Raw genomic sequence first — 248,129 nt, forward strand, 5'->3', positions numbered from 1 at the left:
GAAGGAAGGAAGGAAGGAAGGAAGGAAGGAAGGAAGGAAGGAAGGAAAGAAGGAAGGAAGAAAGAAAGGAAGAAGAGCCAGTGTGAGGCCAAATTTGAATTCATCCACTGTGCTGCTCCCTCCAGATCTAAAGCTCACACTGGTGGGATTTCTCCCTCGCAGGCCACACTCCCGGGTCATCTAGCTTATTCTAGCAGATATCAGTACCATATCCCAGATCTGAAGGGTATGTTCCTCCTTTTCAGAACCAAGATTTCATTGTGACAGATTCTGCTGACTATGACAATTGCTCTGGGCCAGGTCCAGTGATTTTCCACAATAAGGTCTCGTAACCAGAGTACCACTTACGTGGCTATTAAAGGATGCAAAATGCGAAATAACTATCAAGGATATATGATAGGTGGATGCAGTTTCCTCTCTTTTGCTTATTCCCCTAGTGAAGATGTCCTCATGATTTCTAGGTAACAGCAACTGGATAGGGCAGGATTCCATTAGGTAAGAAAAGCCCACCACATTAGGGTCATACCATGTTTTTATATTCTAGGGTGTTCTTTCCCACGTTTCACTCCAGCAGAGCTTAGACATTAGCTTGAGGTGATCCCATATCAGTGGGGAACAGAGATCCCCATGTGTGGAGAATAATTCTGCCGTGCCTCCTATAATCTTAGCTTAATTATATAGGCCCAGAGTTCTGATGAGATGCCAGGAGGCACATAGTGGTGCCCATCACAGACCTAAATATAAAAGGTCACATCATAAAAAAATTAGAAGTGAATGAGATCAGATAATTTCCGTAACTATGGCTAGGAATAGCCTATCAAGGAAAAACACAGCTAATAGGGAAATATGTTTTGCATGCTTTCTTATGGATAATGGGTATCAGATTTCTTGCTTTCTCAGTGGGAGGAAGAGTGGTGGAGGGAGGGAAAAAACTTGAAACTAAAAAAAAATAAAATAAAATTCAAACAATAGATATTAATAATAATAATAGCTAGCATTCATATAGTGCTTACTGTGTGCCAGGCACTGTGCTAAATGTTTTACAATTATTAACTCATTTGATTTTCACAACTACCCTGGGAGGTAAATGCTTTTATTATCCCCATTTTACAAATGAAGAAACTAAGGCTGAGGAAGGTTAAGTGACTTGCCTGGTGTCACACAGCTAATAAGTGTCTGAGGCCAGATTTGAACTTAGGTCTTCCTGACTCCAGACCTAGTGCTGTACTCACTGCACCACCTAGCAGCCTATTTTGTCCACAAAGGAAAAAATATATAATTTCAATTACATAAAATTAAAAAGCTTTTTTATGAATAAAACCAAAGAAGACAAAATAAAAAAAGAAAATGTAACAGAAAAATGTATACATCAAATATTACTGATACACAAGAGAAACAGAGAATTGACAAATAAATAACACCAAGAGCCATTACTATCAATAATGATCAAAAAACATTAAAAGTTTCCCCAAGAATTACAAACTATCAATGACCATATTAAAGCATGCTCCAAAACGCTAATATTAAGAGAAATAAAAAATTAAAACAATGAAAATTAAAACAAAAACAGGTTAATCCCACACCCTGCAAATTGGCAAAGATGTCAAAAAATGAAAACAAACAATGTATTCATCTAATAGTTCAACTTCAGTAAAAAGGCCTAAAGCACCCATATTCCTTAGTCCAGTGATCACCCTATTGGATGTCAAGGATGCCAAGGAAATCAAAGATAGAAACAAAGCTCTGGTACACACCAATACATTCATAGTAGCACTTTGTGCTAGGAAACAACTGGAAATGAAGTAACTGAACAACTGAAAAAAACTGTGGTATATAATGCAAGAACATAATGAAATATTATTATCCCATAGGAAATGATAAATATGGGGAATTTGGAGAAACATAGAAAGATCTATATGAATTGATTTAGAGTGAAATAAGCTGAAGCAGAAAAATAATTTATATGATAACTCCAGCAGTGTAAATGAAAAGATGATTAAAAGGAAATCAAACTCTGTGTAATTGAAAAACCAGTGAAGGTGTTGGAGAACAGATAATAAAACATAGCTCCCTCCTCATGGCAGAGGCAGAGGACTGAGGGCATAATGTTGTATATGTTGTTGTGTGGCCATTCTATCTGGTGTTTTGGCTTATTTTTATTGTTCTTTATCATGAGGAATGTGCCCCCCCCCCCAGAATTGACTGTAATGTAATGATAAAAGACATAAACAAAATGTGTGAAAGGAGAGTAGGAAGGCAAACCAGCAGGGAAGGGGGCAGGCAAGAAAGCAGATAGGAAAATAATTCAAGGAATCTTAAATTTGGTCAGGTCAAACATTTTTTAGTTTCTTATATAATATCTCTTTCCGCAAAGCTAGACTGCCTCCCTGGGGATGAACAAGTCACTGAAGACTCTGAGAGCTGTATTTCTTCCAAGTTGAGAAAAGAGGACTTCTCAGAAAAACTGCTGGAATATTGACGAATCTCCATTTCTCTTTTTCATGTTATTGCCCCAAATGGCAGATGAAAAGATTACAAGGTTAATCCCTAAGAGTTGCTTTGATATTTAAACTTTGTGCCTGGTAGTTTTTTGAGATTTGGTTTTGTTTGGTTTTTTTTCACATAGGTACCATAAGGAAAGGATGGTTTTTGTGGCATCCTAAGTTTGTATTTTGCCATAGAAAATGTGAAAGAGGGAAGGAAAACCTGTGCTTATTTGATTGAAGTAAATTCAACTGGCTGGGAGATCACCATCCCAGTCTGACAATCAACAGATTTCCTGGGGTCTTGAAGCATTTATGAGTCCTATTTTCAATTTGCATTTGCAGAGAAAGAAAGTCACATGAAACTAGGCCCTTCACCTTCATGAACTAATTTCATTATCTCCAAGCCCATTGGTAGCTTTGTGCCAGGGACATTTATAGGCTTTTTTTCTTCCTTCACTCACTATATAGATAGGAAGGGAAATAGAGGACTCATGAGAAAGTCATGCCCTGAGCCATCCATAATAAGGATCTGCCTACCAGCACATATATTCTTTTTTAGATAATAATTCCCAGGATCATAGATACTAGTTCCCAGAATCCATGGCCATAACAATCTTCTAAGTCTAGATTGCCCTAGGCAGGGTTTGTCTGGATAAGAGATGTTTCTTTGTCCAAGACTAAGTGATTAGTGACATTCCCTGGCCCCTCATTAGAATAAACCAGCTTCTCATTATAATAGTCATTCTTCTCTTTAATTGTTAACCAATCAGAGTTGATTGTCACCCTTAGGAACACCCACTCTTCCAAGGGTATATAAGCCTTGAGTGGGTTCCATGAGAAATCTTAGGCATTCAAGAGTGCCACTGACCCCTTTTATTAATTATCTGCTAGCATGATTAATAAAATGATTAATTACCCAGAAACTATGTCCCTTGAATCTTTAATACAACACAGCACCTACCTACTATACACCAGGTAAACACTGGAGACACAGAGAAAGGCAAAAGACAAGCTCCTCTCTCAAATAGCTCGCTATCTAATGGGAGAGAGGAGAGAAAGCATTCCAGCATTGGGGATAGCCAGAGAAAATGCCCAGAGTCAGGAGATAGAATAAGGAGACCAGTGCCACTGGATCGGAAGAGTACTTTGGTGGAAGGAGCAGAACAGAAGGGGGACGGATTGTGTAAGGTACAAGACTGGAAAGGTGTGTGTTGGGGGTGGGGAGGGTATGAAGGGCTTTGAATGCCAGACAGAAGATTTTGTATTTGATCATGGAGGTGATGGGGAGCTACTAGAGTTTGTTTAATGGGGAGGAGGGTGACACGGTAACACCTACACTTTAGGAAAATCATTTTGGTGATTGAATAATGGAGGACAGACTAAAGTGGGGAAAGACTTGTGGCAAGGAGACTCAGCAGCAGGCTATTGCAATAGTCTAGGCGTGAGGAGATGAGGACTTACACCAGGGTGGGGGCAGTGTCAGAGGAGAGAAGTATGTTCTGGAAATTTTACAAAGATCAAATCAACAGGCAGCTAGGTGGCACACTGGATAGACCACCAGTCCTAGAGTCAGGAGGACCTGAGTTCAAATCCAGCCTCAGACACTTGGCACTTACTAGCTGTGTGACCATGGGCAATTCACTTAACCCCAATTGCCTTGCCAAAAAAAAAAAAAAAGATCAAATCAACAAGCCTTGGAAACAGATTAGATGTGAGGGTTAAGAGATAATGAGGAGTGAAGGATGTAAGTCTGGGGGCCTGGGTGAATGGTAGTGCCCTCTATAGTAATGAAGTTTGGATGATGGGAAGTGTTGGGGGGAAGATAAGTTCAACTTTGAACACATTGAGTTTGAGATGTCTACAGGGGACATCCAGTCCAAAATGTCTGAAAGGCAGTTAGTAATGCAAGACTGGAGGTCAGCAGAGAAATTGGGACTAGATAAATTGATCTGAGAATCATCAGCATAGAGATGATAATTAAATCCATGGGAGCTGATGAGACCATTGTGTGAAGTAGCATAGAGGGAGAAGAGTACCTGTGACACCCTGTGAGACCCCCACAGTTAGTGGATATGACCTGGATGAATATCCAGCAAAGGAGAAGGAGAAGGAGGTGTCAGGTAGAAGGAAAACCAGGAGAAAATCGTGTCCCAAAAACCTGGAGAGAAGAGAGTGTCAAGAAGAGAGTGATCAATTGTGTCAAAGACTGAAGAGAGGTGAAGAAGGATGATGATTGGGGAAACACCATTGGATTTGGCAATTAAGAAATCATTGGTAACCTTGGAGATAGCAATTTTAGTTGAATGATAAGGTCAGAAGCCAGATAGTAGAGGGTTAAGAGAGTGAAAGGAGAGGAAGTGGAGATGTCTGTTATAGATTGCCTCAGGAACTTAGCCAGAAAAAGCAGAAGAGATATGGGATGATAGCAGGGATGGAAGGATCAAGAGAGGGATTGGAGAGATACGGGCATGTCTGTAAGTGCTAGGAAAGCAACCAGTAGACAGGAGAGATTGGAGGTAAGTGAGAGAGCAGGTTTGACAGAGGGGGCAATCTGCTGGAGGAGATGGGTTGGGATGGATCACTTATACAGGTAAGGCTAGAGGAGATGGTGACAGAAGGCATCAGATATGAGATGAGGTAGAGGAGGGGAGAAGGAACTCTCAGTGAATGGACTTGGTTTTTTAGTAAAATATGAGGCAAGGTTCTCAGCTGAGAGGGTTGGAACAGGAGGAGCTAGAAATCCCCTTTCTCGGACCAAGCTAATTTTGGGATCATGCCGCCTAAGAGTTTGAAATCTCCCCTCTTCCACTCAGAAGGCTGGAGTCAAGAACACTGTCTGTGAGATAGAGAAATTGAGACTTTAGGAATGTCCCTTTCTTATCAGACCTCACAGTCTGTCCTCTGCACAAAGCACCTGCCTTGTGTTTCTATAGGGAGTCTCTCAGGGTGCTGCTGTCTGCTGCCATCTCTTGTACTGGAACACTTGTACATCAGACACCGGCTTCTCGTGCATAAACACAGGTGTCACGTGCTTCTGCCACAAGTCACCATCAACTGCCATTCAGGGGCTTCCAGGAAGGGGAAAGAGGTGGAGCTCTTCCCCCTGATTAACTTGCACTCCTGAAGAAAGGTATAATAAAGACCAAAAAAAGGGGGGGGGGACATAAAAGGCAGAATAGCCAAGATAAGGCTTATTCCTCTCCAGCCCACACTCTGGACTTCCTCTGCCACACCCCAGCTCTTCATCCTCAAACTTCACCCCTGTCACCCCAGCCCTGGAATTCATACTTTGGAAGTACTTCAAAAAAGCTTGAAATAGCACTAAGACTTTTGGGATACCCTGTATATGTTGCATATGAGAAACTTACTTTAAATAAAAAGATTTTCAGAGATAAAATCAACTTCTCAACTCATAAAAAAATTCTGATGTAGCAATACCTAGCAAAGGTGAGACTGATTTTTTTTTTAATTAAGTCAATACAAACAATAAAGTAAAAATAAAAGTCAATAGACACAGTAGGAACATACAATGATAGTAAACCTAGTATTTAATAATATCAATATTCTAATAAAAGGCATCATGACATAATGAATAGAGAGCCATCCTTGTAGCTGTGAAAACCTGGGTTCAAATCCTGCCTTTAATACGTACTGGCTGTGAGGCCATTTGCAAGTCATTTAATCTTTTAGTACCCCCAGACTGCTCTCTAAGGTTGTAAGTTACAGATAAGTTGCTAACCTTCATTAGTGGAGAGAATTTCCACACCAGGAGTTCCCTCTGACATTTCCAGTCTGAACCTAAATGTGCATGAGTGCATATGTGCACACATGCACACACAAATACAAATACAAATTATCTAATGAATCACATGTGTATACGTAAATGTACTGTATGCACATATGCATGTGTGAATAATACATGTACATATGCATGTGATATATCATATTATGCATATAAATATTATATTTGTGTATAACTTATATACATATATGTATCTGTACAAATATACAATTTTTTCTATACTCCCAAAGGCAAATCTCTGAAATTCTTTAGAGAATTTATATGAAAATATCCAAAAACTTCAACTTCATCCTTTATTTCAGTAATGCCAGATAGAAAGATATTTTCTTACCCATGCAATTCTTGTCAGTATTTCCCTAAATCCTCCATTGAGGATCTAACCAGAACACTAGAGACCTTTCTCTTGTTCTTTTAATATTCTGTGGAAATGAAGGTAATGCTCAGGTTGGCCATTACTCTCACAACCTGACCAGATTACCCCCTTTTCTAGTTATACATGCTTTTGATAATGTCTTTTTATACCACATTTCATAAGCAAGTCATTGCTGATAATCTGCTGTGGTCTACCTACATCCACCATATGTCTTTCCATTGCCCTTTGGGTCACCCGAATTTTTTGTTTTCTATGTAAGATTGCTGGGGAAAACACCTTGCCTGTCCCTTCCCCCCCCCCAAAAAAAAAACCTTGAAAGAATTTTCGTAAATATTTAATAAAATGAGAAATAAATAATAAAGGAAATATGAATAGAATCATAGAGTGCTAAAGTTGGAAGGATCTTAGAGCTCCTTCAGTCTAACCCTTTCATACTGAAGGTGAGAAAACTGAAGTCTCTACTAGTTAACTCTTATCTTTTATTAACCTGATGGTCATCCAGCCTTTACTTGGATACCTCCATTGAGGGAAACCTAACATCTTCTGAGATAAATACCTCAATCTTCTTTGGAAATGCCCTAACCGATAGGAAGTTTTTCTTTACACAAAGCCTGAATTTGCGTCTCTATAACTTCTATACATTGTTCCTAGCTAGTTCTGTGTCCTTGGAGCCAAGTAGAATAAATATAATTATAGCCGTTTAATTACCTAAAACCAGCTATCACATTCTTCCAAAATCTTCTCTTTAGGCAAATGATATTTCCACTACATCATGCCATCTCTTTACTATTAGAGAAATCTAACGTAGACCAACACTTCTGTTTGTCTTTTTATCCCTTTGTATTGTTTTCTTCTAGGCCCGAAACAGAAAGAGGGACAAACCGTCAGAGTCATCCATGATCCCCATGAAGGGGATTACTCCTCCTATTCATCGAGGGCCATGGCAATCCTCTTGATGATTTTTGATGGGGGTAGAAGGCATGAAACAAGATATTTTGCCATATCTCTTTTTCATCCCTGCCTTTCTCTGAACTAGGACTTCCCTTTTGGATGGTGGGGCCTTCTGAACCAAGGAAGCAGAAGGATGGGCATTGTGATTGATACACTGGGGCAGAAAAGAGCCACAGTCAGGCTCACCCAGAAGTAACCAAAGCCTGAGAACCAGCATTATGTTTGTGTGTGCCTGTATGACGTGGGCGAGCTTTTCCTTTTTAGTCCCTGATTCCTTTTCCATAATCTATGGGTGTATTTGATCAGGATTCTCTCCATCTGCACCAAAAAATCTGGGAGAGGGCCAAGCAGTGAGCTAGGAGAGGAAGATGGCTGGTGTCAAATGCTTCTCCTTTTTCACTTTATCCTGTGTGGAAGAGTAATGACAGTCTGTGAATCTATGAATGCATTGGGAAATGGCCTTAGAGGGTAAAACACTGCACGAGGTAAGGGCTTGCTGGAAAAAGATATTCAATTTCACATTTTAGTATTTTGTATAATATCTTATTTCGTCCCCAATGCTTTGGATCTAAGTGCTAAGCACCTGGAGGAACAAACTAGGTATGTGCAGGCTAAAGGAGGGAGGAAGAGGAGGGGGAAGAGGGAGAGGGGAGAAAAGGAGGAGGAGGAGGGGGAAGGGGAGGAAGAGGAGGAGTGGAAATGGCAGAGAAGAGTGGAAAGGAGGAGGGGGGAGGAGGAAAATATTTATTAAGTGTTTCCTGTGTACCCAACACTGTGTGAAGCATATTATTATATAGTAGCTTTTCTTTGCCCTTTGGCCAAACCTAACTGAAGAGTACTTGGCTGGTGACTCAAGCCTGGCGCCACCTAGTGGGTGTATAAGATATTGCGCTCAGCTAAACTTAAAAATAATTAAAGAGTAACATGTTCTCTCTGGAAGTTTTAGGAAGGCAGCACCTGGGCAGCAACTGAGTGTCACACTAACAAACCACAAATACAATGATCTCCTCCCCAAAATCTGGCATCTTCCAAGTTGCTCACAGCATTCAGTCCCCTCCCAAACTAATCTGCTGTATATCTAATTTTAAGTCTCTTGGCGGACTACCCCTGCGCTTAGATCATTGACATAACATGACCAGCAGAGCTTAGGGAAAACAACCACTAGACACTATTCCTGGCCCAGCTGTCCGCTTCAGATCTTCAGATATCTCTCTCTCTCTCTCTCTCTCTCTCTCTGTCTCGTCTCTGTCTGTCTCTGTCTCTTTGTCTCCAGTCTCTGTCTGTCTCTGTCTCTCTGTCTCCAGTCTCTGTCTCTGTCTCTGTTTCTGCTTTTGGCTTATCCCCTTTTCCCTCCCTTCTCCTCTCCCAGAATTACCTATCAGCATCCATTTGTACAATAAGGAAAAATCCTGAGGCAATACACACTGATATTTCCTCCCATATAAAACTTAAGGCCAGCATCTGGAAGGTCAGAGATGGTAAGTAAATGAATAAGGACATGCATAGCTCCTGTGTTTTCCATAGACATTTTCCACATGGTATTCTTAACTCAAGCAAATGTCAAATCTCAGCATAGACAGTCCATATAGACACTGAGAAAACAGATTCTAAATTATTCTATAGTCAGAAATTAAATCCATGATAAATTAAAAGAATATCCTCCAAAAAAAAATTAATGTGGATGGGAAGTCACCAATCATATGGGAAACAGCAAACTCTGTGCTAAGTTAAAAATATGTTGATTTCTATTCCTGTCTAGCAGGGGTGAAGATTCTGAGCTCTGACCTCCCAGTCCCCAAGCTCATTTGGCAGAAGTATAGATAGACCCTCAAGACACGTAGATTTTCCGAAAACCCAGATGAGCTCTAATTCAAATAGATTTCTGTGACTGGAATTATCCCAGGTAATTTGAATGATCTTATTAAAGTACCTAAAGAGAACAAATTGTGGAATAATTAGGGTGTTCTTGAATCAGCAGGAGTAGTCCCTTGGACAATGCAACAAATATTTGTTAAACTGGAAGAAGGACAAACAAGGTTGGCTGATGTTTCAATCACTCCATTTGCAAATAATCTCAATGTTACTAATTCTCCTGTTGTTGTTCAGTCATTTTCAGTCATGTCCAACTCTTCATGACCCCATTTGGGGTTTTCTTGGCAAAGATACTGGAGTGGTTTGCCATTTCCTTCTCCAGCTCATTTTACTGATGAAGAAACTGAGGCAAACGGCGTTAAGTGACTTGCCCAGGACCACATAGCTATTAAGTGTCTGAGGCCAAATTTGAACTCAGGAAGATGAGTCTCCCTCACTCCAGGTCTAGCACTCTATCCACTGGGCCATCCAGCTGCCTCCATGCTCTCCTGTAGTCTTGGACAAAAGTTGAATTGCAAAGGGAGTCAGGTAAGAGGGTGCCACTAGAAGGAGGGTCATTCTTTGGGAATGACATAAAGACGCTTCAGGTTGAGCCTTTGTGTACACAAGCAGAGACAACTGAGCTGCAAATCGAGGGGATAAGGCTAAATAAAGAAGTAACCTTTATTATGGGGGGCATCCCATGCAGTGGAAATTTGTCAGTATGACAAAGTGCTAATTTTGGAGTCTAAGAACTTGGGTTCAAATCCCAATCTTTCCACTTACTACCTATGTGACTTTGGGCAAGTCATTTCATTTCCCTCTGGGCTCTTGTTTAATTTTCTGTAAAATGAGAGAGTGTGGTGGCCCACACCTCTAATCCCTGCTACCAGGGAGGCTTAGGCTGGTGGATCACTTGAGCTCAGAAGTTCAGAGCTGCAGCAGGGCTAATGCCTATCAAGGATCTGCACAAAGCTCAGGGTTAGGAATTCAGGCTGAGCAAGACCTTTGGAAGAGAGATAGCATCTGGACCATGACTTCTTCAGGACGCACATCCTCTGCCTCTCCATTCCCTTTCTTTGCTTTCACAGTTTTTCACCCAAAGTGCCCTATTGAGTCAAGGGTAGGGAACAAGACCCGGCTGGAGATCCAAAAACCAAATTGTGTGTGTGTGTGTGTGTGTGTGTGTGTGTGTGTGTGTGTGCACATGTTGGGAAAGGGTCAGGTTAGAACCTCCAACATTCTATGCTCCTCCTGTGAAAACAGAACACTTCGAAGATGGTTCAACACCACCATTACCCTCCTCTCCCAACAACAGGTCTAGGGAAGTCAAAGCTGGCATATCTCCTTCCTTTAGGCTGCGGGCCTAAAGTGGGGCCTCCCTCCCAAACCAAGGATAGGAAAGACTTGAGAAGATGTCATCTGCCAATCTTTAGACATCCTCTGGTCCAGTTTGGATTGGGGTATGAGAGGAGCAGAGATGCAATGTCTTCTGAGGGGAGCCAGGTTTCTGTAAGCACAAGATGAGAATGTGAAAGGAAGAATTCTAAAATGAAGGGAAATTCTTCAGCAGTAGAATGGAGGCTCTAGAGGGCCCAATGGACGGGGAAGGCAGAGCCAAATGACTCATGTGGGGTAGGGCTGAAGTGGATAGGGATGTACTTGAGGAGACGCAGGGGAAAGGAGTTTTCATCTGGTTCACCTGTCGTTGTTGTTGTTCAGTCATTTTTCAGTTGTATTTGACTTTTCATGACCCCGTTTGAGGTTTTCTTGGCAAACATATTGGAGTGATGAGGAAACTGAGGCAAACAGGGTTAAGTGATTTGCCCAAGGTCACCCAGCTAGTAAGTGTCTGAGGCCAGATTTGAACTCAGGAAGAGGAGTCTTCCTAACTCCAGGACTAATGTTCTATTCACTCTATGCACCACCTAGCTGCCTGTCACTTTGCATCAAAAGGGACCCAGAGAAGAGAATTTGCTAGCCCCAAGATGATGGATTTTCTCCTTTTCTCCCTATTCCTACCCTTATATCCCTGTTCAACAGACTTGTCCCAGATCCTGGAATTCCTAGTTATACTTCTCCTCCTATCTTACAACTTCCACTTCCCATTTCCTTTTCTCCCCACCCCACCCCGATTTCTCTGAAGGAACAGATCTGGCAAAGAAGACCTGGAATCCACTTATGCTCCCTTCTCTGCAGCTGCAGATTTATGGTCACTGGAAATCAGCTCCAGCCCCAAAGGAAGGGCCTTCTCAGTCCAGAAAACACACCACAGAGAGACTGCCTACTCTTGAGATGGGGAAGGCTACAATACACTTAGACCAAGGATTCTTAACCTGGCATCCATGAATTTATTTTTAAATATTTTGATAACTGTATTTCAGTATAATTGGCTTCCTTTTTAATTCTATGTATTTGATTTTATGCATTTAAAAACATTGTTCTGAGAAGGGGTATATATATAGGCTTTACCAGACTGTCAAGGACATCCAAAAAGGGTAAGAATCCCTGACCTAGACATTCCACCCTTTCTGACATTAACGTGCCAGAAAACAAGAGAAACTCTTTCCCAACCAAAGATGTATCTCCCAGAGCCCCAGCTGCTGAAATTAGGGACCTTGACACTTCAAAGATCCTAATTACTTCAATTTTTAAAAATTGAAATATGAAGCTAAATTAGGAGTGAATGTTTTTCTACAGCATGACTACACACACACACACACACACACACACACACACACACACGTCCTCCTTTGATCTGCTATCTCCATTGGAGCTCTGAAACCTTCTCGTTTCAACTTGCTTCTATGCCATAGCTTGAAATAACTCCTCTGCAGTCCCTTGAGGCTCCTTGCCTTTCACTGGGCTGTAAATTTAGACAAGACAAGACAGTGTCTCATTATTATATACAGGCTACCACCTTATTCTGGATTTATAAATCCCACATATATGCCAGTGATTTGAAATGTTTTTGAAATGGGCCTTGGAGATGTGAGTGAAAGATTGAGAGGGAAATAGAAAGGCTGTGAGTTGACCCTATTTAATCATGAAGGTGATATGGGGGTGTTAAGGGGGCAAATGGGAGAGGGTAGAATCCGAGGGTTTTGATTGATACTCATATCATTGTTCTGTATTTTAAGCAAGAAAAACACCTCATGTAGTGAAGCCCTTGGAAAGCTCTCTAACATATGGGAGGAATAAGCCAGAGCTGGCAGAATTAACAGAAAACAAAATATGGCTCAGTAGAGTCAGGTGACGACAAACTGCGAAACAAGGACCCCTGGACACCATAGATCCGTTTATATGGCTGGAGGCACTGCCGAGTTCAATGACTATCCTTTCTTTTACAGAACAGATGTAGTTCAGGAAATGACAACTTTCAAGCAAATTGCTATAGTTAACTCTTCACCTTATGCATAAAATTAAAGATAGGTTTTCAAAAGAAAATGGGTCCCACAATAGTCTGAATTGAAAGATTTTAGTGAGAAAGGAATTAAAATAGTGACCAATCTCTTGTAATAGGAGATCCCACCTCCTCTCTTTTCCCCTTCTTGGGTCAGTCTTCTGAATCAATTTAATTCAACAAGCATTAAGTACCTACTATACATATTATGTAGTGGATAGAGTTTCAGACCTGGAATCAGGAAGACCTGACTTCAAATCCTGCCACAGACACACTAGCCATGCAACCTTAGACAAAGCACTTACTTCTCTCAGCCTCAGTTTTACCTCAACTGTGAAATGGGGACAAATGTAAAATGGGCAGCTACCTCACAAATCAAATGAGATAGCATATGTAAATTGTTTTACAACCCTTAAAGTGCCATATAAATGGTATTACTGTTATGTTAAGACACTGTTAGGAGCTAGGAGTAGAAAGATAAAAGCAAAAAATAGTCCCGGACCATAAAGAATTTATTGAACTCCCTTACATTCTAGAAGCCCAAGGTATATTGAAAAAGTGATTCTCCCATACCTGAAGAGACCTGGCAATTGCCACACTTTGCTGGCATCCTACTGTTTTCTGGAATATTATTGAGTATGTGCTAATGATGTGCTGTAATACCACTTTGTGACAGTAGGTGTAGCCACACTCTTAAATTTGAAACATCGAGTTCGGTTAAAAAGTTCCCGACTGGGGTAATTCTGGACATTCAAAATTCAATATATGGAACTCACTTAGAATGAAGAAGATTTGTATAATGTGGAAACTACAGTAGCACCTCATTTATCTAAAATCATCAGCAAATAAGCTATTTCACATCAATGAATTTTACACGTAGCATGAAGCTTACCACTGCTTGATTTTTAAGCACATGGATCTGGCCATGTCACTCCCTTCTCCAAAACCTTCTGTGGCTCCCTGGTGCCAACTGAATCAAACTTCTTAACCTGGTATTCAAGGTCCTTTATAACCTAGAACTACCCCACCTTTCACTCATATATCGTATTGCTTCATTCCATGTACTTTATACTCCAGCCAAATTGACAAATTGTTCTCTCTGCTTACACATCCCATACTTTCCAGCCTCTGTCCCTTTGCTGTTCCCTCTGCATCTCCTTCCTTCACCTTCCACATTGGAATCCTACCCCTCTTTTAGAATCTGGCTCAAAAACACCACTCCACCCTGAAGCCTGAGACTACTATAAGGATTTCATATGTGAGCCCCAGATGACATTACTGTATTATAACACAGTACAATAAATACCTTGAATTATTCAATGTGTGAACTTTGGTGCGCCTTTTTTTTTTTTAGGCAATTGAGGTTAAGTGACTTGCCCAGGGTCACACAGCCAGTAAGTGTCACGTGTTTGGTCTGAGGTCGGATTTGAACTCAGGTCCTCCTGACTTCAGGGCTGGTGCTGTATCCACTGCGCCACCTAGCTGACCGGGCATAAACACTTTTGAACATCTGTTGTGGCTACTCAAACCTTTATTTGTTTAATTTTAGAATTTTGACTATGTCTCAGTCAAAGCCACCAGAGAAACGATCTTTGGATTAATGAGATGTTACAATATTTTTCAGAGAATAGGCCCCTCCTGACAGCAATGATCTTTCCCTACTCAGACCTCCCATAGTACTTTGCTTCACATTCTCTTATGCACTTATGCTAGTGACTTTGCCATCATGGCAAGGGTGGGACTTTGAAATCTCAAAGGCTACACTTGTGAAGCACAAGATCTGACTGGTCTTTAGAGACCTTCAAGCACCTAGGCTGTGTATTTATGGTCTGTGGACCAGTCTACCTAGGCTGGAGAGGGGTCGACTAATGGGTGATGAAATTTTTTAGTCATTGAAAATCTTGGAGATCGCTGAGTCATTAGGAGATGAGGATCTACCCACACTGACAAGACCACAAATTCATTAAGTTAGGAAAGAAAATAAATTTTGTTGAAATGATCCAACCATTTTGGAGGGCAATTTGGAACTATGCTTAAAGGGTTATAAAAATGTGCATACCCTTTGACCCAGCAATAGCACTTCTAGGTGTGTATCCCAAAGAGATCATCCAAATGGGAAAAGGACCCACATGTACAAAAATATTCATAGCAGCTCTTTTTGTGGTGGCAAAGCGTTGGAAACTGTAGGAATGCCCATCAATTGGGGAATGGCTGAACAAGTTGTGGTATATGAATGTGATGGAATACTATTGTGCTATAAGAAATGATGAGCAGGCAGACTTCAGAAAAACCTGGAAAGTCTTGTATGGACTGATGCTGAGTGAAGTGAGCAGAACCAGGAGAACATTGTACACAATAACAGCCACATTGTGTGATGACTAATATTGATAAACTTAACCCTTCCCAGCAATACAAGGATCTAAGACATCACCAGAGGCCTCATGATGGAAAATGCTATCCACAACCAAAGAAAGAACTATGGAATTTGAATGCAGATTGAAGCAAACTATTTGCTATTTTTTTCCCTTCTGTTGAGTTTTGTTTCATCCTTCTGATGGTTCCTCCTATTGGCTCTAATTCTTCCTTACGACATCACTAATGTGAAAATGTTTAATAGGAAAGTATATGTATAGCCTATATCGGATTGTGCACCATCTTGGGGAGGGTGGTGAGGAAGAAGGGGGAGAAAAATTTTAAACTCAAAAGCATATAAAAAAATTAAATTAAATTTTAAAAAAGAGAGAATAAAATTTGTTGCTGTTGTTCAGTCATGTCTAGCTCTTCGTGACCCCATTTGGGGTTTCCTTGACAAAGATACTAGAGTGGTTTCATATTTCCTTCTCCAGCTCATTTTACAGATGAGGAAACTGAGGCAAACATTGGCTAAATGACTTTCCCGGTGTCAAATAGCTAATAAGTGTCTGAGATGGGATTTGACCTCAGGTCTTCCTGACTCTAGATCTGTATCTGAGCTACTAGGCTCGGTGAGGGCTGAACCATATAATTACTCAAACTTTATGTATTTTCCACAGTACTTTTCATGCAGTAGGTACTTAATAAATATTTTTAAATGAATTGTAAATGCCAAGGCTGTTCACATTTTAATGGTAATCTATCTAAAAAGTACAATAATTGTTCTTGCCATATTAAAGAAAAAAATGCCCTCCCTCTTCCGACTTCCTTCAAATCTCAAGCAAAATCCCATCTGCTATTGAAAGCCTTTGGACCCCTTGTGATTCTAGAATCTGTTAATTCTTTCCTATTTGTCCTGTATTTCAATGGTTTCTACATATTCATTGTCTCCCCCATTAGATTGTGAGCTAATTGAGGGCAGGCTTTGTGTTTTGTTTCTTTTTGTATCCTTAGCACTTGGCACAATGCCTAATACATAGCAGGCACTTAATAATTTTGACTCACTAAAAATGTGCTGAACATAGTTTAGTTTATTTTCCTAACCTGAGATCTACGAACACGTTTTTATTTTATATTTTGATAACTATATTTCAGTATCATTGGTTTCCTTTATAATTCTATGTATTTTATTTTATGTACTTCCAAACATTGTGAGAAGGGGTCCACAGGCTTCCTCAGACTGCCAAGGAGTCCATGGCACATAAGAAGCTAAAGAACAGACTTAGGAGAGTAGAGGGCAACTAGGTGGTGCAGTGGATAGAGCACCAGCCCTGGAATCAGGAGGACCTGAGTTCAAATTTGACCTCAGCACATAGCTCTACCAAACAGAGTGAAGACCTGACCATTTGACTATCCTACTCAGTAAAACTCCTATGGCATCCCTTTGCCTCTAGGATAAAATATAAACTATTTAGCTTGTAAAAAGCTCTTTGAAACCAGTCCTCAACCTATCTATCTAGCTGTGTGACCCTGGGCTAGTCTCTTAACCCCAATTCCCCCCCGCAAAAAAAACTGAGAATTGGCCAAGAGAGGTTAGGGTGCTGGTCTAAGGTCACACAGCTAGGAAATAGCAAAGCCAAGACTAGCATTCCTATCTCCTGACTGCCAGACAAGAGCTCATTTCTAGTGTCCTTTTCATCATCCCATGTTGCCTCTCATTGTGAATTTGAGGTATTTATTGTACGGTGTAATAATACAGTAATGTCATCTTGGGCTCACATACGAAATCCCTACAGTACACAATCTCAGATTTATACATTCTTAGACACTGCTTCTATCTGCTTTTTATAGTTTTCCTGTCTGCCTCCTCATTATAAGGCTGTCACTTGTTTCTGCCTGGGCTGCTTCTAATCTGTAGCGTTATGAAACCAGATTACCTCAATATTTCAAGCATCTGTGATTTGGTTATTTGAATTATTCAGTGTGTGAGCTTTGGCGTATATACTTTTGGACATCTATTTTGACTACTCAGACCTTTTTTTCTTTTTTTTTTTTTTTTTGCTTTGCTTCCTTCTGGGTTCTTGGCTATGGTTCAGATAGTCAAAGTTGCCAGAGAAATGATCTTTGGATAAATGAGGTGTTACAGTATTTTTCAGAGAATAGGCAGAAACCAATGAGTCTTAGGCTCCTCCAGCTACTCAAAAAGAAAAAAGTCTTTGATTGGGGGTAGAAGGGTGGAGATGATAAGAAAATCACGTGTTCACCTACTCTGCTCTTTTGCATTTTGATGGACCTGAATGGACAGATATCTCTTTGTTACTACTGCCAAAGAATTATCCATCACTGAAGAATATTTTTCTACATGCCTCATTTCCCTCTTAAAAAAAAAAACACTTAAAAAGAACCTATTATGCACCAAGCATTGGGTATACAAATACAATCGTATTCACAAGGAGCTTTGGCTCTAATGGTAAAGACAACAAGGACATATGTAAATATACACAAAATAAATAGAAAGCGAATACATGCAAAGTAAATACAAGGTAGTTTTTGAAGAAAGGGTCTGGTAGTTGAAGGGTTGAGGAAAAGGATCCATGTAGAAAGAGGTGGGGTTCAAACTACATCTTGGAAGGAGAAAAGGGACTTTTGTGAGGCCAAGAATGAGGAAGAAGTGCATTCCAGGCCTTACGATAGTCAGTACAAAGATCAGGAGATTGAGATACTGTGTATCATATAAAAGGACCAGAGAGTAGCAGAGAGTAGGCCAGTTTCAATTACAGAATGTGGGTGGGGCAGTAATACACAACAAGGTTAGATAGATAGATTGAGGACCCCTTGCAAAGAGCTTTACAAGCTAAACAGTTTATATTTTATCCTAAAGGCAAAAGGATGCTATAGGAGTTTTACTGAGTAGAGCAGCCAAATGGTCACTTGATGAAAATCAATCAGTTCAGCAGCACTATGTGGGATGGACTGGAATGGGGAGAAAGTTGAGGCAAGGAAACCAATTTAGGAGGCTGTTTTAATTATCTTGCAAGAGGGTATAAGGGCTGGAACTAAGTAGAGAAGTGTGAGTAGAGATGCCAGAGCTAGGGAGATAGAAATGGTGAGATTTAATACCTGATTGGATGTGTGGGGTGAGGAAGAGTGAAGAGTCCAGGATAATGCCAAAATTACAAAGCTGAGAAACTGGGAGGATGGTGGTGCCTCTGACAGAAATAGAAAAGTTTGGCAGGGGCTGGGGAAAAATTTTGGGGGAAAGATATTGAGTTCTGTTTTGGACATGTTGAGTATGAGATCAGAGCTATAACTAGAGAGGGTGAAGGGAAGGTGTTGTGGGCCAGGCCTGACTTGGGCCAGGCCTGACTCAGACCAGTCCAGGAATTCAGAATCAGGAGCAGCATGAAATGAGAAAGTTGTAGACCAGGAGTGTTAACAAACAGCTTATTTAGCCATGGTATAGAAAGGCTATGAAGTAATGAACTCAAGGTGTAAAATATGGACTCCAGGTGCAGGTAGAGATACATATCTTTTGGATATAGCCAATATGGAATTTTGTTTTGCCTGACTGTGCAAATTTATTATATGGGTTTGGTTTCCCCCCATGGGTCAGGGAAGGAAAAAAAAAGATGTTTAACTAAAAAAAATGCAATTTAATATTTTGTTCATGGGGCGGGGGGGCAGGTTTGCAAGGCAATCAGAATTAAGTGACTTGCCCAGGATCACACAGCTAGTAAGTGTCAAAGGCTGGATTTGAAACTCAGGTCCTTCTGATTCTAAGGCTGGTGCTCTATCCGCTGCAGCACCTAGCTGTTCCTCAATTTATTATTTTTTTTAAAGCAGTGGTTTAGGCAGGTGTTTACTCCCCACCCCCACCTCCATATGGAAATGCTTGTAGTCAAAAGAATTTGTTGGGTAAGATGGGTGTGGTAACTCTTACGGCAGTGGGATGTCTTCCAAGTCTAAGAGGCAGACTCCACAGGGCCCGGCCTCTTTGTACCCTAGGCAACTGGTAGCCATATCAAGAGCTCATACCTTAGTCCCTTGGAACAACCAGGCCTTGGGAACAGCTTCCCTCTCTTTTAGGGAGAAGCTAGCCCAACCTAGAGAACAGAATCTTAAGAGGAACTAGCCCTGCCTAGGTGGCAGGGCCTTGGTAGGTATTGCTCCTACTATAAGGGGCAATTGGGACTTGTTCCCAGGACAGTAAAATGTAGAAAGTGTTGACAGTACTTCGGACTCTTTCAAAAGTATAGAAACAATTGTCCTGAGCACGTAGTGAACAAGAATAATTAATTAAAATAGGATTAAAAAATTTTTAAATTTAATTTAATTTCATTTTAAAAATTAAATAAAATAATTAGAACTTAACTAAAATAATTAAAATGCTAGACAGCATTCTTCTTTTTCCCCCACCACCACTGTACCCAAGGTAAGGTTTTATTCTGTTCCCTCATCCCTGCTCCCCAGCTCTTACTTGCAGTGCCCTGGAGTCCTACCCTCCAAATGAATTGCTTTGGACATCAAAGTCGCTAGTTATGGCTCTGCCCTAAATTATAAATTCTGAAAGCCAAGGTGATTTCTTCTTTCATCTTTAACTCTCCTCACATCTTAGATCGGTACTGCCCACTGCTGGTGTTCAACATAATTCTAGGGTTGGCCATGCCTTCTACATTGAATTTCCATTGTGAACTTGCTCTGATGGGTTTTCTTCAAGGCTTGATGATGATTCTTTTCCATTGGAGGAACCATAGCAAATAAAAACAAAATTCATTTGGAAGAATGAAAGATCAAGAATATCAAAGGAATTAATAAAAAAAAATATAAAAGAAGGAGGTCTGTCGGTACCAGATGTTAAACTGTATTATAAGGCAGTAACTATCAAAACTAGCTGGTACTGGTTAAAAAATAGAGAGGTAGATAAGTGGAACAGAGTAGACATAATACACAGTAGTAAATGTAAAGATTTAAACTTTTGAATAAGAACTCACTATTTAATAAAAAAAAAATTATTGGGAAAACTGGAAAGCAGTCTGGCAGAAACTAGGTATAGACCAATTTCTTAGACCATTTACCAAAATAAGGTCAAAATGACCTAGATATAAAGGCAGATATCATTAGTAAATTAGAAAAACATGGAACATATTACCTATCAGAGTTGTGGATAGAAGAATTTATGAATAAACAAGTGATAGAGAGCATTGTGAATGTAAAATAGATAATTTTTATTACATTCAATTAAAAAGATTTTTCAATTACATTCATTTTGATTAAATTCAATTAAAAATGGGCAGTTAGGTGGCGCAGTGGATAGAGCACTGGCCCTGAATTGAGGAGGACCTGAGTTCAAATCCGACCTCAGACACATAACACTTACCAGCTGTGTGACCCTGGGCAAGTCACTTAACCTCATTGCCTAACTAAAAAAACAAAAGAGAGAGAGAGAGAAACTGAAGGATCATTTGAGATTTTCCAAAGGTCTGCAAGAATTTCATCAAGTCTAACTACCTCTGGTTGAGCTGTGATGTGAACCCAGGGCTCCAGTCTGTTGTTAGAAGGAGGCAGTATAAAAAATATATTAATAATGAAAACTGTCCAAAAGTGGAACGGGTTGCCTCATGAAATAGTGAGTTTTTCATCATTAGAGGCATTCGAGTACAAACTGGGTCACCATTTCTCAAGGCTACTGTAGACTCATGCACCAGGCAGATGTTTAAACTAGATGACCTCTGAGGTCCATTCCAACTCTGAGATTCTATGATTTTTTATTTTATTCTGGGGTTTTCTCCTTGGATCTGCCCTACTTAATGCTGATGTCTTGGAACCTGTTTCCCTTTCTCATTGGATCTACCAAATCCCCAGACCTGCTAGTCTCTCCATTTTGTTTTTCCAGTCTCATTCTAGTCTCCTCGTGCACAGGAGGAGATGGAGGGGTACCTTAGGAGGAAATAGACTGGTCATACAGTAATGTAAGCTTCTTGAGTACAGGGATCAAGTCTTATATTTGTATTTCCCCCAGGACTGGGCATAGTGAAGTTCTCAGACAGCTGAAGCAGGCTCTGTGGAGTGCTTAAAGTTTGGTCATCCACTGCATGCTGGGCCCTCACCAGTCACCTTGACTTGATGTGCCACTGGACTTCAATGACTCTGGAAGAGAATGAGGCTGGTGACTTTGTGCAATTCTGCCTCGCTTAAATCTAATTCATGATCAAGTCAAGATATCATCCCATGATGTTAGTGATACTCTTAGAAAACAGACAGTGTTTCTTAATTAAAAAAAAGAAAGAGAAAGAAAAAGAAAGGAATGAATGGAATGAGTACAGACTATAGCTCTCTGCTGCCCTCTGCTGACACTAACAAAAACCATCTGCTCCTAAGTAGCCTTCTAGTCTACACCCCTCTAGTCCTGGGTTCCCCCAGGTAACAGCAGATGACACCATTAATTACTGCTGTTCCTCTAGAACGGGACAGAACAGGAAGTTCTGTGGTACCTCAAGCATCACGTCACAACATTGTCATTGAGTCAAATCCCAGAAAACCCCAAACCAGAATTCCATTCACCTGCTTTATTTAACCTCCCACATTAAATTATCAAGTTAATCATTTGCATTCTTTGCCTTCCCAGACAGAAGTGCAAGGTCCCAAGGCAAGACGCAATAACAAAGAGAGGGAGGTAAAAAGCAACCATTTAATTCACAAGCAGACTGCAGAAGGCTTTACACATGACATGCCTGGTAGCAATCAGGCTTAGCCGAGAACAAGAACATAATGAATGTGAGTTTATTGCTCCACTATTATTCTTCATTAATGTCTGTCTCATCAGATGGCATTTCCTCAGTACATTTTAGATTAATGCATGTTCCAAGTGACTAGAGGACCTCCATTTGATCTGTTCCAAGATGGCCTCCTATACATAGCTTTCACCCAGGGATGTATTGTGATCAGACTCAAACAAAAAGGGGGGAGGGCAATGGAGAGAAGAGTAGTGTTTATAAAGATCATTCTTTCTTATGAGAACAAAAAAAAGTGGCCTGGTGGTAGAATGAGCATAGACCAAATAGTTAAACTCAGATTTCAAATCACAATTCTGGATATGGGGTTAAAATGTAAAGTGATCAACAGCCTGGACCTCCCTGTTCAATTCTGTAACTTGGGAAGAATTTTAATTAGTTTCTCAGGACAAGTGCATGAATTTAATTATTACTGCAAATACACAGTTCTTCACGGATGACTTTAAGGTTAGCTAATGATTGACCTGCATTTGAAAATATACTCCAGCAACAAATCAACAATGAGTGTGGAGAAAATGAATCCAGAAACAGAGGTCCAGTCCTGGGATACCAAGCCCTCCTTTCAAGCATCGATGTTGAAGTGACAGCTTTGCCACACGAACCAGGTCACTGAATGTTGTACTTCTGCCCACCGACTACAACAGAAAGAAAAACCTGGGAAAATTAAAAATCTAGCTACGATCAGGATGGGGACCCTGGTGGGAGGTGGAAGGGAGGAATCCCTCTCTTTGCAGCATATCATTGGATTCTAAGCTGGAAGGGACCTTCTCACAAACCTCCGGGTTGTCAGTTCTTACTCCCAAAAGGGCTGGAGCATCACAGAATGGCCCCACCAAGACCGCCAGCTCTGAGCAGACCCAGAACAGGAAGCTGGCAAGATACCAATTCCCACCTTAACTAAAACACAGGTTGAGGATGAGGAAGTTTAAGAAGGGACATGTTTAATGGAATGCAAGTTCCTTGAGGGCAGAGAGTTTCACTTTGCTTGTTGTATCCCCAGTGCCTTCAATATTTTTTTTAATATTTTAATTTTCATTAAATATTTCCCAATTACATTTTTAGGATGTTTTCTTTTTTAGTCTAGACCCATAATTTTATCAATGTGTACAAGACAGAGTGTGGAAAAGTCCCTCCATAGATACAGATCAGTAAGTCATCCCTATTTTCCTGTCTTTAGAGAACTGCCTGGGAAATTGAGGGATTAAGTGACTTGCCCATAGTCTCATTGCTAGTACATGTCAGAGGCAGGATTTGAACCCTGGTCTTCCTGAAACCCAAGGTTAGCCTTTAATCCGCTATCCAGCATTACCTCATCATGGATATAACAGGCACTTAAATGTGTTTTGAATTAAGTTAACTTTTTTAGTAAATGTAATCTGCTATCTCCAGAGCTAGCCCACTCTACCTTTGGATAACTTCCTGTCCTAGGTTGGAAGAGGACAGTCATTATCACTTCCTTGTCAGGTAACATGTTTTCACCCCAGTCTTGAGGTCCTTGAGACATTCAAATGAGGTTGTGGGTCTTTTCTTAGACTCATACAATGAAGAGATGGAAGGAACCTCAGGGGTTAGTAAAACTCAAACCTGAAAAATAATTCTTTGTTTACTGAGTTGCAACGAAGGAGAATCCCATTTTCTTAGGTAGCCCATTCCATCTTATGGTCCATCAACGATGGAAGGGGTTATCCATGTTTAAAAGAGCAACAATTACCATGCAAGCAAGTTAAGCAACTTGCTGAAGGTCACGACTGGCCAATAGACCTTCAACTCCAAAACACCTGCTCAAGTTTACCTATGTGAAACTTGTTCTGGATCACACTGTGCCGTAATTAAGAAGTCTGGTGTGCAAAAATGTGGGTGCAATAGGAAGGGCTGGGGTGAAGAAAGCGGCAGACAGCATTAGACAAATTCAGATTATTATCTGATGGATCCAATCATACCTGTACAGAGTCATCAGAAAGTCACAAAATCTTACATTGGGAACACGAGAGGCCAACTAGGTCAATTTTCCTGCCTTATGCATGAATTCCTTCTGTAACATCTCCAAGAGAGAGCTGTCTAGCTTTTCCAAGGGCACTACCAGTGACAGGGAACTCAGCACTTCATATGACAGGGGAAGTTTAATCATTAGGAATTAAATTATACTTTAAAAAAAAACTTTCTAAATCTTTAATTTGCCATTAATAAAACTTTTAAAATTAAAAATTTTTATTTACCATTAAATCTGAATTACAGATTTTTCCACCATGCCCACAACCTAAATTATTTAAGGTGAATACAATGGGAAATAGGTAGGTTGAAAAATCTGTAATCCATACCTAAAAGCAAATTTAATTTTCTTCTCACTGACTTCAATTCTGCTAATCAAAGGGGACCATTTACTTTTTGTTTCACATGGGACCTGAAATAATTGTCACACATTATCCAATGTGTGAAACAGCTTTCCTAAACAATCAGTTTGGGGGCAGCTAGGTGGCACAGTGGATAGAGTACTGGCCTTGGATTCAGGAGGACCTGAGTTCAAATCTGCCCTCAGACACATAACACTTACTAGCTGTGTGACCCTGGGCAAGTCACTTAACCCCATTGCCTAGAAAAAAAAAAACCCTATCAGTTTGATTTTCAAAAAGTAATTAATTAGATCTATCTACAACCTGTTAAAGCTTAAATGAGCACATGGCCTTCATGACTATATATGTTTCTATGAATTAACATCTGTTGTCAAAGAAAATCCACTAGAAATAGTGTTAGTGTTATCACAATAGAAACTGTGATAGCAACAAATCATAAAATGATATATTTAGAGTTGAAAGACGATTTGGAGGTCATCTAAAGCAGGTGGTACAGTGGGTAGAACCAGAGCTGGAATCAGGAAGATCTGAATTCAAATCCATCAGAAACTTGCTCGGTAACCCTTGGCAAGTCATTTAACCTCTGCCTGCCTCAGTTTTATCTATAAAATGGGGACAATTATAGAACCTACGTCCCAGAGCTATTGTGAGGATCAAATAAGATAATTGTAAAGTATTTGGCAAAGTGTCTGGCACATAAATGATATAGAAATGTTAGCTATTTTATTAGCGATTATTATAAAAGATGATATTATTTGGGATTTGAACCCAGGTTCTGACACCAGTGTTTTTTCAACTATACCACTCTCTCTCGGTACCTCCTTATTTAAGCAAACAAACAAAAACAAACAAACAAAAAAACCCACAGCTTTTCTCCCTATTTCCCGCTCTACAACTGGCTATCTTTTGGGATTGACTGGTCAGAGCCATGAGATAAGCCCAGGCTAAGGATGGAACTGACTGAGGTGGGAAGACTCACTCCAGAAGCTGCTTTCTGTGCCTAAAGCTCTGGGGCCCAGTCTACAGACTCACTCACCAGTTGAGGTCATCTGAGGCCAATAGGCTGGCACTCTCAGTACAACCAACCACCTATTCTGGGCTAAAAGTATATTTAGGCCTCTGATGACTGCATGGGCTTCTGGAGCAGTACTCTAACCCCAAAGTCAAATTCTTAAGAGGACTCAGGGGTTCATATTGCACCCCAGGGATTGAGAGAAAGCTCAGGGAAGCAACTTGTATGAAAAGCTGTTCTCAAGTCTTCCTGGGCCACCCTGGACTAAAGTACTCTCTCCTGACATGGAATTCCTATAGCAATTATGGCTAATGTTAATTCATTTGGCAACTAATTCAGTGCTATTTTGGGACAGCACTATTGTTGTCCTGGACCAATACTGATAGCTTTTACTATTAACTTTTATATTTTTCATCTCGCCAACTAGACTAGAAGCGCCTTGAAGGCAGCTCCTGTGTCTCTGCACAATAAATACACAGCCAATAAATACATCAAGGATCTGTGATTGCCTCAGTGTGGGGACTCTCAGATTGCAAACCATCTATATTTCAGAAAATAGGCTGCAGACCTGAGCCACGAAGAGTTGTGACTTGAGCATAACCACAATGTCAGTGACGGGATCTGAATGCAGATCTTCCTGACTCCGGGTCGGACAATCCGTTGACCATGGAATGCTGCTTCTCTTACACATGGTAAGGATTCAAGAAATTCTTGATATGAAATGATAAACACATGTGCCAGCTTTCCTGTCATAGCCACTGGCTTATCATTCCTCTAAAAATGATTCTGGTCCACTGCTCTTCAACTTGCTGGCTGTCCACATCAGCCATGCCCTCATTGCCCATCCTGCTGCCACATGCATTTCCTGCCCCCCAACTTTCAACCTTTTCACTTTTTGCTTTGGGAACATTAATCAAATCAACACTACCACTGTTTCTGGAAAGGAGATGTCAAGTCCCTGTATGGCTCCACTCACCATCTTTATGACGTACCAAAGCAGAACACTCTTCCTTGGACACCATTCCCTTAAATGTGTTGTCTCCCCTAGCCAGAATGTAAGCTCCTTGAGGGCAGGTACTGGCTTGCTTTTATACTTGAATCCCCAGTTCCTAGCACAGTGATTGGCATGTGGATATATGCTTAATAAATGATTTTCATTTATGCCTTCAAATTCCAAACCTACCTTACACAGTCATACCTCTTTCTAGACCTTTGCTGTTTCCTACGTTCCTTTCCCCACTCTTTTCCTCCTAACTCCTACCCATCTTTTAAATTCCAGTTCCATAATGGTTCCCCAATTCAGTGACTAATCCCTCTACTGAACTTCTAAATCACTAATCAATCAATCAACCAACAAGTCTTTATTAAGTGCCTACCACATTCCAGGTGCTGGGGACACGAGTAAAGAGTAAGATAATTGCTACAAAAGTATACAACACCCAATAGTGTACAAGGACCATGTCATACTATTCATTGGCACTTGTCACTTACTGCCTTTCACTGCTAGTTATCTTTTCATGTGTTTATGTCTCACCTTACCAACCAGAATAAGATTCTTTTCTATTATTATTATTATTATTATTTGTTTTTAGGCAATTGGGATTAAGTGACTTGCCCAAGGTCACACAGCTAGTAAGTGTCAAGTGTTTGGTCTCGAGGCCGAATTTGAACTCAGGTCCTCCTGACTTCAGTGCTGGTGCTCTATCCACGTTACCACCTAGCTGCCCTTTAGAATAAGATTCTTGAAGGCAGAAACATGTTTCTTTCCAAAACTGAGATAAAGCCATCTTTGAACCCCAGGCAGGATTTGAAAATAGTATTTTCTACGTACCCACTGGAAGCTTTTAGTCTTAACAGACACATATGCCACTTGTCACAATAAGAACATACTTTAAAGAGCAGAATTTTTTGGCATTAAAAATATGTATATATTTAGAAACAATAATATTAGAATGCAATTATTTGCACTCCACTAATTGCATTGAGCCCTCAAACACTACAAAGGCTTCATAGCAAGATGAAGGAGATTGGCCTAATCACCCACACTGAGAAAAAAGAGTGGAAGAAAAAGGCATATTGCCCAGACTGTCACAAGCTGCTGGATGGAAATCAATAGGTATATCTTGGACAAGCCCTAAAGACAGAAAATGAGCTGAACCCCATATTGAGAAGATGAGGTTATATAAGATCATGTCCAGAAAACTGGGCTGGGCTTTCTATAAAACCAAGGGCTCAATGCCAATAAAACCCATCTCCTTAACACTCACATTCTCCCAGTGATCCTAGAGGGTGCACACTTTCAGAAGAATTAACGAACAATGCAAAGAGTGACAAAAAGATGCAGGGTAGGCATAAGATGGTCATGGGGTTACTAATGTAACCCACGTGGGAGATGCAACCTAGAACAATTACTGAAGGCACATATTAACAGAAAGGGAAGGAGGAGAATCGGCCACATGGTGACAGTAAAATACATACAAATGGAAAGACTAAGGGAGAACTGGCACCCTCAAGATGGTACAACAGCAGCAGACAGACCTTCACTGAGCTGGATGAAAAAAACAGGGGAAAACCACATAAGATGAGAAGGTGAAAATGAATTCACTTGGAGGAAATACAAACACTGATCACACCCTGGATCCATAGCACCCACACAGGAAATGTTGGTTCCATCACATCCCCTTTGGTTTGGACCCTACCTTGGCTCCCCTCCTCACCCTGTGTTCTTTGGACTGCCCTTCAGGCAAGCTTCCCTCTGTGGGACAGTGATGGAGGTGGCCTGAAGGACAGCTATAGTCAGGCTGAGGTTCTGTCATAACCATGGGTCTTAATAAATACTTGTGCATTAGAGGGAATCAATTTCCTGCGGACTTCTAAATTCTTTCTGTGACTCCCTATAATCTGGTTGATGGGCATTAGATAACTTTCTCTCATAGGAGATCATAGCATGAAAAGGTCAGTTTTTAGTAGCCCAGCATCCAATGAGGTTAACCCTTAGAATTCAAAGACCTTTCTGTAGCTGGATGTACTAGCTATAGCAACGACGTGAGACCCTGGAATTGAACATGGATGGAGCAGAGAATGGTAAACTGAACCAAGTGCTGTGTTTTTACCCAGTACATGCAAGTATCAACCAAGATAAGAGGAGGAAGGAGAGAAGGGACCTGGGGAGAAGCCTCTTTCATCCCTTACAAATGTGAGGAATTTTTACACAGAATCATCCTGGATATTTCTGATCTAATAAAACTTGATCTCAATTTTCAGCTCAGCATTCACAAGGCCATCATCTGGGCTCAGGGCAGTCTCTAAACAGGCTCTGGACATTTTGGGGGCCTGGACTCAAAATACGTGGGGACCTTAAGAGTTTAGGGCAGAGGGTACTCAGTCACAGTTAGGGATATGGGAATAGTGAGAGAAAAAACTATGGGAAAATAGGGAAAGGAAGAAGGGTGCATGTGGAGTTAGGGATGTTCTGTGGAGGAGGGAGACAGCTAATGTTTTACAAATCATAAAATTTTAAATGTAAGATCTTGGACTTTATTTTTGCAAAGATTTTTTAAGTGCCTATTTAAATTGGGGGGTAGGGAACCTCTCCCACATGGCTATCATGGGAAAAATATTTTCCCTGAGAAATCTCTTGTTAGTTCCTTCAGCTTCATCCCTCCCTAGGCCCAGGCCCCTTCCATAGTGCTCTCTCACTGTGCAGGACTATATTTACATCTTCAATTAAGTGCAAGCCCTAGCATCAGAAACCTAGAAACCACAAAGTAGCTTTGTCTCTTTAATTTTCCATAAGGCATGTACTACCACATTTTTCAATGGTAAAAATGGCCCCCTCATTCTCCTTTGTTCAATGTAGGCACCTAGGTTTGCAGTGAGGAAGAAAGTGAGGACCACAAAGAGTTCCCAAGTAAAACCAATAAAGAGAGAAAAGCCCTTTCTCTTTCTCTCAGTTCACACAACTGGCCTTGAAACAGGCCAGGCAAGAGATAAGGTATCATCCAGAGTGACTAGGTGGGCAGGGGACAAAGCCAGAGGCTGAAATGCTGGTTACCCTGGTGAAATATACATCTCTCCCATCCCCAGCACCTCTCTCCTTTAGCTTGCCAACCAATTTCCCACTTCCCTCCACCCCTTATCAAACAATGACAACTTTTCAGTAGTCGGACAAGCCCTTCCCAACATCAGTCCAGAACAGAACAGTCCATTCGTTCTCTTTAAATCATGTGGTGGCTCTGTACATAAGTGGATAGGTAGGTAGACAGAGACAGGGAGAAAGTAAGATCTTCATCGGGGTGCACTGGAGGGAAACAAACTTTGATCACAGCCGCTGCCGATATCTCATGATGGCCCAGGCTGCTGCCATGGCAACAACAAACAATGGCACCAGCACCATGGCAACCGGGATGCCACTTGGTTCCCCTTCCCCTCGATGACCCAAGGGCCCATTCTGCACCTGCACCTGGAAGAGAAAAAAGAATACTGATTTTTCATTAGCCAGTGTTTCAGAGACACTACCACCCAACAAAGACATGGCCGTGAAGCCTAGGCACCATCAGGCAAAGGCAGGAGGGAAGGTTAGTAACTGTTCAGTGTTATTTATGCTATCAACCTCAGAGAGAGAGACAGGGCAGGGTTTAGTTGGGAAGGCTCTCCATTGTCTTTGCTGAATGCTGAAGGTGCTTGAGTCCCTCACAGGGTAACTTGTAAGGTGCTCAGAGAGCTTGAGGCTCTGGGACAGTGATCATTCTGAAAGGCTCCTTGGAGCAGAGGGGAGAAGTAGCGGACTTATTCTCTTGCACACAGTGCTGATGTGAGAAACTGGTCGAATTCCAAGTGGCTCTCTCCTTAGGAATCAAGATCATGGCCTAAACTTCTCTTCCCCTAATTCTCAATTCTAGATGCATGAAAGGGAAAAAAAATCCATAAAACAGACAAATCCTAAGCATTCCTCTCCTAAATGGTGGTTATAGGTACTTTCTCCTGTAGCTGAGTGACCCTTTATATACATATAAAGACCCATATACTAGATATATGTCTAGCAAAAGAGATGAAGCATTAGATATCCTAGTAGCAGTTATCATTGTCCTCCAAGTCTTTGTCAAGGAGTCTAGTGCCTGGCTTATAGACTTCCTCTCCTCTCTCTTATACTAGAGGATTTTGATATACCTGTTATTGTCCCTCAAACACTAGAACATCCCAATTCCTCAACTCCCATGACCTCACCTTTCCATCTCAACAACACAGAGGGCTGGTCACACCCTTGATCTCCCCTGCCCCCCCCCCAGTCTTCCATTTCAATTGATCAATACCTCCAAAGTCCCTGTATGAAATCATAATCTCCTATTTATTATTTCCCATCTCCCTATTCTGTATTCCTCCTAAACCTATTCTTCATCTTCATTGGGAATTCCAAACCCTCCACCCCTCAAAAATCTTCCAAGCCATAAAACACTGCTCCAACCTCACTTTCCTCCTTTCCTATTGTTGATTCTATAGTTAATAAATTCAACTCTATATATCCTCTACTCTTAAATCCCTTGCCCCCAGTCTTCTATGAATTTTCAAATGCCCATCTTGGATTGGTCTCCCACCTACCTCGTCCATTCTTTCTTACAAAACTGGAAGAAATTATGTTAACTAAGCCAACCTGGTCCAAAACAAATTTATGTCATCTCAAATGGGCTTTCACAAGACAATCCTTTTACTCCTTCCCTAGCTGAGTCTTTATCCTACTCTCCACAAAGGTTAATTCAAACCTCTTCTCAAATTTTCTTTTCTTTCTCAAACCTTTCTCAAATACGGCCATCGCTTTTTGCTATCCTCTCTGCCAAGGACGTTGCCTCATATCTTACTGAGAAAATAGAGACTCCTCTGTATCCCCAGTCCCCTTGAAAACATCTCTCATCCCCTTCTCCTCTAGTCTCACCTTCTCCTTGCCAAGGTCAATCCCTCTATGTATCCCATTCTCTCCTGTCTCCTCCAGCACACTGCCCCCACAATCATCTCCTCTCTCTTTCTAACCTCTATCTCTTGCTATCTACTGGTTCCCTCCCAGAGGCCTAAAAACTAGGCCATGTTTCTCCCATCCTGAGAAAACCATCACTGGACCCAATCATCCCCTCGAGCGATCATCCTATCTCTCTCTTCCCTTTCTCAGAAAAATTCCTAGAAAAAGATGACTCCATCCAGAGCCCCTACTTCTCTTCTCACTCACTTCATATTTAATAATCAAGCATTTACTAAGCTCTTAGTATAAGCCAGGCACCGTGCTAGGATAGAGTGCTGAAGTGAAGAAGATCTGAGTTCAGACACTCTTTCAGACACTTCCTGGCTCTGTGACCCTAGGCAAATCACTTAATCTCTCTCATCCTCAGTGTTCTCATCTATAAAATGAGGAGGTAGGACTTAACTTAGGCACAGTTAGGTGGTGGATAAAATACCAGGCCTGGAGTCAGGAAAACTCCTCTTCCTAAGTTCAAATCTGACCTCAGACACTCGCTAGCTGTGTGACCCTGGGTAAGTCACTTAACCCTGTTGGCCTCAGTTTCCTCATCTGTAAAATGAGCTAGAGAATGAAACGCAAACCACTCCAGTGTCTTTTCCAAGAAGACCCCAAATGGGGTCACAAAGAGTCAGACATGAATGAAAACAACTGAACAACACTAAAAAAGACCTCAAAGGTCCCTCCTAGTTCTAAATTGATGATTCTAAATTATCAGCTCTTGGCAAAATGGCTTCTAACTTCATTACTCAACTGAAATTACTCTCACCAAAGTCACCAATTATCTTTGAACCACCAAATATGATGGCTTTCAGGAGTTGTTCTCCATGGCTCCATGTTGGGAGAGGCTTTATATGTGGCTGAATCCAAACAGCCAGAGCTTCCGTACCAAATGGCACATCAAACATAATCACAGATTACAGACTGCACATCGGGGAATTTAAATTCCTGGTGGGCACATCAAAAACCCTCCTCCTTGCACTGCCAGCAATGACGCATAGAAGGTAACAGGAAAAGGAAAGGTTGAGACTAAGTCCATGGAATTCGAGTGCTTCTTCAAAAAGCCTGCTGAATGAAGACTGGCTCCAAACACACAAATGGAGGGGATGCCCACCCTATGTTGCACTTTGAGCGACACGGCATAACCAGCATTTCGGAAGAGGTCCACAGCATCCTGATGCAGCAAATTCTTCAGGTCTTGACCGTTCACCTGCCAAGAAGAGTAAGGAAGAAGAATAAAAGAATTAGAAGCAAAGCTCCAATATATCTACATGCTGGGGATATGACGGGTCTTGAAAATGCAAAATCCTAAACTACTAATTATATGGCTAACTCACAAATTGGACTGGAAGGAGGACGAGAAATGAGCACAGAGTGAAGGGTGCTTAGACTTGTCAAGTCACTCCTCCACTCAAATATTTTCAGTGGCTCCCTACTACATCCTGAGTAGAGATTGAACTCATTTTTTCATGCATTCATGGCCTCTATGATCTGGCACTGCCTCATCTTTTCAGCCTTACTTAACTTTGCAGTCTGTTATTCCCCTTCTTACACTCTATGCTCCTGTCACACTGGACTATACTCTAATGTTTCATGGGTCCTCCTGCCTCCATGCTTGCGCCTACACTGTTCCCAATGCCTATTGTGCCTTCCTCTCTCCCTCTTCTCCTGCAGAATTCCTACCCAAATCAAATGCCAGCTCCTTCATAATGCTTTTCCTGATCCACTTTGTCGATCAAGTTCTTTCTCCTTGGAGCTCACGTAGCACTCAGTTTTACACCTCTCCAGTGATGCTGTGTACTGTAGTTATGTGCTGGTGTTTTATCCCATGACTATCAAGATGTGGTGTGCTACAGTAGAAAGGCCACTACCAGTGCTACCAGTGATACCAATACAAAGCATAGATACCAAGATAGTGGGAAAGGTCTCACAGACACAAAATATTTAGAGTAGTACCTTTTGTAGTGGCTAATAATCAGAAGCAAAGTGTGTGCCCAACAAGTACAAAATGGCTGAACAAATTGTGATATGTGACTGTAATGTAACATTACTGTGCTGTAAAAAATGACAAATATGAAGAATTTGGAGAAACTTGGGAAGACTTATAGGAAATGATGCAAACCAAAGTAAGCAGAATAATTTACATGACAGTCACAATAATCTAAGGGAAAACAACAATAAAACACTTTAGAACTCTGATCAATGCAGTATTCCATAGTAATGTCAGAGGACTTAATGGTAAAGCATGACTCCTGCTTCTCAGTTGAGAGGCGATGGACTATATGTGCCAAATGAGACAAACATTTTCGGCCATGGCCGATGTGTGGATTTGCTTTGTCCAACTATATTTACTTGTTACGAGGGAGGGCAGGGAGGAAGGTAATGTTTGGGAAGTAATAGTGATGGAAAAGAACATTGAAAAGATGTTAAAAAAAAATGTTAAAAAGAACACTTTTTAAAAGGTGCAAGGAAAAAGCACACTGGACCAGGAGGAGTGAGGATGCCCAGTTTATAAACGCAGTTATGCCACTAACTAGCTATCTGACCTTGGGCAATACATTTTACCTCTCTGGTGTTAGGTTTCTTCATCTCTTCTTAGGTTGTCCTAAGCTAGGAATCTGGGGACCCGGAGTCTCCAGCTACCAGGAAGTCTTTGAACATGGATGGGAAAAATACTAAATCTTTGTTTTCACTCATCTCTGATACTTAGCATTTCCTACAATTATTGAAAAACATTATTCTGAGAAGTGTTCATAGTCTTCACCAGACTGCCAAAGGGGCTTATGATACAAAGAAAGATCAACAACTCCTGGAACAAATGGTCTCTAAGATCTTTCCAATTCTATGACTTTACCTCTCATCCCATTTATGTCCCTCTTTCTACCCACAATGCTATCTCTGGTCCTAAGCTACATCTATTTCTCCTTTGAAACTCTCCTCTTCTATAAAGCCTTTCCAGGCAACCAATACAGTCACTGCATTCACGGGTTCTTGCCACTTCTTTCAACTTTCCACACACTTTTAGCATTTTGAACAAAATCCAAAGTGCTTATTAGCCCGGCACCTAAGGGCTGATCCTTAACTCCTCCCACTCACCTTCTACCCTGTCCCACCCCCTACCCCAAGCACATCTGGCTCTAATCCAGTATTATCTTATACAACTTTCCTTCACATACTCTAACCTCTCAGCAAATGGAGTACTGACCGTCCCCTGAACACATCTAACACTTTTTCATCTGTCTTTATGTATATCATTCCCTGTATTTGGAATGTTCTTCCCTCTCAATCTATACCTATTGACAATCCACCTGTTTTTCAAGGCTCAGCTCAAATGTCACCTTCTCCATAGTCTTCCTTAATCCTCCTGGATAGAAATAACTTCTCTCTCCATGCTCATTATATGATCACAGATTAAGAGCTGGATTAAGGCCATCTAGTTCAACTCCATTATTTTATATACAAGAAAAGATTAAGTAACCTACCTAGAGTCACACAATTACCTAGTAAGTGGTGGAACCAGGATTGGAAACCAGGTCCTCTTAACTCCAGATCCAGCACAATGTCTACTGGACAGGCCACTTCTCATGCTCTTATAATTTGTGTCATCTTTATTGGTGTCCCTGTTTATTACCACCTCTAATATTTATAGGTTCTTTAAATGCAGGGACCATGTCTTCATTATTCCCATATCTCCCACTAGGAAGTACTATAAACTGCACAAAACAGACACTTGGTAAACTTGGGAAGAATGACTTTTACATATTCACAATGTTTACACTTTGAATGCAAACACTGTAATGTTTACATTAAAGAAATGTTAAATTAAAGAAATGTTTATAATGTAAACATTCTTCTACGCCCAAAGGGCTACAACACGGTACATATTCTTTGATCCAGCAATACCCCTACTAGGTCTGTATCCCAAAGAGATCATAAAGAATGGAAAAGGATCTACATGTACAAAAATATTTATAGCAGCTCTTTCTGTGGTGGCCAAGAACTGGAAATTGAGAGGATGCCCATCAATTAGGGAATGGCAGAACAAGTTGTGGTATATGAACGTAATGGAATACCACTGTTCTATAAGAAATGATGAGCAGGCAGATTTCAGAAAAACTTGGAAAGACTTACATAAAGCTTTTAAGCAGCCCTCGGGCCACTCGCAGCACACCAAAGGATTTTGAGCAGCCTGTGAAAAATGATCTACATTTTTCGGGGCCATCCAAAATCCTTGGCATGCCACAAGCAGCCCATGGTCTGCAGATTGTGCAGACCTGACTGCACGTGAACTGATGCTGAGTGAAGTGAGCAGAGGCCAGAGAACACGGTACACAGTAACAGCACCATTGTGCAATGATCAATTATGATAGACTTAGCTCTTCTCAGCAATACAATGATCCAAGATAATTCTAAAAGATTTGTCATGGAAAATGCTATCCATATCCAGAGAAAGAACTACGGAGTCTGAATGCAGATCAAAGCCTTGCAATAATAACCCTTCACAAATCCAAAGCCTACTTTTTGGCAGTCTCGGTTCTGAAACAATTTATTAGTGCTATTCTTTAAAAACATTGCTGTAAGGAATGTTTACATTGTGGGTTTTTTTGCACTTAGTTTTTTTTCCAATTACATGTAAAGATAATTTTCAACATTCATTTTTGTAAGATTTTGAGTTCCAAATTTTTCACCGTCCCTTTCTTCTCTTTCCCCTCCCCAAGACAGTAAGCAATCTGATATAGGTTATACAAGTACAATCATATTAAACATATTTCCACATTAGTCATGTTGTGAAAGAAGAATCAGAATAAAAGGGAAAACCACAAGAGAAAGAAAACAAAGAAACAAAAAAAAAGTGAAAATAGTAGGCTTTGATCTGCATTCAGACTGCATTCAGTAGAGAGATTTCACAAGCTTCCTTAGTGACCTATTCCAATGTTACATAACTAAAAGACAGCAAGAGGGCATAATGAACAGATTCCTAGACTTGAAGTCAAGAAGACCTGAATGCTGCCTCTGACATTTACTAGCTGGTTGACCAGGGGCAAATCACCTAACTTTCCCGGGTCTCAATTTTCTAATATGTAAAATGGAAATTATAATACTGTAGGATCTTCCTTACCAGGTTGTTGTGAGTCTCAAATGAGATAACGTACATACAGTTCTTTAAACACTTTAACCTGCCACAGAAATGTCAGTTACTGTTATCATCATTTTTGTTGTTGTTAAGAGTCCCAAATTCTTTCTTATGGCTTGTTTTTTAAACAAAGCACTCTTTTCTCTACCGGTAAAAACTCATTTATGCTTAGAGTTGTTAAAACACAACAAGGCTTTAATCTTCTTAAAAGAATTAAACATGATCTGGAAAGCTCACAAGAGCTTTCCCCATTAAAAAGGGTCTTTTCTTCAGGATGGGGGTGGAGGGTGGGGTGAGGAGGCAGTCACTGAATAATAACAATTTTTACAATAGTCATTGTTTTGGCCTCAGACACTTGACACTTACTAGCTGTGTGACCCTGGGCAAGTCACTTAACCCCAACTGCCTCACCAAAAAGCAAAAAATAAAATAAAATAGTCATTGTTATTTGTGAACTGATTCAACCAATCTGGAGGGCAATTTGAAACTATGCCCCAAGGACTACAAAACTGTGCATACCCTTTGACCGAGCAATACCACTTCTAGGTCTGTATCCCAAAGAGATCATAAAAAAGGGAAAAGGACATATTTGTATGAAAATATTTATAGCAGCTCTTTTTGTGGTAGCAAAGAACTGGAAATTGAAGGAATGCCCATCACTTGGGGGATGGCTGAACAAGCTGTGGTATATGAATGTAATGGAAACTATTGTGCTAAAAGAAATGATGAGCAGGCAGATTTCAGAAAAACCTGGAAAGACTTATATGAACTGATGCAGAGTGAAGTGAGCAGAAGTTGGAGAACACAGTACATAGTAACAGCAACACTGTGTGATGATCAACTATGACAGACTTAGCTCTTCTCAGTAATACAATGATCCAAGATAATTCCAAAAGACTCATGATGGAAAATGCTATCCACATCCAGAGAAAGAACTATGGAGTCTGAATGCAGATCAAAGTCTATTTTCACTCTTTTTGTTTTTTGTTCTCTCTCTCTCTCCCTTTTGTTCTGATTCTTCTTTCACAACATGACTCATATGGAAATGTTTAACATGATTGCACATGTATAACCTACATCAGATTGCTTGCTGTCTTAGGGGGGAAGGGGAGGGAGGGAGAAAAATTTGGAACTCAAAATCTTATTAAAAAATAAATGTTGAAAACTATCTTTACATTTAATTGGAAAAAATAAAATGCTATTTACAAAAAAAAAGTAAATCAATAAAAAAATGATTAAAAAAATAAGAAAATATTCATTATTCTAGGAGATAAGGGAGAACCATCATGTTGCCACTTAACTTTAGTATATGGAACTATGATAAGAGGTAGATATTGCTTAGGAAAAATGAAAGAGGTAAAAGTCTAGCCCACAGGATGTCAGGAGATCACTTCAAGATATCTTATTGGAGAGGCAGCTAGGTGGTGAAATGGATAGAGCACCGGCACTGGAGTCAGGAGGACCTGAATTCAAATATGGCCTCAAATACTTGACCCTTACTAGCTGTGTGACCCTGGGCAAGTCACTTAACTCTACTGCCTAGCAAAAAAAAAAAGATATCTTATTGGAAGTCCATAACTGTATGCCAAGGATTAAAAGTATTAGAAGCTCCAAAACACATAGCAAACAAACCCCCACAAAACAGCAAAATCTATTGGAGTGAAAAAGGCAGAGCTCATCAAAATAAGGAAGTAACTGAACAGAAAAGAGGGAAGCCCAAAAGGATTGAAAACAAACCACTAAATTTGGCAACCAGATGACTGGGAACTTTCCAGAAGGCAGTTTCAGTTGAATGATGAGGTTAGATTGCCAAGAGTTTAGAATCAAAGGCAAGGAAAGGAAATGGAGGCACTGATGTGTAAATGGCTTTGTCAAAGAGTTTTGCCAGGAAGGGAAGGAGATAGAGGATGACAGGTAGTAAGGATAGTGCTAGAATAGCAAGGATCAAGTGAGAGTTTTTTAAGGATAGGGGAGACATGGGGGTGTTTGTAGGTAGCAAGAAAGGAGCCAACTGATTCAGAGAGGTTATAAGTTGGTGAAAGAATAGGGATGACAAAAAGGGCCACGTGCTAGAGAAGATGGAATGGGATCACTAAGGGAACAGAACCATAAATGGGTTTACCTTGGCAAAAGGGCCACCCCTTCTTGTGAGATGGGGTAAAAGAAGAGTAAGTGGGAGGAAGACACCTGAGTGATGTGAGATGAGAAGGGGAGGAGGAGCTCTCAGCAAATGGCCTCCATTTTTCCAGTGAAGCATGAACCAAGGTCCTCAGCTGACAGGGGATGCCATGGGAGGAGGGGATGCCATGAGAAGCTGAAGGGGGGATGAAAGGTTTGAAAAAGGTACTCTGGTGAGTAGAACAGGCAACTGAGTAGGAAGGTGTACAAGACCTGAACTGCTGCAGAGGGGCCCAGATGGATTATATAGCAAATGTGTAATGGACCCAGGAAGCAAGGACGGTTTCGTGATTTTATCCAGCTTTGCTCAGCAGTTTGTGAACAGTAGCAAAGAAAGCAGAAAATGGGAGTGATCCAAGTTTGGGTTTGACAAGGCATGACTGACAAAAAGACAAGGGAATAAGGGACTCGAGTATAGAGGATAGGATAACATTGAAGTGATTCACTAAGGGGTCCATCACCATCAGAAAGGGAGGAGAGCAAAGTCAGTGCAATAGTGATGGCTTGGGAAAGAACTGAGGACTACAGGGATTGGAAAATGAAGAACAGGGTTAGGAGTTATAATGCATAAGGAAAGATGGAATGATAAAGGAAATTTCAGAATTCACTAACAAGGAAGTAGAACACTTGTGAGTGATGGTAAGACCATGCGTATGACCATTTCTAGGTAGAGCTGAGGTGGAATGAAGGAATAGATCATGAGAACTGAGCAGACCGAGGAACTAAAAAATTGGAGTGCTTGAAGGCATATCAATATGTATGTTGATATACTCTAGCTATGACAGTAGGATTTTGGGTGAAATGACTGTGAGTCAGGCTCCAAAGTCAGGCACTTTGGAGTGCTTGAAGGCATATCAATATGTATGTTGATATCCTCTAGCTATGAGAGTAGGATTGTGGATGAAATGACTGCGAGTCAGGCTCTAAATAGCCTAACTTGATGCCTGGCACCTAGCAAGCACTTAACAAATATTGTTAGCTGATTGACTGTACAAAACTTCTACTCAGGCAACCTACTAACATACTTCCTTGAAAGAACATTGCAATGTCATCTCTTATTTATAGACTTTCTCCAAGAAGCTCCTAGAAACACCCAACATTTGTATCTCTAAATTTCCTCTCATGAAATAAAGTGTAGCCCTTCAAGGTTTCAAGGGATTATCCAGAGGTTAAACACTGGGTCACTGGGATGGGGGTGGGGGTGGTAGAGAGAAATAAGGACACTGGTGTACTGAAGTCCAGCATACAAAGAGCTGCCTTGGTCAAAGTCCCAAAGCTAAATAAGCTTCCGTCCCTAGAGACACAGTCAATCAAAAGACAAGCTGAAGCATCAGCCTCTTCAAAAAGACATTTAATACCTGCCAAGACAAAGCCAGAAATTATATGAACGCAATTACAAAACACTTTTCACACAAATAAAGTCAGATCTAAATAACTGGAAAAATATCAGTTGCTCATGGGTAGGCCGAAATAATATAATAAAAATGACAATTCTACCTAAGCTAATTTATATATTCAGTACCATACCAATCAAATTACCAAAAAATTATTTTATAGAGCTAGAAAAAAATAATAAAATTCATCTGGAAGAACAAAAGGTCCATAATACCAAGGGAATTAATGAAAAGAAATGCAAGGCAAGGTGGCCTAGCCATACCAGATCTTAAATTGTATTACAAAGCAGCAATCATCAAAACTACTTGATACTGGCTAAGAAATAGAGTAGTGGATCAGTGGAATAGGTTAGGTACACAAGACACAGCAGTCAAGACCATAGTAATCTATTGTTTGATAAACCCAAAGACCCCAGCTTCTGGGATAAGAACTCACTATTTGACAAAAACTACTGAGAAAACTGGAAAAGAGTGTGGCAGAAACTAGGCATAGACCAACATCTGACACCATATATCAAGATAAAGTCAAAATGGATACATGACTTAGATATAAAGGCTGATACTATAAGCAAACTGGAAGAACAAGGAATAGTTTACCTGTCAGATTTTTGGAGAACAGAAGAATTTATGACCAAACATGAGATAGAGAACATTACGAAATGTAAAATGGGTAATTTTGATTACATTAAATTAAAAAGTTTTTGCACAAAGAAAGCCAATGCAACCAAGACTAGAAGGGAAGCAGAAAGCTTCCCTTTTTACAGCCAGTGTCTCTGATAAAGGCTTCATTTCTAAAATACATAGAAAACTGAGTCAAATTTATAAGACTACAAGTCATTCCCCAATTGATAAATGGTCAAAGGATATGAACAGGCAGTTTTCAGATGAAGAAATTAAAGCTATCTATAGTCAAATAAAAAATGCTCTAATCACTATTGATCAGAGAAATGAAAATCAAAACAACTCTAAGGTACCACATCACACCTATCAGATTGGCTAACGTGACAAAACAGGAAAATGATAAATGTTGAAGATGTGGGAAAATTGGAACACTAAAGCATTGATGGTAAAGTTGTGAAATGATCCAACCACTCTGGAGATCAGTTTGGAACTATGCCCAAAGGACTACAAAACTGTGAATACCCTTTGACCCAGCAATACCATTTCTAAGGCTGTATCCCAAAAAGATCATAAAAATGGGAAAAGGAACCATACATACAAAAATATTGATAGCAGCTCTTTTTGTGGTGGCAAAGAATTGGAAATTGAGGGGATGCCCATCAGTTGGAGAATGGCTGAACAAACTGTGGTATATGAATGTAATGGAATACTATTGTGCTATAAGAAATGATGAGCAGGTGGACTTCAGAAAAACCTGGAAAGACTTATATGAACTGATACACAGTGAAATGAGCAGAACCAGAACACTGTACACAGTAACAGCCATACTATGTAATGACTAACTTTGATAGACTTACCTCTTCTTAGCAATGCAAAGATCTAAAACAACTCCAAAAGACTCATGATGGAAAAGGCTATCCACATCCAGAAAAAAACTATGGAGCCTGAACGCAGATCAAAGCATATTATTTGCTTTCTCTTTTTTTTCTTGTTTCTTCTTTCTTGTGATTCCTCCTATTGGTTCTAATTCCTCTTTACAACATGACTAATGTGAAAGTAGGTTTAATATGAATATATATGCAGAGCCTATATCAAATTGCATGCTGTCTTGGGGTGTGGGGCGGAGAGGGATGGGGAGAAAATATGGAACTTAAAATCTTATGGAAATGAATGGTGAAAACTAAAAATAAATAAATTAAAAAACAAAACAAAACAAAAAGATATTCAATGTCAGGTCAGTCAACTTTGATTATCAAACTCAGCCTCAGTTCCGGAAAGAGGCAAAGATGGAGTCCCTCTCTTTGCCCTTCTTTAGTATCAATTGGAAGGTACTAGAGTCTTTGTGGGATGGCTGGGAAAAAAGGAAGGGAGATGGTGCCAGACCTGTAATTTCATGGGTGTAGGAAATACTTGGTGCCACACCTCTCTCCACTAATGCAAACAGGCAACATTTCTGTAACTTACAGTGAAAGATTTGCCTGGGACACCGAGAGGAAAAGTGTCTTGCCCACAGTCACTCAATTAGCACTTGTCAGAGCCAGAATATGAACTCAGACCTTCCTGTCTCCAAGGGTGAACCTCTATCTACTACATCAGACTGCCTCTTGGAATCTTGATACATATTAATCACTAATGAAATGAGATATCAAGAATGATTGAAAAGAAAAAGAGAGAACTACAACAAAAACCAAGAAACCATTGGATTGCAGCCAAGGCAAAATTCTCAACATCTTGGACATCTTTGTGGAGTTCTCTGTATTTATTAGGTCTTTCATACTACTTCCAATCTGTGGCTTCCCCATTCCAGCCTCTTGTAGGGATTGTTTTTAGTTCTCCAAGACTTTGCCCTATTGCTTCTCCTACAGAGAAGAGAGGTAGCACTGGGTCAGTCATTTAGCCTCCGCAAGTTCTTTGTCTGTAAAATGAAGGAGTTGGTCTAGATGAACTCTGAGTTCCCTTCCACTTCCAGACCTCTGATCTTGTGAACTGAAGGCTCGTGTCATTAAAGGCCTTTCCTATTATCCATTCCAAATTCCTCTTCAGTCCATTTCAGGTCTTTAGATCTACCTTTGTTGTTTAGTCAATTAGTCATGTCCAACTCCATTTGGGGTCTTCTTGGCAAAGAAACGCAAGTGGTTTGCCATTTCCTCCTTCAGCTCATTTTACAGATGAAGAAACTGAGGCAATTGGGGTTGAGTGACTTGCCCAGGGTCACATAGCTAGTAAGTGTCTGAGGCCAGATTTGAACTCAGATCCTCCTGACTCCAGAGACAGCATTCCATTCACTGCATCACTTAGCTGCCCTTAGGACTACTTTACTAACATCCTTACTATGTCCACTTTTCTTTTCAGATAGGTGTATACTGATAGTTATCTATCCTGAGCATAGCCTGAAAACAAAGCAAAAGAAAATGTGAAAACTATTTTCTCCAGTCCTCTCTATACATATGTTTGTATATGTAAGTGTGTATACACACAGATACACATGCACACATATATACATACACATACACATACACATATATTTGTATACACGTATATCAGAGGAATGACCATGACTAGCCTAAAGGGCCAATGTTTTCTGTTTTGTTTTCAGTAGTTATGGAAATTCACACTTACTGACAGTCTGATTCCTTTAAGCCCCATTATTAACTTTTTCAGGACCCATGCTAACTACACAATTCTTACCAACGATTCTACATATCCTATTTTTGCATTTCATGGTATCATAGTTGGGGTCCTACCTAAGCACCTGAGAACAGGTTCTGCAACTGAAAAAGTAACATTAACTCCAAAAGCTACAGAGAAAGGGCCTCAGGTAAGACACAAATCCAATGATAAGGGGGCAACCACCAAAATAGGATCAAAGTATTGGGATCTCAACTACTAAAAGGGAAGCAGTTTCAGAGTGAAAAAACCCTGTAGTATGAGGCTAGAGTCCTGGATTCTTTGCCATTTTGACTGAAACTCTTTTATCTACTCTCCCTTCCTACATCTTGCTTATTAGCTGTGTGACCACTAGCAAATCACTTAACTTCTTTGCCCCAGATAATGGGGTCAATAATACTTTACTAAAAAAAAAAAAAAAAGACCCCCACCTTACTTGTTTAAAGACAAGGATTAGGGGCAGCTAGGTGGTGCAGTGGATACAGCACCAGCCCTGAAGTCAGGAGGACCTGAGTTCAAATCCGGCCTCAGACCAAACACTTGACACTTACTAGCTGTGTGACCCTGGGCAAGTCACTTAACCCCAACTGCCTAACCAAAATAATAATAATAATAATAATAATAATAATAAAGACAAGGGTTTAACTAGATAATATCAAGGACTCTTAAGGTCAGTTCTATGTGTTTCCAGCAGAAAGAATCCTTCCAAAGAAAGGGATAGGGTGTAAGGCTTAGGAGACAGAGGACTATGAAGAAGGTGAAAACCAGTTCTCACCGAGAGGATCTTATCACCCTCCTGGAGCCGCCCATCCTGGGCTGCAGCCCCATCCTCTTTGATTCGGCTGACGTAGATGCCAGTGTCATTGGATACATATTGTTGATCTGTCCCTCCAACGATGTTGAAGCCCAGCCCTGAGAAAATCACAAGGGAATGGAGGGGAGAAGGGGGGTGGAGAGAGAGGGGATTGAAAGAGATAGGAAGAGAGAGACAGCAGGACACAGAGAGAGAGAAATGAGAATGTCAAACAACATAGACGTAGACTAGGCAAACAGATGAAGTGGGGTTGGGATGGTATTCCCATAAAATCAAGCCGATGGCTCCCAGAGTTATCTACCTGGACCAGGCCAGGAATAAAATGTGTTCAGATGGATTGGCCAGAGGTTTCAGGAAAAGATCCCTGGTTCCTTTACGCAAATTGAACCAAGAATTAGCGCTAATTTCTGCAGGACTGAAGACCTGCTCTCCATTTCTGATGACTCTGGCAACATCAAGGAAATAGCCCAAAGTCTTCACCCATTATGTTTTTTACAGTGGTAAATGAAGTGAGCAGAAGCAGGAGAGCAACTTATACTACAAAATAAAAATGATAAAAATGAACAATTTTGAGAATTTTCGTAAATGGATGAAGAAAGAAATGAACAGAACAATTCATACAATAACAACACTGTAAACAAACAATTTTGAAAGCTGTAAGAACTATGAGCAATACAATGACCATTCATGATTCTAGAGGACCAATGATAAACATGGCACCTATGACAGAGGAGTGATAGATCTGGGGAAGAATGAGACACGTATTTATTTTTACAGACATTGGGGGTAATTTGTTTTGCCTGACTATTCGTATTTATTATAAAAATGTTTTTTTTTCCTTCTTTTTTTCCACAGAGGTTTGGGAAATAAAACAGATTTCTGCTCATTTGAAAAAAAAATAGAAAGGTGGAGATGCTACAAAGGTGAAATGTTGCGAATATTTTCAGATGATTTCACTATATTAGTTCTACTTAATTATTTTACATTTTTATGAGACTTCTCACAAAGTGGGAATAATCTATAAAGGTATATAATACAAAAACAAAAAACATAATTAAAACTAAAAGTGAAAAAAATTGTTCAATGGGGTAGAAAAAAAGTCCTTCTAGCCCATTACTAAGCAAATGTTTGACTGGTTAGGGTTCAACATAGCTAGGTGATCCTGGACTTTCCCTCCCTCCCCTATACACACACATGCCTTTTTTACCCTATAACTATATAATCAAAGCATCTCTAGAAGAACAACATGTCAATCAATTGTCCTTAGACGTTTCTGAGTTCCTTACCAAACACCCTGCCGGGCCACTACTTCTTCATCAGGATGTAAGTTTATCCTGTTTTCTGCATTTGTATCCTCAGAGTTCAGCACAGTGGCTAACATGTAATAAGCACTTCATAAATGCTTTTTCATTCATCCATTCATTATTGACTACCAAGAGAAGCTCAGTGTCCTCACTTTGGCTAACAGGGAAGGCTCTTTATAATGTGGCACCACCTTTTCAGCCTTATCTCACGCAGGTTTGAATAGTCAAAACTCATGATGCTTCATACACTTCCCACATCACCATCCCATCTCCATGCCATCCAGGAGTGATGTTTAGGCCATCTTTTATCCTGGAAATGCCCTCTTTACCATATTCACCTATTGGAATTCTACCCAACTTTAAGGCCCAGTCCAAATGCCTCAAGCTTTTCCCAATACCCTGGCCCAGTCCCAGGCAGTAGTAATCCTTTCTTCTTCAGACCCTACCTAGCCCTTGGTTTATACCTCTTTTATGTAATTACCAAATACTGTTCTGTATCCTAGTTGTATGTGTGTGTGTGTGTGTGTGTGTGTGTAGGGCAGAGACTCTGTCTTTATGTAATCCTTGGATCTATCCCCTGCATTTAATATGGTGCGCTACGCACAGAAGGTACTTAATGTTTACTAAAATGCCCCTTCGGAAACCCTCCCCTTGTCAGATTTCTTTTGGTGGGGGGAGACAACCCTACTCAAACTCTTCTGTCCTTGCCTATACCGATGATTCTCAAAGGATCAGCTGCAGCCCACTGGTAACCTATAAATGTCACAGAAAAACATAAAGTTATAATTGGAAGGGACCTTAGAAATCATTCCCTCTACTTCTGTAGATGAAAAAAGCAAGGCCTGGGAGAAGAAAGTAGTAAAGGTAGAGAGAACCCCACCAGGAAAGGCAGAGTGAGCAAACAGACCAGAAGTTAACCAGAAGGCTTGAGTAGGGGGATTGCAAGCCAGCACCACCTCTATTAATTGGGTTCTTGAAGCCAAGCCCCACCCCTGACCTGTGTCCCTCAATATTATGCTGCAGGGCATCAGGGCCCAGCTACGCACACCTCAAGCACTGACAGCCACAGAAGGAGATAAGGTTAATTCAGCATCCTCCCCATCACCACCTACAATGTCTACTGACCAGCTACCACAAGGCAGAGGAACCCAGGAGCCCTAGGAGTGGCAGCATCCCACAGACCACCTGTCCTGCTTCTAGTCTAGCCATCATCCAGGGAAACAACTCCTGTGGAGAAGGGGCCAGCCATCTCCACCAACTACCAATTGCCACTCACAGGGTGGGGAATACGGGAGCACAGGTACAGTAGTGCTCTGGTCTAGCTCATGGTAGAGCTGTGAACTGGACCAGTCCTTCTAGAAAGCAATTTAGAACCATACCCCAGAAGTTAGTAAACTATCCATACCCTTTAACCCAGTGATACTACTTGTAGGTATATACTCCAAAATGATCAAAGAAAAAGGAATATATACCCATATATACAAAACTATTTACTTTTTGTTGCAGTAAGAATTTAGAAATAAAGTGGCTAGTCATCATTTGGGGAATGGCTGAATAAATTATAGTATATGACTGCAATGGAATATTACTGTACAGGAAAAAATGCCAGAAGAGACAGATTCAAAGAAACCTAAAGACCTGCATAAATGAACAGGTACACAGCGAAGTGAGCAGGAACCATGAGAACAACTCATACAATGACTACAACACTATAAAGAAAAAGAATTTCGAAAGATTTAAGAACTCTTACTACTATGATTACCAACCACAATTCCTAAAGACTGATGGTAAAAGTGTGCTTCCCACTTCATGACAAAGAGGTGACACATCTAAGGTGTAGAATGAAATATATGTTTACAGACATGGGCAATGGGTGGCTTTGTTTTGTAAGACTATGCTTATTTGTTGTAACGGAAAGGCTTGTTTTTTAGGGGGAAGGGAGAAGAATTGGGGGAATAAGAGGGACTAGTGCTGCTGATATAAAAAAATTTCAATGAAACATTTTTAAATGAACGAAAGAGAACAGAAGGAACTCAGGCAGACATGGTTTAAGCAGGACAGTTTTGGAATTAATTTGCATTTATTGTATACTTTTTTCCATGCAAAAGTTTATTTATTCTAAAATAAGAAACATGTAAATAACAGTAGAATTAGGGAGTAGAAATCCAGGAACCAATTCTGCCACAGCCCCACCCAGTCAGTGCCAGTCCCAGGGTTTGCTTCTCAGTTGGACATGCGGACCTAGGGGATCAGATACGTGTAGAAAACCAGTGGGAAGGGTGAAGCCCCACAATGAGGGAGGGAAGGAGGGTAAGGAGGAGTGAGGACGTCAGCTGCTAACTCTTGGTCAGGCCTAACAAACAAAGAGTGTGTGGGTGGGTAGGTGGGGATGGAGGAGAGGTGAGGCGACAGAGATCTCGTGCTGTCTTTCACAGGTGCTCAACGGATCGTGTACTTGTCCCACTTTTTCTCTGGGTCATAGGGCTCCCAGCGGCTGGCTGGGAAAATATGCTTGTTCTTCTCATACCAGCTCCTCAGCACCACCTTTCCTGCATGTGACTCATCCTTCTCTACTGTGGCATCACTGAGCAGCCGAACATCATCATGGACATCAAAGTTAAAGAGTGGGCCGCTCTTCCCTCTGGCTTTGGTGACGATGAAGTCATAGAAGCTGTGATGATGAGGTATAATCAGATCCTCCTTGATGTACATGAGCTGCTCCACCCCTGCTGACCTCAGCTCACTGAAGTCTTTCCGCAGGATCTCCAGGGCCTTCTGCAGGAACTGCTGCATCGTGTTCCCCTTCTTCATCTTTACGGTCCTCCGGTGCCCAGAGCCATCCCAGTAACTAAAGGTGATTTCAATTTCTTCACTCTTGATCTTCTCCTGCTTGGCCTCCCATTCCTGCCGAAGCTCCTCTCGGAGCCTATTTTCCTCCTCCTCTCGGTCACGGTCAGGAAGAAAGCTTGTGTCCACATCTGGGTTCTTTCCCAATTTTCTCTTCTTTGAAGGGATTTCTCCTCCATTCAGACTGCTAACTCTCTGAAGGTAGGAACCACGCCTGTTCCTGTCTACACTGCTTTCCCCCTCTAGGTCTTCCTCATCCCTATCTTCCTCTTCCTCCTCGGGCTCCTCTTCCTCATCCAAGGTGAAAGACAAGCTAGAGATCTTGCGCTTCTCTTCCTTCTTGCGTTCTTTTTCTCGAAGTTTCTCGAGCTTTAGTTGAAGTTCTTTGGATTGCTCCTTTTTAGCCAGCTGCTTTTCCCGCTCCTTCACCAGCGCTTCCTGCTTGGCCTTCATGTCATTCAGGGTTACAAGACCCACCGTGCTGGACTTGAGCTCAGCCTCTACTGCGTCATAATGAGCTGAGAATTTCTTGTCAATGTTTGACTTCATGATGTTCTCCTCGGTGATCCGCTGCTTCATCTGCTCCATTTGCTCCCGCTGCTTCTCCCGCTTCTTCATGAGATGCATGGCGCGGCCCGCCTCACTGGCAGCACCCTTGTACTGAGCCATGGCAGTTGCAGAAGGTGGCACCCTGGGCCAGGCGACTGAGGAAGAACTTATTATATACTTTCAAAAAACAAGAGATACAGATCAGAGATTCACAGTTTCATATACGATCCTCCTTTTTCGATTCTTCTATATGTAAATGTTCATGTCTGTTGATAGTTGTCAAGTTCTAGATAACAAAAAGTTAAAATTAAAACCCTGAAAAAAAAATCTCTACCCAGATTAGTCCACAAGGGCACCTTGTTAACTATATGGCTAATGAAGGGGGAAAAAAAAGACAAAACTGTCCCAGAAGAATGACCTTTAAAAGAATTCCTAAAAATATGAATGCTAACTGGACGTCAGAACTGGGTTCTAGTTCCAGCTCTGCCACTAACTTAATGTATGACTTTAAGGATGTCACTTCAATTCTGAGGGTCTGTTTCTTCATTTGTAAAGTGAGGTTGGACTGGATGATCTTTAAAATTCTCTGATTTAAAATGTTCCTCAAATTCCTTTTTCTGCCTCATTTCCTTTCTTTCCCAACCCCTTGAGCTTCCAACACCAACCTTTCATTAAGTTTATGTGTTTGGAACAATATGGTTTGCAACATTACTTGCAGAAGGGAAAACCTCTTGTAGGGTTTCCTAAATTACCAGGATATCTACAGTTGTGGTGACCAGTGAAGTCCATGTGCCAAGGGGCTCTTTATGGTACATAACCCGAGGGACTTGAAGACCTTTCTTGTAACAAAGGCTATACTTCATCCAAGTTCAGATCTCAGGTTTTCCATTCAATAGCTGCTTTGCCTTAGGCAAGACACAATCTCTCTGAACTTCAGTTCCCTATCTATAAAATGAGGGGGTTGGATGTTATGATTTCTATGAATATGCCCAGCAGAGATCCTCATGCCAAACAACATCCTGTACGGTCTTTGACCTGCCTCCAACTGGCAAACAGGCTCTCCTCCCCCATCACAGAGCTAAAGGTTTGCCCCTGTTAAACCACAGCTTTCTCATCACACCCCTAACAACTGGAATTGGGTATCACACCTCTCAGAAGCTATGTCTACGATGAATCAGCACCACCCTAGGAAGGCAGAAGACACTGGTCCAGTGGTTTTTGGGAACTAGACTCCAGCAAGACTTATTGGACAAAGACTGCTTTTGGACCGTTCTCATTGACCCTCTCCAAACCTTACTTAATCCATTTCTGCCACAGAGTTACCCAAGTCTTGAGGTCCCAATCCCCTCAGAGAGTGCCATACACTCTGGGGAAATGACCCAGAAATGAACCTTTCTTTGGGTTGGTCTCCTTTCTCTGAGGATGATTTAGACAACTCCTTTCCACAAACAGACTGGGGACCAGGGATGGTATTGTTGGAAAGTACCTGGCTCTAATCATCTGAGGGAGGTCTCTGTATAACTATTATGAACCAATAAGCATTTATTGTGTGTCTACTGTGTGCCAGAAGCTTATAACAAAAAAGACAAAATAAGTCCTAGACTTCAAGAAGCTTACAATCTAACGTAGGAGATAGCATGCAAACAATTATGTACAAACAAGATGTGTTCAGGATAAATTGTAGAAAATTAACAGAGGGAAGACACTAGTTTTAGGAGGAATAAGGAAAAACCTTTCACTTAAAGTGGGATTTTGGCTGGGACTTGAACAAAGCCAGGAGGTAAAGACAAAGAAAGAGAGAATTCCAGAAATGGAAGACAGCCAATGAAAATGAACAAAACAAAACAAAACAAAAAAAAAAGGATCCTGGCTGACTCAGTAGCAACCCTGAATCCTTAGATGACAGTAAGAGTTCCTATCCAGACCTTATGGGAAAAGGGGGCAGCCTCTCAGCAAAGGGCTCTAAATGGACAAAGATTTGGTATTACCGCTCCCCCCCCCAAAATATATGAAGCTCCCAGGAATGAGGAGGTCCTGGCTGGTGGACATGGGAACACGGAGAGGATGCAGGTATATGATGAGTCTTGACATAGACCGTGGCCCAAGGACAGGCTGCATTCCAGAAATTAATAGGTTAACTATACCTGCCTGCAGTATTCCCTGGCTCTCCTAGGCTAGACCTTTCAAAAAAGGAAATGAAGTTAATCTGGCATGACCTTGATGAAGCCACTGCTATTGATTCTGTTTTTGTGATCAGCTCCCCTATAGATCTACTTACTATCCTGGTGACTACAAATGAAAACAACTCTCCATAGCCATGACTCCCTTATGTGTTTTCTCTCCTTACTGGAATGTGAGCTTGTTGAGGAAGGAATCATCTCATTTTTGTATTTGGATACTCAGCATTTAATCACAGTGCTTGGCACATAGTAAGTGCTTAATGGATTAGTTTTCATTTATCAACAATTCCTTTACTGTTCATGCAGTGAGTGGATAGAGTGTTGGGCCTGAATCAGAAAGACCAGAGTTCAAATCTGGCTTCCAACACTAACTAGCTGTGTGACCCTGGGCAAGTCACTGAACTTCTGTCTGCCTCAGTTTCCTCAACTGTAAAATGGGGACAATAGCATCTACCTCCCAGAGTTATTGTGAGGATCAAATGAGGTAATATTTGTAAAGTTCTTAGCACAGTACCTGGCACGAAACAGGTGCTATATAAATGCTTATTCTCTCATCCTCTCCTCTCCAAAGTGAATCTGGATCCCCTGAGCCCTACTTTAGTGTTCTTGCCTACTCTAGTGTTCTTGCAAGTTGACTCACTTAATTCTGTCTCCCATAGCTCCACTATTCATCTACCCACATATCCTGAATACCATGCTTTCCCTACATAGGATTCAATGATAAGAGGGAAGAAAAATTCTAAAAGGAAAAACAAAAACAAAGGAATTCTTTGAACAATAGATATACCAAATGTAAAGTTGGAAAAACTTTAGGAGCCCATATATTGTGCTATACTAGAGGACTAAATGGATTAAATCCCCACAAGTAATCAGCTAGGAATTATTCACTAATGGACAGGAGACTTGGTGTAATACAGAAGGAAAAGTTTCTCACACACTGTCTACTCTCATCTTTGACTTAATCTGCCTCATTCCATACACATACACACCCCTCAGATTACTCACTTCCCCCCCTGCATCCATTGGGAACCGATTCAGGAAAAGAGCACAAACAAACGGGAGTCAGGAGCCCTGATTTTTTTGTCTCATCTATGCCAATAACTTGCTGTGTGACCTTGAGCTAGTCACATTTCTCTGGACCTCAACTTCCTTACCTCTAAAACAAACAAATTGGATGAGATGATATTTAGGTCCCTTTTCCAGCTCAAAAATTAATATTAGTTTGTGACATCTGGCTCAAGATCAGGCTGGAATAGACTCCAGGTCACTGCTGATAATCGTAGTTACCTGTAAAATTAACTTCGAACTTTCAGCAAAGCCTCTGAGGCAAATGGTGCTAACCCTCTATCATTACCCAACCCAGGTCCCTTTTAGTTTCTCTCTTACAAATCCAATTCCACCCCTTCCTTCTACCTTTTCCTCTCTTATTATTCTTTTTCCTTGCCTATGCTTATTCCCTTTGCCTAGGCTTTCTGGTGTCATTTGCTTAGCCACTCCATGGGCACTGATGGCTAAAAAGTCTGTAAATTCACTCTAAACATCCATTCCCATCCTCCTAGAACAACAGTATCCAAAGCAGAGGCTGGGTCCTGACTTCAAAAACTATGGGATCAATTAATCAGAGGGGTTGATCACATTCCACACTCCTCCCAGAGTAAATTATGAGGCTTATTTCCAACACAATCGCATCTACCGCTACCCCAACACACTCCTATCTGCCCCCTCACTCTCCTCCAACTTCCCCAATTCTGAGTCCAGCACAGGTCCCTCTGGAAGTTATCATCTAACCACCCAGTACCCATAGCAGCAAGTATTTAGGTGCTACTGGAAAGTTCTCACCATCACCCCACCCCACCAGTCTACCTATCCCCTGTCCCGAAGATCATTTCATGGCCTGGGCAGGCATTGCTGGAGAAGGACAACGCCATCCTTTCAAGTTACCTCGGTGTCATGTTCCAATCTTCACTCTCCCTCACTCTACATAACTTATCAGTTGATAAGTCTTGTCATTTCTTCCTCTACATTTCTCTTAATGAAACTACCAGCTTAGTTCAAGCACTCTTCACCTCCAGACTGGATTATTGAAATAATTTCCTAGTTGATCTCTCCCCACTGAGTCTATCTTCCACACAGTTGCCCAATAATTTTCCTCAACTCACTAAGTTCCAGCGGCTCCCTAATGACTCTGGGACTATATGTTATTTCGTCTTTATCTTGCCCTTTAAAAATTTATATTTTTATGCAAGTTTGATAATGTACATAATTTTTAGTACAGCAGTACATGCATATAATTTATAAATAAACATACACATATTGGCAGTGTATGCATAATTTTTTTTTCTATGGATAGCAGTCTGTAATCCAAAAAGTCTAGAGACCACTGTCCTAGAGAATCAATATCTTAATTTTTTTTTTCCTGAAAGGGATGTCCAAGCCAAAAAGACTAGACTCCTGTCTTGAAGAACCAATATCTTAATTTTTTTTTTCTGGAAGGGGTATGCAATTAAAAAAAAAAAATCTAGAGATCACTGTCCTAAAGAACCAATCCCTTCAGGATAAGGGGAACATACAACTCTCAACCTCAACTGTAAGTTCAAGAGACAGGTGTGAGACCTTGCTTGCTTTCTAATTAAAATTTCTAATTAAAAATATCAAACTCTACTATTTGGAGATGCAAACAAGTAGGAAACAGCATCTTAAATAAAGGCATAAGAGTCCAGATGTACTGTATGCAAAGCAATGTAGGGACAGGCACTAGCCACCCCCAAATTTCCTCTTTGTCCCTGTCACTGGGATACTACTCAGAAGAGATGCTGGCTAAGCTGCTGACTGAGAATGGGGCTGGCTATTCCATGAGGTCTATTTTCAGCGGTTTCAATCCACACCCTGGACTACACAGGTTCAAGTGACTGCTCCAGCCCCATACTAGTGCCCCTCAAAAGAAGCGGGAGTGTAGGGTGAGGCTGTGTGTGAAGGACTGTAATACCAGGCAGGTGGTGTTGCTGAAAAAGCCCCAGTCCAGGGCTCGGAGGCAGCCAGGTCGGAGTCCAGCCCCTCCGCTTAATGAGCTAGTGACCTTGGGCAGATCACCTCCCGGGCAAGCGGCTTCCTCATCTGGCCTGGGTGATCTGTGAAAGAGCCCTTATCCACTGCCAACCTTATCAAGAGCTGGGCCGATCCACTGATTGATCCAGTAGCTCTACTGACTGTCAATTAGGAGTAGGACTCTTTAAAAAAAAAAAAAACAAAAGAATTTCTACAAGGGGACAAATGAATTTTCATGTTAGATTCCAAAGAATCTCGGTAACGGAGATTTTTAAAAATAAAAAAACGCTCTGGAAGAAAAGGGCCCAAGCGATAGGGGGCGGGGGTGGGGAGGGAGGGCGAGGCGGCCCAGGGGCGTTACACAGGGAGCAGCCCCCCACCTTTAATCCTCTCTCTCCAGGGAGTAGCTGTGACGGGCGGGCGGGTCGGCCTCGCCAGGCTGCGGCCAGCAGAGGCCAGGGGCTCCTCCACCAAGGGCGGACACAAGGCTACCAGCAGATCCACCTCCACGAGGGGAAAGGGAAGGAGTTCCCCTGACGGAGGCCCCCGGCCCGGCGAGGAACAGGCAGGGGGTGCGGGGTCGGGCGGGGGGGGACCCCCCGCGGCGTGGCGGGGAGCATGAGGCTGCACCGCCCCTCCCCCCCACCCCCCATCCCAGCTTCCGCCAAGTACCTGAGGGTCCCCTGAAAAGGTTGATCTCTTCTTCCGTGACCAGATAATCCACTCTTCCGTTCATGCTTTACCCAGGGCCCAGGGTTTTCCACCCCCCGACCGGATTCACCCCCCCGTCGTGTCCACAGTACTGAAGGTGAAAAAAAAAAAGGCCCGCTGCAGCAGCAGCACTTTCAGTTTCATCAGCCGCCCCACACAGGAAGGGGAGGAAGGGAAGCGCGGGGAATTCTGGGGAATGTAGTTCCCGGGCTCGTCCTCCTCCTCCTCCTCCTAGACATTGCACTGTGGTCGGTTTGTTTGGGCGGATTTTGTTTAAGTGAGGGAGAGGATGCACCAGGTGCTAACAGCACCCTTTCTATTTCTGGGACCCTATATACTTATGGCTCATTTGGTCCTCACAATAACACTGGGGGATTTTGTAGGAGGGGAAACTGAGGCACAGCCCGTTAGTAACAACAATAATGATAACTAACATTTATGTAGCAACAGCACCCCTTATATTTCTGTGACCCTGTATACCTGTGGCTCACTTGATCCTCAATAACACATCGGGGAATTGATTCCCCAATAACACTGGGGAATTTTGTAGGGGGAAACTGAGGCAGAGCCAGTTAATTGTTTAATAATAACAATAATGATAGGTAACATTTACGTATTTCCCACCATGTGCCAAGAACTGTGCTAAAGGCTTTACAATTATCATCTTATTTGATCCTCACAATAACCCTAGGAGGTAGGTGCTATTATTATCTCCATTTTACATATGAGGAAATTGAGGCAAAAAAAAAGTTAAGTGACTAGCCCAGGGTCACACCCTTAGTGTCTGAGACCAAATTTGAACTCAGGTCTTCTTGATTTTGACCAAGTGGACAAGATAACCTATACTGCCACATAACTCAGTACTGCAGTGGAGGTGACTCTGGATTAATCACTAAGGGCCTCAGTTTCCTTATATGTAAAAAAAAGGATGCCTGCTACTTAACAGAGTTGTATGAGGCCCAAATGAGACAAGCTATGTAATCCATTAGACTGTAAACTCCTTGGTGGCTGAGACTGTCTTTTGCTTTTTTTTTTTTTGTATCCCCAGTGCTTGGCACTTAATAAATGTTTATTGATTGAAATGTTTATTAAGGGTAAGGGGAAAGGGAATAAGTATTTATACAGTGTCAGATACTTTACAAATAAATCATTTCATCTTCACAACCACACTAGAAAATAAGCTAACCCATTTTACAGGTGAGGAAACTGAAGCAAAAAGATTAAGTGACTTGCTCAGGGACACATGCCTAGTTAGTGTCTGAGATGACCATATTTAAACTCTGATCTTCCTGACTCCAGGCCCCAGTGTGGGTTAAAAACCTTAAAGCTCAATACAAATGTTAGCTATTCACATAGTAGGCACCTAGTCCTTGTTTTCTGAATTTGTTTAAATTAAATGTTTAATTATTTAAACAATTAAATGTTTATTGATATCTTTTATTTTTACATCACCTTTATTACCCAATAGATCCTCCCTCCACCTCCCAGACAGCCATCCTTTATAACAAAAAAAAAAAAAAAAGAAAGAAAAAATAGTTCAGGAAAACTAACCAACATATCAAACAAGTTCAATATTACATGTAATGTTTGACACCCGTCGTCCCCCACCTCGGGGGGGAAAAATACTGGGAGGGAGGGAAGTACATCCTCATATCTTTTCTTTGGAGTCGTTTGGTTATTATAATTTCACAGCATTCAGTGTCATTTTTTTTTTAAATAGATGCTTGTTGACTGATATGTCATCCTAGAAAGCTATGCCAGCAGGACACCCACCTGGAAAGCCAAGCTGGAAAGGCTTTAAATATGGGTCTGTGACAACCTGTGTCTGTTGACTTAGGACCAGCTTAGATAAATTTAGAGAGGCTTATGCCTAGAAAATTGACCACCAGCTGATTAATTGTTTGGCCAAAGCAGCTCATGTAACCATCTGCTAAGGAGCCTATGGTTGAGCTCAAAGTGAAGGGATTACCCAGAGGAGTGGAATCAAAGATCCTTAAGAATTAGTAACAAAGCCAGGTCAATGACCCAGACAGTCAGAACACTGCCCCTTTAGCCAAGTAAAGGAAGCTTAACATAATGGATAGGGTCTTCTGATTTCTAATCTAGTGGCGGCTTTGATTTCTGCTTCAAATACTGCTTCTGCTACTTAACACCTTAGTGACCCCCAATGATGGGGTATGGCCCAAGCTGAGACCTTTGCCCCTTACCCAAAAAAGAATTTGGGTCCCATTTGTCTAAGGGATTCTCCTTGAATTCTCTCCCTTGATCAAGAAGGTCTCTGGCGGTCCCCTGATGCCATAATTCCATCAACTGGCCTTTCATTGTGGCTATGCCCAATCTCCCAATTCTCTGTTACCCATAACCTAGCCTAGCACTCCATTTCCTGTCTTTGTGCATTTGTACTAACTGAAATGCAATAAGAAATATTAAAACAAAGTTGAAATATTAAAAAATCAAAGAAAATGTAAGGTATCTCCAAACTAAAGTAACTGACTTGGAAAGCAGACCACGGAGGGACAATTTAAGAAACACTGGACAACCTGAAAGCCATGAACAAAAAAAAAGAGAGAGGGAGGGAGGGATGGGAGGAGAGGTTAGGGAGGGAGAAAGAAAAAGAAGAGAGAAAGAGAGATTGTATATCACATTTCAAGAAATCATAAATGAAAACTGCCCAACTATCTTAGAATCAGAGGGCAAAGTAAAAATAGAATGTACTGATCACCTCCTGAAAGAAACCACAAAATGAAAATTCTCCAGAATATCATAGCCAAAATCCAGAGCTTCCAGGTTAAAGAAAAAAAAAAAAATCAGGCAAGTTGCCAGAAAGAGTTTAAGTAATGAGGAACTTCAATTAGGATCATACAAGGTTTAGCAACTATTCTATAAAGAATTGTAGAATATGGAATCTGATATTCTAAAAGGCAAAAGACATAGGCTTACAACCAAGAATATTTTACTTAGCAAAACTGAGTATAACCCTACGGGGGGGGGGGGGGGGGGGAAATGGACCGTTATTTAAAAGCCTATGCTATTATGCTGCTGCTATTTATTTATGCTATGCTACTGGCTATTTTGTAGGATACTTCCAAGCATTCCTAATGAAAAGACTAGAGCTTAGTAGAAATTTTGAGATGCAAACACAAGAGGAAAGAGAAATATAAAAAGGTGAATACAAGCAAGCAATTGGAAAAGACTTTATAAAGAGGAAGTGTTTACATTCTAATGGGGAGGGGGGAGAGGATGATATAAGCATCCCCTAAGAACCATAATGTCAACAACGGTCATAAAGGGGATCAAATAAGATGGAGTGCCTAGGAGAGATTTTTGTTTTGTCTTGACAATCTTAAAAAGAGAAATTAAAGGGAAAAGAGGAAAGGAACATGGCAGATGGGGGTTTATCTCACATAACTGAAGTGCCAAAGTTGAAGCTTATAGAAACAAGGCAAGAGAGAAGACATCACTTGAACACTGCTATGAAGAGCTAAGTGAGCAGAACCAGGAAAACAATTAACATTCTAATTAACATTATAAAAACAATTTTGAAAGACTTAGGAACTCTTATCAATGATTTCACTGACCTACCAATTCCAGAGGAATTAGAATGTTGCCCACCTCCTAACAGGGAAATGTTGTAGAGAATTTACGGGGTTAAAACCACACTTATTCCATCAGTTCTAGAGCTAGCTCAGTTCCCTTTCTATTCAATTATGGGCCTAGTCCAATTTATGTCTTGTGAGAAAACTTTACTCACTGTGGTATTTGTGAGAGGACTTTGTTGCATTGCTTGAACCTAGCCCACAATTTCTGGGAAGCTGGACAACCTCTACGTGCTACTAAGAGACCCTCAACTAAGGACATAGGTTACACTGACCAGAAACCTGGTCAGATCCAAAGATTGATGCGAGGAGTTTTTTCACAATTATACATCTCAAGCAACTAATAAGTCTTATTTGAAAATTGGATCTGTATTGATCAATTAGTTGTTTCCATGTTCCTTTGATTGTTTATAGACAGCTTGGGAAGACTGCGATGCTTTTTCTGATTTCTTCTCCCAATTAAGAAAGTCCCTAATCTTTCCTCCAATTAAAAATCAGATTACCTAATTTTGTGTCTTGGTTAATTTTTTTAATTAATTGGCTTCATTTGATTGTTATTAATATATAAAAGCCTATCTCCCCTTGTGCCAAAGCTGAGGAAGGCAACTGGTCCCAAATTGTTGGGCAGTTAGCATGCATTGCTTATTAAATTGATATGCTCGGAAGTTCCAACCTCAGCCATTTCATCCTTCTCCGGCCACTAGACACAAAGAATGAGACCTGAATTTTTGGATGTAGTAATGTCAGAATTTATTTTGTTGTCCAGGGATTTCATTTTTTTTTCCTCCACTAGGGGGATATAGAAGGTAGAGAAAGCAGATGCTTGTTAATTAAACAAAAAATAATTTTTTTTAAAAAGACATATACCTTGACAGTGCAGAGCCTAAATTATGGTGAAACATCAATTCAGCAGAATCATGAACTATCTCATGTTTCGGTGTTTTAAGTACCAACCTCCTTTTCATCATTGTTCACTCACATCCAACTCTTCATGACCTTATTTGGGGTTTTCTTGGCAAAGATAACTGGAGTGGTTTGCTATTTTTTTCCTCCAGCTCATTTTATAAAGGAGGAAACTGAGGCAAATAGGGTTAAGTGACTTGTTGAGGGTCATACAGTTAGTCAGAATCTGAATCTAGATTTTAACTCAGGTCCTTCTGACTCCAGGTCCTCCTTTCTATCCACTGGGCCACCTACTGGCCCAGTTGTGTTGTTATACAGGTTATTATGAGGATTATTCCTTCATTTCTGAAAGGAAGCTAGGGGGTGTGGTAAATAACGTGCTGGAACTGGAGTTAAGGAAGACCTGATTTCAAATTCAATCTCAGGCAATTACTAGCTGGACTTACCTTCGGTTTGCCTCAATTTCCTCCACTCTAAAATGGGGATAATCAGAGCACCTATGTCCCAGGGTTGTTTGGAGTTCAAGACGATCAAATGATAAAATATTTGTAAAGTGCTTAGCACAGTGCCTGGTTCAAAGTAGAAGTTCAATAAATACTTGTTCACTTCCCCTCCCCACCCACCTTTTAAAGATAAAGAAACTGAGTTGCTCAGAGATTAAGTGAATTTCTCCAAGGTCACACAGGTAGTAAGCATCAGAGACAGAATTTTAGCCTTTCTGTTCTGGGCAGCTAGGTAGTATAGTGGATAGAGTGCCAGGCCTGGAGTCAGGATAACTCCTCCTCTTGAGTTCAAATCCAGCCTCACACACTTACTAGCTGTGTGACTCTGGGGAAATCACTTAACCCTGCTTGCCTCAGTTTCCTGATCGGAAAAATGACAAAGGAAATGGCAAACCCTTCCAGTATCTTTGCCAAGAAAACCCCAAATGGAGTCACAAAGAGTTGGACATGACTGAACAACAACTTTCCATTTTAGAGTTAATACTTGAGGAATAGTACCTCTAGAATGCATTTATCTAGTTATCCTGCCTATAGGTAGACCCAGTCTCAAACATTGTAAGTATATATGTCTTTTTTCCCCAAATTCTCCAACAAGATCTGCAGTTGTTCTTTTGTTTTTTGTTTTTTTTTTTTTACTTAATAACATCACACTAGATACTGCATAAGGAATAAAGAGAAGCCGTACAATCTTTGGTCAGTCTGCTCATAGTCTATATACCTGGGAGAGACCTGATACCAAGGAAAAGCAGTTAATCTACAAACACCACAACTTCAACTCCTGGAAGCTAATCAGCATGTAATGGCTATCAAATTTTTGGTCCACTATCAATTATTCAGGGAAAGGACTGATTACTCAGGGCTCTCACATCTCCCTTTCCTTACTATTTCTACTTATCAGCGGGTCAAGTCAACAAGCATTTTTTCAATGTCTTTATGTGCCAGGCACTGTGCTAAGCCCTGGAAGATGAAACTAGGAGGAAAAGACAGCTAGATGGTGACACAGTGAAGAGAGAACCCTGGAACTGAAGTCAGGACAACCTGAGTTCAAATTTGACCTCAGACACTTATTAGCAAGTCACTTAACCTCTGTCTGCCTCCGCTTTCTCATCTGCAAAATAGGTTTAAAATAATAGCACCTACCTCTCAGGATTGTTGTGAGGATAAAATGGGTTAATATTTGTAAAGCACTTTGTAAATCTTAAAACACTATATAAATGTTAATTATTCTATATGATATATCCATACATGTAAATATATGCATGTGTGTATACATAAATTTGTATAGCTAGCATTTACATGTGTGATATATGCTAACTACATCTGTGTCAACAAGCAAAGTCCAAAAGCTGTACTTTCCTACCCGAAACTGACCAAACGTTAACTATGGAGAAAACAACTCTTTCCCCACTCCTCCACTCTAAAACTAGGTTAAAATGATCAGACTTCCAATCTGTCAATCTGTAACATGCAAAATCCCAGGATTTGCAGAGGCTTCCTTGAATGCTGCTGAGAGGGTTAACTTCCGGCTCAGAGGAAAACATTTCCTTTTTCCATTCTGAGACTGACCTGTTCCATCTCCACCCATTTCCTGCCTCCTGCGGTACTGAGTCCCTCAATCATCCTCTTCCTCTGTCTGAATAGTTTTTAAAAGTCTCCTTCTGTGTGGCTCATGCCACAAACACTTCTGACTGACCCCACTGGGTCATCGAGCTCTTCTTGACACTTCCTATGTCCCTCCTCCCCTCCCTGCCAAACTTCACTTGGGAACCACCTTGCAACTTGGTTTCTCTCCGACTAATGAAATTTTATTCTTATAGATCGATCGCTAGACACGGGGAGCATTAGCAAAGTCAACAAGGCAGGGAAGGCATAGGATGTATAACAGGTTACAGGGAATTTAAGTTTTGTTGAAGCTTTCAGTACATGGTAGGGAGTAGGGCACCTTTGTCCCTTGAGGACAGGGACTGAATTTTGATTGGTTTGTATTTATATTCCCAGTGCCTTACCCAGTGCCTGACACATAATAAGTACTTAATAAATGCTTATGACTTAAGGTCACACAAACAGCATCAGAGACAGGTTTGAACTCTAAAGCAGTCTCCCATCTGAAATGGAACTGTGGAGATATGGGAGTATAACTTTTATTTATTTAACAAGTCTTGATTAAGCCCTACTACGTGCCCAGCACTATGTGGGGTACCATGAAGAATTAAAAAAAAAAAGTTAGATACAGCCCCTATCCTGGAGTTAAATTCTAAAGAGGGAAGCCAATACAGGAAAGGAAACTGGAAAGGGGATGTGGGGGTGGAGAAAGAGGTCAAGGGAAGTCTAGAGAGGAATAAAGACATGAAGATACTTGCCTGGGCAGTTTCCACAAAGTGGCAGTGCCAGGAGGAACTAACCAATTATAGGAAGGGGTCATAAGAACAGAGAGATCTTCTGAGATATCATGAAGAAAGAAGTGAGGCTCAAAGCCCAGAGGGGAATGAAAGAGTAAAAGGCATGTCACCTAAACCCACTGGGCCTCAATTTTCTCACCTGTAAAATAAGCAACTTGCACTAGATGGTCTCTGAGGTCCCTTCCAATTATGGGTCTATGACCCCATGAGAGAAGAAAAAGACATGTAGACAAAGACAGAAAATAAAGAATAACAAGAGTGCAAGTAACGATAATAGCTCATATTTATACAGTGTTTCAAAGGTTTATAAAGGAGTAGGTAGGTAGCACAGCGGATAGAGCACCGGCCCTGGATACAGGAGGACCCGAGTTCAAATCTGGCCTCAGACACTTGATACTAGACTGTGTGACCCTAGGCAAGTCATTTAACCCCAATTGCCTCACACACAAAAAAAGTTTACAAAACATTTTCCCCATAATAATAGCTAGCATTTAAATAGCAATGTAAAGTCTACAAAATGCTTTACATATGTTGCCTTATTTGATATAACCATCATGTAAGGTAGGTGCTATCACTATCCTCTTTTTACAGATAAGTAAACTGAGGCTAAAGGAGATTGAACAGTCACACGGATAGTGTCTGAGGGAGACAGATTTTCCTGAGTAAGGGAGTAGATAAAAGTAAATTCCTCTATCCATCCACTATGCCACTTACCTCCTATGAGAGAGCTCATGCAGATATTATTATTCCCATCATACAGCTATAGCTCTAAGAGGCCATGGTTCCATGGTTCCACAACTAACTGTTAAATGTCAGTGGTAGCTTCCCTGATCTCAGGTGGAACACTCTTTCCTCTAAGCCACATAACCTCTCAGGCAAATGGTACCAAGCTGAAATGGTACTGATAGTGATGTTTCAATTCTTCAGATGTCTATTGAAAACACTCTCTTAGTTTCTCTTTCTCATGCACAAGGTACTAGGTACATGGAGCCAGGCTCTTAATATAAGGGAGAAACTGCATTTAAGAGAATTTTTTATTTTAAAGAAACTAAGGCCATCTGAAAGAACAAAACAGTTGCATTAGAAATCCACAAGCAATTCAACTCTCCATCCACACCCCATTCTGACCCGTGGTTGGTTATCCTTCATAGTCAGAGGATGGAAATGATATCACTATGTCGGAGTCAAGGTACAGTGTGTCCGACTGTGGCTGATCAGACCAATACAAGCTCAGAACACTCTACCACAGGTCAGGCACAAATAGTTTACATGAACATTTGTAGTGGAGATGTCTCTAAATTTGCACATCTCATATTTCTTTTGAGCTACTGCAATTCTGCTTTGCTCAAAGAGTACAGTGCCTTCTCTGATGAGGGCACACCATGCTGGATGGTCCTGTGCCAGTGTCTCCCATGTCACGCAATTGATTCCAAAGCTCTTCAAAGCCTATGTGTCCTTGAATCACTTCTTCTGACAACCATGTGAGTGCCTGCCTTGCATGAGTTATTCCTAAAATAGTCTTTTAGGCAAAAGTATGTTTGGCATTTGAACAACGTGGGCAGCCTATCAGAGTTGTGCTCTCTGCAGTAGAGTCTGAATGCTTGGCAGTTTAGCTTGACAAAGGACCTCAGTGTCCAGTACCTTATCCTGCCAGGTGATTTTCAGAATTTTCCTAAGACAATTCATACGGAAGCGATTCAGTTTCCTGGCCTGGTGCTGGTATACTGTCCAGGTTTCACAGGCATACAACCATGAGGTCAGCACAAGGGCTCTGTGGACCTTCAGTCTGGTATCCTGGCATCCAATCCTCATCTCCTACACTTTCCATCGGAGCCTCCCAAACACAGAGCTAGCTGGCAATGCATGCATCAACCTCATCATCTATGTGTACATCCCTGGAAAGTACACTGCCAAGGTAAGTGAACTAATCCACAGTATTCAAAATTTCTCCATTTGCTGTAATTGATGGTTCCATATATGGATGGTGTGACACTGGCTGGTGGAGAACCTATTCTCTTGGTGTTGTTAGGCCAAAATTAGCACAAGCAGCAAAGAATTGATCTGATCCTTACCTTTTAAGCTAAAAGGGTTCTTGCCTTAAGAAGACAGCAAAATGCTGTGGGAAGATCATAGGTTCTAGATGGGGAAAGATCCTCAGAGCAATATAGAAGAGTCACTTTAATCTGTTTTTATGTAAGAGCTATGTTGGTTGATTAACTTGTCTGAATTGAATCAAATCAATGAAAGGTCTTCCAACTAAGAGTGAAAAGGCCTTGAACAATTAGATTTCTCTTACTAGCCACTGAATGAACAAAAGCAGTGTTGGATGGGAAGAGTGATTAGTTTAGGAAACTCGTCTTCTAGAACATATCATCCCAAGGTACAACAGAGATTCTGATTCTTGTGAGCAGCAAACAGAGAGAGAACACTCCACCTACTCCATGGAGGAGTCTCTTGGGGGAGGGAGTCGAGGAGGCAGAGCATTTAAACCTTGGGCTTGGTTCCTTCCTCCTGTGGATGGGTGGAAGGAGGATGATCTGGGGACCTAACTCATCAGTGTGAGAGTGAGCCAAATAGAGATGAGGAAACTGAGGGCAAGAAAAGTTAACTCATTTGCCCAAGGTCAAATGGGCAACAAATAATCAAATTAGGTTTTGAACTAGGTCCTTTAACTACAAAACTACTACCCTTTAGACTGAATCAGAAGACTAAAGCACTAATCTCAGATCTGTCACTATATCAAGCTATTTGTCAACAGAAAATCACTTCAGTTCTCTGGGCCTGTTTCCTGTATAAAATGAGGGAAGATTGAATTAGCTGTGGTCCTCTCCAGATCTAAAATGCTATGACTTATTAAATTTACTCACTTTAACTTCCTGGCTCTACACTGGTCAGACCATGAACTTTGCATTTTACAATTGAGGAAACTGAGGCAGAGGTAAAGTGACGGGTCCAAGGTCACATATCTAGTAATTGCCTGAGGCCAGATTTGAACTCAGGTCTTCATGATTTCAGGTTCAGCACTCTAACCACTGCCATCACTTAGCCTCCAGGTATTTAGCTTTTAGAAATTGCAAGGATGGTTGTTTCAGAAACATCCCCCAAAAAAACTGGAGTTGCATTCTCCTCTTAAGTACATAAGGTCTCTGGGGAGAATGAGTTTAAATATGAAGAACACATCTGGTCAAAGGGTAAATTCACAGGTCCTGGTTACTGAAAATCCTTTTCTTTCATGGAGTCCTCACGAAGTTCCCTTTAGGAGTGAGCTGTCTGCCTAGCTCTGAGGGTCAGTGCCTTGTACAGAGTTCTGAAGCTACCTTTGCTCACTGGGTCTAACTTGTGCTCATTGTATATCTTAGCACCCATTGTAGACACTGCTGTAAGTCACTGCTGTTCTGGGGACTGTGCTCCCAGTGCCACTGGGAATTCTTTTATCTTCCAACCTTTCAAAGTTGACAGGTTCGTCATCTGGTCACAGGAGAAGGCAGGGCAGGTTTGGGAAATGGGAATAGGATGTAATCGGCCTGGATAAATAAATCGGAGCCAGGCTGGAAAGGACTTTAAATGCCACATAGAGGAGTTAGTATTTGATGCTAGAAGCAATAGGAAGCTACTAGTGTTTACTGAGGATGAGTAACAAGGTCAAGTCTTTGGCAGGCAACTTAAAATTGCTACTATTCTGTATACCTGTGTAGTTTTAATTGTTTTAAGAGGGAGATGGGAGAAAATCATTGAAAAGTCCTAATGATTTTTTTTTTAAAGCATCAATAAAACAACAAAAAAGAGAGGAAATTTGGTATTAATTAGATAGACTGAGCCAAGAACTTCTGCAGCAAGTTTATTTTACATTATTTACAAAAATCTCCAGTTAATTATCAAATTATTGAGTTTTGCAATGAAAATTATCCCTGACAACAGTATAGGGATTGGGGGAACAATTACCCATTCATGATAATAGTGATAATCTTTCCATTTTTGGAGAAATTTTATGACAATTCTCTTGTTACCTACACTGACACACACACACTGGAGCAACCTGTACTTCATCATCAAGATTCTACCTCACAAAAAGATCCTGGTTTTTAATATATTCAGCCAAATAAAGTGCTTATGAGTACTTAAAAAAAAAAAGAACAATCCAGGGATAACATATATACTTATATTTAGCTTAAAAGAGAAACATTTTTTTATTTACACAATTTCTTCCATAAAATGGAAATAAATTATTATGTAAGCATATTTGTTTTATGTGAATTCTTTTTCTTTTCACATACTTTATGAGTCTCTCCTAAGTTGTTTGCTCCAATATATCTTATTTCAGTCTACCGTTTTTAATGATGTCTGGTAACATCTGCACATCAAAGGCATAGTGGATATAATGATAGATCTCCTCAGCTTTCTGATGACTTACTTGTGCATTCAGAGAGATTTCTTCAAGAGAGCTGAAAAATAAATTATACAAAAAAGCAATGTTTACAAAAGAACTTTTTTGGGGACAGCATTTAATATGCTTACTTCTCCTACAAAAAATAATAAAACCACAAAAGCCTCTAAAGAAATTACATGTTCTAAAATATTTATTTGTAAATTATATACATGTAGTACTGTACTAATTTTTTTACTTATAAAACATGCACATAAAGAAATTTTAAATGATGAGATACAAATGAAACAAGCAATGTTTTAAAAATAAGTACTAATTATTTTTAGTGAGGACAATATGATTGAATATATATCATTTTAAAAAGAATCTTGATTTAACATTTTGTGATAAAGAGATTCAAAGGTATGGCTTTAGTTCAGTTCAGCTTATTTTAAGACTTGCTTTTAATGGCTATCACAGCTAAAAAAGCTCACAAAACTAAGTACCAAATGGAGTGTTTCCTTGACTGCATTTACAAAATTATGATATTTATTTTGAAATATGATCCAAATAATTCAAAGGTTTTTTTGCTGAAATTTAGCTAGTCTATTTCCATCTTCTCTGACAATGCATTAGATGTTGCATTTTTACATTTTTAGCAAATAGATTCAAAACACACTTAATCCTTTTGCTGAAGTTTTTTAAAACAGGTTAGAAAATTCTGTTTTCATGTTTTAAATTGAAGATATGAAAATACTTATAAATATTAGGTAGACAGACCAAAAAAAAGTTTAGTTTTTAATTGTCTTGTTAGTCATGAAGCCTTCATACTATCATTAGCTGGTACCTCAAAACATAATATATATTTGGAACAAAGTTCATCATTAACAAAAATAAATGTAAATATACATTTTGAGTAACATTCTTGATCATTTTGAACACTTTTGGCCAACTTCTTGTCAGATTTCATGATAACATTATTGTTTTTAACCTCACAATGTGCCTGAAAAAGAGTAAAAGTGTCAGCTCTGCCATTTTCTTACTGTTCTCTTATATGGGGGGGGGGGGAACCTGAGGCCTCAAGGTCACATGTGGCCCTCTAGGTCCTCAAGTGCGGCCCTTTGACTAAATCCAAACTCCACAGAACACATCTCCTTAATAAAAGGATTTGTTCTGTAAAACTGGGAACTCAGTCAAAAGGCCACACCCAAGGAGCAAGAGGGCCACATGTGGCCTTGAGGCTGCAGGTTCCCCACCCCTGTCTTAAACTAATTTTAACAGTATTATCTTTAAAATTCATGGATTCTATGAAGGAAACTTTTTAAGCCAGTTGTCCATTTAATGAAGGGTTAATTTAATTAAAACCAGGTAATTTATATACTCACTTAATCAGGAACACATAAACTACAATATGTCACAACAAGCTGAAAGTTAATAGCTAGTGAAAGAGTGATTCTCAAATCCCCAAGTTTGTAAAACTCCTCACTCAGGATACCTTGTATACTATATGTGACACATATCATCTGACATATGGATGCCAATGCGAACTCACAGAGTAAATATTCTGGATTTTTTAGCTGGACCAGTGATTTCAATGACATAAAACTATCAATAGATTGGCACCTGCTATGCAACTTATAGTCTTAGAAAGTGCTGAGGATTAAGAGGTTAAGTGACTTGCTCTGGCTCACAAAGTCAGGAAAGTATCGCCAGAGGCAACACTTGAACCCAAGTCTTTCTGACTGCAAGGTCAATTCTCTATTCACTTCACCATGCTGCTGCTTATGTACTAAATGATATTAAAAATTAATATACTTTTTATTGTTTTACATAAAAATATTAGTTGCAATATTTTCCTGCCCCCCCATAAATCATCCTGTGCACCCCAATTTGGAGGACACCATAAACATTTTACATCATCTGATGAGTTAAGAAAAAATAGGGAGTGTGTCTCTCCATTTCCCCTTTAAATGAAATCATATCTAAGCAAATTCATTTCAGCATTTTAAATGGTCTGTTTTAAATTAATCAGGCTCTGCCCCTTTCTCATTCTGTGAAGGTGACAACAGCAATATCCACATGTGATTAGTGAGTTTAGGAGGTAAAGCTATCTAGCCCCCAAAAAACAGTATCAATTTAAATGTCCTTCTGACACCTATGTAATCGGCATGCTCATAGAAGCAGAGTAATTTCTTCACCTCAGACTGATACCTCTAGTAAGGCATCAGTCTCTCTTTGTTACCATGAAAAATTACTGGGCCAAACCATCTTGCATGTCTAGCCATTGAATCAGTCTACCATTCTAGGTCTGGCTGATTTCCTGGATTAAGGTTATGTGTGGCTTTATTTCCAAGAACAAAAACAAGTCTGAAAGCCAAGGGGGTGGCAGTGAGATAGACTCTTAGGTCTCTCTTTTTATCAGTGAGGAAACTCACTCAACAATACAAATACTTGTTCTGCATCTTATAGTCTTGAAGTTACCTTAAGTCCTAAGACATTGTCTTGCCCAGGATCAACAGTCAGGACGTGAATCTAGTTCCCCCTGATTCCAAGGCCACCTATCTAACCAATAATATGGCAAGTTGCTCCATGTCTCCTTAGGTCTTGTGTATGTGGCCCCGGCAGACTAGGTGCTATTAATAATCCAATATTCAGAATACAGATGAGTGGCTGTATATATCCCTGTTCCCTGTAATCCCAGAATGAATTGCCAGATTGATTAATCAAAGTTATGATTTGAGAGCTTTACTGTTTTTCTAGTAAAAAGATAAAAAAATTAATATTACCTCTAGTTTCTATTGTATGGATTTCTACTGTATCGATTCTACAATATAACTGATTTTATGCTGTATTGATATTTGTGAATGAGTCTGTATCTGCCTAAAGCCACCTTTCTACGTCCTTGAGTTGAGCTAAGGAATTTATCTTTCCCTCTGAGTTAGTTTATAGTTATAATTAATGGAGAAAACTATTAACTACTATTTGGTAGAAAACAGTTAACCACCTTCAACTTTTGGGAAAATACCAAGACATTTGGTGTTATCTTTAAGTCCTAAAGCTAGCTCTAAGAGATAACTGTCCCTGCACTGTCCTTGCACCATTAAAGAAAATCTTACCTCCCTAACAAACCCTTTTTTTTGGTGCCAGGGAGTCTGTTAACTCAAGTCCACTAACAAGGTCTACAATATGTGGATGGATCCCATAAATCAGTTAAACATTCCTCTGTGACAGAGAGGAGTAGTTACTAGCTCCAGAGGGTCCTAGCCTGGTCTTCTTGAAGTAATCAATCATGTTATCCTTACCCCCTTGACACTGCCACCCCTGTAACCGACTGCATTGTTTTTCCCACCTAACTCTGTTCTTTGTTCTCCTGTACTTCCCCAAACTATATGAAGGCTACTAAGCCCCACCTCAAACATATAATAACTGTGTGACCCTGGGCAAGTCACTTAATCCTGTTTGCCTCAGTTCCTTATCTGTAAAATGAGCTAGAAAAGGAAAAGCCCTACTTTGTGGTTTTTGGCAATTGAGAAAGAGGCCACTGACCCAAAATATTGGTAACTGCTAGCCTAATAAACTGATCATGCTCAGACCACTGTCTCTCAGTTTACCTTAATTTTCAAACTTAATATTGGCAAGTACTAACAATTTAGAATCATGGAAATTTTGAGCTGAAAGGAAGCTTGATCATCACCTAATCCAACCCCTTTACTTTTACAAAATGATACAACAGAGAAGTAAACTAGTTGAGTGATCTCAAACACAGTAGTAGTATTGCTAGAATTAAAATTGAAAGAAATCTTCCCATTCCTGGTCTAGTGTTCTTTCTACAAAATCATAGTGACTGACAAACAATTTCATATGCCATAATTTCTGTGTTGGGAAGTAATAGGAATATTACAGTGCAAAGTAAGAGGTATTTGAAATTTTACTCGACTAATAATTTCTTAGAGAACGCTTTAAATAATCACTGAAGAATAAAAAGTCAAAGTAAGATAGCACACATACCTGTTAGTCATCTTTTTCACAGATGAAAAATGGTGACACATATTTAGAGCCGTTACATAGCTTATATTGGGAATACTTAGATAGAACTGGAACATGTCACGTTTATTATCTTTCACAGCTATTGGAACATGAATACCAGCATTCTTTCTCTGTTCTACTAAAGTCAATTCCTTAATCAATTCTGCAGTTTCTTTCTGGCAGGAGCTAAAAAGAATTCGAATTCCAGCACCAATTAAGGCAGACAAAAGGCTATCATAGCTTTTCGTCCTTTGAAATACTTTCAAAGCAGCTCCTAATTAAAAAAAAATTAAATATTAAAACATTAGTAACAAAAGAAAAGAACAATACAGTATTAATATGACTAAAATTATTAATAGAACACTAATTTATGTCTCAGTATTGAAAGTAGACTACTGTGAGAACCACTGGAAGTTTTAGAGAAATTCCACTTCTGATTTAAAGAGAACAAAAAAAGGAAGAGGTAGTGAGATAGTCATGATTCTGAATTCAACAAAACCTGAAAAAAGGCAAGAAATTGATAAGAATTTGAACTGAGGGACGATGCCAATATGGTAGAGCAAAGGCAGGGACTCGCCTGAGCTCTCCAGAATTCCTCTCCAAACAACTTTAAAATAATGCCTCAAAACAAACTCTGGAGTGGCAAAACCAACAAAATGTCGGGGTAAGACTATTTTCCAGCCCAAGAAAACTTAGAAGGTCAGCAGCAGGAAAGTCTGTCTCACTGGAGTTAGAGTGGAGTGCAGTGCAGGTCACACCTGACAAGTGAGCAGCTGGCATGGGGGTATGTATGTCAGCTGCTGCTTTGCTCTCAGCCCAAAGATGGTAAGGGGGTCAGACAACTGATCAGAAGGAGATTACAGGGGACCTTTTTCTGGCACTGAGTGCAGGACTCTTTTGTATTGGCCATACATGGTTCTGGAGTGCAGTTCTAGGGAAAAAAAGGAGCAGTAGCAGGGAGCAGGGACCTTGCTCACATTTCCAGGGTCGAAAAGAGTGATTGTGGTCACTCACAAACCAGAGCATAGGTCAGGAGAACAGTAACCACCACACTCTCCTTAGATCATATCACCTTAGAAGAACTGAAAACTTACAAATCTCCAGGACTAGTTCTGAAAACAGGAGCACAAAAAACCCTGAAAATTAAGACAATACTTCCACCCCAGGAGCAGAATCCAACTTTAATATAAAGTTAAAAGTCAAGAAATAGGCTGGGAAAATAAGAACCTGACCATAGAAAATTACTATAGTAACAGAGAAGATCAAGACACAAACCTACAAGAAGAAAACTAAATCAAAACATTTATATGCAAATTCTCAAAGAAAAATGTGAACTGGTCAAAGGTCCAAAAAGAATTCCTGGAAGAGCTCAAAAGGGCTTTTAAAAATCAAATAAGAGAAGAAGGATAAAAATTAGAAAAAGAAGCAGAACTAGTCAAATGGAAAAAGAGGTACAAAAAGTACACCTAAGAACTCTTTAAAAAGTAAAATTGGCCAATTAGAAAAGGGTAAAAAAGCTCAATGAAGAAAATAATTCCTTGAAATTGGAATTGGGAAAATGGAAACTAATGACTCCATGAGACATCAAAAAACAATAAAACAAAATCAAAAGAATGAAAAAACCATGAAATTATCAAGGAAAACTGTTCTGATATCTTAGAACTGGAAGGTAAAATAGAAACTGAAAAAACCTACTGATCACCTCCTGAAAGAATCCCAAAATGAAAACTCCCAGGAATATTATAGCTGTATTCTAGAGCTCTCAGGTCAAAGAGAAAATATTGCAAGCAGCCAGAAACAATTCAAGTATCATGACCTCACAATCAGGATAACACAGTGGCATACAGGTGATAGACTAGAGAGAGGTATAAAATGAGGCATAGCTATTTAGACACCATAAATGTGTGCCATTTATTTTGTTTGTCTGTACTTGTTATGAGAGGTTTTATTTGTAACACCAAAAAAAAGGTATTAATAAAACATTTAAATGTTTTTTGTTTTTGGCATGGAAATGATATTTGTCACGCTCATAACAAAAATTTTTAAAAATAAAAATAAGTAAATCCTATGACTCTTCCCTCCCTCTAAATGAGTTTAAGAGTATCAGGAAGACTGATTGAGGTTGGCAGAGACCCAGCGAACGCACCAAGTCAGAGAAAAAAAGCAAGGAACTTTTAAATTCTTGTTTCTTCATTAATTCCTCTAGACAATTTTTTCACCAGGCATTTTCTATCCCAATGAAATAAAAGGTCCAGAACAAAACAAATGAAAAGCCTCAAACCCATGCCTCTATTTTACTAGATGAGGGGTTAATATTGGTCCCTCAGCCCCAGGACAAAAAAAGTGATCAAGGGATAAAGTTAAGTGAAAAAAAAAATTTCTTGGAGGACAAGTAATTGTATTATTTAATTCTTCTTGTCAGGGAAGGAAGACAAAGGGAAGTAGAGCTAAAACTTGTTTTGGTCGAGTTAGATGATCTAAAGAAGAGATTCGCAGAAGGGAAGGTACTGGGCAAATGCAGATGTAGGTCTTACCTATACCAAAATATTCAAAACACCTCTTTTTGTGGCAGTAAGGATTTGTAAGTAAAGTAGATGCCTAGGGGAATAACTAAACAAACTTTGACACATAAAAATAACAGATTACTCTGCTATAAGAAACAACATGAAAAGTATAGAACTATACTACAAGAATTCCATGAACTGATACAGAATAAAGTATGCAGAACCAGGAAAAGAATATAAATACAATGATTACAATGTAAACGAAACTAACAATAAAACAAAACTAAATGCTTCCTATAGTGACCAAGAGAAGAAAAGAAAAGAAATGCATTTCCCTCCCCATGTTGCAGTGGTAGGGAATTATGGAAGTGGAATACGACATACACTGTCTGATATGAATGATTTGTTCATTCATTTTTTTCTTTTTTAATCTTTGTTACATAGGACAACCTGATGGAGTAGGGAGGAATATATTCAGAAATGTTCATGTGATAACAATAAAAGGCTTCAATAAAAATAAAATTATTCCCCTTCCAAAAACAAAAAAAGGGGAAAAGACTTTCCCACCTGTCAAGCTTGCAGATATCCTGGGCACATGTCTGTATGGTAGCTAGAAAGGAGAATTGTAAGGAAGATCTAAAAGTTCTGAACATCTTCAGACTTGAGGTCAAATCATTGAAACTTTTGTTAGCAATTTAGCAATTTTGGTTCATTTGTTCCTACCCAGAAAACTGAAAACTTGGGAAATTAATTAGGATTCACCATGCTAAGAGATTCTGGCAATTAGGTGGTACAATGGTGGAATTAAATCAGGAAGATCTGAGTTCAAAATCTCAGATACTTACTAGCTGCATGACCCTGGGCAATCTATTCTGTTTGCCTCAATTTCTTCATCTCAATCTTCTCGATCTCAATCATCTCAATCAATCTTCATCCAGGGTTATTGAAGATACAATGAGGTAATATTTGTAAATCATGTATACTTTTAAAAAATTATATTCTATGTTTTCCTCAATTACATGTAAAAACAATTTTTAACATTTTTTAAAAGTTCTGATTTCCCAATTCTATCCCTCCCTCCCCGAGACAGTAAGCAATCTGATATAGGTTATACATGTGCAATCATGTAAAACGTATTTCCATATTAGTCATCTTGTGGAAGAAAACAAAGGAAGAAAGGAAGGAAGGAAGGGTATGCTTCAGTCTATATTCAAATGCCCAGATCTTTCTCTGGAAGTGGTTAGCATTTTTCATCATGAGTCCTTTGGGATTGTCTTGGATAACTGTATTGCTGAAAATAGCTTAAGTCATTCACAGCTGATCATCGTACAATATTACTGTTACTGTGTACAATGTTCTCCTGCTTCTGTTCACTTCACTTTGCATCAGTTTATATAAGTCTTTCCAGGTTTTGATGAAATCATCCTGCTCATCATTTCTTTTTCTTTTTTTTTTAAAGGCAATTGGGGTTAAGTGACTTGCCCAGGATCACACAGCTAGTAAGTATCAAGTGTTTGGTCTGAAGCTGGATTTGAACACTGGACTTCCTGACTTCAGGGCCGGTGATCTATCCACTGCGCCACCTAGCTGCCCCGTTCATCATTTCTTATACCACAATAATATTCCATCACAACTTGTTCAGTCATTCCCCAATTGATGGTCACACCTCAATTTCCAATTCTTTGCAACCACAAAAAGAGCTGCTACAAATATTTTTGTACAAATAGGTCCTTTCTCCTCTTTTTAATCTCTTTGGGATACAGACCTAGTAGTAAGTAGTGATACTGTTGGGTCAAAGGGTATGCACAGTTGTATTGCCCTTTAGACATATTTCCAAATTGCTCTCCAGAATGGCTGGATCAGTTCACAACTCCACAAACAGCGCATTAATGTCCCAGATTTCCCACATTCTCTCCAATATTTATTATTTTCCTTTTCTGTCATATCAGTCAATCAGATAAGCATGAGGCAGTACCTCAGAGATGTTTTAATTTGCATTTTTCTAATCAATTAAATCATATAAACCTTAAAGGACTAAATAAATGATAGCTGTCATTAAATAGCATTGAAATAATGAAATTTAGTAGAAACATAAATTAATATTAATGCAATGAAAATAACAACCACGGTCCTGAAAAAGTACAGCGTCCTTCCATTCTCAGCCTAACTATACCATCACATGCGCAAACACCCTCTCCACATCTCTAACACATAGGAGAAGGAATAAAGTGGGAGTTGTGAGGAGCCACTAGCTGCAATGTATAGAGTTAATTTACAAGTCTGAGAACTTGATATACATATATTCACACATACAAACACACACAAAATGTGTGTGTGTGTGTGTGTGTGTGTGTGTGTGTGTGTGTGTGTGTATGTATATACGAGGGCAGGGAGGCAATTGGGTTAAGTGACTTGTCCAGGGTCATACAGCTATTAAGCGTCTGAGGCCAGATTTAAACTCAGATCCTCCTGACTCCAAGACCTGTACTGTACCCAGTGCACCATCTAGGGGCCTCTGGCTATATTCTGAAGGCAAAGGAATGGTTTTGCCTTTTTTTTTTTTTAACATAAACATGGAAAAACATCATTTAAATACAAACCTGTTTTCTCTCTGTCTTTTTCCACAATCACACATATTCTTTCAAACATATTCTGTAAATACTGAATCTTTTCAACAAGCTTACATCTATTCATATTGTTCATCATCTCTGATTGAGATTTTCTTTCCACTGCCATTCGGTTGCTAACGATGTAATCACAGCCATCGAGTGGGCAGACTTCTACTTCTAATCCATGAATGGTTCTCAAAGAGGAAATGACTTCTGAACCAGAGGAGATTTCCCGGCTATCCACAAGAATACAGGTTCTTTGCCTTTTCTCTGTTAGTCTAAGTGAAGTAGGTGTCAGAGCCAAATTTTCAGTTGAACTGGAACCACATAACACTACAGGTTTTGAATTAACATCCTCCAGATCACTATTAAGCTGAGGGGAAAAAAAAGAAAACATGCATAAAGAACATTCAGGTAGAAAAATCCACAATTATCTTCCTATATATACATATATAAACTTTTTAAAGCTATCAATTAAAATGAAAAATGACATGAAGGTAGTATAGAGAATAGCTACAAAGATAGGAACTCATAAAATAAAAGCAATTTAGGATTATGCCTAGAAAGATACAAATTGTGTCACACAAATGTAATGGAATATTATTGTTCCATAAGAAATTATAAGATGGCCAATTTCAGAAGAAACTGGAAGACTTTTATGAATTACAGAGAAAAGCGAGCAAAACTAAGAGAACAATTTCTAAAATGATAACATTACAGAGAAAACAGAAGACTTTAGAAATCTGACCATGAGACCTTCAAAATGAAGATTAAACACGACTCATCTCCCTGTAGGGAGGTGGTAAACTTAAAAATAAAGGAGAGTTTTTTTTTATTTTTTATCTTAAAAATTTTTTAGTATACTTCATGTTCTCTTTTAGCTGCAATCACTTGTTTTTACATGATTTGGTATTAAGTTAGAAAGATTTTAATATACAATTTTTAATTCATCATGAAACTACACTTTCATTATATTGGCTATTAAGCATATATTCAGTAAATAGTCTTTTTTTTTTTAAAGTTTAGCCTTGAACATATTTCATAGTATTTCAGGCACGGGTGACATATCTTGTCAAATGCTTTGTCTGAAATCTGTTGATATAGTCATACAGTTTTTGTTGTTTTTGTCATTAATAGGTAAATGAAAAATTAATGGTTAATAATACATTGATAGTTTTCCTAATTGGATTCCTAATGTAAATCTAATCTGGTTATCATGTATAATCTTTGTTATACATGGCTGTGGTCTCCTTACTAATATTTTATCTAACTTTTTTGCATCAATGTTCATTAGGTATATAGTTTATAGTTTTCTCTGTTTTGCTTCTCTTTGGTTTAGGTGTCAAGTAGAAATATACCAGGGGAAATTATCTCACGTAATCTGAGTGTACACACAGAAGACAAGTGAGGGATATGGGAAGAGGTGATACTTGGAACCTCACTCTCATCTGAACTGGTCAAAACAGGAAAGAATACTAAAACATACGCTCATAGTTGGGTACAAAAATACATTTTACTAAACAAAAAATAAAACAGGAGGGAAAGGGGAGGAGGGAGAGGAAGGAGCAAGAAGAAAGATCAAGAGAGGATCAATAGTAAGCAAAACAAACTAACTGGGAAGGTGAATCTCAAAACATTCCTCTTACCACCCACCCACTTCTCCACAGAGAAGTAAGTGGGAAAACAAAGGGAAGGAAAAGTATGAGAGAACAGGATAGGGGAAATTACGTAATTATCTATTATAACTGTGAATGTGAATGGGCTGAATTCACTCAAAACAGAAGAGAATAACAGAATGGGTTAGAAAGCAGAATACAATAATGTGCTGTTTACAAGAAATACCCTTGAAATAATTAGAAAGAATTAAAATAAGAAGCTGTGACCATACCAGGAATGCAGTGTTGTTTGATATTAGGAAAACCATAATCATAATTGACTACACTAATAACAACAAAAATAATATAATTATACCAAAAGACGCAAAAGAGAGTCTGGACAAGATTCAACACCCATTCCTCTAAAAAAAAAAAAACCCAAACCCAGAAATCAAAGGAATAAATAGATTGTTTCTTAATATGACAATTAATATCCATCTAAAACTAAGAGCCAGCATTATTTATAATGAGGATTAACTAGAAGCCTTTCCAATAAGATCAAGAATAAAGCAAAGATATTCATCATCACCACTATTATCTGAAATAGTATTGGACTGTTAGCTATAGAAATAAGACAAAAAGAAATTGAGATAATAATTATAGGCAAAGAAGAAACAGAATTATCACTTTTTGGAGATGATATGATAATTTAGAAAGATTCAACTTAAAAACTAATGAAACAATTAATAACTTCATCAAAGTTGCAAGACATAAGATAAATCCACACAATTCATCAGTACTTCTGTACATTAACAACAAAACAAAGCAGAAAAAAATAAGATAAATTCCATTTAAAATTTAAGTCTTTTGCCACATAATAGCCTGTAAACTTTTTTGCAGTTCAAAAAATTTTCATGGCAACTCCCCATCTTATTATAAAGTATGGTAAAGATTCTACTACTTGCACATCTAGTTTTTATAAAATTAACCACATCGAGGACATCCTGTAAGAACAATCATTTTAATAAGTTTCTGTTACATGACTGGCATTGTGATAAACATGAAAGATACAAAGAAAGGCAAAAAACAGTACTTGCTTTCAAGGAGCTCATAGAGAATTAAATATAGAGAATAGAGTCTAATAGAGAATTAAATCCAATTAATATTTATTAAGTGCCTACTATGTGCCAGGTTCTGTGTTAAACACTGCGGATACAAAAGAGAGAAAAACAGTTCCTGCCCTCAAGAAGCTTACAATCTAATGTCTAAAGACAACATGCTAATAAATATATACAAAGAAAACTATAAATACAAGATAAATAGGAAATAATTAGAAGAGGGGAAGAACTGGAATTAAAAATTTTAGTTGGGATATGAAGGAAGCCAGGGAGATCAGTAGTCCCGATGAAGGAGGGACAGCGCTCCAGGCATGGGAGACAGACATAGCCAAGAGATGGAGTGTACTGTTTCTGGAGAAGAAAACTTGCAAATGGCTATATACAAACAAGTAATATACAGGACAAATTGGAGATGATCTCAGAAAGAAGGCACTAACATTAAGGCAGACCAGGCAAGACTTCTTGCAGAAGGTGGGATTTTATCTGAGAATTAAAGAAAGTCAGGAAAGCAGGAGCTGGAGACAAGGAGGGAGAACACTTCAAGCATAGGGAAGGGCCAGTGAAAATGCACAGTAAGAAGATGGAGTGGCTTATCTGAGGGAGAGCAAAGAGACTAGTGTTACTAGAGTGTAAAATAAGGAGTACAAAGTGTAAGACTGGAAAGAGACAGGTGAGGAAGGGGACAAGTTATGAAGGACTATAAAAGCCAGAGGGAGGAAGGAAGCCCAGGATAGAGTCTGGGGGACCAGGTATCTCAAGACCTTATTCTTCTCAGAAGCACTAAAATTGGCATAGAAATACATTAAATTCAACAGGGAATCAGGAACTAGGAAACAGACTGGGGGGAGGCTAGAAAAAATATAAAAGAGGGAGAGGAGAGTTACGGAGGGAACTTTCATAACAAAACATGATTCAACTTTGGAGGAGTGGCAATTAGAAGGACAGAAAATGTTGGGGATTGGCATTGATAAAGAGAGAAGGGGCAGAGGAATAGAAACAGACCTCTTTAATTATAAATTTGATTCCTTCACTTCCTCTTTTTTTTATACAAAGAAGGGTGGACCCCCTTTCTTGTATAAAATATAATGGTGAATTATACACATTATATGAGTCATACACAAATATCATAAGTGCAAGAGGGGGATGGAATGCTTCACAAAATGGAGGAGGGTAACGGAAAGAAGCAAAATCCAACAATGTTATTCACAAGATGCACACTTGGAACATAAAGCTAAACATCCCGTATTTACTGCTATAGTTCAACACAACACTTGCAAGTTCCACACGCATGTTTGAAGAGTTGTGTTAATTTTTACTTGGACTTAATGAATTCCTGTGACATATAACAAAAACATGTTAAAATTTATGAGAACATGATGGATTTTTATTGGTTCATACCTTGGGCTGGACTGTAAAATTTTTGCAGTCTTTCAGTGAATCAGCATTCAATAAAGATCTAGTTTTATAATTACATTGGGATTTTGTGTCTAGAGCTTTAGAAACTGTGCATGTGATATTAAGTGGCTCCTTTTGTCCCTCCTTGATTGAATTATTAACCACATCTGGTTTAACAAGTTCTTCATCTCTCGTGAAAGATCTAGAAAGTAACGATTTTTGGAGACAATCATCTTGTTTTTCTGTTTTGCTACAAATGCTTATGTTACCAATTACATTATCAGATTCTGTTTTATCATTAACAATGTTTTCTTCTTCACTTGAATCATCAGGTATAATAATTCTGGATACTTTCTTTTTTTTAAATGCAAAATTATTCTGTGTCCTAATTCGCTTTAATTTTGCAGAACGTCGTGTATGGTATTTTTTCCTTCCATCAGCAAAGCTGTCTTCGTTTAATAAGTTGAAATCAACACATACTTCTTCACTTGAATCATTGATAGGATGTTCTTCCTCATCACTAACACAGAAGCTGTCTCCAAAATAAGTTTCATCTTGTTCAGGAATCTAACAGAATAAAATTTCAAAATAAATATAACAGAATTTGAAGTTTTTACTGTAGTCCAAGTATTTGTTTATCATCTAGTATATTTATTCCATGACTATTATTAGACAACTAATGAAACTACACAGCTAGGTGGTGCAGTGGATAGAGCACCAGCCCTGAAGTCAGGAGGACCTGAGTTCAAATCTGGCCTCAGACACATAACATTCACTAGCTGTGTGACTCTGGGCAAATCACTTAAACTCAATTGCCTCACTAAAAAAAATAAAAAGAAAATAAAAAGAAAGATTGGGACTGCTAGGTGGCGCAGTGGATAGAGCACTGGCCCTGGATTCAGGAGGACCTAAGTTCAAATGTGACCTCAGACACTTGACACTTACTAGCTGTGTGACCCTGGGCAAGTCACTTAACCCTGATTGCCTCAGTCTAAAAAAAAAAGTGTGCGTGTGTGTGTGTGTGTGTGTGTGTGTGTGTATATATATGTATAATACATATACGTGAAATTTGATCTAATGAAGGTATAAGGTAATTGATAAAAATTTTGAAGAGTATCACTTCATATACTGACTCTTAGTTAATACAAAACAGTTAGGACCTAGATTAATTTCACCTCATTTGCATATTTAAATGATACTGTTTGGGTTTGGGTTTTTTTTTTTAAAGAAGATAAATTTTTTATAAAATAACCTATAAATATCAACTATAATACAGGTACTTTTTGTCATTTTAAAGGTAAGAAAAAGTTAATACTTTCACAAAATGGGTAATAAATCACAGTATTTCACAATACACCATGGAATAACATGGTCCCAAAATTATTGATGACGAATACCAAAGTATTAGTCATTTTTAACTATGAAGTGGGCTTTGGGTAAGTACTAGTATACGAGAAGTTACCTATCACCAGCTTAACACCAAGTGTCAAGACAGTAAGCCTTATTCTCTTCATTATGAAAGAAAATTAAACTATAACTAATATCAATCCTACCCTGTATATTGGATTTGGAGTTAAGGAATGTGGTTTCTAATTCTGGCTTAGCTATTTACTACCTATACAATTCTATTTCACTATGACACCCTGGGCCTAAGCATTCTTAAATCTTTAAAATAAGGTGGTTGAAGTAAATGATCTCTAGCATCCCTTCCAGCTGTAATCCTATAATCCTAATGACATCAGTATAGATGTAATATGGCACTTTAAGAATGCTTATTTAAGTATCTGGAGAGAAAAAGTATTGGATGATTCTTACCAATAATTACTAATTATTCCCAAGAAATAGTTTGGTCCTTCAGTAAGCAAACATGTATTACAGTATGCTTAGTCCTATGAGAAATGCTACTTTTGACTTGGTGTATGGTCCTATGGAGAGGTTATATGTAAGCAAGAGATACTTTCATTACAAAAATTCAGACAAGATAGGAAAGTTTTAAAAACCATAAGTAAAAATTATAGGTAAAAACATGTCACATGCCAATAGTCAATAACAATTTGGGGTTAAAAGGGCCCATGAAAATTCATCTAGTTAATTCTCCATCCTTTAGATATCACAGCTAAAATTTACCAGATTTCATTTTAAATAGTTACCAAAGAGATTACAAAACCTTTTTCAGTAACCCATTCAACCACATTAACAGGAAATTCTTACATACTGAAAATTCATACCTGTGAGAAAATATTCATGGAATCATATTTCTTGTGCACCATTTTATACATATTGCCTACCAATGGACTGCGAACAGACTGCAGATAAACACTTTTCATCTCAGAATCTACATGAAGAGAATTTAATTTTAAAAATATACATTAAAATATTAACCACAAAGATTAGTTAACTATAAACTAATCTAAGTTTAAATAAATCGTGTTCCTCAGGAAATGTTAACCACCTATTTTGAAGGACCAGGAAGTACCTTTGAAAAGCAATCTTTTAAAAGCTTAAAGGCTAAAATATGAATAAACTGACATCGGGGATGATTAAATAAATATTTCTAAATGCTTACTATATGCAAGGCATTTTACAAAATCCATAAAGATATAATTAGGAGAATGATAAAAAGTAGAATGTGAGAAGGTAAGGGGAACAGATATAAAAGATGAGAAAAGTAATTTAATTTCAGCTTAGGGGTGAGAGAATGATCCGAAAAAATTTCAGGGAGGAGACAGCACATCAGGAAGACCTTCTAAGCAAAAGAAGCTTTTTAAAATGTACATGAAGAGGGGAATGCTTTCCAGGTATAAGAGAAAGTCTCTGAAAATTTATTAATTTATAAATAGAAAAGGATAGGAAGGATTTAAAAACCAGACAATAATTGAGCCTGTCTTTTACATGCCTGAAAAGAGTAAAGGCAAGATGGAACCAGACTACAGAGGGTCTAAGCTTTGTCAAGTGAAGAGGAGAGCAGATGAATTACTAGGCTGCGAATTCTGTTTCTGAGGAATCAGACTGTCCTCAGTTCCTGACTCCTTCCTAAATTGTACTTCGGGGAAGACCATCATGGGAGGATGTTACCTCGAGGTAGTGATTAAGCTCCAAGGAAGTGTCAGAGATTTCCTTGGGAGAGCAGGCCTAAGAGAACTAACCTTTAATTCTTTACTGAGCCCCAAGAGGTTATATAAAACCCTCTCTGCCACAGAGGGCTTTGGGTCCATGTAGCACCAGGACACTGTCCTGCATGTCAACTTGTACTTCTGGTAATGGGTAAGTTGTATAACCTACAGCAGGTCAAAGGAAGCCAGGGCTATTTGTGCCACATAATGTTTAGAAGGAACAGACCACACAAGGGCTGTAGATTTCCCTCTTATCTGAGTTATTCTTCGCCTCATAACTGTGTCTCTTCCATTGGGGCATTTTCAGCACCCAGTAATTTAAACCCAAGGACTAATCCACTTATCCATTACATTGACACACCAAGAGGAGCTTGTACTTTATCCTAATAGCAAAGGGGAGAAAATGAGGTATTTTGACCAGGGAAGTGATATGGTCATATCTATGCTTTGGGAAGATTATTTTTGTGACTGGATGAAGTAAGAGATGGAGAAGGCAAAAAAAAAAAAAAAAATGGAGGCAGGGAAGCCAGTAAAGGTCCTACTACAACTGATAATGCAGAGGTAATTAAGACTTTAATTAGAGTGGTGGCAATTGAGAAGAAGGCATGAATACAAGAGACAGATTAGACAAAACTGTTCATGAATTCAATGTACAATGCAGAATTTAACTCCTTTGAGTGATGTTAGTTTAATAAGAATTGAAAGAATTATTTAACACTACACTAAATTATAATCATCTTTCCATAATCATTGCCTATATAGCATAGCTTCTAATGCAAACCAAATAAAACTTAGAGCATGAGCAAAGGCAAAAGGATTTTAAAACAATGAGAATAACAATGACAGTGGCATTTACCATTTAGAACCTGTGAAAGTTGAGTCCCATCATTTAGGAAGCCAACTAGTAAGGAATCTTGTTCATTTTCTGATTTTTCACTTTCATCAGATGAAATACTTTCTGCATCTTGTGAAATCTCTGCTTCTTCATCTAAAAATTGCCTGCCTTCATGCTAAGAAAAATAAAGGAACAGCTTAAAATAAACATTCATTTTTTTTAACACCTGGAAGAAACCAGTACCAAAGCAATGACAACAGCCTACGTGAAAAAACAACAACAAAAACCCAGGAAATGACACTGAGAAATACATCTAGAATACCTAATTTAATCTGGCCTTCTTCAAGAATCACATTCAAATCATCTGAGTTGGTTCATGCCAGTAAACTGCATATTTCTAATTAATCCCTGAACATCTTGACATTTCAAATCATTTTATGGTGGAAGATAAAACAGTTCTATAAAGTGGGACAGCAAAGAATATTGGATAGAGGAAACTCCCAGCACCTAAAGAGAGTTCTTTCCTGATGTTTTGAACCATATCAGTAATTATGAAAAACAATATTAATGTGTATTGTTTTAATGCCATGCACACAAATTATAACTTAGGAAATTTTTTATTTCCATGAAAAATGTGTCTTACTTTGACAATTTCTCATGCAGTATTACAAAACCAAAGAGTATTTCAATCCCAAGAAACAGCCATTACCATTGAAACACAAATTTAGTATCTTTAGTTTTTTATAAAATCTGAAACTTTGGCTCAAATAACTTTTTAAATGTTTTGAAGTTTTTTTTTTCTTTCTAGATACAATTTGATGAGGTTGTTTCATCTTGTTTTACTAAGATAAATTTGAAAGCGGGAAAATCTTTCATGAAAATGGCAGTGTCAAAGTGAATTAATATGGATATAAATCCTTTTATAGGAAAATACTGGTCTTAACTAGAAATTTACTTCATTAAAAATAGGGAAAAGCCATTCCCAATTATACTTCTGTGTTTCAAGGATACATGCTCTTGTCTGAGTCATGCTGCCTCTGCTGATAAAGATTGTCATGAAGAGGCAGGAGAACAAGTGCCACAGACTACAGCTTATGGAGCTGAGAATGTTTTCTACGATGTAAAATAAAGTTTTATCACATTTTGAAATGTAAAAGCCCTTCTTAGCTCCCTGGTCATTTTATGGTGGGAGGCTAGATTTTGCCTCTGGGCTGCAGTCTGCAAACCCCTGCTCTATATGTTCCACATCTGTAAAATTGAGACAATAATATTTCCATTACCTATCTCACAATGTGCCTTGTAATCTTTAGAACACCTAACCTCTCTACAACTTTGTCTTCAAGTATTGCTGTAGTTAAAAAAAATATGCAAACACACTGGAGCCACCCTAGCACTGAACTCCTCTAAAATCAGTTAAGTTGATTCATGAATGACAGCATGGCAGGAAAAGAGCCTTGGAGAACCCAGGGTCACCTGAAACCATAATGAGGCATCAGAAGAAGCCTTTAGTAGAGAAGTTGCTAATTATTTTTTTAAAGTCAATAAACAAACAAACAAAATAGAATTACCAGGAAGGAATTAGAAAGCGCACCTTTAGGTTTCTATAACTTTTGGGGGCTCTCATACTTGTGGGACGATTCCTGTTATTGCTCTGGAAATCATCTTGAGTTAGAACTGGTTTATGAAAATCTGTGCTTTCATCACTAGATGATTCTGACTATAATAAACAGAAAAAAATGTATAAGATAAACTAAAAGATGATGACGGTTATTATTATAGCATAAAATACCACCCCTCAAAGAAAAAATGTAAACTGGACAGAAGTCCAGCAAGAATTCCTAGACGAGTTAAAGAAGGGGCTAAAAAGGATTTAAAAAACCAAGTGAGAGCTATAGAAGAAAGACATGAGAAGAGAATTAACAGCGTGGTTAAAAAAAGGTACAAAATCTTATAGAAAATAACTCCTTGAAAATTAGAATTGTCCAAATGAAAGCTAATGAATCCATAAGACCTCAATAAACAATAAAACAAAGTCAAAAACTGGAAAAAAGGGGGCAGCTAGGTGGCGCAGTGGATAGAGCACCGGCCCTGGATTTAGGAGGACCTGAGTTCAAATCTGGCCTCAGACATATAATACAACTAGCTGTGGGACCCTGGGCAAGTCACTTAGCCACATTGCCAGCCCCCCCAAAAAAAACTGGAAAAAAAATAGAAGAAAATGTAAAATATCTCATAGGAAAAAAAAATGACCTGAAAAATAGATTGAGATGAGGTAATTTGAGAATCACTGGATTTCTTGAAACTTGTGAGCAAAAAAAGAGCCTAAACATTGTATTTCAAGAAATTACAAAGGAAAATTGACCAGATATTTCAGAACAAGACGGCAAGGTAGAAATGGAAAAAAAAAAACAAAAAACACAGGTCACCTCCTGAAAAAAACATTTATGCACCAAATGGTATCGCATCCAAATTCTTAGAGGAGAAGTTCAGGGAGTTACAGGAAGAAATAGACAGCAAAACTATACTAGTGGGGGACCTCAACCTCCCCCTCTCTGAACTAGATAAATCTAACCACAAAATAAACAAGAAGTTAAGGAGGTGAACAGAATATTAGAAAAGTTAGGTATGGTAGACCTCTGCAGAAAACTGAATGTGGTTAGAAAGGAATATACTTTTTTCTTGGCAGTACATGGCACCTACACAAAAACTGACCATGTACTAGGGCATAAAAACCTTACAATCCAATGCAGAAAGGCAGAAATATTAAATGCATCCTTTTCAGATCATGATGCTATAAAAATTATATGTAATAAAGGGCCATGGAAAGATAGACTAGAAAATAATTGGAAACTAAATAATCTAATCCTAAAAAATGAATGGGTCAAACAACAAATCATAGAAACAATCAATAAACTCATTCAAGAGAATGACAATAATGAGACAACATACCAAAACTTATGGGATGCAGAGAAAGCAGTTCTTAGGGGAAATTTTATATCTCTAAATGCTTACTTGAATAAAATAGACAAAGAAGAGATAAACAAATTGGGCACACAACTAAAAACACTAGAAAAAGAACAAATTAAAAATCCTCAATTAAACACCAAATTAGAAATACTGAAAACCAAAGCAGAAATTAATAAAATTGATATTAAGAAAACTATTGAACTAATAAATAAAACTAAAAGCTGGTTTTATGAAAAAAAAAAAACAATAAAATAGATAAACCTTTGGTCAATTTACTTAAAAAAAGGAAGAAGAAAACCAAATTACCAGTATTACGTGCTACCTAAGTGCCAAGCATCATGATAATGTGATAAAGAAAGCAAAACTATCTATCTCATATCTGCTTTAATCACAGGAACAAAAACAAATGTCAACAGTCCATTTTGCTGACCGCTTAGAATTTGTTTTCAGTCATTCAACTGTGTTCGACTCTTCATGTCCCCATATGGGGTTTTCTTGGCAAAGCTACTGGAGTGGTTTGCCATTTCATTTTCCAATGGACTAAGGCAGAGGTTAAGTGATTTGCCAAAGGTCACAAAGCCAGTGAATGTCTGAGGCTGGATTTGAACTCAGGTCTTCCTAACTATAGGCCCAGTGCTCTATCCTCTGAGCTACCTAGTAGTCTAGAATACAACCATCAAAAAAAAAACCAAAACAGTAGAACTTCAGGATTTGTAACATTTGTAATTGGTGATAAAAACCAGACTAAGGAATTAGTCTAAGAGTTAGATGGAGTTCTGTGAACAAGCATTTCAATGAGGTTCTTTCAGTCTGACAATTTTGCATGACTTAGGTGTATGTTCAGCATGAAAAAGAAAAGGACCAAGCATTTATTAAGTGCCTACTATGGACGTACCAGGCTCTGAGGTAGTCACTTTAGTGCTTACAATCTAATTAGTCAGTGGGAAGTCACATTTTATTGTGTATTTTTAACATAGGTCTAGTCTAAACCGAGGTATACAATGTCACATGAATTTAACTACATGACCAGCCTTTTCAAGGACAATAAAAGTCAAATAAATGCAAATAAAACTACTAACAAGGTCCAAAAGTCCTTGAAGAAAATAAAAATTTCAAGAATTATATACATATTTTGCTGAGCAAAATGGTTTTCAAGGGGGTAAATATTTGAAAGAATAAGAGGAGACAAAAGGAAAAAGGCATTTGTTCTACTCTCAACTTTTCAGTTATGCATGTAATTTTAAATAAGACAAATGAGACAAACCCAGAAAGAAATTAAAAGTAATTGGTAGTTACTATAACTAGATTTGGTCAATTTCATTGAATAGCAACTTACTGTACTTAATAGGTGTTTACATTTCTTAACAGCACAAAGAGGAGATTCAACATCACTGCTCTTCCCAACCTATCCAAACAAATTAAAAGATAACATTCTTTAGAAAGAAATGGACCTTTCCAATTGATTACACTGTTGCTTTTGTTGAATAACTCACTTTTGGGGATTTCAGATGATCCTTTTTCACCTTTTTACTCTCTCTTTGGAAAACCACATCGTCTTCACTTCCAATGCTATTTCCTGCAGAAAAAAAAATATTAAAATGGTTAACAATCACTGGGAAAATATATACTTCTTTATTTATGAAATAAGCACATAGCAGCACACAATTTAGGGCTGGAAAAAGCCCTTAAAGACTACCTAATTAAAACCCTCTCACTGTAGAGATAAAGGTGTGCTAAGATATTAGACCAAGGTCACAGAGAAAAGGAGGCAGAGCTGGAATTTAAACCCAGATCTAGTGTTCTTCCCATACATTGTACCAGGGGGCAAGGGGAGATAGTGGGGGAGACTGGGTCTTCTGATTGCCCAGGCTAGAAGTGCTAGAATCCAGACTATAAAAGGCCATTTTTATAGGCACAATATCACTGCTTATCTTTACAGAAGCTTTGACTTACTCCTGGATCCATTAGCTCTTCCTCAATCAATATGAAGGTCTCTCAATACCAGGAGCTCAATATATTGGCACCTCACTTTGTATTCACTCACTAGGCACAGGCCCTACTACAGCTTATAACTCCCTCTCAAGTGATTCCCTACCCCTCTCGGCCTCCTCAGTAGCAGGGTCTATAGGTGTGCAGTAGTATGCCCAGGTACCACACACTGCATTTATTTTTTTTTTAAGGCAATTGGGGTTAAGTGACTTGCCCAGGGTCACACAGCTAGTAAGTGTCAAGTGTTTGGTCTGAGGCCGAATTTGAACTCAGGTCCTCCTGACTTCAGGGCTGGTGCTCTACCCACTGTGCCACCTAGGTGCCCCAACGCACTGCATTCTTAAAAGGAAGAAATAGAAAAGTAGAGTTTAGAGGCACAGAATGAGAAGTGACTTCTACAGCTGTGAGAAAGAATTCCTAACTAAAAAAGAAATAGGGATAGGGAATGAATGAAAATCATTTTTGACTACCTAAAAAGATCCTTTCAACTACATAAAATTTAAAAATCTCTGCATGAAAAACATCAATATAGCTAGGATAAAGCAAACTGTCAATTGGGAAAAATATCTTTGCATCAAATATTTGACAAAACATAAAAGATATGTAATGACATATAAGACATATATGTATATACACATACAAGATATATAAGGAAATATATAATATATAAGGAAACAATAGACAAGAAGTCAAAGCATATGAATGATTTTCAAAAAAACATTTGTAAACTATGAACAACCATATGAAAAACTGCTTCAAAGCATTAGAGAAATGAAAATTTTAAAAACTCTGAGGTTTTGCCTCACATGCAACAAAATGACAAAAAATGGCAAAATGGCATAAAAAACTGAAGGGACTGCAGGAACACAAGCAAATTAACATTCTAGTAGTAGAGGCATGAAGTGATTTTGGAAAGTTTGGAAAATTTTGGGGAAAAAAATTGTAATTATATATGAACAATCACTAAGCTGTTCATACTATTTGACTCTTCACTGCTGAGAATATACCCAAAGGAGGTTAAAAAAGGGGGGTGGGGGTGGGAAGAAATGCTCGAAAAATGACAGAAGTCATAGCAGCACTATTTATGGTAGAGCAAGACTAGAAAAAAGGTGGGTACCTATTGATTGATAAATGGCTAACCACTACATTAAGCGAGTTAGCTGTGTTTCTGGTAAAGGAGGAAACAAGATAGGTTGTCGCTTAGCCAAGGTTCTCCAAGAAACTCCATGGGAAAAAGAAAAAGTGAAAGATGAAGCAGTGATCAATAACACAAAAGGGAAAAACAAGAGGCTCCTCCATTCAGTCCAGAACAACATAAAAAGATGCCACAAGCACTTTGGCCAGGGGCAAAATAAAGAAACTTGCAGCAATGTGATCTCTAGTAAATGAGGCTTGAAGCCAATGGGATTTCAACCATGGCCAGCTAGGGCCCTAAGAGGAAAACAAATAAAGACCCTAGTAGGTCAGTGAACAAGGAGAGATGGAAAAGAGATGGACAGTGTGTGCATGCCTCGTGGCCCTCCAGGAAGCCCCAAACCAGAAAGAAATAAAGACAGCTCCTATTAAGTGTCTGCCCAGGGAAAGTAGAACAGTGAAACAACTAGGCAGTCCACATCAGGGGTGCTCCAAGAAGCATGAAACACACATGATCTCCAATACTCAATGGGCACACAAAAGAATCAAGGAAACAGAAGTACCCTGGGGTACTGCAGTGACCCCAAAGCTTCTAATACCTAGCTAGGGCCTGTGACAATCACAGGAGACAAAAATCAATTCTCTCTCAGTGACTACACAAGAAGAAGGAGAAAAGACTAAGGAAAGTCAACACCTGTACTGGGACACCATAAGATGGAAACAGAAGCCAGGAACTGAGGCAGAGGATGGGACCAGCTGCCTGTCCCAGGCAAGAATCATGGAATAGAGAAGAAGGGGACTAGGTCTCAACCACCCCATCTGACAGTGAAGGAAGGAATGTAATCTTGATGTGGGACAATGTTCCAAACTAGAAACTGAGGCTGGTGACATGAGTAAATGGAAGGAAATTCCTAATACAATGAAAAAATACTATGGGTTAAGAGAAGCCCACTTCCAAACTCCAAAAGTAAAAACAAAATCTTAGAAAACGTAGAAATAAGGAACTTGAAGAGTGGATAGAAAAAAAAATGAAACAAAATTTATAGAAGTACATTAGAGATTTTGAGGGGAAAATGGAAAAAAAAATTACTTATGTAGTAAACTCCCTAAAATAAAGAATGAAGCCAACAAATCTCAATAATTCGCTGAGACAACAATATTAGAACAAAGTGAAGATTGTTACAGCCACCATCCAAGGCTGGGATTCAATTGAGGCCAGCCACCCTAGGCCACACACTGCTCCCCTGACTTCAACTCCAACCATGGCTTGATGCAAGATAAGCATATTGAGGGGCAGCTAGGTGGCGCAGTGGATAGTGCTCTGGCTTTGGAGTCAAGAGGACCTGAGTTCAAATCTGGCCTCAGACACTTGACACTTACTAGCTGTCTGACCTTGGGCAAGTCATTTAACCCCAACTGCCTCACCAATCAAAGCAAAAAACAAAAAAAAAGTGGAGAAAAAAAAGATAAGCATATTGGGCACTGGTTAGGGTCATCTTAGGCAGTAGACCAGCAGAGTGGCAACAGCATTTTCACCTATTTCATGGGGTTCAAGGACTCGAAGGACCACAGATGGTGCCTGGACTATATGCAGTCTAAGTCAGTTATCCATAAGTCCCTAAAGTACTCTGCTAAGTTAGGGAGAAGAAAAAAGGTTACAACTAAACATAACTTACTCTTCAAAACTGAATATTATCCTGAAGGGGAGAAAAAAGAGATCTTAAATAATGACGATTACCTTCAAGCATTCCTCATGAAAAGACCAGAGCTAGTTAAAATTTATGAAACACAAACACAGAAGACAAGAGAAACCTAGAAAGATAAATAAAGAAGTAAACTAGGCCTGTGTGTGGTTTTGTTTTATTTTGTTGGTTTTTTTTTTAATGGATTTTTTTTTTGGGGGGTGAGGCAATCAGGGTTAAGTGACTTGCCCAGGATCACACAGGTAGTTAAGTGTTAAGTGTCTGAGGCTGGATTTGAACTCAGGTCCTCCTGACTCCAAAGCCAGAGCTCTATCCACCGTGCCACCTAGCTGCTCCCTATTTTGTTGGTTTTAAGAAGCGAAAGGGAGAGAAAGAGGAATACACTAGGGGAAAAATGAGGATGAGAAGGAATTTAAAATGTCTCCTAAGTGGTGACAAATATAGAAGAGAGGATAAGCAGTGCAAGAATCTCATGAAATTCACTTTCATCCAAACCAGAAAAAGGGAGGTTAAAACTCTCTCTTTCTCTCTCTGTCTCTCTCACTCTCTCTCTCTCTCTGTCTCTTTCACACACACATACACACACACACACACACACACATACGTATGCAGACAGACACAGAGAATTTTGTGGAAACCTGTATTAAATTCAAGAAGGAAAAGAGGCCAGAACAGGAAGACAGAAGAGGAAGGTTTAAGAGGAAAAGAAGACTTGAGGAGGGAATATTCACAAGGAGAGCAAGTTTCAACTATGGAGGGCAGATCATAAAGAGGAGAACAGAAGGACAGAAATAAAGTACCAGAACCAGTGACTGAAGTCTAGACTGGCTGAAGACAGAAAGGAAGAGGAGTGAGATCAGACCACTTCAATTATAAATTACTAGTGTCAATCCCAATTCTTTTCTTTCCTGTTCTTTTAGATGAAGGAAGAGATAAAGAAAGAGTGAGTTGCCCTTATTATACTTGTTCTGTGTCTTCTATATACATATGCATAAACTATGTTCCTTCATCTTATGTGTTTCCCTACATCTGTTCCCTTGTTCCATGGGTGGTGTGTTAACCTCCAGAAAAGTATACCTATAAAGATGGAAGAAATCTTCCTTGTTACTGATTCTACTATGCCATTTAATTATCTTACTTAAAAAAAAAAAAAAGCTTATTAGGGCTATACTGAAACCTATGAAAGAAAAATATTGCTAGAACTTACATACAGCTTACTTCTAATTGAAATAACATATTAACAACTTACGCCTTAGATACTAACTGGAAATATAGGGGGTTTTTTATTACTGTTACAGAAAAAGCTTTCATATGATTTTACCTACACAAGTTCCCTTTTTTTCTTCTCCACAGAGAATAGCATACACACACACACACACACACACACACACACACTCACTCTATGAATACTATAAGAAAATAGTCTACAAATGAGGTTACAAATTCTACCGTTAAATTTTTATTACCAAACATTAGTCAATTTATTTTTTTGTTTTTCTATTTCAAACTATAGATTAATACAATACTCCTACGATCTATCCCCTTATATATTTAAATGTACACATTTACAAACCTTCCACAGCAGCTCAGTTAAACTAGTCTGTTCACTGTTCCTCAACTCACTTCTAATTTTCATAATCTTTCCCCTCTGTTACTGTGTTAACCCTCTGCTTAACTGACTGTCTATAGAACCCTGTGTCCTTTTAAGGGCACACTTGACATTTCTAAACTCATTGTTTTGACCATTCATTCTACCTTTATAATTTACTGCCTTGCGCCAATAATTCATATTTTCATGTGGATAACCTAATTTAGTTATTTAGATGAACTTCTCAAGAACAGGGATCCATATTTCTTTGCACTTCCATCAATATACAGAATAATGTTTTCCTTGCACATATTAGGCACAAAATAAATTATCTATTGATTGATATGGTTCTAGAAAATATTTTTGTTTCAAAGAACCAAGTATGATGAAGTACCAAATTTATAATTAAATTCAATTTCAATAAATTCTTATTAAGACTCTACAATGTGAAAGGCACTATACTAAGTACTAGGAACAGAAATGTAAAAGTAAAATGGCTCCTTACCACAAGGAACTGACAGTCTACTGGTAGGCTATAAAATCTGCAAAGATAAGTAAATATAAGGTACTTAAGGACAAAACATTAGCAACCAATAGCAATAGAGGATGTAGAATGGAAGTAGAGTTTTGAAGTATAATAAAGATTCTGAAAGGTGGCAATAAGAGGAGTACATTTCAGAAATTAGAAATGGCTTGCATAAATGAGTAAAGGTGGAAGATGGAATACTCAGTTCAGGAAATAGTTCCGTTTGGCTAAAACACAAAGAAGAAAAATGTGAAGTATGGCTGGAAAAGTAAGCTGAAACCTGAGTGTAGTAGGCCACATGTGCCAGACTGAAGAGCATGTTTTCAATCACACAAGCAGCAGAGAGACAATCAAGTTAAGTGAGCAAGGGAATGATGTACTAAGACTATTTTGACAGTTATGGAAGATGGAATGGAGAAGACAAAGACTAGAGTTGGAGACACCAATTTGGAGACGACAATAGTCCAAAGCAGGAAGTAACAAGGGACAGCATATGTAACTTAGGCATACAAATTTCTAAAAGTTATAACGTTTTCCTGAATTTATTATTTCTAATGAAGTATTCATTCCTTAAAGGTATAATTTTATAATCTTACCTTCATCAGAATAATGGCAAGATTCAAACAAGTTAATCTGTTCATTGCTTTCAGTCTTTTCTGTTGTAATTCCTACTTTTTCAAAAGTGGAATTCAAGATTTTTTTAATGCTTCTTAGATTTACTTTTTTCTTGGTAGCTGATAACTCAAGTATGTCTTGTGTCATTGTAGAGAATGAATTCATTGGATTTGGTTTATAGAGTGGAGTGCTCATAACATTTTCTCCTACTGGTGAAGAAACTGAGGAAGCAGAAAAATTACCAGGAGACTCAAATTCTTTTTCTTTTGTCATGCTCATCGGAGAAAGCATGCAATCGGGGTACTGATTTTGTAGCATCGATGTTGTAGAAATGCTTCTTCTAATAATATTTTTATCGTATGTCCTTGGGGTACATTCTTTCCTTGGGCCATAATTTGTAGCTTCCTGCATGGTATTGGTATGGCTGCCAGAGAAACCCACTTTTAAATGGCCATTTTTGTTTACATCTTTTGCCAGCTCTGATTGTTCCTCATCAGAATCTGGACTACAAAATCCCAAATCAAAATTAACAGAGAATAACTCTTTTGAACAGTCAAAAATACTATCATCACTCTGGGTTTTTTCCTTCCCTACTCCTTCCAAATTTTCAAGAGAAGTTCCAATCTTGGTACTGTGATTTAATGGAATTTTGGTTTCTGAATCAGAATCTAGCAAACACTCATCAGAAATGTGAAATGGAGATACTTGTACCACTTCGCTTGTAAGAGCATCATCTGATAAAGATAAACATCTAGAGTTATTTTTCAAATAAAGAGGATTCATCTGATTAAATTCAGAATCAGTATCTTCAGAAAACTGTCTTTCCTGATCTTGCTCAATACTTACTTTTTTCATGAGTGTCTTACAAACCCCATTGTGTTTTTTTTTAACTAAACATTTTTCAGGAGATGCATTTACTTGAGCATGATCAACAGTTGTTACTTTGTCATTTTTTACATGTATGTGTATTTCATTCTCATGTTCATCACAATTTGGTCCATCAAGCATCATATCAGAATAACTGGATATATCATCTTGTAAATTTTTAAATGATGATGTCCTTAGGATTTCATCTTTCAAACTATAAAGTGCATCAAGAGGAGGAGGAGACTGAGATAAAAATCTTTCTACATTGTTAAGTGTTTCTTTGGTCAGTAAAAGACAGTTGTCACACAACTGAGTAGCTGTTTTAAGTAAATAAGGATCTTCTTCAGAAAGATAAAACATGCTAGTTGAAATAATTTTTTTTTCATCAGTAAAATCATCATAACCAAATTCTATATGGTTTCCACCAAATAAACTTTCAGATTTATCTACTGATGAGCACTCTACTAACAGTTCACATAGCTGATCATGGGCAGTGCTTGTGTTTGCAACACTGTCTACATCTAATGCCACTTTATCAACTGGTGATGCTTCCTGATAATTACAACTAACAGTAGAACGTACTTCAGTTATTAAGGAATTGGCAATGTTGTCACTATTGCTTGCCTTACACTGATCTTTTGTCATTTCCTTAAGGACTTTGGTTTTTAAATAAAAGTTTTTATCAGATTTAAATTCTTGGGCACATTCTTCATCAAAATCTATTAATAAAGATGAACAATTTTGTTTCACATTCCTTTTAATAGCAGGTTTTTGTAGAGTAGTAGTGTTGACAGAGGCAGAAGAAGAATGTTTATTCCTGAGAATGCCTGATGTTGAACTAGTATCTCCTATTTGTAAGTGGGGTTTAAGTTCCAATTCATAGTTGCATTCATCCTGTTAAGAAAAGACAGAAAGTCATAAGAAGTCATTTTGTAACAACTTTTAAAGAATGGGGAACAATTTTCATTGTTTTTAAACGTATACAAGTGATTGTTTTTTTTCTAAATTGCCAAAACCAAAGATGGCAGAGTGAGGCAGGACCTCACCTGAGCTCTCCAAAATTCCCCTTCAAACAACTCTGGAATAACACCTTGAAACAAATTTTGGAGTGGTGAAGCAATTTCTCAGCCAAGGATAGCTTAGAAGGTCAGCAGGAAAGGTCTATCTCAGCAGGGTGGGAGGAAGCATAGTCTGGTACAGGCAGTGCCCAACCAAGCCAGCAGCAGGCCACACCCTAGTGGGCCTGCAGCAAGACGTAGAGCCCCAAAGAAAGACAGCAGTGAGGTCTCATGCCCAGCACAAACCAGCAGTAAGCCCCCAACCCTGGTGTGAGGTAGCAGCAAGGCTCTACACCCAGTGCAGGCCAGCAGCAAGACCCATCAAGTCCCAGCATAAGAAACTTGGGGCGCTACCCTCTGCACTACAAGAGCAGAGCCCAACTTTAACATAAAGTTAGAAGGCACAAAAGAGGCTGGAAAAAGTAAGCAAAAAACAAACAAAAAAAAAGACATGACATAGAAAGATACTATGGGGACAGGGAGAATGAAGGCACAAACTTAGAAGAGGAAAACAATGTCAAAACAGCTACATGCTAAGCCTCAAAGAAAAATGTGAATTGGTGTCAGGCCCAAAAAAGAATTGAAAGGGCTCAAAAAGGATTTTTAAAAATCAAGTAAGATGGGGCAGCTAGGTGGTGCAGTGGATAGAGCACCGACCTTGGATTCAGGAGGACCTGAGCTCAAATCTGGCCTCAGACACATAACACTTACTAGCTGTGTGACCCTGGGCAAGTCACTTAACCCCATTGCCTAGCCCCCCCCCAAAAAAATCAAGTAAAAGAAGAAAAGCTATGAAAGAAATGAGAGTACGGCAATAGAATCATGAAAAAAAAAAGCCAATGAATTGATAAAGAAAGCACAAAAAATAGGAAAAGATGTACAAAAATTCACTGAAGAAAACAACTCCTTAAAAAGTAGAATCGGTCAAATGGAAAAGGAGGTACAAAAGTTCAATGAAGAAAATAATTCTTTAAAAATTAGAACTAGGCAAGGGGGAAGCTAATGATTCTATAAGACATCATGAATCTGTCAAACAAAATCAGAAGAATGAAAAAATAGAAGAAAATATAAAATACCCTCATTGGAAAAACAACTGACCTGGAAAACAAATCCAGGAGAGATAATTTAAGAATTACTGGATTACCTGAAAACCATGATCAAAAAGAGCCTAGACATCATATGTCACAAAATTATTAAAGAAAATTACCTGATATCCTAGCATCTGTGGGTAAAATAGAAGTCAAAACAATCCACTGATTAACTCCTGAAAGAGATCCCAAAACGAAAACTCCCAGGAATATTATGGCCAAATTCATGAGCTCCCTGGCCAAGGAGAAAATAATGCAAACAGCCAGAAAAAAAAAAACAATTCAAATATCATGGAGCCACAGTCAGGCTTGCACAGGATTTAGCAGCTCCTACATTAAAAGATCAGAGGGCTCAGAATGATATTCCAGAAGGCAAAGGACCTAGGATTACAATAAAGAATCACCTACCCAGCAAAACTGAGTAAAATCCTTCAGGGAGAAAAATGGGCATTTAACAAAATAAAGGCATTTCAAGCATTATGAACGAAAAGACCAGAGCTGAACAGAAAATCTGATCTTCAAATACAAGATTGAAGTGAAGCATAAAAAGGTAGACATGAAAGAAAAAACATAAGGAATTCAATAAAGTAAAACTTTATATTCCAACATATATGGAATGAATGATATAAAACAGCATTTTGACTGGATGATATAAAAAAAAAATTAAGGGGTGAGAAAGAGAATTGCACTGAGAGAAGAGGGTAGGGATAAACAGAATGGGGTAAACAAACTCACAGAAAAGAGGAATGCTATTTACATATAACTATTACAGTAGAGGGGAACATGGGGGTGGTGGGAAAGGCTTGAACCTTACTTTCATCAGAATTGTCTCAAAGAGGGAATAAGATACACACAAAGTTAAGTATAGAAATCTGTGTTACCATATAAGGAAGTAGGAAGTGATGGGGATAAAAGAAGGAAGGGAGGGAGGGACACTGCTACAAGGGAGAGAGGACTGGAGGAGGCAATGGACAAAAGTAAAAACACCTGTAACAAAGGACAGGGTGAAAGGTGAGACAGAGAGAGAAGGAAAAATAGGATGGAGGGAAATACACAGTTAGCTACTATAATTGTAAATGTGAATGGGATGAACTTCCATAAAACGGAAGCTGATTACAGAGTGGATTAAAAACCAGAATCTTCCAATATGCTGTTTACAAGAAACACATCTGAAGCAGAGACACACACAAAGTAAAGGTGAGGGACTCAAGCACAATCTACTTATGCTTCAGCTGGAGTAAAGAAAGCAGGGGCAGCAATCATGATCTCAGACAAAGCAAAGTAGATCTAATTAAAAGAGAGAAGGAAGGAAATTATATCTTGACAAAAGGCACCACAGACAATGAAGTAATTATCAATACAAAACATATGCGCCAAATGGTATAATTTCCAAATTTTTAAGGCAGAAGTTAAATGACTTACAGGAGGAAATAGCCAGTAAAACTATACTTGTCAGAAACCTCAACTTTCTCCTCTCAGAACTAGATAAATCTAACCAAAAAATAAATAAGAAAGAAGCTAAGGAGGTGAACAGAATTTTAGAAAAGTTGGAAAAAAAAAAGAAAAAAAAAAGAAAAGTTGGATATGATAGATCTCTAGAGAAAACTGAATGGGAACAGAAAGCAATATGCCTTTTTTTCAGTGGTACATGGCACCTGTACAAAAACTGACCATGTATTAGGGCATAAAAGCCTTACAACCAAATGCAGAAGAGATATTAAATGCATCCTTTATAGATCATAATGCAATAAAAATTACATTCAATGTGGAATGACAGATTAAAAATTAATTAGAAACTAAATAATCTAATCTTAAAGAGTAAGTGGGTCAAATAACGAATCATAGAAAATAATCAATAATTTCATTAAAGAGTATGACAATAATAAGACAACACACCAAGAATACCAGTACTTAGGGCAAAATTTGTATCTCTAAACACATATCAATAAAATACAGAAAGAGTAGATCAATGAATTGGGTATGCAACTGAAAAATACTTAAAAAAAAAATTTAAATTCCCAATTGATAACCAAACTAGAAATCTTGAAAATCAAAGGAGAAATTAATAAAATTTAAAGTAAGAAAACCATTGAACTAGTAAATAAAACATTGTTTTATGAAAAAAAAACAGATAAACCTTTGGTTAATTTGATTTTAAAAAGCAAAGAGGAAAACCAAATTACAGTTATCCCTTCCACACTGCAAAGGTTAGGGGCTCAGTGCCCCCACAATCTGAGAAATCTGCATAAAATTTTTTGACCCTCCTTTCATACCAGAGAGCAAGCCTGAATTTTTTTCTTTTTCTTTCATGGGATGTTTATAGTACTTTACTTTAAAATTTGGGTTGACATTATACATACTTTATGCATTTCTGAGTTTCTAAACTTTTTCTATTTTTTCTGCTGATCTCTGCATGTCAGCTTCAGCTTCCACAAAATTCCAATTTAATTTCTTATACTGACCCACAATATACCAAAATCGTGATGGGAAAAGTCATGATGTGGAAGAGATAACCACATTAGCATCAAAAATGAAAAGGGTGAATTCACCACCAATGAAAAGGAAATTAAAGCAATTATCAGGAGATATTTTGCCCAGTTATATGCCAACAAATCTGACAATCTAAGCAAAATGGATGAATATTTACAAAAATATAAATTGCCCGGATTAACAAAAGATGAAATAGAATACTTAAATAACCTCATCTTAGAAAAACAAATTGAACAAGCCATCAATGAACTCCCTAACAAAAAATCTCCAGGGCCAGATGGATTCACGAGTGAATTCCACCAAACATTTAAAGAACAATTAATCCCAATACTGTTTAAACTATTTGGAAAAATAGGCAAAGAAAGAGTCCTACCAAATTCCTTTTACAATACAAATATGGTGCTGATACCTAAACAAGGAAAAGTAAAAACAGAGAAGGAAACTATACATCAATTTCCCTAATGAATACTCATGCAAAAATTCTAAATAAAACACTAGCAAAATACAATACAAAATTGTATATGCAGCAGTACATCACAAAGATCAAACACTATGACCTGATGGATTTATACCAAGAATGCAGGGCTGGCTCAATATTATGAAAACTATCAGCATAATTGACCAAATCAATAACTCAACTAACAGAAATCATATGATTATCTCAACAGATACAGAAAAGGCTTTTGTCAAAATACAACACCCATTCCTACTAAAAACACTAGAAAGCACAGGAATAAATGGAGCTTTCCTTAAAATAATATATAATATCTATCTAAAACCATCAGCAAACATTATCTGCAATAAGGATAAGCTAGGAGCCTTTCCAATAAGATCATGGGTGAAGCAAAGATGCCCATTATGACCATTATTATTTAGTATTGTACTGGAAATGTTAGCTATAGCAATAGAAGAAAAAGAAATGGAATTACAATAGGCAATGAGGAAATAAAACTATCACTCTTTGCAGATGATATAATGGTATGGTATAATTAGAATCCTAGAGAATCAATTAAAAAAACTACTTGAAATAATTAAAAACTTCAGCAAAGTTACAGGATATTAAAAAAAATCAGCATTTCCATATATTGCCAACAAAGCCCTGAAACAAGAGAAATTCTGTTTAAAATAAGTAGGCAAAGGGTAGCTAGGTGGCGCAATGGATAGAGCACTAGCCCTGGAGTCAGGAGGACCTGAGTTCAAATCTGACCCCAAGACACACGAAACTCACTAACTGTATGATCCTGGACAAGTCACTTAACCCTGACTGCCTCGCAAATAAATAAATAAATAAATAAAATGAGTAGGCAATATAAAATACCTGGGACTCTAGCTGCCAAGACAAGCCCAGGAATTATATGAATATAATTACAAAACACTTTTCAAACAAATAAAGTCAGATCTCAATTAGAAACGCTAATTGCTCATGGCTATGCCAAACCAATATAATAAAAAAGACAATTCTACATAAGTTAATTAACTTATTCATTGCCATACCAATTATACTACCAAAAATCTATTTTATAGAGCTAGAAAAAATAATAGCAAAATCATCTGGGAAAACAAAAGGTCAAGAATAGCAAGGGAATCAATGAAAAAAAAAAACATGAAGGAAAGTGGCCTAGCCATACTAGATCTCAAATTGTATTATAAAGTGGTAATCATCAAAACAGTCTGGTACTGGCTAAGAAATAGTGGTGGATCACTGGAACAGATAAGGTATACAATACATTGTAGTAAATGATCATAGTAATTTTATGTTTGATAAACCCAAAAATCTAAGCTTTTGGGATAATAACTCACTATTTGACAAAAATTGCTGGGAAATCTGGAAAACAATTTGGCGGAAACTAGATATAGAGCAACATCTCACACTATGTACCAAGATAAGGTCAAAATAAGTTCATGATTTAGGTATAAAGGTTAATACCGTAAGTACATTATGAGAGCAAGAAATACTTTACTTGTCAGATCTATGGATAATGGAAGAATTTAGGACCAAATAAAAGATAAAGAACATTAAGAGAGATAAAATGGATTATTTTGATTACATCAAATTAAAAAGATTTTGCACAAATAAAACCAATGCAACCAAGAATAGAAAGAAAGCAGAAAGCTAGGGAAAAAATTTTATAGCAAATTATCTTCTGACAAAAGGACCCATTCATCAAATACATATAGAATCAAATTTATAATACTGCAAATCATTTCCCAATTGATAAATGGTCAAAGGGTATGAAGTTTTCAGACGAAGAAATCAAAGCTATCTATACTTATATGAAAAAATGCTCTAAATCACTATCGATTACACAAATGCAAATTAAAACAAGTCTGAAGTACCATCTCACACCTATTAAATTGGCTAACATGACAGAAAAGGAAAACGATAAATGTTGGAGGGGATGTGGGAAAATTGGAACACTAATGCATTGTTGGTGGAGTTGTGAACTGATCCAACCATTCTGGAGAGCAATTTGGAATTATGCCCAAGGACTATAAAATTGTATATACCTTTTGATCCAGCAATACCACTACTAGGTCTTTATCCCACAGAGATTAAAAAGGGGGGTGGAGGGAGAAGCACCTATTTGTACAAAAGTATTTATAGCAACTTTCCATGGTGGCAAAGAATTAGAAATTAAGGGGATGCCTATCAGTTGGGGAATGGCTGAATAAGTTGTGGTATATGATTGGAATGGAACACTTTTGTTCCAGAAGAAATTACAAGCAGGCAGATTTCAGAAAAACCTGGAAAGGCTTACGTGAACTGATACAAAGTGAAGGGAGCAGAATCAGGAGAATGTTGTACACAACATTGCACAATGAACAGCTGTGAAAGTCTCAGCTTTTCTCAGCAATACAATGATCCAAGAGAATCCCAAAGGACTTATGATAAAAAATGCTATCCCTCTCCAGAGAAAGAATTGATGGAGTCTGAAAGCAGACTAAAGCATACTATTTATCATTTTCTTAATTTTTCTGTTTTCTTCCACTAATATGGAAATATGTTCTACATGATTGCACATGTATAACCTGTATCAGACTGCTTGCCATCTCACAGGTAGCAGGGAAGAGAAGGAGGGAGAGAGAGAATTTGGAATTCAAAAAATTTTTTTAAAAACAAATGTTAAAAAACTTTTTTTACATGTAATTAAGGAAAAAATAAAATATTATTAAAAATCAAATAAATTGCCAAATGTAATAGCCTTTTCTCTATTCTTATCCTTCTTGACCTCTCTGCAACAGTTAACACTGCTGACTAATCTCTTCTCGGGCATGCTCTCTCCTCTCTGAGTTTCCAAGACACTGATCTCTCTTGGTTCTTCTCCTATCTCAGGGTCATTCTCTGACTATGCCTCAGTATCCTGTGCTGGACCATATTCCATATCACGCCCTCTCACTGTGATTGTATCCCAAAGTTCCATCCTGGTAACTGTTCTTTACTTTCCATTTAGTAACCCCAACTACTTCTACAAATTTACCATCTCTATACTGAAGATTCCCATAAATATATATTCCAGCCTTACTCCCTCTACAAGAATTCCAGTTCTATAACTTTACCCACTATCAATGGGACATTTCAGGGCTTCTAGGGGTGCAGTGGATGAAGTGCCAGGTCTAGAGTCAAGAAGATTCATCTTCCTGAGTTCAAATATGACTTCATACACTTACTAGCTACGTGATCCTGGGCAAGTCACTTAACTCTGTTTGCCTCAGTTTCCTCATCTGTAAAATGAGCTTAAGAAGAAAATGGTAAAACCACTCCAATACCTTTGCCAAGAAAACCCCAAATGGGATCGTGAAGAGTCAGACACAAGTGAAAAACAACTGAACAACATGGGACATTTAAACTGGATGTCCCACAGATATCTAAAAATCACCATGTCCAAACAGAACTTTCTATCTCTGCCATCCCCCTCACCCTTAAATCCATCCTTCTTCCAAACTTATTATTGCCAAGAGCATAAACATCCTCCTTGTCACCCAGATTTGCAATTTCAAATTCATCTTTGATTCATTACTCTCATTCGTCCCACATAGCCAATCAGTTGCCAAAACCTATCATTACTACCCACATACCAACTCTCATATTCATCCTCCTCTCTACATAGCCACCGTCCTAGTTCAAGCCTTCATTACCTCTTCCCTGGACTATTGAAAGAGCCTTCAGGTTTGTCTTCTTGCTTCTAGTCTTTCCCTGTACCAATCCATTCTCTACACAGTTGCCAAAATGATTTTGCTTAAATATAGGTCTGGAACATGTCATTCCCCTACTCAACAAACCTAGAGAGGGACTACAGCATCTAGAATAAAATATAAAATTCTATTTAATGCTTTTTACAGCCTGCCCTTGTACTACCTTTCCAGTCTTATTACACAATACTTCCTTCTTTATGCGTACCACAGTCCAACCAAACCATCCTTCTGACAATTCTTTTTTTGGGGGGCAGGGGGGCGAGGCAATTGGGGTTAAGTGACTTGCCCAGGGTCACACAGCTAGTAAGTGTTATGTGTCTGAGGCCAGATTTGAACTCAGGTTCTCCTGACTCCAGGGTTGGTGCTCTATCCACTGCGCCACCTAGCTGTCCCAACATTTTTCTATATGGGACATAGCATCTACTATTTCCTTGTCTTTGCTCTCCCTCAGGCCTGAAATGTACTCTCCCATCACCTCTGTCTCTCAGAATCCCTAGTTTCCTTCAAGGTTCAACTCAAGTTCATAAAGCCTATCCTAATGTCATCTGCTATTGCCATTCCCTCAAATTATCTTGTACTATTTTGTTGATGTCTATGTATACACAGCGTTTGCAGGCTAGACTGTATACTCCTAAAGGGCAAGTAATGTTTCACTTTTGTCTTTGTATCCAATACCTACTATTGTCCCTGACATATAATGAGTGATTATTAAATAACTATTGATTGATTTTAAACTATTTAAACTTTAATCATTTTTAATGATCCTCATGGACAAGAAAATTACAAAGAACACTTTTTTGTTATTTAATGAATACATAAAAGTACGATTAAATTCCACACAACCAACATTGACTACATATTTACTATAAAATCAAGATTTACTGAACTGCTGTTTAAGTTTAAAGTGACCCTTAAGTGACTGTCCTTGCCTCACCAACTATTTCTTTTCTCTTTATTAGTGCAACCACAAGATGTTTCTATTTCTGCAGTCAGGAAGTCTGACTCTTAGACATCTTGAGACACCCCTTCCCCATTTGGTTGATGTGCAAAAATATACAAAGTACTAATACTCTTTGCAAAGACCATGTCTGAACAAGCCATTGTCTAATTAAAAGCTCTAAGCAATACCGGAGAATGGTATTCCTTTTATATTTCTAATGTTCACCAGCTCTGTGTTCTAAATAACAGGTGATCAGCCTTCCTAACATCCCAATCCCTCCAATGACTACTTTTGAAGGTAAGGAGATGCTTAAAAAAAAAAAGTTCTCAAATGAGGCCTGAAAAAGCAGAGAAATTGCTTTTCTAAGGAATATTGCTCTGAGCTACAAGATTACACAAGATCAATAAAATTGAATATATCCATGATACTACCTTTATTAAGCTGTTTAAAGGTATTTTAGATTTATTTTTATTTTTCTGAAATTTGGTTTTATTTGGGAGCCTTGATTTTTCCATTATAAAATACTTAAACTATTTGTATTCCTTAAAATTTATGTCGATTCCACAATGCTGTCTTTCTCCCCACAAGTAAAAATGAGATGCCTGATTTTTTTAAGTTTTAAAACAAATTACCATTATTTTAACTCTATACCATTTGTAACATTCCTAACATTAAAAATACCCATTTAGAGACTCTAGATGATTGTTTGAGAAATACAATTACTCTCCTATTTGCTAATGCCTTTCTAACTTAACCATGTGACCAAAGAGTGGATAAGTGAATCTTTGGAAAATAGCTAGGTAATAAGTGAATATTTATTTCTGATTAGTGGAAACTTAAGATTTTATTCTCCTTATGATACAACATAAATGGTAGACTGATTACCGTAGTCCAGAGTCCCTTACCTTCCCCAACTTATTCATATAAAAAAGGCAAAATAATGAAACGATATTTATATATTTTTGTAAACATTTTTTTTTCTTGCCTGATTACTCTAGGGCACTGATGTGTATTAAAAAAACAAAGTTTACTCTAGGCCATGAAAGAAAAAGACCACTCAGAAACTTGTAGGGAAAAAGACTCCACCAGTTACCACAGACCACTAACACTGCTGTTAAATGTCAGGACCTTTAACCTCAAATCTATAGATCCCACTTTAAAGTCTCTTTTCCCTCCAGGGTTTAACACAACAAAAACGCAGAGAGCTTATTCTGATAACCACTTTGCTACCCAAGAATGGAAGAAAAACTGCAGGTCTTATAACCTTAAAGACATTCAACTTTTCTCATCGTAACCAGTGCTTTTCTGGTTTTACATAAGACCTATCTATCATTTCTGTGAAAAATCTCACATTTCCAGTTTATCCATTTAAGTAAGGTTTACTCTGAATTTTGAATGTCATATTGTATATATTATTATTACAAAGAAGTGCTAGTAGCACTGAAGGAAGCTATTAACTATTTAAGTAACTTTATAGGAGCCCAGTGGACAACAAAGGATGTTTTCAATGTTTTATTAAAATATTACAATTGCAATCCAGTCCCAATACCTCGTCATTAAAGCTAGCAAATGTAATAACTACTACATTCACTCTAAATTGTAAGCAGAGAAAACTGCTATATGAAGTAACATTTCTTCAACTATAAATCTGGCCTTTGTTAGTGTTTACTTTGATCCAAGTTAGAGTGTTCCTTCTGCTTGTGGCAAAAGGATCCAGTATACTGCAGGCCTTCCTTGTGGCTTCCTGAGAGTACCAGTGGAATACTCTGGTGGTCTACCAACCTTTGGCCTACGACCACTCTATCTTCTCTTCCGAGCATAAATTTCCTTAATAACATTTTACATTTTTGTTCTCTACACCACAGCCTGCTTCACACTTACCATGTACTTCTCCACTGACTTTTGACATTTTTTTAAAACATTCTTTGAAAAATGCTGTATATTCCATGTCTCATTGATAAATAGCAACACTAGCAGAATATTGGTATTAAAAAATGAAACTTTACTTCTGTAATACAAATTTATTCATTCCTAAAGAGTATCTACTTGTCGAGACTATAGTACAACTGCTATTGACCAAAATCTTTATTAGGAAGAATCTGCTTGGGTTAATGAATTAAAATCAAAATATTTATTCAATCAATACAAAATCACAGAACAGGATCTGAAAGAGTCACAAAGACTCTCTCCCTCAAATTACGTTAAAACTTTACAATTCACTGATAAAAACATAACAGATAAAGACAGACAGATATGTGTCTTTCTATCTATCTATTCATACATACACACATAGGCAACAGAAGCAGCAGCATAAACTAAGACAGAAAAGACTATGAAAATCAGATTATTGGGAGAGAGAGAGGGTAACTTGATTTTGTTTCAGAACTCAGAAACAAAAGCTGTGGGGAGCTTCAGTCTCCAGGGGTGCCTTGGTCAGAACTTGCTTAATTTTCAATCAAAGGCAACTGCACAACCTGGGTCTGCCAAAATGAAAAACGTGAGATGACCACAATAAATAAATACAATCTTCCTCAAGAATTGAAAGAAGAGGAATGACAAACAGGAGGCCAAGATGGCAGTTATGAGAAATACCACCAAGAAAAACAGATTCCAGGAAATATGGAGGGCAAAAGGAATTGTGCAGCGAGTACCCTGAAGAGACTGTCAGATGTTTTATTGGTGAGGTTTTTTTTCCTGCCATTGCCAAGTAATAGCTAAATTTGCACCAATGCAGGGTGCTGTCTTTCCTTAAGGAGGTGAAAGGAGGAAGAACACCTCTACACCCTACAGAGGATTCAGAACTCTTTTCCTTTATGGAAGTAAAGAATCAAGTAAGTATTTATTAAGCACCTACTATGTTCTAGGCACTGTTTGGCACAGAGAAGACAAAGACAAAAGCAGAAGAGTTGTTGCTTTCAAGGAGCTTATACTCTTAAAGGGGTAGAAAATATGTATGTATATAGATATATACAAAAGTCACACAAGATAACCTTATAGGTATATAGGTATATACAAAACACATACAAAGTAAGCTCAAAGGAGAAGGCACCAGTAGCCAGAGGGACTAGGAAAGTCTTCATGCAGAATGTGAGTCTTGGGATGAATCTTGAAGAAAACTGGAGATTTCAAGAGATAAAAATGAAAAAGGAAAACATATCAGGGATGGTGGACAGCTAATGCAAAAGCAAGAAGACGAGATGGAGCACTGTTAGTAAGGAATGGCAAAAAACTAGTAGAGCTGGACTATACAGTGCATGGAAGGTAGTAAAGTGTAAGGTTGGAAAGGTAGGAAAGAAACAGCTTCTGAAAAGCTTTAATGCCAACAACGATTTTATATTTGATCCTAGAGGTAATGAGGAGTCCCTAGAGTTAACTGAGTGGGGGTGAGGGTGGGAGCTGAGGAAAGGATATAACATGGCCAGACCTGTGCTCAGGAAAACCACGTTAGTGCCTGTGTAGAGGGCGGATTAACTGGGGAGAGAGTGAAACAGACCAATTAGGAGGTTACTCCAATAGTTTAGGAGAGTGGTGATAAGGGCCTGAACTAGGGCAGTGACTGTGTAAGTCAGTTTCCCTATGTGTAAAAGGAAGGGGTTGGAAGAGATGTCCTGTAAGATACATTCTAGGGCAGAAAAAAATAAAGATAAGAAGATTTAAGTTTACATTTTAAAAGATTTCAAAAGACTAAAATAAAAGCCTCTAGCTAGACAGATTAAAAACAATTAATAAAATTAATAAAATAAAAAATGAACAAAGGGATATTACCTTAGGATCATAAGTTGGAAATATGTCCAAAAAGCTACTGAACAATGTATGCCCTTTGACCACTATCACTACTATGCCTATAGCCAAAGAAATTTAAAAAAAGAAGATAAGGACCTATATATACAAAACTATTTATAGCAGTTTTTTTTTGTGGCGGCAAAGGACTGGAAACTAAGGGGGTGCCAATCTGTTGAAGAATGGCTACATAAATTACAGTTTGTGAATTTAAAGGAATACTAAGGAGGTATAAGAAATCTGGAAAGATTTAATTTTTACATTATAAAAATGTTAAAAAAAAAAAAAAACTTTGGGACCCACATGTACAAAAATATTTATAGCAGCTCTTTCTGTGGTGGCAAAGAATTGGAAATTGAGGGGATGCCCATCAATTGGGGAATGGCTGAACAAGTTGTGGTATATAAACGTAATGGAATACTATTGTTAAGAAATGATTAGCAGGCTGACTTCAGAAAAACCTGGAAAGACTTGTATGGACTGATGTTAAGTGAAGTGAGCAGAACCAGAACAGTGTACACAGTAGCAGTCATATTGTGAGATGACTGACTTTGACAGACTTAGCTCTTCTCAGCAATACAAGGATCTAAGACATCTCCAAAAGCCTCACGATGGATGTATCCACATCCAGAGAAAGAACTCTGGAGTTCTAATGCAGATCGAAGCATACTATTTGCTCTTTTTTCTTCTTCTGTTTTGTTTTGTTTCTTCTTTCCTGTGGTTCCTCCCACTGGTTCTAATTCTTCTTTACACCATTACTAATGTGAAAATATGTTTAACAGGAAAGTATATGTAGAGCCTATATCAGATTGCATGCCATCTTGGGGAAGGAGGCAGGGAGGGAGGGGGAGAAAATTTAAAACTCAAAAGCTTATGGAAGTGATTGTTGAAAACTAAAAATAAATGAATAATTTTTTAAAAAAAAAATCAAGACATTTTTAAAGAATTTCCCAAAAGTCTTAGTGCAGTTTTAAACCTTAACTTTAAATTAAAACTTAAAACAGTAGCCCTAAAAAAAAAAACAAAAAAAACACAAAAAACTTTAAAAGCCTTAATTAAAAAGTCTACCCAAGAGACAGCTAGGTGGTGCAGTGGATAGAACACCAGCCCTGAAGTCAGGAAGACCTGAGTTCAAATCCAGCCTCAGACCAAACAGTTGACACTTACTAGCTATGTGACCCTGGGCAAGTTACCTAACCCCAATTGCCTTAAAAAAAATAGTCTACCCAATAACCAATCATGACTCCAGAAAACTGATGATAAAGAATGATATTCAACTCTCGATAGAGAGGTGATGGACTAATTAAGCAGTAATAGTTGTACGTTGTTATTTTAACATGGCCAATGTGGACATTTGTTTGACTATGGATAGTTGTTATAACAGTTTTATTTTTATCTTTTTCTCCAATATGCAGAGAATATGGAGAGAAAAAAAATAAATTCTTGCTAATTTTAAAAATAAAATAAAATTCAATTTTAAAAATTTAATGCATAAAAATGTAAATCAAGATACTAAGTAGCAGAAGGTAACATTTGCTTTACACAGTGAACATGTTCTAGAAAAGATAAATGTAAATAAATTTTTTGTAAATAAATTATTTTAAATGTATAAGGGGGATTTATTTATTCTAAAGAAAGTTAAGGTTCTATAAAAGAAGAATGAGGACATCAAAATTATATGCTATATTTGCTTAAAATATATTAATTTGAAAAGTAAAAGATGTCCTTAGAGAAAATAGCAAGGAATATGAAAGACAATACATAGAATACACAAAAACTACAATACAATCAAGACACTGAACAAGAAGGCAAAAATTCTGAAGACTGATATTACAAAATGTATGTTAGTATATTTAAGTGAATTCTAAACTGCTTCAGAGTTCAATTAGCCTTGCGAATTTAATAACTTAATCCACTAAAATCAGTGTTACTAGCAAATATGGTGTTGTGCTGTATATGCTGATGTGCTGTATGTATATATCTACCCACATTTTCAAATCACTCTCTTTATTTCCCCTTCTACCCATACCTACCTTTCTCTATGCTTTATTTACTATAGAGGCCACAGGGTAGAAAGAAAAAAAATCTAATTCTATAATCCATAAAATTATCTATTTACCACAGCTTAATGAAGATTAATATGAAGATTAATTATATCCATTTTAACATGCTCTAAGGTATAAGGAAGAGGAAGAAGAAAAAAAATTATATTTAAACCCATACCTCTTCATTTCTTATCTTATCTATCATTTTCATAATGCTTATGAAGCGGTAGCAGCGATCAGAATGGTCAACTTGATACGTAGGAAAAGGACGATTTTGCCAAATTCTCCACTCAGACAAAGACAGTTGATGACATCCAGGTCTTGATTCACAATTCTAGATTAAGAATGAAACATACAAAGATTACAGATTAGATTTTGTTTTTTTTAGGTCACTTATAAAATCTCAAAGCAAAATTACTCAAGAATTTAGACTACAATGAATTCTTTATTAACTTTTTCTTTTGGAGGTGGTCAAAAGTAGAGAGAATCAGGTTTCAAGTTTAACTATCATATTTTCTGAAATATGGCAAAAACTTCAGTTGCATATTTAGCTGCTCTTTGTACCGTCTACTACTTTATGCATAGAAGTTATCACATTAGCCAAGTGACAAAGTAGGAATTTGGGAAGAATATAAAAAACAAAAAAACAAACATTAGGAGACATCCTGATTGACTAAGAATGACCTTGAGATTATAAGTAAACAGTCATTTTGAGTCCAGATTTTTGGTCCAGAACCACAATATGGAATTCAAGGGTCTTCACTTATATTTGGAAGTCATAAAAGAACAGCACAATGGAATTCCTGGCCAAGAGAACCACAGGCCAAGTTTAATGAATTTTAGCTAACAATTAGAAGAGTGGACTTAGGTACCATTCAATCTATACTGGCTCTATTCTCTTTTAAATGTACTTTCAATTACCATCAAGCTTATTTTAATAATTCTGTAACTCTTATCCCTGGTTTAAAAAAAAAAAACCCAGCAACATGAAGTACCCTCTTGTAGTGCATGGGATTTATGACAAAAGGAATAAATGGTAAAGAGAGGAAGTGCATTATTATTGCACCAAATAAATATATCAAGGCAGCAACAGAAAAGAAGAACCAGCACAGTCCATCTCTGAACCCAGGAAGTCAAAAAGAATCAGAGACCAAAAGGATCAGAAGATTCTGTAAATTAAGATGTTGTTTAAATCTCGGGAAAGGTTAGAAAATACTAAGAGCCAATTTTAATTAAAAAAGAAAGTACCTCCTGGATGAATTCTAAGTTGGAACCTAATGTATTAGAACACTACCTCAGTAAAGCTGACAGACGTGAACAGATGTTTTATATAGCCTAAAATAGGGCAGGGAATGGACCTAGGATTTTACTGAAATATGGAACTCCTGGTTGAAGAAATTCTGTCTACCAATGTAGATTGAAATCCCTCTAACTTAAGTGTGAGTAGCCTAGAGTAATGAGAGGTTAAGTGACTTGCCAAGGTCACACAAATGAAACAACAATTTAACAAAAATATAAACACAAGTAAGTTTCTTTATATAGTTCAGAATTTCACAAAAATCTGACCAGAAACCACTGATGCTGGGAAAGAGAACACATCAGGGAACCTAGAAAAAGCATCAATAAATGGGCCTGAACACTGAGAAAGGAGCCATCCCAAGGAGAATATGAATACAAAGAAGAAAATAGCAAACTCGATGAAGAAATACTACAAATTAAGAAAAGTTCAGGGCAGCGAGGTGGCGGAGTGGATAGAGTACCAGCCCTGGAATCAGGAGGACCTGAGTTCAAATCCAGCCTCAGACACATAACACTCACTAACTGTGTGACTCTGGGCAAATCACTTAACCCCAATTGCCTCACCCCCCCCCCCAAAAAAAGTTCAAGAGGTAAATAAAGAAGAAAAGTGCATCTCCTCAAAGCATATTATTGGTTCTCTTTTTTTTGTTTGTTTCTTCTTTCTTGTGGTTCCTCCCATTGGTTCTAATTCTTCTTTACAACATGACTAATGTGAAAAGAAAAAAAGAAAACTGCATCTCCACAACAAACAGAAGCAGAACCTCAGAGAAAAAAAATGGACTGCCCACAAAAATGACCAGAATGGTTAATAGTGAAGCAAGAATTTAAAAAAAAGAAACTAGAACTGAAATAAAAGCTCTGAAGGAAAAAACTGGAAGGAAAATAAATAGTTTAGAACACAAGTTGGAAAATTTGACCCAAGCAACAGACTCCCTGCAAACAGAATAGAGTAATCAAAACTCAATGACATGAGATAACAAAAAATATTAGAAGAAAGTCAAAAGATTGAAAAAGAAGAAAATATTAGTTATCTATTTATCAAAAACAGACCTGGAAAACAAGTCAAAGGGAAATAATTTAAGAATCATTGAACTCTCTGAAAATGATAAGCAAACAAAAAACCTGGACACCAAAGAAATCATAAAAACTGCGCAGTCCACTTACCTCACTACTTGAAAGAAATCCCAGACTGAAAATTTCCAGGATTTTTTAACCAATATCACAGAGCTTCCAAGTGAAAAAAATATGGCAATCAGACAGAAAGGAAGAATACAAGCACCAAAGAATTCCAGTAAGAAGCATATAAAGCTCTACTAAAACTAATATAAACAAAAGGAAATCACTGGGCACGACACTCCAAATGGTACAAGATAAAGGTTTATAACCAAAAATAATTTGCTCTAAAAATACTAAGTAATACTCCAACAGGATAAAAAAATGGACCTTTAATAAACAGAGGATTTTCAAGTATTCCAATCAAAAGACCAGATCTGAGTAAAAGCTTATTAGCTGTGTGACCCTAGAACAGCAATTACTTTGAGCAACTGGAAGGGGTAGCAATGAAGATGTGCTTTTTTTTTTTTTTGCTAGGCAATGGGGTTAAGTGACCTGCCTAGGGTCACACAGCTAGTAAGTGTCAAGTATCGGAGGCTGGATTTGAACTCAGGCCCTCCTGACCTCAGGGCCAGTGCTCTATCCACTGAGCAACCTAGCTGCCCCTGTGCTTAACATTCTAATGGAAGAGGAGAGACAATATCCCTTTAGAATCACAATTTTCCAGATTACAAAGGAAATTATGTAACACACAAAGCCTGAGTTTAAGTATGTTTTTATTCTATTTTGTTGGTTTTAAGATGAGAAAAGAATGAAAAGAGGAATACACTAAAGAAGAAAGAGAAGAAACATTTCTCATAACTAGGGCGTACAAAAAGAAGCATATAAAAATATGGAAAAAGGGGAGAGTGGAGTAGTCATCACATTATAGTGACTATTTTCTGAACCAGAAAACGGAATGTTGAAAACATACATATTCACACAGTTTGTTGTAGACACACATTAAACTAAAAACAAAACAAACAAACAAAAAAACCAGGAAGGAAGGAGAGTTGGGAGAGGGATTAAGAGGGAGGGCAGATTTTGTGAAGGAAGAGTTAGTTACTAGCAAAACAAACCTCATATTCAGAAGATGGGTCATAAAGGGAATTGAAAAGAGTAAAAGGAACTTTAAGAACCACTGGAATTTTAAGAACCAGAGATCAGGATCTAGGTTTGGTGAAGAAAGAAAGAGCCTGAGGCATAGGAGCAGACCATTTCAATTATATGTTATTGATGTCAATCAGATTCTTTCTCTTTCAATCATTCAACAAGCATTTATGAATTGCACCCCCAACCACAACAGTAGCTGTATGAATGGAGAGAAGTGGTCAGATATGAAGATGTCATAGAGAAAGAAATGCTAAGATTAGGCAACTAATTAGATATGTGCAACAAGAGAGAGTGAATACGCCAAGATAATGCTGAGGAACGTTGGAAATGTGAGAGAATGAAAGGATGTTGTTACCTTTCACAGAAATGAGGGAGTTTGGAAGAGGGGAGGATTTGAGGGGAAAGATAACGAATGCTAGTTTTGCACGTGTTAAGATCTCCTGGACACACGAAAATGTCATCTCCACAAAAGTGATAGTTAAACCCACAGGAGCTGATGAATTTGCCAAAAGAAAAAAATACCAAGAACAAAACCTCGGCAATTGTGAGCAGTTAGGAAGAATGATAAGAACGAAGAGCCAAAAAAGGACACTGAGAAGCACTTAGACATGTAAGAAAACCAAGAGAGAGCAGGGTCACGAAACCCCAGAAAAGAGAAAGTATCCAGGAGGAGAGGGTGATCAACAGTACCACATGAAACAGATAGGTTAAGAAGTAAGAAGAGTTAGAAAATATCATCAGATTTGACATTACTGACATTTATGGAGAAATCAGTTTTAGTTGAGTAATGAGGTCAGAAGCCAGACTACAAAGGGATGAGAAGAAATCAAGAGGACAAGAAATAAAGGCAGCAAATGTAAACAGCTTTTTCAAGAAGTTTGAATGATATATCAGATTTCGGGACGTCTTGGGAAGGGAGGGCAGGAGGGAGGAGGAAAAAATTTAAAACTCAAAAGCTTATGGAAGTAATTGTTGATAAATCAAAATAAATTAATAAAAAAAAATTTTTTTTAAGTTTGGATGAGAAAGGGAGGAGAAATATAGGACAACAGGTTGAAGAAGTAGGAAGGTCCAAAGAAGGATTTTTAAGGATGAGGGTAACGTAGCATTTCTCCTATTCTTTCTCTAAGAAAATGTTCATGTTTATAAAGTTCATAAAGACAAAAAAAAATTTTGAACTCCACAATGTGTAAAAATTTCTAAATTAATACTAGAAGAAAAGCACATGCAAGAAGATCAAGCCACAGCATAATCCTGTTTTCAGAGTCCCATTTGCACAAATATGTGAAACCAAATTGTGGTAGAAAAAAACATCTTTGTTCTGAGTAAATACTTGTTGAACAAACCAACCTGCAAAAAACCTACTTGAAGCTATTCTTGATCTCTCCAACTTATTTTGTATACCTTTTGTGTGTGTGTGTGTGTGTGTATGTATACACATATACATACACACATACACATACACATATACACGAGAGCGTGCAGGCACACACACACACACAGAGTGTCTCCCTGCATAGAATGTTAAGTTCCTTAGAAGTAGGAATTGTTCATTTTGACTAACAATTTTGAACTATGCCCAAAGGGCTATAAAAATATGTGTACCCTTTGACCCAACAATAACACTTCTAGGTCTGTATCCCAAAGAGATCATACAAACGGGAAAAGGACCCACATGTACAAAAATATTCATAGCAGCTCTTTTTTGTGGTGGCAAAGAATTAGAAATTGAGAGGATGCCCATCAATTGGGGAATGGCCGAACAAGTTGTGGTATATGAATGTGATGGAATACTACTGTGCTATAAGAAATGATGAGCAGGCAGACTTCAGAAAAACCTGGAAAGACTTGTATGGACTGATGCTGAGTGAAGTGAGCAGAGCCAGGAGAACATTGCACACAGTAAAGCAACACTGTGTGATGACCAACTTTGATAGACTTAGGTCTTCTCAGCAATGCAAGGATGTAAGACATGTTCAAAAGTCTCATGATAAAAAAAAATGTTATCCACATCCAGAGAAAGAACTATGGAGTTTGAATGCAGATCGAAGCATACTATTTTCTCTTTTTTTCCCCTTTCATTCTAATTCTTCTTTACAACATGACTAATGTGGAAATCTGTTTAATATGGTACATGTATAGCCTATATCAGATTGCACACCATCTTGGGGAGGGGAGAGGGGAAGAAAAGTTTAAAACTCAAAATCTTATAAAAGTGAATGTTGAAAACTAAAACTAACTAAATAAATATTTTTTAAAAAAGAAGAAATAAGGATTGTTTCATTTATTTGGCTCTGTATTTCCAGTATGTAGCACAGTGCCTGGTACAAGTAGGCCCTAGATAAATGCTTGCTGACAAGTAACTGATTAAAGAAACTAGAGCTGGGGTGGGGAACATGCAGCCTCAAGGCCACATGTGGCCCTCTAGGTCCTTGGGTGCAGCCTTTTGACTGAGTCCAAGTTTTATAGAACAAATCCTTTTATTAAAGGGATCTGTTCTATTAAATTCGGATTCAGCAAAGGGCAGAACTTGAGGACCTAGCAGACCACATGTGGCCTCGAGGCCGCAGGTTCCCACCCCGAACTAGAGGTTCAACTTGGAGAAGAGATGGCTCTGGAGTACATAAGCTGTCTTCATCTGAAAGACTGTGAGAAGGATTAAATTGTTTGACCCTAAAGAACAGAATCCAGGGCTTTGTGTCACAAAAGCTTCCCTAGGATGAAAGCGATCAGAAAATGAAGTGAGCTGTCTTCAGACATAATGAGCCCAAGTAGTGGCTGGACAACAACTTGTGGGGTATACTATAATGTGGATTTTTTTTTAGGTACAGATTGAACTAGACAGCCACTGATATTCTTTCTAACTCAAAAATCCTATTATTTTGTGAGTAAAACTTTTCATAAAAAGTTGGCAGACATAATTGTCAAATTTTGCCCATCTCTCCAAGGCTAAAATTTTCTGAGGCCAATATCTTCTCCTAATGTCCAGGCCTAATAAGTATCATCCCACTTCTCCTGTACCATTGGAATTTTAGCAGCTGCTTGCTGAAAATGAAAAAAAGAAAAATTTACCAATAGATGAGCTGTCAAAGGAAAGAAACCGTTTCCAAAAGAATAACTGCAAACTATCAGCAACCACATGGATGATTGCTCCAAATCACTAATGCCAGTAAGAAAATTAAATTAAAACAAAACTAAGGTTTTGTCAACTTCATAACCTTTGCCAACAAACTGACAAAGATGAAAAAGATTGAATATGTTGGCACTGCAGAAAGACAGGTGCCTTCCTTATAGAGCAGTGGAGCAGTTTCAACCCTCCTGGAAAAAAATTCAGGATTATGAGAGAATAGTCATACCTTTTGACCTAGAGTTTATACTCCAAAGAGATCAAAGATGGACAGAAAGGTCCTACACATAACAAAATATTCATGGCAGTATTTTTTGGTGTTAGGAAAGAACTGGAAATAAAGAATTACAGGTTCATAGATTTAGAGCTAAAAGGGTATCTAAAAGACCATCGAGGACAACTCCCTCATCCACAGTTTAAGAAACTGAGGCTTAGGGAAGTTAAGTGACTTGCCCAAGGTAATAAAATTCAAGATTTCTATCAACTAGGGAATGGCTAACCAAATTATAGTACATGAACTTAACAAAATATTAGTGCACTGTCAGAAAGAATGAATATGAGGGGCAGCTAGGTGGCGCAGTGGATAGAGCACCGGCCCTGGATTCAGGAGGACCTGAGTTCAAATCCGACCTCAGACACATAACTCTCACTAGTTGTGTGACCCCGGGCAAGTCACTTAACCCCATTGCCTAACCAAAAAAACAAACAAAAAAAAGAAACAATGCATATGAAAAATTCAGAAAAACATGAGAAGGTTTATATGAATTGAAATAAAGTAAAATAAGCAGAAACAGAAAAATAATATATACAAAGGGTACAATTTAAATGGAACAAAAAAATAAAATGAAATTTAATGACTAAGCCTGATCCAGGCAGAGAAAGAGTTAAGAAAACATACTTTCCTCTTTTCCTTGGTGAAAAATGTTACCTATGCTACCAGATACAGTTGCTATGTCTGTTAGTTTTGCTTTGACTATTTTTGATGGTTTTTTTCTTGTTACAAGCGAAGTTTCCCTGGGTAGTGAAGTAGGGTACTATATGTTTGGAAATGATTGTGATGTTAAAAAAAAAACTGGTTACAAAGAGTTAAGAATTATTATAGTTTAGAGGGAAATGTAAAGTTGTGCGGTGGATGGGAGGAAGCTATAACATGTAACCAATGAAGAACTCCAAAGAAGAACAGAAATAAAAGATGGTCATCATAAAACACAAGGAATGACAGGTTGATCACCAGAGTGCTCCAGTGGTACCTTCACCATTTCTGGAGAAAGTGAACAATACCTACAGAACAATGGATGGACTGCCAGGGGCAAACTTATGACAGGACACAGGCAAGAGTCAGAAAAGACAAGCAGACATGGATGGTGACGTGGTGGTGGTAATGTGCATCACTGGAGGAACCCCCAAATCACTGAGATCATAATTCCATTTCAATATAAAAATAAACAGCATCAGCAAAAGGTTAGTTTTTTAAAATGAAAATGAACTATTTATTTTAGGGTTTTTCTCATTTTTTAAAAGTTTAACAGGCCAAAAGAGAAATAAAAGCTAATCTGTACAAAGACATTCACAAGAGCAAAATCTACAATGTTAAAAAACTAAACTGAACACCCACTAGTAACAAAACAACTGGACAACCCATGGAATGTTAGTACCATATAATACAATATGGGTGTTTAAAACAACTAATATGAAAACTTTATGAATAATATTGAAATATTTATGTGAGAGAATTCCAACCTACAGCCTGCAGACTCCTGAGAGGTGGCAGTTATTTCAAGAGAGACGTTTTGTTAAAAAAAAAAAAAACATATCAAATAAGCAAATAGACCTTCTGCAGATCAAAGAAATAATATTCTCACATGTGCACATTTTTTTAATGTATGTAGATTTTTCTTTTAACAGACCAGCAATTTCATCAATATAGATAGAGAGTTCTTGGGGAAAAACCCTCTACCAATAGACTGGCAGCTTCTCTGGCACTTACAGTTTGAGAAAGATGTCTGGCACACTGAGATAGTGAGCGATCAGACAGGCAGCATGTTGGAAGCTGTATACAGGCACAGGTTTATCTGACTCTGAGGCCAGCTCTCTAACCATTATAACATACTGCTGTATGAGTAAAACACAATAAAACATAAATTCATTCTAAAAGGATGAATTACTCCTTGCACTTTTTCATCATTATGTATTTTCTCAATAAATTCTAACAAGTATAAAAATTACTATGTCAGAGGCAGGAAAATTGTTGTTTAAAGGGTTTCTTCATATTTTAAAAAGCTGATAATCATTTATAGGAAATAACGTTAAGCAAATACAACAGAGTAAAACATGCACACACACTGTTACTGAAGATCAAAAAAGAACCTGGCACAATATAAATATGCAGAGGTTTTATAGTCTAATTGATGACTTCTTTTCACATCAGTGAATTCCCAATATTCCTTCCACTCAGTACCCTCCCTCATAACAAAGGAAAACAATGAAACAAAACTTAACCAAAAAAAAAAACAAACCTAACAACACAGACTCGGCCTCCATCAGACCAGGCAGCATTCATCATCCACAGTCACCCTCCCACCCGAAAGGAAATCAGGAAGGTGTACTTGGTCATTGCATGGAATGCAAACTGAGCTGACTTTTAGTGCTTTCGAACTTATAATAATAATGATAATACCTAGCATTTATATAGTGCTTTAAGGTTGGCAAAGCACTTTACAAACACTATCACATTTGATCCTCACAAAAGTTCTAGGAAGTGGGTAATATTGTTATCCCCATTTTACAGATGAGGAAATTGAGGCAGACAGAGATCAAGTGACTTGCCCAGGGTGACACAGCTGGTATATGTCTGAGGCCAGATTTGAATTCAGGTCTTTCTGATTCCAGGTCCAGGTCACCGTGCCACCTAGCAGCATCTTAATGATTAAGTTATTTTTTGTTTTTGTTTTAATTAGGTATTAATCATGTGATTTTCTATTCATTTGCAAAGAATCAGTGAAAAAGTACAAAATCACCAAATTTCAGACTGGAAGCAATCTTGAAAGTTCCTTAATATAACTCTTCATTTTACAGGAGCAAACTGAGGTTGACAAAGGTTAAAAGACTTGACAAAGTATATTCAGTTGGATGCTGGCAGAGCTGGGGCTTCAATCCACAGCTCCTACCGTCTCGTTAAGTGCACCTTTCACATAGATGATTACATGTGAAAGCTCTACTTACTGATACATCTTCCTCATCTTGTAAAGATTCAAACTTAGCTTTGGGCAGTATTACTTCTTTAATTTCATCACTTTCTCTTAATCTATATAGTCTGTTCCATAACCTAAATTCTTCTTCTGTTAAGGACCAAGGTTCTTTTGAATTGCGTTGTTTCATTCCTACAAGTTGAAAAAATAATAATTAAATAAAAATTATAAAGTAAATACAAAAAAGTACAATGCTGTATTGAAAAAGAAATCAAGAAACTCAGATATCCCACTACAAGATATATAACCCAAGAAGGCAGTCCAATATACACCAAAATCTTCATAGCAGAACATTTTGTGGTTATAAGGAACTAAAAACAAAGCAGATAGCCAATGACTGGGGATATGGTAAAGAAATTATGGCAGAAGAAGGCAATGGAATATTAATATTAATATCAATATCAACATAAGAAACAAATATGGAAAGGGAAGGAGCTAAGATGGTAGCATGATAGGAAACAAGGCAGTGAGCTCTCCTCTACAAATTCTTCCTAATATATCTAGAAAATGAACCAGATCGACTCCTAATGGAAAATATTATCCAGAAAAAGTCAGTGAGTTGTTGTCCCAGACCAGCTCACTATATGGAGACAAAGAGGTCTCTGGACACTAGAGATGGGATCAAGCTAGCACTATGCTGTCCATGGGGCACTCCAGCACCCAGAGAGAGAGGCTAAGTATTAGGGCAAAAAGAGATGATCCATACCAAGGCACTGCCACATCCATAACAGGACACTACAATGGAGATGGGTGCCAACTAGTAGCTTTGTTGCCCACTACTCAGTCCCAGGTCACAGGTGCAGGGCCGAGTGAGAAAAGGACCTGCTCGTGTTCCCTAGTAAGGAAGCCCTGAATGGTGTACAAAAAAGGGAGTAAGTTCAGAAGCCAGCATCAGTGGTGTGGCTCAAGTGGTGGGGCACAAAGCAGGGTCTCACTTTCAACATCTAGCCCAGCTTGCAAAGGAATAACCAGGGCAAGAATACCAGACCAAAGTGGAAACTACAATTCTGTGGCTCTAAGCCAACAGAGGTGGAGATGAGGGTGAGTAGCAATTAAACTTAGCCCTGGATCAGACCACTCTGAGAGCACTGAAAGCTTGCAGGTCCCCAGCCTGAGATCCACTCACTGCCCCAAGAAATCAGCAACATGAAAAGCCCAGGTCTTCCTTCCAGAAGTGCCACAGAGCCCAGCTATAACATCAACTCTGAAGTTGAGAAGCAGGCTCGAAGAATCAGCAAACAAAAAAAGAACTCCATCATAATAAGCTACCATGGTGACAGGGAATCTCGAGACACAAATGTAGAAGAGAATGACTCTAAAACATCTACAATCATGGAGCGCCTAGGTGGTGCAGTAGATAGAGCACCAGGCCTGGAATCAGGAAGATCTGAATTCAAATCCAGCTTCAGACACTCACTAGCTGTGTGACCCTGGGCAAGTCACTTAATCTGTTTGCCTCAGTTTCTCTCTCTGTAAAATGGGGATAGTAATAGGATCAACCTCCCCGGCTTATTATGAGAATTAAATGAGATAATAACTTTAAAGTGTTTAGCACAGTGCATGGCACCGAGTAGACACGATATAAACGTTAGCTATTGCTGTTGTTGTTATTATTGCTATTATTATCACAAGCATTGCCTCAGAGAAAAACACAGCCTGGATACAAACTCCACTCAAATTCCTGGAAGAGATGAAGTAAGATGTTTTTATAAATGAAATTAGAGTGCTTGAAGTAAAAACTGGAAAAGAAATGAGAGCAATAGAAGAAGGAACTGAAAAGGGAATTAATAGCTTGGCAAAAGAAGTACAAAACCTTGCCGAAGGAACAAACTCCCTGAAAATTCAAACGGAACAAATGAAAGCCAACTGACTCCACATCACAACAAGAAATGTTAAAATAAAGTCCAAAAAAAAGGCTGAAAAAATAGAAGAAAATATAAGGGATCTCATAGCAAAAACAACTGACCTGGAAAACAGATCAAGGAGAAAAAAAAATAAGAATCATTGGACTATCTGAACTCCATGACCAAAACAAAGGGGCCTAGACATCATTTTCAAAAATTCTTTAGAGAAAAAAACCAAAATAAAACTGCCGATATCTCTTCAGAACCAGAGGGTAAAGTAGAAGCAGAAAGAATCTACCAGTCACCTCCTGAAACAAACCACAGAAAGTAAACTCCCAAAAACATAATAGCCAAAATCCTGGTCAAAGCAAAACTACCACTTCTAGGTCAAAGAAAAAATACTGCAAACAACCAGAAAGAAAGAATTGAAGTACTGAGAAGCCACAGTCAAGACAATACACAATTTAGCAGCCACTATTATAAAGAACAGAGAACTGGAATACGATATTCCAGAAGGCAAAGGATATATAGGCTTACAGCCAAGAACAACTTACTCAGCAAAACTGAACATAATGCTACATAGAGTAGACTTTAATGAAGAGGACCTCCAACATTCCTGACGAACAGACCAGAGGTGCAGAGAAACTGTGAAGTACAAACCCAGGAGTGGAGAGAATCATAAAAAAAGTAAACTCCTATGAACAATGAATGATAAAAGGACTAAAGAAGGATAAAGTGCTTATACCCAAATATGGACACATGTCCACTCAGAACCTTAACATCATCAGGGTTCACACATGGAGTCCAACGAGAGAAGGCTTGGGAGTGGTTCTGTTACCTCTTGAAGATCTTGAGAAAAAAATGGAAAAGAGAGGGGAAGAGGAATGCACTGAGGGGGTGGGGGTAAGGGAAGGAAGACTAGGAAATTACCTCACATAACCAAGGTATGTACATACATCTATAAAATTAAGGAGGTAGGAGTGAGGGGGAAGCAGCTGATACCTGAACCTCACTCTTATCTGAACTGGTTTTCAAAAGAAGCATGTACACACACACACACACACACACACACACACACACACACACCCACACACACCACTCAATACAGAAATACTTTCACTCGACAGGAAGAAGAGAGGAGGAATTAGAGAGGACTGATTAAGGAAGAGATTACTTCTATGCAAAACAAAATCTAAGGATGTATAAAAATACTTACAGCTCTTTTGGGGATGGCAAAGAATGAGGATCTGAGGGACTACCCACAAATTGGGGAATGGATAAGCAAGTTATGGTATATAAATGTGACAAGATACTATTGTGCCAAACTCTTATCAGCGTAATGACCAACCAAAATTCCAGAGGACTAATGATGAAACGAGCTATTCACCTCCTGATAAAGAGGGGAAAGACTCAGAATGCAACAAATATTTTTAGGATATGGTCAATGTAGGAATTTGTTTTGATTACATGGTAATGGGTTTTGTTTTTCCTATGTTCTCAATGGGGGGGGGGAGGCGGGAGTGGGGAGGTGTAGAGTGGGAGAGTGAGGAACGTGGATGTTGGCTGCTTAATATCAATCCTTGAGGGGAAAGATCCAGGAAGGAACTGAGTAGTGACTATTCTGGAATGTTAACTCCAAACAGTATTGACATATCTTTTCCTTGTTCAGGATCCCTAAAAATATTACCTCATTTGGTAGAAAGATACATCTGAGAGCATGGCCACTGTGCCCTAGAAATGGCTTGAAACCCTTCATAATCTGACCCCCTCCTGCCTCTCCAATCTTCTTACACTTTACTCCCCTCTACATAATCTTTGATCTAGTGACACTGGCCTCATTGATATTCCTCAAGAAAGAAAACACTCCATCTCCAACTTTATACATTTTCATTGGTTGTCTCCTCCATACCTGGAATGTTTTCTCTCCACATCTCCTCCTGAATTCCTTGGCTTCCTTCAAGTCTTAGCTCAAATGCTAGCTTCTATAAGAAGTCTTTTCCAGTTCCCCGAAATACTAATGTGTTCTCAATCCCCCTATATATCTCCAGAATATAGTGGTTAACATTAGAATGTGCTGTCCTCAAGGGCAGCAAGTGTATTTTCTTGCTTTGCCTTCCTTTGTAACATAGTGCCTGGAGCATCACAGGTGCTAAAAAGTGCTTGTGGATGTGCTCTTGGGCTTAGCTATAGAATAATGTTAAAAGTAATAAAACTTTTTCTGGTTAGAAGAAAAAAACCCCATGAATAACTGAAAGAAGCATGGGAAGATTCACAGGAACTGATGCAAAGTGAAGTACACAGAACCAAGAAAACAATATACACAATGACAACAATGTAAATGGAGGTAGAGGGTAGCTGAATGATCTGAAAATGTAATGGTCAAGCTTGGTCCCTAAGAAACAAGAAAATGCACCTTCCTCCCTTATTTGCAAAGGGTGTGAGGTGCCCCAAGGGTATGGAATAATGAATATACAGTCAAACTCAGTTGACTGGGTTATTAGTTTTTCTCAACTGTTTTTTTTTAACTCTTTAGTCTTTATTCTTTATAACAAAGGCATGGGTCTGGGGAGGGACACTTCTGAGAATGAAAGTAATGTAAAAACAAAGGCAGTACATAACTGACTTTGATAGACTGAGCTCTTCTCAGCAATACAAAGATCTAAGACAACTCCAAAAGACTCATGATGGAAAATGCTACCTACATCCAGAGAAAGAACTATGGAGTCTGAATGCAGATCGAAGCATATTATTTGCTTTCTCTCTCTTTTTTGTTTTGTTTTGTTTCTTCTTTCTTGTGGTTCCTCCCATTCATTCTAATTCTTCTATATAACATAACTAATGTGAAAATATGTTTAATAAGAATGTATGGAGCAGCTAGGTGGTGCAGTGGATAGAGCACCAGCCCTGAAGTCAGGAGGACCTGAGTTCAAATCCAGCCTCAGACCAAACACTTGACACTTACTAGCTGTGTGACCCCTGGGCAAGTCACTTAACCCCAACAAAAAAAAAAAAAAAAAAAAAAAAAAAAAAAAGAATGTATCTGTAGAGCCTGTATCAGATTGCACACCAGCTTGGGGAGGGGAGAGGGGAAGGAGGCAGAGAAAATTTAAAACTCAAAAGCTTGTGGAAGTAAATGTTGAAAACTAAAAATAAGTTAATTTAAAAATTAAAAAAAGGGGAGTAACAAAAAAAAACTTCTTAAAAATTCTGCATCTGTAGTATCAGGGCTTAGCAAAGGCAGGAAACAATGAATAAATAATGAATTACAACACTAGGTAAGCCAGATTTCAATGTCTAGAAGTTCATATGTGTCAAAGTGAAATGGCAAAAGAAGCAAATAATTAAAATTTTTTAAATAATTTATTTTTTGGAGGCAGTTAGGTGGCACAGTGGATAGAGCACTGGCCCTGGAGTCAGGAGGACCTGAATTCAAGTCCAGTCTCAGACCAGACACTTAACACTTACTAGCTGTGTGACCCTGGGCAAGTTACTTAACCCCAACTGCCTTACCCCCCCAAAAAAGTATTTTTTGCTTCATCTTTTGAAGAAAAAAATTATCTTTTGTTTTTACATCACCTGCATCTCCAAATATCTTTCCTCCCTTACCCAGCAACTAATCCCTTGTATCCAAGAATTATTTTTTAAAGGGGAATATAAAAGAACAATTCAGCAAAACCAACCAACATCACCTGTCATGACAGTTTACACGTAATTCCAAGATCACAGTCCTCTATCCCTTTAGAGAAGAGAGGAAAGTACAATTTTTTAATCTCTTCTTTAGGGCCAAGCTTGGCTACTATAATTACATAGCATTCAGTTTCAGGGGTTTGGGGTTCTTTCCATTTACATTCTTGAAGTCAATATGCATACTGATTTCTTGATTCTCCTTACTTCATTCTGTATGCATTCATATAAATCTTCATATGCTTCTCTGAATTCTTCATATGCAACTTTTCTTATGAGATCTCTGAGTCAAAGGGCATCAACCATTTCTGTCACTGTCTTTGCATAATACAAATTGTTTTCAAAATGGCTGAACCAGGGAACAGTGGTATTAATGTACTTGTTTATTATGTGCACCACTCCTGTCCCACTACAACATTGACTATTCCCATCTTAAATCACCTTTATCAATTCCAAAAAAGCAGAATTGAGTCTAACTCATTAGAAACTATTCTTCATCTATCTGCTCAAATGTAGGATTTCCTAGAATTCATGCTGCTCTCTAGTCTGAATATTAGTGCCCTTCACAACTCCCTAGCTAAAATCTGTTAACCATAAAGACACTCAAAATTACCTAGATTTCTCCTCTCCAGACAGACTTGTGGTTCTTTGCTATTCTGATGCCAGTCCATGACCCAAAATGATTGCAAGGTACATAAATAATTACATATTTTCAAACATCCTAACCATGAACCTATGTACTGATAAGTATCAGAAAAGCACAAAACAAGGTGAGGCTTGAAATAAAAAGTCAAAAGTAATTAAGAAGTGCTTATTAAGCTATAACTAAAAGAGGAAAACCAATCATGAAAGGAATGACTAACTGCCTGGAGAAGATAGTAGAATATTAAGATGTAACTGAGGGGGTAAAAAGCAATCACTCAGGTATTATTTCACTTCCATTTTCTCTAACAAGAAGAACAAATGTCAATTTATTTGCTGACGAACAACGTAAAACGAAAAATGAGACACAAGAGGAGATATGATAACTAGCCACGAGACTATATGAAATGCATCCTAGGATTTAACTTGCAATGGTAATCTTTTTTTTTTTTAATGTCAAGGAGTTTTCTTTCTTTCTTTCTTTCTTTCTTCCTTTCTTTTTTTTTTTTTTGGTTAGGCAATGGGGTTAAGTGACTTGCCCAGGGTCACACAGCTAGTAAGTGTTATGTGTCTGAGGCTGGATTTGAACTCAGGTCCTCCTGACTCCAGGGACAGTGTGCTATCCATTGGCCACTTAGCTGCCCCTTGCAAAGGTAATCGTAAAGCTACTGTTGGTGAATTTTTAGATATGATTGAGAATGGGGAAAGTATCAGAAGGCTAGAAAAGAGCAATTACCAAAATATTCAAAAAGAGAAAAATGGGATTTTTTTGAATTGTAGTCAGTAAGCTCAAGATCAAGACCCAATAAAATTCCAGAAGTGTTTATTAAACAGATACTTGGTAAACATTTAGAAAAGAATATAATGTCTTCAGCTGAGAGTGTTGCCTTGGAATGTTAGAGGAAAGACAAGGTTTGGAAGAGTAGTTGTGCTGAGTGGAAAAGAATCAATTAAGGAGGAACAGAAGAACTGCCTTGCTGCAGTGATGGCCCAGTTGAGATTAGACAACATAAATCTGTAGAAGACCCAGTAAGCACAATTTCATGATTTATTCCAGATCCGTCCAGTAGTACACTAAGCAGGAAAGCAGGAAAACAGTGACGGTAATCCACAGGCAGAGTCTGGGAAGTTGTGATCAGCAACAGGATAAAAGAACTAAGATCTGAGCATACAGGATAATATTGAGTTGACCTGGTTCATCAAAGCATTGAGATTGGGGAGGAGAGAGAGTACAGCCAGAACGAGTAAGGGTGGAAGGATTACTGCAAAGATAAAGAATATGTTCAGACATAGTAAGACACAGGAAGAAATAGAATTATAAAAGATAAAGACTGGATAAAGGAATTTCAGAGCTCTTGAACATGAAAATAGAAAAACTTAAGGGTGACGATAAAATTAAGGGTAGGACCATCCCAGTGTATAGCTAAGGAGAAGTGGAAGAGTTTTAACAAAAAAAAAAAAAAAAAAAGAATGCAGTAGTCACTAAAAAGTTATACCAAACTAATTTTATTTCCTTTTCTGATAAGATTACTACATTCAGGAGAAGCCCATATAGTATCCTGGTGAATGACATGGTGCACTAGGTCAATATAAAATAGACCCCATTCCACTTTTGCAGTATAGGGGCAGAATGGCAAAAAAAGGGAGACCCAAGAAGGGTTTCCCACCCATGTTATAAGTGCTAAGCCTCACAAAAGACTTTAGATTTATAAATATTAACATAATTACTGACATTCTAAATATAAGATTGTTGTTCAGTAATCTAATTACTACTAGAGGAAATGAATAATATCAATATTGACATTCTCACTATAAATGAAACCACAAGATACATAGAAACTTTATCTAATAGAACGATGGCTAATTGGTTAACTCTGAAGAAGCCAATAATGGAATTCCTGGAGTCACTTCCATTGTGTGCCTAAAGGTAACAAGCATCATTTGCATAAGGCACTTGCTCATCTTACCCTATAGTGCTCATGAAGACCATTATGAAAAAATGAATACTTATGTGCCAACATCTGTTATAGAGGATTAGGAAATAAAGAAATTCTAGTAAGAACTTAATAAGATTCTTCAAACCATATTAAGTAAATGAATACAAAAGAAGACAGGTCCTGAACTGATTCAGGTATCCAGGAAAAAGTCCACGGATTTGTTTCTCAACCTCATATTTTACCAATGAAATTGTACCCATATCTCTGCCCACTGTCCCTATTATCCTTGTCCTGCCTGTCCCTACTGAAAATATACTTATCCCATCATAACACTACAAGCAAATCCTGCTTCAGTGCCTATCAACACAGATATCTTGGATACTACAACACATGTCAATGGCACAGATGCAGATTATGAAGAAATCAGGTTTCAAAGGGGGAAATTCAAGGTTTGGGTTTAGTATTTCAATGGGCAATTAACCCATACAGTGAAGATGACTCAAGTATTTTCATTACAAAAATCACTGCAAAAACAGAGGCTACATGGGATGGAAGGACTATGGTATGTTTATTCTCCATGAAGTCCTGAATCCAGCTCTACTCTTTGTAATGCAAGGGACCACATCTAATTTTATGTCCTCATTTTTCTTAAAGCAAATCTGGTAAGGTGCAATTGGGAAAAAAACTTAAAATTAAGAAAGGCTATTAACACAAAAAGTTCACTCTTTTTCCTTTTCTTTGTAGTGAATATAATTTAAATTGTAATTAGGTTCTAAGTCTGTGAGCCTATGAATCACACAGGACAAAACAAGTAGATGAAGAATGACAACTATACAGATTGAGACATGAAGTCAGAAGCCTTTCCTTTGCACAGTGCTGGTATCTATAGGCCTTTCACTTTCTTGATAGCAGTAATGTCTTTGTACCCATTTTTTTCTCAATATTAAAACCTGTATTTATGTCTAGTTATCAACGCCACAAATAACTTTATTTTGTTATGCTGTGGTTAAGGTCTCTGTCAGTATCTTTATAGGGTCAGTCAGTATCACCTTTCCTCTAGCAATGGATAATATCCCAAGGGAAAAATGTTATTGTATCTTAAAATCTGTGATGAGTTTTTCAAACTATAGTTGTTTTATCAGTAAGACATATGCTTTTGATTACAATAGAGAAAATTAATAATGGAATATATTCCATTATTGAAAAAAATATATTGAAAAATAAAAAAACTTACCATCCCCAAATGAAAAGATTGATGATTTTTTGTGTATTTTAGATGGCTTTGCTCGTTCATAAATTTCCTCAGCAATGAACATTTTGTGTAATTTTGGATAAATTCCATCAGGAATCATACGTGGACTTCCTTGGTAAAAATGAAAGGTCTTCCTGTTACCAGAAATAGCTTTATAAATACTTCTTTTGCAAGACTGACTTCGATTATAAGCCTGTTTTTTAAAAAAAAAAAAGGTAATCTTAGAAATTTTTTTTAGAAATTAGAAATTACCATTTTGAAATAATAGAAGTTGTTCTTATTAGTGTGGCTTTATTCTAGATAAAATAACAAAAAAATACAATTTTAACAACTGTTCTGGTCAACTGAATTTATTCATTAGCTAAAGAGCAACAAGAAAATAATGATGATAGATGACATTTATATAAACCATTAAGACATACAAAGATCACTATCACACATGATTCCCCTTTTCAATTGCCATCAAAAATATTTAATATATAAATACATCTCTCTGTCTCAGTACATCAACTATACTGTGTATAATTTAATCTATCTTTAATTCATAAGATTTTTGTGATAGCCTCATTCTTATTAACATAAATGATCAATATACAGTACTGCAGATTTCATGCAGAAATAAGAGAACCTGAACAACTGGGGGTTCTGGTTGTTTAATTTTCATTATGAAAGATTTAACAGCACAGTGGATTACTTTATAGCATGAATGCTGGAAGACAGAGGAACACCCACCTGACACACTGTGGTATCAGATTTTTATTCTATATGGTTATACTTCAAGGAAAACAATATGAATTCTAGTACAGCTGCATCTACCTAACAACAATCTAGAATGAGTACTACATCTCTTTTGAAGTTGATTTAATATAGTTAATGTAGGAAAGTAGTATAACAGAAAGAATGCTGGATCTAGAGTCAAAAGACCTCAGATCTGTCACTTGCTATAAGACTTTCAGCAAATCACTTCACTTTGTTGGATCTCAGTTGCCTCATTTGTTTAATGGCAGGGGGCCTCCTGTAACACATACAGGCTAAAGCCCCTTTGCAGTTCTTAATCTATGATTTAGAACAATTCATAAATCACTACAACTACCTGTTCTGTTAGAGAGAGAGCAGTAAAATCCCTTTCAAATGAATGAATAGGCAATCTCTTTTCCATAATCAAAAATAATGAATACTGATTAAAAGAACTTTAGCAATATCTCCACTATTAAGCTAACTGAGCTAATAGCAATGATAAAAAAATAATAAAAATATTTTACATTTATACTGGGTTATATTTTTCAAAGTATGATCCTATCTTTCTCTGACCAACCCAGGTTTATTATCCCCATTTTACAGATAGAGAAAGTAACAGAATTACAGACTAGTTAGGCACACAGTCAAGAATAGAACCCCCCCAAAAAAATTTTTTTTAAATTTAAAAATTTTTTTTTAAAAATTAAAAAAAAAAAAAAAGAATAGAACCCAGGTCTTCCAATTCCTAATCTAATACCTTCCTGCTACATCAGGATACATGACTTATTTTGACTACGAAGAGCACCCTATGATTAAATTTGAGCTAACAACAAAATGTGCTAAAACTCTAAATAGTTGTGAAGGAAATAAAAGTTTTACAATTACAAAGGCTACATAAATTATTATTCATAAAGAACAAATGATCCCATTACCCAAATGAAAAATTAAAGAGTCTAAGCAGAAAAAGTGACTAATTTTAAAACTCTTAAGTAAAAAAAAAAAATTACCATCTCAAATACAATTTATGTTCACCTTTATGCTTATGAAGGAAAAATAAGAAAATGGATTTATAGCTCAGGTTTGTAGAACATTACAAATATTGTTATTTACTTAGTATTTAGGTTTCTTTCAATGTACATTAAATGGGGATACTAAGATATCATTGTAAGTATATAAAAGAGAACTATTTTATATGAATTAAAAGGAAACTGTTAGAAATAAATCAATGCTTTCCCAGATTTCTTAAACTTTGTCAAAGTTTCATTCTGTCTACTGCATATAACTTTCAAACTTCAAACATTAAATTATACACCTATGGCTATACATACACATTCTTCTTTTCCTTCTGTAAGAATAACAACTATTCTGCCTTGACGTTTGCGGCCAGTTCTACCCATTCGTTGTACAAGACGAACTGGACTCTTCTGAGCATCAAAACAGATTATTAGATCAACTTCTCCTATATCTAAACCTTCTTCACCAACGCATGTAGAGACCAATGTGTTATAACCACCATCACGAAATTGTTTTACCACCTAAAATAAAGATCATTAAAATAAAAATCAAAATAATGATAAAACAATAGCAGAATTCCTACAGTACTTTATCTAGATCTCTCCTTTGTCCCTAACACATTCAACCCCACAACATACTTCTTGGTATACATGTCATGACCCTCTCCCTTATAGAATGGAAGTTTCTTGAGGCAAGAACTACATCATTTTTTTAAATCTATCACCAGTATCTATCAGAGAGACTGGCCATAGGAGGCACTTCATGTTTATTGAATTAGATATCTTTTTTTCCTTTATATCCATAACCATTCCTAAAGAAGGTTCCTAGGGGGGAAAAAAATCACTCCCTGTGCCTCCCCCCACCCTACAAAAAATGTTATGTTAGTACAATCAGGCCAAAATGAATGCAAATAAGAGAAATAATAAAAGGCAAACATAGGCCAGGAGAAAGGAAAGAAATGGCTAAAAAGGGCATTCTCTTTTTGATTTGCCTTGGTGAAAGGAGAACTACAAGCTGATTTTATGTCTACCCCAGATGAAGCTTCAGGTGTTTTAAAACTTTCTCAGTCACAGCTCAGATTTAAGGGTGGTATGTCCCAAAGAACAAGAACAAAATATAAATGGATTATTGAAAATAAATCTTCATTCTGAAAAAAATAATTCCTATACTATATTTAGTAATCAGGGTAATTTGGATACCCATTATTAGTATGTCTCAGAGCAGGGATAACTGCTGAAGAAAATACTGAGAGGTGGAAGAATTGGAGGTCTTGATGAGGGTGAAGAACAAGTACAAGAGAAATAAAATTGAGGGAGAGGTGGAATCATGGGAGGTTACAGTTGGATAGTAGAATGTCAGTTTCTAATTAGAAAAGTGGAAAGCTTGTTGGGTAATAGCAAGATCTAGCGTACGAATATTCCTCTACATGTCTGAAGTGGAATAAAGGAATAGGGCATATTAGGACTTTAGGAGGCTAAGGAATTTGGAAGAGTGTGAGGAAGCATCGACATCAATATTAAAGCACTAGAGCAAAAGAAAGGAAGATGGTGAGACAAGTGCTAAACCCATTAGAGAGGAGGGAGAAGGATCTGGGGGGTTCAGTATTCTACAACTGCCATAATTTTGATGGGCCAGAAAATTTTAAATGTATGGACTTCAACAGAGGAAAGGTTACTGAGTGAAGGGAGCAAAGGATGAATCTGGAAGTGACAATGGGGAGCAAAGAGTATTCCGACTGTCCCTCAAGGACCAGTAAGGGTGACAGGCTGAGCAAAAGAACAGCCAGTTCTGGAGAGGAGAGCCAGGCATGCTGTACTGTTAGATGACTTGGGTCTCAGTGAGGGCCAATAGACAGAAAGAGTATGAGGGAAAGAGGTTCAGGATGAAAGGGAGTTTGTTCACTACAGAACAGGAATTTCAGAAGGTACAATGGAAGGTACGGGAAGGTTTGGAGTGGGATATGGTTAAGGTCAGATGGAGTGGGACAGGGACAAGAGAACATGAGGATGAGAAAGGGATTAACTTCCTCCTAAATGGTCACTGTTTACTTATTATAGGCATAGGGAAAGAAACAGGAGGAACCACAGGGACAACAGTGGGAGAGCTCATAATCTCCAAAGAGTACTACAGAGAGAGCTGGGCTGGTTCTATGTCTGTTCCATCACCTGAAAAGCTGGCAGAAGGAAGCCTAGCACTGATGGGGAAGGGACAAGAAGTTGGCAGTGGTTCTATTTTCAGCATCCCTCTACCTCTTCCCACAGTCAGCAGAGAGTGCTGGTAGGAGGCCAGATCTAAGTCTAGCTTCAGACTGGGACCTACATGGTACAAGGAGTCTTGCTCTACTCCTTAATGTGGCTGGTAGGTGGGAAAGATGGGGGGCGAAATGCAGATAGCTATGTGGATTACAAAGAAGAGTTGTTTTAGGTCTCATTACATATTGTATGGAAAAGAGACATAAGTTATACAGCATTTCTCCCAGAAACCAACAGGCATGTTAAGTTTGGGAACCATTCCAACATGCCAGCATTTGGAACAGGTCAGTATCTATCCGGATCCTAGGCGTGACATTCTCCCTCTTCTCTATGGGAGGGGGCACCGTATTAACAACGTCTAATTTCAGAGTACAAGACTGCTTAGAAATTACCAAGAGAAATATAATTCTTATCAGAATTGCTTCTTACTGTACTTTTACGATATAAGTTAATTTAATTAAATAATTTAATTAAATAAAAAAACTTTTATAACATTTTCCATTTCTTAAAATTACATTTTTGTAAAATTTCACTTGAAAAAATAATAAAATAATTTTTAAAGACACTTCAAAACAACATTTCAAATACAGTTCTAGCTTTACTTACATGTCTAATATCAAAGAAAATTCCTCTAAGATTTAAAAAAGCATTAATTTGAACTTTGCTAATGATTTTTAAAGGGTATAAATGAAAAATATTCAAAATATTCCTAATTCTGTCATATCAGAAACTCTGAATTACCTCAAGTTGTTCCTTCTGTGTTAAACCTTTTGTGCTCTTCCCTGAAGCATGGCCAACAAAAGTCATAACTCTAACAGTCGGCTGGTATTGGAGCATTTCTGCAATTTCTTGAACACTGTCTCGAAATGATGAAAAAATCATAACCCTGGTATCACATTTTTTTTCAGATGTATTTTGATCTATTTAACAGAAATTATATTTTAAAGTTAGACACATAAAAAAACATGCAACTAAATATGTTGGTTAGTTCAAAAGGCAAAAAAGTATGGCATTAATCCAAAATATTTCTTTCAAAAACACAATTGAGGGCAGCTAGGTGGCACAGTGGATAGAGCACCAACCCTGGAGTCAGGAGGACCTAAATTCAAATCCAGCCTCAGATACTTGATATTTACTAGCTGTGTGACCTTGGGCAAGTCACTTAACCCCAACTGCTTTGAAAGAAAAAAAAAAAAACAATTGATATTGCCTAAACCTTTGTTGTTAGGCCTCTTGTCTTCTTGAAATATCACTGAAGATTCAGCTTCTTCATTATATGCCAACCTCTCTGGCTGCAAGGTTTCCCTTTATCTTCTTACTAGCTAAAAAAAATTAGACCATACAATATCTTCTCTGCTTCTTCCCAAATGAAAATGCCCAGATCTTCCCAATCTGAGAATTTCAAAAAAACACCTTCTCTTTATCCTTTTATCTCACACTCTATCTCCTTCCTTTCACCAAACTTCTTGAAAAAAATGTTTAAGCCCAAAGCCTCCACCTACTTACCATCATATATTCATTCACTCATTGCCTTTCACTGTAGCTTCCATCCCCATCACTACACTAAAACTACACTCTCAAAAGTAGTATCCTAACCACTAATCCAATGGCCTTTTTTCATTTCTAATACTCCTTGACCTAGCCTGCAGTATCTAGTACAATAGTGACCATGCCCTTTCCTCTGAATATTCACTTCTCTTTTAACTTCTGAGTTAACCTTTTACTTTTCCTCTTTAGACCTTTATGACCATTTCATCTCTGTACTTCCACTGAAAGAGGATATGATATGTCTTTGTTATAGGGTTTAGAAGCTAGAAAGGATTTTAGAAGGGACCTCTGCATATCATATGAAATGTTTTCTACCAGACTGTTTTCCAGTCTTGGTCAAACAGAATTCTTACCTCAATAGCTGGAATCTTTGGGTTTACAAAAAACTAGGTCACTATGCTCATTTGTTTATGTATACTAAATCCATTCTACTGATCAATGTATTTCTTACCCAGGACTATATTATTTTGAAAATTACAGCTTTGAAATATAGTTTGAGATCAGGTAGATCAGGTACCAATAGCAATTCTATTTATTTAGTCCCTTACCTTTTTTTTTTTTTAATTCAGATTTAACTAGGTCTGAGAGGAGTAAATTGAGGTCCTTCACTTATAATTTTACTGTCTATTTCCTTCTGTAATTCTTTCAACTTTTTCTTTGAGAATTTAGATGTTATATCTCTTGGTGCATATGTTTAGCACTGATATTATCTAAGGCACTTTTAGTAAAATGTAGTTTTTCTACTGATCTCTTTTAATTAGGTCTATTTGTATTGCTGCTTTGTCTGAGATCATGACTGCTACCTTTGCCTTTTTTACTTTAGCTGAAGCATTAACAGATTCTGCTTCAGGCCCTTGTTTTAACTCTGTGTGTATCATTCTGTTTCAAGTATGTTTCTTGTATTTGGTGGATTCTGGTTTCTGATCAATTCTACCATTCTCTTCCTTTTTATGGCAAGTTCACCCCACATTCAGATTCAAAGTTATAACTATATTTCTCTCCATCCTATTCTCATATACTCTTTCTTGTCTTCCCCACCCACCCCGTTTTCCTCTTTAAAAGTCTGTTTGGCTTCTGAGTACTGCCTCCCTTAATTTGCCCTTTCACTTATCCATCCCTACCCCAATTCTCTTAACAACTTTCCCTTTTATCCCTGTTTGATAAGATGCATTTCTGTACCCAATTGTGTATGTGTATTCTTTCTTTTAACCAGTTCATATTTATTGAGGTTCAAGTGCAAGTGGGGGAGAGAAAGGGAAGGAGGGAGGGAATTTGGAACTCAAATTTTTTAAAAATGAATGTTAAAAATTGTTTTTACATGTTATTGAGAAAATAAAATATTCAAAAAATTAAATATTTATTAAATTAGATTGAATGCTGCCCTACTTATCTTGTGAGAATCAAATGAAATTTTACATGAATAAGTGTGGAAACAGTACAGTACTATACAAATGCAAGGAGGCATTATTTCTATCATAAGTTTATCTTATTTTGAAGATAATGAATATAATATACCTTTCCAGGTTCTGAAGTGTTCAACTACAACTTCTTCTAATTTTTTTAACTTCGGATGGCTATAAATAAATTTTTTATCATTGTGCCCTGAAAATTGAAAAAAAAAAAAATTTTTCATGTCGAAATCACAATATGTATGCTTTTAAGTTCTTAAGACTTTGATCCTGTTCAGAACTAATGTGTTGAGACTTGCAGTTATTTAATTTTAAACACACAATTTTGATACAGTTATGTCATGTTGCATGCTTTTAGAAACAAAAGTAAAAAACTGAGGTTTAAGTTTCATTTTAAAAACCTAAAAATGCTTCAGGAAAAAGGTTGGACCAGAAGACCTTAAAGGTACCTTATGATTCACTGAAATTATCAAACTCTAGTGAAAGACATGCAACACAAAATAAAGAGAAAAAGCAAGCACAAATAATTTTTACTTATCCTAAATATGAGCAACTTGAGTTTTAAGAACCAGCTTTGTTTTAGAAATTACTAACTATAAACAGGAAAACTGTAAGCATTTAAGAAGTCTATCACAGGATAAAAACATGTAAATAAATACTAAGCTTAATAGTAAAATATTCTAAGATTGATTACAAACTCAATATGATGTAAAGAACATGTTAAGCGAAGTCAGAAGACCTAGTTTTGAAACTGGTTCCATCATTTATTAACTATATTTCTCCTCACTTTACTCATCTGTCATCTGTAAAATGGAGTTAACTCCTACCCTACTTACCTACTTACAGAGTCGTTTAGGAGATTCAAACAAAATAATGCAAAAAAAAAGTTTTGTAAAGCACAAAAGAGTAATAGGAAATGAAAGGAACTGTAAATATTATTATTCTGAGACAAAAGAAAAACTGACAATATTAAAGAGTCTACAAACCACTTTGGTTGGGATTCCCATCGACAATTCCTGAAGTTGTATTCCAATCTGAAAACATGTTTCCTAGTTGCTCAAAGAGTTTCATGAACTGTTCATTCCTGCTAAGTTCATTTTTGGTTCGAGTCATACCTTCAAAAATAAGGAAAAATGTTTTCCATACAATTAGAAACTTAGCAACTTGTAATTAATTTTAAAACAAGTGTAAATTGTTGATTGATCTAGACCTGTAATTTCATTGGTTTAAGGAGTACTAATGAGGAAACATCTCTACCAATGCAGGCCTACAACTGTAGGCCTAATAGTACTGTACCTAATAGTCTTTGAGAGTTGCCTGGGACACTAAGAGGTTATGCAAGACTTGCCCAGGATGACAAAGCCAGTCTGTATGAGAGGTAGCACTTGAACCTGGGAAGACCCTGACTCCAAGGTTGACTCTATGTACTGTGCCATGCTGTTTCTCAAGAAGTATGAATTAAATGTTAATTCACTCAAATTGGGCTCAGGAGACATATGAAAATTATCAACAATGAAAATGTTGGGGCAGCTAGGTGGAGCAGTAGATAGAGCACCGGCTCTGGAGTCAGGAGGACCTGAGTTCAAATGTGGCCTCAGACACTTGATACTTACCAGCTGTGTGACCCTGGGCAAGTCACTTAACCCCATTGCCCAGCCAATTAAAAAAAAATGTTTATGGCTTTTCAGGTCTGCATGCTCATATATCATTAATGAACAACTTTTCTTTTTTCCTAGTAGACTTTATCATAATTACCCATCATAGCATATTATTCCATTATTTTACTAGTATAATAAAGTACTTTAGAATATTCATTTTTCTTAAATCATATCTAAATAGCAAAAAGTTTACATGTAAAATATTTTATTTAACTTACCTTTAGTTCCATCCATAATCCCACAAAGGAAGATATATAAGGATCTCATTCCCATTTGTTGCAGTAACTCATAACCATGATATAAACTAATACATATAGCAAAATCTCCTTCAATGATACCTTGTTGTCCACCCTAAGAAAACAATCATATATTGGGTTAAATGAAAGAAAGCAAATTTGATCAATACTCCATAATGAAGTTGCCATGGCAACAGACAGAATAATATCAAAATCAAATGACTGATCAATAAAAATCTGGCAAATGAACGAGAAAATTGCCTATATATGGTCATTAGAGATCACTGGTAACTCTGGAGAGAGACATTTCAGTTGGATGAGATCAGAAGTCAGACTGTAGAAACTTAAGAGAGTGAGAGGAAATGAAAAGCAAGCACCAATTACAGACAGTCCCTCTATTCAATCCTTGTCCTTCTTGACATCTCTGCAGGTTCTGACACTGTCAATCGTCTTCTTCTCCTTGATACTCTCTTTTCTCAAGGCTTTCATAATAATGCTCTCTTGGTTTTCTTCCCACCTATCTAACCACTCCCTCTTAGTCTCCTTTTCTGCATCTTCATCTATATCACTCCTGATAAGCACATGGGTGCCCCCAAAGTTCCATCCTGGACCCTCTTCTCTTCTCCCTCTATTTTATTTCTCTTGATGATCTCATTAGCTCCCATGGTTTCAATTATCATCTCTAATCAGATCTATTTGTCTAGCCCTAACCTCTCTCCCAACCTCCAGTCTCATACGTCCAACTGCCTATCTAGAATTAGATGTCCCAAAGACCCCTAAAACTCAATATGACCAAAACAGAACTCATTATCTTTCCTTTCAAACACACCCCTCTTCCCAACTTCTCTATTCCTGTCAAGAGCACCACCATCCTCCCAGGCACCAAGGCTCACAAACGGTGTCATCATCAACCCCTCGCTCACATTCATTACACATACCTAATCTGCTGCAGTCTTGTAACATCTTTTGTATATGTTTCCTATCTCCTCGGACACTGCCACAACCCTAGTACAAGCCCTCATCGTCTCACATCTGGACTACTGAAATAACCTAACTGGTCTCTTTGCCTGAAGTCTTTACCCACACCAGCACATCTTCCACTCAGCTATGAAAATGATCTTCCTAATGCACAAATCTGACCGTTTCACTCCCCTACTGAATGAACTACAGTGGATTGAATATAAAATGCTCTGTTTGGAATTTTAAACCCTTCACTACCTTGCCCCTTCATATATTTCTTGTCTTCTTACACTTTACTATCCTCCATGTACTTTACTTTCTTCTACTCTCCCCAACTCTGTCTTGTCACTACCTATCCCCCACTTGCCTAAAATGCTTTCCCTCCTAAGCTCTGCCTACTGCCTCTCTTACATCCTTCAAGACTCAGCTCAAATCCCACCTTCTGTAGATCTTTCCTAATCTTCCCCCTCCCCCCAATCACCCACCCATTTCTTTTTACCTCCCCCCATATCAAATCAGTTGTCAAGTCCTGTCATTTCCACCTTCTACAACATCTCTTGCATACCACCCCCCTTCTCTTCTCTGACATGGCCACCACTCTGTTGCAAGCCCTCATCACCTGAAACCTAGACTACTGCAATAGTCTCCTGGCTGGTTTTGCTGCCTCAATTTTTTCATCACTCCAGTCCATCTTCCACTTAGTTGTCAAACTGAACTTCTTAAAGGTCTGACCATGTTGCCACCCCTATTCAATCAAGTCCAATGACATCCCATCACCTTCAGGAACAAATATAAAATCCTCTTTGGATTTCAAAGCCCTTCATTACATTGCCACTTCCTACCTTTCCAGTCTTCTTATACCCAACTCCCCCTCCTATACTCTGTGATCAGTGACATTGGCCAGTTTCTCACACTAGACATTCCATCTCTTGATTTGGAGCATTTTTCACTAGCTGGTCCGGAGCACTCTACCCCCTCAAGTCTCAGCAAAAGTCCCACCTTCTGCAAGAAGCCTTGTCAAGTTCTTCTTAACCTTCATGTCTTTCCTCTGAGATCGCCTCAATGTACGCTGTATGTTTCTTGCTTGTACATAGTTGCTTACATGTTGTCTGCCCCATAAGACTGTAAGGTTCTTGAGAGCGGGGACTGTTTATTGCCTTTCTTTGCATCCACAGTGCTTGTCACATACTAGGGCTTCATAAATACTAGCTGACTACACATATGGAAAATCCCTCTTCAATCTGAATTCTGCACTCAATCTTCCTATACAGTATCTGCCCACAAGTACCATTAAGGTACTCATATTGCTCTATTAAATGAAGTGTTTTCTCATAGTCAATAAACAACAATTACAGGAGAATCTTATAAGCCTTCTTCTTTCAGTCTGTGTGCCAGTTCCTTTTCCATATTTTCATCAAGAATTCCCTCACATAAATTATTCTCATCAAGATTTTGGAGAGACAACAAAGTAGGATACAGGTTCAATAATTATTGAGTATTTTCTCAGTAACACCAGTATGTTATAATGTCCTTTCAGAGGAAGTTAGACGGCACAGTGGATAGAGTGTCCTGGACTTAAGTCATAAAGACATGAGTCTGAATCTTGACACTTATTAATTATGTGAACCTAGGCAAGTCACTTAACCTCTAAGCCTAAGTTTCTTCATCTGTAAAATGGAGATGATAATAATAGCACCTACTTCACAAGATTGTCGTGAACATAAAATGAGATAATGTATATAAGATGCTACGTAAATGCTAGCTATTTTAGGTCCATTACTTTTTCCAACGATTCAAAATATTTCCCTCTTTGATATGCTGAAAAGCAATAGATATTTCTCTAATAGAGGTCTCATTTATGAGATACACAGGAAACTGAGTCACATTTATAAGAATATGAGTCATTCCCCAACTGACAGATGGTCAGTTTTCAGAGGAAGAAATCAAAGCTATCAATAGCCATGTGAAAATATATTCTAACGCACTAATAATCTGGTAAAAGCAAATTAAAATAACTCTTGAAGTACTACCTCACAACAAAAAGATTGGCTAAGTTGACAAAAAAAAAAAGAAAAGAAAATGACCAATGCTGTGTCAAAATGGTGTGGGAAAACAGGGACTTTAATGCACTGATGTAGGAGCCCTGAACTCATTTACCCATTCCAGAAAGCATTTTGGAACTACACCCAAAAAAACTGTGCATATCCTTTGACCTAGCAATACTACAAAGGTATATACCCCAAAACAAAAAAAAAATAAAATAAAAAGGATCCATATATACAAAAATAGTTATAGAATATCATTTTGTAGTTGCAAAGAATTGGAAACTAAGGTGATACCCATTAATTTGGAAATGGCTAAACATATTATAAGAATGTGATGGAATACTATTGTGCTGTAAGAAATGAAGAAAGTGATAGTTTCAGAAAAATATAGGAGACTTGTATGAATTGATGCAAAGTAAAGAGAGCAGAACTAGAGGCACAATTTCTACAATAACAATATTATAAAGATAATCGACTTCAAAAGACTTAGTAACTCTAATCAACAAAGTGATCCAGCTAGATGGCACAGTGGATAGAGCACTGGCCCTGAAGTTAGGAGGACCTGAGTTCAAATCCAGCCTCAGACCAAACACTGGACACTAGCTGTGTGACCCTGGGCAAGTCACTTAACCCCAATTGTCTGAAAAAAAAAAAAAAAACCAAAAAACAAAGTGACCAATCACAATTTCAAAAGACTTATAAAGCATGCTATCCACCTCCAGATACAGAGCTCATAGACTCAGAATGCAGACTAAAGCCTATCTCCTTTGCGTTCTTTTGGATATGATTAATGTAGGCATTTGTTTTACATGACTACACATTTGTAATCGGCTTAATTTTTCTTGCCTTCTCACTGGGTGAGGAAGAGAGAGGAGGGAGAAAGAAAATTCAGAACTTAAAACTGAATTTAAAAATAAAGAAAATCAAGATAAATAAATTGCAGGGATTCTTACACTCGGGTCCATGAACTTGTTCTTATAATGTTTCGATAACTGTATTATTTCAATATGATTGGTTTCCTTTGAAAAACACTATTCTAAGAATGGTTTCATAGGCTCCACCAGACTGTCAGAGGGGTCAATGACATCAAAAAGATGAAGAACCCCTTATATAGGAATGTATTCAACACTTACTATGTGCCAGGCACTGTGCTAAGTGCTAGAGATACAAATATAAGCAAGCAAGACAGTTCCTACCCTCAAGGATCTTACATCTTAATGGAGAAGTCACATGAGGGAAAGGGGACCACTCCCATACACAAACTATAGAGTAAAGATGGCTGAGCACAGCTGTGGAGGCCTGGATCTGAGCAAGAGAAGATCAAAGCAGGCTTATGAAATTCAGCTCACATTGGCATTTCAATTTTCTGTATAAGGTGGTGAAGAGTCCGCTCCTGGTTATTGGGTCTGAGGTGGATGATCCAGAAAGGAGATACAGAAGGAATAGTCAGACAGGTGAGAAGAGAATAAATTATTCTCATCATGATTTTGAAAGGGGTGAAGGGTGGGAGCGCCAAAATTATATGATCTCTAGTACAGACTTCCTCTACGTATACTTGATCAGTACTAACAGCTCTTCTCATATTTTTTACTTTTTATGTTTTGTTTGAATTTTTATTTTTCTTCACTATCACTTTTGTATAATCCCCAACTGCACAGAACTCTGACCCGTAACAAAAGGCAACAGTAAAGCAAAATAAACCAGTATGCATCAACGCATATCTGTAGCCTATTGGTAGGGAGTGACGTATGCTCCATCATCAGTCCTCTGAAATCAAGATTACTGTATTATCATTTAATTTTGTTTTCCTTTATGTGGTCATCATGTTTCCCTGGGTTTGGCTTTCTTCCTACTGCATCACTTCATACATGTCTTCCCAAGTTTCTCTAGAATGTGCTTATTCATAGTATCTTACGTTGCAATAATATTCACTTTAATTCACATAAGATTATTTGTTCAGCTGTTTCATGATCAATGAACAACCACTCCCCCACCTCCAGTCCCACCAATGCTTTGCTTCCTGGCACAACAAAAACACTGCTATAAACATTTTGGGATTTATGAAACTTTTCCCTCCTTTGTTTGACCTCCTTGTTTGTTTTCCCTCCTACATCTGATTTTGAACCGTGACTTAAGAAGACACTGATAAATCTGAGAATGTTCGGACAAAGACAACCAGGATGGTGGAAAAACTTTACGTTCATTACATATGAAGATCAATTGAAGGAACTGGGAATAGCTAACCTGGAGAAAAGAAGACTCAGGACACATGATAGATCTGCTCACATATCCATAGGATCGCCACATGGAGGAAGGATTAAATTTACTCTGACCTCAATGGGCAGAAATAGGAGCAATGGCTAGATGCTGAAAAGAGACGAATTTAGGCTTGCTATGAGGAAAAGCTTCCTAGAAATTAGAGCTGTCCAAAAACTGAATGGCTTGCCATGGGTTCTTCCTCCTTCTGTGATTTTCCATGTTTCATTGAATTCCCCCATCCATCAGTTCTTACTGCACTATGGCCCATTACATTATAAAGCACAATTTATGTGGCTTTCCACAACTGATGGGCACACATACCCATATGATACCACAAAAAGTGCTGCTATGAATATTTTGGTATTTATTAGGCTAAAGCATACTTGTTTAGTGAAAGATCTCTAATACTCCATGGGGCCTGTTAGCTCATTGCCATGGGTATTCTTTCCACTGATACAGACTGCAATTCATACATACCTTCCTATTCTATGGGACATTTATTAATGTCATCACATAAGTTTGCAACATGGGTTTCCTCAACATGTCATCATGAGGATCCCAATAAAATACAGTGACTGTCAGTTGGTTATTTCTCACTCTTGCATATCATCTTGTTCAACCATACATTTCTTAAATGCTTCTCTGTTTTAATGTGCTGTAGCTTAATATACCAACCAGGCACCTTTGCATTGTAATTTCTTCAAAAACTTCAATTTTTTTAATATTTAGGAATTTTCAGAGACCGTGGTATTCATGATTCACAGCCATATAGTATCATCAGAAGAACATTGGTGTTAAAAAGATGGGCCTTTGTTTCAGGGAGAAACTAGGAGTCACTAAAACAACTTTGCAGTTTCCCAAATGCAATCCTTCCTGTTCTCCCTTTGCTTTTTCAATTTTGGGACTAAAACAGTGTCCGTCTGGAATGTCTGTCTTACATAGTATAAGTGTACTTCCAACTATGTCCATTGGAACATCTCCCTCTACATACATATATATATATACATATAAACACATATATACCCACACACAGACACAGTCAGAAAGACATGCTCTCACACACAGACTATGTATTTACTAGTGCCAAATTGCCTAAAAGATACAAAATCCAAGATCTCATTGTACTTAGTTTATTGACTATACAAAAGCACTGATTTGGTAAAGAAAGATAAAAGTTTAAATTTAAAACTGAACTGAGAACATGAAACCATTTTAGTTGTCTTCGTACATCTTCAGCATCTATTTAAATCCTAACTCATTTCCTGAGGATGTGATTTTTCTTTTTTTTTTTTTTTTTTTTTTTTTGCGAGGCAATTGGGGTTAAGTGACTTGCCCAAGTCACACAGCTAGTATCATCTCTCTGAGGTCAGATTTGAAGTCAGGTCCTCCTGATGCCAGGGCCGGTGCTCTATCCATTGTGCCACCCAGCTGCCCCTTGCTGATATGATTTCTAAAGCAAAAATCACTATGTTTATACATCATCCTGGCACCAAGAGGAAAAATCAGTTCATCATTTTATAATTTATTTTAAAAACACTTACCAGAATATGAGGAGATGAGTTTTTCCTAAATAGATCTCTTGCTAAAATTATCTGAAATTTTGTAAGGTTGGGTATATCCTGTCGCATCAGAACCTTAACTCTAATCAAGCGATTAGCAAATGCTTCCAAAACCTGTAGATTAAAGAAAAATTTATATAAAGACGTATTTGCTAAATATAATTTAGACATATTATGACCTCACTTTCATATATGCTCACCAATTTTCTTACTCTAAGGTTGATTCAATTTAAGTGTGAGATACAATTAAAACAAACATTTAATATTTTCAAGTAAACACAGACAATAATTAAAGTAGCCATAGAAGTTAAGTACAACAGAAAAGCAGGACAGTGTTGGTACTAGCATGTTAAACTTATTATATACTAAGAAAAAAAATAACCTCCCACCCTTTGAAGGATGTCCCATCCCTCAATCACCCAGGTTTGCCACCCAGGTGTCATCCTCAACTCCTACTTTTCTCTCACCCCACCCCCTCACATCTAATCATTTGTCAAGTCTTGACATTTCTACCTTTGTAACATCTCTCATATATGTCCCCTTCTCTCCTCTGACTGCCACCACCTCCGTGCAGGCCCTCATCACCTTAACTAGCTATTACTTTTGTTTTGTTTTTTTGGCGAGGCATCAGGATTAAGTGGCTTGCCCAGGGTCACGCAGCTAGTAAGTGTCAAGTGTCTGAGGCCATATTTGAACTCAGGTCCTCCTGACTCCAAGGCTGGAGCTCTATCCACTGTACCACCTAACTGCCCCTCTTGACTATCTATTACAACAGTCTATTGGTTGGTCTCCTTGCTTCAAGTCTCTTTCCACTCCAATCCATCCTCTACTCAGCTATCAAATTAATCTGCCTAAAATGCAGGTCTGACCATGTCACCCTTCCAAATGACCCTGTCAATCAGCTCCACTGGCTCCCTATCAGCTCCAGGAATAAATATAGAATCTACTACTTGGCACCCTCCACCCTATCCGGCCTTTTTAAACCTTACTCCTCACCATATATGCTGTAATCCAGGGACACCGGCCTTCTGGCTCTTCTTGCACAATACACTCCATCACCAGTCTCCAGTCATTTTCAATAGCTGCCTTCCATGCCCAAAAGAGCATCTCTCCTCATTTCCACCTATCTCCCCCGGCTTCAAGTCCCAGTTAAAATTCCATCTCCTATGGGAAGCCTTTCTTGATTCCTCTTTAATGTGACCCCCTCTGTTGATTATCTCTGAATTATCACATATGCACATACAGATGTACATATAATGTATGCACATACACATATATGTGCACACACTCACACATACACCCAGGTTTATATGTGTGTATCTTATTCACACATATTGTTTTCATACCATGTCCTCATTAGACTGGGCTCTTTGAGAGTAGGAACTATCTTTTGCCTTTCTTTGTATCCCTGGCATTTAGTACAGTGCATGGCAACACAACAGGTGCTCAATAAATGCCTACTAAGAGATACAATGTCTTCATGTCCATTTTCTTTTTTGTTCTTCTTTACCTATGGAAAAGTTCTCACGGAGGCACCTGTACCCCAGAGGCCACAGGCCTTGCACAGAACCAGCCTCCGGCACACTCTGCTCGTAATACATAACGAATGAAACTTAAAACCAGTATTCTTTGTTATCCACCTAGATGTTCTCATTCCCCTTCCCACCTTTCCCCTCTATCAGCTTACTCTAAGGATAGAGGAAGACCATCCACATCGTCTGCTAGCCAGAGTGAGAGGTGGAAGGATGCTGGAAATAGAACCACTGCCAACTTCTCTTCCCCTCCCCACCAATGCTAGGCTCCCCTCTACCAGCTTCCAGGTGAAGGAACAAACAGAACCAGCCCAACTCTCCCTATTTGGAAATTGTGAGCCCCTTTCTCCATCAGTAATCCATTACTGCCCCTATGATTTCTCCTGCTTCTCTCCCTATGCCTGTAATAAGTAATCAGTAAACATTTAGGAGAAAACGAATCCCTTTCCCCTCCTCATTTCTCTGACCCTGTGCCCCTCCATCCAGCACTACCCGTTTCCCACTCCCAACCTTCCAGACTCTTTCAATGTACTTTCTGAAATTCCTATTTGTGAACAAACTCCCCTTCATCCTGGACCTCTTTCTCTCACATTCTTTCCAACTACTGGCCTTTGGTGAGACCTAAGTCCTCTAACAATACAGCATGCCTGGCTGTCCTCTCCAGAATCAGTCCATCACTCTTATTGGTCCATGAGGGAGAGTCAGAACACTCTTTGCTCCCCACTGTCACTTCCACATTCATTCTTTTGCTTCCTTCACTCAGTAACCTTTCCTCTGTTGAAGTCCACACAATTAAAATTTTCTATCCAATCCAATTCTCTATGGTAGCTGTAGAACACTGAGCCCCCAGCTCCTTCTCCCTCCTTTCTACAGGGTTCAGCACTTGGCTCAACATCTTTCTCTCCTCCCCAATGTTAACATCTACATAAAAACGCCCTCAAAAATCCAATGAAGTTGGGGCAGCTAGGTGGTTCAGTGGTTAGAGCTCCGGCCTTGGAGTCAGGAGGACCTGAGTTCAAATCTGGCCTCAGACATTTGACACTTCCTAGCTGTGTGACCCTGGGCAAGTCACTTAACCCCGATTGCCTCACCAAAAAAAAAAAAATCCAATGAAGTTAAAACTAGAAAAATGGCAAAAGAAGGAAAATGACAATTGTTAGAGGGGTTGAGACAGTGCAAGCACAGTAATGTTTGGATGGAGCTAAGAAATTACAGCCTCTCTAGAATTTTGACCTCTGCCTCAAAAAGTCCCTAACACACACACACACACACACACACACACACACACCAGTACTAATCAAAGACAGGGGAAAAGGACAAAAATATGATACAGTGATATTTTTTTGTCTTAGCAAAGTATGGGAAACAAAGTGGATGCCCACCAATTTGGAAATGGCTAAACAAATCATGGTATTCTAATGGAATATTATTATGTTATGAGAAATGACAAATAGGAATTCAGAGAAACCCAGGAAGATTTATATGAACTGATGCTGAGTGCAGTAAGTAGCAGGACAACAATTTCCATGACGATAATAATATATTTCAAAGGTGTTTTCATTTACACTAGAAATCTGATCAATATGATGACCAGTCATGACTTTAGAAGACTGAAGCACACTTCTCACATTTTGGCAAGAGAGACAACAACTAGAGTTAGAGGACTACGGTACAAACATATTTTACATAGCTAATATGTCGATTGATCATGCTTATCTTTTATAAGGTAGGGCCTCTATGAGGGAATAAGGAAGTGAATTAGTGAGAAGTGACAGAGATTAGACAGAAGGAAACAAAAAGTTCAGAAAGACAAAAAATAAGCAATGTTATTTATTAAATTTAATAAGCACTTAAAAAAACAAAGTACACAACGAGAAGCTCATGATTTCATATATAATCTTTTTTATGTTCTTTGTATATTGGAATGTGTTTGTTAATCATTTTTAAATTCCTTAATAAAAAAAAATTTTTCAAAGCTAAACAATAAACGAAAAACCAATGAAGATGTCACATAACAGAAATTTAGGAGTTTAACGGTCACAAAAAAATCACTTACCTGTATATATGTATTCTGAATTGTTACAAGTTCTTCTCCAAGGGGAACAACAAGTTTTTCAATTTGTCTTTCATGAGTGAATGGCAAAATATCTGAAGAGTCTTCAGAACGAAGCTCTATCTGCCCAATTAGTAGGTTTGAAACAACCTGTTGTACAGCCTATATAACGTTAACAAAAAAAAAATCAAAAGTCCATGAGACGTGCATTGAAACTGGATTTATTACAAGAGAAATGAACATGCATATGGAATAACTATACCAAGTATGAAGGAGTTCACAATTCAGGCAGAAGCTCACATATTTATGAGTTGCAACAAGGTGGGGAGAAGTGAAGGACAATCCCTTCCCAAGCAGGTGTGACAAGAGATGAGGAAGGGAGCAGAGTAGGAGTAGGGAAAAGATTAATTACCCTGTTGGAGGGGAGAAGAAAGGTGGAAAAAAGGAAAAAGGAACATGAGTAAGTAAGATGGCAAAAGCAGCAACCTTTTCCCTTGGGAACTGCTAAACTATGAAGACATGATGATCTGCTTATCTACAAGGGTCCCAGCTGCACAGTTTACCAGTCGGGTGCAGACTGACTGGTACCTTTCTTATAGCTGGTTAAACCCTCAAGGTCACACTGTAAGAGTTCAGCTACAGGTGCAAATAACAAATTATGTCAGCTGGGTGGGACGGGGGAGGTCATCCTTGACCTTGGCCTTCCACACACCCCTGTCCAATGTCTCTGGAAAATATGGCAACTCAAGAAGACAGGTTAAGTTGGCTTCAGAGCAACAACAAAAAGTCAAAAAGTAGCAAATTTAAATTATAGCCAGATTTAAAATGCTCTTAAAAGATTGATACCACCATCAGAAACCAAAAGTGGTTTTTCAAAACATTGACATTTCTCACTTTTAGAATGCTGATGACCTAACCCACCCTAAGGATCAGTTATCAAATCTATAAAAGTGTACCAGATTGATGAGTTGATTGATTTTGATAAACTACTCTTTTATTCATCTGTCTTTTTACATCTGTTACAAGGAATGGCTAGATAAGGGGAAGAGGGAAGGATCACAGAATCACAGATTTAGGTCTGATCAGGAAGGGATCTCAAGAGCCCTCTAGACTAATCCCTTCATTTTACTGATAAGGAAACACGCCCAAATAGGTTAAGTGACTTTCAAGGTCACAGATTCAGTAAAGCACCAGAAATGGGATTCAAACCCAGCTCTTTTGACTACAGAGTCAGAGTTCTTTCAACTATAGTATGCTGCCTCCCTGGATACAGTAGAAAATAAAAGTGATTTAAAACCAAAATATATCAATAGAAATATGATTTAAAAATAAGTATACCAGAAATAGTATATTATAGTGGAGGAAGAAGTTTTCAAAAAATATTCTTCCTCCTCCCCCTACTCTGTTTGTTTGTTTTGGGGGGGATAGAGGATGGGGAAAAATGCAAAGCAATGACAAAAATTATCAGATATTTTTTGGGTACAGTTCCCATATCTCCAACTAACAGGGAATATAGCATATAAATCATTTAATATAGTATGTACTACAGGTACAGGTACAAATCTGACATTGTCAATATCAGTCAGCACAGGCTTACTTGAAAGTCAGCTGTAATACTGAGTTGTGATAATACACCACTTGCTGTGTTTAAAAGTGAAATGTGAAATCTCTTATTCTGTCACTGAGTTAACATAACACAATATTGGTTATATTTCTAATATCACTATTTCAGAATGCCAGTTGCCTAATCCTACAGCCTTTAAAAAAGTGAAGTAGTTCTCCCATAACTCAGGAGCAGTTATAATCATTTGAAATTATTAATAAGTAAATATTAATATAACTATTTGAAACTTGGTTGTCTCTAATTTTAAACAGTTGAATAATATCCCTTCCTGGTATATAAATGCATAACCTTTATGAAGAGACAAAGCCCCCAAAAGGAGAGAATTAAAAAACTATTGTCCTGGGTAAAAAGATACCAGCTCAAAGAGATTGGGGAAAGCTTCATGGAGTAGGTTGTATCTGAGTTATTTTTAAAAGCAAAGGTAGAACCTTCAAGGCAGGAGCTACGTCGTCAATAAAATAGTTTAAATATTAACATTTTAAAACAGTGGTGGCACAGGCAAAAAATAAATTGGCTAAGGTACACGATAGATTAATTCATAGTTGTGGCAACAAATTATTTAGGGAAATTAGTAATGTATGGGGATATTTCCATAATCTTTGTACACTTTCAATATAAGATGATCATGGCTATTCATATGTTCCCTGATGCCACTATTATGGGCTGGATGAATCATGGATGGCAGTTCTTATGTATTTATGTTTTTATTAAATGGAAAAATCATCAAACTTACCTTTGTGTCACTGCCAGGTGTGGCACTGAGAGCCAATATTCTAAAGTGCTTCGTATACTTAACTAGTTCCCTTACCACCTGGAAAAAATATTTTGAGTATATGTAATTAAACAAACATTTATTTAAAAAAAAAAAACCCACAGTGGATACAGCACCGGCCCTGGAGTCAGGAGGATCTGAGTTCAAATCCAGTCACAGATCAGACACTTAACATTTACTAGCTGTGTGACAAATCACTTAACCCCAATTTCCTCACCACCACCCCCCAAAAAACCTTTGCAAATAGCATCTTAAGTATATGTAGTTTTTTACTTAAATGTAATGATGACAGATAGTAGGCTAATGTCTTATATTAATAATCAAACCCATGCCTAATATTCAAACCCTGTACTTGGCACTCATTGTCCCATTCATGTTTTTCTAGATATCTGGCACAAGTACCACCACTAATTTTCCAAATATCACATTTCTTTTGGGACACTAAACAGATACATGAGAAAATTACACTGAATTACTTGAGCTTTTAAAGAAAAAAAGTGAGCATTAATGTCAGTCTTGCCTTTCATTTACAAGTACTAATTTTTGAAAAATAACAAATATTAACATCCTGTATTTAGGTCTACTGGCACAGAAGTCAAAACACTATCAATTCCAGAATATAATCAAAGAATTTAAATATAAAGTATATTAAAGTTCTGTTCTCAATGTTTCATTTAGGGTGTGGAAGGTAGTGTAGTGACTCTAGGTTCTTGAAGGTTATTATACCTGCAGAACACAAACTCTGATATATCCTACCAAACTAGAAGGATTAGGTATGGATGGGCCCAGCATCTGAGGACCAACTTAACTAAATTTAGAGGTTCATTATCAGGTTGGCAAACAGTAATGAATTTTTCAACCATAACTCTCAAATACTATATACTAAGTGAGAAAGGTTGTTACCTGTCAGAAAGGGTGATGATGAAATCACAGGCCCTTATAAGTATTTAAGTGAGAAGTAAAATATGAAAATGCCAGCTTATCAAATAAATATACATTCTCTCAAGATGATGTCTGAAGAACAAACTGAGCTCAGTTTTTTGAGAGGGTTTTGGTTTTTTTGGTTAGGCAACTGGGGTTAAGTGACTTGCCCAGAGTCACACAGCTAGTGTTAAGTGTCTGAGGCCAGATCTGAATCAGGTCTCCTGATTCCAAGGCTGCTGCTCTATCCACTACACCACCTAGCTGCCCCATGAGCTCAGTTTTTAAGGACAAATGCCCAATTCTGAATATTTAATACAATTATTTCTTGATAAATATATATTTCCAAATAAATGGTCTGATTTATCTCAGCAGTTACACAGAACATACTCTTTCACAACTTAAAATTCTTTGAAAAGAAAGTATTTATAAGCATAAAGCAGAAATGAACACACACCTATCAAACTTCAGAGCCCTTAAGACAAACCTTCAGATATTGTGGGCCTCAAACAAGGAGCTAAAATGTATAGGAACTGTGAATTTAAAAAGCAAGGTAAACTCTCTTTGTCATTCCATTCATTTTCTTTTCCAATGACTTTTCCAAGTCCTTTAAAACTCTTTCTGCTTTTTAATCTCATCAATACTTTGGCATGTTGAGTTAGTGGTTTTTGAAGAGCTATACCAGAAAGTACGGAGCTCAGAACCCACATCATAAAATGATTACTTTAAATGCAACTGAAAAATGTCAACTTTTAACAATCAATTTTTACTCAAAATTAAGTAAATTGATTTCAAAATTGTTGCTTATGATTTTTAAAAGTAGGTTACATAGCTCAGAAAGTACAAATTCTGCTTTTACATCCAAACATTCCTCTTAATTCCCACTACAATCAATCACATACTCTTCTATACAGTACATATATTTTGCTAACAGATCTCCCTTTCTTCATTCTGTCCATCTATCCAATTCATCCTAAATTATTGCCAGATTATGCCATAGACAATGGGTAGCCTCAGAAGGTTATAGGGTTATGAGAAAAGCTATTTTAAGCTTATAGTCCAAACTCAAGAGACAATATAGGGTTTCAACAATTATTCTTAATTACCAATTAGTCCTAATTAGGAATTCTATTAGGAACTCCATGGATTAGCATGGGCCAAGTATAGTGCTGTCGAAATAAAAATCTGTAATGAAGAGAGACTGAGGCACAAAGTTTCTAAACATGATCATTTATTAGCAAGGCTTGCAGCTGCCAATAAGCAAAATCCCAAAGTCCCTCAGTGGTCAGGGGAATACCAAGACAATAGTGACTATCTCTGCTCTCAGAGAGTTTATACTATAATGGTAGAGACATCACATTGGACTAGTAGCTAGAAAAAGGAATTTTGGACTGAGATGTCACAAAGACTGAGTCAGAACAACACAGCAGTCAATTGACACATGCTTTCCAGATTAGTTAGTAATGATTATAGTCCCAGAGAAAAGGGGAAAGGTGGGGATGAGGGTAAGACATGGTGGCAGGCCAGAAAATGGTTAAGACTGGCCCAGCCGTCATACCTCCAAAATGTGTCCATATTAGAGCATTTCTATCCACTACGCAATCTGATGATTATGACCTCAAAATACTAACAGAATCATTACCTGACAATAAGCATAGTTTCCAAGAGCTTTATGAGCTTCATCAATAACTAGACATTTAATTTTAACAGCAGGACAGGCTCCACGACAAAGGTCATTTATCATAACTTGAGGAGTAAGAAAAAGAACTCTTTTATTGTGCCATATTTCCTTCCTGATGAAAGCTTGGGTAGAACCTGCAAAAATAAGAACAAGTAAGATTCTAAATTGTTACACTTCATAAAATATGGAAAAAATTAGCCCATTTTTCACAGTGAATTTTTTTCTTTGTTAACCGGCTTTCAATTTGACTTGATCTCAAAGCTCCACATCAGAGCCTAAATGTCAAAGTACCTGTTACATAAGAGGAATAAAAGACCTGATAAGAATAAGACATTAAAAAAGAGTCAAAATAACTAAAAGCAATGTTGACAAAGGAAAAAGCCTAAAAGTTCATTTTCATTTATAAACATGGTGAATGGAAATCTAAAGTCACAACATACATATATTAAGCTGACCAAGGTAAATCTAAGCTGAAATCATGATCTCTTCTAGGTATCTTAGGCATCAAAAAGCTATGGTTTGGGTATGGTTTTTTTGAGGCAGAAATAAGGCATCACCATTCCCACTCACCACCATCACCACTACCTATTTATAATCAGGTTAGCTATAGATTTGATAGCTTTCTTCTGGATCTGGAGGCAGAATCTTCCCTTTCACTACTGTGTGGACTTAAGCAAGTAACTTCACCTCATAGTCTATTTCCAAATCTGTAAAACTGAGATACTACTACTTGGTTACCTACATCACAACAAGGAGGCAGTGAGGAGCTAGTGAAACAACGTAAAAGGTACTATATAAAGTCAGCTATTATTACAAGTCATGCATCCTTCCTGTTCCTCCTTCATGCTAGTGCATTCTCTATGAGATTATCTTCAATTTATCCTGTATATATGAACATAGCTGTCTGCTTGCTATCTCCCCACTTAGAGCATATGCTCTTGGAAGACAGGGGCTGTTTTTTTGACCTTCTTTGCATCCCCAGAGCTTGGTACGGTGCCTGGTATTTAGACGCTTAATAAATGTTGGCTGAACGCATATAGTAGGCGCTTAATAAATACTTGCTGAGTGTATTGGATGCCCTGGGAAGGGCTAACCTCAGTGAAGGGGTAGGGGTAAGGAGAGCTGTATTCTGAGAGGAACACGACACTATTTCGGTGAGGACCTGCCCTCCCAGCCCCCTGACGCCCCCAGCCCCTCTGGAATACCTGTCATCTCGGCCATGTGGCGCTGCGGGATGCCCATCACCCGGGAGCAGGCCTCGATCTGCTGCGCGACCAAGGGTTTCGTGGGGGCCATGAAGACCACCTTGCCAGCGGGGAACCAGCGGTAGAAGTTGTACATGACGACGGCGGCGATGAAGGTCTTCCCCAGCCCGGTGGGCAGGCAGACCAGGGTGTTGCAGAACAGGGCTGCCTCCGAGATGCGCAGCTGGTACTCCCTTACCGGGAAATTGGTGGGATAGATCCACACGGCTCCCGTCGCGGGGCAAAAGCCGCAGGCCTCCAGGGGCCCAGGAGAGGCCGGGCTCTCGCCGCCGCCCGAACGCCGCTCGGCCTCGTAGGCCGCCACCAGCAGCACTTCATCGTCCTCCTCCGGCGGCTCCGGCATCCGCTCCGGCTGCTCCACCGCGGCCGGGGCGCAGGCCCCGAAGCCGGCGAGGCCCTGCGGCCGCCCGGCTCCGGAGCCGCCCCCGGAGGAGGAACGAACAGAACGAGTGACCCTGGAGCCCCATGTCTGGAAGAGGGTCCTAGGCCTGCCGCTCATGTCGACAAAAAGGGCCTCCGAGGCCGGAGCAAGGGAGCCACTGACCGCAGTTCCATTAGTACTGTAAGCTCAACACGGAGAAAGGGGTTGAATGCCGGCCTCGGGCCTGCCCGACCACTCAAAAATACCGCGGCCCCCATGTGATTGGTCTGCATCCCGAAACCCCGCCTCCGAGCGGCGCACGGTGACGCAGGCGCGCAGCCATCACGTAGCCATCGCTCCGCCCCCATCCTGGCGCTCCGCTCAAGAGGTTCCCAGTTCAGAGTTGGCTTATCAAAGCCTGCAGATGACTCGGCTTGTGAAGCGCACTGGAGTGCTGTGATCGGTGTACTTAACAATACTGATCACTTGCCTCCTGAGTGCATTTTCAATAGGGAGGTTTTCTTCGAAGAGTTTTGATAAAAAGGATGAATTCTCACACACACACACACACACACACACACACACCCCACCCCACCCACCCCCCAACCCCCGCCTCTACTGGAAAATCTTAAATGGCTTTTTATTTCCTCTAGGATAATAACAATAGGGAGCATTTATATATCACTTTAATGTTTACAAAACACTTTACGTATGTTAACTTTTTCAGATCTCACCATCCTAGAACATTGGACTAATTGCTCTGCCTGCTTCAAGTCTCTCCACCATAATCAACCCTCCACATAGCTGTCAAAGTGATTTTTCTGAAATGTAAGCCTGACCATATCCCTCTCCTACTCAATAAGCTCCATCCTCTGCCTGTTGCCTTCAGGATCTAACGTAAAGTCCTTTGTAATGTATAGTCCTTCACAACATAGGCCCCTTCCTCCTTTTCCAGTCTTCTTATACATTACTCCTTTCCATGCCCTCTCTGATCTAGACATGTTAGCCTATTTATTTCTCACACAAGATACTCCATCTTTTATCTCCCAAGTTTTTGTATTGGCTGGTTGTCCTTCATGCCTGGAACGCTTACCTTCCTCATCTCTGCCTCTTAGAATTTCTGGCATCATATGAGACTAAGCTCAAATGCCGTTTTTCTTAGTCCCTCCTGCCCCTGCTGAGGCTGTACCTTCCCCTCTATGGAACAGATGATATAAACCGAAAGGAAGTCAGGGCTGATGAATAAGCATGCTACTGGGGCAGGTAGGTGCCCTAGTGGAGAGAGCACTGACCCTTAAGTCAGGAGGACCTGAGTTCAAATTTGGTCTCAGACCAAACACTTGACACTTACTAGCTGTGTGACCCTGGGCAAGTCATTTAACCCCAATTGCCAAAAAAAAAAAAAGAGAAGAAGAAGCATGCTACCCATTTCATGTAAGACTGATATCCATGATGATGGACAAAACTGGACACACATATTTGGACATGGTAAATGTGTGGATTTGTTTTTCTCAACAATGCCATTGCAGGGACTGTGAAAGCAGTCCTTTTGGGGGGCTGGGGACTCAATAGGAAGAGGGAACGAGCTAGAGACAGTCGGCAAAAAAATAGAAGAAAAAGGTCATTGAAAAATTTTTTGAAATGCACAGAATTTTACTGTATTTCACCACATCACTGTTGTAGATTTTATGCCAATTTTTTTGCAAAAAAAGGTGGGGTGCAACCATTATGTGAAGCTTTTTAAAAATTGTATCAGTATTAATTAAAAATCATTTATTGCTAAATTGTCTTTGGTGCAAGATTAGGAAGCACAAAATACTCGTGAATATATGTTAAAACTGGGAAGATGCAAGTCCTACCATATTACTAGACTTACTCATGGCTGCTTCACCTGCCCACCTGCTCCCCTTGCATCTATGGGTCTTCATTGGGTTCAGTGGTAATACCATTAGTACTGCAACGCTCTAAACAAACCCCTCAAGACAAACCATACAAATAGGCTTTTGGAAATATACTGACAATGTGCCTGCACTGAGAATTCTGGGCCAGATAAATGTGCAATCATATGCCACTGCTGAATACATTGCTGCTCTGTTTACCTTTTAAGTGGTGTGACCAACAGAATTATACCATGCGATGATTGGGTGATAAAAGGTTATAAATCAATTTTTGGACTAGAAAAAAACAAGGTGAAACGATTATATGGTGAAATATGGTAGTTCAGTAGGAAACATAAGCAGGGCAGCTTTTAAAGTAACATGTAGGAGTTATATTTTTAAAAAAACTATAATGAAAATTCAGATTTCACACATAATCCTCTTTTTCTTTTCTACTTTGCACATGGAAATGTTTTGTTAAATTCAGAATACTATTTTTAATGAAAGGAAGGGTTTTTTTGAATTGTTATTTTGTAGGAACTTCAGAGGATACATTGAAAAGAGTGGGGCAGTCTAGAGTGTGACATTGAGGGGATCTAGATTTGAAATGTATGGCAATAGAGGTGGTCACACTTGAGGGGTAGGAATGAAGGTTTGCTTTTCTACTGGCAAGGGTTCAGTATTATTGTGATGACAAGAATAAGAGGGGGTCGGGAATATGCTAAACATCGGGAAATGAGTTCAAGCAGAGTGTAGGTACTGTAGTACTCAAGGTTTCAACCTAGACCTCCACTGACCAGACTGCCATGTTTCTGTGTCCTAGAAGCCCCCCTCAAGGCAGGCAAGTATAGGACATGGTATGTGCTTGGATAAGGGGTAGGAGCTACTGTGTCCAGACCACCCTTACCTCCCAGGGGCACACCCCACAGGTTGGAAAACTCTGGAAGTTGTACCCGATACCTCAAATGCATTCCCTATTCATCACCACCTCATAGAATCCCTGGCTTCCTTCAAAATACAGCTCAGATGTCATCTTCAACAAAAAATCTTTCCTGATTCCCCTTGCTATTATATTATTACCAAATGTTATATATTATCTCATGGAATAACATATGTAAAGTGCTTTGCAAACCTTAATGTGCCATAGAAATGGTATTATTCTCATTATTATTATTATTAGCATTCTCTTTTGAAATTATTTCCTTATACTTTGCATTTATTTACTTGGGCATATGTAGTATCCCCCCCCCCCAGTAGAATACAAACTCTTTGAAAGTATTGTTATATTTTTGTTTCTATAAACCCACTACCTAGAACATTTGCCTTTTACACAGTAGGCATTTGATGTATTTTGCTATTGTTGTTTTTTATCTTACCCAGGTTGGAAGCTCAGCAAAGATTCACAGGCTGACCCCACCACTGAATATTGACTGGAACCAAAACTTTAACCTGCCCTGTTTCCAACCTGAACTAGGTCACCCTTCCTTAGGAAGCCTACTCCACCTCAACTGCTCCCACTTAACCCTCACCAACAACCACACACACCCCTTCTTCCCATCCAAGTATACACACTCACTGATGCCAGACTTAGTGCAAACTCGGGATCTGCTTTGGCCAGACTACGGATGAGCACTCCAGAGTTTAACAGAGGCACCAACCCCAGTCTCCCACAACAGCAGGGATTACAGGCTTCTACACTCAGCCCCTCAACAAATATTTGTCAAACCGACAAAGGGTAAAAAATAAATGGCATGCCAGATTTTCCTTTGATTACATTAGGATTGATAACACATTATTTTTTTCTCATGTCAGATGAATCAGCTCTGAACTCAACATGACTATGGTGCAAATTCAGAACTTCAAGGATGAGTGATTCTTTACCACCTCAATTATTGTAGTCTGCAACCCTCTCTAACTTCAGCATAGCACAGTGGAAAGAACACTGGATTTGGAGTCCAAGGTCCTGGGCTCAAAAACCAGTTCTGATACTTGTATTTCCTTAGGTGACCCAGATAGAAAGTTCCAGCGGTTTGCAAATGAAGGAGCATCAGGAACAATTTTAGGGGCGAGAGGACTTTGTGTATCGAAGAGGGTAGTCCACAGAAAGATTGACCAACCTTGGATGTTTTATTTGACAGTGCCCAGACAGAATAAAATGTGATTTTCCTTATCAGCAGTATTGTAAAACTGCTTTGTGTTCTGAATAGGCTTAAATTAACCTACCAACCCTTATAACCCATAGGCATAAATTGTTACTGAATTCTGTTCTAATCTTTCTGTTAACTGACTTCTCTGGCTTTCTTCAAGTCCCAACTAAAATACTACCTTTACGGGAAACTTTCCCTAATACCTCTCAATTCCAGTGCTTTCTCTTTTTCAATTATTTCCTGTTTATTCTGTATATAGCTTGCTTTGTATATATTTGTGTGCATGTTGTCTCCCCCATTATATTGTAAGCTCCTGGAAGGCAAGAACTGTCTTTTGCCTTTCTGTCCAGCACTTAGGACAATGCCTGGCACATAATAGGAGCATAATAAATGTTTATTGCATTGCAATATTGTATTATATTAATGAACAGCTATTCTTTGATGCTTATCATTTTTCTTTGTGAGTAGTAATAAATTACCTATCCCATAACTGATTAATATTGCAACCATGGTTATTTTCCTTCTTTGGGGGAATTCCTGGATTTAGTGAGTCACAGTTAGCAATGTCTCCAAGACTCTAGGGAGAGAGATCTAGCCAATGTGTGTGAGGAAATTAAGTTCCCCTTTTCACCAGAGGTAGGTTTCTATTAAAAGGGGTTTACAAACCAGAGTGGGTGCGTAAAGGAGAGGATAGAGTTCCCCAGCCCCTGTAGGCTCAGTTGAGCAGTTTCTCTAGGTTGGACCCTGAACAGATAAAAGAAACTGAAGCCCAGGGAGGCCCAAGTACATGAAGGTAAATCAATTGCAGTGTTAAAGATTGAGCAGTAGCTTGAAAATCATGTGATTTTTTTTTTTTTTGTCAATAGAAGTTTGGAACTTGAATTTTTTTTTTCTTATTTTGTTGATGTCTTACAGGAGGGTGTGGGGCAGAAAGTTGTCCAGTTGATCTAATGCCCAGATAACTGGGACCTCCATTAACATAAATTAAAGTGTTAGTTTCTTTTAAAAATAATCTTAGGCACAACTTTTCTTTTTACTTCACTCTCATTTCTTTTTTTTCCCTTATCTTTTTTTATTATTTATTTTTTACAGTTTTTTTTTGTTTTCAACATTTACTTACACAAGATTTTGAGTTCCAAATTTTCACCCCATCTTGCCCCTCCCCCCACCCCAAGTTGGCATGCATTCTGAATACCCCTTCCCCTAATCTGCCTTCCCTTCTATCTCTCCCCCCCTTCCCTTATCCCCTTCCCCTTCTATTTTCCTGTAGGGCAGGATAGATTTCTGTACCCCATTTCCTGTATTTCTTATTTCCCAGTTGCATGTGAAAACATTTTTTTTAAACATGTGTTTTTAAAACTTTGGGTTCCAAATTTTCTTCCTTCCTCCCTCCCTACCCACCCTCATTGATAAGGCAAGCAACTAAATATAGGTTATATATGTGCAGTTATGCATAACACTTCCATAGTAGACATGCTGTGAAAAACTAACTCTATTTCCCTTAATCCTATCCCAACCCACCAATTTATTCTATTCTTTCTTTTGACCCTGTCCCTCCTCCGAAGTATTTGCTTCTGATTACCCCCTTTCCCAATCTGCTCTCCTCTCTATCATCCCCCTACTTGCTTGTCCCCTTCCCCCCCTATTTTCCTGTAGGGTAAGACAGATTTCCATACCCAATTGAGTGTGTATGTTATTCCCTGCTTAAGTCAAATCCTATGAGAATAAGATTCACTCATTCCCTCTCACCTTCCCCATTTCTCCTCCACTGTAAGAGCCTTTTCTTTTCTGGGTTTTTTTTTTTGTGAGATAATTTACCCCTTTCTACCTCTCCCTTTCTCCTTCTCCTAGTATAATCCTCTCTCACCCCTTAATTTTATTCTCCAGATATGACCCCTTCATTTTCAACTCACCCTGTGCCCTCTATCTATCTATATCTATATATATGTACATATAATTTTTTCCCTCCAACTACTGTAATACTTACAAAGGTCTCATGAGTTGCAAATATCAACTTTCCATGCAGGAATGTAAACAGTTCAACCAGTCTCTTATGATTTTCTCTTTCCTGTTTACCTCTTCATGTTGCACTGGAGTCTTGTATTTGAAAATCAAATTTTCTATTCACGCCTGGTCTTTTCATCAAGAATGCTTTAAAGTCCTCTATTTCACTGAATCTCATTTCTTAATATATCATTCCCTAATCTTTGTTTAAGGAAAAATTTTTCAATTAACAAGTATTTATTTTCTTCTTCCGTTTTCCTCACCAGCAAGGGTAGGGGAAAACTTAATGGTAACAAATATGCAGAGTTCTTCCCTTGCAACAAAAACTTAAAAAAAAAAAAAGTTCAGCAAATGCCAATCTCAGTCTTTTTCTAAGTATTGTAACTTCATTAAGAATATTTCAGACATATTGTGGCCTTTTGGGTATAGGTCGAACATCCTACTTAGTCTATGCTCTAGGGTAATTTTGAAAACTGACTTTTATGCACCACGATGCAGATCTCTACACGCCCCTCTCTAGAGATTACAGCAAACGCTCATTTAGAGAAAGATGAAGAAGGAAATCGGGCAGGCTTTGGCCACGTCCCCCAAACCAAAAAAGGAGAGCCTTCGCAGGAGACTTCTACGTCACTCAAAAGCTGGCCAATCCTGCTCAAGGCTTCCGAGGGAACACCGCCTGTGACTCGCCAGCCCCGAACCTCTGGCCCGCCTCCTTCCGGGATGGGAGGGAGGGGACGGGTTCGGCTGCGGCGGGCGGGCTCAGTCGCATAGTGGCTGTAGGGGGAAGATGGCGGCTGCTGGACCCCAGCGGGTGTGGACTGCGGAGCAGCTGCGCAGCGAAGCGCTCCCCAAGAAGGACATCATCAAGTTTCTGCAGGACAACGGCTCGGATTCGGTACCTCAGGGCAGGGAAGAGGCCGGGCTTGGGATAGTTGAGGGGGCAACCCTTCTCCGCCCCCCCACCCCCCGACAACATTCTATCTCCCGCCTCGTGCTCCTCGCCACGCGCACCCAGCCTCGTGGGGTTGCGGGGGGAGCCGCCCCTCCATTTACCGGAACTAGAACCTCGTATTTTAATCTCGAGCCCCGGAAAGAAGTCCCGCCTCCCCGGGCTTGAGGGAAGTGGGGAAGATGGGAAGGGGCAGAGACCTCCGGGACGAAGTGCGCGGGCCAGGTCGGGGAGGCGAGAGAGGAGAGCCCGAGCGGGTTGTGGGCGCACGCGTCCCTCCTTCCCCGCTGCCCGTCGCCTTGGGCCCTGGGTCGTGCCCTCTCAGCGCCTCCCCATTTTTAAAAATTTTTAGTTGCGTTTTCTTTTCTCCAAATTTTGCTGAAACCTCATTCCCTGAAATCTTAGTTGGCGAAGTGGGCTGAGTGGGCGTGGGGTCGGCGTTCTCTGTCCCGTGGCCAGGGGCCGGTCCTGCCCCATGCCCTTTCTCTAAGGGCATCCTTGGCTTCCTAAGGCCACCCCAAGTTTGCAGTGACCTCAGCGCTACTCAGATGCCCTGCATAGGACAGGGGTACCAGAACTTGGTGGTTTTTAAATTTTAAAGTGGTTTTTAAAATTTGGTAACTATTTCAACTTAAGGGGTTTCTTTTTTAATCCTGTGTATTTTTATTTTATGCATTTAAAAGCATTATTCTGTGAGGGGTCCATTGACTTCACCAGTGGACAGAAGACTGCATGACACCAAAAAGCTTAAGCCAGTTCCAAACTCAGTCAACCTCGATTATATTCTGATGCTCTGCATAAAACAGGGGTTCTCAATCCCTGAACTTTCTATTTTTATTAAATGTTTTGATAACTTTTAGCTTAATGGGATTCCTTTGTCACCGTATGTATTTTATTTATTTAAAAGCATTATTCTGGGGAGTCCATAGGCTTTTCCATACACAAAAAAGGTTAAGAACCGCTCTCCTAAGGTCAGTTCAAATTCTCTCTCATCAGCTTCAGTTATACTTAGGTCTTATGCATAAGTTGAAAGAGTAAACCTCTTGTAGAAATGAAAAAGTGAAAAAAACTTGAGTGGTAGATTACAAAATGACTTAATAAGAAAGGAGATAGCATTACTAAAAGACAGCAAGAGAATTTTTTGATAGGGAAGGAGGCAGAATGAAAACTGGTGAAGAGCCAAGAGAGAGAAGGAAGTGATTTATTTTATTTAAATTCTGTGTTTTTCAAATTAACCAAAATCCACATTCTTTCGACCTCTCACCCCTAATTCAAATATAAGGGGGGAAAACAGGTCTTCTAATAAATATGTGTAGCTAAGCAAAACAGAATTTTGTATTGGCTACATCCAAAAATAAAAATGTCTCAATCTGCACTTTGAGTTCCTCACCTCTCTATCAGGAGGTGGTTAGTATGGCATGTAGTTGCGAGATGAGGAAAGAGAGTTTAATTTTACACCTTTGTAAATAAATTATACTATTAATCTTTTTAGGTTTTTTACTTTTTTGATAGTGTAACATCTGTGGTATAAGTGGAATTACAGCCAATTTTTTAACAACTACTCTTGCACTGTCCAAAACAGGCAGTATCAAAACCATAGAGCTGATAGCTCGGTGTTTCTTTTGTCTTTGAACAGTGCCTCTATAATTTTAACAGTAACATTTTTAAGAAATTACAGTGTGGGGCAGCTAGGTGGCATGGGTGGATATGGCATTGACCATAGTCTATAGGACCTGAATTTAAATTTGGCCTCAGATACTTACTAGTTGTATGGCCCTCGGCAAGTCATTTAACCCTAATTGCTTCCCCAAAATAATAATAAATCTACAATGTGACTAGCACCTTGAGGAAATATAATAGAAAAACTTTAATGTCTGTGTTCCATACACTTCATTTCAGGTCCACAAGTGTTTGAGAGTGCCTATTCTGCCAAACACTGAGCTTACATTCTTTTGGGGGAGGGGGGAAACAAAATGTGTACAGATAAAAGTATAGAAAATAGAAAGTATTTAGAATAAGTACAATTAAGTAATTTGGGGTATTGAGAGGAATTAGAAATTGGCTTCTTTTAGCAAATTCTTAACTTTGAGGGAAGCTAGAAATTCCAAGAGAGCATCTTTAAAGACACCCCTTGCTTGGGGAAATTATTATATGTAACTTTCCTCTCTTAATAGTTTCTTGCAGAACATAAATTACTAGGAAACATAAAAAATGTGGCCAAGACAGCAAACAAAGATCATTTAGTCACAGCCTACAACCATCTTTTTGAAAGTAAGGTAAGTGTCTCCATTCTGTATATATTCAAATAATTATCTTTGGCATTTTGTTCTTTTGGAATTATAGATATAAATGTAAGTATATGCTTCCATATGCATAGTTATAGATACATTAGAGCCATAATTATTAAATTGTACATGAGTATGTATTGGTGTTGGTTAAATTTATGTATTGTCTGCTGGTTTTCTAAAATGCAGAGATAAATGAAAGATCTGCCAATTCTAGGGAAGTAATTTACATCGTGATGAGATCTTGATTTTATTATTAATAAGTTTGATCTCTTATAACATAAAATGAGATAATGGTTATGAAAAATTGAGATATTATATAAGATGTCATTATCATATTACTGAAGCTGCAGTTTAGTCTCGTGGAAAGGGTGTTAGACTGGAGTGAGAGTATATTTGTTAGATTCCTGGCTCTGATACTAGCTATATGAATTCTGAGAAGGGGTCTGTAGGTTTTACCAGACTGTCAAAGGGGTCTATGACACAGAAAAGGTTGAGAACCTCCATTTTAATGAGTCTGTGAAGTGCTATACATTTAGATTCTGGTAGCTATAAACATCTCGGAAGGTACCCTTCTAATTGTTATTTGTAAAATATGCAGCTTTAGCAGAAAGGATTCCTTTTTTTTAAGTGACTAAATGAGTAGCATCAGCATATCTTCTTCACCCCCTTCAACCTCCACCCCACTCCTCACCCCCAAGAATATGTATTTTTTGAGGGTTGGAACTGTTTAATTTTTATCTTTGTACTACTGCTCACCATGGTGGCTGATACATAGTAGGCGATTCATAAATGCTTATTGGTTGATGCTTTATCTATTCTCATCAGTTTGTTTTATGAAAATGTGATTTTTGGATACCGTAACATAGCAGGTCTATAGGAACAATCCAAAGATGAATTGACAAAAAAGAATGTTATGGTGGAGTATTGCAGTGTTGTGATCTGAGTTAGATTAAAATGTATTAGCAGTGTTATTGCAAAACAACTGGTTCCCGCAATGTTATATAGGGTCTGCCTACATTTGTACCTCTGATTCAGGGATATATCTATAGGGTTATTTTTTGGTTCTTATTTCAAGTATTACTTTGGAAAATTAGATCATGATTTATATAGTAAAAACAGAGTAATTTCTTTTTATATTTTATATTCCTTAGGCCAATTATTTCACGTTAAATTCATGTCACAGTTTTTCATTTGGCACAGAGTAGCCAGACTTCCTTAGGTGTAGTGTTCATGAAAAGAGCTTGTCTTTGATATGTTAACATGTAAGGGATTTTTATTACAGCGTTTCAAAGGTACTGAGAGTATTGCCAAAGTGACAGAGCAGGTGAAAAGTGTGAAGCTTGATGAAGAGAAATCCAAAGAAGTCAAGCATGAAGAGACTTTGGATGAGGTCTGTAGAGTGTCATAAAATATTTTGCAACTTTATTTTTGCTTTTAAATATAAATTTTAATGATATTGTTACTTAGTGGAATCTAGAGATCTAACCTTGGATTACTCTTTAATTTCCAATCCTGAGCCAAGTTTTTTCTAAACTTTCAGGTGAATTTCTAGCCAGAAGATTCTATATGCAAATTGAAATAGATCTTTGGGAACTCTTTCTTCCTATACTTGGAAGCCTGAACCTATTGCTTCAACTTTTGGGACTAAAAATAGGTGATTGAAGTATTTAGACCTCCTTGGATCTTTCAGGCCTGGGTTGATTGCATAAAAATTATTGTCCCTCTTGTCCATCTCACATCTCATTCTCTTGTCATTTGATTTTTGACCCCACCATTCAACTAGAACTACTTTTCCCAAGGTTACCAATGGTCCTTTCTCAATCTTTGCCTTTCTTGACCTTTGAAGTATTTGACACTGTTTAAATATACAACGGGGGGGGGGGGGGGGGGTGGCAAGATGGGGGTGTGGTTTTCCTGACCTTGGTCTCTCCTGGTTCTTTGACTATCTGGATTATCATCCTTGTTTTCCCACTTTTGCATGGCTGTGCCTGCTCTGTCCTAGGTCTTTTTTTCTCTTTTCCTTTGGTTATCTTTTTTATTCCCATGGTTTCAGTTATCTCCTTGTCTACAAAGAGACTCCCAAATTTGCTTATTGAGCTCATTGCACTTCTGAGTGCCAGTTTTGTAACACCAAAATTTCCTGTTTCATTTCTTTATTTTGGTGCCTCATAGGCATAGGGAACACAGAATGACTAAGCAAAACTGCTTTTCCCCATGAAACTCACCTCACAACTTCGAGGACGTTGCCGTAATTTGAGTCACCTGCAACCTTGGAGTCATCTTTGACTCTTCATTCTATGTCTCAAAAAAAAATTTTTTTCACTTATGAAGCATTTCTTTTCTTCCCCACTCCATTGGGGAGAAAAAAAACCCCAACAACTTTGTAACAAGCATAGTCAAGCAAAACAAATTTCCACATTGGCTACGTCCGAGAACACTTCTCTTCTCTCTGTATCTTAGTCCATCACCTCTCTGTAAGGAAATTCACTACCTGTATCTAATTAATTGCTAAGTGTTGTTAATTTTACTTCTGCAACATCTTTACATGCATACATACACACACACACACACACACACATATATATGTAGAGAGAGAGAGAGTGTGAGTGTGTGTATTACTACCACCCTATTTCAGGCCTTCATGTCCTCTACCCTTCAGTCACTTCATAATTGGTCTTCCTTCATCCTGTCCATCCTTCACACCATCTGCCAAATTGATATTCCCAGAGCACTGGTTGGCCCTCTTTTGATGAAGCTTCAGTGGCTTCCTATTGTCTCTGTGATAATACCTCTGTTGGGTAAAACCCTTTGCAACCTGGCTTCAGCTTGGCTTTCTTTTTTTTTTTACTTTTTGGTGAGGCAGTCGGGGTTAAGTGACTTGCCCAGGGTCACACAGCTGGTAAGTGTCATGTGTCTGAGGCCAAATTTGAACTGAGATCCTCCAGACCCCAAGGCCGGAGATCTATCTACTACACCACCTAGCTGCTCCCCTCCCCCTTGTAAAAAAATAATTTAATTAAATATTTCCAAATTACTATAAAAACTTTTTTGACATTCAATTTTTTAAAATTTTGAGTTCCAAATTCTTTCCCCACACCTCTACCACAATATGATGTTGATTATACCTGTGAAATCATGTAAAAACAGTTCCATATTAGCCATTCAACATAACTTTCTAGATTGGTTTCATATCACTCCCATAAGCTATGTTCTAGCCAAGCTTGCTTACTTGCAGTTTTTTCAACATGACATTCCATCTTTTGCCTCTCTGCATGGACTATCTCATATCCCTGCAATGTTCCCCCTTTTACTTATGCCATTTGGAATCTCTGGCATCTTTCAAATCTCTGGTGAAGCCCCACCTCCTATGTGAGGCTTTTCCTGTTCCCCACTTGTTAGTGTTGTCTCTTGAGACAAGGAACAATCCTCATTTTTGTCTTTGTAGACCTGGAACATAGGAGCTTGTAAATATCCAATTAATTGAATTATCCTTTAATCTGTGGTTTTTAGAAACAAGTCTATCCATGAAAGTTTAAGAGGACAGTTTTTTAACTGGTTTGATTACAATGCTAACACATCTTATGGATTTCAGCCAGTGGGGAGTGAGTTCCCCCCACTCTTATTATTCTGCTTTCCTCCTGAGAGCCATATAACTTAGTCTCTGGTTCTCATAGGTAGAAAGGATCTCAGGATGGAGATACTATTTGTAGTCTGTAGAAATTCAAGTGGAGAATCGGAAGTCTTTTGTAAAATTGCATGTTATTTTCTTATTGAGTGATATACAGTGATTGAATCCTTTATTTTAAAAGCAAGTTTCAGTCCAGATAAGTAACTATTAAGCAAGGTGTTGGTCTCGACCCTGAGGAGGCAAAGAATTAGAAATAAGATGGTCCTCAGAGCTTTTTGTTGTTAAAGGTGGGAGATAAAATATATACTTAAATATGTAAATTCAGTGTAATTTGAGAACACTCACAACAGTCTAGGGATGGGAGGGCTGGTCAGGAAAGGCTTTCATGTAGGGGGTGGCAGCTAAAGAGGCAAAGGTGAAGAGAGAAGACGAGCCAGGCATGGAGGACAGCTCATGCACGCTCACAGAGATGGGAATTGAAATATTGGAGACAGGGAACAGCTAATCAGCCAGTACAGTTAGAACATAAGGTACATGAAGTAGGGAGTATAAAATAAGCCTGGAAAGGTAGATGGGAGTCAGACTGTAGAGGACTTTTAAATGCAAGGCTGAAGCTTTTGTATTTTACTCTAGAGGCCATGGGGAGACAACTCCTTCTTTGCCACTGTTCTCCTCCCCCCCCCTTTTTTTTTTGGTGATGCAGTCAGGGTTAAGTGACTTGCGCAGAGTCACATAGCTAATGAGTTTCAAGTATCTGAGGCCAGATTTGAACTCAGATCCTCCTGACTCCAAGGCCAGAGCTCTATCCAACTGTGCCACCTAGCTGCCCCCCTCCCTTTTTTTTAATTGGGGAAATGACATGGTCGGAGTTAGATTTTAGGCACCCTAATTTGGCAGCTTTGTAGAAGATGGACTGCCAGGAGGAGGGAATGGAAGAAGAGTGACCAGTTATAAGGCTGTTGCAGTAGTCTAGACGGGAGGTTATGAATCCCTGAATTGGTGGTTGTGTGATTGGACTCCAATTTTAGCGTATAATCCACTGGACTACACTGCCTCTTTTTTTTTTCATCTTTGACATTTAAAATCTATTCCTTAAAGTCCCAAATCTTAAGTCCCTCCTTGATATCACCACAATAATGTAGGACCTCATTATTTCATACCTCTGCAGTTGCAGTATCTTAAGAGTGCTCCTTGCCTTCTTCCATGCTTTTCCTAAAACACTATTTCATGCACATTACTTCCGTATGCAATAAACTCCAGTGATTCTCTGTTGCCTATAGGATAAAGTGGAAATTGTTGTCCTTCACAACCTGGTCCAGTCTTCCTTTCCAACCTTATTATTCTCCTTTCCATGCTCTGTAGTCTAGCTAAGCTATCCTAAAAAGTTTACTTTTGCTGTTCCTCAGAGTTTACCCCAGCTCCTGTCTGTACCTTTGAATAGGCTGTTTCATATTCATGGAATACACTCCTTTCTTTTTTGTTTTTTATTGATAATTTATTTCTTTTTAGTTCTCAACATTCACTTCCATAAGATTTTGAGTTTTAAATTTTCTCCCTCTCCCACTCCTCTTCCCCCTGCCCAAGATGGCATGCAATCTGATATAGGCTCTATTTATAGATTCACATTAACCATGTTTTCCCATTAGTCATGATGTAAAAAGAACAATTAGAACTAATGGGAGGAACCACGAGAATGAAGCAATAAAACAAAACAACAAAGGAAAAAAAAGCAAATAGTATGCTTTAATCTGCATTCAGACTCCATTGTTGTTTCTCTGAATGTGGATAGCAATTTCCATCATGAGACTTTTGGAGATGTCTTACATCCTTGCGTTGCTGAGAAGACCTAAGTCTATCAAAGTCAGTCATTGCACACTGTGGCTGTTTGTATAGTATTCTGGTTCTGCTCATTTCATTGTAATGCATTCCTTTCTTACCTCCCTCTCCTAGAATCCCTTACTTCCTTGAACACCACTTACTATATGAAGCCTTTCTTGATTTTCTTTCCCCTCAAATTACCTTGTATTTTTTAATATAGATGTATGTATATATGTTGTACATCTGTGTGTTTATAAATTTATCTTGTATGTTTATATAAAATGTCTTCCCAAGCTTCTTGAAGGCAGGGACTATTACATTTTTATCTTTGCATACCTTGCACATAGTAATCATTTAATTAGTACTTATTGATTGAGACAGGAAGGACTGATACGAGATATGGGAAGGCAGAATATAAATTCTGGGTCTTCCTGTCTCCAAGTCAAACACTTAATTCACTCCACCCATGCTGCCTTTGTCAATTCTTTATTACTAATGTCTCTTGAATCAGTTCCTTCCTGTCCATTCCTGCTGTCATCAGTGTAATATAGGATCATATCTTACTCCTGGGCAGTTTCCTAAATATTCTCCTTGCCTTCTAGTCTTCCCTTTTCTTTCTCTTTGGTGCTTTATATCATTGCCCCCTTAATCTTCCCTGAAGCATTCTCTTACATACATCACCCCACCCATTCAAACAAGCTTCAGTGGTGGTTATTGCCTGTTGGATAAAATCCAACATTCTAGTCTACCAACCAGAATATCTTAAAAAAGGATTCATCCTACTCTTCTGATCATATTTGGAAAAGTGCTCCCCTAGGGGACAGCTAGGTGGCCCAGTGGATAGAGCACTGACCCTGAAGTCAGGAGGACCTGAGTTCAAATTCCGCCTCAGACCAAACACTTGATGCTAGCTGTGTGACCACTTAACTCCAATTGCCTTAAAAGAAAAAAAAAGTTCTCCCCTAAAGAACCCTCTATTCTAAGCAAGCTAATTCATTTATTTACTCTTTCCCAAACACACATAGTCCTGTCTCCAGGCCTTTACTTTTGTTGTTTCTCCAGAGATAACTTAGCCACTTCTCTATTCTTATTCTGCATCTTGAATCCATCATCTCTCTATCTATAGGTGTATAGCCAGGGTGGGGAACATGTGGCCTTCTAGGTATTTTGACTGAATCCAAACTTCACAGAACAAATCCCCTTAATAAAAGAATTTGTTCTGTAAAACATAAGACTCAATCAACAGGCTGCTCCCAAGAACCTAGAAGGCCACACTTGGCCTTGAAGCAACAGGTTCCCCATCCCTGGTGTATAGTATAAATGATGAATATCAGTCCTCTAGACTCATGGTTGGTTATTTTATTGGTCAGAGTTCTTAAATCTAGCAAAATTGTTTGTCTTTACAGTGTTACACAAATAATTCTTCTGGCTCTGCTCACTTCACTCTATCAGTTCATGCAAGTCTTCCCAGGTTTCTCTGAAACCATCCGTTTTGTCATTTCTAAGGCAAAATAGCATTCCATTATGTTCATGCTTTAATTTGTTTGACTGTTCATCAACTGATGGGCACCCCTTTAGTTTCCAGATCTTTGACCATTTTTTAAAAAGTTGCTATAAATATATTTGTACATATAGAAACTTTTCCTCTTAGATTTCTTTGGAGCCACTCTTACTGCAGGAAACTTCAAAACATAGTACATTGGAGTAATTAACCCATGATGGTAAGATTCCTGTGCTTACAATTCTGTTAGCCCAGGCTAGTTAAGGATCAATCAGTTCTACATCTGTGTTACCTGGCCACTAGTATTTATAGTTCTGAAGAAGTCCTTAGAAACTGGGTTAGTTTCAGGGCCATTCATAGCATTTTGACTTAATTTCTGAGTGGCCCTGGAACTGTGCTATTCTTTTAAGGTGATTCCACTGTGTTCACCAGGAAGTAAACCCCATGTCCCACGTCAGTCACAAAATTTGAAGTTCTTCAGCCCCATTCTATAATGGGTTGTTATCTTGAAGTTGAACAGGGAACATGGAAGATTGAGGTGACACTGAACACTTGCTGTAACATCTGCCTTAGCTGTGGATTAAATAGGTTAAATGATGTGCTTCTGTGACCAGAAACCCAGTGAACATTTGAGTAGTTGGCATTTAAAATTTGATTCCTGTTTATGAATCAGAAGTCTAATCTATTTTCTAATTTAAAAAGCAGTTTAATTTAAAAAAAAAAACTAGAGGATTTTAACATTACTTTTGAAGTAATTTATTTTTATGGTTTATTAGGATTCTTTTTCTCTGAGAAAACAAATTCCTTAAAAAGATTTGTTTTCTAATCTTGAAATTCTTTTTATATGTTGTCACAGCACATCAATTTAGTAATCCTCATGTAAGTTACCTTTTGAAGTGGGCTAAGTTGAAACAGCTTCCAGTTTTATTCATGAAAATTATTTTGTTAAGTATTAAAGATTAAAATTAGGGCAGCTAGGTAGTGAAGTGGATAGAGTGCTGGGCCTGAAGTTCGAATGTGACCTCAGACACTTACTAGTTGTGTGAGCCTGGGCAAGTCACTTAACCCTTTTTGTCTCAGTTTCCTATCTTTAAAATGAGCTGGAGAAGGAAATGGCAAACCACTCCTTTGCCAAGAAAACCCCAAAAATGGTGTCATAAAGAGTCAGACATGACTGAAAAATGACTTAACAGAAAGGATTAAAATTGTTTAATGTAAAATGCTCGGTGGGGATTAAAATTTTCATAACCATTCTTTTCCATGAGAGGGGGAGATCCATCAAGTTCACCAGCACAATTTCCTGAATAAATTATTAGCTTTAACTTTATACATTTTGAGGCTAAGATTCTAGGATTTTCAATAAAAATGAACTGAAGGACATGACAGCAGTCTGTGGTTCCAGAAGAGAAACTTCTCTGTGATACAAATAAGTTTTCCCTGCAGAATTGAAGAAATGCCTTTTAAAATGTATACCACCAGAAGTCTTGAATATTCTTTTGTTGTTCTTAGGAGTACTTCTGGATCATTTGTACAGTCAGTCACCAGTCACTAATTATTAAGTGCTATGTGTCAAGCATAGCACTGGTCATACTGCAGATGTAAGGGTGCAAAGGACTTTAAAAGCCAAATAGAGGAGTTCATATGAAATCTTACGGGAGTAATAAGGAGCCACCGAGGCTTGAGTATAGGGGAGAGATGTGGCCAGACTGACTTACGTAGTACACACAACACTTTAACAGCTGTGTAGAAGATGGATTTTTGTAAGGAAAGACTTGGCTCAGAGAACCTAGTTAGGAAGCTATTGCAAAAGTGAGGGTCTGAACTAGAGCGATGGCTGTGTGAGTGGAGATGGATTTGAATCCATTAATAAAATCAACAACAGGCAACTGATTAGATAGGCAGTGTGTTAGGACTTCCAACCAAACTTTTTTTGACATTTTTATTTTAAATAAGGGTTAGGGTAAGGACTGCACATAGTAAAAGCACATGATGTTTACTGAATTGAATAAATTAAATTAGAAAAAGTATCATGTAGAAGTAGGGCATGAGCTGAGTCTTTTTTTTTCTTTTAAATAGTGTTTTGTTTTTCCCAGTTGCATCTGGGGACAGTTTTTAACATTCATTAATGTTAATTCATTTAACAGATTCTCTCTCCCTTCTCCCTAGGAAGGTAGGGATTTTGATATAAGTTGTATTATGTGTAGTCATGTGGAACGTACTTCCATACTGGTTGTATTTTGGGGGAGGAACCAGAATGGAAGGAGGGGACTACCAAAGAAATAAAGAAAGTGAATAGAAAGCAGCACAGTAATTTTGAGTTTGAATTTATGAAGTTACTGTGCTTAGTGCAGTTGGAGATAGATGATTAAGGCACCATCTCTATCCTCAGGGTGTTTATACTTTAGCATTTTCAGGATAAGCACTTCTTAAATGTTTGAAATTTGGTGTGAACTTCATTTTAAAGAAGCAGAATATTATGGGATAATATTTGATGTAGTTGAGTGTAATAGTTTGATTTATACTGATGTGATTTAGATAAGTTTTCAGACCAAAGCTATTGTTTAAAAGTGTACATTTGTGTAAAATATTGTTAAATAATAGATACTAATCCATTAGTTTTATTTAACTCATCTTAATGTTAAGAACTGTTGAGAAATTTCAGAAATCATTTTGGGATAGATGGATTAAATCTTACTCTTTTGAATTATAGCCAGCACAGTTTTAACTCAAAACAAAACTATTCCTGTCATTTTCCCTATCAACCTTTTCTTTTCTTCATTTAAGTTTTCAGTTCTATTTTCTTGGCCTTCTGTTTTAAATCTGTAACTCCTATGCCTTGTACTTAGTAGACATTTAATAAATGTTTGAATTTAATTGATTTTACAGGTGGAATTTTCAGGTAGGTAGTAATATTTATGAAACCAAACCAACTCTGAAATCATGGACATAAATTTTTAAATGTTCTTCTGGTGTGGAAAAGATATTTAAAAAATTAAATGACTCCAATATACTTGATTTGAAAAAAAAGTATTGTTGAGCTAATTTTAATAGTTCACTTTAAAATTAATCTATATGTTCATGTCAAAAGAAAAAGAAAAAATTGGAAGTCATTACCCTGGGAATTATAAATGAATAAAATCCAAAATATTCTGGATACTAGTGGCTTTGTACGATTTTTAACATTCAGATTTTGAGTTTGACATGAATGAATGTGGTCCTGTCCAATTTCTACTGGAATATAATATCCATTAATGATAGTATAATTTAACAACTACTTTTATTTCTTTGGCTTTTTTTAAAAGTTAGAGTTGGGGCCAGCTAAGTCAGGAGGACCTAAGTTCAAATCTGGTCTCAGACCAGACACTTGACACTTACTAGCTGTGTGACCCTGGGCAAGTCACTTACTACCAATTGCCTTGCGCTCCCCCCTCCAAAAAAAGTTGATTTGGGTATATTTAATCTCTATGGGAATTTTTCAAAGAGAGACTTAAGTTGCTGCAAATTCTGTGTTTCTATCTTTTATTTAGGGTCCACCAAAATATACGAAATCTATTCTTAAGAAGGGAGATAAAACTAACTTTCCCAAAAAAGGAGATGTTGTTCATTGCTGGTACACAGGAACATTACAGGATGGAACTGTTTTTGATACTAATATTCAAACTAGTAAGTCTTGGGATTTGGTTTACTTTAAATAACACTGTGAATCATTTGTGTTTATAAGTTGGAGAAATGTCAGGGAGTATCCATTGGCTTATTATGCACTTTCAGAACGCTCCACAAGTTTGTTTTTAACCTGGAATCCAAGTGCAGGAAGATTCTACAGTGTAGTACAATGGTTTGAAACCTTTTAAGTGTGTGGATTTTTTTCACATCAAAACTTTTCATGGACTATGCCATCCCCATTCATTCATTCGTACGCATTCATTGAGAAAATACTCGATGATAAAAAGTTACTATGAATTAAAAAACTTTTAATGACTTTTAGTAATCATAACAACATCTATATACATTTAAAAAATGGTAATACATACATGAGCCATGCTGCATTTTTATTGGAACTAAGGTTTAAAAAAAGACAATGCTTGGTTACATATGTGGATTTGAAGACCCCTGTAATAATTTTGCTGTTCCTCTTCCCGCTTTAATCCTCCCCCTGCCCTCCCCCCAGAAAAAGGGTCCTTGGCCCACAGGTTGGGAACCATCAGTTTACTTCAAACTACATTGAATTTGTAGTCGAGAAACCTAGATTCTAGTCTATGCAAATCCAACCTTTGTGACTGACCTCTTGGGTCTGTTCCCTCATTTGTAAAATGGGGATAAAAACACCAGCACTTCTGTACAGGCTATTCTGAGGATTAAATTAATTACATGAAAATGCTTTGTAACCATAAAGCACTATATACATAAAAGACATCTTTATTAACAAGTCTCCTTTTTACTGGTTTACTATAGGCTGTTGATAGCACTGTGCCTTCAACACAGCTGATATCGATAGATTAATTCAAAATCTGAGTAGAAATGGAAAAACCCTAATTCCCCAGCCTTGAATGATGCAGCATTATAGGGCCTGAAATACTTGGACTAAGTGTCATTCAAGCCTAATAAAACAAACAGAAACAAAGCTTCTCAGTGATAAGCTTGAATATTTAAAACATAATACAGAACTGAGTCATCTGATTTTTTTGGCTTTTACTTTTATACTATCAAAAAGCCTGCATAATGACATCAGCAAGAATGTAATTGGTTACTGTCTACTGTTTAAATAAAAAAATCAAGTTCTCAAAAAATAGATCATATCTTAAAATTGTTTTACAGGTGCAAAGAAGAAAAAGAATGCTAAGCCTCTAAGTTTTAAAGTTGGAGTGGGTAAAGTTATCAGAGGAGTAAGTAATCAACATATACTTGCATTTCTGTCCCATAAAAGGCATTGTGTTAGGTGCTATCAAAGACATAAGATGTCATCCTTGCACTTAACAGCCTTACAGTATAAATTTGGAATTACTCTTTTCTCTGTTACTAAAGTATCAAGAGAAATTATAGATGAACTCCTTGGATGCCCAAAAAGTGAGTGGGAGTTAGGGTATATGTTCAGTATGACACCAGAGTGTTTCTAAAACTAGTTTTTATTTCTAACTGAATTACCTGTAATTTAATAAGGTGATGAATTTGGATTTTGCTTATTATTGGTAATTTTTGTTAAGCTTTATATACCTGAATAATTTGGGAGTGATTCCCTACAAAAATTATTTGGGCCTAGGAGCTATCTCTACTTTTTTAACATACTTTTCATGTGGCTTCTTGGTAGGTAGCACAGTTGTGGACATTGCTCAAGTTAGAACGAGGAAGACAGGATTTGAATTTTGACTTCATCTGTAAAATGAGGGGGTAAAATGAGACTTAATGATCTCCTTTACTGCTCTCTCTAGTGATCATAGGAACAAGGAAAGAATCAAGTTTTGCCAATTTGATGCATTGGAACAGGTCTCAATTTTTGTTACTTGAGACTTTCTGCAGTCTCTTACCTTTCAAATACAAGCTCAACAATGGGATTTCATTACAGTACATCATCTCATATTGAGTGAGGCATAAGGCAACTTTCAAGTTCTGTTTAGTCAGGTCTTCATTTAGTTAATTGTTTTTCATTGTGAATATTCAAAATATTAGCAATATGGAAACCTAAGTACAGAATTATACATCAAAATCAGCTGCATTAGGAATCCCAGCACTGAGGTATTCATTTTAATGAATAACATTTGGGATTGTTTCATTCCTTACATTTGTATCCCTATCATAGGGTCTGACATGGTAGGTGCTTAATAAGCTTCTCGATTGATCACCAGAGTCCAGGATGAATTTTGTAAACTAAGACAACTTAACATCATAGGATAGCTAAGCAGATGGGCCTCATCAGCTTACAAATATTCATGATGGATTATCCACTGTTTGAGAGAGCCATAGCTCCACTTAGATTAATTGAGAATTGATTCTGTGTGCCTTGTCAGCTTTTGCATATTGTAACTCATGATTTTCCCCCTCACAAATAGCTTCAAGAACCAGAATGGGGAATGAGGTGGGGAGTACCTAATATTTAAAAAACCTTTTTATATAAAGGAAGGTTAATGATAAACAAGTGTAAAAGTCTGTTATAAAAACAAGCCCTTGGCAAAAGCAGACTTGTGACTTATTAAAAATGAGACTTAATGGTTCTCACAAGAAATAGTGATCACCTCGAATGTCTCTACTCTTATTTAAAAGAATCATTATTTCTATCTAGTTAATATGTAAGATTTTTTTGTAAAGCTCAGATTTCCTCTTTTGTCATGTTTTCTTTGTTTTCACTTTTAGTGGGATGAAGCACTCTTAACAATGAGTAAAGGAGAAAAGGCTCGCCTGGAGATTGAACCTGAATGGGCTTATGGAAAGAAAGGACAGCCTGATGCAAAGTATCCTTTTTCCTTTCAAATAGAGAAAAGAAATCCAACCTCCTACTTTGTACAGTCATTCATTCATAGCTTCTGATGGATATCTCTCTAGTAGTAGCCACTTTTTGAAGCAGGTGTCAGCTAGCTAGAAAATGGCGATGCCATGTATCACCTATCATCTGGAGCACTAACTCATGTTACATTTTGCAATTTTAGGAAAGGGAAAATGACTTTTTTTAATACAGATAAAGCTTTTTAAGCTTACCCTGAAATACGGAAGAAAGTGTTCAGGATTACCAGCATGCAGTGCTCAACCCATCACACAGAAATGACAATTCTGCCATGGAGGGGAACAGGCAGTTACAGTTCAAGATAATCCAAGGGCCTCTTTTCCTATACTGAAAAACTTTGAGGTTTTCTGAAGGTAGTTTGCCCAACATCTCTATAAAGTGAAGTCTTAAGTTTGAAATATTAGGTAATGTATGTGTGTGTGTATGTGTGTATATCACCAGAAATCTTCAGCATTTTCAGAATAGTCCACATAGAGTAGCTCCATTCTGATTTATATAAAACAGGGATTCATATAGATTTTTTTTGGCTATTCGAGTATTGTGATAAAAATAAATGTCTGATTTATTCCTTGACTTCTCAAACAGAATTCCACCAAATGCAAAACTCACTTTTGAAGTGGAATTAGTGGACATTGATTGAAGTGATAAATGTTTTACTGACTGAACTACATACTTCAGGAACTTCTTCTACAAGCCTGTGGCCTTGTGTATACTTGAAGAACTGACCTTATTCTTGGGGGTGGGGAAAACATTCATTTTGAGGATAAATCCCTCAAGTTGAGCATGTATTGTTGAGGCTATGTACAAGGCTGGTTGGGGTTGAGTTTTCTATTATTTAATAGCCATATTTGTAAATACAAAATTCTGAATACAAATACATTAACACAAGTAACAGTGGATGGCTCACTGAATTTTCTGGGGCTGCACGCAATGCATAAGATTCCTTTCAGTGTATGCTTTAAATATATTTTTAGAAAGTGCTTTCCTCACTAGTAATTTTAGTAGTTATCTTTGTGATCATGTGACTTAACCGGAATAAAAATTTTTAAAACAAACACACTTGTTAAAACAAAAAACAGTAAGCATGTTTAAACCTAAATTAGTTCAGTCACAACTAAGAAATCTGCCTGTTTTTACTAAAGGAATAAACCTTAGTGTTAGCTATTAATAAAGATAATCACATTTTTCAGCAAGTGGGTAACAGATTAGATGCTCTACCTCCTAACTTCTTGCTAAACTCTAACCTCTTCCCAATTAAAAATGTCACTGCATCTGTGATGATGACTAATGGGCACAGCTTTTCTTGCTGGTTGAAAATACACTTTGAAAGATTGAGTGCTTAGCAGAAGTCAGATGGCTAAAGAGTTGGGGATGTAGTTTTAAATCCTCCTCTTGAGTATGAGCAAGGCAAACCCTCCCTAGACCTGTATATAATAAAGATTATGCAAGGAGCAGAGTTTTTTGGCATTTAAAGTAAAATTAATTAATAAAGAATATCAAAATGTGTCTCACCCAGCTTGGTGCCTGCTTTAATTGGCACAAGTTTAATTTCTAAAGTGTTTTTTTAAAAAAATCAATTCATAAGCAATTGTCATATAAGTCCTTGCTTTATTATGAAAATGATCGGTTTGATCAAAAAAGTCTGCTCACAAGTTATACATGAACATTCTACATACAAAAGTCTACCGTATTTTTAATGATTTTCATTTTTAAAGGGATGCAAATATTTTGACATTTTATCACTTATGGATTTATGAATATCCATTTAAGGATTAGATCTTTATATTTCTATAAGTAGATGCAACATCACAAGGACAATTGGAACACAACCCTTTTTAGGTTGAAAGTTTGAAACAATTTTTGATGGACGAGGTGAAGACATTTTAATAACCAGCCCTTATGTAATATTCAGAATTACTTGCTACACTGACACGATTTTCAGTCAGTTTTTTTTTCCTCCTTAAGGCTACTAGACTTGGTTTCAAATGTGTTGAGAGAATTCTAGACCACTTAATGCAAAAATAAAAAAAAGTTCTCCAATAAAAAGTAGGAAATAGTATGTTATTTGCTATTAAGTGAAATATTGTCCCAATTACTAAGCAAATGTTACATGTGAACAGGGAAGACAAGTTATCAAATATTATCAAATTATGTTTTGTTTATACCCCTCATTTAAAAAAAAAAGTTCATTTTTCCCCACCCCAGACAATACCAGTTATGAAATTAAAATACTTTTTTCCATCAGGTTGGAGGGGGAGGATAATACTGTCCATAATTCCAGGGATTCTGGTAATTGTACTGTAAAGAAAAAACAAATTAGCACAGTTATCTGGTTACTTTTATCATGAAATACAGTGTTACTCACCAAAATTATGTAAGTTTTAAAGAAAACCTAATTTTAACTTCTCCATTTTACAGATGGTCTGAGGCACACAATATCCCTTTAGTTAACTCCCTTATTTTCTCAAAGCACAGTAGTACTGGAATCAAGTATTTCTACTCCTAACTCAGTAATCAAAAAATAAATACCCTAAAAAATTAGCCATGGCTCTAAACATTTAGCAAAGGAAAGCCTATGCTTAGAATCGGGAAAAGAATCTACTACATGCAAAGAAAAGCCATCATGGCAGAAGGACTTGACTTAGAGTCAAGATGCAAATTTGAAAAGCCCACCTCTGACCCCTACAGTGACTCATGGACAAATCATAACTTTCCTAGGTCTCAACCAACTCTAAGACATTTATAGATGAGTTACAATCTGCATTATTTAGTTCCCATACTGACAAAAACAGATCAAAACAGCATTTACTAAGCACCCATTATATGCTAGGTACTATAGTACCTGCACTGTACTAATATCCTTTTAGTGGAAGATACTAACACAAAAAAATTTTAAATGACACTTTTTCTCAGGAAGTTTACAATCTAACAGGAATGTACCTAACTACATAGGTCCCTGACATACTACCATGAGTACAAAGTCAGCGGAAAACATACAAAGTTCAGAGAAATTAGATCTTATAGAAAAAGCCCCAAATCTGAATTATTTATACATACTTGATACCAGGCACTATAATTATATGCAGCTTGGTTAGCTTGGATGTCTCCGTCAATCATTTGAGTAGATGCCAAAGTCGCATCTTCTGTGTGTATTTTTTTTTCATCTGGCTCTTCTGCCCTATTAAGACAAATAAAAATAACTTAGTATTTCAAAATTATAGCCAGCAAGACAATGAAGTTCTGTATTCACTTAAGTTTTAAAAAGCACATCTATGTTCTTTAGCCAGTTTAAATCAGCATAGTGAAGGAGCAATAAGGTTCTTGCCCTCACTGAAATACTGGTACTGATTCTGGATTATACACAACTTTATTCTGTGTAGACTCTTGACTTTTAAAAATGTTTTTCCTATGTTCATAAAAATAACTTCTAAACCAAAAAGAGAACATTGGGACAATTTCTCTCATATAGGAACTGACATTCCCAATTTATAATCTGTATAGCCACAAGATCACAGATTTAGAGTTAGAAAGGTTTTTTTAACCCTTTCATTTAATAGATAAGAAAACAGGCCCAAAGAGGTTGGCTTGTGTAAGGTCATAAACGTAATAAAACATCAAAGGCAAAATTTCAACCTAGTCTTGAGTCTAAATCAAGTAGTTTATGGGTTAAAAATTAAAAAAAATGTTAAAGTATTTCTTCACTGTAATGAGCCATCTTGGTCTTACAGATATTACATACCCATTTTCAGCTTTCCTTTTTAAAGAGTCTTGTTCTTTTAAAAGTATTTGATGTTCATCATAAGCATCCAGAAGCCTAAATAGGAAAAAAATATATACTGGATTTTTTCCATATTTTAAACTATAAAATAATGTAAATTATTTTTTTCTGCAAAATCTAGTTTTGCTATATTTCAAAACTAAAGTCTTCAAGCTTTGTAACAGTAATGAAAGTTTATTTTGTAGTTAGTAGAAAAAAATGTATACAATGTTAAATGAAAACCAAGAAGTTTCCAACTTGAATGTTTTAACTCATTCATATGAAGTCACATTACCAAACTTTATATTTTCTATGACAGTGTTTTTTCAGAAACAAAACTTCACAGAATTTGTTGGCATAGGATAAATTTGTCAGCCTAGACAAATCTTACAGTTTCTATTATAATCTATGTTATTTGTAACAAGATTTCTGGCACTTAACAGCCTATGAATGGAAACCATTTAATAACAAAAAAACTCCTATCTTTATTTTTCATGATTAAAGATACTTTTATCAATACTTGTGCCTCAAAACAAAAACTCCAAAATCATGATGAGTCATAAAATAAGATATATTTTTTATGTAATAATGCAAGTAGCACACAATAAGGAAAAAATTTATCCCAGTCATACAGTTTGTTAAAGCTACTATTTCTGTAGAAATGCAAGCTGGACCATGATGTGTATGTATAACTTTCATTTCCTCAAGTGGCTAACATGCATTTACCTAAAATAATCATACAACACAGCCCTGAGGAATTGTGAGGTATTGAGATTCATTTACTACCTGTGTAAGCTTCAACAGGGCACTATGGATCTCAATTTCTTCAACTGCAAAATGTGAGGGTTGGACTAGTGGTCCAGAAAAGGAAAAATGATCCTAAGAATGAGAATCTTTAGACCATCTATAAGCATTAGCTACTAGTACACTAAAAAATAATTATTGAAAAACTGCTGAATCCTGACTCAGCCCAGATCTTCATCACATAAGTCTCTCTTAATGGAAGCTTAAACAAATTTTCTCTATATCTTTGTCTGCAGTGGATTTTGGCCTATAAGTTGCAACTGTCTTCATGATGATTTTCTTCAAAACCTCATGATGACTACTGAAATAAAAGATGGCCAATTGCCCACGAAATGTTTCCTGCTGCCTTTTAACTCATATGTAAAAAAAAAAAAAAAAACTTCTGCAAAAGGCTTTTTTACTTGCCTCCATGAGAAATCTCTGAATCATTCTTACATTCAGTGCCAAGTTTCTTTTGTCTTTTATTTCATTTATAATGTGAATGTTAAAAAAAGTGATTCCCTATCTTCAGGTCAAGCCAAGCTTATTAAAAATATACTTTTTTTCTTACTCATTAAGATCTGTCATCAGAATAACTGAATTTTCCTCCCACAATGCAGACTGCAGCTCATCAATGCCTGGCCTGTCATATGCAACTACTGTTCATGTTCTCCTGTAAGTTCATGGGGTGGGGGTATAGGAGAGAAGCACTCAGTGTGCTACAGAGAATTCTCCCTTTCTCCCGAAATTCTGAGGGCACCTGTGAAGCATGCTGACTGGCCACCTGTCATTCCTCAACTTTACCACACAACCAGCGCCCATCTTCTCTTTTGTCATTCAGTTCCCAGAGAATATCTTTTACACCAGTTCTTCAGAGTTCTCCACTAAGTTGCAGCCTAATCACACCCTTCATATGACTGATATTCATTTTTGGTTCTTTGGTGAACATTATTGTATTCTGTCTTGCCGTCATATACCAACAATAGTAGAATGCTGGTATTGTCCTTCATAGGAAGCTTGGGTTTATGGAAAGAACTTTGTGATTTTCCAAACTCAACAGATCAATATAATAGCCTGCTGTCCTCCTTACATTCAATTCTGTCCATCTGAACTGTCTGTCCCAGATACAAACAGCGAGTTCTACACATTGTGCAAACATTTTTTGGAGTCTGGACAACAGACATTTTTCATCCACTTAGCATTTGCTGTGTGGATGGTTGGGCCAGATCTCTTTGAGGATACTCTTCGGTGTTCTGGACTTTGATGCAATCAGCACAATGTCATCTGGAAGCCAGAGCACCTGGACAATCTCACCATCCACAAAGAATCCCTTGGCTGGGCCTCAACCTCCACTACAGTGCAGAGCAATATTGGCAAGCCTGCATCTTAGATCTCTCATGCTTTGTCTTGATGTTTATGACCAGAAGGTTATTCAATAGTGTTGTTCCTGTTAGATCTTTCAAGGAATCGTGGATGTTAATAGGCATATCCATGATAGAACCTTGTTGTAAAAGAGCCTTCCAAAGTAAATGTTGGTGTTTTTTGTTTTTTTAAATCAACAAATGACCACAGTGATTATGCGCAGTCTTGTATTCTCTTCATTACTTGTGAATTGTTAAAGATGTGAGTCTGCTATTCTCTACTACTACCCTCATCAAGGATGTCTTTATTTCATGTTAAAAATCTCAGAAAGATTTTGTATCAATGGGAGAGGGGTCAATAGCCATTATTATTCTCTTCATTGCCTCCTTCAATTGTATTAAAGTCTATGATTTTTCTCCATGCCTTTGGAATGTCTGCCTCCTTAACCACCTTATAGATTCCTCAAAGTCCTCACAAATGGATCAAAGTATAATAATCAATAACAGTTGTGTCCACTTTCTATTTTTGATCACTAATTTAAGTAAGATTAAATTGTTTCAACTGTGTATCATCTCCTTTTTTTTTTTTTTAAACTAAATCTAATGAGTTGGTTTCCAAATACAGAGTCAACTCAGTGATACTCCCACATCAGTAACAAATTAGTTTTCTTTCTTAAAATATACTCTATTTTGGTTTTACAGTGCTAGTTGGTACTCACCATTTCCGGTGCCTACCTTTTTTTTTTTTTTTTAAGAAAGTGTAACAAAGGTGAGATTTGTGTAATCTGTAAGCTTCAGCCTTCTTCCTGAACTTTTTTTTTCATATATTTCTTCCACTTTTCTACTGAAGTCATCAAATATAAAGAGTGGTATGCTGAGTTAAATCTATGGGTCTTACCAAGTTTTTTGGTAGATATTTTTTTGGGTTTTTTTTTTTTAAAAGGCAATTGGGGTTGTCCAGGGTCACACAGCTAGTGAGTGTCAAGTGCTTGGTCTGAGGCCAGATTTGAACTTAGGTCCTCAGGACTTCAGGGCCAGTGCTCTATCCTCTGCGCCACCTAGCTGCCCCTAGATATTCGTAAGGTCTTCACTCACAACTAATATTGGTGGATAACCAACACTGGGACTGCATTAAAGTTGTAGGATATTCAAGCAGAAAGGATTAGGAATTGTACCTTTGAGTTCAGTGGTATACGGAACACCCTTCATACCACTGCAGGTCAGGACCATCCCAATAAATTACAGTCCTAAAGAGTTGGTTAATAGCTTTTTTATATTGATGTAGTAAAACGTGCATTTCTTAAGCACCTATACTTATTAGCCCTTATGCTAGGTGCTAAGCATACAGAAAAAAAAAAAGGTAAAACCCCTATCCTCAAGGAGCGAACATTCTCTCAGAGAAAAGCATGTTCATAATAACATATATAAAATATTTACCAAGGTGGCTTTGATACAGCAAGGGCACTGAGCTGGGCATGAGAATCAGGACAGGCTTTGTATAGAAGGTAATGTTAGTGGAGTTCTGAAAGTACAAGGCATTTCAAGAGGCAGAGATGAGAAAGAAGTACATTTTATGCATTGAAATCAACCAGTGCAAAGGTATGGGAACAGATGGTGGAGGTCTTTAACTAGGATGGCAGTAATGTGAAGAGGGAAGAGTTTGGACCTAAAAACTGATGAGGATGCAAGTGAAGTGGACAACAGTAACTGCTAACTTAATGGATATATATATAGATAGATAGAGTGAGGAGTTAAGGATAACAATGAAAACTGGAAGGATGGTGGTAACCTTGAAAGAAATAGCTAAGTTTGAAAGAAGAAAGGAGTAATTTGTGGAGGGAAAGATAATAAGATATTTTGCACGTTAGGTCTATAGACCATCCAGTTTAAGATATCCTATAGGTAGCTGGTAATATGGGACTGGAGTTTAAAAGACTAAAGCTAGATAAACAGATGTGGGAGTCTAATGCACAGATATGACAAACCCTTTGGAGCTAACGAGGTCACCAAGAGAGTATAGAGAAAAAAGGAGAGCCCAAGACAGACCTTGAGATATACCCACAGTTAAGGGGTATGATATGGATGATGGGACTCACATATGGAAAGTGATTTGGGCCTACAAAACATGGTAGGGGCAGCTAGGTGGCAAAGTAGATATGAGCTCCAGTATTGGAGTCACGAGGACCTGAGTTCAAATTCAAGCCCAGACACTTGACACTTACTAGCTATGCATGACCCTGGGCAAGTCACTTAACCCTGATTGCCTCACCAAAAAGGAAAAAATAACATGCTGGACTGAACAACATTATTCTTCCAGGATACTACATGGTTGCAAATCAAGAAATATCACTTCTATGAAGAATAGGGCATTTTAGGGCAATGGAAAGACACCCGGTGGGTGTAAATAGGCTGCTGCCTATGAACTGAGGTCAAGAAACAGTAAAATAGAAAGATATCACCAAGATATGTAACTGTGAATGAGAGGTTGGGATACAAAACCAAACAGTAAAAAAAAGTACCAACAGACTACATACAGTATTGTAACATCACAGGGCCTGATGACAAGCCCATGACATGTTAGGCATATCTCTTTTAGTATGATTTACAGGAAAATATGGGGAAGAATTACATAAAGACAGCATGGTATAACAGGAGAAAGAACTCTGGATTTTACTCACAGAACCTGGGTTAGAATCCTGGCTGCGCCAACTTATTAAGTAGTATTGATAAAACAACTTAAACCAGGGCAGCTAGGTGGCTCAGTAGATAGAGCACCGCTCCTGTAGTCAGGAGGATCTGAGTTCAAATCCAGACTCAGACACTTGACACTTCCTAGCTGTATGACCCTGGGAAAGTCACTTAACCCCAATTGCCTCAACAAAAATAAATAAAATAAAAAATAAAAATGAAAGACATTAATCTAAATTTCATGAGCAAATTGAAGATTTTATAAGGGAAACCAGATCTCTTGCCATTATGGTTTCTATTTAAGTGAAAGGATGAGATCACTTGCTTTAAAGCAATGATAAACTAAACTAAGTTTAAGTAAAACCTATTAAAGTCGAGCTTTATCTCATATACACACACAAAATTGCACACTTTACACTTTTAAAATACAAATTTTGGAGCAAAGAGTTACATAAGAAAACTTAGTTTTTATTCTAAATATTGTTTTATCCCTAATTTTCTTTTTTAATGAACTTCACGAACATCAGGCAACATTATGAACATTTTTATGTACAAAGAACAAATTATACACAAAACTATGAATTTCTGCTAGATGTTTTTCTTTTGAAAGCATATACTAAACATAACACAATTATGCTAACACTGCTTGTGTCCTCTTCTGAAATTCCTTCTGATCTGTTTCATCAACACTTTTTATTCTTTGCTCTTCTTTACTAACTCCCCAAACCATAACAAACATTTAAGGCAATGAGATTTTTTTTTTTTGGCACAACCTGTGATTCCACTCATATGGGAAACCTGGCAAGATAATTCCCTCTACCAATAAAATTTTATAGATGTTCTGCAATTCAGAGGGGGCACTAAGAGCTAAGTAACTTAACGTGCTTCGGGGTTATACAATGAATTATCAGATCCAGTTCTTGAATCCATTGTACTGTGCTATTTTTAAGATTTCATTTTAAAAGAAAAGACTTCCTTATTTAAGTGCTGTATTTTCTTCCATCAAAATACCTCAGGATCCTCTCCATTCCTACTGTCCCAACTTCAGTTCAGGTTCTAACCATTAATTACCATATTACTAGAAGGGCCTAAAAATCATTAACTACAGTCTCTCCTCACTACAACAATCCCTATTAGATGGCTACAAGATTAAGCTATCACACTCTCTAGCAGAAACCTCCAATGGTTCCCCAATGTCTTCAAAACTCTTAAATCTTAATAAAAATTAACAAAAAAAATTAAAAATCTAAATATTTTAAGACCCTACAACAAGTAAATGTGGTCACTAAACCATACCAACTGAATCTCCCACTGATTAGCCAAACAAGCCCTTCATTCTAGCTAGATTTGTTTCCTTAATGACTATAAATTTAACCAAATTGATTACTACCTCTTTCTAAAATGAGATGACATTCCTTCCTTTTTCCCCCAAGCACCTTCAAAATTCAACATGGTTGGCCAAGTTCACGTTGCTTTCCCTAACCCTTCCAGAATGTTTCATTTTGGCACTTAAATAGCAAAAACAAAATATGTTAAAACTTTTTTGTATTATGTGTGTACATACCCAACTTGGGAGCAGATTCTTATACTGTATTGCTTTTTTCTCTTCTAAGGGCCCAAGAATGCCTAACAGAGGAGGCATTCAATTATTTCTTCTGAATTTAGTTGCAATTCCCAGGGGAAGATGAAGAGAACAAAGCTTTCTCCCAAAGCTCCTAAACGCCCTAAGAGCTCTAATAAAGCCAAATGAAATATTACCCTTGTCTCTTTATCCTCATTAATGTAAATACATACATAATTAAGTGATGATCAGGAGCTCTTTTTGCTGGGTTATAAACTAAAATAATTTCTGGAAAACTGACTTCCAGGAAACCGAGGATTCAGAACTTTAGAGACAGATAATATCTTCACCTCCAATATTACTTTAAAAAAAAAAGAGAGGAACAAGGGGAAAGGGAAAAATAGAAGAGTAATGAAGGAAGAAAGTTCCCTCAAAGGAACCAGTCTTCATTTGAATTTTTAAGGGCAAAGTTTTAAGCAGAAATCAGAAACAAAGTTACCACTGATATATTCCTTGGCTTTAGTGTGGAGGTTTTTTTAATATTTAATTTAGAAGGAAAAATATCTACAATGACATAGATGTTTAAATTTTTAGAAATCAATGTTCACTCATTCATCTTTCAAGTAAATAGCAGGCTTAATGTCTTACTTGTTCACATCAGAACCAAAATCTTCTAGAAATTCCACCTTTCGCTGAGAAAACGTAATTCTCATTTTAATAGGCAATGAACCATGTACAGCCTTGTCAAAACAGGTGAGGATATTGTCTTCATTTTGTTTGAGGTCCCCACTATATTCCATTTCAAGTAAATTGAGGTATAATTTTGTGTTCTCCTGTGTAAAAAACACCAACAGTATTAACTGCCTAAAATATAGAGACAATGCCAACTTGAAAACATTCAATAATAATTAGAATAATAACATTGTTGTATAAATACACTATAACAAAATTATATAAATGCCACATAAAACCTGAGAGCAGGGAAAGGGCAAGAACACCTACATACACAGAAAATTAAGCACACACAAAGTAATGTCACACAGAACAGACTAGTCACAAGTAGGGGACTCAGAAAAGACCTGTGTAGGAAGTGATATGTGAGTAATATGAAATCAATCTTTAAATATCAGGGAATAAATTTCTATTTTTTCCTTGAGGCAATTATAAAAGGAGCCATGGGAGTTTACCAAATAGCAGATGAAATGATTACAGTAATGCTTTTGGCTCCAACACAGCTGTACAAAGAATGCATTGGAGAGGCAAGAGACTACAGGTAGAGAGAGTAATGACTACTGCAATATTCCGAGGATAAAAGTGATGAGAGCCCTGGACTGAAGCAGGAAAACAAAACAAGTTCCCATTCTCTAGAAATGTATTCAAAATTATATGGTATAATAAAAATAGTTTCATGTAGAAAAATATAAACTTCAGCATACAGTCATACTACATATTAGAAGTAACATATTTTTAACAAGTGTTCTCAGAGGGTTTTTTTTTGGTTGTTTTTAAATAAATAATTAGTATTTTTGCTGTCAAATTACTTAAGAATGGGCAAACAGTTAATGTCCCATCCCTGGCTACACTTTTGTTTTTATCTATAATTGATTCTTCCACTCAGGAGTTGAATATTAATATGTGACAAATGCTAATGCGTGTGTATATATACGTATGTATATATGTACGTATGTACGTGTATTTTAATATTAATCGGACCTCTAATTTCACTGGTAAAGGAAACTCCAGGTGAATAAATTCCTTCTATCCATCTAGAGATTGGCATCTGGCATGCAACTTGGAGTCTACAGAGCTGCCCACAGCCCTGAAAGGTTAAGTAACAAGGGTCACAGAGTGAGGATGACTAAGGTAGAAGTCAAATCCAGGCCTTCTCAACTCTTGACATCAACTCTGTAAGCACTAAGATGATGCCTTGCCCTCCCTCTCTCATATTTGTTTAATGGTTAAAAACAAAAACGGCAACATCAGCTTAGAGGGACTGGTGTCTTCACGTAGTAATAAAATATATTACATACAGACCAAACTTGTCATCACTGTTGCCAGCGGTCAAGTATTTACTTATTTGCCTATTTCAAAATCTGAAATATATAGAAACACATACTTTGTCTCTTTCAATGGCTTCCAAGAGCACTTTTCTTGATTTTGGAAGGTTCTTCTGTATCTTGAAAAGATGTCGGGCTAGTTTTATAGCATAAAATGAGGATTCATTATTTGATTTGGCATTCTTAACAGCATCCTGAAGCAAATGCTCAGCTTCTTCCATGTTTCCATGCCGTCGCTCTAAACTTACTCTTCTCAAACGAACCATTGCCAATCCTAAAACACATTCTTCAAACGTTCTTAGAATGCTTCTTGCTTCATTTATATTACCTAGAAATAGCAAGTAAATATTCAATGTTTTTAAAATGCCTTCTCCTACAGCTTTCCCCATTCTTTTGATTTGTCTTTGAATTTACTTTAAATTACAAATAAAATTTCAACTGATGTTACAAATTCTTACCCTGCTGTTCTTCAAAAGCAGCCCATAGCATGTGAACCATGGGTTTCTTTGGAAGATGTATAGTACAAGCCCTGCTGTAGACATGTCTCACTCCTTCGATACTATGGTTTTCCATGTACTTGGCATACTACACACAGAAACAGAGTAAACACTGAATAATTTATGACTGAGTAGGCCATTAAATACATTTCAGAACAATAAAATTCTATTTTTAAACCCATTCAGCACCTTTATTGAACCACTAGACTAGTTTCTGTAAGGAAGGACGAAGAGAGGCAACGAGGTTGGCATATGCAGCAGTCAAATCTGGTTGCAAGCAGACCATCTCCTAATGCAACAGATATAGTTACATGAACAACATTCGACAGAGGTACAAAAAAGGTTAGTCACTAGATCAATGTTTGTAATCTATTCAAGTTCATTAATATGTCATTTACTCACCTTAATCCAAAAGTCCTCATAGAGGGCACAAGATATGACACATCTTTCAAAGAGAACAACAACACGTTCATGAGTTCCATTTTCAATTTCAAATTCTAAATATTCTTTCCAATTTTTCAGTTGTGCCTTTTCCAATGGTTTCACATGGAAATAAGGTCTTTTAATCTGAAATTAAAGAACCAGCATGGCAGTGCAAAAATGCTAATACTGTTTGACACAGAAATGTCAAATGTGAATTCAATAATAAGTTAAATACTGGTCTACTGTCTAAAGATGTTTCCTGCTCTAACATTCTGTGGGGTTTTTTGTTTTTATATCCCCTGTACATGGTATAATGCCTTATAGGCATTAACACATTTTAAGGTAACAATTTAAAATTAAATATTAAGCTGTCCAACTGGGCATAATGACTAATTTTTTAAAAATTACTCAAGAATTCTTGGCTTTTCAGCAACATTTAATAATTATGATCTAGTTCAGCTTGGACTACTAATTTACATAATATTATTCAATATTCTAAGAACTCTAATAAAATCTTTGTTGACTCATGGTAACTACTGGAATTCAAATAAATTATTTTAATGATATTTACATCCAGGACAGATATTTCAATTAGAAAAGTAGACATATCATCTTTATTTCCTAGTTAAGTAGGCACAAACATAAAAACATAAAACAACAAGTCAAGTTTCAACACATCGTATGTATTTCAAAAAAAAGAACACTTACACCTTCTTCAAAGGTCCACCTTTTGCTAACCTCATGTTCATTATAATTAAACATTTCTTGATGAATCTCAATGATTCTATGTCTCATGTTTTCTATTTCAGTGATTAGCTTAGGAGAGAAAAAGAGAGTTTACAGAGTTAAAGAAATTATAGTGGCACACCAACAGATTTCAATTTATACCAGCTTACTTTGATCTCAGAATTATAAAGTTATACAAAACTATCTGTTCCACCACAGAGTTATCAGTGTTAAAATTCACCCTTTACGGGATTTTCAGAAAACACTATTTTTGCATTTCTTGAAGTTTCTAAGTTGTACTTTATTAACAAGAAATTCTTTTGCTCATTATCTTTAAGAGGTAAAATTTACCTTCTATGCTAAATTAATACAAAATACTTGTTCCTATAAACAGATTACATAAATTACACTTAAACCTAAAAGTTGCAGCTGAGGAATTAGTCACTATTTGCCTTCAAAAGACATGAAAGATTTGTTAATCATTTTACTTTCAAAATTGCCCAAACTGATGGGCAAAAGGACAGTTTATAATTCAATACATCATATCTGTAATGAAGAATCTGCAAATACAGTTTATCATATACATTACATATCATAAGGGAAGAACTTTTTAATTACCTTTGCTGGGTCAGTTATATCTTCAATTCCAGAGGGTAAATCATCACCAGGGGGGCCATCATCACCACTGTGTCCATTTACAGAGGCCAGTTCTCTTCGTAGCTGAATGAATTGCTCACTAGTTAAAAGATCTCGAGGCAAGTTATTCTGTACGTGTTCTTTAAATCTAGAAGATACAACAATACATATATTAAACATTTGAAAGACTCAGCCCACCTTACTTTTTTTATAGAAAATATGCATTGACTTTTTAATATTTCAGAATTTTTTAAAAAGAGATATTAAGTCTGATAAAATTTGAATGTATCAGAGGAAGTTATTACAAAAAAAGAGCCAGTATCATAGATAAAAACATAATGGTATAAACTAACACAAACACAAAACTGCACTCATTACGAACAAGATTTATTTGTATAACTGCTATAAATCAAATATAAATTTGATTTCACTTTTGTTGTATATTTTCTAAAATACTTAGATGGGTAATTATCTCACAAGGAGCTTTTTCTTTAGAAAGCAGTGTTCAAATCAGTCAAAGATTTTTAAAAATTCTTAAAGCTATTCATCTATTTTCTAAATTCAGAGGTGAAAAGATTCCTTGGGAAAAGACAATTAAAATAAATGTTTTTGTCCCATGCCACCTCAAGTTAATATCAAGATAAAAGCAAAGAGACAATGGATGTGTACTACAAAATAAATTAATAATCAAGGTACTGTATATAAATGCTTTTTATTGTTCAGTCACTTTTCAGTCATGTCTGACTCTTCATGACCCCATGTGGGGTTTTCTTGACAAAGTTACTGGAGTGATTTGTCCTTTCCTTCTCCAGTTCATTCTACAGATGAGGAAACTGAGGCAGAGTTGACTTACCCAGGATCACCTAACTAGTAAGTGTCTGACACTAGAATTAACCTCAGGAAGATGAGTCTTCCTGGCTTCAGGCCCAGTGCTCTATCCACTGCACCACCTAGCTGCCCATATAAATGCTATACATGCTCATATCTATGTGCACTATAATATGAATACTACTGAAAAAATTTTAGGTAAAGAACACGTTATTTAACATACAGATTCCCATCTAAAAAAGCTTAATATGTTTGACATTTGCCACGAAGAATCTTGTTTTAATAAATATAATTCTAACATCTATCCCTATCACTTCCTTGCTATTCTGGCCAAGTCTTTTTTTTTTTCTTTTTAGGCAATTGGGGTTAAGTGACTTGCCCAGGGTCACACATCTAGTAAGTGTCAAGTGTTTGGTCTGAGATCAGATTTGAACTCAGGTACTCCTGACTTCAGGGCAGGTGCTACATCCACTGTACCACCTAGTGCTCCCCATTTCCTTGCTATTCTGGCAAACACTACCTCACAATGTTTTGATGACATCAACACTGCAATTCTTCTGAATAAAAATTTCATATTATGGGTTTATTTAGAAAAATAGATAAAAGTATTTATTAAGTGCTTCCTATGTATTTGACTCTTCACATTTACCAGTCACAATATATTACCTGGGCAGGGGAGGGGACCAAGAGAGAAAAAGAGAGGACACTGTGTTACAGTCTGTATAGATACAAAAACATACCTACACATACACTGTATACCAGCAGCAAAAGAGAAAAATTTGGATTCAATCCCTAGCTTCTTCCCCACTCAGAACATGTTTTCTTATTTAGAAAGTGAAAAAGATTTTATAATCAATCTATTCAGTTACTATCTTGAAAATGCTTTTGACCACTTTGAAAAACACTAATTATAGGATTTTAAAAGTTGGTCAAAGTTATAATAGTGATTAAGTAGCAGAGTCCAATAATATTTCCATTATAACGGTACTAATTCAAACATTTACATGAAAATACTACTCACAATTAATTATTTTTAGAGCACCTTAAAATCCTTAGTTTTTCTACTTACCTCTGGAAATGATGACTATAGAGTTGTGTTGGAATACCAAGAATACGATCATATATAGTTGTAACCTCTCTCAGATTTCCCTGTTCATTTTCCCAGTTTATGTACATTTCCCATAATCTGTCAGATCGGAAATCTGTTCCTGCAGCTAAAACAGCATGCTCGAAAGTTCTGAAAAATTAAATTATTACTAAAATTATCTGTAATGCTCTCATCCTGTAAATATTTTACAATCTTATAAAATAATCCTAATATTAAAATTTACTTTGAACTAAATCTTATATAACTTAAAAAAAAAAGCCAAATTCCATGAAGGAAGTAATGTAATATAGCAATTATCCCTCAGATCAAATAGCACAAAACTACACACATTGTGTACACATTTAATTCAAAAGTAAACTTAAGTTGCAAACTGAAATATGATATAAGCAAATGCAATAATCCTGAATGACAGGCCCTTTTGAGTAAGAGTAATTATATCTTATTTATCCTTGAACGTAGCACAAAGTATTGCACATACAAGTGCTTAATAAATATTTGGTGAAGAAACTAATATAACTGCATAGAGAGTTCTCTAATATTGGATTTTAAAATTAAATATAAAAAAAGAAAAAGCACATAAATCAAAGATATAGAAAATGACTAAAAGTCAACAAAAGCTAAAACTCAGAATAAGCTAAGATCTGCAAAAAGAACTAAAGACAACACGGTGTTTGCTTGGACCCACAGCAAGCCGAAGTTCAGATTATAGAAAATCATCTTAATGACAAAAACTGAAAGAACATAAACATCACATAAAAACAGAAATACCACCTAAGGAAGAGAAATAGTTTAAAAAAAAAAACAAAACCATAAACTCAAGTAATCAAGACCACATGTATTACATAGAGCATTCCAAGACTATATATTATAATCACTGCCAGTAATCTTTGAGAAAATGCAACAGGAGATGTGCTTTAAGGCTTAAGGTTTGTTTTTTGTTTTTTAAATACTTAGTTATTTACAAATGTTCCCTCAATTTATCAGACATGAAAGGAGTACCATTCTGAAAACTACAAACGATTTAGTTTGATGTCAACACCTGGAGAAATTCTAGAACATATTTTTAACAATTTAAATTTTAATTCATTTTTACTTTTCAGCATTCACTTTTATAAGATTCCGAGTTTTAAATTTTCTTCCCATCCTTCCCCTTCACCCTCCCCAATACAGGGTGCAATCTGATATAGGCTATACATGTACAATCATATTAAAAATATTTCCACATTAGTCATGTTATAAAGAAGAATTAGAACCAAATGCAGATATAATGAATTGAATGATGAAATGAATAATAAAAAACTGCAATAAAGAAAATAAGAGAGAGAGAGAGAGAGAAAGAAAATAGTATGCTTCAATCTGCATTCAGACTCAGTTCTTTCTCTGGATATGAATAGCATTTTCCATCATCATTGTACTGCTCAGAAGAGCTAAGTATATCAAAGTAGGTCATCACATAATGTTGCTGTTACTGTGTACAATGTTTCTGGAACATATTTTTCGACAGTTGGTAGTTTTATCTAGAAAATAAAGCAGATCACTAAGAACCAACACTGACTTATTAAAAGTAATCATGACAACCTAATCTTATTGTTTTATGGTGGGATTATTGATTGAAATGGTTATGACAATGCCAAAGAAATACAATACTTTTAGCAAGGTATACCTACATATTTTTTTTTCTCTCTCCTGTTAGAATGCAAACACCTTTTAAGCAGGAATTATACAATTCATTGTATCTGTATTTTCAGTGCCTAACATAGTGCCTGGCACCTAGTAGGAGCTTAATGCTTGTTGAATGATTTAAATGCTCTTAAACAATATCACTTCAATTAGGATACTTCAATTAGGAAAAAAAATGCAAGTTGGTTAAACAATCATATCCAAAGTTTTGATTAACAGATATCAATTTAGAAGCAGGTTTCTAATGTCAAGCCATGAAACTCTGTACTGACAGGATCAAAAGATTACAGGTAGGGAGTTGAAAGGTACTTCAAAAGCCATCTAGTCCAACACCATTATTTTATAAATGAGGGAACTGAAGCCCAGGGACATTAGATGACTTGTGGTCACATAGGTTTCAAGTATCTTGTCATAATCAATATGTTTATCAAATGTTTGGATAAGAACTACTATAGTATGTTACTAATACAAAGCTGAACTCAATATCCAATATAAGTAAGAAGATCCAAAATTATATAAACAATGATAAGCTAAAACCAACAAGGTAGAATATAACAGGGGTAGAAGTCTGGGTTAATAATAATAATAATCAGCATTTATATAGCACTTTGAGGTCTGCAAAATGCTTTACAAATATCATCTCATTTTATCCTCACAACTAGAAAAATAAGTGCTATTATTGTCCCCATTTTACAAATAAGGAAACTGAGGCAAGAAAAATTTAAGTGGATTGCCAAAGGTCACACAGATTTGAAAGTAGGTCTCACTGATTGCAGGTCCAATGCTCAATATCCATTATAGCATCTAGCTACCTTAAAAAGAAATCAAGTGCATAAAAACAGATGAAGCTTGGCTTAACAGCTGTTCAAATAAAAAAGACCAGAAGGTTTAAGCTAATAAGGCTACATATAAATCAACAGTCCAAAGAAATTTTAGGTTGTCATTAACAAAAGTAGAGGGTCCACACATCAAGGAAGCTAAGACCTTCACCATTATCTTTACTGAATTTGGAGTTACAGACTGTTATTTTTAAATTTTCAATGAAAAACTAGAAAGATTCAATAGAAAGGCAACCAGAATGATATAGAAACCAGTTCATTTGAAGAACATTTGAGGGAAATGGGGAAGTTTAAAGGAAAACTGTTTTAAAAGGCTGTCTTCTGATGGAGTCTGCAGACCAAAGGACACTTTTTTACTACTTCTTTTTCCTTTTCTGTGTTTTCTTTCACAATATGGCTAATACATAAATATGCTTTGCATGACTGCATATTTATAATCTATATCAAGCTTATCTTCTCAAGGGGTGGGGAGAGAAGGGAAGGAGAGATAATTTGGGACACAATTTTTAAAAAATAATGTTAAAAATTTGTTTTTACATGTAATTCCTTTTTTTTTTAAGATAAAGTAGTCTTCTAAGAGAAGGCAGACATTCTTTACCTCATGAGGAAGCAGAATTAGTGCAAATGAAGGAAAATTAAGGTAGATTTTGGCTCAGCATAAGGAATAGTTATCCCAAAATGAAACAAATTATCATATGAGGAAGTGATGCAAATTGCTCTAGACTAGGTACCTCTGAAATCCCTTTCAATCTGAGACACTATGAAACAATTGTAATGAATATATGCCAAGAATCCTTTAACCCATGTGTACGAGAGTATGGACATTTTGGTATGGGAACTCTAACAGTGTCATTACTCATCTACGTATGCCTTATCCAGATTCACAAAACCAATAAGTTTCAGAAATGGGATGCAAACCCAGGTTTTCCTCACTCCAAATCTATCATGGCATACTGCCTGCCCATAACTGTATCTACATGTACTCAAATAATCAAATGGATCTACAGTCCCTTTGATTCAGGAGTTCCAATAACACAAACTGAAACACATTATATTTAAATTTATAGATACCTACAGACACGTATGTCCAATAGCATGTAATATACCAGTGGGTAGATCAATATGTATATATACAGACACACATTTGCAATTGTAACAATTGCATTCAGAGGGTTAACCAAAATAAATTAATTGCTGCAATAAGGAGACCAAAAGAGCCCTAAGGAGTGCCTACAATCAAGCAGCTAGGTGGCACAGTGGATAGAGCACTGGCCCTGAAGTCAGGAGGACTGGAGTTCATATCTGACCTCAGACCAAACACTTGACATGCACTAGCTGTGTGACCCTGGGCAAGTCACAACCCCAATTGCCTAAAAAGAAAAAAACAAAACAAAAAAAAAAGAGTACCTACAATCACACACATATCTTTATGCCGGATGGAGGGAGATAGCTGCTAAAAGAAACAATCAGGTTAGGACAAACTATTTTGCACGATCTTACTAAGAAGAATAACGGATATTTATGGGTAGTGCCATCTACTAAAGCAGACAGAAACAGTTAAGAGTAAAACCACTTTAAAGAAAACTTGACATAATAGTCAAATAAACAGTTAATCCAAGAACATCTAAAGAAGGACAAGACAGAAAACACAAGGAAAAATAACAAGAAAAACAGAAATCTATGCTGAAGGCAACCCAATTATGCGGGCCTTGATGGACTTAAATAAAAAGTTTCTAAAGGAGTCAAAGATGCCCAAGGCAAAAAATTTGACTTTAATAATACTGAAAAAAGATAATCAAGAGAATAACAATGACTACTGATCTGTATCGCTCTCTCCATTTATACAAAATATTCCTGAGACTCTTTACATGAGGGTAGCAGTAGATAATAGAAGATTCACAACTTTACCAAGAAGTAAGTAATGAAGAGAATATAAGACTGTGAATAATCACAGTGGTCATATGCTGATTTAAAAAAAAAAACAAAAAACCCATCAATAACATCATTTATTTTGGAAGGCTCTTTTACAAAAAGATTTTCCCATGGATATGTCTACATCATTCACAATTCCTTGAAAGATCAAAAAGAAACACCCCTGTTCAATAACCTTCTGGTCATAAACATCAAGACAAGGCATGAGAGACCTAAGATGTAGGCTTGCCAAAATTGCTCTGCACTGTAGTGGAGGTGATGAGGCCCAGCCAAGGGATTCTCTGTGGATGGTGAGATTGTCCAGGTGTTCTGGCTTGCAGATGATATTGTGCTGATTACATCAAGCCCTTACAACAATCTGCATTATTGGTGAGTTTCATATTGATGAAATCAGAGATGCACTGGAGCATGTATAATAAAGACACACTCCCTCTCTGTGTAGTATATCATCTGTGCCTAAGATTTCTGCAGATGCTTTTAAAAAGTAGGACTCATGAATCAAAACTGGAAATCTGACAATTTACTCCAGAAATATGACAGTGGAAAAAGAGATGGACTAAGAAAGAGAATAACTTAGACACAATTCCTCAAACATTGTGGAACTCTGAGAAAATCACTTCACTTTTACCCTTGGTAGCCTCATATGCAGAACCAAGATGATAATAGCACCTACATCATAGGATATTCAAAAGGTAGGTAAATGCATGTGGATACAGAGGATCTGAGCATACCTACCATTTACGCAGACCCTCAGAAGGCCTGAAGCCAGCACAACTTTATATGTCTTACTATCCCATTAGGGTTCTATTAGAAGATAAAGTCAACTTTCCGTGGTTAGCTGTGCAAGGAGCAACTAGAAAGGGGGCAGTATGGAGACTCTAAGGTTAAAAGGTGACTCAAGCAGAAGCGAAGCAGTGAGGGGAAAACTACAGTTTTACAATCCAAGTCCCAGGCCAGGGCTGTGGAAGAGAAGACAAAAGAGGGGAGGGACAGAAGGATTAGAATCGCAAAGCAAATAGTGGGGGAAAAAGTGGGAAAGAAGGAAAATCAGCAGTACCCAATCTCAAACTATACTACACCGCACTAATCATCAAAACTATCTGGTATTTCTTAAATAGAAAACTTCGTCAACAAAAGTCATATGAAATAGGGCCTAAAAATTCAGCCTAGGGTCTGACACACCACAGAACACCAAATATATATTATGGTAAAGACTCACTACTGAACAAAAACTTGTAAAACTGTCAAACAGTCACAAAGAAATTAGATCTCACAACCCATACAAAAATAAGCTCCAAACAGACACAGGACCTAAATAGAGGCAGTCATATCAAATAAATCAGACAAAACATGAAGGAAATATTTTTTACAACCTTGGATAAAAATAGTTCTAAAAACTGATAAAGAAGATCCTAAGACAAAATGGACAATTTTGATTACATAAAATTAAAAAGTTTTTGTAAAAACAAAATCAATGCAATTAGAATTATATGGCAGAAAATTTCCCTAATAGAGGTCTGATATGTAAGATATATATACAAATCTTAACACCAATACAAATATAAAATATAAAACAAGAGCCATTCCTCTATAGATCATAGAGGCAAAGATCTATAACTGAAAGAGACATCATATTTTATCTACTTCAACTCCCTCATTTTGCAGAGACAAAACTAAAGCCTGGGGAGATTTTGACCCTGCCCAAGATAAATGGTTATAAATAAACAGTTATCATTTTTAAATTTCTGAACTTGAACAAGAAACCAAAGACCATTTTACATTTGATGCAGAAAAGAGACAGGATTATATGTAAAACAGCTCATCTTGATTACATACAGCTTGTTCCTTTCAAAGCTATCCTGCTTCTCTATGCTTCCTTCTGAACTTTCTCCAAAAAAACTGTTTTCAAAGGAAGAAATTCAAGCTAAAAATAACCACATAAAAAATACCTCCAAACAACTAATAAGTACAAATTCAAACAATGTTTTGGTTCCACTTCACACTCAGACTGGCAAAAATGACAAAAAAAAGGAAAACAATCGATATCCATGGAGGACAAGCATAAAACGTGCAAATTGGTCCCTCCGTTCTGGAAAGCAATTTGGAACTACATCTAAAAAGTCATAAAACTGTTAATGTGAAACTTCAATGCAATGTATGAATAATAGACTTATACCCCAAAGCTTGAAGACAGACTCAAACACACATATAGAGTTCTTTGTCATGGTAAAGAAACAAAGGAGGTACCAAAGAATTGGGGAATGGCTGAACAAACTACTGTATATGAAGGTAATAGACTGAGAAAAAGCCAGGACAACTTATAAAAAAATATACAGAGTGAAATAAGCAGAACCAGAAGAATAATGTATACAATGACCACAATGATGTTAAGTAAAACAACTATCAAAGTCTTAAGAACTCTGATTAATGCAATGAGAAATTATGATTTAAGAGAACTGATGACAAAGCATGCCTCCATCATCATCAGCAGCAGCAGCAGCATTATCCCTAGCATTTATTTACACAGCCCTTTAAGGTTTATAAATATCTTATTTGAAGCTCACAACAATCCTGGAAGGTATCCGTAGGATCCCCATTTTACAGATGAGGAACCTGAAGCAAAGGGCAATTAACTGCCTTGCTCAGGGTCACATAGCCAGTCAATAAGCATTTGTTAGATCAGAGGTGGGAAACCTGGGTTAGGTGCCTGCCATATACTAGATACTGTGTTAAGTGCTGGGGATACAAAGAAAGGCAAAAAATCTTTGATCTGAAGCAGCTCATGGTATAATGGGGGAGACAACATGCAAACAACTAAGCACAAAAGAGATTTACACAGGATAAAGTGGAGATAATCGACGGAGGGAAGGCACTGGCAAACCTTAAACATCAGCTAATAACAGTAACAATGATGATGACGATGATGACACTGTCATGGTAGGACTATCCCTTTTTTTTTCCTTATTCCAATCACTCAAGTCCTTAGCCCCGTTATGAGCTACTATCATCCTTAGGCAAACCTCATACGCCATCACCCTGCCTACGTGCCTCATCTACCTGTCATACTTCTTTGATCCTCCTATTCCCTGGTTAGCCTCTGCTCTTTAACTTCCAGCTTCTCTCCTCATGACACACACCTCCTGGTCTCAAGCTGCCAAACCTCAGGTGATTATTATGAGCAGCCAGCCTCCTTCTCCCATCCAATAAGTGGTCAGATTTAAACTCATATCTTCCTGACTCAAGCCTGGCACTCTATCTAGTACCACTTGGACTACTAGTGTAGAATGAGACATACATTTTCAGACAAGACCAAAGAACATAAATTTGTTTGGCTCGACTCTATTTGTTACAAGAAAGGACTTTTACGTGGCAGGGAAAGGTCTGCAGGAATAGTGACAAGAGACACAAAAAAAGATTTTTAAAAATGTGTCAATGAAATATTTTATCCCAAAGAGATCATAAAAAAGGGAAGAGGACCTATATGTGCAAAAATATTTGTAGAACCTTCTTTATAGCGGCAAAATATTAGAAACTGAGGGCATGCCCATCAATTGGGGAATGGCTGAACAAGCTACTATATATGAATGTAATGGAACACTATTGTGCAATAAGAAATGATGAATAGGCAGATCCCAGAAAAATCTGGAAAGACTTTCATGAACTGATGCAAAGTGAAAAGAGCAGAACTAGGAAAACACTGTACACAGTATCAGCAACACTGTGTGATGATCACCTATGAATGACTCAGTTCTTCTCAGCAACATAATGATCCAAGTACAAAGGATTCACAAAGGAAAATGTATCCACATCCAGATAAAGAACTGATGAACTCTGAATGCAGATCCAAGTATATATTTTCACTTAATTCTTTTTTTTTCCTTTTGATCTGTTTCTTCTTTCACAACTGTGACTAATATGGCAATGTTTTACATAATAGCACATGTATAATCCATATCAAACTGCTACCATTTTCATGAGAGAAGGGAGGAAGAAAAATTTAGAACTCAAAATCTTGTAAAAATGAATGCTAAAAATTGTCTTGATGTGTAATTATGGAAAAAAAATGTTATTAAAAATGAAAAAAAATACACAGAGAGAGAATACGAAGTTCAGACTAGAGAAAACTAGGTCACTGTTGGCACTACCATTTTAACTCTACATTAAAATACGAGCTTGACACAATACATTCGGTTTTATATAAAATTCTTTTTTCTTGACCTTTTTTGTATGAGGTCATGTTCATGTTCTTTGCAAAAGCAAAGTTACAGCTTATAAGGGTTTTTTATTTTTTTGGGAACCTTTAAAAATGACAAAAAAGAATTCAGAGAAATGTGGAAATTTGTGTGACCGACGCAGAATGAAATAGAACCAAAATAAAAAAATTAGATTTATACAGCGACTACAATAACATAAAGAAAAATAACAGAAAGAGTTAACTTTTATCAAGGCAAAAATCATGATTTCAGAAGTGTTTTAATAAAACATACTTCATCTCTCTTGGTAGAGAGGTCTTGAATCAGGTAAGAGTTATGACCAATGTATGCATTTTTCTTTAATAATTATACCTATACGGATAAAGGGAGGGCATCTGCTTGGGATGGGTTGGGAGGGTAGAGGCCCAAGTGTACACAGTGAGGACTAATACAAATGCAACTTTTGTTTAAAGGAAAAATTATCAATAGAATATATTAAGAATACATAGTACAAGTGCAGTTTTGCTACTATTGCGTGTATATATACACACATGCACATTTAAGTATGCACATTTTAAAAAATGTTCAATTTCAAATAAACTTCCTGTCCATGTTATATTTAAATTGTATTTTTGTTAAGTTTATTGAAAAAAAAACAAAAAAACAGAGGAGGAGGAGGAGGAGGCAGAGAGGGAGTCAGGACCCAGCTACACCATCCAGGACTGTGGGAGGAGAGGGGACAAAGACTGTCCCTAACACAAAAAATAAAGGAATTGAGGCTGGAGACGTGTAAACAAAAGAAAATTCCTAACATGTTGAAAAAATATAGTGGCTAAGGATACTACCAAGAAAATAACTCCATACACACAAATACAACACACAGAGGAGTCAATGTTTTATTCCTTCTATTTTAGCCACCTGCTCTACAACTTTCTCCAAGTCCACACCAGAGACCACAAATTAGGGGAATTTGCACCTGTGGGCCCACTCCTTTGGCAGGCAAATGCTTCTCCCAAAACATTACTTCAAGAAAGTCCCAGTACTCTTTCATTTACTTCTTTTTCTCTTGGTTCACTAACTCCACAGCCCCACTCACAACGACGTAAGCTCATAACCGGTATCCTTACTTAGCCTTAGCACTGGAACCCTTTCCCTCTTCCCAGTTCTGGAACTATCAACCACCACAAAGCCAATTCTTACACTGTTGTGGGATGAAGTAAGTTGAATATCCACTCACCTGTAACTTTATGGACTTGTACTATTACGAATTAGAATAACATAACCTTCATTCCTTTTCTATTTGTATCCCTGGGGTAAGCATTTAATAAACACCCTTGAAAAATCATTCAATTATACAAAATATTACAAGTTAAAAAAAAAAAGAGAACAAATTAGGTATCTACTATCAAAAACAACTGGCTTGGAGGTAAGAAAAAGTAATTTAAGAATCAGTGTTGACCACCGATATGAATAGGCAGTTTTCAGACGAAGAAATCAAAGCTATCTATATTCATATGAAAAAATGCTCTAAATCACTACTGATTAGAGAAACGCAAATTAAAACAACTCTGAGGTACCACCTCACACCTATCAGATTAGCTAATATGACAGAAAAGGAAAATGATAAATGTTGGAGAGGATGTGGGGAAACTGGGACACTAATGCACTATTGGTTGGGTTGTGAAGCGATTCAACCCTTCTGGAGAACAATTTGGAACTAGGCCCAAAGGGTTATTAAATTGCACATGCCATCTGACCCAGCAATATTACTACTAGGAGTCTATCCCAAAGAGGTCATAAAAAAGGGAAAAGGACCTACATGTACAAAAGTATTTAGAGCTGTTCTTTTTATGGTAGCAAAGAGTTAGAAATTGAGGGGATAACCATCACTGGGGAATGGCTAAACAAGCTGGGGCATATGAATGTCATGAAATACTATTGTTCTATAAGAAATAACAAGCAGGATGATTTCAGAAAAACCTGTAAAGACTTACATGTACTGATGCAAAGTGAGAACATTGCACACAGTAATAGCAATATTGTAATGATGATCAACTATGAATAACCTAGCTCTTCTCAGCAATATGATGATCCAAGACAATTCCAAACAGTTCATGATACAAAATGCTATCCACATCCAGAACTGATGGAGTCTGAATGAAGATTGAAGCATACTAGTTTCATTTTATTTTTTTTGTGCATTTTTTCCTTTCGTTTCTTCTTTCACAACATGACTAATATGGAAATGTTTTACATGATTGCATGTATAATCTGTATCAAATTGCTTACCATTTTAGTGAAGGGGAGGGGAAGGAGGGAAAAAACTTAGAACACAAATTTTTTTTAAAAAAATGAATGCTAAAAATTGTCTTTACGTGTAATTGGAAAAAAATAAAATACTATTTAAAAAAGAATCATCAGATTTTATGAAAAATATGACCAAAAAAGATACCACATTTCAAAAAAATCATAAAAGAAACTGCTCACAACTATTAGAACCAGAGGGCAAACTTAAATAGAAATATTCCACTTGTTAACTCCTGAAAGAAGTCCCAAATAAAAAACTCAGAAACATTATATCAAAATCCAGAGCTTCCAGATTAAAGAAATAGTGAAAACAGCTAAAAAAGAAAAAAATTAAAGTACCACAGAACCATATTCAGAGTCACACAAGACAATGCCACAGTTAAAAAGGAAAGGAAATCTTGGAATATGACATTCTAAAAGGCAGAAGAAAAGGTATAACTACCAAGAATAACTTAACTTGCAAAACTGAGGGTAATCTTGCACAGGTAAATAAAAAAAAAAAAAGGAAGGGGATGGGATAACAATAAACCATAAAGGGAACTCTCAAGCATGACAAAAAGACCTGAGACAAGCGGAATCTTTCAAGTACAAGCATAGGAGACAAGGGAAAATGAGAATAGGTAAATGCAGTTCAGCAACTAGAAAGGTCAAGGTCAGGGGTGGGGAACCTCCAGCTTAGCGGCCACACGTGGGCCTCTAGGTCCTCAAGTACAGTCCTTTGACCGAATCCAAACTTCACACAATAAATCCCCTTAATAAAAAGATTTGTTCTGTAAAATCTGGACTCAGTCAAAAGGCTGCAGCCAAGGATCACACGTAGCTTCACAGCTGCAGGCTCCCCACTCCTGGTCTGGGGGATGATCCAGTGATTATATTCCGAGGGGAAAAAAAAAAAACAATTGGCTCTTTGGATTCCCAACTGTCTTAAAGGATCACAGAGAAAATAAAGAGAAAAGTACAGTTTGGGTGGGGTATTGTTCTGCTTTATTTTGTAGGTTTTAATAGAGAAAAGAAAACGGAAGGAAAGAGGAAAACACTAAGGGAGAAAAGGGGAGAGGGACTTCTTTCTCAAATTTTTTGGACAAGACTACAAAAAACAGGGGTGAGAAGTAAGCATCTCAAAAACCTCATTTTTATTAGAACAAGGAAAAGTGGAGCTTCGACACAATTTATTGTAGAAATCAAATAAATTCAGGGAAATAGGTAAAGAAGTGAAAATGGAAAGATACATTTAAGAGGGAGGGAATAATCACAAACAAAACAAACATCAACTTTTGTTGTTCCAGTCATTTCAGTCATGTTCAACCCTTTGTGATCCCATCTGGAGTTTTCTTTCTTTTTTTTTTATTTTTTTAGGCAACTGGGGTTAAGTGACTTGCCCAGGGTCACACAGCTAGTACGTGTCAAGTGTTTGGTCTGAAGCCGGATTTGAACTCAGGTCCTCCTGACTTCAGGGCCGGTGCTCTATCCACTGCGCCACCTAGCTGCCCCCCATCTGGAGTTTTCTTGACAAAGATACCACAGTGGTTTGCCATTTCCTTCTCTAGCTCATTTTACAGATGAGGCAACTGAGGCAAACAGGGTTCACTGACTTGCCCAGGTCTTGCCCAGTGTCTGAGGCCAGATTTGAACTCAAGAAGATGAGTTTTCCCGATTCCAAACCCAGAGCTCTATTCACTATGCCACCCAGCTATCCAAGAAATGTCAACTACATAAGGATGATCATAAAATGAGGTGGCAGGAAAGGAGGTCAAAAGTAGAGTAAAAAAATGCAAGAAACTATGGTCTGGGTCTAGGCAAAAAAAGTAGTCAGGTGGATTACTAGTATAGATCCCCTTTCTTATTTTTTCTCCACCTTTTTTTTTTTCCTTTGTAAAGAAGAAGGTGGGGGCAAAGAGAAGAAAAATTATAATAAGAGCTGATGGAGGGAAAATACAATTAATCATAATGGTGAATATAAATAGGTTTAACTCTTAATGTAGTAAAGGGTAGCAGAATGGATTAGAAAGCAATTCAACAATATATTAATAAAAAAGATGTGAAACAAGTTTCACAAAATTAAAATGAAGACCTAGAGCAGAATTTATAAGGCCTCAAGTGAATCCAAAACATGGCAATCACAAGCCAATAATGAATAGTTAAGAGGTAAGTAGGCACCTCACATCCAGCAAATTAGCAAAGGTAATAAAAGATAAGAACAGTCAAGGTTGGAGGAATGTGGAAAAAATAGACATACTATGCACTGTTGGTGTGGCTGCAATGATTCCAATCATTCTTGGAAGCAATGTGAAATTATATAAATAAAGTACTAAAATGATCCAAAGATTCCGCTGCTACATATATAACCCAAGGAAGTCACTGATTTTCAAAAAAAAAAAAAAAGGTTCTATATACTCCAGATTATTTACAGCAGCCCTTTTTGTGATAGGAAAGAACCAGAAACAAACTAGATGTCCATCAATGGGGAATGGCTGGACTGTGGTATACAAATGTAATGGAAAGACTTACATAAATTGATGCAAAATGAAGAACAGCCAGGAAAATAATATGTACAATGACATCAACAGAAATGGAAAGAACAACTCCCATAAAACAACTGAACATGGATGTTGTGAAATTATAAAGAACAAACTTGGCCTCAACGAGAACTATTAAGGAACCCCACTGCCCAACCTCTAACCCACCTACACCCCTTTACAGAAGGATGGGGGGAGAGATGGTCTTTCTATATGAAATATTACATACCATGTCAAAATTTTTTTTTCAACATATTGATTATGTTTTGATGAGCTGTAATTTCCCTTTTCCCATTTTAAAAATTCTTTAGTATGAGCAATGGCTCTCCAGGAAAGGGTAGTGAAGGATACATGGGAACAGACAATGTAAAAACAGAAGATATCAATCTTTTCTTTAAAGGAGGTTCAACTATATGATCTCAATTTCAATTCTAGTTTTAATGTCCTATGAATGGATTTTTGTAGGCAATCCTTGAAGGATACTACCACTTGTGTCTCAACCCTTTTGCGTCACAGATCCCTTTGTCAGTCTGATGAAATCAATGACCTTTTCTCAAAATAATGTTTTTAGTGCAAAAAAAAAAGAAAATACATAGAATTACAAAGGAAATCAACAGAAACAAAGAAACAGACAAGGAACTAAATTATGATTAAAGGCATCAAAGATAACAGGGATATAGATAACGGGATGGATTTGTGATTTCACTGGAATAGGGAACCTCTAGGAAAGGCAACTCCTACAAATGAAGGTTGGCACCTTCTTTGCAACTTCTACTTTTGGAGTTATTTAGATCACTGAGAGGTTAGGCACTGAATGACATAGCATTTAAGTTACTTAAAGGAAAATCTAATCAATTATAGGGAGAAATAAACTACAAAACTCTTAAGGAGTTGGGGATTCAATGTGCCCCTTATAGATAAAGACAAATTTAACAGAAAAATAAACAAGTGCCACCTGGCTGTCAAAAAACATCAACTACATAAATATAATTATAAAAGGTGGGGAGGGGAGGTTAAAAGTAGAGTAATAAATTAAGAACCAACGATCAAGGTCTGGGCAAAGAGGCAGTAAGGCAAATTACAAGTGTAGATCCCATTTCTATTCTTTCTCTGATTTTTTTTCCCCCTTTGTAAAGCAGGAGGTAGGGGGCAAAAAGAGGAAAAATTATAATAAGAGCTGATGGCGGGAAAACATAGAAAAGAAGGACCAGAACAGAATTTTACAAAAATTAGTTAAAATAAATTTCTGTATCAACAACTGAATGAGAACTGAAAGGAATTCAACTTTACATCATACCTTTATAAAAACCAACCACATGCTAGGGCATAAAAAAATTCAATGAAATGCAGAAAAGTCTAAACCCCCTCCCCTACTCCCGGCAAGAAAATAACATCTATATTTCACCTACCCTCTTATTGTATTATTTGTCTCAGGATCATCTGGGTCCAATGTTTCTTTTAAGAAGTTTATATAATGAATCCAAAGATCAACACTAAGAGGTATTGCCTGAAGCCCTCGCCGATAAACCTAAGAAGAAAACAACAAACTGTACTTCAAATATTTATTTATTTATTAAAAGAGAGGCAACACTGTGTTATCCGGTGAACCTTAGAAATACTAATTACTGGAATTTTGTTTAAATAATCTACCATTACCATTTGGGTGGAGGTTGGATAGAACATGGCAATGTTCTGATCCCCACGTGCAGAATCTTGATCTTCAAAGCGCAGCAGTCCCTGCATTCTGACCGGGTTGTGTGGGCAGGCTTTGGGGTACAGACCATAGGGCACAGACCCATTAGAGCATCAATGACAGCGTCTGACCAAAAATGCAATAAGACGTAGCAAATGTGACTAGCAAACCAACTATATTATTTGGAAAATGAGAAATAAATGTAAGTGAGAAAAGCCCTGCCCTACTTGTTAAGCTGCAGTGTAATACAGAGGCTTGCACTGCAAAGCTTGACAAACTGTTGAGGTTTTACGCACCTGCCAACAAAGAGAGAAAATATTAGCTACAAATGCCACAAGAGTGACAAATGCAAATAAAATACCCTATTAAACTATTTGAGCATATATGGTAGGTACTGCCAGCCAAAAAAAAAAAAAAGTGTTTTGTTATTATTTGGCTTACAGTACCTAATGGTGTTAACTTCATTCTGTGATGTACGCACCTCATCTGATTGTTTAATGTTGTCATGGCGCTTTTCAAGGTCTGCATACTTTTTCCAATAACCATAGCAATATGGGTAGTGTGTAAAAAATTTGTCAAATGCTTTCCTGGCAGCCAGCAAGTGATTCTGATGGGGAGAAAAAAAAACACAAGCAGAATGTTTTTGAAAATCTTATTTCTTACATGAAGAACACAAACCAATTTATCAAATAACATATTAGAAAATGCTCATCTAAATAATAGTTTAATAAAAATAAAGGAATGGATTAAAAGAAGTGCCAAGTAATAATTTACACTGTGCTTAAGATTACAAAGCAGTATATAAACATGATCTCATTTGATCCTCATGACAATCTCATGAAGCATATTAAGTATTTAAAGATTAATTCAAAAGTTAAGTCTTCTTGTATCGAAAGCCAATCTTCATCTTACTAAGTCAAGTTGCCTCTCATGAAACAAGCTTAAAATCTAAAGCACATTTACTGATGACCATACTTGTGCAACTACAACGCTTGTTGACTGAGAGAGAAGCCATTAAATCTAACTGTGAGCACATTTTAACTTTCAATAACATAATACTTATGCTATGAGCTAGTATTCTTTTCCTGTAAGATGGTATTAGAAACATTTCTCTAATATCCACATTATTAAAGATTTAATTCAATTTCTATTTTGTCCTACACCAAAATGCAAGGATTAGACAAGAATCTTTAGGCAAATCACACTATTAAAAAATAGTCTCATTGAGGTCTGAAAACAATCTGAAACAAAAAAATATTTAAGAATAAGAACCTGCCTGATAAAATTAATATTTTCTATGCCTCCCCATTTATTCTTAATTTTAAATAATTACTAACCTCCTGTTCTACATATTGCAGCAAATATACCCAGCCAGTAAAATCCTGGAGATTATTTTCTACAGTTTTCCAAAACTTTTCATATTCTGGAGGAAATTGTGCTTCAGTGTCTGTCACTGGCAGTTCTACATTTGAAATTTCATTTTCCTCTGTATTTTCTTCATTCACATTAGGAGAGCCATCAGGTGACTGTTCCATCTCTATAACATTCATAATCTCAGTACTGAAATCAGTGGGTTGCTCTATGGCTACCTCAGAACCATTGCTTGCATTGCCATTGCTAGAACTGCTGTACTCATCCATGTGAGTAGAATTCTGCATAGCTGTTGATGTTGTCTTCTGTTAAACAATAACCTGTGAAAACATACAATAAAAATCACCATCTTCCAAAAGATAATAAAATAGCCCCAACATGCAATCAACCCCCTCCAACTAGTCTTCTTAAATGCAAAAGAAATATACAACTTCAACACCCAATTATTCTCTAAATCAGTGCTTCTTAAACTTCTTCCACTTGTGACCCCTTTTGGCCCAAGAAATTTTTACATGTCCCTGGGTATATAAGTATATAAAATAGTTATACAAATCAAACATTTATTGATAATAAATCATAAAGAAATTTATTTTAAAACAATTCTTTGGGATACATATAATTTTACTATTTATTAAAGACAGTAGTCTCGAATCTAAACTGAGGTGTTTCTGGCAACATTTGTTGTGGTTGTGTGGTATGACAGCATGCACAGTGCAAATTGCCATGTGTTGTGTGTTCAGAACCAAGGCTGCAGTGAAGTCACATGATGCAACATGAGGAAGGGCTGCCAGAAACACGTTGGATTCATTGTGCTTGATAATTTTTAGTCATTGCATGTTCAGAAAACTTTTACTGCTGCCAAATTTTTCACAACCCCCACATTCAGTTATGCAACCCTACATGGCGTAGTGACCCACAGCTTAAGAAATGCTGCTCTAAGAGCAGCTAGATGGCACAGTGGATAGAGCACCAAGCCCTGGAGTCAGGAAAACCCGAGTTCAAATCTGGCCTCAGACACCTAAGGCTCACTAGCTATGTGACTGCGCAAGTCACTTAACTCCAATTGCCTCACTCAAAATAAATAAAATTTTTTTTAAAAGTGCTGCTCTAAATCACAACGCTAATACAACTTTTCATCATTTGTTCTATCCACAAATACTTATGTGTACCAGGCACTGCTATTAAGGGTAGGCTAAATAATTGTTTTACAAATGGGGAAACTGAGAACCAGAGGGGGGAAATGATTAGTCCCAAATCCATCCACACTACCAGACTTCTCTTTACCAAAAATATCATTCTTCCCATCACCCAGGTTTGTATAACCTCTGCATTACCCTCTATTTTTCACTCTCACAACTCAAATATCCATTTACCAAATTTTGTCATTTCTATATCTACAATATCTTTGTATCTGATTCCATCCTGCTACTCCATATAGATGTTAGCTTATTTCAGTCCCTCATTACTTCTGGCCAAGACAGTTGCAATGCTTCCTAACTGGTCTGCTTACCACCTCAAATCTCTTCCTGCTTGAATCCATCTTTTACAAAGCTACTTTATGCTTAAGAAATCTTATGCTTGAGTGACCTTATCACTCTTACTTAATAAAATGCCAGTCGTTCCCTATTTCCTATAAGATTAAATATAAACTCCTCTGTTTAGCATTTATAGGACTTCACAACCTGAGTTCAACCTATTTTTTTGAGGTTTACATTACTCCCCTTCATGCACTCAACATATACACGTAGCATTCCATTTCCCTGAGGTTGTTAAATATAGAAAACAATGATCCTGGGGGTGGATTGGTTCTTTTCTGGAGTTTTTATGAGAAAAAATGAAGGGACAGTAAAAGGAATATACTACTGTGGGAAGTCAAGTCAGTAAGTATTAATTGCTTACTATGTGCCAGGCACCATGCTAAGCTCTAGAGACACAAAGAAAAGCAAAAAGTCCATGCCCTCTACTTCATAATCTAAGTGGGAGACAACATGAAAACAACTACGTCCAAACAAGACATACATATATATATGATAAACTGGAAATTAGAAGCAGAGTTCCCTGTTGGAACAATGTATGTTGTTGACATCCCTTAACACTCCGTACACCACTTGTGGACAGCTCTATAATTACAGTTAGGGCAGATCGGTGTGATGTGGATAGAGTGCTAAGCCTGCTGTCAGGAAGACTAATTATCCTGAATTCAAATCTGGCTTCAAACTGGGTGACCCTGGGCAAGTCACTTAACCTCGTTTACCTCTCCTTCCTCATCGGTAAAATCATCTGGAGAAGAAAATGGAAAACCACCCTAGTTATCTTTGCCAAGAAAACCCCAAATGTCATGAGTCTGACAAGACTGAAAAATGACTGGACAACAACAAATAGTTGAGGGTAGAATTCCCGACTGAGGATTGGCATCTTATAAATCCCAAATATGAACAATAATATTATAAAGATAAATAAAAAAACCATAAAACATCATGATTTAAAATTGTAAAACTATGTTCAAGTCAAACTGGACTTGACTCCTATGGACCACTTAATCCAACCCCAAATGAAATGTATTACCTCATTTGAACTTCATATACCTGTAAGGTAGGTACCATGAAGTAGACTGTCCACATGTACTGATAAGAAAACTCAGGCTCAAAGAACTTAACTGACTTGCCCGTTGTCACACAATAAATATGGAGGAATCTGAACTCAAGCTGGACTCCAAGTCCACCATCCACTATGCCACATTGCCCAAACTTACATAGTATGTGGCAGAATATAAACACCTTTTGCACAGTAAAGGAGAAATACCACTATATTTGCAGCCAGAGGTCATGGATTGGAATCCCAACCATATTACATGTATGTAAGTCATGGACAAGTCATGACATCTCTGCACCCTATGTTCTCTTCACATCCTCCTGAAAGTGTGGGGTTGGATTGTAAGGTCATTTTAGTTTTCTCCTAGCTCAAAATCTAAGAACTTATGACTAGAAGCCAAGTTTCTTGACTTGTGTTCCAAAGCTGTAGTATACCAAAGAGGCTCTTGTATTTGCAGCAGTCTTACAAAGTATATACTAATTATAAGAGATTTCAAGGTACTAAAAAATAGCTACATCTTAAGGAATCATGTGAGACTGGTTCAACAAGCTAGTTAAGCATCAGTCTGTCCTGTCTACAGGACATGTCTCACATCCACCCCTGTCTTTCCACATACTACAACCAACCTATTTCTTTCTATACACCATCACTTGAACCATCATAGCAGCCTCCAACTATCATTTAAAGCCCTTAATGAGCTGGTTCAAATCAGTCTTTCCAGACTGATTTCACATTATTCCCCTTCAAAGACTCTGAAACCGTTTTGCTTGTTCTTTCCTTCTACATATCATGTCCTATTTGCACAGGCTGCCCATGCCTAGAATACGCTCCCTTCATCTTTTCTGCTTCCTAGAATCCCTAACTCCCTTCAAATTCAGTTCAAGTGCCACTTAAGAGGTTTTTTCTCACTCTCCCCCCATTAGTGCTTCCATCCCCATCGCTAAATTATTTTTATTTTGTGTATAGTTTCTATTTACTTATCTATATACAAACTATTCCCTCTGGTAGAAGTTAAGTTTATTAAAGGTGGGTACTGTTAAGGTTTTTGTCCTTGTATCCTCGGTTCCTTACACAAAGTATCCTGACAAAAAGTAGATTTAATAAATGCTTGTTAAAATGTCAGTCAGCCATAATAAGCACTTGAAATGTTTCCCACAGTATAATAAATTTGACCTACCTAAAAAATGTGCTAGCCATGACAAACACTAGATATTGATTCAACAATAACTTTGTTTGCCAATTTAGAATTTTAAGGGGCTTTTTAGGATGATTTGAATGAGTTACATTTCTTTAAAAAGTGGGCAGGAAGGGGGAAGAAATTTCTCTGGGAAAATTCCCCTGTAGCTAACAAAAACTTTTTTGCAAATTTTATCTATTATTTTCAGAAGCAGATTGTGCACCATTTAAATATTAGGAGACTAAGGACTCGTTGTCAGGAAACATGAATTTTTAGTCCCAGGGCTGATAACCAATTTTATAAGCTTAGTTTCCAGATAAATTGAATATATCTTTAATTAATGATCTCTAAAGTCCCTTTTAATACTAAGATTCTATGATTTTGGATCTTTAAGTGTTTGGAAAAATAACTTGAATCTAGAAATCTTAACCTTTTTTTCTAATATGCAACTCCAAAATCCCCATAAGAACATTCAAATGAAAAAGGACATACACGCATACCCCTACACTCTTAACCCAAATGATATGTCAAAAGGTTTATAGAGTTTGGCCTTTTTTTGGTTGCTGTTGTTAAACACTAGCTAACTAGAATCACTACTATCCCTTCTCCCCACCTTAACCACCAATCCCACCCCAGTGGGAGAGTGGAGGACGTAAGAATAAACAAATGGGTAAAGAAAGAAAGGAGAAGCACAAGTATGAATTAGAAAGTAGAAAAAGTGTAGGGCAAAAAAATAAATAAATACATATATGCTAAATTGGGGCTTCTTGCATTCTAAACTTCCAGATTACTTTTGGTCAGATTACTTTGTTAACAGTGATTAAAACAAACACAGTTTAGGCTAGCAAAGGCTTTAAAGCTTTGAGATCATCTGGTAATGACTGAAATTTAACCAATGTGTAAATAACTAATGTAACAAAATAGGAGGTCAAGTCTCAAATTGGACAGCAAGTAATGGATAAGGCACTGGCCCTGAAGTCAGGAGGACCTGAGTTCAAATCCAGTCTCAGACTAGAGACTTGACACTTACTAGCTGTGTGACCCTGGGCAAGTCACTTAACCCCAATTGCCTAAGCAAAAAAAACAACAACAACAACAACACAAAAAGTCTCAAATTATGGTAAGCAAAAATGATCCCGCTTAGCTCAGCTGATTAAGTACATTAACTTCAGTAATTTAAACTATAATGAAATAAATTAAATTAGTGCAAGGAAACCCAGAAACATACATCAATGAAACAAAGTATCCCACCACCTCAGAAGTTACTTAAATTAGATTATAAAGGTGAACAGGCAAAGGAAGTAATCTTAGTCTTTGACAATACCTGAAAGAAACTTCAGTAACCTTTTTTAAAATAATTCTATACTTTAGCAAGACAAACACAAGGTTTCTAAATAAGGACCCACTGCTTCTAATCCTATAAAGAAAACTCCATTTCCATAAAGTTAGAATTACATTATTTTTTTTTTTCTGGATAATTATTAGTAAGTCTACTTAGTAATGCTGCCTGAACAACCTCAGACAGAGAAAATACTGTATTCTTCCTGTCTCAATTATCACCCCAGTTACGACATCAACGACTCACCTCACCTATTATCCCCAGAGTCTATTATTATGGAGTTGATTATTGGGTTCATAAAATTTAATAAGACCTTTACTTCTTATTGCCATTTTATCTTTATTAAAGGGCACAAAGGGAAAAGTCCCACACATTAGAAAATTTATAAAAAGTTAACAGTAGCTGCAACTTAATAGCTTCACTTACAGCACCACACAGTAAGCACTTCATGCCTTTTCATTTCAGTCACCTAGGGCACTGAAGTTAAATGACTTACCCATTGTTACACAGCAAATACGTGTAAGAGGCCAGGGCGTGAAGCGAGATCTTCCTGATTCTACTATCCAAACTGCCTAACAGGACTACTTGCAGCAGAGTTAATAAGGTAGCATTACTTTTTAACTTAAAACTTCTCACTAGATCCCACCACCCCTTCAGGTTATCCTATTACCTCCCCTCCATTTCTCAAGCTCCTAAGAAAAGTCCCACCTCAAATCTCTTCACTCAGCTGAAACTGCTCTCTAAATGATCTCAACTGCCAAACCTGACATCCTTTTCTCAATCCTCAGCCTCAAAATCTAAGTACAGCGTTTGACACTGTTGACCATCTTCTCAGTTCTAGACACTCTCTTTGTTGTCCACCTACCTGTCTGCTCCTATCCAGTCCCCTTTGCTAGATTATCATTCATTTCATATCCCTAACTGTAAGTTTATCTCAAGGCTCTTTTTCCTCTATGCTCTCTCACCAACCAGCTCCTGTGGGTTTAATTAATTTCTATGCAGATAATCCCTAGATCTATATAGTCAGTCCAAGTCTCTCTCCTGGGATCCAGTCCCATAAATCACCTATTGGCCATTTCAAACTGAATGTTCCATATAAGTATCTTGAATCTAACATATTCAAAACAACACAGATCTTTCCCCCAGAAACATACTCAACTTCCAGACTTCCCTATTTCTAGTGACATCATCATTTTTACAGTAACCCAAGGTTTTTAAAACTTTGGTGTCATCCTCAACTCCACAAACAACTCTGCTCATTCTCCAGACCCCATAAACTCAATTCAGTTGCCAAATCTTGTCCTCTGTACCTCTAAAACACTTCCCACCTCTCCCACATTCTGTCCAATCACACAACCACCATCCTAGTTCAGGGCCTCATCACTTCTCACCTGCACTATTTCAAAAGCCTAATCAGTTTTGCCTGTCTCAAGTCTGTGCCCCCTCCCCCAAACCAACCCATTCTTCATTCAACAGACAATGATTTTCCTAAATCGAAGGTCCAAACATGTCACTTCACACTCATCAACAAACTGGTGATTTCCTATCATTTCTAGAATAAAATATAAACTCTTTTGTCTGGCACCCAAACCCTTAAAACCTCTTTCCAGCCTTCATGTGACTTACCTTCAACACTCTTTAAGGTCCAGCCCCAAATGCCACTTTACCAATCCTTCATAGAGGACACTATCTCTCATCTGTCTCCCATGCCCAGAATGCTTTCTTCCCTCACTTGTGACTCTCAGAACGTCTAGTTTCCCTTAAGATCCAGAGTTCAAGGCTCCACTTTTAACATGAAGCCTTTCCTGATCCCCCCCAAAAACTGTCTTTTTTTCAGCATATAAAATGTGTTGTTCCTCCCTTCATCCCCTACTCATCACTGAACGTAAACTCTTTGAGATGATGGGACTTCCATTTTTGTCTTTATTATCAACAGAGCCTAGCACATATTAGGCACTTTAAAAAGTGCTTGCTGATTGATATTGCAAAGTAGAAATGAAAAAAAAAAAAAACTGAGGCTGGCTCTGAAACTATCAGGAAGAAAAGTCGGGTTCCAAAATGATTGTTTGAGTTCTCTTCCTGACCAGAAATTGCCAAATTATAAGGAGACTTTGACCTATTTTTACAATGCTGCTGCCTGCTTACGGTCCAAGGTTTAGCACAGTGCCTGACACTACAGTAGATGTATAACGTGCTCGCAGATTGACTTGACGGTAGGATTTTCTGTACCCTGGAAGACCCACTGAGCCTTAACTGGGCAGGATTTGTCGTGGCTCCCTGCCCCCCGCCCCCATCCCCGGTTGCTTTCAAATGTGGAGGGTGGGGGCGGGGAGGACGGCCATCTGTAGAGACTCGCCCAACAACCTCGTGGTGCCAGGGAAGCGGGCAAGTCCCAGCCCAAATCCGAAAGGGCCGTCCCTCGGGTAGAAGCCCGCGGGGCGGCAATCGCGCTGAGAGAGGGCCGGCGAGGGACTGGGGAAGGGTGGGGCGACTCGGGGGAGGAGGGCAGCGGCGCCAGCGCTTCGGGCGCCAAGTTCGGGCCAGGCCGCGAGGGCCTGTGGGGTGGGGGGTGGGGAGGTGGAGTTAGGCCCAGGGCCGAGACAAACCAAATCAGGCCTTACCCCTGGAGAAGTCGGCCGCCGGCTCTCTGCTAGCGTCTCTACCTCGCCGCCCGACCCGCACTAACCTTGCGCTGGAAGCCGTTCAGTGCCATTAAGGAGAGACTTGGGCCTGGCTCCCCACAAAACGAGGCCAGACAGCCACGTCTGCAGCGGCCTCAGCGGCTCCGGCTACTGCGGCTGCGGTAGCTCCAAGCGCCCCGCCCACGACAAGCAGAGAACGCAGGGCGCATGCGTTCGCGTTCCCCTCGCGGGCAGGCGGGATCACGTGTCTCTCCGCTGCGCTCCACCCACGCGCCGGCGCGTCCACCTGGGCTGGAGCTCCCGAGACTCCAGGGAGTGCCCCTCCCCCTCCCCCCTCCCTCCCCCCCTCCCCGCAGCTCCGGGTTGTTGCGTTCCACGTGCTCTCTGCACACCTCAGTGGAGCTGAGCTCCGGAATCCCCCGCAGCTGCAGCAGTGCTGACCGCGGTGCGCTCCACTCACGGTGCCCGCCTCACCTGTGCTGAGCTGGGGAAGCCCCTAGCAGCTGGTGTCCCTCTTGATCTCTCGGCTCTGCGTACTGTCAAGTTAGCAAACTTGTTAAGAACCTACTATGTGAGCTTATGGAAGTGATTGTTGATAAAATGAATTAATAAAAATTTTTTAAAAGAACCTACTATGTGCTCAGCATTAAAGCAAAAGCATCCTTGCTCTCAAGGAGTTCACAATACGGTATAGTTTCTTTCCCCAAATCCCAACACTAGAGATGGACTTAGAGGCTATAAGGGTCATTATGCCATGAAGCCAATTCCTAGGAAAAAAATACATATGCCGTGATAACAGGATCTTTTGTTATTGTTGCTGTATGCCCAAAGAAATATAAATTTAATCCCTGAAACAGGATTTGTACCTTTCAGGGCAGTACTCAGAAGTACTTTCTCCAACCCTTCTCCAACTCCATCGATCCACCTAAAAGCAGGAGAAACTCAATTCTACTCTCCAAACTGAACAAAATGTGAACTTTTATTTGGTTTTTTGGTGTGGAGATTGGTGGATCTTAAACTATTAGTGAGGAGCTTTACCTCACATTTAATCTAATCCAACTCCATTATTTTACAAAAGAGAAAATTTGACCTGAAAATTAATTGATTTACCCAAAGTCTCTTTGGGAGTAGTAAATCCAATAACTTCAAATCTCTTCAAAACAAACAAAAAATCCACAAAGAAACTCTACAAACTGGAACCTTTCAATATGCAAAGAGTAGCAACAAAAAAAAGGGCAGGATTGTATATGAAAACGTGAACTCTTGTTTTCAGTAACTTGTCTTGCCTCTCTCCCCACATTTTGTTGTTGTTCAGTTATGTCTGACTTTGTGACCCCATGCACCACAGCATGCCAGGCCCTTCTATCCTGTAGTGTTGTTAAATTTAGAGTTGGGAGGGCTGGTTCAGGTGTGAAGGAATTCACTTGGACTTTCTCTGTAGCCATGGGTGATGAGTTCAGGGTGGACCCCAAGAATGTTGGAGTGCTACCTGAAATGATGAGGAAGAGACACACAGGTGCTAGTGTCCTGAAAGAATTCACTCGGACAGTCTGCAAGTTAAAGACGTACCCAACCGCATCTGCTCCCCATGAGGCAGAGTCCCAGTGGGCTCTACTCCACATGGGAAGCAGAGCACAAACCAAAGGCCCTGCTCCCCTAAGGAAACAAAGAGGCCCCTGCTTCCCACAGGAGTCAAAGGTGGTTAGCTAGGTCAAAGGTATGGTTTAAATACAATTTTATGGAATGGGGGGAAAGGACGAGAGAATGGGTGGAGTAAGCATGACTCCAAAGTGCCTGGGATGTCAGGTAGTCGGGAGATGATAAGCAGAGAGAACTGGAAAGGGGAGGAGAAGAATTGTTCTGGCATGGAGGGTGCTTTGTGAAAGCACACAGATAAATCCATGGGTGGGGGCTTCAAAGTCTTCTTTGATCACTTTTCTGGCTGATTACATCCTTCATCCTATCTCCTATCTCGTGCTGCTTGCTCCATCTGCCTCAAGCACTCTTCTGCCTCATCAGTATCCCCTGAAGTCTGTCCAAGCTCATGTCTGTTGTTTCAGTGACATTATCTATCCATCTGTACTCTGCCATCCCCTTTTCCTTTTGCCTTCGATCTTTCCCAACATGAGCGTCTTCTTATAAGCCCTGTCTTCTCATTATGTGACCAAAATATTTAAGCTTCAGCTTCAGTATTTGACCTTCCAGTGAATAGCCTGGATTAATTTCTTTAAGTATTGACTGATTTGATCTCCTTGTTGTCCAAAGGACTTTCAAAACTCTTCTCTAGCACCTCAATTCGAAAAGTATGATTCTGCAGTGCTCAGCTTTCCCTGTAGTCCAACTCATAGTCATATATTGCTACTGGAAAAACCATACTTTGCCTATACTAACCTTGGTCAGCAAGTTAATGTCTCTACTTTTTAATATGCTGTCCAGATTTGCCATAGCTTTTTTTCCAAGGAGCAAGTGTCTTTTAGTTTTATGGCTATGGTTGCCATTTGCAGGGATCTTTGAGCCCAAGAATATAAAATCTGACACTGCTTCCATTTATTCTCCCTTTATTTGCCAGGAAGTGATGGAATCAGTTGCCAGGATGTTAGGTTTTTTTGATATTAAACTTCAAGCCAACTTTTATACTCTCCTCTTTCACTTTCATCAACATGCTTCTTAATTCTTTTTTTTCTTTTTTCCTTTTTTTAATTTTTAGGCAATTGGGGTTAAGTGACTTGCCCAGCGTCACACAGCTAGTAAGTGTCAAGTGTTTGGTCTGAGGTCTGATTTGAACTCAGGTCCTCCTGACTTCAGGGCTGGTGCTCTATCCACTGAGCCACCCAGCTGCCCCCATGTGTCTTACTTCTTCATTTTCTTCCATCAGAGTGGTATTTGTCTGCATATCTGAGATTGTTGTTATCTCTCCTGGCAACTTTAATTCAGGCTTTTGATTCATCCAGCCTGGCATTTCCCATTATATACTCTGCATGTAAGTTAAATAAATAAGGAGGCAATACACAGCCTCGTCATACTCCTTTTCCAATCTTAAACTAATCAGTTGTTTTATGTTCAGTTCTAACTAACAGTTAGTTAGAACTAACAGTTTTTAAAAAAAAAATTCAAATTTTAAATGTAAATAATGTAAATAAATTTACATTTAATTGATTAAATAATTAAATAAATAAATAACAATTAATTAAATAAAATTTAAATGTAAATAAATTTACTACCCTGCTTGTCCCTGTCCCCTTCAGAGCTTCCTTATCTTCTCTTCTGTTTATTGATTCATTAAAGCTCTTTTCCTTTTCTACTTCCTTCCCTCCTTCCTTTTTCCTTCAGTCCTTTCTCCCTCCCTCCCTTCTTTCCTCCTCCTCCTTCTTCACTGTCACTATCCTGTACTACTCCAACCCTGCTTTGACTGTTTCTGAAAACGTATGCCTCATTCTTCTCTGGTTCACTGTTGTTGTTTAATCGTTTTTCAGTCAAGTCTGACTCTTCCTCACCCCTTGGCAGAGGATACTACAGTGGTTTGCCATTTTCTTCTCCATCTCAGTTTACAGATGAGGAACTGAGTCTCAGTGACTTGCCTAGAATCACACAGCTAGTAAATGCCTGAGGTCAAATTTGAACTCAGGTCTTCCTGATTCCAGGCTTGACACTCTATTCACTATGCCACCTAGCAGCTCCTAACTGGTTCATTACCTCTTTGCCAAAAGATACGAAGCATGGTTTATCAATAGGCTTAGGGGAACATAACTGGTCATTGCACTACTCATAATTCTTAAATGTTTCACAGTTAAAAACAACTAGCTTTTTAAAAGTAACAATATTAAAGTCATTTTGTAAATTATTCTTCTGATTCTGTTCATTTCATTCTGCATCGGGTCACATAAATTTTACCAGGTATGTGTTCCTGAACTACTCTGCATTAATGAACCTGCCTACCAAATGTGAATCAGAATTATTGTTATGTTGGTAATCACCAACTGACAGTCAGTTACTATAATTTCTTTTCTGCTTTCCCAGAATTCATACAACCTTGTTCCTCCCATGAGACAACCTAAAAATTATTAATATTGCACCTGCAGTATTGTAATTTTCCCAGCCTCAACCTGAAATGTCATTTTTCTTCCTGATATTCATCCTTAACCATCCCAAAAAAGACTTTAACTGTTCCCATCTGCCTTCCATCAAAATCAAAGTTCTTGCCTTTGTCATCAGTAGTTGAAGCTTACATATATATATATATTTTGGGGGGGGAAATATAACATATTTGTACATAATTATTTTTATGTTGACTCCCTCGTTAGACTATAAATTCCTTAAGAGTAGTGACTGTTTTTTGGACTTTCTTTGTATCCCCAGCACTTAACGCAGCACTGATACATGTGAGTTCTTATTGACTAACTGAATGATCAACAAGCAGTAGAAGGTATTGTGGCCCAGAAAATTCTAATCTGTAACAAAAGTCATTGAGAACTCCAAGCATGGTTGATTAATTTATTAGGGAGTCCAGGGATCCCTAATTAGTCGGACCCAAGATCTTTCTCTCGTTCAGGGATCCCTCCCCTTGGGGAGCTACTTTTATACATTTAGAACACTAAAAATAGAAGGAGGCGTTACAATTCATGGATTGGTCAGTTCCAGAACTGAGGAAATCTTATGGTTGGCTAAAGGAAATGTCCATCAATCATAACCATTTTGTCAACAGGCCTTTCACAGGTCATCAGACCTTCCATTGGTCCTCAACTCCAGGTTACCTGAGCAGGGGCTTTCCAAAGGTCATAAGACCCTTTCAACAACATCTCTGAACTTTTACAGGTCATAAGACCCTGGTGTTTGACTAACAGTATTCTAAGGTCTAAAGAAGTTGTGGATTTGAAGCAAAGGTCACTAGGGAGTGGACAATAATGATTCTTAGAGGTGAGGTGGGGTATTGTACCTGCAAATGAACCTTATTATAGCAAGTTAAAGATTTGGGCTTGGGGGGTAGTGTAGCAATTATGTTCTTATTACATTTCTAACTAACAGTATGAATCTAGCTAAGTCAAATGCAGTTAATATAGTCATAAATACATGGTGAATTAATCATTCATAACTCTTATCCTAACAGCATCAATTAACATGATTACCTCAAGCTAAATTCTATTCTGCTTAATTCATTAATACAATCACTGATAGCCATCAAATCACAATAAACTGAATAAATGCTGATTAATTTGAGTAGGGACATCAAAATTATTGTCACAGTATCTAACAAAATAAATGCAGAGTAATTGTGGTGGGAAGGTCGGGGAACTAAAAACTGAGAAGCCCAGGAAAGTCTTTTTATATGCAGAGGTTATTTACTTGGAGTCTATAAACTAATTTTTTTAAATTTTAATTAATTAGGAGCAGCTAGGTAGCATAGTGGATAGAGCACCAGCCCTGGCGTCAGGAGGACCTGAGTTCAAATCCAGTCTCAGACACATAGCACTAGCTAGCTGTGTAACTCTGGGCAAGTCACTTAACCCCAATTGCCTAACAAAAAAATTTTTAATTAATTAAATTGAATTTAATAAATTAAATTAAACTGTATTTCAATATAATTTTCTTTGCAACTCTTTGCATTTGATTTTATGCATTTAAAAACATTATTCTTCAAAGGGGTCCATAGGTTTCACCAGACTACCAACAGGGTCTAGGATACACAAAAAAAGGTGAAGAATTTCTCTTGTAGGAGGTGGCACTCAAGCTAACTCTTAAAGAGAGATTGGGGAAGAGTTCCAGACATGGTGGTCAGATTGTGCAAAGGCGTGGAAAGGGAACATGGCATTGTATATATGGAAAATTACAAGTGGGCCAGTTTGGTTTGACTGCAAGTAGAGTACATGAGGGAGGAGTAATGTGAAAATCAGCTAGAAAGATTGGTCGGTACTAGATTGTGAAAACAAGAGTTTTTATTTTATCCTGGTTGGTTGTCGTGCAGCTCAAAGAGTACCAAAATGACAACAGTATGTTAGAGTCAAGCTATAAGTGTATCCAAATGTGACCCATCAGTCCAATAGGAGCTCAGAAGGTTCTACCACAGGTCAGGCCCAAATAGTCCACGTAAACATCGGGGGTGCAGATGTTTCTAAATTTGCCAGTCTCACATTTATTTTGAGCTACTGCAGTTCTGCTTTGCTCATAAAGCATAGCGCCTTCTATGCTGGCCACTGCCAGTGTCTCTCACATCACATAATCAATTCCAGAGCTGTTGTCACAAAGCGTCCTTGAGAGTCTCCTTGTATCTCTTCTTCTGACCTCCATGTGAGCATTTGCCTTGCGTGAGTTCTCTGTAAAGTAGTCTTTTTGACAAACATACCTTTGGCATTCGAACAATGTGGACAGCCCATTGGAGTTGTCCTCTCTGCAATAGAGTTTAAATGCTTGGCAATTTAGCTTGACCTCAGTATCTAGTACCTTATCCAACCAGGTGATCTTTAGACTATTTCTAAGACATTTCAAATGAAATAATTCAGTTTCCTAGCATGGTGCTGTCCAGGTTTCACAAACATGTAACCATGAGGTCAGTGATGAGGTTTAGGGGTGCTGACATGGCTTAGGTGTGCTGGGCCCCCCAAAATGTCAGCGTACAGGGTGATGTCACCTGGAATGAATTCAGGTACTCAAACTGTCTTCCAGTCAAGTGGCAAAGTTTATTGTGACCCCAATAAGGCAGGTGAAGTTCCTTGGGGAACTTGCAACTTAATGGGAATGATACTAAAGCTTATATAGAAAAGGGACAGTGAAAAGAATGCCACATATTCTAATTAGGTGATCAGGAAGAGATTAGGGAGTGGTCAGTATACACAAGTAGTCCAGGTGCTAGGCTCACGGAATGTATAGGAAAACTTGGGAAGTCAACAGAGAGAGCTTTGTTGTGGGGTCAAGATAGTTCTGTTTATGCAAAAGTTTGCCAGAGGCATGGTCCTTGGGGATCTGGTGCTGATGAGGTCTAGAGGTTTAGGGGTCCTGGGACCCTGAGATCACGACACGCAGGTACTGCCTGAAAGAATTCGACCCAAGCCTTCTTTCAGCCAAAGACAAGGTTTATTAAAGATCTGCCATATTAGACAGACTCTTAAGGAATCTGAGCATCTGTGAGTTATTGGCTAGATTGTAAAAATCTGAGCAGTGGCTACATTATAAGAATTAGAGCATCTTAATGGAGACAAGATAGATCTTATATACAGAAAGACTATGGGAGGGGTCTAGGAGTGGCCAAGTAGTCTAATGAGGTAATAGAACTCCAGGGGTGGCCAAGGGAGAATGGAGCCTAGATAGGATTAAGGGTGGGAAGTGGCCTAGGACATAGGGAGGTCTAGGTTAGGTTAAGGGTAATAGAGAGTTGGGAGATTGGGTATAGCCACAATGAAAGGCCATTTGATGGGATTATAGCCTCAGGTGAATGCCTGAGATTTGGCCATGTGGGAAAGTCCAGGGTTTTTTCCTTTTGGGGTCTAGATCCTATCCTCATCAGTGCCAGGAAAAGAGTCCTTGGGCCAGCACCCCTGTGTCTGTACTGATAGCCTTTATCTAAGGAATTGCAGGGTCAGATCTCCACATGCTTGTAACAAGGAAAGATTTTCTCACAGGGCCTTGTTGGGATTCTGGGTTGCTTCCAGAGACATGGTCTTTGCCTTTCAGGGTCCAGGTCCTGATGGGGTTATGTGATTTGTGTTGGACCCCTAAAATGAAAAAGACCATATCTTTGAACACAACTCAGTCCCTGAACTTTCCCACACTGGCCTTTCCCCTGAGGCATCTGGTCCATCCCAGTCTACCTAGATACTCAATAATCCTTTTAACTGCCCTTTCACTATGGCTCTCTGACCACTCACTCTTTTTATTATCTGTATCTGGCCTATCCCAGGTTACTTGCCAGTCTTTAATCTCATCCACATCAGCTTATAGTCTTTTTTGTATAAAAGTATCAATCTTATCCCCATTAAATTGCACAGATTCCCGAAGAATCTCACCTGCTCCAACTGGTGTCACAATCCTTCAGATTTACTAGAAATCTTGCTTGCCTAATTGGTATTATAATAAAATCTCCATACTTTGACTGAAAGAAGGCTTGAGTGGTCTAATTCTTTCGAGGCAGATCCCTTGTACCCTTGCATTTCAGAGTTCCCATCACCCCAAAAGGCAACAGTTCCACCACCCCATCAGTCAGCACAATGACTCAATAGACCTTCAGTTTGGTAGGCAATCTGATACCTCCTCTCTCCCACACTTTCCTTCAGAGCCTCCCAAACACTGAGTAGCTTTGACAATGCACTGGTCAACCTCATTATCTATGTGTACTTCCCTGGAAAGCATACTGCCAAGGTAAGTGAACTTATACACAGTATTCAAAACTTCTCCATGTGCTATAACCAATGGTTCCACGTATGGATGGTGTGGTGCTGGCTGGTGAAGAACCTCTGTTTTCTTGGTGTTAATTGTTAGGCCAAAATTAGCACAAGCAGCAGTGAATTGATCTATATTTTCTTGCATCTCAGCCTCAGAGGCTGCATTGAGTGCACAATCATCTGTGAACAAAAAAATCATACACCAACTCTATTTTATCCTAGAACCAATAGGAAACCACTGGAGCTTTTTTGAGGAATACAATACGGCCAGACTTGTGCTTAAGGAATACCAATTCAGCAGCTACTTCAAGGATAGACAAAAGAGGGGCAAAACAAAAGACCAATTAGGAGACTATCTCAATAGTCTTAGTGACAAAGGAAATCAGCTATTATTGATTAATTCGATTTATTTTTAGTTTGACTATAGGATTAAACTACCTTCTTTAGGAAAAGGTGGCCCTAACAGCTAAATCAGATTAACATAGTCTTTTAAGTCTAGGTTACCTGTAGATTTAATGAATAGATTAAGAAGACTATCTTTGAGTAGCAGATAATTTAGAAGAATAAAATAATCATAAGATTATAAGATTTTTCAAAGGGCTAAATTTCCCTTTCTAGTAGAAAGGGGGGGAGGGTTGACCAGAGGCTAAATTCCCCTTTCTGGCAGCTGGAGAAAGAATAGCCAGAAAGATAAGCCCCCCCCCCCCCCTTTTTTTTCCTTGAGCTAGAGTGTGAGTTGAGTAATGCTATTCTAACAAAGATGTGTGGTGACTGCTAACCACTGACCACAAATTCCTCTTTTCCACTGGTTACAAAAGTTACCACCTGGAGGAAAGGGTGTCTGGCATAGGGTTAAGAAAGTCTAGGGGAGGCTAACTAGTCAGCTGACCTACCTTGTCCAATTGAATTATGTTCAAAACAAGTTTCTATAATTTTTCTGATTCTTCTTTTTTGTTATAAAAACTATTTATGTTAATCACTCTTGGTCTCTGACCTCAGGAGTCAGGTGACCCAGTTTGCTATGCAAATGCTAGCTTTGCAGATTAAATCATAGATGGCTTGGTAACTGTCCACAGTTTCCTTTTTGTTTCAGAGTCAATTTTAACCCTAGCAGGGAGGCGTCTAACTGACAGTAGTTGACTTTGCCCCATTTTCCTCTTGGCTGTACTCATTTTGTACTTTTTTACCATGCCCCAAGGGTATCATTTTCTCCCCTTCCTTCACTCCCTTCCACTTCAGCTTTCTTTGACATATTGTGTTCCCCATTTAGAATGTAAGCTGCTCGAGGACTGTCTTTCCTCTTTGTATTTGTAGCGCCAGTGCTTAGCACAGTGAGTAGCACTTAGTAGGCACAATAAATGCTTTTTCATTATTGACTCTTGGTTGTAGGATGGATCCGAGATATAATTGTAAAGGCAAAACTGACAAGACCTAGTTCTTGTGTCCCTTTGGTTCCAGGCATTTTCTCTGACTGTCCCCCACACCTGGAATGCTCTTCTTCTTCAACTCTACCTCTCAGCTTCTCTGGTTTCCTTCAAATCCCAATTAAAATCCCGTCTTCTATAGAAAACCTCTCCCAATCCCTCTTAAGTCTAGTGCCTTCCCTCTTTTAATCATTATTCCTTATTATTAAATAATTATTTAAGAATTATTTCCTATCTATCTTCTATGTAACTTGTTTGTACATATTTTGTTTTCTCCCCCATTAGAATGTGAGCTCCTTGAACACTGTACCCAGTAACAATATTATATGATGATTTTACTGTGAATCACTTAGCTATTCTCAGCAGTACAATGATTCAAGATATTTCTGAAGGACTTTTTTTTTTTTAAAAGGCAGTTGGGGTTAAGTGACTTGCCCAGGGTCACACAACTAGTAAGTGTCAAGTATTTGGTCTGAGGCTGGATTTGAACTCAGGTCCAACTGACTTCAGGGCCGGTGCTCTATCCACAGTGCCACCTAGCTGCCCCTAAGGACTTTTGATGAAAGGTGTTGTCCAGCTCCAGAGAAAGAACTGATGGAGCCTGAATGCAGATTGAAGATATTTTTTCTTTACTTTATTTATTTTAGATGTGTGTGTATGTTTGTGTGTGTGTGTGTGTATTTTTTTTTCACAGAATGACTTACATGGAAATGTATTTAGCATGACTACTTATTTATAACCTATTTCAAATTACTTGCCTTTTCAATGGGGGTGGACAGGAGGGAGAGAGAGAATTTGGAATTCAAAATTTGAAGAAAAAAAGAATGTTAAAATTATTTTTACATGTAATTGGGGGAAAAATAAAATATTAAATAATAATAATTTAAAAAAAGAATGTGAGCTCCTTGAGGGCAGGGACTGTTTTACTTTTTTATTTGTATTGCCCATACTTAGTATAATGCTTCCTACTTTGCTGAATAAATGCTTTCTTCTTTCTTTCTAGTTAGGGCCTGAGGTACTATAGGGGAGAGTGTGCCCCTGATTCAGGTCATCATCTCTTTTGCAGAATCTCCCTTACTTTCAGCTAGCTCCAAATCAGAGACTTAGAGCCTCATGAGCTCAAGATTGCCTTCAGGACTGGACATGTCTATCTCGGTATTGCTGTGTGATCACCTATACACAGGAAAGAAATAAAAAAGAAGAGGCCTAACATCCAGAATCAGGCTTGCTCACACATGTGCTTTAGGTATTATGCACTTACAGTTTACCATGTCTTCTGGTGAGCAGAAACATCAGTCTTCTCTCCCCCTATGTTTTCTAGGTATTGCTTCAAATATTGCTGACACTCCCTGCAGATGGGGGGAAAAGAGAGAGGCCAAGGGAGGGTCATTTTCTTTTAAAGATCTACTGAGTCTTTGGCTGTTTCTGCTCAGTCAAGAAGAGGATTGCTTAGTCATTGCAAAGTAGCCAAATCCTTTTTCCACTGAGCTTTTTCTACCGAAGCAGCCGGGGTACAGGCTCAGCATTCCATTGGATATATATACTCCAATCCAATCAATGCTGTATCTCATTGATTTATTTTGTTGTTCAGTGCTAAAAGTGTTAAAAAAGTCTTCTAACTTTATACTTTGAGTGGATAATGAAGAGAGTAAGTAACTAAGAAAGGAGCTGTGACACCTGGGAAGGCAGATAAGGTGAGGTTATACTCTATGCTATGATATACAGTCCTGAGCTACATTTGTCAGTTGGTTACCTTGAGGCACAACTCTTCATCATAACTACCAGAGTTGAGGCAACTCTGCAAAAAGGGGCTCAATTCAAGAAGGTTCAATTTTGACTGGTTTAGGAATGCCTTCTTCTGTTTGACCCATGGAAACAAAGCAAGGGAGATACTCTCTGCAGATGTGTATTCAAAGACAAGAACCCAAAGAAAATTTGGTGAGAGATGGAACTAAGGACAGAATTTTTTTTCTCTCCGGAATGAACTCCTCCAGGCTCTTTCTATTATGCCACAAAAACATCTCTACCCTGGAAGTTCACTTTACTCCTGAACTTCTCGAACTGCAAGTACTCTTCCCTCTGTAGCATTTTTCTTTGATTGGATAGCTCTTTCCAAACCCAAGGTAGGTGTTGTTATTATCCCCATTTTTACAGATTAGGTAACTGAGGCTGAGGTTAAGTGATCTGCCCAGGTTTACACAGCTAAAAAAAATTTCCAAAGAAGCATTTGATATCAGGTGTTTTTGATTCCAAGTACAATACTAACTACTCAACCATCTAGCTGCCCAGTTGATACTTGTATCATTTTTGCTATGTATCTAGGATATATTACATCAGAAAAATGTGCCGTAGATTTTTTCCCCAGTTAAGTGTTTCCTTTCTCATTCTAACGGATGCAGTTTTTGGGTACAGGGATCCCCAAATTATCCAGGTACAGTGCAGAGCTATCTGGAAAGAATTCTCAGACTCAAGCAGTCTTCCAGTCAAGGGGCAAAAAGTTTATCGTAATGCTAATAAAGCAGGCAGAGCTCTTTAGGGAACTTGTTTTGTTTTTTGTTTTTTTTTTGGTTAGGCAATGGGGTTAAGTGACTTGCCCAGGGTCACACCACTAGTAAGTGTTATGTGTCTGAGACTGGATTTGATCTTGGGTCCTCCTGAATCCAGGTCTGGTGCTCTAGGGAACTTGAAACCTAATGGGGGTGGTGCTAAAGCTTATATAAAAATAATTTAGAGCATTGTGTGCCAAATATGCTAATTATATGGTGACATACAGTTTCTGTACCTTGGATGCAGGTGTCATTCACTGTTGGAAACCCTAGGGGCACAGCAGAGGGGGGCCTTCTAAGGGGTCTGTATATTTGTAACAAGATAGCCTTGGGAATTGCAGTCTATAGCTTGACCTCTGTATTGAGAGGTTACTGTGGGAATCAGTAAATGATAGTTCTGCTAGTACAAAATAGTCCTGTTCATACAAGGGAAATTCTACAGAGGTCAGCTTGCTCTTGTAACAGGGAGAGATAGTTTGCCTCACTGGGCCCACTCATGAGTTATTGCCAGAGATGGGTCTTTGGGCTGGGGAGAGATATGGTCCTAGGGCTGCAGTCCAAGCACAAGCAACCCATCATAATCACATTCCCTTTTTTTTTTGGATACAAAAACTTTTCAATTTTGTGGAATTAAGATTGTTCTTTTTCTCTCTTTCAATCGTTTCTCTCCCACTTGGTCAATGGGATCAATGAAATATGCTGAGTGAAGCAAAGTCCCTTTCCTTAGCTGTGAGAGTTTCTCCTTTTTTTTCTGGCCTAATTTATATGAACTTTTATATCTAGGTCATGTATTCATTTGAAGTTTATTATGTGGTACATGGTGTGAGATGTTCTAAATTTAATTTCTACAAGCCTGTTTTCCAGTTTTTGTTGTTCATTTGTTTTCAGTCATATCTGACTCTTCATGGCCCCTTTTTTTGCGGGGTGGGGTTTCTTGGCAAAGATACTGGAATGGTTTGCCATTTCCTTTTCCAGCTCATTTTACAGATGAGGAAACTCAAGCAAACAAGGTTAAGTGACTTGCCCAAGGCTAGGCAGCTAGTAAATATCTGATGCCAGATTTGAATTCTGGTCTTCCTGACTCCAGGCCTACCACTCTATCCACTGTGCCACCCAGTTGTTCTGTTTTCCAATTATCCCAGCAATTTTTTTAAAATGATAAGTCCTGGGTAGCTAGGTGGTGCCTTGGAGTCAGGAGGACCTGAGTTCAAATCCGGCCTCAGACACTTGACACTAGCTGTGTGACCTTGGTCAAGTCATTTAATCCCAATTGCCTCACAACAAAAAGAGTCCTTACCTCAGTGCCTGTTCTTGGATTTATTGAACATTATGTTGCAGTGCTTTTTAATTTATTGACTTTTTTTCTTTTAGTATGTTCACAGAGAATTAGAACCCCAAGCAGGGCTTAATAGTAAAGTTATAATTCTCTCTAAATGAAGTTGGTCAAAGCTTTTCTAGAATTTTCAAAACATAAAACAAAATGTAATACAAACCATTGCATCTGAAGATTTCCCCCTATTCTTGAAGATGACTGTAAAAGAAAGTTTTGTCTGATATAACCAAAAACATATTATAGCATAAATAGTAACCATTCCACTTATCATTACTTGGTTGAATTTTAAAATATCCAGGATGACTACAGTTTAATAAGAAATGTACAGAGTAGAAATAATTAGAAATTTCATTTGCTTTTAGATATCAAGATTTGTTTTTATGCAAGGGTCACAGTTAAAATCACCTTTTTGGTAATGGATAAAATCAGCATTAAATAATAAAGCCTACTCAACTTGTATTTCTACTTAGTCACTGAATAGTACAACAACATGAGACAAGTGAAAAGGTCCTATGTTTAAATGAACTCCTAAGACTATTTAAAAAAAATTTTTTAACCTTTTAAAAAAATTGTCATTGAAATTTTTCTTAGTTGATTTGTAGTGTTTTAAACCTTATAGAACACTTACCTCACAAAATATAAAAGTTTTCTTTTAAAAAAAAAAAGACCAATCTCTTTACATAATTTCCTGTGGCACATCCAAGCATTTAATGCACCGCTTGGATTTCCCCTTTGTGGCCCTTATTACTATATTTGATACATATTTTTTATCTACCCATTTCTTTCATATGTCCTTGGATTGACAAAGAAGCTTTATATTTTGAATAAAGACACACAATATACCAACAACAACAACAAAAAAGACCATTGCTGGAAAAAAAAAGAGGTCCAAGGCAAAGAATGATGTATAGCTGGCAAAATAAGCACATAGGTTGTCAATTATAGATTTTCTCATGTTCTTTGCTTTTCTTTCCTTTCCTTTCTTCCCTCCTCTCCTTCCTTCCTTCTTTTCCTCCCTCCCTTCATTTCCTCTTCTCTTTCCTTTCTTTCTTCTTTCTTTTTAGCATTAATAGGGTCTGAAATCTTTTCCCACACCTTTGGTATTTCCCTCTCCTGTAGATACCTCTTTCCATGCTCTCACTATTGCCTTCAGCACAAGTCTCCTCTATACACAAGCCAATCTGGCTGTTTTTTTCTTATTTCAGTTCTTCCTTTTTTTGGTTTGTTTTTTGCTTTTTTGGTGAAGCAATCGGGGTTAAGTGACTTGCCCAAGGTCACACAGCTAGTAAGTTTCAAATGTCTAAGGTTGGATTTGAACTCAGGTCCTCCTGGCTCCAAAGCCAGAGCTCTATCCACTGCACCACCTAGCTGCCCCTCACTTCTTTCTTTAGGACCCTTTCTAACTATTCTAATCTTTTCCTTTTTTTTTTTTTTTCCTGTTTGTAGTCTTTCCTTTTCTATCCTTTAATGCCATTGGGATGACTTTGTTTAATTGGATATTTTCTCACATGTTCTTTAAACTGGTCTTATCCTCTACTGTTTCTCTCTGCTTTAAAACAATATTACTCATGATTGTTCACCACATATTTTAAGTGGGTGTTAACTTTGCTAGCTATTTCTGTTTGGCAAAGAAGTCAGTTGTTTGCTGACTAAAGCATTTTCCAGGCTCTTTTGGTCTCCTTGTTGTGGCAATTAATTTATACTGGTTAAACTTCTGGATGAAATCATTCTAGTCTGAGGCAATGCCAATTCTGTTGTCCATTTCTCATTTTTTATTTTTAGTTACCTGTTTATAGTTTTGGGGTTTATATATTTCATGTGCTTTCCTTGTTATTTTTCCACTTTGAAATTTTACAAATTCTTTTTACTAACAAGTCAATAGTGACTGTACATATCTCTCAAATTGTTAATGTCTTTCCCTGTTAAAACAAAATTTAATTATATATACACATACATATTTTAGCTTGCACTAGATGACTTTGATGACTACTGCTTTATAATATGGCTTGAGGTCTGAAAGCGCCATTCCCCTTTTGTCCCTACCTCTTTTCATTATTTAACTTGATATTCAGATCTTTTATTTTTCAAAATGAATTTTATTATTTTATCTAGTAAAGGAGCCATCCTTTTATCCCTGGCATAAATCCAACTTAGTCATGATGATTTCTTAGGTGAACCACCACAGTTTGTCTGAAAGGATTTAAGTTTTGAACCAATATTCATGATATTGGTCTCATAGTTCTCCTCTTGTGCTTTATTTTTCCTTTGTTTAAGGACTAGAACTGTATTTAACTCATAAAAAGAATCTAGTAGGGTGCTTTCTTTTTCAATTTTTGAGAATAATTTATATAGTATCGATACTAATTCCTTAAAAGTTTTGAGTTCTCCGGTGAATCCATCAGAGTTGAGTCATTCTTCCCCCCACCCCTTTAGTAGTTCCCTTACAGCAATTTCTATTTCTTTCTTTCTTTTTTTGCTAGGCAATGGGGTTAAGTGACTTGCCCAGGTCACACAGCTAGTAAGTGTCAAGTGTCCGAGGCCACATTTGAACTCAGGTCCTCCTGACTCAAGGGTTGGTGCTCTATCTACTGTGTCACTTACCTGCCCCAGCAGTTTCCATTTCTTATTCTGAGATTGAATTACTTAAGACCTCCAATTGGTCTTCATTTAGTTTATTATTTCTGAAGGCATTCTATTTCTTTTTTGCTGTCAGTTTTGTTAGCATAAAACTGTGCACAGCAGGTTCTAACTTTCAGTTTTGTTGTAATTTCATTTTGTTTGTTTGCTATTTTGTTGGTTTGTTGATTTACTGCCCTCTTTTTAATCAGACTGGCTAAAGGTTTATCAATTTTACTAGTCTTTCCAAAGAACCAACTTTTAGTTTTATTTCTAATTCCTATAGTTTTGTTTAGTTTCCAGAGTATCTATTCTGAGATGCAGCTAAAGCAATCCTCTAGGAAAAATTCTCTTCCTACAAATATACATTTTTAACAAAATAGAAAATGAGATGACTGATGAACTGAATATGCATTTTAAAAAATAGAAAGCCAACAAATAAACCTAAAATAAACAAAAGGAATATAAAAAAATTAGAGGAGAAATAAACTAAGAATTATTTTTTAATGTTAAAATGTCTAATGGCCAAAACTGAACCCTCCTCCCCTCAACTCCTGACTTGACTGGCTAGAACTGCCTTAACAGATATGCTATAAAGCAAAGGATGAACTGTCAAAAACAAATACATGAAGTACTTTGTTAGAAAAGTTCAATTAGGTGTTGCCATGGTCTCCAGAACTACAAAAACTAGAGACTCAGCTCGAGATTCTAAGCCTTGAACTGCAACCAATCCAAAGTGGTGTCTCCAGAGACAAGTAAATTGGACTTCATGACAGCTACCTATGTAAGAATTCTTTAGTGGAGGATTGTCTCTTGAGAAAAAGACCATCATTCTAGATACCAGAGCACCCACTCTTCTATAGGCAGTATATTTGTTTTTACTGTAATACTATTCTTATAGTATTAATAGTTTTCTACCACCACATGGGCAGTATACTTTCTTTACATCAAGTGCATCTATATACTTTTTCAGTCCTGAATGTTTTGGGGATTTGAAGGTGAGTCTGCTCATTACTTTCAACATCAGAAACCAAAAAAAGAATTAATGAATCTCAAGACAACATTTGATTATATTTCCATTTTTTTTTTTTTGGGAAAAACAACACCTCACACATCTACAGAAATAAATCCCTTTATTTTATAACATTCCTTTTCCTTTTTAAAATGTAGTACAGTACTTGTATCTGGATAACCTTGAGAAAATCTATAGAATACCTGGCACTATTGTTGAAGATTATACAACTGGGCAGAGATATAATACCTTTATAAATGTTGGGCAGAGAGAAAATTTAGTGTTTTCACACAAAGATAGGGAAGTTATATTTAACACGTTTTCTTAAATAAACGTGTACTTTGAAATATTTGAAAATCTGTTTCCTAAAAATTTGTCATCATGCTTTATTATAAGTTATTTAAATCTTACAGTTACATAGATGATAATGCCCAATAGTTAATCAAATATATTACATCAAGATATCAGCAATAGCAAGCTAATACTGCACAATCATATTGGTGGACTGATTTAAGAAATACATGTTTTTTTTTACAAGTAGCAAACAAATCCCTCTTTGTGGTACATATATTTCAATGACTTCTTTTCCACTTTTGTAAAATAAGGCTAAGTAATAAGACATATCAGAACATGATTACATAATAAAAAGTATATTTTTAATTACAAATCTAATTGTACATATAGGGCAACATACTGCAGTTTCTACAGAGGAGTGCAAATGAGCAGGACTTTCCTCATAAATGTTAAAGATGGATTCATTCCATGTGTTCTCAAATAGAATTTGTGAGTGTTATACTGACTGTTTCATGTGTGTTAGAGGTTTGATCATGAGTAGTAGTGCTAGTATGAAACAGAGGTGTGCTTTGCAAGCTGTCAAAAGCTGCCATTCTAGATAGTTTCTAAATGAAAAGGGTAGGTACTGTGACAATATAACTTTTAAAAAGGCTCCATCTGTCTTCATGTAAACAGGTATTTTTAGCCTATCTTATTGCATTACATATTAACGGAGTAACATACATAATTCATTTTAAGTTGTCATTTCAAGCAATTCTTCTAAAGTCTTTTTAATCTGTGGTGACTGAGATGCAGCCTGGTTTAGTAGACTGTGACCCATTTGTGCAAAAAGTGCTTTTGATAATTTAGCTGTGGCTGTTCGGATATTCCCTCCAGCTCCAGGTAGGAAGCCACTGTTCGTCATGTTGCCTAAGAGGTGCCAGAGGACAGCCACCACCTTCTGTTCTACTGCGTGAGGTTTCCTTTGATAGAGATCCATAACAAGATCTGAAATGCAATCGTATGGTATATAAGTAAATATCTGTTGTAATTCAGTTCATTTTAATTAAAAACATCTAAAATATAACACATTCCAATATGAAATATGAAACAAGCATAGAAGAGTGTTATAAAAATTCACTAAAGAATGAAAATAAAACATCTCAACATTTTAAATTAAACCACTTTAAAATTTGTAACAGAATAAGACATACTACAACATTTGGCACAATAATTTACTTCAGAAAGAATAGGAACGAGGGAGTCAAACCCCAACTTCACTCTGAGATGCTCCTTTCCAAGTGAAAATTGTATTCCATTATAAAGAAATAAAGCTACATTCTAAATCATGGGTCACAACGGTAAAAATACTGAGAGGGCATACTCTCTGTCTTACAGGTAATTTCCAAAGGGCTTCATAAGGGCTTCTTTTAAGGACTCTTTTTTTTTTTTAAAGCTTTATTAGGAAGACAGAAAACATTAAAAAATGCTTTGTAAAATTCTAAAAAGTCTTGTTGGGGCGTGGCTTGCTTCAACTTTAAGGCAAAATAATACTGAATCAGGTAGGTTTCTTAATACTGGTTACCAATTGTAAACAGCTAAAAATTCATATCATCAGAAAATTCAACATATTTACCAGCAAGCTTTTCAGTCATATCCTGTTTTGCTTTTCCATTTAAAAACTGTGCTTTTGTACAGAAAGTTTGTAGAAGTAGGTAATTGTCTAAATAAAAGTGGATAAAAGAGAAAGTGAATATAGTTATGGAATATTAATTTTTCATTAAGAGGCAGAAAAACATTTATTTCTAGAATGTAGATATGTTTGAAAAGTTTACACAATGACAAAACCAAGTAATTAATTTAAAGTTCTTTACTAGGTTAATGTGCTTAAAGAAATTGAGAAATAAAAGAGTAGGAACATTTTCTCAAGTATAAATGTAAACTCTCTTTTAGCTTTAAAATGAAAATTTCTTACCAATATGCTGACTCAGAGCATGAATAACATTTGTGGCAGCAGCGTAAATTCCTGGATTCTTGGAATTTAGATTGTTATCCACTATTGCAGGAATGAGCATGTTGATTACAGGTGATAAGTTATCTCTGAGCAAAGGAATCATTTTATGCATTGTTTCCAGAGCTATTAGATTTACTTTACTATTTGAGTCATGTAGCCGAGATTTAAAAGCATCAAAGATCTGAAAATAAATGAGTTAATGATACTGAATGAGATGGGAAAAAAAATTTTAATCACTAATGCTAGAACTCTAAAAAATGTAAATTAGACCTAGGTTTATTGTTCAGTGATTTCAGTAGTTTCTCACAAGGTTAATATATGTAAAGTGTTTTGCAGACCTTCAAGTACTATATTTGTTGTCGAGTTGTTTCAGTTGTGTTTGACCCTTTGTGACCTTGTTTGGGGTTTTCTTGGCAAAGATACTGGAATGGTTTGTCATTTCCTTCTCCAGTTCATTTTACAGATGAGAAAACTGAGGGCAAACAGGGCTAAGTGACTTGCCCAGGGTCACATAGCTAGTAAGTGTCTGAGGCCAGATCTGAACTTCGGTCTTCCTGACTCCAGGCTTGGCTCTCTATCTACTGTGCCACCTAGCTGCCCATGGTAATAAGCTAGGTCATAAGCTATTAATCAACTGTATAGATATTAAAAATTTGCATTTAAAAGCTATCTTTTTGAGCCCTTTATGCAAAAGAAAAAAAGCTTTATAAGTCATTCTTTATTTCAGTATTATAATTCCATTAAAATCTTAATTCTAGTCATAAAACAGAACAAGAAGCCCATTCTTAGCAGGTAAGGTCTACCTTATTGGAGGGAGTACTACTCACACTGATGAGATCATGTATTGACTTAAATATTAAATTACTTTATTATATTAAATCTAAAATAAGATGAATCAAATTGATTTCAAATGAAAGAACAAGTAATGTTTTCATTTTAGTGTCACAAATTTTTATCTAAAATGTAATTTGCATAATATTCTAACAATGTCACAATGACCATATACTTTAAATTCAAGTATACATGAAGTAAGGTCAGTTACAAATTAATTTTAAAACCACATATAAAGAGTTTCCTTTTTCTGAACAAACTGGACCTCTCCACATATTATTATTTTTACTACAGACATTTTAAATTCATTTTAATGTCTTATTCTCTTCTAAATTAGGCTTACTTTCTAAGTCTTATTTTTCCAATTAGTTTTAATTTTCATGGTCTCAAAACAAAGTTAAATGTGATAAAATTATCAAGTTATATTTTAAATTTATTTATTCACCTACACAGAGAGGGAGTGAGGCTTATCTGCTGCAAATACTTTTTGCATACTATTACCTTTACAATGTTTCCAACAACAAGTTCCTGATTGTTTTCAGTGTCTGATAAAAGTTGCTTGATTCCATTAATTCGATCTCGGAAGTCTTTTGCATTCAATAAACCTGTTATAACTTTAATATATTCAGCACTTTCTGAAGAATTGCGGGGAATGGTTTTTCTTATTTCACGTATGTCTATAGTCTCCCTAATGGGAAAGAAGAGAAGCATATTTAGCATACTTAATTTTCTGCAAAGTCACTTACCACAGTAATACACACACACACACATATATATATATATATATATATAATAAACAATTATATTCCCAGGATTCTCAAAACTCTCTACGGTTTGTTCCCCTGGTCTTGGGGAAGAAATTTCTTTTGAGGCTTCTTTAGTTTATTAGAACTCATAAATCCTTTTAAATGGTGGAAGGAAGAATCCTCTCCTCCCAAAAAGGCCAGGAAAAATATTAAATGAGGAATTTTTTCGAAAACAGCGTAATCTACTGTGGCCAAGGCTTTTTGACAGTATACTATTTTCTACACTGTGACTAAATAGGAATAACTAATCCTGAAAATGATCCTACAGGCACTGATGACTTTGACAAAAATTGCTTTTCATCTAGAGGTACTGGTGGCAATGATTATCATAGCCGCCAAAGCAGTTACCTGCAAGTTTCTAGTATACCTATTGAAGCATAGCTAAACATATGGCTATTTCCAAAGAGAAGTGATTTGAAAAAATGACTTTGAATATTTGGTTTGTTATTATCTAAATGTGTATTCCTCTTCTTCCTCCTACCTAGAAAGCCATTTATCATAACAAAGAATTTTTTAAAAGTAAAAATAAGAGGAGAAAAAAAATTTCATCAAAACCAATCAACACGCTCAAATTCCTTAAGATTCTACCCAAGGGCTCAGATTCTTAAAATTGGGCCCGCCTGCATTAGCAATACAAATGCTTAGATTTCTTAAGAATCTGGCCAATATGGCAGATTTTTAAAAAACCTTGTCTTTGGCTGAAAAACAAACAAACAAAAAACCAAACGAAACCCCCCAAAAACCTAAAACAAGCAATACATTGAAATAATCTGACATTCAATGTAACGTTCCACACCTGTGCACTCCCCACCTTTGCAAAGGAGTAGGGTGAGGTATCTTTCTGTATTGCTTCTACGTGGCCAAGCTCCTTTTTTGTAATTTTACAACATTCATTTTTGATAACTTTATGGTAATTTTTTTTCTTAGATTTATATTGTTGTAGTTATTATTTATATTATTTTCTTGACTCTGCTTACTTCTTAGATCAATTCACATAATTCTTTCCATGATTTTCAGTATTCGTCATATTTTTTGTTTCTCTTTACACATCACTCTACATATTGTTGTGGAATTCATGTACCACATATTATCTAGCTGTTTCCAAATCAGTGGACATCTACTTTGTTTCCAGTTCTTTGATATCACAAAAGTACTGCTGTAAGAATTTTGGGGGGTATTTCTTTTTGTCAATGATTTCCTTAGGGTAATTCTAGCAGTAGAATCCAAAAATAAGTGATTAAATGAGTCCCCATAGATCAGAGATTCTTAACTTTGGATGATGGATAGTGGTTTGGTGAAGTCTACGGCCTCTTTGCAGAATAATGTGTTTAAAATGGAAGGAAATGTTAAATTTCAGTTAGATGTTAGTGAAAATAAAGATGTATTTTTTTTTTCTCATCCAATTTCACAGACTGCTTGAAATCTATCCATGGGCCTCTTGGACCCAGGATTAAGAACTCCTGCTGCACATGGTGAAATTCTCCAGATGCTCCTATTTATGGATTACAGGGTGCTAAGTGTATGAAATCCCAGAAAATTGCAGAGCCTCCTAGATGTGCTCCAGAACCATTTGAATGACTCTGGCTTAACTATCCACTCAGGAAGAACAAAGTATACGAAGAAAGACTCTACTCTTTCCGGGATCTCCTCCAACCTATCGGACCACTCCTGGGCCTCTTCTGCCCGGATCTCAATCTAGGTCGTTCCACTTAACCATGGGCTCTGTCCTGGGTCCTTCCGCCCACACTCCCCCCCAATCCTAATTCACTTAGTGTTCTTATCAGTTCTCACGGATTTGATTATCATCTTTATGCTGATGACTCTCCAATCAGTTTATCTGGTCCCAAACTTTCTGCTGACTTTGTCTCACATCTCCAACTGCCTACTGGACATCTTGAACAGAATATCTTGTAGACACCTTAAACTCAACAAGTCAAAAAACTCATTATCTTTCTGTCCAAATTCTCCCCAGTTTCAAACTTCTTTATTACTGTTAAGGGTACCACATCCTCCCATTTCCCCAAGCTCACAACCAGGTGTCATCTTCAATTCCTCAGTATTTCTTACCACCCCCATGCCCCTAATCTGTTGCCAAAGCTTGCCAATTTCACCTCTGCAACATCTCTCAAATTCACCCCCTTCTCTCCTCTGGTACTGCCCCCACCCTGGTGCAGGCCCTCATCTCCTCACTCCTGGACTATGGCCTGCTGGTTGATCTGCTGCCAAAAGGCTCTCCCCATTCTAGTCCATACTCCATTCCACCACCAAAGTGATTTTTCTAAAGCACAGGTCCTATCATGTTGCTCCCCCACATCCCTTAATAAACTGCAATGGTTTATTCCTCCAAGATCAAATACAAACTCCTCTGGCATCCAAAACCCTTCATAACTTAGGCCTCCTCTACATTTCCAGTCTTCTTAACCCTCTCTCCCCCCAGTGCTCTTCATCCCAGTGACACTGGCTTCCCTGCTATTTCTTGAACAAGACATTCCATTTCCCACCTCCTGGAATTTCCACTGGCTGTCTCTCATACCTGGAATTTTATTCTTCTTCATCTCTACCTATTGACTTCCTTCAATCCACCTACAAGCAACTTTTCCTAATCCTTCTTAATTCTACTTTCTTCCTTCTGTTGGTTATTTCCAATTTATTCTGTATATAGCTTGTGTTTGCATGCTGTCTCCAGATTGTGAGCTCCTTGAGGGCAGGGATTGTCTTCTGCCCTTCTTTGCATCCCCAGTGTTTATCTAGCACAGTGCCTGGTACACACAAGAAATGTTTACTGAATGACTATTCTCAGGAAAATTTTTATATAGCTAGACAAAGGCAGATGGGTTAGTAGTTATCTATATTCTCTGGATTGCCATTTCTTGGGTAGTGATGAGGTCAGATTTTTACCATGCCTTTGGTATCTTCTCCCCTCCTTCAGATAACTTTTAAATTGATCTTCAATGTTCATACAATCGTTCTGTCTTTCATGTATCTCCTTGACATACCCTAGTCTAGACCTGCTGCTGGCTTTTGTCCTTTCTGGAGTCACTTTTTCCTCCTCAGTAAGTTCATCTAGTATGGTGATGTTTAAAGAATAGAGATGTAGTGGTTCTATTGTCTTTGATAAAAAGAATTTGGTATAAAATCCTTTAAAGATCTTTTCCAACTTTGTCCTGTTTGCTGTCCTTTAACTAGTCTGTTCTTGCATGATCTGAGGATGACTTTGCTTAGTTTGGCTTCTTGCCAAATTTTCTTCAGACTTTCTTTACATTGCATTATTTCTTTCTGAGAAATACTCCTCAAATTTTCCATTATTCTTTTTTTTTTAATAGTTGCAATCAATTTATTAAAAGAGATGATTGATTAGGCATCTGCAATGGTGACTTCAACTTCTACACCTGGTTCGATGCTGATAGAAGTGATCTGTTTAACAATTTCAGAAGGACTGTGCAAATCAATAAGGTGGATTCTCATCTGGAACTGATCCCAAGTCTGAACCTTCACCGCAAGGAGTTTTTCTTGTTGGAATTCAAAGTGTCTTAGTGGGCATTTGAACAAGTCCCTTCACTTTCAGGTTCTTTTCTTTGGCTCCTTTAATTAGGTCAGCACACACTTTCTTGAAGAATTTCACACTGCGGCTGGTGAGGGTGATCTGGATCCGGTGAATGGCCACTTTGGGCTCCACGAGGGTCTTGCCGGTGTCTTTGAATGCCACGGCAGTGGAGCAGCTTCCTAACTGGCTTATTCCTCAGTGAGAGCTAACATCGGTGAGTCAGGAGGAGGAGAGGCAGAGACTGCCGACTCCACAAGGCTGCAGCAGCTATACCTTCACCCCATTATTCTTTCCTGTAAGATTTTCCAACTCTAAATTACCGTTGCCCTTGCCTGCCATATCTCTTTGCTTAAAAAATGACTGAAGTGTTTACTAAGGTAATTTTCTGGGATTTTTTAGACTTCTTTATGCAAAGTTTTCATAGGTTAAACTTCTAGTTCAAATTATAATCACTATTGATATCCTTTCATTAAGAGGCAGCTAGGTAGCACAGCAGATAGAGCAATAGGCTCTAGCTCTTTATAGAGCACAATAGCTTTTAAAAGCTATATATACGTTTATATAGGCATACTTCAGTACTTTAGCACTTGTGATTTCATCAGTGTGGATTGGCCCTCTACAATTAAATCAACTTAAAATTAAGTCAACATATACTCTCATACTTGATTACTTCAATGCAAAGGAAGGAATAACAATTTATTTTAAAATATGATTCATGAGTGAGGAGTGAGAGACCAAGACTTATAAACATCACAGGAGCCTTACTCATTTAATAATGCTAATTTTCTTTGAGGAAAAAAATCAGAATAGACCAGGAAGACCTGAGTTCAAATCCAGCCTCAAATACTTACTATCTGTGTGACCCTAGGCAAGTCAAAGAAACCTGTTGCCTCACTTTCCTCAGGTATAAAATGAGAATAACAACACCTTTCTCGTGAGTTGTTAAGATAATAAGTAATATTTGTAAAGCACTTAGCATAGTGCTGGACATGGAGTAGGCACTATATAAATGCTTATTTCATTCCCCTTTCATCTACCCATAATATTTTTTGTATCCATAATTTGTTTCAGTAGGTCAGGTTAGAGTTGTTTTAAATGCATATTCTTTTTCCCCCCTCATTTTTATTCCTGCTGCTAGCTTTTTATTAATTCTAATCTTTATTTTAACAAGTCAGTCGTTTGACTATACAATCATTTCCTGTCAAAATAGAACTAATTTCATTTTTTGTAATTTCTTTGGTGTTTGTCATGCCTGGTGCCTTCTGATTTTTTCCTCAAAGAAAATTATCATTATTAAATGAGTAAGGCTCCTGTGATGTTTATAAGTCTTGGTCTCTTTCACTCCTCACTCATGAATCATATTTTAAAATAAATTGTTATTCCTTCCTTTGCATTGAAGTAATCAAGTATGAGAGTATATGCTGACTTAATTTTAAGTTGATTTAATTGTAGAGGGCCCTTCCACACTGATGAAATCACAAGTGCTTAAAGTACTGAAGTATGCCTATATAAATGTATATATAGCTTTTAAAAGCTATTGTGCTCTATAAAGAGCTAGTGGCAATGAATATCTTTCTCTAGAAGTGTACTTAGGACTATTTTCTTTTGCTAAACAATCTGAGTTGGAAAATGAGCAGCTTAGATATCGTAAGACTATGAAATATAAATGTCTCTTTTTTAAGATAAATTATTTTGGTCCTTGTTGAATATTTTAGACATTTATTCGTGTGTGTGTATCTACCTTGAAGACTAATCTGAGTCTCCTCAGAAAGGATTTAGGGATAGTTCAGTTTGAGAGTTGTTAGATTGTATTTCTCTTCCCATAGGTTCCTATATGACCCACTACCCAAAATTCTCCTAACACTTTGCCAAAAGCTAAAGGCATCCTTGGCAATTAGAACGAGCCCAAATATGACCACTTCCTCAGCTGCCATTCTGACTATCCTACCACTAGGGATCCTTGCGACCCAGTGGTCATTCGCCCAATAAAGAAATCAATGATGAGTTAATTTTGTATCTTTTGTCAAGGAAGATGTTAATAATAGAAACATCCATTTCCTGGGTATGTAGACCCACAATGCCTCCCACCCTTCCAGTATGGTAATCTACTTCTTCACTTCTCTAGTTGGAATATAATATGTACACATATTTCAACTTTGTATATATTTTACATTTATATATATATACATATATACACACACACATATATATGTACACACGCACACACACACACACAGTTTCTAATCAAATATAAGTTCTTCCAATACCTAACACAGTGCTGATCATATAGTAGGAACTTAATAAATATTTGTTTACTATTATCTTGAGGGTCTTAAACAGTTCCTCACCAAATTTCTCTACTACCTGTTTTTCCTTTGAAATTGGTATAGAAGCTTTAATTACTTTCACAGTGGTATTTTTGTAAATACTTGTAACAAGGATTTCAATACTAGATGAACAAATGTCCCATTAAATGTTACTTGTTGCTTCTGGTCAACAAATTCCACAAACTCCTTCTCCAAGAAGTGATTTTTTTCAACTGGTTGCAACTGCTTTCTGTCTTTGATTTTACTTATGTCAACAATGTCAGGATTGATAAGATTGAGTTCATCTTGTATATCCTCTGTTGGTCACCAGACAGGCTCGCATATGTTACAGTACTAATAGCTACATTAATATTTGTACATGACCTAAAAACCATGCAATTCTCAGCTACTCTGCAACTGTCACTGTAGAAGCAGAAAGACTGAGTAATCTGTTTCATGGGTTGTGATGGTCAAAGAATTCTTTACTAAGTGGCCAGCCTGCTGTTGATGATTTCTCTGTGTTTAATTAGGCTAGTTCTTGGAGATCAGGTCTAGCCTGTTTCCAAAAACACAACTGAACCCCTTCCAGTACAATGAACTTATCTAATCTTGTACTCTGCTGGTATGGCCATCAAGAATCCATAGTCACCACTCCCCCCAACAAGAGGGCAATGAAGTAAGACTTTGTGTTATATTATTTAAGCTTAAATAAGTCATCTGTATAACTTAAGGGACACATTCATAAAACTATCCTCCTTTTTTCTGCAGTATCTTTGAGTATTAATTTTTTGATAAATTATAAAAAAATTTTTTTTGAACACAATGTTTTCTCCAGAGGTCCCATAAAAACAGTACTATAGCACAAATAATGGAATACATCACAAAACATGCCTTTTCATGTTGCCTTGGAACTATTATTCAACAATATAATTTTACAGTTATCAAAAAGAACACAGTACTTTCTCAAAGGTTAAAAAAAACTCTTGGGGTACAATTTAGACTTAGTATATTAAGCCTCAAGCTATGTAAAAAGAGGGCAACAAAATGTTCTGCCAGTATATTTGTTTTAAAAACCTAACCAAGCCTTAACTGCTTGGTGACAATAAGTATGCTGTAAATATACAACTGCCTTATTACTTCACAGTTTGTGTATTGTACTTAAACTTTTAACATTCCATTCAATTTTTACAGTCCTCCTGGGGGAAACCAGTTCAAGAAAAAAGTTAGAAAAATTATTTCCACACAATAATTAATCAAATTATATGATATATCAAATGATCCTGCCTTTCAGTTGAATTGAGAACATCTCTAGAAACAGAGGATGACCTTGTACTTCCAATACTGCCAGCATGAGAACGCCTTCCTTTGGCTGATGGAGTATCTAATGGTATCTCTCCTAATCCCTGAAGGTGAAAAAAAGAAAGCCAAATATTACAATATATAATTAAAATCACAGAACTAGTAATTTATAAATTAAAAACAGATAACACAAATTTTTCATAGCAGCAATTACAGTGCTGTTTTAATCTATGTATTTTTTTTAAGGTATCATTACGAGGAGATCCTTGCAGGATTTACAAGCAGCAAATTACTGTTTTATAATGTATGCTAATATGAAATAAACTACTGCATCTGTGACATAAGCAGTTTATGATTCTAAATAACCCAGTAGTTGTTCATCACTAAGTTGATCTCTGAGATGTCTTGTCCCTGACAGCTGTTATAGCCACAGCAGCTAATATATCTATGTAATATA

The 248,129-nt window shown here is 37.7% G+C and overlaps 5 protein-coding genes, 1 non-coding gene and 1 pseudogene across 12 annotated transcripts in view; 1 reads left to right on the forward strand and 6 right to left on the reverse strand.

Moving 5' to 3' along the window:
* Positions 1 to 28,457: 28,457 nt before the first annotated feature.
* On the reverse strand, positions 28,458 to 54,871 carry LOC114030000 (synaptojanin-2-binding protein). The gene is made up of 4 exons (XM_027844658.1): positions 54,782 to 54,871; positions 44,146 to 44,282; positions 32,491 to 32,586; positions 28,458 to 29,834 (listed from the first exon to the last, which is right to left on the reverse strand). Exons 1-4 carry the CDS (start codon positions 54,843 to 54,845, stop codon positions 29,694 to 29,696), a joined length of 438 nt encoding a protein of 145 aa, XP_027700459.1. The 5' UTR covers positions 54,846 to 54,871; the 3' UTR covers positions 28,458 to 29,693.
* Positions 47,536 to 54,869, reverse strand: LOC114029999 (annotated as a pseudogene).
* Positions 54,872 to 66,455: 11,584 nt separating the features above from the next.
* LOC114029975 (Fanconi anemia group M protein-like) lies at positions 66,456 to 156,170 on the reverse strand. The gene is made up of 23 exons (XM_027844622.1): positions 155,468 to 156,170; positions 154,224 to 154,396; positions 151,622 to 151,699; positions 149,268 to 149,426; positions 145,662 to 145,793; positions 138,839 to 138,971; positions 137,949 to 138,077; positions 137,069 to 137,155; positions 134,747 to 134,925; positions 132,068 to 132,274; positions 129,984 to 130,194; positions 120,617 to 120,774; positions 110,942 to 111,097; positions 94,283 to 96,062; positions 88,240 to 88,322; positions 88,083 to 88,151; positions 85,371 to 85,496; positions 83,801 to 83,954; positions 82,060 to 82,166; positions 79,835 to 80,398; positions 75,715 to 76,096; positions 70,593 to 70,884; positions 66,456 to 66,663 (listed from the first exon to the last, which is right to left on the reverse strand). Exons 1-23 carry the CDS (start codon positions 156,024 to 156,026, stop codon positions 66,534 to 66,536), a joined length of 6,048 nt encoding a protein of 2,015 aa, XP_027700423.1. The 5' UTR covers positions 156,027 to 156,170; the 3' UTR covers positions 66,456 to 66,533.
* Positions 156,171 to 162,673: 6,503 nt separating this feature from the next.
* LOC114029998 (peptidyl-prolyl cis-trans isomerase FKBP3) lies at positions 162,674 to 179,487 on the forward strand. Its single transcript, XM_027844657.1, has 7 exons — positions 162,674 to 162,811; positions 165,040 to 165,141; positions 166,436 to 166,543; positions 175,628 to 175,763; positions 176,916 to 176,983; positions 178,446 to 178,543; positions 179,179 to 179,487. The coding sequence occupies exons 1-7, from the start codon at positions 162,704 to 162,706 to the stop codon at positions 179,231 to 179,233; spliced, it is 675 nt and encodes a 224-aa protein (XP_027700458.1). The 5' UTR covers positions 162,674 to 162,703; the 3' UTR covers positions 179,234 to 179,487.
* A 254-nt stretch (positions 179,488 to 179,741) lies between these two features.
* On the reverse strand, positions 179,742 to 219,460 carry LOC114029997 (pre-mRNA-processing factor 39). 5 transcript variants are annotated; one of them, XM_027844651.1, is made up of 14 exons: positions 219,279 to 219,460; positions 211,516 to 211,869; positions 210,660 to 210,785; positions 209,895 to 210,013; positions 194,980 to 195,147; positions 193,065 to 193,230; positions 192,429 to 192,536; positions 191,700 to 191,864; positions 191,259 to 191,385; positions 190,860 to 191,128; positions 189,392 to 189,576; positions 182,333 to 182,407; positions 181,651 to 181,771; positions 179,742 to 180,891 (listed from the first exon to the last, which is right to left on the reverse strand). In XM_027844651.1, exons 2-14 carry the CDS (start codon positions 211,834 to 211,836, stop codon positions 180,835 to 180,837), a joined length of 2,007 nt encoding a protein of 668 aa, XP_027700452.1. In that variant the 5' UTR covers positions 211,837 to 211,869; positions 219,279 to 219,460; the 3' UTR covers positions 179,742 to 180,834. The 5 variants fall into 5 exon arrangements, with proteins under 5 accessions (XP_027700452.1, XP_027700453.1, XP_027700455.1 ...); XM_027844652.1 differs by having other exon boundaries at positions 219,344 to 219,451; XM_027844654.1 differs by lacking the exons at positions 211,516 to 211,869; positions 219,279 to 219,460 and adding exons at positions 210,142 to 210,304; positions 210,406 to 210,474 and having other exon boundaries at positions 210,660 to 210,732.
* LOC114030217 lies at positions 190,715 to 190,800 on the reverse strand. Its single transcript, XR_003567570.1, has one exon. It is a non-coding gene; the product is annotated as a small nucleolar RNA SNORD127 (small nucleolar RNA).
* Positions 219,461 to 236,703: 17,243 nt separating the features above from the next.
* Positions 236,704 to 248,129, reverse strand: part of LOC114030140 (TOG array regulator of axonemal microtubules protein 1-like) — a 96,664-nt gene continuing 85,238 nt past the window's right edge. For 2 of the 3 annotated variants that reach the window (XM_027844886.1, XM_027844884.1), the window contains 5 exons: positions 247,658 to 247,776; positions 240,219 to 240,405; positions 238,848 to 239,067; positions 238,509 to 238,595; positions 236,704 to 237,880 (listed from right to left, as the gene is read on the reverse strand). In XM_027844886.1, the coding sequence (XP_027700687.1) occupies positions 237,627 to 237,880; positions 238,509 to 238,595; positions 238,848 to 239,067; positions 240,219 to 240,405; positions 247,658 to 247,776 (867 nt within the window). In that variant the 3' untranslated portion in view covers positions 236,704 to 237,626. The remainder of the gene's footprint in view (positions 237,881 to 238,508; positions 238,596 to 238,847; positions 239,068 to 240,218; positions 240,406 to 247,657; positions 247,777 to 248,129) is intronic. The other variant, XM_027844885.1, reaches the window with a different exon arrangement.

This window comes from Vombatus ursinus, unplaced genomic scaffold, assembly GCF_900497805.2.
Source record: "Vombatus ursinus unplaced genomic scaffold, bare-nosed wombat genome assembly UNPS02014945.1, whole genome shotgun sequence".
Lineage (NCBI taxonomy): Eukaryota > Metazoa > Chordata > Mammalia > Diprotodontia > Vombatidae > Vombatus > Vombatus ursinus.

Bases quoted from the DNA above. Each gene is read 5' to 3' on its own strand.
- LOC114030000 (XM_027844658.1), bottom strand. From the start codon at position 54,845: ATGAACGGAAGAGTGGATTATCTGGTCACGGAAGAAGAGATCAACCTT. The intron at 44,283-54,781 runs GTACTTGGCGGA...TGATTTTCTCAG, and splicing joins CCTTTTCAGGGGACCCTCAG to GGCTGGGCTTCAACATCGTT. The intron at 32,587-44,145 runs GTGAGAACTGGT...TCTTCTTGGCAG, and splicing joins AGGGTGATAAGATCCTCTCG to GTGAACGGTCAAGACCTGAA.
- LOC114029975 (XM_027844622.1), bottom strand. From the start codon at position 156,026: ATGAGCGGCAGGCCTAGGACCCTCTTCCAGACATGGGGCTCCAGGGTC. The intron at 138,078-138,838 runs GTAAGTTAAATA...TTATTTTTGAAG, and splicing joins GATTATGGATGGAACTAAAG to GTATGACTCGAACCAAAAAT. The intron at 76,097-79,834 runs GTATGAACCAAT...TTTTCCCCTCAG, and splicing joins ATTTTACAGTCCAGCCCAAG to CTTAATAGTGATCTGGAGGA.
- LOC114029998 (XM_027844657.1), top strand. From the start codon at position 162,704: ATGGCGGCTGCTGGACCCCAGCGGGTGTGGACTGCGGAGCAGCTGCGC. The intron at 176,984-178,445 runs GTAAGTAATCAA...TTTCACTTTTAG, and splicing joins TGGGTAAAGTTATCAGAGGA to TGGGATGAAGCACTCTTAAC. The intron at 178,544-179,178 runs GTATCCTTTTTC...CTTCTCAAACAG, and splicing joins AAAGGACAGCCTGATGCAAA to AATTCCACCAAATGCAAAAC.
- LOC114029997 (XM_027844651.1), bottom strand. From the start codon at position 211,836: ATGCAGAATTCTACTCACATGGATGAGTACAGCAGTTCTAGCAATGGC. The intron at 191,865-192,428 runs GTAAGTGTTCTT...CTTTAATTTCAG, and splicing joins GGTGGACCTTTGAAGAAGGT to ATTAAAAGACCTTATTTCCA. The intron at 182,408-189,391 runs GTAAGACATTAA...TTTCCTATTTAG, and splicing joins TTTGGTTCTGATGTGAACAA to GCTTCTGGATGCTTATGATG.